This window comes from Elgaria multicarinata, chromosome 1 (assembly GCF_023053635.1).
Source record: "Elgaria multicarinata webbii isolate HBS135686 ecotype San Diego chromosome 1, rElgMul1.1.pri, whole genome shotgun sequence".
Taxonomy (NCBI): domain Eukaryota; kingdom Metazoa; phylum Chordata; class Lepidosauria; order Squamata; family Anguidae; genus Elgaria; species Elgaria multicarinata.
In genome coordinates, this window is record NC_086171.1 from 20,360,715 (window position 1) to 20,581,986 (window position 221,272).

Below are 221,272 nucleotides of genomic sequence, written 5' to 3' on the forward strand. Positions count from 1 at the left end.
ATTACTTGCTGTCTGGATTTATCTCGCATACTTTTCAAACCTGAAAGCTCTTTTAACAGTCGATATTTAATGAACATATGGCAAATGTCCTCGTAAATCCAAATCTAATCCCTCCCTCTTTAATGAAGTGGGGTAATTGCAATGTTTCATTATCCCCAATGGTTTGGTCTGATAGAACCTCTGGAGGTTTCCGTGATACAGTGGGGACTAGTCTTGTGGGCAAGTGTCTTGACATAGGCGTGGGATAGAGTGGAATATAAATTGAAAAAATGTAAAATGAAGGGGAACATCTATTGAAATAGAGATGGGGAAAGTGGTCTCAAGCAAACGCAAGGGGCATCACCATGAACAAATCAACTTAGGGTGCAGTTCTATCAATTGCATCCTTGATGACCAGAAGCTCCCCAACCCGTAGGCTTCCAATCATCCAAAACAGGGCAGGAGAAGCAGAGAAGGTGATCTTTGGCAAGATCTACACTACTGCTTTAAAGAGCTTTATAACAGTTTTGACAACTGTTGGGGCCCAGGACACACTGCATATACAGTTTCCAAAACGTTTTCAAAGTGCTTTAAAGCACTTTACAGAAGTAGTGTAGATCCCCCCTTTGTCTCCTCATCCTCCCATCCAGCTTTTATTTATTTTTTATTTTTTTGCTAGATGAGCTTTTTGCCCCTCATGCAGCAATGCTTCAGATGGGGAGGAAAGGAGGCTGGAGAGGACTCAGGATACCTCATTTCCTGGCCTTGCCAGTCCTCTCCCCTCCGTGCCTACGGAACAAGCCCCTTCCCCCTCTCTGAGGTTGCTTTTCCAAGCTTGGAGGGCAGCTGGTGTAATTCTTTCCGTACCAGCTTCTAGAGGGCAGAGGAGGAGGGTCAGATCTCCAACTACCCCTTTCAAGGTCAGAACACTACCTCCGACCTCGGAAAATGGAATCCCAAGTATCCTATGTCTCCCTCCCCCACTCTATCAGAGGGCGCTTTTCTGACCTCAGAGGCAAGCTGGTGTGATTCTTTCTGCACTAGCTGTGAGGGGTGAGGGCCGGGGGAATCCCCTGTATTGTATAGCCACTCAGACAATACCTAGGGACCATAGGATTTCTCCACAAGGGAGTTTCCCCCACATATCAGGTTACTTCTCCCATCTACTGAGTCTGTCAATATTCCACTCAAGCCCATATACAATCTCCCACTTTCTGCTTCTACTACTGCTGAATGGTGATGCAGCTGCAGGCTTGTTCAGCTGTGAATAGGTGGGATAAGTAGAAATTCTTATTCAACCGCTTGGAGACAAACTTGCAGGTCTAGCCCTCCTAGCTTAATAAAACTCCCTTAAACTTTTCACAGAAACACCAAGAGCACAATCAAATGCATGTCTACAGAGAAAATGGAGCAAAACCTAGTCCTCCTGAAATCCCTGACTCAAGATAAAATTGGATTTGACAGTATCCTTTTCGGCACCAAACTGAAACATTCACGTTTACCAAGGCATTTTGAGGATACATGTTGAAATTCAATTAAATTTGCCATCTAAATTGATTTTAGATTTGATTGTTTTTTAATTGCTGGTTTTATGGTCTTTATATCTTTATATAATGTTTACAGCAATAGTATATCTATTTCTATAATTATATCTCTGCCACCCTAGGCTTTTGCCTTTGGTGATGATGGAGTGGTATGAAAACTTTTAAAATAAATAAATGAAATAGAATACATTTTGCAAACCTAAGAGCCTACTTTGTTCTAACTGGATGTATGCTATGATGTATGCAAATTTTTGTTCTTATTTGTTCTTTTCTTTTCATGAATGGACTAGTCTGATAAAAGAATGGGCCTCAGAAGAGACCATCTTTATATTTAACGTTTCATTAGAGGAAGCCTGCTTTTAAGGGTACAGAGAAGAAAAAGCCTTAACTAAGGCCTTAGCTAGACCTACCTTTAAATCTGCGCCGGACGAGGGGAGACCCCACGATGCAAATATTGTGGGATGTCGCCCTTGTCTACACATCAGGCGCGACGAGCTCACGAGGAGAGCCATCGCGTCCGCCATTTTAATTTTTTTTTAAAGGGGCCGGATGCGCATGAATACTCGTGCACTCGGGTAAGTGGATTTTAAAAAAATGTTTTCCCTGCTCCCCCACCCTGCCCCCGATGGGCGCAGTGCTCCTGGGGAGCGCTGCGCCCCATGAACGTCTTCTCCCGGCTATGCGCGAGTAATTGCGCGGAGCTGGGAAAAGCGGCGGAACGGGTTACATGCTCACGGTCTTGGGCTGAGCCCGAGACCGTAGGAAATACTGGGCCAAAAGTGGTGCCCATTATCCTGGGGCCAGGGAGGGTTGATCCCTGCCTGAGCCCGGGATCCCCTGTGCATCATCTGGACGCACAGGGGCGATCCTGGGTATCAGCCCGGGATAACCCCTCATCTAGCTAAGGCCTAAATGTACCTTATCAGTGATAAAGGGAAATTGCTCAGCTCTTACACTGATCAAATCACAGGAGTCTCAGGAAATAAATTATTTATTTTTATGCAGCCTTAAGGTTGTAGTCCTCTTTGTACAGACCTGGGAGTAAGCCCCATATAATACAGCAGGATTTCCTTCTGAGGCCACTTACACTTGCCATGAAGGATGAAATGCATCATGAAAAAAAGAGAACAAAAGAGATAACAGATTTGCATAAAATTTGCAGATGTGAATGTATATTTATTTATTGCATTTTTATACCACCCAATAGCTGAAGCTCCCTGGGCAGTTCACAACAATTAAAACCATTCAAAGTATAAAACAAACAGTATAAAAACATGATGTAAAATACAATATAAAAGTACAAACAGGATAAAATCAGCAGCAGTGCAGAAATACAAATTTAAAATACAAATTTAAAACAGCAAACTTAAAATTGAATTTATAGACTGCTAAAGTGCTGAGAGAATAAAAAGGTCTTCACCTGGCGTCTGAAAGAATATAGTGCAGATGCCAGACGAACCTTCTTAGGGAGCTCATTCCACAGCAGTGATACCACAGCAGAGAAGGGCAGGTACAGGTGCACCTTTGGAAATAGTTACTATAATTTAAATAGAAACACCATATACATATCACAATAGTGGGGAGACTGTGATCAGGTGACTTTGGTGCCTTGCTCAGTCTGCTAACCAGGTGCTAACTGCTGGTGGAAACCTTCCAGGCCTCTGAGCTCCCTTCTTAGGAGTTCTTATACTTAAACTTGAAACGGGCAGCCCTTCATCAAGACAACACATTCAACCTCTCTTGAAATAGAGTATTGACCTTTGCACAGGAGGACACCTGGTCAACCTACTTCTGAGTAAACATATTTAGATGTGTGCTTCTTACTTTCTCTTTATTTCGGACAAATAAATTGATGAAACTGTCAAGTGCTTAAAGAAATCAAATTTGTGTATATCGTTCCATAGGGTAATTGTGGCAGGAAACCGAAGGGATTGCTTTATATACCCAAATGATTAAGCATACTTAGGGTGTACAATCCTATCCACATTTAGACACCAAAAACAGTCCTACAACTCCCAACATTCCTTAATCAGCCTTATTCATTCATGCAATGTCAAATCTGAGAAAATGAAGGAAACCGTGCTTATTCTCCTCAGTTATTAAGTGTTCTCACACTGCCACTAACCCTGCCACAGTAGGAAGTTTAAGGATCAAATTCTCCCTTTAGATTCTGTCTCCAACTCATAGCTAGGGAAGCAACAGTGCCTATGATTAAGATTTAGTGTGATGCCTTCATAATTACCACAGATTAATTACTGTTTATAATGAGGTTTAGAACAAATACAATGTGTAGCCACATGACAGCTGATAAACAGGAGCATGGTGTGATTGTAAACAAGCATTTGAAAGATATGTGCAACTGATTATCATTTCCAGGAGGCCTTATAAGAGTTTTGTACATTTTCTTCAAAGGAAACAACATGGCCCTAAACAGCGCTAGGTACAACTGTTATATTTATCCAACTTCTCGTGAATCAATATTTAATCACATTCCCAGAGGGAAATCAAAGGGGGAAAGGAGAAACCTTTGTGCATTCGGACTAAAATTACAAAGAATATTAGAAGTGCATTAAAGAATGGAGCAGACAAATACTAAGAACATTCCACTGTGACTCCGCCTTGAAATCTATCTCCACTTGGAGCTGGGCATTGATGCTATGGCTAACGGCTTCTGTAAAGCGACCAGGCATGGGACTTTAGTGAGCATGTGAAAACCAAGCTAACTGCTTTCCTAAAGACACCTTTGGCCTTGGCTCATTCCATTCAGTATAGTAAGGGTGTTTTCACACATTGGATCCAGATTTAGTCATGCTATAAGTAGACCTATTGAAACCCATGGGACTTAAATGACTAACTTAAGTCCCACTGATTTGAATGAGTTTGTTCAGATGCTAAGCCATGGTTAGGTTGCAAACCCTTTTGCAGCAAATGGTTAGTGAGTGTGTTTAAACCATGGTTATGTACCCACCATAGTTAGGAATGGTCCACATAGCACTCTAAGCTATAATGATTAGCTCAAAATACTTAACCACTGTGGTTTAGTGTGTCATCTGAACAAGGTCAATGAGTCTACTCTAAGTAAAAAATAAGCCTAGATCCAACCCCAAAAGTTTTAACAGCCTCTCACCAAGGAGTCTGATGGCTCTGATTTCAGTGGAGCTGTGAATTCATTCTGGATTTCAGTCAGAACCAGTCAGAATGCTAAAGTTGCTATTCAAGGTGAAGCTACACATAAAGAGCTCTGGACCTTGGATAGCTCTTTAGAGTTCTGGCTGGTTCTAGGGAAGTATAGCTTGTGTAAAATCCCATTCCATCTGCATTTCTCAGACTGCCAGGTGCCTTTCATTCTGTCATCCACTCATCAACAGAATCAGATTTTTTTCCTCAGAATTGCCACAAATTCACACTTGTGAAAATGCACAACCCCCCCCCCATGTGAACCCCCCTCCCCACGAGCATTCTCACACATTAGGCGAAACCTGCATTTTTGGTCATTTTTAATTTTGCATATTTGTATTACTAAATTTGCAGAAATTTCTGGAACGTTAGAAAAATAGGCTGCAAGTCTATGGAATCCACCCAACTCCAGTGTGCTATAGAATCCATTGGTCAGATTCATAAAAATCTGACCTCATTTGATTCCGTTGTAGATTTCTCTAGCCTCTCTTGATAGCTCTGAAGTGCTAATGTTGTCCTAAGATGTAGGGCTGTGCTCCGCTCCATTATGGATCCCCGGATCTGAAGTGGAGTGGGCCAATCCGGACCTCCAAAGCCCGGTTCTGGAGCGGATCGAGGGAGGTCCGGATTGGTGTGGAGTGGAACAGTCCAAAGTGATTAGGACCATTCTGAAGCTCTGGACCCAGGTAAGTGGGGGGGATGGGGGCTTACCTAGCATCACTGCCACCAACGCAGTCCTTGCAGCGATGGCGATGGAGCCAGGTAAGGGGGCAGGGGGGAGGGGGACTTACCTGGCTCCATCGCGGTCTGGGCAGCAGCTTCAACTGAAGCCTGGGTCTCAGTTGAAGCTGCCGCCCAGACCACAATGGAGCCAGGTAAGTGGGAGAAGGGGGGCTTACCTGGCAGCGGTGCAGTCCTTGCGGTGATGACGGCGGATCCAGGTAAGGGGGAGTAGGCAAGCCAGGTAAGGGGGAGGGGGAAGGGGCTTACCTGGCTCCGCCGTCCGCCGCTGCTATGGTCCGTGCAGTGGCGGGTGGCGGAGCCAGGTAAGGGGGGCTTATTCGGGCCCCATTTTGTCCCCCCTTCCCTATTTACCTGCCTCCACTGCCCACCACAGAGGCAAGTAAGTGGAGAAGGGGGCAAAATGGGGCTCGAATATCAATCCAGACCTCCAGATCTTGCTCTCGATCCTGTTCCAGAGCTGATCGGGGGAGGTCCAGATTGACCCGAACCAGTTCAGGCCTGATCCAGAAGGTCAAGATCGGGATCCAAATTGGTTTGGGGAGGGGGTGCACAGCCCTACTAAGATGTACTTTCGATTAGCTCCTTCCAATACACATTTTATTTCTGAGGGATATTGTGGTTGAGGTTTAACTTAAAAAAATCGCTAAAAATCAGGGCATGATCTGATTTGCTTCAAGGTCAGCATGCATAAGATCCTATGTGGAAGCTATCATGGTGCCCTGTTACATGTCTTACCTGGCACCACTGTAAAAATGACGGAGATGAATGCAGTTTTGTAAATGGGGGGAACGCTGAAATCTTTAATAATTCCCTAAAAATCAGGGGATGCTCCAATTTCTTTCAAAGTGCCCATGCCTAAGGTCCTATGTGGAAGCTATCATGATGCCCAGTTACATGTGTGTATCTTGAAAAAGATGGAGATAAATGCATTTCTGTAAATGGGGGGACTTTAAAACTTCCCCAAAAATCAAGGGATGATCCCATTTCCTTCAAAGTGGCCATGACTAGGATATATTTAGAAGCTATCATGGTGCCCATTTTCATGTTTTTATCTTAAAAACTAAAAAAGATATAGGTGTTTTTCTTTTCCAATGCAAGTCAATGGAGGGGGGGGGAATGCGGTTTGACCCAAAATGGCATCTGGAGCACCGGATCGGTTCGGATCGATTCAGATCAATCCAAACCGATCCAATCCGATCCAGACCTCCCCCAACCCAATTCATATCTGAATTTAGGGGGTCTGGATCAGCCTGATCCAGAACGGAGCAGGGCACAGCCCTAGCAAAAAGGAGTACCACTACAACTACCTTATAAAAAATAACCTTTTTTCACAGAAAAGGAAATATATTACATTAACATTTAATTATAATGGATCTGCATGCCAATTTTGGTTCAACCTCATAGCCTGATATAGAAAAATAATAGCAACCAGAAACCTATTCTTGTCACCACAGGGTTCCAGGTCACTGCAGAGAATGTTACTTCAGGAAGACGAAAGGAGGTGAAAGGAGAGCAAGCTCATTAAAGGAGCTAGCTTGGAGGTATCCTTGATATTGTAATCATCCATATTATTTTCCCCCTACATATTATAAAATAGCAAGGATGTCCAAAAATGAGTAAACATCTTTTTAACCATCTGGAATTCCAAACTCAACCGCTGAGGATGAATGTACTACATTAACATAAAAAATGCTATTCTTTTTAAAATGGTAAAAGGTGATACTCTTTGTTGTTTTATGCAAATAATTAACCTTCCAATTTAAATGCATTTTTTACTAACAAAGATAATCTGAAGTCTGACATTTCTGAGTTCAACTTTGAATGCTTAATGGTGAAGATATTTACATATGCTTTTTTACTAGGGCTAAAAACCAAATGTTGTATGTCATGTGATAGATAATAGGAAAATAGGAAGTGAGTGGAGAGAACCCAATCCCTACTATTTCAAATCGGTTTCTTTTCATACAATAACCACTGGATATATTTTACAGTAGATATCTGTAAATGTTTTGCTACCAATAATATTTCTACTGTATTTATTTGAATGGGAACTTATGAAGAGAGGGAGTTAAATCTGGATCCAGATTTAGTCATAGTTGAGACTTAGAGAAAACCCATAGAGCAGAGCCATTGAATTCAATGGACTTATGACTCATTTAAGTACCACTAATTTCAATGGGTTTACTGTTTGGGTCTACCCTAACTTTATTTATTTATTTATTTATTTATTTATTTCATTTTTATACCGCCCAATAACCGAAGCTCTCTGGGTGGTTCACGAAAATTAAAACCATTCAAAGTATAAAACAACAGTATAAAAACATGATATAAAATACAATATGAAAGCATGATATAAAAATACAATATAAAAAACTATACTCAACTACTGAAGTATATCTGGATCCAACAAAACCATGTTCTGTTTGAATCTGAAAAAGCCTTCTTTTAATTAATGAATATTACCCAGGTCAAAAATACCATATCTCCATCCTTTACAGGGCTGCAGTGTTGCCAATAAACCAGAATTGCCCAGAGAGCTTCAGCTATTGGGCAGTATAAAAATGAAATAAATAAATACATAAATAATAAATAAAATGGCCTGGCTGTTCCTCACCAGTACCTTAGCATTACTTAATAAATTTATGAATTACTTCCCACCACAAAAAGTAGTCTCAAACAGTGGAGCTGGTGACCGCTGTCTGCAGGGCCGGCTCTACTATTAGGCCAACTAGGCAGCCACCTAAGGTGCAGACCTCAGAGGGGCGCAGTACTGCCCTTTAAGGGTCACAGTTTTATACAAATTAGCAGTTTTAAGAAAAAACACAATAAAAGGAAAATATAATAGTTCAGAAACTCTTCTTGAACAGTTGAATCGAAGTTGGCAATCTTGGGGTGGAGGTGGTGCAAGTAGCTCGCCTTGCCTAGGGCACAAAATAGTCCGGCACCGGCCCTGGCTGGCTGTCAGTCGGGTGGTGAATCCGTTCTGGGTTTCAGTCAGAACCCTTTAGAATTCCGTCTAGTTCTGACTGAAGCCCGGAGCAGATTCACCACCCCAGTGACATCGGAACCACCAGCCTCCATTTGGTCTCAAAGCGAATCACAAACACAAATGTTAGTGGTGAAAGCCAAAATCAATATAAACCACAATCAGCACAATAATACAAATGAAAATGTACAGCATAAACAATTGTCTTCATGCCACTGTTGCCAGACATCCCACTCCTTTGACTCCACACTTGCTACTGCACACACCAGTTTTACTATTTACTGCCTCTGAGACATTTCTTGCAATTGATGCACTGTACATTGTTGCTGCCAAGAGGAGGCCTAGGCCCTTGGGTGGATGCCTTGCAGAAGTGTTAGAAGCCATGGGGGCGGAGGTGGGGTAAGGCTTCTAATGGTGATGTCAGTAGCCTATGCCCATGTCGGTTGGGTATGCTGGCCCAGCCATTCACGTCCTCTAATAATGCCACACAGTACCCATAGGTAAATGTGTTGCAAATTGGCCTTTGCCAGAATGTGACCAAAAAGGAGAAATGAAGACTTGAAGGGTTTGGTTAGCATATGGAAGAGAGCCAATCCTGACAGGTAACTTGAAGACTTCCATAGTTTTCAAAACCATGCCAGCATACAACAACATTACACTGGTGTGAGTTTATATCATCTGCAGGAGTGGGGAAATTCAGCCCTCCTGGGGTCCAAATGCCCCCTTTTGCCTTGGGTGTTGCCGAGCACTGGAATGTGCCCTTCCTAAGAGCTTCCCTGTAATTGAATCCAGTCCTTGAGCTGAAAGAAGATCCTGACCCTTTCAAGATGGGGAAGATATAGCGATGGCATAGGCCACTAACTTATTGTTGTTTTGGTCAAATGCTGAAAAATCCGACATTCCAACTTGGCTGCTAAAAGAGAAGGCACTACGGAGGAAGGAGGGTGCATTTTCTAGGAGGCCACTTCAAACAACAGCATGTAGCAGCCTTCCACTAATACGAATTAAAACTTCTCAACAGTGAGTCAGAATGGGATCCGCAGAGATAATCCCTCTGAACCAATGAAATTGTAGCCTTTATGATCATGAGAAGTCCCCCCCCTTCTCCTTTCTGGTGCCAGTAATTATGCTTGCTATCACATCGAATTGAGATCCACAGCACAATTGTTTCATGCTGGCGAAACGGTTGTTGTTTTTAAGACAAGTTGATTTTACAGTTAATATCTGAAGTCATTCAAAACAGTTATTCATACACCTGGTGAAACCAAGTGGTAACATCTAGGAATAATAAATGGCAGTCACTGCTGAGTAAGTGTAAAAATGGGCAACCGCAATTGTCAAGCTCAATTTCCCCCCCACTCTTAAATCTGTTCTATCTTATTTCTGCATTAGATTGCAATTGTTTATTTGTAATCATTCAGAGGCACCACTTCCAAATGAATGTTTGTATTGCTGATTGAACAGCTTCATTTCCTCTACTGTGTCTTCCCGTAATCGACAGCCAAACATGAATGAACAGTCTACCTCATTAAGGAATGTAATCAGCATTAACCTCAGGTTGCTTCTCAATCTACATAAGGATTAAACTCGAGTCTTCAAATCTGGCACTGACATTTTTACTTTGGAAGGTCTTTACTGAGAAATCAGAGAGTTGCTTTTGCAAAATTGTGGGGGGAAATAATCCATTTCTTGCCTGATGGGGCTCCTCCACTGAGTATTTGCATAGCCTCATTAGGTAAAGCTCCATATTATAAGTTAATCTTGCACTCTGATGTAGTGCTGTGTGACAGTATAAAGATAAAGCAGACAGTATTACAGGGATCCTAGCTTTAAGCGATCCAATGATAAGAATTACAATCCATTTATAGGTACTTAAGGCTTCTATTTTTTTTATATTTCATAAGAAATAATACAAGCATGGACGTCTGTGACATGACGACCCTCTGTAGATTGCTTCACCTGGTCAAAAGACAACAGAAAAGGATGGGAGCAATGGAACGGAGAAATTGAAGGCTTTCTTGTGTGACCAAAATCTTCTATGCCACTGGGATGGAAAAAACCCCAAATGGTAGTTTCCTCATCACCACCTTTCACTTCTGTAGACTCTTTTGTAGATGCAGAGAGATTTCACAGATGCAAGCTTTCTGAGCAACTGTTTTCCATTTCACAAATTTTTAACTTTGATTTTCATTACCATTCCTATTTTTGTTTTCCGTTTCCTTATGAAGCAGAACAATTCACCTCTACTGTTCCTTGTCTAATCAGTGGTCCTACTATGGGTGTTGGCCATAGGGAACCAAAGAACACACAAACATACAAGAAATAAAACTCAGGCTCCCGAAACAAAAATATGACCTGCCCTGACTTCCTGAAACCATGGCCACTCTAATTATTTTTCCAAAGGATGAAACATTCGAATTCCAAACCAAATGGTATCATTAGCCTTTTTCCAGAAGCCAATAAATCCTTCTGCGTACTTCCTAGATAAGAATGGCTGTTGAAAATCTTCCTAACAATTAGTTAATTGCCCGTTGTTATATTTTATTTTCCCCTTGTTATATTTTATTTGCCCATTGTTATATTTTAAAACACAAACAGGGAGACCATGGGTTGGATCCAGACATGATGCAATGCCATCCGATACATATTTACACAGAAGGAAGTCCCATGATATTCAGTGGGTTTACTCCCTTGTAAGCATATGGAGGATTGCAGCCTAAGTTAGTTGCAGTTAGGTGCCATTGAAATCAATGTGAAAAGAAAGCTCATGATAAGTGCAACTAACTTATCATTGATTTCAACGGGAAGTAAGTTAGGATGCATTTTTAGACCAAAGTCCTACAACTCCCACAATGCTGGCTAGAAAATGCTAGGAGCTGTAGGACTTTTTTCAGTCTAAACATGCATAGGATTGCATCCTGAGTCTGGATCCAGTCCCATATAAATATGTACAATAGCTGAACTACTTGCTGAACTTCCACTCTTCTTCTTCTGTACATACACTCAACATCTATAGTTCTTCATCGTGTATTTTTTTCCACCTAGAATTTCATTCTACTACAATTTGCTCACTGCCTAACTAATGGATTTCTGAATGGTTACTTTGTTACAGTTGGGCAGCTCATTATCAAGTTATGGATTTTCAAAGTTCAATTTTCGGCACATCTTGAAAGACATATCAAGCCCCAGTGGTAATGCTGATTTACGCTGTAATCCTATACACCAGCCTTCCCCAATCTGGTGCCCTTCAGATGTGTTGTACTACAACTCCCATTATCCCCCAGCTAGCAGGTTGGGGAAGGCTGCTATTCACACTTACCAATGGAGCTTACATCTAAGTAAGTTCCTAGGACTGCCCTGATAACCATTGTGAGAAACTTCTGTTTTCTAGATTTTACTCCACTGTCTGGGTTGGATCCAGATTTAGTCATAGAGTAAAGCCATGACTAATTTAAATTCCACTGATTTCAATAGATCTTCTCCAACTGTGACTAAGGGCTCATCTATACCAAGCAGGATAGTCCACTATGAAAGTGGTATGAAAGAGGTATATGGGGCCACACTACTGCTTTATAGTGGTATTGAAGTGCACTGCCAACTGTTGGGGTCCATTGACACATGCCATATACTGTTTTCATACCACTTTCACAGTGTTATATCCTACTTGGTGTAGATGTGTCATGGGCTCCAACAGTTGTCAGTGCACTAGTGTGGATCCTGGAGTGCACTTCAATACCACTGTAAAGCACTAGTGTGGCTCCTGCCTTTTATATCCTGCTTGATGTAGATGAGCCCTAAATCTGGATCCAATCCTATGTCCCAATGGGCAGAAAGAAGAACCATTTACTTCCATACCTTAGATTTCCATCCACCCGCCCCCAAAAAACCTTATAATCATTCACAGTGTCTACATCAGTTAAAAAGGCAAACAATTATTTTTTGCAGTGACCAGAAGATGGATCACAAAAAGTGAAAAGAATAAATTATACTTACCCCAGGTTATAGACAATTACCCTAACTAAGCAGTAACTAGGACAGGAAAAAAATGCCTCCCCGGAGTTTGCTACCTATTCACAAGGGGCCAATCAGAGAAGGCTTTTTATCCAGTTTTGGGGCGAGGTGTCCTGCATTTTCTGCTGTGGCACCCTGGCTGTGAAATGAGCTCCCTAGAGAGGTTTGCCTGGCACCTACATTGTACTTCTTCCGGTGTCAAGTGAAGACCATTTTGTTTTCCTAGACTTTTGGTGCTTTACCATCCTAGCCTTTTAGTTCTGCTGTTTTAAATCTGCATTTTAAATCTCTGCATTGCTGCTCAGTTTTATTGTGGTTGTACTTTTATATTGCAGTTTTATATTGTGCCTTTAAGCTTCCATATTTTATATTTTAGACTGTACCTTATGGTTTTAATTTTTGGCAACCACCCAGAGAGGTTCAGCTACTGGGCAATATAGAAATGAAATAATAAAATAAATGGACTGCAGCAGACTCAGTGAAGGGGCTAACCACTAAACAAAGTAATGAAACAAGCAAAAGTTGAAGCACGAGCAATCAATAAGATACATGCGGTCAGACTGAGACAGGAGTGATCAAGATAGCAGGGAGAGGTCAAAACATCGTTAGGCGGTCAGATTTGTTACATGGTCCAGAAGCAGAGTCAAGCAGGAGTCCAAGGTCAGTAGCACAGAGGTTCAATCCTAAGGCAAGGAAGAGACAAGGCAGAAGAAGCTGGTAAGACATTGGCTGAGTTCGGATGACACACTAATCAATGTTTGTTTCCCATTCTGTTCCTATTACCCTCCCCCTCCCACACCAGTTGATTAGCGTGTCATCCGAACTCAGCCGCCGTTTCCAGTACTAGTTAAGCAGACAATGAAGGCTTTTGTCACCAGAGCTTGCTGAGTCCCACCCAGGCTCAGCTGCAGTACATTGGGGGTATCTGGCCAGTGCGCTACTCATGAGGAGTCACTTTCAACTGAGAAGTCCTTCTTTGCAAACAGGCACTCCTTTACCTGGCCATGGTCTGAGCCTGTACCTTCAGGCACCGGCATTGTTGGAGATTCACCATCCCTCTCTGATTTAGATGTAAAACTTTCGATCTGAAATCCTTTCTCCTGGGGGCCCAAGACCTTCTTTCTTGATCAGCCCCTATCCCCTGAAGTATCTTTTACCCCAGGAATATGTGGTGCAGAAGAGTCCCGATCATCATCTGAGGAGGGTTCCTCCACAGGGGGCATGACAGGTTGAGGCAAAGAATAAATGAACTGTTTCGAATCTTGGCGGGGAGGCGGAGCTAAGAGTTGAATTATGCATTGTGGTGAGCAGTGACTTTCTATTTATCTCCTTCCTTGCCTCAGAAGGGACAAAAGCTCTGCTGGCATTTGTGGAGGTGGCTGCTGCTACCCAGCCGACAGCTACCGTTTCTCTATCCCTAGAAAAAGGAAAGAAATAGAAAGCTTTCATCATTGCAACTTCCTGCACTATGTAATTAAAGATAAATAAGCCCCCAGCTTTCCCTAACCCCAATTGAAATAGCTCATTTACTTTTTGCATCCCCCCCCCCCAAAAAAAATCACAATCAGTTTGGGAGTCCAATTTGCCTCCACCCCATACACCAAAGCAACCTGGTCTGGCAAAGTGGGTAATAGTAACTAAATAGTAACAAAGGGAGCTTCAAGGCGAGCGTTTTATAGTGCCCTCACCTTGCCTTGTTCACAGAATTTTATGAGGGATTCATGATGTTGCCATCCACTTGTAACCCTCCCGTGTTTTCCTGTACTTCATCCTTTTTCTTTCCACAGAAAATTAAGGAAGAAAGACAGAATAACTGCACAATGGCTCCTGATAGTTAGGGCTCAGACTCCTCTGTCTGGAAGCCTAATTCACTGGATGAACAAATAAAACACATTTTCAAACAAATGTTGTATTATTATTATTATTATTATTATTATTATTATTATTATTATTTAAAAAACCAATTCAATGAAATAAAATTCAAACAAAAACTAAAAGGGGAAAGTTAAATTTGGAAAAGGAGACAAGGAAAAGTTGGGTTAAGATGTGTGTCTTGGTCGTTTAATTGGAAAGGCAGTATCTACTGGACTGTTGACTAAGATGCATATATGTCTCAAAAAAAGCAGAGCAGATGTTCTTGTATTTGTCTTCTTTCTACTCGTGGTGATACATTGCCAGTTTGAATAAGGGCAGGGAGTACAAATCATCAATCCATGGCTGAATGGAAGACGACAACTCCTTCCAGTGTTGAAACATTTGGCTGACCCTAGGCCCCACATGACCAGGCAGTAAAGTCCAGCAGCTGGGATGAAATTCAGCAAGGCATGTGCATCTCTGAACTATAGTGAGGTTTCCAGGACTAAATGAACAATTTCTTAAATGTCGTCCCCACCACCACCAAAAGGTTTCCGAGTGGGAAGATCCACATAATGTGGAGAAGGGCCCCAATACCTAAAATTCACTTAGAAAGCAGTCCTACGCATGTTTTATTTATTGATTACATTTATATACCGCCCTATAGTCGAAGCGCTCTGGGCGGTTTACAAAAGTTAAAAACAATGAACATTAAAAACAGATATACAAAATTTAAAACCACTAAAAGTATAAAAAAAATTGAGACAACAATAATAATAATAATAATAATAATAATAATAATAATAATAATAATAATAATGCCGTACAACTCCCAACATTCCCTAGCCAGCCATGCTGGGAATTATAGGACTTTTTTTTTTTTTTTGCTGTCTAAACATGCTTTGGATTGGACCCTTAATCAGTAAGGACCTTAGAAATCTTCTGAATTTCCTTTGGCCATTTCATAGCAGCAGTTCGAAAAATGTAAAATGGCTCTTGCGGGTTTAAAACAACAACAAAACACATACGCTGTTTGAATATTTTAAACATCTAAATTGAGATTTAGTAGTGAGGTTTTGCCCAAACTAAGATTAAGTGTAGTCTTGGAGTGCCTGACATTGCAGCATTGCTGAGGCTGGTCACATCAATTTAGACTTGATCAGTCCTCTGGGTAAGAGCTCAATGTAAGAGCAGGATAAATGCAATAAATCCATGCTTTTAAAAGATTACGAACTTTGTTACCCGAGCAAAATAAGGTATGGTCATGACTAGCCACTCCTGGAAGTTTGCGGGTCCTTTTGACGACATCATTAACCTTCTGCACATCTTCTGCACCTTCCTCTGGTAATTCCATTCTTTAAAAAACCCTGATTACCTCAATTTTGTTGAAATATCTCTGTATTTCCTACCGCATGCAGGGATGTTGTGCTACAAAGAACCCAGTAGATAGTGCTGCCCTATTCAGAGCTATGACCACCAAGAGGAGGGGGCGTTTTCCTTTATAGACCACATGGTCTCCCCTCTGTGCCTGTGTACTGTAGCCCATTACAATTGCCCAAGAGAAGCAGGAAGCAAAGCCCCGGTAAGGCAACGTGATTTCCCCTTAATCTAAAGAGCCCCTACATGTGGGCAATGAAAAGGTAATTGTCTTCATTGCCTGATGTTGTTTTATAAATTGAGGGGCCAAGCCTAAATCAAGCTCCCTGCTGAGGTAGACCTGACTTGCACCCTCTCCGGTGGCCTTTCACCACTGTGTAAAGACATTTTCTGCCCAGCAGGCATTTTGACTGATGAGCTGTTAATTTTACTCTCTCCTGTATGTTAATTGAAATGTTTTATCTGCTTATGCAGCAGCTAAGAGATCATGTGAAGTATGACACTCTGTTTTAGTATAAACTGAAAACCTACATTTAAACAGAGAAAGCAAAACTCACATTTGACAGCAAGACACCTACAGACTGTCAGACTGATAAAAACTTGCTTTCTGAACATGCCAAGACACAAAGTCATTAATGTAGAAAGACACATTACAGTTTATAGCAAAGTACGTGGAGAAGCACGTATTGGTGAGATGTTTGACACATTCTTTTAGCAGTACATTAAAGCTAACCGGAATAAAGCTTAGGGAGAAAAATAATATGACTGTCCTCCCTCTGTTTAATGTAGCATGAAGCAACATTCTGGGAGCAGTTTAGAATATAGAAGTGGTCATGGTCTCTGCCCCAAAGGCTTACAGTTTACGGGGGTCCCCAACCTTTTTGGGTTCTTGGGCACATTGGGAATTTTGAGAGTGTTATGGTGCTCTCACAAAATGGCTGCCATGGTGCAGGGGGGATGCTTGCCTATTCATTAAATGGCTGCCATGTTGGTCATGACCAACCACAAAACACTCATTTCTCAGAAGGCAAACAGGTGAGACTAAAAGAAAAATAACTTGACCCAGAAGCTAAAGACAAGGCACAGGTGGGGTTTGAGTGCCAAAGCACTCTTCTGAATGCAAATAAAAATGGCGCTGGAGGGCAGCACTTTGCTTTGCAGCATACATTCAGTACAGCATCCAATACATTTTTTAAAACAATCTTAAGAAATAATTAAAAATCAGGAGTGATAGGGAGCCTGGTGGGTGCCAAGACAGCAACATATTAGAGACCCCAAGTTTATGTACTCTGATTCTGCTCCCTTCATTCCTGAGCTCCCCATATTGATAGGGAGGGTTTTTAAGGGTAAGGGCAGTATAAACATATCCGACTGAATTCATTTACACTGAATGCACTTACATGTAATTGGGAACCCTGGCTAGGAGAACTCTGACCAGAATGGGGCTGGAGGGCACATTCCTGGCTCCATGCTGGATCAGACCAAGGGTCCATCTAGTCAAGCTGCCAACTGGCTGTAGACCAGGTCCTGCCCGTATTCCCCAGCAACTTGTGTACCTAGGCTTACTGCCTCTGACACTGGATGTGTTGCCACTTGTAGTTAACTCCTCTTTGAAGAATGTCTGAAGATGGCTTGAGGCAAATATTTAGTTTAGGTGGTTGTCTAGGTAGTCATTTCATTAATAGTAAGGTCTTGCTTCAGTTTGTGCTTGAAAAAGAAAACCTCTTCCCCCCACAGAAATGCTCAGACAGCAATATGTTGTTGTTGCTCACACTTTTAAAAATAACTGCTGCAGTACAAAGAAACAGGAGATATCCTTAGTTACAAAAGAATGTTTTAGCTTAGGTGAGTGGGAGGTATGGCATCTGATGAGTGTTAAGACTGTTCCTGTTTCTATGCTCCGACTTGTTACTCTGTTAGTAACAAGTACGTTAATATTATGATGAAGAGAGAAAGGGAAATTGAACAAGTTTCACAGCAAGTGGGGAAATATGGCCATAGTGTAGCAGCCAAAACAAGTCAGATGAAAAGCCAAGGCAGGTTCTGATCCCGATTACACCATTGTTAAATCCATCTATCACATTTGACTTTAATTCTCCCTACGAATTATTGAATGGCAATACAGATGTCATATGCCTAGTATGTCCATGTACACACAAAAAGGGGGGATACAGATATCCCAAAATGTAAAGTAGGATAGAAATGAGGGCCACCTGAAAATGTTAAGATGTATTTAAATATGAAAAGTAGACAATATATACTGAAAACAGATAAACAGTGCTGTGAAGAGCTGTTTAGAACAGCAATATTTTTCCATAAAATTGTCAGTTGCAGTACCATTGACTCTAATTTTGAGTTTTGTGGAAAAGATATGCCTCATATTGTTGATTTCTATTAGACAAACTCCCTATTCAGTAGTTACTAAAGCATGTTCTTTAAACACACAAAGGGGGAGAGTGCACTAGCCCTGCCCCACTTCATCGTTGCTCTCATCACACAGAATGTGTGCAGGGTGATTTTGTGAAGAGGAGAGCCTCCTCTGTCTGTGGAGGTTCTCTGTGTGATCTATAATGCTGATTATCCGGTGTTCTGGATCACGTGTAGCTGAGCCACCGCCGCCGCTGCTGCTGCTGCTGCTGCTGCTGCTGCTGCTGCTGCTGCTGCTGCTTCTTCTTCTTCTTCTTCTTCTTCTTCTTCTTCTTCTTCTTCTTCTTCTTCTTCTTCTTCTTCTTCATCATCATCATCATTATTTATTGCTTTTGTATACCGCCCCATCACCGAAGCTTTCTGGGCGGTTCACATAAGAACATTTAAAAACAATATACAAAAATTAAAAACCACAAAAACATACAAAATGCGCATACAATTAAAACCACTGTAATAACTTTAGAAATGATGAGCCGAAAAAACAGACCCAGGCTCATTACATATTGCTAAATGCCTAGGAGAAAAATCTTGACCTGGCACCAAAAAGATGACAATGTCAGCGCCAGGTGGGCCTTGTCAAGGAGATTGTTCCACAGTTGGGGGGCCACCACAGAGAAGGCCCTCTCTCTTGTTGCCACCCTCCGAGCTTCCCTCGGAGTAGGCACCTAGCGGAAGACCTTAGATGTAAGTGAGTACAGCCCTGATTCAGATCAGGACCAGTATGTACCAGGAGGGGTGGATGAAAACTTTCCCCTCTTATTTGTTTGCTTCCTGTACTCCCCCTGGCTTGGCACAGGAATTAAAACAAAACAACAACAACAAGAAGAAAAAGCCTCTATTAACTCAAATGGATATGTTTTCCTTTTTTAACCTCTGTGTTGGCAGGGTGTGTGTGTGAAGAGAATTTAAACAAATAGTTGGGAGGAAGATTTAAAAAGATGTAAGTGTAGCCCAATGCCACCTAACATTTATGTCTTGATCACTGATGGGAAGTGATCTTGAATGGTGTTTTTCTCATCGATAGATAGAAGCATCTTTTATTCTGCCATTTCCCTTACTTTCAAGTAAGCCACATTAACAGAGCAGCCTGGCCAGAAAACTAATAAAGCATTTTCTCAATAAAGGGCATTCAAGTGCTATTGTTCATCATTTGCTTTGGTTACAAACAAAAGCCCCACTTTGGGTTTAACATTTTAAATCCCACGTAGGTTAATCTTGACAGATTTAAGAGTTCCTATGAAATTGAAGATATGGGGGGAAATTTCCTTCAGATTTAAAGGTCGTGTAGCTTTAGACTGTTCTGAGCTCTACTTTTTTATGAGTTTGTTAACCTTGTTAAAAAATGAAGTGGTTTTATCTTTATACAGAAGCAAACAAAGTAACTTGACTGTAGACTCCCCCCACCCTTTGAAGCTAGGCAAAGTCGTTTTACAAAAACAGAAGAAGAAGAAAAAGGAAAGAATTGAGTGATTTAAAAAACAAACCCTCACTTGTACCTGATTTATTTTTTGGTTGTGATGAAGAGGGAACTTTGGGTTCCATCAAATGAGCATTTTATTGCATGCTCGTTACTGCACACTCACGGATTTTCACAGGTCCCTCTCACAACATCATCTGCCTCCTGTGTGCCTCCTACTCCTTCTAGCCTTCTTTGTGCAACAAAATAACACCCTGGTAAGTCCAACTTATTTTTAAAGATGGAAGTTGCCGCTACCTCCTGCTGTGTGCAGGAGAAGCAGCGGGATCAAAACAGCCCACTGAATGGGCCATGTGCATGTTGTTTACTTCCTCTTTCAAAAGAGGAAGTAATGAGGGACAAACGCGCCAGTGGAGAAATGACGGTAAGCAATCGTGTTTTCCCCCTGTGTGATGATGATGTTTGTTTGTGGAGATTTCATTCCTGGTGTAGTTTGAACACATGTGCCTACTTTTGAAATCCATGTGTTTCTTTTATTTCAGGGCTGCATAGAGACCTACCTGGAAACAGGAGCAGGTGTGCTATTGTTGTGCTTGTTTGTAAATAAATTAATTAAATGGTTTGTTTGTTATGAAACAAGCTGTTTTCCACCACTACCACTCCTCTACCGATACATGTGCAACCTTTGGAACAAATTCTGATTGTCTCCTTCTGCTTACCACCCCCACCCAACCCCGGGTCAGTTGGATTGTCCACTTCAGTTTTGATTTGATTTTCAAAGCATCTGAGTTCAGTGTTGTTGTTATTGTTGTTGTTATTTTCTAAGGCTCTCTCTGTTTTCTTTTCTTTTACTCCTCTGAATAGGCTCCAAGTTGGAGTGGGGGAAGTGAAATGTTGAGTAGGTTAGGTTAACTTTTGGTTGTTTAATCCAGGATTGATTCATAGTGTTCTGGTTTGCATGTCATGGAGTAACCTCCAATTGAGCCATTGGGAGTTTGCCTATTCAGAATTGCAACGACATGCGATCTTGGCAAATCGTGCATTAATTAACCACCATTATGTGCAAACTGGGGGGCTGTATAAACTTTCTTTAAGACTTGAGGTGGCTCTGCAGTGGCGCTGTGTTGATTATATGATGCAGCAGCCACCTCAAAGCCATTTTGGGGCTTTACAGAGAAGCTCCAATTTTTAAAGTTGGGGACTTACCCTGATTTTTCAGGATGGAATGTGGTGAACACAGCTCTTCATCCATCTAACCTCACTCCATCCTGGATGTAGAGGCATGGTTGGGTGGATGGCGATCCCTGGTTGGTTGCTGTCTAACCGGGCCAGATCGACACCAAGCCAGATAAAACACTTTGAAAACGGTTTGAAAACTGTATATGGACTGTGTTCTGGGTCCCAAAAGTTGTCAATACCATTATAAACCTTTTTAAAGCAGTAGTGTAGATCCTGCCCAGGGCGTCAGGATTAGCCACTGCCACCACGAAGCAGCAAAAATGTGAGGTTTTGCTAATTGCTGCAGCAACCCGCCACTGTATAGGCAGCCCCTGGGTCAAAATGTTCCAGCACATTCCAGTCATTTGTTCATCATCTTTTCATGGGCTCTTCATTGTGCTTTCACTAGATGTGACGAATTAGTTGTGTGTATGCTCAGGGTCAAGTTGTGCCACATTCAGCGTGGCAGTTTGCAAGCACTATGTTAATAATTCCTAGACAGTATAATTTGTGAATTGTAGGTAGTAAAGATTTCTCAGCCCCTCTGTTAGTGGAATGGAAAGTATCTTCTTTGTGAACACGTTTTAGCTAAAATCTCTGCTTCAGTTCATACCCGCTTGTCCTCCCTCCACCCCACCCCCCGACCATCTTCCCATTTTCTCTGGTCACAGTTCATTGCTACAATACTCCTGAAGTAAAATGTCTTGTGGCAGGAGTCTGGAATGTAATCATAGACCTTTCCACTTTCTGTATAAGGTTCTCCCAGCAGAGTTAATGGAAGGGCCTGGTTCAAATGTTTCAGAGAAAAATCAGGTAGGCCTTTTCCTGTTATGACTCTCTCCATTCCCAGTGTGATTTTTCTCAAGATACAGGATGGGTTAACGTTGTTCACTGTTCAGTAATATCTAGAAACCCCATTTCCCGCCAAAGTGTTCAACAAATATTTATTAAACAATCATTTTGGGTGAATGAAACGATACTCATTTCCAAGCCTTTGTAATGGACAAGACTTACCTTATCTAGGTATAAAACAGCCAGTTGTTCCTGGAAGAAGCTGAGAATATATTTCAGTTGCTCCAGGGACAGCCACATCATTCAAATGCTGTCCATGTTTCATGCCATAGGCTCCATATTAAAGTCCCGCCCTGCGGGAGGTTCTCAGGGAGACTCTGATTGGGTTCAGGCAACACGATAACCAATGGTGATTTAAATAGAATCATAGAATCATAGAATAGCAGAGTTGGAAGGGGCCTACAAGGCCATCGAGTCCAACCCCCTGCTCAATGCAGGAATCCACCCTAAAGCATCCCTGACTGATGCTTGTCCAGCTGCCTCTTGAAGGCCTCTAGTGTGGGAGAGCCCACAACCTCCCTAGGTAACTGATTCCATTGTTGCACTGCTCTAACAGTCAGGAAGTTTTTCCTGATGTCCAGCTGGAATCTGGCTTCCTTTAACTTGAGTCCATTATTCCGTGTCCTGCACTCTGGGAGGATTGAGAAGAGATCCTGGCCCTCCTCTGTGTGACAACCTTTTAAGTATTTGAAGAGTGCTATCATGTCTCCCCTCAATCTTCTCTTCTCCAGGCTAAACATGCCCAGTTCTTTCAGTCTCTCTTCATAGGGCTTTGTTTCCAGACCCCTGATCATCCTGGTTGCCCTCTTCTGAACACGCTCCAGCTTGTTTGCATCCTTCTTGAATTGTGGAGCCCAGAACTGGACACAATACTCTAGATGAGGCCTAACCAGGGCCGAATAGAGAGGAACCAGTACCTCACGTGATTTGGAAGCTATACTTCTATTAATGCAGCCCAAAATAGCATTTGCCTTTCTTGCAGCCATATTGCACTGTTGGCTCATATTCAGCTTGCAAATAGTTGAGGATTGGTTATTTAACCCACAGTAGTTTATTGTGTTGTGTGGCGGGACTTTTTTTAACCAATGGTTGGTTATTTGGCTGACATAATCAACAGAAATAACCAACACTGTGCAGAGTTACCTATTTGAACCACCGTTGGTTATTGTGTTGTTTGGAGGGCACCGCTGCTTATTTCTTTGGCCACAGAGTTGCAAGGCAAGAGTGGTCAAAGCAGCAGTGGCTGCTCTAGTCCAGACGGCAGGATACATTTTCAGCAGCAGTGGCTGATGGGATAATAGCAGAAGGACTGAGGGGGAAAGAGGGCAGGGGGTGAGTGAGTCAAGAAGCAAAATAACCCTAAGTACTAGCTGTGGGGAAGCATGCAAGAAGCATCTAGTTGGCCAGTGTTGGAAACTAGATGCTGAATTGGGTGGACCTTCGGTCTGATCCAACATGGCTCTTCTTAGGTTTTTTAATACATACCTCAGCCACTCTTACAACAAGGTAGGGCAGTATTTTTAACCCCACATTGCAGATGGGGGACCAAGGATAAGGCAATTATATCTTTCATCTCCGGATCTTTCTCCTGATGTTCATGATCGTATCTCGGCATGTCTTTCAGATATCTCAGCTTGGTTGCTTCATCGTCGTTTGAAACTTAATATGGCAAAGACTGAATTGCTTGTTTTTCCTCCTAAACCTTCTCCTCATCTCCCATTCTCTCTTACTGTCAATAATGTTACGCTTACTCCAGTCTAGGAAGCTCGTAGTCTTGGCTTTATATTTGATTCCTCACTCTCCTTTATTCCTCATATTGAGGCAGTAGCTAAATCCTGTCGTTTTTTCCTGTATAATATTGCCAGGATTCTACCATTTTTGTCTGTCTCTTCTGCCAAGACTCTTGTTCATGCATTGGTTATTTCTCGGTTGGACTACTGCAACCTTCTTCTCACTGGCCTTCCTTCTTCTCACATCAGTCCGTTGGTTTCTGTTCACCACTCTGCTGCTAAGATCATCTTCTTGGCTCGCCGCTCTGACCATGTAACTCCACTTCTGAAATCTCTTCATTGGCTTCCAATTCACTTCAGAATCCAATATAAACTTCTCCTGTTGACCTACAAAGCTTTTCACTGTCTAGCTCTTTCCTATCTTTCCTCTCTCATCTCACACTATTCCCCCGCTCGTGCTCTTCGCTCCTCTGATGCCATGTTTCTTGCCTGCCCAAGGGTCTCTCCTTCCCTTGCTCGGCTTCGTCCATTTTCTTCTGCTGCCCCTTATGCCTGGAATGCTCTTCCAGAACATTTGAGAACTACAAGTTCAACCGCAGCTTTTAAAGCTCAGCTAAAAACTTTTCTTTTTCCTAAAGCTTTTAAAACTTGATTTTGTTCTGACTTTATACTGCTAGTTTTACCCTACCCTGTGCCTGTTTGGTGCATTCTCTTCCCCTCCTTATTGTTTTATTATGATTTTATTAGAATGTAAGCCTATGCGGCAGGGTCTTGCTATTTACTGTTTTACTCTGTACAGCACCATGTACACTGATGGTGCTATATAAATAAATAAATAAATAAATAAATAAATAAATAATAATCTACACCAAGCAGGATATTGCACTATGAAAGTGGTATGAAAGTGATATATAAAAGACAGGAGCCACACTATTGCTTTATAGCAGTATTGAAGGGCACTGACAATTGTTGGGGCCCATTGACACATACCATATACCGCTTTCATACCACTATATCCTGCTAGGTGCGGCTCCTCCCTTTTATATACCACTTTCATATTACAATATCCTGCTTGGTGTAGATTAGGCCTCTGATAGAGCCCTGAGAATGTATGGGTGAGTTTATTGGTGCAAATTGATAGTTCAGTAACAGGCTTGTGCAAATTTCTAAATCCTGATTTGCTGTTGCAATGAGGCGTAAAGACATGCTGTAAATACAGTTTTCATGAAAAGCTGACACAAACCCAGGCTGAAGTGGCTATCCTTTTCAGGATATTACACATCAATGTTGAAATTGATGTGTGTGTTTTCCTGCTTCAGTTGTGACTCAGGCCTTAGCTAGACCTAAGGTTTATCCCAGGATCGTCCCTGCCTGCTCCCGGGATATCCTGTGTGTCATTTACATGAACAGGGATGAGGAAAGGAAAGGAAAGGAACCTCTCGTGCAAGCACTTGAGTCATTGCTGACTCCTAGAGGGACGCCTGCTTTCGCTGACGTTTTCTTGGCAGACTTTGTAGCGGGGTGGTTTGCCATTGCCTTCCCCAGTCGCAGTTACCTTTCCCCCAGCTAGCTGGGTACTCATTTTACCAACCTCGGAAGGATGGAAGGCTGAGTCGACCTGAGCTGGCTGCCTGAGAACCAGCTTCCGCTGGGATCGAACTCAGGCTGTGGGGAGAGTTTCATCTACAGTAACTGCCACTTACCACTCTGCGCCACACGAGGCTCGAACAGGGATGACCCCGGGTCATCGAACAGGGACAATCCTGGGATAAACCTTAGGTCTAGCTCAGGCCTCACTGTTGGATGGACAATAAAACGTTCTTCAAAGAACAACAGCAAGACGAGGGTGCTGTAGTGTAGGGACACATCTAAGAATGAAATTGAGTGAGATTTCTGAGTCATGAGACAGAGTGAAGATTTCAAGTCTTGCTTGAAATTTGGCAGCTGTCAAAATGATCGCTTTGGTTCTCATCATCTGTCTGGTGCTAACAGAAACACTTCACATTAAAACATGTTTTTGTACTTGACATTGGTTACAATTAAAGTAAATAAGTGGAAGCTCATGAATATCAGCAGGTGGGTGGAATTCCCTTCTTTTCTGTCACCGCCGACTCAGAGCGATGGGAAGGTTCCACCCTCAGGATCTTTAGATAGGCCTCGAAAAGCATCTCATTTGAAACCCAGTTAGTATAAACAATACAAAGCTATTTGACCAATGGTCAAGGTTGTTTCCTGTGTTCCTCTGAGCATGGCCTACGGTGGGAGTGGCACCCTTTGTAATGTACCGACCCTTTGTGCCGACCTGTGATTGAATCTCACTAAAGTCAAAACCCATCTATGCACAATTGTGCATCCATTGTGCAGAGAGCTATTATTAGTCATGTTTTAAAAACTTGTAAATGAAAGATCACTTTTCATGGCATGTCTGTGCAGGGTTCTTTTGGATTCTGGATGTCCTTATTCACTGCATCTAGTTTCTACGTTTCCTAATTCTGTCCTGGCCAATGCTGTGATGGATGGTGGTGGTAGTTAACCTCCCTGACAGCCAAGCTTCCTGCATCCTTTATACTCCCAAATAACACATATCAGATTTTCTGCTCCTAATGCTTCAAGTTTGAAAAAGTAAAAAGAAAGAAAGAAAAAGAAAAACTTCGCTAAGCTACATGTTTTCCCCCTAGTTTTTTTCTATCAAGATTTGAATTCCTTTCATGGGTCTTATCTTAAGGTTAAATGCAGGAATTTAAGAGAACAATCCTATGGTCACTGGGTGAGCGTCCCATGGACCATAGAATTGTTTGGATTCCCCCTCCCGAGATTGGAGACAGCACCCCAAACTCTGAAGGGGGAGTCAGAAATCAGACCCTCCTCCCTTGTCCCCTGGCAGCCAGTGTGGAAAGAACCACATCAGCTGCTCTCCAAGGTCAGAAAAGCGTCTGAGGAGGAGGAAGAGGAAAGGGGGTGTTCTGGCAGGCAGGGACGGGAGGAGACCAGATAGACCAGGATACAATTTATCATGAGCCTCTGCCAACCTCCTTCCCTCCCTCTCCAAAGTGCCCTCACTTAAAAGCCCATCTAGCGAACTCTGCAGGGCAGGGAGATGAAGATCACCTCCATTGGTCCTCCTGCTTTAGATTGATGTATCAGACAACTCTGAGTTCAGGGGCTTCTGGTGTACTGGCATCTGCCTACTTGACAGAGGGTTGTGTGGCCCAAGCTATGTAGTTCACCTGGAGGAAGGTGTAGCAGTGACACATGAATGTATCATCTTTTTACAGATATGGCTTCCCCACCATTTGTGGGTTTTTTATTACAAACCAGGAACACGAGCGGCTCCTGGGCCCTAGATGCTAGAAGTACAAGATGCTAGCATTAATTTCTCAGGAGCATCAAATAAAGGGATCAAATCCATATGTTCAAACTGAATTTGCTGGTAAATCACAACCGCTGTCATCAGAAACCCCATAAAATTCCACCATGTTGGTGCCTCCTTTTCTCTTTCTTGCTGATGAAAATATCTGAGGCATTGTGGCAGTTCTGTTATATCTCGGCAAATGAGGCCGTGTGGTCGTCATAGAGCTACATTACAGTAGTACACTTCCACATTTCTGTTGCATGGTGTAAGGGTGAGCTGAAAAGGGGTGGCTTGCTTCATGAAAATCCTTTGGCAGTGTGGAAATCACTTCCCTTCAGCGATTTTTGAGGAGCACTGCAGAAAGGAGCAGAAATATTCTTCATTCAGAGCAAGGGCAATTCTTCTCCAGGATGAATTGCCCTCACCCTTTGTTGTTTATTTATTTAGAATATTTATATACCGTTCCACATCTAGATAAATTTCAGAGCGGTGAGCAATAAGAGATACAAAGATAAGAAAAATGAATAAAACTTAATGTTAAAAAATATTATTTTAAAAAAGTAGAATTCCAGTAAAAACCATGGCTGGTCAGTCAAGGAAGGTTTCCTGAAATAAAGATGTTTTCAGGAGGCATCAGAAACAACACAGAGTTGGCACCTCCCTGACCACCAGAGGCAGGGAAGAGTTCCATAGAAAGGGGGCCACCACATTGAAGGCTCTTGTCCAGGTGGACTCCAGTCGGGCCATAGGTCCATGCAGAACCACCAGGAGCACGCCCTTTGATGACTACATGTTATGCCCCATGACCAAGTCAGCTTGTCTAAGCAGCATTGTGACAGCAACATGATCCTTGACTGGTTGATGCTCTGGTCTATATTTTGGTTTCATGTCTTTCCAGAATTGTGATCCAGCCAATTGGGGAAATAAGCAGCTGGTTAGGTGATGAACAAGTCAAGCAGGAGAGGAGCCAAGGAATGTTTCCATTTCCCCCATCATCCCCACAAATGATGCAACCTTAATAAGAAACTCACCCTTACTTCATCTTTTCCTTCTCCTACACACAGCGGCACCACTTCCTATTTATTCCCTACATCTTGCTGCCCTCTAGTGGTACATGCTGTTGAATTTCAAGATCAGGATGTTCGTAGCCTGGTTGATCTTACAGAAGGAGATCTTTTGCATGATTACTCAGAAGTAAATACCCCAAGTTCATTAGAGCTTATCCCCACATCAGTGTATTTCAGATTGCTTCTGCTTCATGTTGGTGCCATTGCAAGATGAACTAATAGGAAATTCAGAATTATGCAGTGGGGGCTCCGATTTCAATGAGGCTGTGAATCTATTCTGGGTTGTAGTCAGAACCAGCCAGAATGCTAAAGGTGCTATCCAGGGTGCTGAATCCATTGGGGGCTAAGGGTCAGCATCTGGGATAGGTCCTTTAGAGTTCTCGTTGGTTCTGACTGAAATCCCAAATGGATTCACATTGGCACCAAAACCAGAGCCACCACCCTCTTCTAAAATTAAGGCCCAGGACACTGCATCACTATGGACCATGAAAGCGGTCCTCTGCATTTCTGCTAGTGCTGCTGCAGATTATTAATACATTAATTAATTAAAAGCCTTTCAGAAAAGACAGCACCCAGCTATGATGTCGCCCAGATTCAGAGCTTCCTTGCTCTTGCTGGCTGGAAGGGACCCTGGCTGGGTCACACCGTTTCCCAAGGAAGGTGGGGATAGTGGAGGGAGGGGGTTACAAGGCCTCTCACTGACAGGTGAGGAAAGGATGTGTGCTGACTGCAGAGCCTGACTGGCCAGGCCTTGGCCTACTGCCAGAATCCAGAGCATGTTCCTGGGAGCAGCCCAAGGGGGCTTTCTCTTTACTTCAACTGTGCCTGGAACTACTTCTCTTTTTCTAACAGATTCTACAAATGCTGGTTTGAGCTTCCTGCATCCTTTATACTTCCAAATGCCAAAATCCACACTCAACAATCAGTGTGCTCAAAAACAGAGACGTCCTAGAGAGGTAGCCATGCTTGTCTGTCGTAGCAAAACAACAGAGAGTCAAATGGCTCATTAAAACCAATTACATTTATTTGTAGCATAAGCTTTCATGGATTAGAGACAGATGTATGAAATATATCTTAAGGTACAGAAAAGGGGGGAAAACCCCAGAAACAGTGGGGACACAAGGCCATAAATTCCAGTAGTATAGCAGTAGTCATGTCATATGGTTGTGAATACCATGAATTTATATACACAGACACACATTTTGCAGAGAAGCATCAATACACAAGAGGAAATCACACTTCCTTTCACTTTCACAGTTAAATGCCGCATTTTCCCTGCTTTAAAAAAGCTTTCAGATAGTGCTGGTTAGACACACAGTGAAACTGGGAGGTCACCACCTCATCAGAAAAGCCTGTAAACAACTGTGGGTGGGGAATGACGCATGCATGGTTGATGGTTTGTTTAGAAAACCCTGTGTTACCTTCTTGGTTGTCATTTGATGCCATGCCACTGGAGCTCTGTCGGTTAAGGAAGTAATTGGAAAGAAACCCTGCTTGAAGCTGAAGGTCCTTTCTTCTTTACACACAATAAAGAGAGGAAAGCATAGCATGTTGTGTTTGTCTCCATCTCTTTTGGAATGCATCCACAATAGTGCAGATGCTATAACACTCACTATGTAGGATCACTTTGAGGCATTGACCCTGTTCAAATGACACACTAAGCCACGGGGGTTAAGCATTTTCAGCTAAACATTATAGCTTAGCATGTCGTGTGAACCATGATGTAGCATGTCATGTGAACCATTCCTAACCATGGTGGCTATATAACCAAGGTTTAAAAACATGCTCACTAACCATATGCTGCAAAAGGTTAGCAGCATAACCATGGCTTAGCGTGTTGTCTGAACAGGTCCGAAGTGGGAGGTGTAAACCATGGCTAGATCCAACCACCCAGTGCTGCTTGGAATGGTAGGTTAGGTATTTTATTTTTTTATTTAAAAGGGACAGTAGCCCAAGTCAGGTGTCAGCAGTGGGTCCTGCTGCCTACGGCCATACTACCTTGAACACACCTGATCTCGTCTGATCTCGGAAGCTAAGCAGGGTCAGGCCTGGTTAGTACCTGGATGGGAGACCACCTGGGAATACCGGGTGCTGTAGGCTAAAAAAAAGAAAGAAAGAAAGCAGTGGGTCCTGCTGGCATGCTTGGGCGCTGGCAGCCACTAAAATTGCCTAATGCAAATGCCAGCCCTGCACACTACAAACACACATGTTGTTCTATCCAAATTTGAGGGTCTATATACTGTGAGAGAATGTTTGTTTGTGTTCAGATTATATGCAAAAAACAAAAACAACACCCCCATAATCTTTTAATATTGCAGTATTGTACTGCATCTCTGAAGCATTTGTTAATAAATGAAGTGAAAAAATTATGGTGCACATTTAATGGGTTCTTTGTTTTCTAAAATTTCCAGATATACAATGGTGAAATAAAAGCTGTACTTACTTGCATAAGATTTTACTGAGCAATACATCATGTTGTAAAAAGCTAGTAATGCTAAATAAAGGAAAATGACAGAAATTTATATATTTCACTGAAATCAGTGGGCTTTACTTCCAAGTAAGTGCATTTAGGATTGCGCTGTAAGCACATAATCAAAGTTAGATAGACATAATTACATTTCCACTGCTTTTGCCTGATCTTAAGGATACTTTATTTATTTATTACATTTATATACTGCCCCATAACCGAAGCTCTCTGGGCAGTTTACAAAAAAAATGCCCAGAGAGCTTCGGCTATGGGGTGATATATAAATGTAATAAATAAATATACTTAACTCTACTCAGAATTCTCCTGAATTTAAATGGGGAAAAATAAAGTCTTGTGCATGTACGTGTCTTTTGTTTAAACCTTTTGATGTACCTGCAACTATAATTTATTTTCACAACACCTTGGTAAAAAAATGCATTCCTATTGCACAAACAGTACATGACAGCCCACTCTCTGAGAGGCTAATTTCACATGCGTATTATTTCTTTGCTAATTTCCATACCCGTTTATACTAAAATTCTACTGAAATACTAATGTGGCCAGCTGCTGAATTGGTATGTTTTGGAAAATGAACATCTGCTTAATTCTGGGCTCTGGTTGGTTTCGTAGCAACAAACAGCATCAAGATATGTGTGAAAGATAGTAGCAATTTTATTTGCCCAATCAAAGCTCTAAATCTACCTTAATTTTGCATGAATGAATGAATAATACATGTTTCACTGGACAAAAGTTGCATAGTACTTTAGAAAAGTGCACGTAGGGCTTCTACGCTTTGCAGATTCATCTTGATGCCATGTTTAGAAAACATCCATTTTTTATGTGCCACTTTATAATTATTTGTATTCCTTCAAAGCCTCTTGTACATCATCTATAATGTCAGGTTTCCCGGTCTCTCGGGCAAGCACACATTCTGTCAAACTGACACAGGTCACCCAAATCAGTGAGACTTCTTTATTGCAGGAAATCTCACAGCAAAAGCTTAATGGTTTCATACTTCAGAAATCGCATAGCTGATGGTCAGTAGCTATAGGCTTTTAAGAAATTCCAGAACAGTCAAAGGGCTTCTTTAAATGAGTGATTTATAGCACGCTCGTGACTGGCCATTCACGGATGCTCGCAGGTCATTTTGACAACACCGGGAGCCTCCTGCCCATCTCCTGCTCTAAAACTGATACCCAGTTTTAGTATCACAAAATAAACCTCAGAAAACCTGACTCTTCTGAGATATGTCAGGTTTGTCAGGATTTCCTGCCGTGTGCAGGTGAGGTAAAATGCCCACTAGAGGGTGCTGTCCCATTGAAATGTACAGGCCATGTTGTTAGATCAATGTTCTTTTCACCCAAGGACGAGATCCAAACAGCCCTTAAGCACGACTCCACCATTCCAACGACAGAGGGTTCAAAAGCGCTTTATTGATTAGTAATCAAGGCCTGGTCTCTTCAAAGGGAGCAATCAGACAAAAGACATAGGGAATATGGTACAGTATTAAAGTTTTCAAGGGGCAGGGTCCAGTAGCAGCATTAACCAATCAGAATGTAACACCAGAGCCCCCCCTTATCTTTTGCAAAACATTTCCTCTGTAACAGTACATTCCGCCTGGGAACATAAAGCTATTGTTCTGGATAGATAAGATAGTCACACAGGAAACTCCCTTGAAGACATTCTTGGTACGTGACATCTCGCTTGGTGTGCAATGGAGATTTTACAGTTTCCTGTTAAAAATGGAGGTGGTTCTGCTAACAATGTGGTCACTGCTCTCTTCTCTGTGTAATTCTGCTCATTTCAAACACGGAAGAGAATCAGGAAGCAGAGCGACAATAAGGAAACATGATTTCCCCCCATCTGAAAATCCTCAAAAGCTAATCACTATTCCCGTGGCTGAGATCCTCATCAACGTGGTTTCCCAGTTGCCATCTCCACGGTTTCGAACACAAGGGAAGGGTCAATCCATACAAGGATGGTCAATCCATACATGGGTTCCAAACCTACACAAGGAAGGGGAATGATTCCTGGCACGATCCCTCAGGAAATCAAAGGGGAAAATTCTTGAAAGTCCTAACAAACCACCCCAAAGTGAATTAGTCCAACTTTGAATCTCTCAAAGATTGGTACCTTTAGACCTAACAAGACCAAGGGAAGGGTAAACCCACAGTGTGCTTTGCCCAAGGGCCCTCAAATTCCTGGAGTCTGCACTGATGGCTGCTCGAAGGGCAAAATGTCTTATGATGCAAACCAAGTTTCCAACTCTGGGTTTGTTTTATAACATTAATAAAGGGGAAAGGAGGGCATTTGCACATGAGAATCAGTGGGTGGATTACAGGGTCGGTCCTACCATTAGGTAGAGTGTCATGGAAGGGCAGCAGGAAATTATTAGTTAGATAACATATTATTACTGTGCTTTTGGGCCTTTATACCTCATGCCCCAAATAACTTGGCTGGATTTGAGTACTATGCATCTTGAAAGAGGTGGTGGGTTCTGAGATAGGAAATAAGCACAACCAGGACCCTGCCTTCACAGCACTGCATTGTCGCCAGTTTGCTGCTAAACCCCATGGTTTCACTGTTGCAGGGTGGTGGCAGGTGATCTAAATTGCAGGAGGCTTTCCAGCGGCCATTGCACTTGCTGGGCCTGCCCCCTCCCTCTGCCCAGCTTCTGGTGACCAATCACTGGTTGCCATCCGCCTTGGAATGCTCCCAGCTCGACACTGAAGCGACATGACACGTTCAAAGGGCTGTGATGTCCTCGCTTTGAAGGGAAAAGTAAGGTAAGGTATAGACTTATCTATCACGCAGCTTCGGGGGAAAGCCCCATGGCTGCGAATCGGTGGCTGCATTGCATAACCGATGCAGCGCTGATTCACAGCCACTGCGGGGCAAGGAAGACATATAGACAGCCCCTAGATGAAAATAGGGAGAACATTTATAGGAGTTAATCATTCGCCACTGGAAAATTTATATCAGTTCTCTCTCCATTTGCCAGGATCATTTAATACTCTTTGTATGGTAAATCACCCTGTCTCTGCACTTTCTGAGGCTGGGGTTTCAACAGATGTGCAAAAATATGAACAGCTGGATGCCTTGCTAAATTACACAAAAGGGTGAGCTCATAACCAATTCTTGCCAATTGAAATTTGCAAGCTAAACTGCAAAAGGGTATTTGAAAGTCTCTTATTTTGGAAAAGTCAATCATAATGTGACTCATTTTCAATCCCTTTAAAGAACATATGCAATAGATCTAGATGTGGGAATATCTTCACTTAGGGTGGTCCAATGTATCATGCTTTTGGAACAATGCCAAAACATTATGTCAGAAATATCTCTGCTTGACGGTCTTTTATAATCTCTGCCTCACTAAAAGAAATTTCCTGGAAGTTCCACATTGATTTTCAATTCTGGCAAGTCCAACCTCCCCCGCCCCTCCCCCCAATTTATTCCTCAGGAACGCTTCAAAAATACTTCCTGCACAGGTAAAAAGTATGTCAAAGCAAGCCCCAGATAGTGCAGTTCAGCCGAACTAGATGCTACATGCAGTTTATTTATTTATTTATTCAAAGCATTTCTACCCCATCCTTCAGCCAAAAGACTCCCAGAATGGCTTACAGGAATCAACCATCAAGCAGTCCCAGCCTTCAAGCTCACCATTTAATAAGACACGAGACAAAAGGAAAGGGATGGATGTGTGTGTGTGTTGTGGAGAAGCATGAGGGTGATGTTTGAGTCAGGTGAGTGGGCTTATTTCCCACCTCAGAACCCAACTGAGAAGAAAATGATTTAAAAACAAATTTAGTGTCTTTGCAAATTACCAGTCAGGAGAAAGGTATAGAACCTCCTGTCCAAGCCAAGGACATGACACACAGGGGATCCTGGGATCAGGGAGGGATCATCCCTCCCTTGCTCCAGGATCTCGCCCTCCACTTTGGCCCGTTTTTCCGCGGTCTCAGGCTCAGCCTATATGCACAGGGTAACACATGGAGGTCAGAGCCACCTGACATGATCATGATTTTTTAAAAAAGTTGTCTGTATAGGCCTTTGCCCCTAAGCCAGCCAAACTTTCTACATGCAGTTGAACACAGTAAGCTCCATCCGATGAGCATTTTATTGCATGCTCGTTACTGGGCACGCACGGAGTTTGCCCTCACATGACATTGTCTGCCTTCCGCTCCTTCAATTTTTAAAAATCTCTCACCATTAGAACAGCGGACTCAATGGGCCTCATGCTCGTTCTGTACATCCTCTTTTGAAAAGAGGAAGTAACTGAGGAATGAAAACACGGTCTGAGAAGCGAAGGTAGGGAGCATGTTAACCCCCGGTGTGATGGAGCTTAGTGATACACACGTGTGTGATGATAGTGGTAAATCAAGAGGATGGTTGGTCTACACCTGCAGTAGAATGTATTGGGAATGAAGCTGTAAAGTTCTGAAGTGATGTAATGGCAGAGCTGAACAACCTCAGGCCGGGGGACCAAACCTGGCCATGCAGAGAACCCAACCCAGTCCTCCAGGGATTCCTAGATGAACACACCTCTTTCATTGGTCCCACTCCTTTCCCCAATTGTTTGGCAATTTCCCTGCTTTTGTGTAGTTCTTTCCTCCATTCTAAAATGTTGGAATGCTTCTCCAAGAGTTTTAAGCTGAAACATGCTGCCATTTAGGTTCTGCCCTCTTTCGTCCACCATTGGAATGCAGCCCCTGCCAGCTTCTTCAAAACTGAATTAGGCCTATCAGGCTGAAAGAGATTCCCATCCCTGTTTCATAGGTGGAAGTTGGAAGGACATGTTTTTGAATGCTTTCTTGCGTAAACACGAACCATCCCAAACTCCCCTGCAAATATTGAACCAGCAGAACAAGGCCTCGTTTGTCTGGGCTAGACCCTTCGCTCTTAACGTCCACGTTCTTTACACAGCCCTGGATTCAATGAAGTATTAGTCGTGAAGACCTTTCCCTGACTTCACATGGATTTAACTGATGCAAGGGAATATTGAAAAAACACCTACAGTTCAAAGCGCTACAATCCATTCCACCCCCTCGCGTGCATGGACAATCCGAACTGGTCTCGTCCATTCTACCCCCATCGCACAAGTGATCTGAAGTCTATACTACACCCCACACCCACCGTATGGATGGACAGTTCAAAGTACTACAGTCCATTTCCCCCTCCACCCCCCCCCCCCGCATACATTAACAGCCCAAAAGTGTTACAATCCATTCTCCCACAACCAACACCACGCTGGCAGGCAATTTGAAGTGGTATAGCCCATACTACGCCATCGTCTCCACGGACAGTCCGAAGTGGTACAGTCTACTCTACCGCTCAGGCTCCTTTTCTCAAGCGTTCAGAGCTTTCGCGGACAAGCGGGAAGCAGCTGCGCGAGCGAACGAGTCCCGAAGCCGCGCTCTGCTCGCTTCCCACAAGCGTGCGCTCTCTTCCTCCTCCTCGGCGGCGCCTCCGTCCGCGGCTGGAGCCAGGAGGGAGGGCCGAGAGCCGCTGCGTCACGGCCTCCTTCCTTCCTCCTGTTGCCCGCTGCCCTCCCCTCGTCGGCCCAAGGCAGCTCCGGCTGGGCTGTATGTCCGTCAAGGGAGACCGAGCAAGAGAGGAGGTGGGCGAAGGGCTGCTCCTTTCTCGCTGCTTGTGCTCCTCTTGTTGGCCCCGGGAAACTTGAGAGACTCTTCCCTTGGCGAGGCTCCCTTCCCCGCCTTTTCGAGATTTACCAGGCTGGAGAGCCATAGACCCAACAGCTCCCCCCTCCCCAGTTGTTGAGGGCGAATACCTCGCCCGCCCCCGGGCCTCTTCCTTTTTTTCTTTGACAAGGGAAGGAAAGGGGATGGAAATAGTTGCTTAGTTTTCCTTAGGAGAGTTTGCAGCCTTTTAGCGACGAGTGGCGAAAATCGCTTCCAGGGCCAGCCCTGTGCCTGTTTACTCCGGAGGAAGCCCCACTGATTTCAGTCAGCGTGCATGATAGGAGTACGTCCTTATTGCGGGCTAGCCCCAATGGAGCATCTTTGACCGCGCGATCCTATACGCGTCTACTCAGAAGAAAGCCAAATTGAGCTCGGTGGGGCTGGCTCCCAGGTAAGCGTGTCTAAGGGCTGCAACCCAAGACCCCACCCGTCTCAGTTCTGACGGCCAGTAGGATGCTCAAAATAAAACGAAGGGATGGTGTCCCTGCCCGTTTTCAACACGTCTGTATGAGTGGGTCTGGAGTTTGGCATCTGTGTTCATGAATGTGAGTTTAGAAGCAGGGTGTGGTAGTTCCGGCCAGACCAACCGAATCATTATTTTGTTGGTTTGCAAGGGAGTGCAACGCTGCCAACTTGCCTGTTCGGTGTAAGAAAAAGGAAAACCCAGGTACTGGTTGTGTGATGTTTGTTTGTTTTTATAAAAATACCTTTTCTTAAAGGGTGGGGGTTGCATGACTTTGGAATGCTGGCAAATTTAAAGATTTCTCAGTGGAATAATTTCAAGGTGCAAAGTTTAAAGTTTTTGCCAACAAAAATTAAAACCCTGACTGTGGGGCAAACCTTAAGAGTTGGCTAGTTGAAGCAGGGGAAGGAGAATCCCATCAGCGGCTAGTGGCTAATTGGGATGGGAGGAAGGAGGACGATCCAAGGCTATGTGGCTGAGGCTGTGTGTTAGCTGCAGATGCAGGTCTTGATGTAAATATCAAGGAGTGGTAAAGGCCTGGTATTCTGGTGTGGCCTCTTGAGTTAGGTAAAACCTTCCATCAAGAGGAGGAAGGGTTGACGAGGGAATCTCCTCAGCTATGGGGACCGCTTCGTCCTTGGTGAACCCAATGGGCACTGTTGGGGAAGTGATTGAAGACACCTATGAGGGAGGTGGTGGTGAAGCCTGCGAGATCCCCGTGGAGGTGAAACCCAAAGCTCGGCTCCTGCGTAGCTCCTTCCGCCGTGTAGGTACCTCGCGGCCTGGAGGCCTTATCGGGGCCAGCTTCAAATCCACTGCTTCGGTGCAAGAATTGGAGTGTATGGCAGAGTACGAGCGCCTGAAAAAAGAATACGAGATCTTTCGCATCAGCAAGAACAATGAGGTGGCCTCTATGATGAAGAAGGAGGCCAAGTTGGACAAGGAGAACAAGCGACTGCGGGCAGAGCTGCAGGTAACTGGGAAGGGGAGCAACGCTATAGATTAGAAATAAAATTACATGGAATAGAATTACATGGCTAGATGCAATAACACTACTTATAATCAGTGTGAGAGCTTTTTGTAAGCCCCTATTTTTTCTGTTCTGACACTTTAAAGGTTAGCAGCCAAGCAGTTGCTAGCTGTAATTTTTCATGCTAAGAAAAAATAAAATAATGTCGGTCTTTTTCAGGCCCTTCAGAAAACATACCAAAAAATTCTCAGAGAGAAAGAAAGTGCTTTAGAGGCCAAATACCAAGCCATGGAGAGAGCTGCTACATTTGAACATGACCGGGACAAAGTCAAGAGACAGTTCAAGGTAAATCACTCCCTCTAACAGCGAATTCAAGTGTTGAGTGCCAATGCCCATGAAGACAAAATAGGGCCGCTGAGGAACAAGAGGGAGGAATTGGCATGTTTAGGGGAAGTCCAAGGTTTGGAGAAGTACAAAAAATGTTCAGCAACAAAAACTCTTAAGGGGGAACACCCCCCCCCCCAAAAAAAAACAACCCAGTTAGGACTGAGCATACTCAGTGGGCATGGAATTGGCCAATCTAGGGCAGAGGGCAAAATGGAAAACTGCTATTGTAGTGGGGTGTATTCTGGAAGAAATCATGGCTGATGTGCTGGAACCCTGAAGAGGAGCCCTCCACTGTGCAGCATTTTGCTGCAGGACTGATTTGTGTCTGCTTATTTTCCTTCTGTCTTTCACAATGGCTCCGTTCAGAAGACACCTTAAACCATGGCTTTAACCATGGTGAATAAAGCAAAAAGCCTTATTTGAGTGGGGTCTTAGAGTCCTCTTGCTCAACACCTGAGTGGGAATGCTGAAATTGATATGTCCAATATTAATTACATGCCAGTGCGAAAGGTTCCGCACAAAATATTACAGGGTTTTATAATGAGGTGCATATGTTTGGAAGTGCAATTTCTGGCTGGTCAGAATGCTGATATATGTAATCCTTTTTCATTTATAGATTTTTAGAGAAACCAAGGAAAATGAAATCCAGGATTTACTGAGAGCTAAGCGAGAGCTGGAGGCAAAACTGCAGAGGCTGCAAGCTCAGGGCATCCAAGTATTTGATCCGGAAGAATCAGACTCGGATGATAGCTGCACAGAGGTTACTGGTACGAATTCTATCTGGTCCTTTCGTCAGTCAAGTAACATGGTTATAGAGATCTATGCAGTATGAAGAGGACAAAATGCTGTTAGCCGCTTTTCTTTGCAGAATATAATAGTTTCATATTAACTTATGAACAATAAAAATTGGTAACGTCTTTTGTTTCATAAACCAATTAAATAAACCACTTTAATTTCCCCAGTTTCTAAAAAGTGAGCCCTCTTCTTCTCCACCCCGTTTCATTTTATGTATTATGTCTGCTGGTCTTTCTTTCCAACTGTTGAGGTAATATCTCAATTTGGGCACGTCATCTTTTATTGCAAAAATTGGACAGGGATACAGCTGGGAGGCAGAGTAGAGTTTTCCAAATCTTAATTTGATTAAGACTTTGATTAGGTGGGAAAGCAGTGTGGGGGAGGGGGCAGGGGGAGATGAGGGGAAAATTGACATTATTATTATTAGTGGTGAATGGTTAGAGGAGGGAATGGGTAAGCAGTTCTAATCCTCTCACTATGTTCATTAAAACACACACAACTAAGTCAAAATTATGGGATGGGGTGGGGTGGGTCAAGGGAAGTACCAAAATCTGGGCCATGCTTACTTTGTATCTGATTCCTTAGTATTCTCAGGATCAAACTACATGTTATGATAATCACACTTTTAAAAAAGCATGCTTAAAGGTGCAGTCCTAGGCATGTTTAGAGAGGAAAAAACTGCTACAACTTCCAGGATTCACCAGCCAGTATGGCTGTCTGGGGAATGCTAGTAGTTGTAGGCCTTTTCCTCTGTCTAAAGATACTTAAGATCACACTCTAAACTGGTAATTTTCTTTTTGAAGAATAAACATGCTCTTGGTTTGGATTGTAGCCCTGCCGTACTTCCCTGCTGAAGATGTATTTATTTTTTATTTATTTATTTATTACACTTATATACCGCCCCCATAGCCAGAGCTCTCTGGGCGGTTTACAGAAATTCTAAAATTGAGATAAAAACAAGTATACAAAATTTTAAATTTTAAAACACAGAACTTACACACATAAAGCATTAAAAACCGTTAAAAAAAACTAAACATGTGGGTGATTAAGATGTGCTGCCATATGCCTGGGCAAAGAGGAAAGTCTTAACCTGGCGCCGGAAAGATAGCAGCGTTGGCTATCTTTCCGTCCCCGCCCCACCTTTCCCCTGCCCCCAGCTGCAATTTGGTGGTTATTTGCCCTTGAAGTATAGACACAATTTGGTTATATTTAAGTTGTTACAAGTTCGCATCTGCTTATTTTATTTTAAGCTACTGGAGCTCAGACTGAGTATTGGACTGGTGGAGCCTTGGGAAGTGAGACGTCTATGGGCAGCATGATGCAGCTTCAGCAGTCTTTTAGAGGCCCTGAGTTCGCACATAGTTCCATAGATGTGGAAGGGCCATTTGCAAACATCAACAGAGGTAAGGAATTGGTTTTCTCTGAAGCAAGAATGGTAACAATAAAGATGATGATGCAACATCTTGCTGAGTTTAACTTTTGACTTAGATTGTGGCACTTCAAGACAAATTTGTGCTGAACTATGGAGCCAACTTTTTAAAAAACCACCCAGTTCTTCATCAATATTTAATATTGATGAAGAGCTGGATATTTCTGTAAGTTAGCAGCACAAATCTCAGCTTCTTTACAGATGACTGGCAATTAAGGTTTAAATTGGTACTAGAAGCTCCCCTCTCCGTGCTTTCAAGCGTTCGGGTCTGTGTTGTTTTATAAAACGGTGTCCCATTTAAAAGCCTGTATGTGTGTGAAGCCTTTCAAAGAGACTTCTTTAAACACAGCACAACTTTGCACATGGACAGTAGCACAAAGTGTTTTCATTCCTCTGTTCCGTACTGACATTAAGTTTGAAGAATTATTGATAAAGGATTTAATCATGAATGAACTAAAATTGATGGTCCTTTTAAAAAAAATAGAAAGAGAAAAACTTTAGATGGAAGAAGCATTCCCAGCTCCGCACAACATACAATAGTTACATTGGTTTATAAATACGATCTGTAGCAAATGTACATCCAGAAATACTCGTATGCAATAGTTTTCTTCGAAGTTAACCCATTGTTTTCCATCTGGCAGTCCTAGATGTAACTGTAATTAAAATAGGTGGCTTTACTTCCAGGTAAACATGTTTATGACTGTGATGGCATTGAATTTTAATTGCTTAAACCTTTCGGTTAAAGGAAAAGATATTTGAAATAAAAACATGCAGTGTGCCGTTTCTAGGTATACATTCTTACAGTTAATTTTGGAAGTTTTGCTGTGTATTTTATAGTGGTCCACCTAGTTATAAGGAGACTTTATCTAAGAAAGTGATTTTAAAAGTATCCTAAACGTGTCAATTGTTGTTGCAGCATCTTAGGGTGGTTGTCTATCTGTTTTTAAAATGGTTAATGAAATGTAGTTGGATTCATCTTCTGATTGTTGTTTTACAGATGATTGGGATGCAGCTGTTGCGAGTTTGTTGCAGGTCACTCCATTGTTTTCCCACTCTTTGTGGAGTAACACAGTAAGGGTGTATCTTATCAATACAGAAGAGACTCAACTAGAAGTGGACATCTTCATACAGGTGAGAAAAATGCACGCACGGTATGTCCTTGTTTTTATACAGCTTTCCTCACAGTCCTGCATTCTGTCGATTCAAAGCTATGAAATTTCCTCCACATGGACAAGAAGCTGACTCAATTTCACAGAATTCAATGGAGGAACCATAGTTCAGTAGTATTTATTGTTTATTTATTGTTTTTATGTATTTATGTAGTACCTTATTTGCTAAAAAGCTATCAAGGTGTGCAAAGTAAAACAATAAAACCTAAAAGCAATAAAAATAAGAACATCAAAGTTAATAATAAAGTTGAAATTCCCCAGAACAAGAAGCCTGGGGTGATCCGGCACCAGCCCCAAAATTGCACCTGGCTAGCTCAGAAAGGGAGACTGTTCTGTATGTATAAAGTTCTAATTATTGGCATTTTCCAATTTAAAAAAAAGACCTCAAGTAATATTGCTGGGTAAGATGTCTGCCTGAAGCCTTAGAGAGCTGCTGACTGTTGGATTAGATGAGATAAGGCAAGATATATGACTTTACTAGGAAAATAATTAGCATTTTCTGTCCTATAGAATCGGATTTTCTGGATTTATGGCACTTTGGTGGCCTAGTGTATGACACAATGAATCACATCAGTGCAAAAACTGACTTTCCGCATATTCTGGTTACTCAGTATTGAATTATGTGATGTAACATTACTTGGGATTTTGGTTTAGTCAAAACATAAGAACTATTTATTGATATTTATATACCACCTTATCTGCTAAAAAGCCATCAAGTTGGTGTACAAGTATTGAAAACAAAACCTTAAAACAATAAAAACCTTAAAACAAGGTACTGCCCACCTTTTGTTCCATTGAAGCTTTAGGGCTTATATCAGGTGATTTTAAATTCTTATTTTAAACTTTGTTTTAATTCTAATGTTTGATTTTATTTTTGTTACCTGGATAATGTTTTGTTTGGATTGTTTGTTCTTTAAAAAAAACCCCTGCTGTGAACCAGTTTGAGTAACCTCATATAGAAAAATAGCTTATAAATTCTTGTAAATAAATAAATATGACAAATAGTGAATGATACTATGAACTTCTCCACATTTAGCAAAAATCCCGCATCCTTACCAGGGCTTCAGCTTCCGGAGTCTTCGCGGGTTTAAAGATCAACACAATACGGGCGCTCCCTGCCTTGTTTTTGCCGATTCCTTCCCATATGTTTCAATTTTTCCCTCAGCATATGGCGCTGCTTTTCCATTTATCACTGCATTTTTTGGGGTATTTTAAAATGGTGGGTTGCTGCTTGAAAGCGGAGGGAGAGGCATTGGATGTTGATGACATCATGAAAAGGACCTGCAAACTTCCATGAGTGACCAATCATGAGCGTGCAATATATTGGTCATGTCAAGGACATTTCTTGGCATGTCCTTGACACACTCAAGTCATTGGGTTAGATCTAGGACCTTTCTTCCTTAAGAGGAAGGGAACTTTTGTGTGAAGAAGTGCTCAGCTCATGGAAGGTCCCTTTGCCTGATTTTTGGAGATTCCCCCCACACACTTACAGAGCGTTCAGCAGAGGCTCCTGATTTTTTTTGAGGGGGCTGGAAGGTATGTTGTGGGAAGGAGGGGGCAAGGAAGTCCACGTTTGCTAGCACAGTTGATAGAGTATAAATCTGGATCCAACCCAATATCAAAAGTTGCTTGCAGGAGAGAATGGATACAGGGAGTGAGGTGGTCTCTAACATGTCAAAGAAATCTAAGGCTCTACATCCCACTAACAATAATCCTTTGAGAATGGCTGTGATCAAGTACAGACTTAATGCTTAACCATGGTTGGTGTTAACTGTCATTAACACTGGTTAAATTCCCAAATGTACAGGAAAACAATTGTTTAGCTTCTTGAGCTTTGTATTTAGATATTGGCATCATAACAAACTACACTTTCTTAACTTTCAGAAATACTCTCCAAAACTTCGGAAATATTGTGAGACAATGGAATACTTCTTCCAAGTTGTCCACTTTCCAGTAGAAAATGAAAGTCCCTTCCAGGCTGTGAGGAAATGGGAAATTGAGAAAAGTTCTTTAGCCATTTTGTTCTTACATCTAAGTTTGCCAAGGTGAGTTAATGGCTTAGGAAACCATTAAGCAGAAATAGACTAGCAGAACAGGATAATGCTATTAAATTGTATTTGGGTAAACATATGGAATATATCTCCTTCAACAGTCTGTTTTTTTATACAGAATGAAATCACTAATTGGCAAATTCAGGATTCTTTTTTTAAAGGTTCTTCTGATTATAAATCTGTATATTAAAGGCAGAACTAGACCAATTCCATAATAGGACTATTTAAGACTTTTAAAATAGTCATGTGCCATGTATTTTCTGATTGAAGTACATTTCCTTATTTTAAATCTATACCCAACCTTTCTGTCTAGAAAGGGCATTAAAGGCAGCTTTCAATAAAAGCTAAAAAAGAAAGAAGAAGAAACAAAAAAGCTCAATGTTACTGAATGAGAACAAAAATGTAAGGATAAGCTTTTTTATATATAAGATCTAGGTTTGTCTGCAGTATCAAGGTGATCCAAGAACGTGACTGTGCATAAGGGAGGAAGCTCACATATTGCACAAGCTGTGCTGTTTGCGTTGGTGAAGCCCTTAGAATTCTTACACCTCATCCTGTACGCCTGGCCTTGTTCTGTGTGCTCTACTAGCCTCTGGTGTGCAGTTGAGCACATGGATTTGCAAAGGGCATGTGCATATTGCATCTTTCTTTTCTTTCTCTTACATATATATTCCTGCATTAATGCTATTCCGTATATCTGCAAACTCATATCCATACATTTATGAGAGTATATTACTGAAGGGCAAAAAAGGAGAAGTAAATATGTCTTGCATCACCACTCCAGGTATGCATGTTCTCTCACATCTACAGAAGCAAACCTGTGTGGTGGGTAGTGAAAGGATGGAGCAGAGGAGAAATTTGTGCGGTTTCTCCCCCCAGTCAGGCAAACTTGTCCTAGTAGGAAATGAGGAAGAGCTTTTTTGCCAGCAGCCATGACTTCCTTCGCATGGGCTTGCGTGGGAAACCTTTTCCAGCTGCTGAAGTTAGCCCTGGGGCTTGATGGGCTGAGCCCTAGCATTGAGGTTCAGCCAGTGAGGTCTGGAGCCAGTACAGCGGCTTCTGCATCTACTGGTGCTGCAAAGCTTTCCTTACTACCACACTCCTTCTTAGCCAGCTCTTTGAACTGGGCTTTGTAGCCATGCCCTTTGCGGGCCCTTACAACCTAAAGGGAGGTAGCTGGGGGCTAGATTTAAAACAAGGAAGAGCTACATGAAGAGGATGATAGCGAAGCTGTAAGAAGCCAAATGGAAATGGAGACATGGCTTGATACTCGCCATTCTTACTAGAGTCTCTAGACATGGGATACATTCACCCCTCATGCAATTGCAATCAAGAGTGGGGTCCTAAAATGTATACCTTGGTTGAGTCCCCCATTGTTTGGGGATGTAGCCTGCGGTGGGGCAGGGCTGGCCTTAGGGATAGGCAAGCTGGGTGGTTGCCCGGGATGCTAAGTTGAGGGTGTGGGGTGCCAAACTAAGCTAAGGAGGCACCAACATCACACCTGCACCAGACTCCATAAACCTTCTGGGTAGCCCTGCAAAGGTGACCATGGGGGGGGGGGGCACCAAAGGCACTCCTTGCCCGGGGTGCTATTTATCCTAAGGCTGGCCCAATCCTGCCTCAGCACTCAAATCATTGTAATTGATATGAATTTTCCGCTTCCCCTTTTGGCTTTATTGGGGTATGTTGTTCTCATTACTATTGTGTTGCAAATAAAAATGGTTGGTTTTTTAAAGGGCAATTGCATGAGGGGTGGAGGCCGGAATTAGGCTAGAGTATGGCTAAGATCCAAAGAACGTTAGTAGCGTTCCAGACATGCATCCATATATTTCAGTGATCCCCTGAACATGGGAAGCCTTCAGCTGCATCTGGAAGGGAAGGGAAACCAAATGATGCACACCCACCCCTTGTATTTGTGCTCAGGGGTTTCTTTCAATCTCAGCTACTGTCTTTGCATAATTCATGTTCACAGTAGTTCTCTCTAGAACAGGGTAGGTTTTTAAACAGTTCTTTGACTCAAGATATTTTGCCCTCAATTTTTAAAGGACACACTGTTTATTTCATAATTTTGAAAAAAAGGCTTGACCTTTTTGATTGGAGCTTTTGTAGAAAAATACACCCTTGGGGCTGATGTTGATTGAACTGTTTACTGCAGAGGAATAGTATAGCACAAGAATGCTGATTTCCAATCTAGCTGTCTGCTGGACGAGTGTGAAGAAGCCTTTTTGAAAAACCCAGAAGGAAAGCCCCTGCTTGTTTACCACCGCTTGGAAGACGGCCAGGTCAGCTCGGACTCTGTGCAGCAGTTAATTGAGCAAGTGCGTTACGTGAACAAAGCAAAGGTAATGAGAGGTTGCCCAAGGCTGGTACGTCTGCCATGATTGGATGTCTTGTTTTGGAGCACAGCACTTTTAACAGCTGGGGTTAACAGGAATTGCTCATCACCTTCTTCGGTGCAGAATAGTGCATTAAGAAAGCTAATGGAATTGCGCGCATTAAACAATTGAATGCTGCATGATCATGGAATCCAAAATAAACTCTGTTTCCGAGAGACGATGTTATCTCTTGTTAGTAGGGATGTAGGTGTCTTCCATTCTAGAAAAGATATAGTGGAGAAAATGTTGATGTATCCAAGGGGCTGCCTATGTGGTGCCGAGTTGCCACTGCGTTTAAAGAAACCCCACGTTTTCTCTGCTGCAGGGTGGCAGCAGCTATTCCTGATGCAGAGGGAGGGCACAGGGTTTCTAGCGGCCATTTGCCTTGCTGGGCCCGCCCTCTGCCCAGGTGGATGGCAACCAATCAGAGGTTGCCATCCGCCCAGGGAATGCCCCCACCATAGACACCGGATGCGCCATATTCACCTCACTCTGGTGAAAATGTTGGGGTAATTCCCTGATTTAAAAATCCCAGCTTCGTGGGAAGGCCCCGCAATGGCTGCGAGGTGGCTGCTGCGTCTTATAACTGACGCAGTGCCACTGCACACCCACCACGGGATTTCAGAGCGTCTAGGCAAAACCCAAGAAGAGATGGTGCTTCTTGGATACTGTGCTGTGATAATCTTAGACCTTAGGTGCTTTTTTCACTCTTAGTCCTGATAAATATGGTTTTTATTTTCAAAATGCCTTTGATTAGTTATGTTTTTTAAAAGTTGTATTCTTACATTTTAATTTGATTCACTATGTGAAGATACTTTGACATGTTTTTCTGTGCACCACTAGAATTCTTTTTCTTTCACATCATTACTTCCCTTCATGCCATTGTGTTTGAAATTCAAAATGTGGGTGGATTTTCCATATGGCCAACTCTGTACAGTTACATGCCATGCGGAATTATGTTTCTTTTTCAAATGCTGCTAGCAGTTGCATGAGTGCAGCCTTTCCAAACCATGTGAGACAGATGATGTTGGACTGCAACACCCATCATACCACCATTGGTGGATGGGGATGATAGGTATTATAGTCCAACAAGATCTGGAGACCCATAGTTCGGAATAGCTGGCCTGGTGGTAGGTCACATGAGAGATCCTCCACTAGAAATAATACCACCATGAAACAGGTTCTTGTAGCTTATATTTTTCTTTTTATTTATTGACAAACATTAAAGAATCTACACACCCCAAAAGCATTCTGATAATATCAAAAACAACATCCTGGCCAACTTTATATGACTACCATTAATTTTCACCAGGCTTCCCAAACCTAGTGCGTTCCAGATGTTTTGGACTCCAACTCCTAGCATTCCTGACCATTGGCCATGCTGATGGAGGCTGTTTTGGAGTTACTGTTGAAAACATCTGGAGGGCAGCTGGTTGGGGAAGAATGCAATAGACAACAATGTAGATTAAATTTAAAGCGGTCATCGTGAAGTTGCTGCTTGTTTTCCAAATTACATGTCCTGTTGTTCATACTTTTCAAAAGTGTGCTGCTTTTATTTTGAAGTAGCTTTAAGGCCCCAATCCAGAACATCTTATGATCTAGGTTGTGGTGGGAGGAAATGCCAGTTTCCTGCACGCCTCCCCCCCCCCTGCTGTTTTCCTATGCTGCTGCTTGATGCAAATAGCAGCTAGAAGGGAATTTTTGTCAGGATGCCCCCCCCCCAGCTGTTCTTAAAAACAACATCCTGCCCAACTTTTACAGGTATTTTACAGGTATTTCATCAGAATACCTGTAAAATAGCTACTTAGAAAATGTGAATAAGGCAATGTGCAGTTTGACCTCCCCAATTAAGTTGCTTTTAGTGAATCAGGCATTTTGGGTTTTGTAGATACTTTCCATTTGCTCTTTTTTTTCTTTTTCTTTTTCTTTTTTGCAAATACTGCCTGTGGAAATATTTTTTAAGAGTGATGTTACTTTAAGTCGTCACAAAAGTTACGTCCTCGTCAACCATGGAGCTGCTTTAGGCAAAAGCTCCTTGCTTTTGTACCATTTGAAAGTACTTTTTCTTTGACAAATACAGCGGCTGGAGGCAGAATTCTGGGGGACCTCTGGACACATGCACAGACTCCCCTGTTCTTTTCTGTGTTAAGGTATGTTCCACACTTGCACCAACATGCATCAGGTCCTCCCTGATGGCATGAGAGAGAGCGGGGCAGCCTGTTTTCATGTAGAGCTCCATGCGTTGGTTGGTTCTATCAAGTGTGCACCAGAGGTCTTGGGTTGGACCTAGGTGAGGGTGGCTGCTTGGGAGGTGCTTTGGAAAAGGACAGAGCCACTTCTGGCTTGGATTTGAATAGAAGCCGTGTGCATATCAAGGCCAAACACATCATAAAATCCTTCCTAAAACTAGTTTAGAAAAACAATAGCTCATCCAGGCTTTTTGTGGATTTCAGAGATTGGTTTGTGGTTAGTGTGGGGAGTTGTGTGCTGAACTGGTTTTCATTTTCCGAAGTGTGAATATTTTCTGAATCGGATACAATTCTTACGCAAGGAGTGCTGGTTGTTATACCGTAATAAACTTATTCATTCAGATGCAAGGGCTGTAAAAAAATCAAAGCAAAACAAAAACCTGCTCCTCAAGTTCAGCAATTGTTTGGAGACCTATTTCCCCCCCAAATCATATCTTTTTCTCCCTCCCCTTAATTTCCACCCCCACTCCATCTCCCCAGATCATCAGCCATATGGGAGGACTAGAGGAAGGAGCATATGAAGTCTATAATTATGTGGAAAAGACCATAAAACAGGTATTTTCTCAAAGGGCCTGCTTTGAGGGCCATGTGCTTGGTGGAAAAGCGGCATATAAATGCTGTATTATTATTATTATTATTATTATTATTATTATTATTATTATTATTTAATGTGGCACATTCAGCATGGTCTTCTTGGTTTCTGTTTGATCAGTAGGATTACTCCACACAAGGGGCAGTATCCAGCAGGGAGCTCTGCTGGTTCTGTTGTGGTTGCTGGACCCACAGTTTGTGCAATGGGCGCTTCTAAAAAATAACCCCAGAAATAAGCAGAAATGCTCATTTCCGGATCAGGGCAGGTCTGCAGAGCTCTCTTCTGAGAGTCATTTGCTACTTCTTCATAGGGTTTGCTTGTATCTGCACACAGGATATATTGGGCTGTGAAATCACACAAGCGGAAAGGAAAGATGTGGCAGAAAACGGCGACTCCTCCCTCCCTGAAGAGGAAATTTTTGGAGATGTGCTCTGGGATGCACATGACGAACAAGAACAGATGGAGGCTTTCCAGCAGGCATCCAATTCAACTTGCGAGCTAGGATTTGAGAAGGTAAGTTCATATCCCTCCCTCCTTATGGCAGATAAGTGTTTGTGTCTGTTTCCCTTTCTCTTGCAACAAGGCTACCGTTCTGCAGAAAGAAGCGGGATTTGAGAACAGCCCTGGAGGTTTTCAGTCCTTAGGCTGAAAGAGGCCATATGTGTTAGGCACAGATGACACACTTGGTTCTGGGAGAAATGCCAAAAGTGTCTATGCTAATGTTTTTGTAGATGTGGTCCTCCCACTTTCGGGACAAAATGTTATGATAATATTGCAGAGTATTGTATGGAAAATTCTTCTTCTCTCTTAAGTTGAGGGTTTTCCAAGTATACTTTCCAGTGTAGAATCTTCTTCTGAAAGAAGATTTCCAAGATTTTCCAAGTATGCTTTTCACCAATATAAATTCTTCTCTCTTGAGGGCTTTGTCAAGTTTGCCTTCCGAATATACTTATAAAATCTTCTCCCCTAAGTTGAGGGGTTTTCCTGCACTCTTTCCAGCTTTTGTGCTGAGCTCTGCTAGTCCAAACAGCAGATTTGCACAAAAATCCAATCTACTAGCCTTCCCCAACCTGGCTCTCTCCAGATGTGTTAGACTACTGCTCCCAGCATCCCCAGACAGCCATGGAAACAGTAGGTCCCTTTGAGCAAGATAATATTTTTAAAAGCTTGAAAGTTTTGCAGATTTAAACGGAGCTGCAATGCATGTTTACATGCAATTAACGTCCATTCAAATTAACAAGACCTGCTTTCAAATCAAATAGCGGAAGTCCTGTTTGAATTTACAGGACTGTAAGCATGTTTGAGTTTCTTTGTGTTGTATCCCATTGCTACAATCTATTGATTTCTTCCAAGCACAGGGACTCTGACTTGTACACAGAAAACATCTGGTTAGAAGGGCTGCTCCAGTCATTTCAGTGGAGGCATCAGCTCCATGTGTGCATACCTTTAAAGTACATGTGCAGATACGTTCCCTCTGTTTAAATTAAAGGGCAGCCCATGTGCAAGAGAGCTGTTTGTGCATTGGAGTGAATTTGGAGGCTCTGTTTAGTGGCTTGGGTGTCAAGAAAGTATATTGAAGGGGAAAATTGGATAGTTAAAGAGGTACTTTCTAAACTTCTTTCCTTCCATATGGCTTTCCAGGTTGTGATGCCAGAAATGCATAATTAGGAAGACATAATCGTTAGGTTATGCTAATGTATGTGAGCTGAGTGTGATTTGGTTTTTTTTCCTCATATGAAGAGTATTGTGTAGTTCAAAGAAATGTTACCCATGTCAAAGTCCTTGAAGTAAGAAAAAAGAAATAATAAACTCTGAAAACGTACTGAGCCATTTTAGCAGCTTTCTTGGGCTCCCAAATGTTGAAAACGCAGACGCTATCCGGCAGACATCCAGTACAACATGGGAGACAGACGATATTTGAGAAATTTAAGTTTCAACTCTGCTGAGCTGCCACAGTATGATAGTGAACACCACCTTGTGAGGTAACCTGTGGCTATATAAGACACAGTGTCAGCATAGTTACCTCTTAAGCACACGAATATAAGCAGTTATAATTAATGGGATATAACTTAATGTGATTAGCACTGAGTTTTTTTATTTTATATAGAGCTTTAAAATCAAGTAGGTGCATAAGTGCTTGGATTTCTGAGTCACTCTTCTGTAGCGTAACCCTGGAATTCTTTATTACGTTGTTTTTGCAGTATTATGAACGTCTGAATGACCTGGTGGCAGCCCCAGCACCAATTCCACCCCTTCTTGTATCTGGAGGGCCAGGTTCTGGAAAATCTCTGCTTCTATCAAAATGGTACTTCTGCCTTTTTAATTACTGCAGCTAGCTACCACTGTGGCTGCCAGGAATGTGGAAGAGCAGAGGAAAGTAATACTCTGCCTAGCTAATAACTGCGGAGTCAATTTTTCAACCTTTCTTTAGTCCTCAGTGTGGACAAAGAGCATCTGCCCTATTTGGGAAAATCCATTTGGCCAATAGGCTCCATGAACATGCATCCTCTTTAGGCAGGGTTGATTGTCCCTGAACCTGTGCAGTCTACATCCAGTTTGCTGGCTACTCCTCCAGTGTCTTTGCTTATTTAAAAGTATTTATAGTTTGTCATTCCTTTGTTCAAGGCATTTTACATGAAACGTAATAAAAATGGATGATGAGGGTGACAGAATTTAAGTTTACCCTCCAAAAGACCAAATTCCACTGGAATACACTGGACATGCATAAGTGGTGTCAACAGGTCAGACTTCCGGGAAGAGACCGTAGCTCAGTTGTAGGGGGCAGGTTCCCAGCATCTCCAGGCAGCCCAGTACCCTCCAGATATTTTAGACTACAACTCCCATAATTCCTGACCATTGGCCAGGCTGGAGGGGCTGATGAGAGTTGTATTCCAAAATGTTTGGAGGATGCAGCATTGCCTTCTCCAGGTGTAGACAGTAGTAAGCTAGAGGTACCAATCACCTGGCTCGGTATAAGGGAACTTCCTCTGTTTCTGTACTGTTCCTACAGTACAGTACATAGGGCTCATCTACACCAAGCAGGATATTCCACTATGGAAGCGGCATATAAAAGGCAGGAGCCACACTACTGCTTTGTAGCGATATTGAAGTGCACTGCAGGATCTACACTACTGCTTTACAGTGTTACTGAAGTGCACTGACAGCTGTTGGGGCCCATGACACATCTACACCAAGCAGGATATAACACTATGAAAGTGCTATGTCAATGGGCCCCAACAGTTGTCAGTGCACTTCAATACCGCTATAAAGCAGTAGTGTGGCTCCTGCCTTTTATATACTGCTTTCATAGTGTAATATCCTGCTTGGTGTAGATGAGCCCATAGTGACCTTCTTCTCATCTTCCTTTCCTGCTCGCTTTTTTACAAGGCAATATAACCATCTCAAAACAGTAAAACAAGCTAAAAACGTACTAATCTATGAATAATCAGCATTACAGTTTATCTCTGACACCATTCATTTGTCAAATTTATTTATTTATTTATTTATTTATTACATTTCTATACCGCCCAATAGCCAGAGCTCTTTGGGCGGTTCACAAAAATTAAAAACATTCAAAGAATAAAACAACAGTATAAAACCATAATATAAAATACAATTTAAAAGCTCAACCAGATAAAAACAGCAGCAATGCAAAATTACAAATTTGAAACACCAAGTTAAAATGTATTTATAGACTGTTAAAATGCTGTGAGAATAAAAAGGTCTTCACCTGGCGTCTAAAAGCATATAATGTAGGTGCCAAGCGAACCTCCTTAGGGAGCTCATTCCACAGCCGGGGTGCCACAGCAGAGAAGGCCCTCCTCCTGGTAGCCACCTGCAGATTCAAGAAATGTGGGTTGACAGGAACACTTCTCCTCCCTCTTTTCTTTCACCCCTGCTCTTAGGATTCAGTTGCAACAGAAGCATTCGCCAAATACCCTCATTCTGTATCATTTTGTTGGGAAACCTACATCTAGCAGTTCGGAGCCTGCGCTGATCCTCAAGCGTCTCACCTTAAAGGTAACTCTGTTTTACCACGAATCAGCACAAATGTTTAAGAATGTGGATGCCTGTGTAAATGAATAAAACCCTCATATATATATATATATATATATATATATATATATATATATATATATATACACCCACACACACACCCACACACACCCACACACCCTTCGATTGAATTTAGTATATGTTCCACCTTAAATTCCAGAAATTTTCAAAAAAATAATAATTCTGAAATACTTAAAAATATTTATTAGAAATATCAGTAAGTTTATAATGAAAAAACTGAGAGAGTATACTGTGAGTAATATGTTTCTTGAGTTATTTCCAGCCATCTGGACAAGAAAAGAAAAGACAGGTGGTATTTCTTCTGTTTGTGGCTTTAGGCAACCCTCAATTTATGTTTTTTTGTTTGTTTCCAGTTGGCAACACACTGCGCTTCCACTGGGCTAGTTTAGATGCATATGATACATTTGTAAAAAAATAATATCCTAATTATAAATCCAGAGAATGGTGCATGATGCAGTTTCTACCGAAGCTATGCAGTTCTGGCCTTGTAAGCTGTTCTGGCCTTGGGTGGGAGACCACGTGGGAACAATATATAATCCTTTCTGGAAAGCAGCAGTGTTAACGGTTGCTTTTTTAAAAAATAAATAAATGAATCCTTAAAAGAAAAAGAAAACAGAAGAAGGCTATAGCTCTTAATGTTGGCATTGATTTCACTTTTGGACTCTCAATCATAGAATCATAGAGTTGAAAGGGGCCTATAAGGTCATCGAGTCCAACCCCCTGCTCAATGCAGGAATCCACATTAAAGCATGCCTGACAGATTGCTTTCCATCTCCCTCTTGAATGCCTCTAGTGTGGGAGAGCCCATGACGTCCCTTGGCAATTGGTTCCATTTTCATACTGCTCTAACAGTCAGGAAGTTTTTCCTGATGTCCAGCCAGGATCTGGCTTCCTGTAACTTGAGCCCATTATTCTGTGTCTTGCCTTTCCATCTTGTGCCTTTATGGGGCATCAAGAATATTGTGATAATGAGAGACACCACTTTCCCCAAATGTGGGGCAGTGGCCATCTACTCCACCCATCCACACTGATGTTGCATTCTGTTTCAACCCTGTTTGGAAGAAGTGGATCTACACAAAGCCATCATCTTTTTTCTCACCATAAGCAGTTTGCATAGGATGCCACTAACTAGGATGATGCAAGCAAAATCTGCAGCAGATCTGTTGGACTGAGATGTGCAAATATCAGTGTCCGGTTCTCAAAATGTGAACACTCCTTATAAGAGAATAAAACTAGCCCTCTGCTCCTTGATGTAGCATAAAAGTTTTTGTTTTTTTTATCATTCAAACATATTCCACACATCCTTGGCAAGAACTATTTATTTTCTTGGAGAATAATTATTTTAGGGCATAATCCTACACATGTTTAGGCAGAAATCTTAGCTGGGGCTTACTGGGAGTTCTGTGATTTTTCTTTCTTTCTAAACATGCATAGGATTGCTCCCTTAGTTTCCTAATTTTAACATAAGCATGCTATCATTCACTGTTGTGTTCTTTCATTACAATGAAAATGCAATTAACAGGAAATGTCATGGGATCATAGATTAGAAGATTTACTTTTTATCTAATGGGGTGTGAATGTCTGTTTGTCTTCCTGTTTCATCTGAATTCAGATAAAACATTTTGCTCATATTTATAAAAAAATTGTAGCTTATGCAGCATTCCTGGTCAATCTCACCCTTGTCGTTGGATCCAGCTAAACTATTAGAAGAATTTCCTCGTTGGCTGGAGAAACTTTCAGCTCATCACCAAGGCGGTATTATAATAATAATTGACTCTATTGATAGAATTCAGGTAATGTTTGCAATATTCTTGTCTCTTTTGTTATTGAAAAATGGATTTAGAATGGCATAGATGATTTGCTATTTATTTTATTGTCCAGCCTTTTCATTTCTATAGAATAATGCTTATTAAACACCAGTTATGTACAAAGGGCTGTACATTTTATAAAACAGGCAGTGAGGTGCCTCTAAGCTCAGTTGAGGCTTTTCTTCTAACTTTACAGGTGGAGAGAATGGATTGCAACCAGAAAAATGTATATGGGGAACTATGAATGGGACTGGGAGACTACATCGCTTCCTGTGGCTCATTATGTAGATTGGTCAGGAAAAGCTTCCTGTAGATGTTGCGTTGGGTCCAGTATCTACCTTCAGTGAGAGCAAAGGCTCTGCTCACAGAAGATGCCTCTGCCTGATTTGGGGGTTCTTCCCCTCCCCACATAGCAGGGTCTGTTGCGTCTTTGTGTGGCATTTTCTGAGTGCTGGAAGGACTGCTATGGGAAGGAGGGGGTGCTGAAGTCCACTTCCATCAACTCAGTTGATCCAGTGTAAATCTGTATCCAATATATTAGCTGCACTCCCAGGGGCCCCAAGTACCTAGGCATTTTGTTGAGGAAAGGAAAGATGTATGCTTCATGTCTGTGTCTTTTGTTGTGGGAGGCTACAGGATAGCCATGCAGCTGAAAGAGAAACATCTGAGATGTGAAGACTGTCTTTCAGTGGGGTGAAATGTGGGTTAATACAGTAATGCTTGCATCTTTGGCATGTTGATAGATTCTGAATTTTGAATTAAACTGTTGTTCCTCAGCAAGCTGAAAGACATATGAAGTGGCTGATTGATCCCCTGCCAGTGAATGTAAGGGTGGTAGTATCTGTGAATGTTGAAACTTGTCCACAAGCATGGAGGTACGTTTAATTTGGAGATGCTGTAAAGTAATCTGAGTTTATATTGTTCAGGTGGCGTCCTAAAACTGACAGTAACATAATGTATGATTCTCTAAGAATCAGGATGGGAGAAGAAAGATGTGTGGGGTGAACTAAGGGAAGTATCCCATTGCGCCTGTGTGCTCACAAGACCCGCTGCTTATTCAATGGGTCTTTTACGGTTCTAAAAATAATCTGAAATGAGCGTTTCTGCAATGGATCAGGTCAGTGGAGCATGCAGAAGGCATCTCTGCCAACCTGTCCCAATCTAGAAATGAGCGTTCCTGTTTGTTTCTGGGATTATTTTTTAGAAGTGTGAATCCCATTTGCACAAGCGGTGGGTCCCACGAGTGCAGTGGAACTAGCAGACACAGAGCAATCCCATTGGCTGCTCTCTCATGTTGCCTTTTCCAGCAATCTGTGTGGGGTGGGCAGGGGATAGACTGACCTGAAAAGGCCTAGGAGGTAATTCAGAAAAGGCTGGTCCTGGGGCTATACCGTTTCCAAATGCAGGTGAGGGATCATGTGTTCACTTGCTTTTCTCATGTCAAAAAACACCTTGCATTTGTAAAGCTCTCTCCAAGGCCGGAAGGCTGGGTCAGAATTCTTCCTTACTCTGCTAAAAGATTGCAACATGGAATTGCATTCAAACAAGCAACCTTCTACTAAAGTGTTAGTAGAAGAGTCCCAGGAATTGAAAGCTTTCCTTTAGTCAACCTCCGACATTATCCCTTCCACATTTGCACAAAAGTCAGTCTCTCTGTCTTCAGTGGGGCTTATTCTCAGGAAAGTGTGCATAGAATTCTTTTGATTTGGGAACTTCCCTTTCTCAAATTCGGGGGTGGGGGTGGCTGGCTGGCTCCGATATCGGTGGGGTGTTGAATCCGCTCCAGGTTTCAGTCAGAACCAACCTACTGGAGCTTTCCAAGGTACAAATCAATACCAGGAAGAGGGAACAGCTACACTGCTGGTCTTTTTTTCTCTTTTAACCTTTCAAGGTAGCTGCAAGGACTGCAGTGGCAGTGGGCAAATGCACACTCAACCATTTGTTGGATCCAGATTTATGCTGGATCAACTGAGCTGACAGAAACGACCTTCTCCACCTCCTGCATGGTATATTGTGCCTTAAGCATGGACACATGTATGTAGAGAATTGCCGTTCTTTGATAAAGTGAAATTCTATTGATTAAAATGATCTTGTTGTTCAGAGTACAGGAGTATAGGCTTCAAAGGTCTGCATTAGATTTTTCTTTTTTAAAATCAAAATCAAAATCTGATCTTGTATTTCAATCTGTTCTTTACACATCCTTTATTACCAGCTAGGAAAGTAATTCTCTGCTCTCTCACTGAAAGGTTGTGGCCGACCCTTCATCTTGATCCATTAAATGCCAAGGATGTGAAATCTCTTATTAATGAAGAATGCAACTGTGTAGACCTGAAACTGACTAAAGAACAGGTATTCCTGATATATAACTGTGTGAATAATTTAGACTGGTAGTTTTCAAACTCTGTCATAGTGAAAGTCTGAAAAATAAAACTCTAGAATCTCTTCACATGTAACTGTTTGTTTTTTAAATTAAGCAAAATGCTGTTTTGTTGAATATTAATAAATCAGTGAGGCTAAAATACATTCAAGGGACACAATCCATCATGGGTAAAATCCCATTTGAATTAACAGGTCATTTGCGTGTCTCATTGATTTTAATGTGAGTTGGTAAGTCTATCTCTTCTCTGGATTGTACTCATAGTCTTCCATTTTTAAAGTTCTGGTTACATAATTGGGAAGAGAGAATTTCGGTAATCTAATTATCCATTAGCTACATCCTGTTATTAACAGTGGCACAATTCAGACATCATACCAAACTAAAGAAAGCTTAACTGTGGTTTTGCACAACTGAATTGGCAGACCATGGTTTGTGATCAGACAGCAAACCAAAATCAGAAACTATAGTTCCAATTGGGTTTTCAAACTGTGGTTTGTACTATGGTTGGTGCAGTGTCTTGAATTGGCAAACCATAGTTATGGCTGTTGCTCTACCTTGGGAAGCCTCTGCAATACAGAACTATGGTTATTTAGCTGATGGAAAACAAAAGTAGACAAGTCACTCTGAATCATGGTTTGCCTGTATGTTTAAAAGCTGAAACCATGGTTTATATTCTAAACTATAATTTATGCAAACCATGGTTTGATTGGATGTCTGAACTGAACTACTACATTCTTGAAAGATGGAGTTTATCTAGAAGGAGCTTGCTACCACAGCAAAGAAAGTAGCACGTGAATTGCATAGCATCTGAGAACCACTTCTGTTAAAGCAGGTTTACAACTTTTGTACATACAGTATCAATAAGTAATGCATCATGTAGCCATGAGTACCTCGTAAGAGAAACAAGTAAATCTTTGATATAACTCTTACTGTATTGTAAAAAGAGCTGAATGTATATGAGGATCGTTAACTTCCGCTCTTCTAGAGTAATGGCACTTGTTCTAGAAATATGCTTATATTGCTTCCTTTTAAAAATGCATATTTTGAAAGAAGTCATCCTTCCTATACATTGCACTATCTGGAACATAGTCTGTAAGTTAGTTATGCTGTGTTGTTGTGGGTTTTTGTGGTCTACTTAAGTCTGTATATCTCTGCACAATATTTCAATTCTTCATAGAAAGTTTAAATTTTACATGTGTGTGTATTTGTTTCTAAACCTCCTCTAGGAGAAAAAGCTTGAGAAGCACAGTAATTCTACTACAACTTGCAGTGCCCTTTATGTCACTCTTTGGGGCAGAATGCTAGCTGGGTAAGTTGAAAGAATACGGAAATGATAGTGCGTTGCATGTGTTTTGTTGACAAATAATTATTATGGATTAAAAATATAAAAATGTGATGGGATCCAGATCCACTAAATTCAGTGGTAGTTTTGTCATTGCCTATAATAGGAACTGGATTTCACAATGGCCCAATTTGGACATGATGTTGCACCAGTGTGTGAACAAATCTTCCCTTCTCCCCCAATGCAGCTGTGAGGAAGAGATTGGAAGCATCTGCTTCCTGTTTTAAACTAGCCAGAGTTTATTATTATATCTGAACTGGATGGAATTCTAGTTAGTCTAAACTATGGTTTGTTGAAACAAGCCAGGATCAAACTCTCATGATTCTGGCTTGTTAACAAATTGTAGTTTAAATAAACCAAGGTTTTCCCAGTTCAGAAGTAACAATATAACATGAGACTGAAGTTCACTTCTGCTTGTTCAACAATTGTTTAGTGTTATGTGTAAAATGGGCCACTGTGTCTATAAACATTGGCATCAGAAACAGTGAGCATCATCAGAGGGGTGGATTTTCGTGTTTCCCTACTGCCGCTACAGCCTCCTGCTGCTGTCCCACAATAGTGACAGTCTTTTTACATGGGAAAAGAAAGAGGAAGCAGCAACGATCACATGGCCCATCCAGGGGCCATTTATATTGCTCTGCATTTCCTGCACACAGCAGGAAATGCCAGCACATTCCGTTAAAAAAAAAAGACAGATTAAAAGGGGTCTATTTTGCTACGGAAAAACAAGCAGAAAGAGCAGGAGGCGCATGGGAGGTGGACGTCCTCTAAAGGAGGCACACACATCCGTAAGTGGGCAGTAGCGAGCGTGCAATAAAACACTCGTCTGATAACACTCAGCATTTCTTAGTCCCTACTTCAGCCTCTGCTCTTTCCCTTATGGACTCGGCAGCAAGTTTGCTTGACACCACTGTGTGGTCTCGAGTGATAGAGGCTGCTCACAGCCTAACAATCTAGATCAAGAACGTGGCAGTGATGCCAGTACATCCCCAGATGCTATGACTTGATGCTGGTACAGCAATTGTAACACTTAACAAGTGTCCAGAACAAGGCTCATAGGATCATGGTGCAAAACATTCGCCCCACAGAAATTTATGAACTGTTTTTTTTAATTATGCTTACATTGGGACTTGCTCAGATTGAGCTCAATGAATACTTACCTTGCTTTGGGCATTTTTCTATTAGTAGCTTTAATTCTGTTTTATTTCAACCGTCTCTTTATTTTGTACATTGTTTTTGTGCTCGATGCTTTGCTGCCTAAACGTTAAGACCAATGTTTTTTTTGGGGGGGGGATAAACATATCTGACAGTTTACCCAAAAGCAGGCCATGTTTTTGACTCCCTTTCCCCATTTTTTCTCCTTTTCTCCCCTAATAACACAATCTAGTACACATCAGCAGATGTTTTTGAGTGTTAAAATTTGGGCTGTAATTATACAAGTGTGTAGCAATTGCGGAAGTTCATGACAATAGTTGTTATCCATAGTAATTGTAAGCACTGAGCTCCAGGTGAAATTTCAAATTCACTATGTGTTTTACATCCTTCTCTGTGTCCCCCCACCTGACTCCAGTGCCAGAAGTGCAGAAAATATTGATGTAATCCTTCAGAATTGTTTCCAGTGCCAAGATACGGTGTCACTGTACAAGCTAGTTCTGAGATCAGTTGAAGAATCCTTGAAGAGTGATAAAGACAAAGGCATCATGAAAGAGGCAAGTACACAAGTCTAGTATAACTTCTTCCTTTTTTTTTCTTTTTTTAAGAAGTGTGTATAATTTCATAGATATGGTTCCCCACCCCCATTAGTACAGTCTTGTACTAGTTTTTATGCTCTTCATGGTTTTAATTTTTGTGAACCACCCAGAGAGCTTCGGCTATTGGGCAGTATAAAAATGTAAAAAATAAAATAAAAATAAAAATAATAAAATAAAAGTACAGGGTGTTGCAATGCTAATAAGCTCATGGCCCCAAATCCAGAAACAGTTTCTTCACGTGTAGGGCTGTTATAGCAGGTATACCGCATGCTGTTACACAGAGGGTAAAGGTTACCATATTTATTTATTTATTTGCAATATTTATATACCACTCCCCATTCCAAGTTTTGGAGCGGTGAACAGATAAAATAGAATAAAACAGAATAAAAACACTTTAAAAATAGATTTTTTTAAAAAACAAACTGCAAAATAAACCGTGGCTGGTCATTAAGGGGAGGCTTCCTGGAACAACAATGTTGTTGTTGGAGGTGCCAGAAGGAATACAAAGTGATGCGCTATGTGTAACTTCATAGACCTTCCCACATGGAAGCACATATACAAGGCATGAAAACATGCAGAGCGACATAATTTTATAATTTAGTATCTTATTTGTACAGTGCTTCAACAAAACAGAATTAACCGCTTTACATGATGGTAACAACAGGCCAGGGTCTGCAGTTTCCCCCTCTAAAAGTAACAAACATGTTTCAGAATTTCAAAGTCAATGATCAAATGCACTTTTAGTGTAATTCAATTTACATTAAAGTTTAGTTGGCTTGGCGATTACCAACCTCTTAACCGTTTCAATGCTTGCAGGAACATACTTTAAAATGGCCGGGATGGGATCCCCTGGAGCTGTACTCCCACCGCTACCACCACGTGCTGCCAAATTTTGGTGGCAGCAGATAGCAATTGTGGCCTAAAAAGGTCGAATTTAGCTTTAAAACTTCCGCTTAAAGCTAAATTTGGACTTTTTAGGCTACTGTGGTGATTTCAGTGGGATAAGTAAGTGTCAACTAACTTAAGTCCCATTGATTTCAATGGATCTTCTTTAAGTATAACTAAATCTGGAGTGAACCCATTATAAGACCTTTTGTGGGGGACTTTTTATGGAGAGAGAGGGAACCTGTCAGGAAAAAGAAGAATTGTGGGAGTACATGTAAGATTTGATGCTCCAGCCTCTTTCAGATATGTCTTCCTCGAGCAGTGAACCCATTGGGGGAAAGACTCTCATAACTACATATCACCTGTAGTTTGACCCTGTAGCATGTGTTGTTGTTGATGCTGCTGCTGTTATTTTGTAGTATTTCTCTTGATGGCCACATGCACTGGATGATGGTAAATTTGTTTAAATGTTTCATATGTTTGCTCTATAGATTCTCTGCCTCATCAGTGTTAGCCACAACGGAGTCAGTGAATCAGAACTGATGGAACTCTGTCCTGAATTGTCTTGGGAAGTGCTGGCCTCCTTAGTTTACACTCTGCACAAGATGTGCTTTTTGACATATGGCTGTGGCTTGTTAAAGTTTCGACACCTCCAGGTAGAATTTCGTGTTTTGATCCCCATCCATCTCTCCAGGATTCCCCAGGTGGCCACACACCCTTTCTCCAGTCCAGGCCAACCACCAATCTTTAGTGATTTCCCTGACCATTGGCTATGTTGGATGGGGCTGATGGTAGTTGTAGTCCAAATATCAGGTGGCCTATCCCTAGGGGTATATGAGAATTTTGTTTCCATTGGCAAATCTGGATTGATTACATTTATATCCCCCCATTTTTACTCCAAGGAACCCAAGGTGGCAAACATAATCCTCCTCCTCTCCATTTTATCCTTACAACAGCCCTGAGAGGTAGGTTGGGCTGAAAATCTGTGACTGTCCCAGAGTCACCTAGTGAGCTTCCATGGCTGAGTGGGGACTAGAACCTGGATCTCTCAACTCCCAGTCCAACACTTTAGCCACTACACCACACTGGCTCTTGCGAACATGTCACATTTGCAACCTGAAATGCGAACACAAGCAGGAACACAGTCCTTGAGAAATGTTTGTAATTTCCAGAACAAGTGTTCTCGTTTGCCCTTGCACAAATGCACCCTTCCGAAAATGTGCATTTGTGCAAATCCCCTCCCCCCCGATTTATATTTTTACAGTTTAGCCTTTAAGGGGAAAATGCGCATTTTTGGTTTGGAAAAATTGCATTTGTAAAAATGCAAATTTTCCCCAGTTGAAAATGCACATTTTTCTCAGTCATGGGCTGGGAGAGACACTCGCATTCAGTGTCACAAGTGAAACAAAATGAGCATTGCAGAAGAATATGAAGAACCTCAACAAACTTGAACATTGTATGATTGCCCATCGCTACCTATCCCTGATTTACAAAATGCAACAATGTCCTTTTTCAGGCTTGGGAAACAGTGAAGCTGGAATACATGGAAAGAGATCAGAATGCTTTTGCTACTTACAGAGAAAAACTGATAGAATACTTCACCAGGCAACTAAGGTAAACTTTTCAGGGGATGAGATGAAGGCCACGTTCAGAAGACACCTTAAACCACGGCTTTAACCATGGTGATTAAGCCAGAAAGCCAGGCCATGTTCAGAAGACATCTTAATCCATGGCCTTAAACCCAGAGAATAAGGATTTTTACATTATTCACTGTGGTTAAAGCCATGGTTTAAGATGTCTTCTGAATACTGCCCAGCTTTCTGGCTTAACCACTGTGGTTAAAGCTGTGGTTTAAGGTGCCCTTTGAATGGGGCCATACTTCCTATAAATTATAGCGTAGTGGTTAAGTCACTGAGGTGTAAATCAGGAAGTCCACTTTTCAAATCTCACTTTTGCGATTAATTCACTAAGCCAGGGATGAGGAACCTCTGGCCCAGCAGCCAAAGCTTGCCTTTCCAGGGTCCCGCTCCATCCCTCCAGGGTTCCCCATATTTTCACCCACTTTTTTCTTGGCCACGTCCACTCCCCCCCCCAATCTTTGGTGTTTTCCTAGTGTTTGTGTATTTTTCCCCATCCTAAAAAGTTGAAATGCCTTCGCAAAGGCTTTAGTTACCGGCAGTAAGAACTTTTAAGCTGCAGTATGCTCTCTCTCTCTCGCTCTCTTTCTCTCTCTCTGTGTGTGTGTGTTATTTTTTTGTCCCTGCCCCCTTTGCCTTTGCTTCTGCTTGGTACTGTAATGTCGCCTATGAGAGCTTCTCTGAAATTGAATTAAGCCCCCGGACTGAAGAAGTTCCCCATCCCTGCACTGGGGGTATCTTAGGCAAGCCATTATTTCAGGGGTAATTCCAGACTTCTGTGGTCCCCAGGCAAGAGAGCTGCAGTGGGACCTCCTTTCCTGCTTAATCTGTATAGTCTTCGATGGTGCTTTAACTGCATTGTCTGTTTTGGATTCTTGATTTGGTTTTATCTATTCTTTTTTTTTATCATACAGTTCTAGATCATATCTGTTTTGATGTATGTATGTCATTGTTGTTAGCCACTTTGGTTGCTACACATAGAAAGGCAGGATATAACAACAGTTTTTAAATAATAATAATAATAATGATGATGAAATCAGTGATTTTGAAAATCAAGTCCCATGAGTTTAGCTGTAAAGAAGTTGATTTTGATTTTCATACACCCCCTGCATTTTTCTCACTCCTCTCCCCGCACATCAGTGAAGAGAGAGTGACTTGGCGGAGTGCAGATGAACTCCCCTGGTTGTTCCAGCAACAAGGTGACAAGCAGAAGTTGCACAAGTGCCTGCTGAATCTCTTTGTGTCCCAGAATCTTTATAAAAGGTAAGAAAAACACTTGAAAGATGTCTTTGTTTTCAGATTCCTAAATCAGCATGCAAATGATAACCCCTTCTTCTGTGTCTCGGAGTGAGGGTGCTTTTATCATGCAACCACCCTGCCTCATTCATGGAATTTTACAGGGGGTCCACATGCCGTCACTGTCCATTTGTAACCGTCCCGTGTTTTCCCAACCACTTCTTCCATCTTTTTTTTTTCATACTGCAGAAAAATTTTAAATTGTGAACTGCTGAGGGTTTTTTATTCAACAGTATACAAATGCCATAAATAAATAAATAAAATCTGTTAAGGAGGGAAAGATACAATGGCAGCACAATGCTTATGGATTGGTAGCATTGAGAGTCTAGAAGCACTCTGAGTAGCTAAAGTGCATAGAAGTGGAAGGGTTTTGCTAAAGCTTGTGCTATTCACAATTGGGAGGACAGAGCTAAGGAGTTTTTTGCCTTTGTCTTGGCTCTGCCTGCTTCATCAACCCCAATGTCTCAGGCCCTTCATCCCTTGGTCAATTAGGGTAAGGGCCACAGTTCACACAAGGTGCCACATTCAGTCTCTGGCCCCTGCAGTTTTTTAAAAAGTAAAGGTCTGCCTAAGACCTTAGAGAGCTGTTGCCAACAGGAGTGAATGATCCTGAGCTAGATAGATCCCTATATGTTTATAATTCTAATTATTAAAAAACACAACTCTTTTTATGTGAGTTCAGAAGCATCCAGAGAGTCTGGGAAGACTTGTGAAAGTTTGTGTAGACATACACAGTAGGGGGACGAGGGTCTTCTGATTTTCCTTTTAAAGATCCTAGTGCTTCACTAGACACCAGGAGGATGTTTTGATTTGATACCGTTGTTGGGAGCTTGATTGTTCAATGGGGTAGTAGTGCAGCCTTGCCATCTAGCCATAAGTAATTGGGAATTCCATGTAGCCAGTCTGCTTGGTTTCTGTGCTAGCTGCATAGCAAGGAAAGCCTCTCCCTCTGCAGCCAGCACTGAAACCAAGCAGGCTGGTGGGGGAAAGACTGATTGCTCCATCCCTCCTCTGCCAGATAGCTTGGTAGAAGACTCCTCCTCCTCCTCTTCCTCCTCCTCCTCCTCCTCCTCCTCCTCCTTGCCAGCTAAAAAGCTAGCAGTCTGCATTTCCATGCTGGATTTGGAGGAGGGTGTTTCTCTTCCTCTGCAGCCAGCATGGAAATGGCAGCCTACTAAACTTTATTGCAAGCTAGTAATGTTTGTGAGCTTATTTACAAGACTAGTAATGCACTGCTCGTTCTAGAGCCCCATAAATGCATATGAACTATCGCGGTTGTTCCTGTAACGATGTGACAAGCATATATGTGTGTTTTTATAGAGGTGCCTGATAAACCTCTGTGTTCCAGAACCTTTATAAAATGAGTATTTCAAAAATTGCACTGCAACTTGGAACTTTTCATCCCTTTATTGCTTACAGGGGCCATTTTGCAGAACTACTGAGCTACTGGCAGCTTCTTGGCAAAGACAAGGGCTCCATGGCAGCAGAATATTTTAGCTCTTTGAAACTATATGAGAAAAGCTGTGAGAGAGAAGAAAGCATGATTTCTCTGGCTGATCTTTATGAGACTCTGGGACGCTTTCTTAAAGACCTGGGTCTCCTCAGTCAGGTGAGTGCATCCGCAGGGCAAAGGGCATGCGCAGATCGCCATGTCCTGCACTGGGAGGCTTCTTGTGAAGAATCCGCTTCCTGGGGAACTTGAGTTTTCATTTTTTTATTTTTTAAGTCGCTAACATTTCTTACGTTCATATGGAGCATGGTTTGAAAGTATGTATGTGGTGTGTGCAAAGGTTTGTATTTTTGTCCTTGTGGTTTGTTTTATTTATTATTATTATTTTATTTATGCTGCCTAATAACAAAGTTTTCTGGACAGCCTGGACATCTTTAAAACATTCTCTCTTAGGTTTGAGAAGGCATCCAAGGAATAGGTTACCTCCGTTTGACCGCCTAGGAAAGGCAGGGATCACGTGATAAGTGATGTTTGTAGCATACGGGGTCCTCTAGCTCTACCTTCAGTTCCTTCTCCATCTTCCCAACTCCCCAGGAGAAACCTGCTCTCTGCTCTCTGAGCTCTCTTTCCCTTCTGATCATAGCCTTCTAAGAAATCTCACAGCAATCCTAGAGTTCAAACACAAGTTTTAAAAAACAAGAGGCCCAGACAACATATTTAAAAGTTCTGGATGAAAGTGTGGTTGTCTTCACTGTATGGAGCTATATTAGGTGGAGCCAAACCCACAGTCAATCCACCTGGCCAAGTACCTTCTTTTCAGAGTTGCAGGCATAGGTTTCCGGCAATATCTTTCAATGGAGACTCTCTCGCACCTTCCTTCCTAGGCCATTGCTCCTCTGCAGCGTTCCCTGGAGATTCGAGAGACGGCGCTCGATCCAGATCATCCCAGAGTAGCCCAGTCCCTTCACCAGTTAGCAGGCGTTTATGTGCAATGGAAGAAGTTTGGCAATGCCGAACAGTTGTATAAGCAGGCTCTTGAAATCTCTGAAAATGCTTACGGGACTGAACACGTCAGGGTTGCTCGTGAACTGGATGCACTCGCAACGTTGTACCAGAAACAGAACAAGTAAGGAGAAACAGCTTCTCATTTTAGCAAGGGTGTTGCTTCAGAGTGGTAGTGGAATTCATCAACGGTTGGGTGGGGAAATCTGCGAGGCAAAGACAGTGGGTTTGTGTGCATTAGGCAGATGGATTGGGAAAGAAGTTGTTGGAGTTCTTGGGCTGAGAAGAGGGTGACGTCATCCACAGGTTTGTTTAACCACTTGTTTAGCATTATGTCCAAACGAGGGTTCCTGGCTTATCGCTTCCAAGAACAGACTATGGCTTCAGACTAGCTTGTTAAAGGACTGACAAGCCAGGAATCCCCATTTCGACATAAAGCTAAACAAACCTTTCCTGGTGAGTTCCTGGTTGATTTAACTTCTCCCACTGGTGGGAAGAGGCACAGCATGCTGCTTGTGAATGATAAGCTGAGATTCTCAGAAAGCCTGGCTGTGCAAACGTGGCCGGGTCTCTCCCCACTTTAAATGGACTGGCGTGGGAAATTGTGTACGTTTGTAATAGCTGGCATTTGAAATTATTTTAAATGTATCCTGTGGCTTTGGGAAGAGTGGGATAGGAGATTGTTGTGAAGCAAAGAGTACTGTTAAATTGCCAGCAGCAGCCCCAGCTTGTGTGTCGTCTACACCATTCAGTTTGTGGGTCAGAGCTGGGGATATTTTGAAGTAACATTTTTATTTTCATTTGGTTTCACTGGTGCTTGCCTCCACCAATGGGCCAGTTCAAACATTTATGTTCTCAGTGTCAGCCTACATGAAGTAGAATTGCACCCATGTGCTAGAGGGCATAAGAAGTCAAATACAATCTCAGCATTAAACCCAGTTTCTGTGATCCTAAACAAGAGTGGAACAGAAGCAGAAATCTGGAAAAATTGTACATTTGATTGTACAGAAACCCAGTTTACTGGTGACTTTCTACATGCAATGGTGTACAGGCATGATCTACTGTATGTCCCCACCACCACCACCACCACAATATGTAACCCATTACTGGAACCACTCCTGTCAATAATTTCCCATAAAATTGCTGCATGAGAAACCAAGATTTCCCACTAGCATGGTGGGACAGAAGGGTTATATACTCCTGTTGATCACCTAGCCGTGTTTTTAATCGAATCTGTACCATTCATTTTAGATATGAACAAGCTGAACATCTAAGGAAAAAATCCTTCAAAATTCAACAAAAAGCTGCAAGGCGGAAAGGCAGCCTGGTAAATACATACTACTTCATTTTGTGGTTCTCGCTGTTTTAAGCATGTTTTCACAAGCATTAGATGTGTCACTTTCATTATAGAAAACTTACGAAGCTTGTTGCCAAATTGAAGAGCATTCTAGTTAATATGGATTCATTCATCTTCTAGATTTGAAAATTGCAATAAATTTTAAATTAGGGTGACCATATGAAAAGGAGGACAGGGCTCCTGTATCTTTAACAGTTGTAGAGAAAAGGGAATTTCAGCAGGTGTCATTTGTATGCATGCAGCACCTGGTGAAATTCCCTCTTCATGACAACAGTTAAAGCTGCCTTGCCTCTCAGGGCTCCTGCAGCTTTAGCTGTTGTGACAAAGAGGGAATTTCACCAGGTGCTGCATGCACACAAGCTTAGGCCTTACCCACATAATGTTTTCTCGTGTGAGTACAAATATAAATCTTAAACTTTAGAATACCAAGGCTGTAAGTTTCTCATTGTTCTCCTTTAGTATGGATTTGCTCTTCTTCGGCAACGAGCCCTACAGCTGGAGGAGCTCACTTTGGGTAAAGACACATCCGATAATGCTCGAACGCTTAATGAACTCGGAGTCCTCTACTACCTTCAAAACAATCTTGAGTGCGTATTTATTTATTATTTATTTATTACATTTCTCTATCGCCCAATAGCTGCCTCTGAGCAGTTCACGCCAATTAAAACTGTAAAATGCCGTACAATAAAATAGGATTTAAAAGATTAAAGCTGCAGTATGAAATCAAAGCCAAAATAAAACCTAGCAGTTACTGGTGACTCGGAATAGTGTTCAGAAGGCTGTAGTTTCTACTCTATTAGAGAAGGTTTTTTGAGAAGTTTTTTTCAGGTGTTCCCAAGACTTTCTGAACACTTCTCTCAGTGGCCAGTGAATTTTAGTAGGAGATAGTTATTATAAGAATTTCTACAGACTTTTTTTATAAGTGAGCAAGCACAGGCCTATCTGCAATGTTCTACATGTTTTTCAATGCTAAAAAAAACCTAGTAATGTGGTGTCCTGTACTTACAGCCTCCTGAAGAGGGCTTTAAAATACAAAATCTTTGTTCCGGCATCCTGAGAGGCTTCTCTTGTATTCATGGGACTAATTTGGATGCTTCCCCCCTCCCCTTTTGTACCTGAGTCTTGCCATAGCAGATGAATGCTTCCATTAAAATAGTTTTGCCAACACTTTTAAGTGTCGGCAGCACCCTTGAACGGCTATGGCAAAACACCCTGATAATATATTGCTGTATGAACTTGCTTATAGGACAGCAGAGCTATTTCTGAAACGTTCCCTGGAAATGAGAGAACGGGTTCTTGGGCCCGACCACCCGGATTGCGCCCAGTCTTTGAACAACCTAGCAGCCCTCAACAATGAGAAGAAGAACTACAACAAGGCCGAGGAGCTGTACGGAAGGGCACTGAACATCAGAAGGAGAGCATTAGCACCGGATCACCCTTCTTTGGCTTACACTGTGAAACACCTTGCTGTGCTCTACAAGAAATTGGTAACAGCATGCAATGCATGTGTGAATTTAGCATTGTTGGTTTTAAGTGTTAGAAGCTCCTCTTGCACAGTTGGGATTTGAAAAAAACCAAAAACACACCTGACGTTTGCAGTGCACTTTTAAGATGGTCCTTGAGACCATGGTGGAAATAATAGCGGAAATGCCATTTGCTCTTTCCGGACCAAATAGTGACAAATGCCAAATTAAAGCTCAACTCTACCTGCAAGTGCCGATGGGGAAGTACTGCTAGGTTTGCTTGTGAGCCATGGCCCTACACTTCAACGCTGACATATTGCTGCCAGGTGAGAAGCCACTTGAAATATCCCACATGAGCTCTGTTCAGCCTGAACTCTATTCAACTTGAACAAGTGAGGGTGCAAAGTGCGTAGGCAGCTGGGGTGTTGCCCCCAACATCCCCCCACGGCTGTGCACTGGACCCACCCTTCCACTCTCAACGCAACCATTCCCCGGTCTGTTATTCATCCTTTCGTTTTTTGGTGTGGGATAGGGAACGATGAATTAGGAGATCAACCCATTAGGAGGCAAGACTTTATTCTAGATAAAGCATTTATAATCTGGTTTTCAATTTAAAAAACTCAAGGTGGAGAACAGTAAAAGACAACAATAATACATTAACGTAATATCTACAACAAACCAGCAAACATCTAGTAGGAAAAATAAAAATATGACACCAGCGATTCAAAGCGTAAAAGCTTGCTGAAAAAGAAAGTCTTCATTGAATGCCTGAATGGATTATAAACTCTAAGACAGGATTTGGCAGATCTTCAGCAGAAGGAATTCCATGCTTGGGTGCAGTTGGGAGAACTCTGTTAACCATTTCAAAAGCGACAGACAGTTCCTTGTCTTTTCCGATGACTAGTAGAAGCAGAATAAATTATCCCAAATATATGGAAAGTTGAATAGATTGGTCATGCTGCAGGATTCAGCTTTTCTTTATCCAGAATTTTGATGATGTTGTTGATGATGATGATTTCAGCCCTGAGTTATACACAGCCTTGTAAATAGTGACAATAGTAGCACTGTACGAACATTTCAGGGAAGTTCATATTTGCTTTGTTTCCTAGGGAAAGCTTGACAAAGCTGTACCTCTGTATGAGTTGGCTGTGGAAATCAGGCAGAAATCCTTTGGTCCAAAGCATCCAAGTGTGGCTACTGCTTTGGTAAACCTGGCCGTTCTTTATTGTCAAATGGTACGTTTCCCCTTCCTTTTACACTTTTTTTTAACGTAAGGTAGCAAGGTCGTTAGATGTGTGATGTGCACAATCTACCCTATAGCTGAATGTGGAGTAGCCTATCAGAAAATAGATTAAAGTGCAAAATTGTTACAGTTGTTAAATATGAAACGTTGTTTGAATCCAGACTTAGGGGTACTTAAAGTAAACCCATTGAAATCAGCCATAATTAACAGGGCTTAAAATGCTTCTTGTCTTAAGGTGAATTGAAAACCGGTATAGAGGTACGACATAGTATGGATAAACTGCTAACACAAGAAGAGTCCTGCTGGATCAGACCAAGGTTCCATCCAGTCCAGCATTCTGTCCACTCAGTGGCCATCCAGCCACCAGGAACCCACAAACAGAACATGGTGCAACAGCACCTTCCCGCCCATGTTCCCCAGCCTCTGATACTGGAGGTGTACATAGCTATCAGGACTAGTAGCCATTGATAGCCTTCTCCAGGAATTTTTCCAACCCCCTCTTAAAGCCATTTACATCTTGTGGTAGTGAATTCCGTAGTTTAACAATGTGCAGTGTGAAGAAGCTGCATTTGGAGTGCAGCTGCTGCTGGTTTTTCTCAACCCACCAGCACTAGTCCTTCCTTGCTAGCAAGTTCCAATCATCTTTAAGGAAGCTCATGAGCCGGGGCCAACAAATATTGGCTTGGCTCTTTGGCCAGCCTCTCTGTGTGCTTGCCACAAACCCCATCCACTTGCCCACCTCCTCTAGCATATGGAGGAGACTTGGTGGAGAAGAAGGATTTCTCTCACTTGCACTGTGATTTGGATAAGATATGAAACAGCAGGAATCTCTTCTCAACTCAGGCCATAATAGTACCTGAGGCAGAAAATCCAAATGATTGATGTCTTCTATTCCATTAGTGAACACAATGTACAATTCATTAGGATGTCCCCCTGCACAAGCCTAATCTACCATGCTCTTGTGCACTTCCTGTTTATTTTAGTGGGCTTGTATAGAACGTCCTGGTAGATAGAGGCCCATGGTTCATATCTGGCTATTTCCCAGTTACTTGTGACTCCCATCAGTTTTGGAGGGGTGGAGTGGGGGGAGAGACAGAACTCTTGAATGCTGCCCAGTAAATACCAAATTGGCTGGTATTTATATTTCTTGCTTATCAGTAAATTCCTTTGGACTAGGTCCAAATTCAGACCTGTTCAAACAATGCTTCCCTTCTTCAGAACTTCACATATGTTACTTTTAATCTGTACCTGTAGTTACGTCTGTGCTTTTTTATTACCCAAAAGTAAGCGCAGGGCCCCCTCATCCAGAATGGGATTGCAATGCATGGGGAGACATACCATTGGGAGGTGGGTTTTTTACTGACTCTAACTGCAGCACTGAGTAGAGGGGAGAGTCCTGGAATGGGTGTTCATGACTTGGGGGAGAAGAAGGACTAAACCTCCCTATGTGCTGCTAAACTGATGGTGGGTTCCTGCATTTTCTTCTGAGCTGCATGCTACGTATTAAAAGTAATGTAGTCAAACCCTTACAGCGCAGTCCAATACATGTCTAGTTAGAAGTAGTCTCTTGGGTAAGTGGGTTAGGATTGCACCCTGAGCCTCTTTTGCAATGTATATTGTATTGGCCTCGCTTGATAAGATTCTTTGCTTTGACAGTATGGCTTGATTTACATAAGTTGCAGCACCCATTCCCCCACTGTGATTTTCATCATACCTTGGCCAAAACATGGGAATAGTTACAACTTCTTGCACTACGCTCAGACTTTTAAGGTTTTCAACAGAATTTGAACAGAATTTTTAAATTGGAAGTAGGACATAGGACAGTCACATCTTTAAGATCGATTTGAACAAAAATGCTTGTCACATCTGTTCAGCAAGTAATTTTTCTATTACCTTCGATGTCCCACCTCTAGAAAAAACATTCCGAAGCATTGCCTCTTTACGAGCGGGCACTGAAGATTTATGAAGACAGCTTTGGGCGTATGCATCCTCGCGTAGGAGAAACATTAAAGAATTTAGCTGTGCTGAGGTGATTTTAAATTAATGTACCTACCTAAATGTGGGGGCTGTCACTTACCTAGTTCAAAGACTGTGTAAGCTTTAATGTGCATTTCGGCTGCCTTATTCACTTTAGCAGAGAGAAACAGATCTGCAATCTCCATGAAAGTGAATGTAAGATGCAGTGATCCTATGTTCATATACCAGACCTCCCACACCCATTAAAAAAGATGTCACTGGATCAAAGCAAAGGGGGCCTGTCTACTTTGTATTGAAGATCATGGAAAACGCTGGAACTCCCTGCTGAGGGAGGCTAGGTTGGCCCTCTCTCAGTTGTCCTTATGCCACAGGCAAATACATTTTTATTCAGGCAGGCCTTTTGGCCTATATGTTTGCCTGTTCATGAAGAGGGCTTTAAATTGGCTGGTACTGTTTATTTCTTTTATTGTTAATTTATTTGTTTAATGTCATGTTTTAATTAGGGTTTTGTTTTTAATCTGTATTTTGTTAGCTGTCTTGAGCTCCATTTTTTGGTAGAAAGACAGGCTATAAGCAAGTTAATAAATGAATAAAACTTCATTGAAGTTGAACCTCCTGCCCTTTGTCCATTTGCGAGGAACTTGATAAAAAGTTTCAATTGGGGAGAATAATGTTCTATAACTGTATTGTAAAAATGAAGAGTATAATTTTTGTGAACTAGGGATTAGTAATTACGTAGATCACAGGGTGGGGTGTCATAGAGGCCTAGACTAATTTCAAAGGAAATGGTCCGAACAATTAAATTAATTGCTATGAATCATGGTGAAATCTCACAAGGGACAACTTAGCCACAGTAGCTCATGTGCTGGTAACTTCCTGATTAGACTACTACAATGCACTCTACATGGGGCTGCCCTTGAAGACAACTCAGAAGTTGCAGCTAGTGCACAATGCAGCAGCTAGACTGCTTATCCTATAAAAACCATATAACACCTGTCATGAAAGAATTGGACGGTACTATAGGTGGAGAAACACATGATTGAATACCCCTGCGTTTTTTTTTTAAAAAAGTTCCTGCATATAGATAACTACCACATCGGAGAGACTAGCCTAGATCTGGACAGGGTAGTTTTCCATTCCAGAAACAGATTTACTAGTACTGTAAGAACTAACCTGCTTAGAGGAAGATCCTTGTCAGCAGCTAGTGACCTGGCCAACAGCTAGTTTTGCAAGATGACCATGTTGAAGAAATGATGGAGTGTGGTGGGCCTTGAACTGAACTTCCAGAAGTCACCAGGCCCTCTGTAGACCTCTCTTGGCAGGCCCCTCAGGAGGCTAGATTTGACTCTGGGTCTCCTAATTGCCAATTCTCATTCGTGCATTTAGCAATGAACAATCTGGATTGTATTTTGAGGACTGTTGCTGGTGTTAGTTCTTGAGTCTTGTTTTTGTTAAACTGCCATTTCTTTTTCACAAAGCTACGAAGGAGGAGATTTTGAGAAAGCGGCTGAGCTCTATAAGAGAGCCATGGAAATCAAAGAAGCAGAGACCGTGTTGATTGGTGAAAAGGCAGCATCCCGTCACTCATCGAGTGGAGATACCCTCAGTTTGAAGAGTGCTTTCTCTCCCAATGTGTTTTTGCAACATGGTCAAAGGTGATGCATAGTAGCCCATGTTCACCCAAGGAATATGTTTATGCTACAAAGAAATAAGGCCCCATCTTAGAAATGGGGAAAAAGTGAACACCATATTGAAGAAGAGATGGGAAATGGTGGGCCAGTACACTGAACTATTTTTTTCAGTTAAACCATTTTCAGTATTGTTGAATATTGCGTGGACTTTTCCACAGTTAAAGTAGTAATAGTTATACTGACACCTCAGTCCTGAACGTATTGTGTGGATTTAAATCACATTGATTTTGATGATTGGGTCATTAATTGCTTGTTTACAGACTTCTAAAATGTCTCAGAAGTTGTGATTTTTAACTGTAAGAATATCTAGGTATAGTTATTTTCATGTTAATATGCATTTGCACTGTAAGACAGCTATGGTATTAAGAAGTTATCTTCTACCTCTTTCAGAAGAAATTTGAATAATTAGAAATGTTGTAAATAAATAATTAAGCATCTACCACACCCCTTTCTCTGTTGAAAGAAGTAATTATAAATGAAATGGGTGGTTGGCAAAATAAATTGCAGCAAGACGACTCCTTAAACTTAAACGAGAAATATTGTTTCGCAAATTATTTTATCGTTGTGTGAACTGATTTATATTTAGTCAGAAATTGCAGAGGCGTTGATCTCAGTGAGATTAATACCTCATTACTCATTTACATTCAAATGTAACACTTTGAACACTTGTATGGAATAGATAAAGTGTCATATGGCCAGATTAGAGGCTGCGTCAAAGCAGTATTTTAAAAACAGTAAAATAAAATCTGTTCTTCACACATTTTTTTAAAAAAATCCAAGGCTGAGTCAAAGAGCACTGGGACAATGTATCTGAAATATTTCTGTGCATGTATAAGGGGCTTATGGAGGGAGCACAGCTGTGGCAGGATAGAAGGTGGGGAGGTCGCATGAATAGAGACCTCCCCTCTTGCCTGATAAAATATCCTTCCTTTTTCACATTCCTCCTCCTCCTCCTTCATAAATATCATATTCATGGATGGTCCCAAGGCCGGCATGAACAAGTGGAACTCTGCACATGGCCCTTGGTGTGCTGATGTGTACAGCAGCCCTAAGCATGCATACTTGGAACTCACCCCTTGACTGCAATAGTACTTCTCTGTAAACATGCCTAGAATTAGGTTTATGTAACAAGTAAGGTGCACAGTGAGCCTCGTGTGGCACAGAGCGGTAAAGCAGCAGTTTCTGCAGCTGAAACTCCCCACGGCCTGAGTTTGATCCCAGCGGAAGCTGGTTTCAGACAGCCGGCTCGGGTTGACTCAGCCTTCCATCCTCCCGAGGTCGGTAAAATGAGTACCCAGTTAGCTGGGGGAAAGGGAATAACGGCTGGGGAAGGCAACGGCAAACCACCCCGCTAAAAGGCCTGCCAAGAAAACGTCAGCGAAAGCTGGCGTCCCTCCAAGAGTCAGTAATGACTCAGTGCTTGCACGAGAGGTTCCTTTCCTTTCCAAGGTGTACAGTGTAAAAAGAAAGGGTGTTGTCCTTAACAAAATGTACAACTATCCAGATTCAAAGGGTTAAGGAAAAAGACAATTTTAACAAGGTTTTATCACATAAATACAATTCAACGACTGTATTAAACTATTAAAGTGCTCTGGCATCTATTGTATACATCTGATTGTATCAATGTTGTACAAGAATACCAAAAGAGAAATTAAAAAAGCAGGTCAAACACTGAAGAAGATACCTCTGTGTCGAAACGCGTTTGACCTGCTTTTTTAGTTTCTCTTTTGGTATTCCTGTACAACATTGATGCAATCAGATGTATACAGATCCAGTGCACTTTAATTGTTTAATACAGTCGTTGAATTGTAATTGTGATAAAACCTTGTTAAAATTGTCTTTTTCCTTAACCCTTTGAATCTGGATTATGTAACAAGTAAGCCTGCAGTATTAAACAAGTAATATTTCTTTGTACTGGGTATCAGCATGAAGCAACTCAGGACCTAGTACCAGGCCTCAAACTGGTAAGAATTGGTTCAATGTAGTCCTAGCTTATTTATTTCTACTTTGTGGGGGTGAGGGGAGGAGTGGAACAAAATTACTATTAAAAGACTCAACAAGATTCAACAGAGCTTTGTGATGAGAAACCTATCAAGAAGAGCATTCTACTTCAGAAAGTATAGTACAACATAGAGTAAGCTGTTCTGCTAGAAACTGAGTTCTCTATATATTCTGATTAGCCTGAATTTCAAAACCATTGCAACAAATGTAATAGTTACGACTTCAGTACTAACTCCAGAGGTAGAACGCAATTGAGGATCTCTGCTTTAAGACTATGAAAACACACACATGAGGGTAAGAGGATTCACTCCAGTATAGATGGTGATTTTCTAAATGTTAAGCTTCTTCACAAGTCAAGAATGTTTTGCACGAGGTATTTGCGTTTTAGAAAGGCATTGACAAAGGGACAACTGATTAGCTGCCACAGGCACTCTTTTTGGTAGTAAAGTTTATTTACAAGCAAGAATGTTAGCCTATCTTGAACTCACAAAAGGAATAGACAAGACCGTTGTAAAAATGCACTGGAATAACAGCAGTGTCTGATATTCACTGCAGGAATGGAGTATCTAAGACAATTAATTGTATCTCGTTCAAGTATCAAATTTCCAAAACTTCTTTCTTTGCAAAGCTGTTTGACTCGTTCTACTCATGGACTGTTCTAGCTTTTGACCAACTCTTACATTTAAAATACAGTTTTGTATATTAAGCACCAGTTCATTATAAGTGCATTTCTACTAACAGCCTCAGAAATGCTATTCAGATGTATAAATTTTGATCCAGCAAGTAAAGCTGTGGCTTAAAGTGGCTCTAAAATGGTGGCCACGACAGAATTAAATACACTTAATGAGCCCATTGATTCTAGGCATGCTTCTGTTGGATTGCACCCTGCTTGTTTAAAATAGATACCTGAAACTTAACTTATAAATGTTACTGGAGTGGGAATTATTTTGCTGCACATGTGTGATAATCTACAGTTGAACATGATGGGTGAGTAACTGCAGTTAAGCTAGACCATCTCTTCTAACAGAGGCCGCAGTGCACTTGTTCCAGTGAGGTCCTGGATTTTCTCCATCAGTTTGAAGCAACTTTAATTCAGCTACTCTAAAGGACACTAGGCTCTGAGTTTTTCTTTCCTTCTTACTTGGAAACCGCTTTTTTAAAGGCAGGATTTCTAAAAGCATTTCTGAATTAATATTTTTCCATGAAGTTAGACTGCAGGGATGGTGAGTTTACCATTCAAGACATTCTCTGCCTAATACAAGCTACACAGTACTGGATTTTGTCGAAGACCCAAACATCTAGGGGGCATGGGCGGGGGTGGGGGGGTGGGGGGAAATGGTAGATGCTCACCTATGCTACCATAATTGTCTAGTTTTTAGTGCATTCAGTTTTCCAGACCAAAGCAAGCATGTCAGGGTGTACAGATATAATTTTGATTTTGGAATCAAAGAACACATCAAACTCCATCAAATATGCATAAATGAGTTGCTTGGAACGAACAAGCATATACACACAATTGCATGGACAAGTAACAGGCACATTATGTCATGTTATAGAGAAACAGAGGCCTTGTTTGCACATAACCCTAATCCATGATTTAGCATAATATGCCCAAGCAATGCTACACCTGTGCTGATGCGAGGAGGAATAAGCCATGATTGTTTCACTTTCCCAGATTCCTGCCCTGTAGTTATGATTAAAACAAATTCTCAACAACTGCCAAAAAAAATTAACCCCAAACCATGGACTTTTAAAAACAAAATTATTAACCATGATTCCTGGTTCCTATGTAATGACAAACTAGGAATCAAGGAAAACTAAGCTGAATCATGATTTATTTCTCCTGCTGGCTGTATGGTAACAGAAGAGGGGAGCATTCAAGCATGAGGCTTTGCTCAAGCTTGCAGAACACACAGTGCTAAAACAGCCTTCACCACACTGGGTCCCTCTTAAAGGTTTTGGCCTATAACTCCCATCATCCCTGATCTTGGGCTGTGGGAGCTGCATGCTAAAACATATGGAGGGACAAGATTGGGGAAGGCTGCACTGAATCATGGTTTACCATTATAAGTGAATTGACACAATGCTATAAGGCTAGACCAACCACTGAAGTATTCCATTCTAAAGAATATAGCTGAAGATCATGAGGTTTGCAAAATTACTTTATCTACTTTTCTTGCACTGTCATGCTAACAAGTAAACTGTTTACTATCAGTAAATTTATCCTCATCTGAATTAGTCTAAAAGGCAGCTAAGGATTCTGTGTTATATACTAAAGTGTTTTTTCCCTGTCAGTTTGCCTTACGTTTCACTGGAAATTTGGACCATCATACCTTCTGAAAATTTCTTAGCTGACAGTATTTAGTCACATAATTACAAGGACAAACACATGATGAAACATAATCCACAAAAAACAAAATTTGTAACAAAACATATCCTCGAAAGTTGAGATTACAGTATTCTTGAAGTGCTCTTTGTGCTATATGTTCTTCATCTTAGCCATAAGTTCTTCTAGGCTGTCCTCCGACTCCGCAACACTTTCCCCAGATACAGCATTCTCTTCCTGTTCATGACAGGAAAAAAAAAGTTTAATACCTTTACAGTCTGCATCTTTCTCCAAAACAAAGAACGGCAATGTGTTCTGCTTGCTAAATGGCACAGAAATTGTAGTCCAAGTAGCCTCATGCAGAAATCATGAAATGGTAATTTGCTTTTATGTGAAGCATATACTATCCAATGGCTTCCAGTGCTAGCCTTAACGAAAACAAGGGGGTGGGGGGTTCTCTGAGAGAGAGACAGAAATGGCCAGGTTTGGTGGCTTTTGCTGCTGCAGCTGTCATAACAGTGGGCAATCCAATCGACTTGAAGGAAATTGGAAAAAGAAAATAGAAGCTTTGACAGCTTCATCATGACCAGATAAAGACAGTCCAAATAAGAAATGCTAGATTATTTTATTATTTTAGTTTCCACTTTTATTTTAAAGAATGTCTTACCTTGTCTGGTATTGTGTATGCCAGTGTGATTCCTTCTGGTAGATCAGGAACTGGACCAGAAGCAGCTTTCAATTCTGCTTCTGAAACCTCTGAAACCAACTCTATACCTAAACATCCCACAAAACGTACAAAGGAAAAGAAAACTATTATTGCAAATGAATGGCAGATGCAAGCATAGAAAAAGCAAATTTAAATGTTTCTTTTTGCTACTCCAAACCTCTTCCTTGTTCAGGCAATCCAAATGGCAGGGAGTAATATTTAGAACCCTCTGCTGTGGGTGCTACTCTACTCCCAGGGCTACCTAATGCTGGTATGCCGACAATATGTGACACACACACACACACACAGTATGGAAGTGAGAAATAGGCACTTCCTCCTCAATAATATGATCCTTCAGTCCTATGAAAAAAGTAAACTAGTGGAACTTTAAGGATAACGTGGAAGTAGGGAGGGGGATTTTATGCACCCCCATCACTGACAGCTGGGAGTGGGGGAGTGTTATTCTGCCTTGCGCTCTCACAAGGCTCCCTGGAATATACAGTTACTTCCTCTGTCCATCCCTGAATGATGAACGTTTCACATGTCACAGGAGAAGGCAACAAGTCTGCACTGTCTGCCCATCCGTCCCTCCTTGCACAGCCCTCAGTCCACCGTCTCTTCTCACAAAAGTAAAGCTCTCCCGCTGGTTTTTATGGGAGACAGTCTCGTGGCTTGCAACTGGAAAGTCCTGAGACGGAGTCAACGTTTGCAGGGCCCCCTCACCAGACACGAGAGCTCTAGTGTGAGGTAAGGGCCACTTGTGTCTTCCCCTCAACTGTGTCCTCACGTACAGTTTTACTTTTTCTTGGTGAACTCTGTAGAAATCATTCACAAGGGTGAAAGTAAGCTTACAAAGTAAGAATCCAGTAGGCTGATGGGCATTTTGCTAGTATTCAGGTACTATAGTTTCAAAAGTTAAGAGAGCCATTTGCACGGTCTTCATTTGCACTCTTAACTACTGCTTCTGTTTTAAACTCAAATGCTCACCCCAATCATTATCTTCGTGTACTATTTCTTCTTCCTGTTCAAATACTTCTGGTTTAGGATTTTTTGCTGCTTTTTTCTGGAAATACAAACACACTATGATTGACATTAAAACAAGATCAAATGTAAAAAAAAATAAAAAATCGATTGGCCCAGTCTGACTCACTATGCTGGAGAAAATATTTGCAAAAGCGTACATGTGATATTCTCTAGCTGTTGCTGAATAAGTTACCCACCCCTGAAAGGAGAGCTGCAGTTGGCGTGTGTGTGTGTCTTTATTTTACCTTGTACTCTTCTTGCTGCTTTCTGCAGTTTCTGTCACCACACTGTGTATTTGGCTTCATTATCATGGCGGGAAAGAAATCCTGCATTGCGTTGTAGCCAAGGTAAAAACTCACAGTACCAAAGTTTAATAAATATCTGGGGGAAATGTAAGAAGGATAAAAGCATGTGTCAAATGAAGACCCAGCACTTTAGTTTACAATATGGTCAAGGGGTCCTTTATCATGAACTAATTGGCCCCGTTCAGACAACACGCTAAACCATGCTGCTTAACCACAAAATGGTTAACGGAATCCGTTAACCATTTTGTGGTTAAGCAGCATGGTTTAGCGTGTTGTCTGAATGGGGCCATTAGCAACTAAGGCAGAGGTAAAGAATATGCAGCCCTCTCGATATTGTTGGACTGCAACTCCCAACAGCCCTTACCACAGGCTTTGCTGGCAGGGGCTGATGAGAGTTGCACATGTTCCCCAACCCTGACCTAAGGATTTAAAATCATGGCGGCATCTTCGGTTTACTCACTTACTTCAAGACATTTTGCACAAGAAGGCCAGCGACCACTCCCATAGTGGTGGGAAGGCTAGCTGCGCAAACTCCCTCTCGTTTTAACGTTTTCTCGTCTATGTTTGCTGCTACGACAAGCGGAGGTGCACACTGGCCCCCCAAAAAAGAAGAGAAAAAAGTGTTATAATCTTTTAAGGAATATGGAAAGACCTATATACAGAAACAATTGAGAGGGTGATCCAACTATAATAACTATGGATTCCAACAGTTTTAATCCCAGTTTTAATTCCTCTCTTCTAAAAGGGCAGCACAATAGATCAAGAAGATGAGTAGAGTATCACATACCGCAAAACAAGCTGATTCACCAGGAATGATCAGCTGGATATGACCAGAGACGGCATTTTCACTTACTCCGGATTCCATCCATATTTGGCCAAGCTCATTACAGGCCTTTTAAAAAAATAAAATGAAATGATAAAACATCCCATTTAAACACACAAAAGCTGCATTGCTACAAAATCTAAATGGATAACGTATGAAAGAACAACCCGGCTGGATCCACCCAAAGGTCTACCTGGCACAGTGTTGTTTCCCACAGTGGCCATAAGCAGGACATGAGGGCAAGATCCCTCTCCTGCTATAGTGCCCCAGCAACTGGTATTCTGCCTCTGATCATGGATAGTCTTTTCCAGATCTAATATTAAATTGACAACAAATTCAAAGTATCAATATAGTCCCCTTTATCTGAGTTTGTGCCAGACATCAGAAATGCCTAAATCTTACTAATCAAAACAAATATGGGAAGTCAGATTCCACACACATCAAAGATAGAGATGCCTTTTTGTATTCATCGAAGTCTAAAACCAAAGTCACCAGTGAAACAGATTTTTTTCCTGCATGTTCTTGTATATTCTACCTTTTAACATACATACAAGAATAAAAGGCATTGTTCACAATGTACCAAGTGCAGCTACTGTGGAATCTGCAATAATTTTGAAAAGAGGATTGTGTGAGTGCTCCCCACAATCCCCACTGAAACTGCACACAGCAGCAGTGCTTTCTGCATTGGACATTACAAGAAATTCACAACTTTGGTAAATGTGCAATTTGTATCTGGGTGAGTAAAACCCAGATCAAACCCAGTAAAACCCAGATAAAACCCTGGGTCACCACCGAGTAAAAATCATTAACATGTGTTTTCAATGGGCGTGAGAGCTAAATAATCTGGCTTTCTGGATGTCCCTATACGATCTTCCAGGATCCCTCATATGGTCCCAATCCCTGCTCAATGATCATTTGGTGTTTTCCTGGTCTTCCCCATTCTAAAAGGTTGAAATTAAAGGCAGCAGGAACTTTAACCTAAAAGAGCTGATATTTTGGACCCCACCTCTTTTGCCTTCGAGTCCGCACACCACGGGAATGAGGGCCCCCAAAAGCTTCTCCAAAATAGAATTCAGCCCTTGGGCTGATAAGAGTTTCATCACTCCTGCTATACTTACGGTGTTAATTGCCATGCGAGCTTCAAAGTTATCTACACAGCTCAATACAAGATCAACAGGTTTCCCTTCTTCTAATCCACCATTACTATAAGTAAAAACAAAACCAGACATTTAGCTGTATAATAAAAATTGGGGGACGACGACAAGCAAATAAATCATTTTATGCACCCTGTAACACTTCCTTTGTTTACAGAAAATAAATTATGACCCCTATCAACCCCAAAAAGGTATTTTACCTGATCCTATCCATAAAGTGTTGAAAGTTGTCCATGGTTGTGATGTTGTAATTATGTACTTCAAACTGGACATCAGGATTTATGTTCCTAAAGGGCAAAATAAACATACTGCTATTTTCAGCCCTAACATGAAAATCTCTAGAAGAACTTAACATACATTTGAATAAGTCCTGTTGGATTCAGCAGAACTTTACTTTCAACTAACCATAAATAAGCCTGGCTGTTCAACTTCTGTAAAATTAGCTTCTCATGAACAACATTTTTTAAACAACTTGAAATATCTGCAAGTCTTTTGCATTCTATACTCCAAGCACTTGGGTGTCCCTCCATAAGAGACTTGGTATATCATACCTTAAAGTATGCTCTGCTGCTTGAACTTTACTCAGTCCAGCTTGATGGGGTTGGAAAAAGAGTCTATTCATATTTGCCAGCTCCACTTTATCATAATCAAACAGGAGCAGCTAAAAGAAAGATTACAAGAATACATGAACAACTTCTGTGCAGGTTCTTACTTCAGAAGAAATATGGCCAAAGCCCTTGGTCTTGTTAATATTTATTCAAACTATACGTAATTTGGATGGCTTCCATTCAATCACACTTGAGCTCTTCACTTTAGACAAGCCTAATCCATCCTGTGTGGTGCTAAAGCGGCAGTATCATCTAGGAAGATCATAAGGACCTTGACGTTTCAAACTGTATCAGCAGGGGACATGGATTCATCAGTACGAGACATGCTGGGGCTGATAAAAGAAATTAAGGCAGGCGTGGAGGAGCTTTCCTACATCCCCAAAACAGGACCACAGATGTGCCTGAATTTCACAACTGCTCTGAAACATGTGTTTCAGATCTGGCACACAGCATTTCCAGATGCTCAGATGCTCCTGCTATAGATACAAGTCCATATTTAGACAATAAAAAGAATTGTGAATAGCCAAGGTACTGGGTAGACTCCTTTAAAAACAGATAACAGATTCCAAAATGATAAATATATCATATTTCTGCAACACTTGTGGTATTGTAACTAAAGCCAGAGTTGTCATTCATCTCAAATGTCCATTTTTTAAAAAGAAAACTTTAAAGGTCCTTTGATATGGCATGAGAAAGATAAACTCCCATCTCTGTGGCAGACATAAATGAGTCCATGTGGGATAGTGCTAAAGTGGATATAGGAAATCCAGCTTCAATTTTCAGTTTAAACATACAGCTCGCTCTATGATCCTTGGCAAGTCACTGCCTCTCATCCTAACCTTACAGGATTGTTGCGAGTATTAAATACTACTTTGGAAGAAGAATAGAATACCATTATAATAACCAAAAAGTATATATGAGAAGAAATATATGTCCTTAAACACATGGTAAGCATACACCCAGGAGCTTCAGCCAGTTACAGCTCTCAGACCATCGTGGGACCCTGCCCTTTGGACATTACAGTGGCCATTCAGCTGGCAAATAGAAATGTATCTTTCCCCAAAGCACCAACAACTTTACACAGAAATGTGTTATTCTAAGGAAAAATTTATATTACCTTACCAATGCCACATCTTGTCAGCATCTCAGCAGTCACGCTGCCAACTCCACCAACACCCACCACCGCTACTGCAAAGGAGCGGATTTTCTGTGACAAGAAACCAATGCCTATAAGTAGCTTGTTCCATGAGGTTCTATCATTAAGCCAAATGTCTACAAGAAGCATGAGCCCACCTCATAATCTTGCACAATTCCCATCCGTTTCAGTGCCATCAAGCGACTAGAGAAAAGGGGTGGGGGGAGGGGAGAGGGAAAAACATTATGAGTTAAAATCCCTGTTCAGTTTAGCAATTTGTTGTCAGTGGCTCCAGAATAACTTGGAGTCTCCCTCCAATCCACCCCCAATGATGATGACTTGAAGCACATGTGGGTTCATTTATGACATTCATCAACTAATAATCTTCAAAATCGGGGCATCTGTCCCTCCAGATGTTGTAGGATAAAACACCTCTCATCCCTGACCATGATGACCTGAAGTCCAACAACAGCTGGAGGGTGCCATAAACCTAAAGGTCCTCAAAGACTGCAGAAAATGCCAACAATTTCCATTCAATAGCCAAGAACAGCCATTTCATTATAATGTACGTCATTTCACACATTTCAAATGCTGAATGGGCCAGAACACTTCTTGATTGCTAAGGTGCTTCTATCCAGCCACTAAATGCTCATAATGGGTGTTGCCAACCCAGTTCCAGTCGTCATGTTACTGCACGTGAGCAGTATCATGAGGAAACACAGCAGCTAAGACTGAGGTGCCAGCATCTACCACAAGCGGCAATGAAAGGTGTAGATTAGGCCAATGACTGAGCTACAAATCATGCTCGAATCTCAAGTCTCCCATGAACCTGGTTGGTGGCTTTGGGCAAACCAGTCACTCAGACTCAGCTCTCTCCCCCCCCCCCCCCTGCAAAAATACCTGCCTTCGTCCAACTGGGATTGTAACACGCCAATATACCTAAAGTGCTCTGAACGTGCCGGAGCACTATATAAATGCTAATTTTATTATACATTCATTTTCATCCATTAACACAAAATGTAGTCTTTTATGTTGGCTTGCCATTTCTATTAAATCTATCCTATTATTTCTTACAAGACATATTGCACAAAATATTGCAAGGGGTGGGGGACAAGTGGGAGAGAAGATTTCTAATTTTAGAGAAGAAAACCACGTAAAGGGCATCAGATCTCTTCTCTTCCCAGATCGGCATATAGGGCGCTGCCTCATACCAGGTCAAGCGTGGGGGGGGGGGGGAGTCTTTCTTATCACAGACTAGGACACATATATACGGGGTGGCGGTGGTGAGGAACCTGGAAACATCTTTATGCAAAATATGTGTTCTACCACTGAGCTCTGGTCTCTCCTCTGAACAGGCATACGCATATCCGTGTTTGTAAATAAATTGTGTTTGTAAATAAACTGTAAATAAACTGAGGGAAGGCAAAAGGGCCGACCCAAGCCCTCCGCGCGCATCCCTCCCCTTAAGGCCCTGCAGGCTCACCTGTACGGATTGGAGTCCGTCACCTCGGGGCTCATCTGCTCGATCCTCGCTCGTTGCCGGCCCGGGCCGCCTCCCCTCTCCCGGGCCAGCTCTTCCTCCAGCTCTCGGACGCGGCGCTGCAGCTGCTCCACCAGCTTCGCCGAAGCGGCCATGGCCGGTTCCCAGAAGGGCAGCTTAGAAAATGGCCCAGGAAATGGCCAGCGCCAGGCACCAGCCGCCCCTCCGCTCAACTCAGCGCGGCCCCCACGCCAGAGACACGTCTCCACTACCAGCACTTCCTGGAGTCACGGCCAAAGCCACCCCCCGGTGCAATGCGACGCGGGCAAGCAGAGTTCCGGTCACAGACGGTTCCTAACGTACCCTACCGCGGGGACTGCGCCCTTCCAAATAGACGGATTCGTCCCCCACTCCCCGTTGTAATTATGTGCTGCTTTTAATAATGTATTATTTAAAATGTTTTAATTAGTTATATGTATTTTATGGTGTTTGTATTTGTGTTGTACCCCGCCTCGATCCAGAGGGAGAGGCGGGTAACAAATAAAGAAATATATTGTTGTTGTTGTTGTTGTTGTTGTTGTTGTTATTATTATTACGCACTCGCCCGCTATTAATGCACGTTCCAGAAGCTCAGTCGAGTCAGTCCGTACGTTGCCGGAGGGAAAGAGAGAGAGAGAGAGAGAGAGAGACGCAATCCTGCGCATGTCTACTGGAGAGTAAATCTCCCCCACCCCGCCAAACCTTCAATGGCCCCGTTCAGACAACACCCTAAACCATTTTGTGATTTAGCAGCAACGTTGTGCTAGACGGGTGTGTTAGACTGTAAGAGCCATCGTTCCCAGCTAAGGAACCATGGGAATTGCAGTCCTACACCTGTGGAGGGCATCAGGTTGCGAGGAAGGCTGCCCTAGGGGATTTGGCATTTCAGCCCTTTGGCACAAAACGTGCAGTCTTGGAAATGAAACTTAAAAGTCACGCCCCCCCCCCCCCTAGAGTTGGAGGCGTTACGTTCTTCTCGACGCAGATCGCTGCTCCTCCGCCTCCTGCTGCCGCTACCTTTGCCCTGCAGGGCTGTTTGTGGACGGATCCGTCAAGTCAGCCAAGCGGGCGGCGACAGCATCTCCGGGGCAGAAACGACCTAGCCATGGCAAGCGAGCCTGATACGACTGAAGTGAGGGAACGGCACCGATTCGACCAAGGGGCCTTGGAGAGATACCTGGCCCGGCACCTGCCCGGGTTTCCCCCGCAGCCCGCCGACCCTCTGACGGCCAGGCAATACAGGTAAGGGTCCCTGCCCCTCGCGAGCCCAGCCGCAGCAGCGCACGCAGTCCGGAGTCAAGCCCCATTGAAGTCAACAGGATCCGCTGCTCCCAGGGCAAGGCATGCGTAAGAGCGCAGTTTAAACCCTCCCGAAAGCAGGTGGAGAGAGGATGGCAAGCGGCCTCAGCAGCAGCAGCAGCAGCAGGGGCTGTCCAGGGCAAAGATCACGCCGCCAGCCTTTCACTGAAATCGGATACTGACCCTGACAAAGACCACAGCTGCTCAACTCCTGTCATTGTCTGAATTTGGGTTCTGTTATACACTCCTCCTTAACCTCTGAAGCCTGCCTTTTTAAACTTTGAAGGACTTGGTTGGTCCTGAAAACAATTTAGGGCTTGGTTGGTCGATTAGTTCATTGTTTATTGAAATATTTTCAATACTTTAAAAACACACACAAAACCCCAGAAGAATCCCCCACCCCTGCCGTCGCCACAAAAAAAGAAAAACGTTTTAAAAAGAAAAACTTTTAAAAATATATATATTAAAGCCAGTTTTACTGTTGACACTGGCACCAGAGCCTCGCCTCTTCTTCCTTGCCCAGTTTCTTTGGAAGGAGCCACTGGAAGCTCATGGGAACTTTGTAATATTTGCATTTATGTAAAGGTATACAAGTTGGGCATAGGTGGAGGCCCAACCTAATGCTCCAACCCACAGCCAACGTTTGCAGCCCCTACTGTATATCAGATGCCCAGGGAGGCAGACAGCATCCTAGTAAGGATGCAATCTTAAGTATGTTTATACAGAAAAAAGTCCTACAGCCCCCAGCATTCCCCAGCCAGCCAGCCTGACGCGCATAGGATTGCTCCTTGAGATGCTTACAGAGCCCAAACTCATCTGTAAACCACCCAGAGAGCTTCACCTATGGGGTGGTATGTAATATAATATAATAAAATAAATAAATAAATCTGTGTCTTTCTCAGCCTCAGTCCAACTCAGTGGTGTAGTAGTAAACTTTGAAGTGCAGGTACTCATTGTGATGGTCCCCATAGCCACGCCCCCAAGAAGAGTCCAAAAATGCAGACAGCTGGGTTGAACCGTATCAACGAGCCAGTTCTAGCAGTTTTCATCTCCCATCAGGAGCAGGCCCCCGTCTTAACGGCGCCACGAGGCACCTTGCTCCCACACTTGCATTCCTTCCTAGCATCTGCACAGGAAGGAATGCAAGTGCGGACTTTCCTACTCTTTAAAAGCAAAAAAATAAAAAAAAAACGGCAGGGGGGGAGAGAAATGGGGCCGTTCCTCTCCCCCTTTTCTTTTTTAATATTATTATCTGTATCTTCGCAGCTGCGCAGATACAGATAATAAAAATAAAAAAGCTGGGGGAAGGAATAAGGCAGCCAGAGGAGGACTCGAGGAGAGGGAGCAGGGACTTGGGGCGAACCACCTCTACTCCCTCTGGCTGCCTGTTCCTCCCCAACTCCATTTCTTTTTATTTTTATTATCTGTATCTGTGCAGCTCAATAAACAATGAACTAATCGACCAACCAAGCCCTAAGTTGTTTTCAGGACCAACCACGTCCCCGTAGTTTTTTGTTGTTTTTTACTTTTACAGGCACGGGACCACCCATGGTGACCAGTCAGGTGGCGTCATGGGCTCCGCTGCCAAAAATGTCAGGGTAAGTACCCAACTTTTTTGGAGCGGAGATTCCAGGGTTTGCCCCCGGATGGCTTCGCAATGACGGCTGCGTCATGTAGATGACATGCCGCTACTGCAAAGCCACCCCAGGGCAAACCCTTTGTGTAGACATGCCCCAGATCCTTGGTAAAGTGAATGGATCTTAACTGCCCACTGACGCCCATGCCAGTTCGGAGGGAGCAGAAAATGTTTATTGAGGTGGGTGGCAGATCATGGCAGTGTCCCCACAATCAAAAAGCGCTAGCACTATCACTGCCCCCCGACTGCAGTCGTACCATCCTTTGTTTCCTTCACCAGGAGGGAATCTACACGTCGTTGTGAGGGCACTTGCATGCGCCCCCAGTGCGCCCCCAAAACGACTGTGTAGATCGTGCCCCTTGAATTGCCTTGCAAAGTTGGCATTCCTCTTTCTCTCTGCCGCTGCCCATCTAAGGATGTCGTAAACTAGATGCTAGAGGGAATCTACACGTCGTTGTGAGGGCGCTTGCATGCGCCCCCAGTGCGCCCCCAAAACGACTGTGTAGATCGTGCCCCTGAAGAGACGGAGGAAGAGGCGGAGGAGGAGGAGGCTGGGCAATCTGGCGTCCTGCCGCCGCTGCCGCCCACTTCCCCGCCGGCCTCCTGTTGCCGGCGGAAGAGCCAGCCGGGTCGGAGAGCTTCTTCCGCTCTCCGCCCGCCTTCTTCCACCGAGCTCTCCGACCTGGCTGGCGGGGAGGTGGGTGGTGGCGGTGGCGGCGGCAGCAAGGACGCGGCCGGATTCCTCAGCTGCCTCCTCCTCCGCCTCTTCCTCTGTCTCTTCAGGGCCGGCCGGGTCAGAGAGCTCGGCGGAAAAAGGTGGGGGGAGAGCGGAAGAAGCTCTCCGACCTGGCTGGCTCTTCCGCCGGCAGCAGGAGGCCGGCGGGGAGGTGGGCGGCGGCGGCGGCAGGACGCGGCCGGATTCCCCAGCCACCGCCTCCTCCGCCTCTTCAGGGGCACGATCTACACAGTCGTTTTGCGGGCGCACTGGGGGCGCATGCAAGCGCCCTCACAACGATGTGTAGATTCCCTCTAGCATCTAGTTTACGACATCCTTAGATGGGCAGCGGCAGAGAGAAAGAGGAATGCCAACTTTGCAAGGCAATTCAAGCGGTGCCCAACGGTACTCTTGGATCCATTAGCCGCCTCCTGTCCAAACTTACAATTTTACAGCAGTACTAAATTGCGTTCACTTAGAGTGTATCTCTCTGCCTATTCTGTTTGTGTTTGGTCAAATTCCCAAGGGTGGAAGAGTTTGCTATCTACTGACATTGCATCTAACTTAATAGTTTTGTAACAAAGTAATTGTTTGTTCACTTGGAAACAACTATCCCATTGGCAATAAATGAGTTGTTTTCAAGGACTGTTCAACTTTTGCTGCAGGGGGTGGGGGTTATAGAATTTAATCATTGCTTCCTAAAGCCATAGAGTGCATTTTGCTTTCAGGCAGTGTTCCTTCACCTTTCAGTAAGAGAGGGGGGAGGGGGAGAGAGAGAGAGAGAGAGAGAGAGAGAGAGAGAGAGAGAGAGAGAGAGAGAAAGTTCCATCCAACGAGCATTTTATTGCATGCTCCTACTGGGCACTCACGGAGTTTGCTCAAGTCCCTCACATGACGTTGCCTGCCTCCCGTGTGCCTTCCCCTCCCTTCTGGCCTTCCTTTCACGCCAAAACGCCCCTGGTTAAGTCCGATGAATTTTCAAACTCGGAATTGCTGCTCTCTTCTGCTGTGTGCAGGAGAAGCGGCGCCATTAGAACAGTGGACACAATGGGCCTCATGCTCGTTGTGTACTTCCTCTTCTTGGAAAGAGGAAGTAACTGAGGAACGAAAACAGTGGCGGAGAAGCGACGGTAGGGAGTGTGTTTCACTCTGTGTGATGGAGAGAGAGATCTGGGATTGATAAACAAATGGTCAAAGAACACCTAATTTCCTTGAATGAGTTCAAATCTCCAGGGCCCGATGAACTGCATCCAAGAGTAATGAAGGAGCTAGCAGAAGAACTCTCAGAACCTTTGTCTATTATCTTTGCAAAATCATGGAAGACGGGTGAGGTGCCGGACGACTGGAGGAGGGCTAATGTTCTCCCTATCTTCAAAAAGGGCAAAAAGGAGGAACCTGGGAACTACAGACCAGTCAGTCTGACATCCATCCCTGGGAAAATTCTGGAGCAGATTATAAAGAAGTCAATCTGTAAACACCTTGAAATCAATGCAGTGATTACTAGAAGCCAACATGGATTTGTCAGGAACAAGTCCTGTCAGACTAATTTGATCTCATTTTTTGATAGGATAACCTCCCTTGTGGACTGTGGGAATGCTGTGGATGTCATATATCTTCACTTCAGCAAAGCTTTTGACAAAGTACCACATGACATTCTGATTAACAAACTAGCTAAAAGTGGGCTAGATGGAACAACTATTAGGTGGATCCACAGTTGGCTACAGAATCGGACTCAAAGAGTACTTATCAATGGAACCTTCTCAAACTGGGGAGAGGCAACGAGTGGGGTGCCGCAGGGCTCAGTCCTGGGCCCAGTGCTCTTCAACATTTTTATTAATGATTTGGATGAGGAGGTGCAGGGAACGCTGATCAAATTTGCAGATGACACAAAATTGGGTGGGATAGCTAATACCCTGGAAGACAGAAACAAACTTCAAAGTGATCTTGATAGGCTGGAGTGCTGGGCTGAAAACAACAGAATGAAATGTAATAGGGATAAATGCCAAGTTCTACATTTAGGGAATAGAAACCAAATGCACAGTTACAAGATGGGGGACACTTGGCTCAGCAATACTACAACGAGAAAGATCTTGGAATTGTTGTAGATCACAAGCTGAATATGAGCCAACAGTGCGATATGGCTGCAAGAAAGGCAAATGCTATTTTGGGCTGCATTAATAGAAGTATAGCTTCCAAATCACGTGAGGTACTGGTTCCTCTCTATTCGGCCCTGGTTAGGCCTCATCTAGAGTATTGCGTCCAGTTCTGGGCTCCACAATTCAAGAAGGACGCAGACAAGCTGGAGCGTGTTCAGAAGAGGGCAACCAGGATGATCAGGGGTCTGGAAACAAAGCCCTATCCCACACTAGAGGCATTCAAGAGGCAGCTGGACAACCATCTGTCAGGGATGCTTTAGGGTGGATTCCTGCATTGAGCAGGGGGTTGGACTCGATGGCCTTGTAGGCCCCTTCCAACTCTGCTATTCTATGATTCTATGATTTTTATTATTTCAGTGCGAGAGCTCCTTAAATCGTGATGGTACATGCTCTGAAATCAACTGCTTAGTATGTAGGCCAAATATGTGTTGCTTTTATGAACAAAGAAATCTTCTTGTGTAAGAGTTTTAATAGGATAACTTCATAGGTGCGACTCTTTTGCTAATTAAGATTCAGATTTCAGAAGCAATTACAACCCAAATGCTTAAAATTCCAAAGCAGTCTGAAGATCACTACATAGATAAGGCTAAAAGCAAAGCTGAGCAAACGTCTTATACTTCCCCATTCAGTTGTTCGGAACTCCAAAAGACAACAGGGAGACTCCATGTGCTGGCCAGTCAAGTCCACGGCACCCTCTAATGCAAGTTAGTTTGGTGGCGAAGTTCCGTCTTACAGATGCCAGGGGAGCTGTATTTATAGTCCTAACTAGCGTCTACTGGCCATCACTCTAATGTTCTCTCCTCTTATCAACGTTTTATCAAAGGCCAGCAGGAGACCTGTGTCTCATGCCTTGATCTATCTCATAGATCAAAGCCAGCAGTCTTGCAAAGCATGCCAAGAGATGCCACCTGCAAGTAGATAAAACTTCTTCTCAGGTTTCAAAGGACTGAACTTCTCAGCCTATTGAGAAAGGGTGTTCCCATAGGATTCCAAGCATTGGGGGCGGCACAGCAAACCTAATCTCCTCGAGATATCAAAGGTCTTCCAGATTTTTCCATATACTGTTCTGCTGTGCACTCACTCTTTTAACCCTTTACAAGCAAGACAGAGCATTTCAAAACAAGGCTTTTATTGCACGCTCCTGACTGGTCACTCATGGAGGTTTGCAGGTCCTTTTCAAGTCATTGTCAACCTCCAAAATGTCTCCAGTGCTTTTTGAGCTTTATTCTGCTTTTTAAAAGACCGTAGATAAAGTGATAAGAAAGGTTAATCATCATAGAATTATAGAATAGTAGAGTTGGAAGGGGTGTATAAGGCCATCGAGTCCAACTGCCTACTCAATCCAAGCTATTGGCAGTGTGAAATGACAGTGCGGCCTCCAGTGTAAGAGTCAGTAAGCCTATATAGACCAGTTGCTGGAGAACATAAGTGGGAAGGTGTTGTTGTACCCGTTTCCTGATTGTGGGTTCCTGGCTGACAGCTGGTTGGCCACTTTGTGAACAGACTAGATGGACTCTTGGTTTGATCCAGCATGGCTCTTGTTCTTATGTTCTTATGGTGTTGTGCTATAATTCAGCCACAAGATGGTGTTGTGCAATGAAACAGATAGAACCTTGTTAACGTTGTTCCCCAACCTTGATCCAGAGGGAGAGGCAGGTATAAGAAATAAATATATTGTTGTTGTTGTTGTTGTTGTTGAGAGAGGAAGTTTTCAGTTCAATTCAATTCAAATCACAAGTCCGCCATGTAAAGATGCCCGTCAGAATCCTGCTAAGAAACCAGCAGCAAAAGCCCTGGTAAGATGGCAGGATTTCAGCTTCATGTAATAAACCTCATAAAGTTGGAAGGGGGCATGTAGGGTGTCTTGTCCAATGCTGTGCTCTGTTGAGTGAATTCAGAGTTAGAGCATCCTCAACAGCAGGGCGGGCCCAAGACATTTTGCTGCCTCAGGCGAAGGACAAAATAGCACCCCCTCCTATTCCATGTACAAAAGACAACTGGATTGGCAGTTGAATTTTTCTTCGGCAATAGGACAGCATCTTCTTCCACACTGGAAAGAGGATACTTCACTTAGGGGTGCAGGGCAAGCCACATGGCAGACACGGCTGTCTCCTTCACCCCCTTGCTGCACCTCCCAGCATCTGCTGCCTGAGGAGATCGCTTCCCTCTGCTTAATGGTAGGGCCAGCCCACCACCCCTCCATTGTCCACCATCGAACAGCTCCTAGGGTGCTTCCAGATGGAGGACTCCTTGTACTACCTATTACAAGGTGTTGTGCAGCTTAATGGATTTTCTGCAGTAAGGAAAAGACAGAAGAAGTGGTGAGAAAACACGGGAGGGTTAGGAGCAGAAACAGCAATGTCTGGACCCTCCATAAAATTCTGTCATGAGGCAGGGCCTGATTTGAAAGCACCCTTGCTCTCAAGAAATTTCTCCCAATGTTTAACCAAAATTACCTTCCAGTAACTTAAGCCCTTTAGACCTATTCCTGTCCTTTGGGAGAGTGGGACAGAATGCTCCCCATCCCTGATAGAAGTTCACATTACACCGACTCCCATGCTGATCTTTCTTTGTTCTGACGCCTCCATCATCAGTGGTGGTTTTTATGCCCCCTGCATAAAGCGATTTGTGAGTGGAGAACAGGGGAAAGGATAAAAGAAATGAGGACTTTTCGAAAAGCCCCTGGGGGACACACTTCATACATTACACCGGCTATGCAGGAGCTGCTCCCAAAGGCTCAGCAGGGCACTAGCAGTTCCACCTAGAGCAGAACACATGGTGTTGGGTTTATCATGTGGAACCCCTGGATCACATAGAGAATCTCACTGCCAACCACGTTGAGAAATGTTCAGATCTGGCATGGAGCATCTGTGCTCTCATAGGGAGAAATGTGTTCAGGCATTGTGTCAAGGGTGGGGACTCTTCTCAGACCTGGGCAAGGATGTCGGAGGCTTCATGAGAGCAGTGGGCAGGGGCACTGCTGACCTATTTCCCACACCCATAGGCTCAATAGTGGTTTTAGAACTCCACGGTGGAGTTTTAAACCACTGTTGAGAAATGTGTTTGTTGTCTGGTGGGAAAACTCCACCTCACAGTGGAGGTTTTTTTTGGAACATACTCCATGCTGAATATCCATGCTGTGCAGAGGAGAGTTCCTGCACAACAGTTGTGTTGCATGTTGTGTGGAGGGCTCTGTGGAGTTTTCTATTGCATTGAGTTGACTTTTCCCACTGGCTACAGAGTTCCCCGGCAAGAGTGGTGAAAGGAACGAGTGCCACTCTAGGAGAGCCACCGAGACTTTTAAAATTTTGCAGCAATGGCTGATGGGATACCATCTGTAGGACCGGGGGAAGAGAGAGGGCACAGGAACTATCAATCGGACATTGCAATGGATTTTACCCAACTCCACAGTAGCCCACAGTCACACAGTAGCCCACAGCCCAAGGCAAGGGGTAAGTGAGGAGGCTCTGGAAAAGGGGTCAGGAGTGCCTTGAAGCAGTGGTTCCCCAGTGAGTCAGCTTCACTTGGACCTCTCCTGCCCCTTTTCTTTCTCTGAGGAGGCGGGGCTTCAGGGTGGGAGTGGCCTTACAGGCAGCCTTTGTGGGCTAGACAGAGAGGACTGGTGAGCCAAATTTGGTTCAGAGGTCGGAACTTCTCTAAGTCTGCTGTATGTGATGCTCCTTCTCTGGAGCCATGCGTAGTGTTTCCGATGGCTTGAAGAGACCACCATTTCCAATCTTAATAATTAATAATAAATTTATTTCTTGCCCGCCTCTCCATTTTGATCGAGGCGGGGAACAACAATAAACAATAAAATACATAATATTTAAAACATAATATACATTGTTAAAAACCTCCTAAAAAAACATCCTAAAAACATTTTAAAAACATCTTAAAATTCCACTGGATAGACCTGCCAGAAGAGATCAGTCTTTATAGCTTTCTTGAATGCTAGTAGACTATTAAGTTGACAAGTCTCCTCCGACAGGCCGTTCCGCAGTCTGGGAGCAGCAGGAGAGAAGGTCCTCTGGCATTGCTTTCCATCACATATACCTAATGTGGTTCAAAAGTCTGCATTTTTTGTTTTGAAACTGGAGTTACCCCTATAAAGAACAGCATTGTTACCGATTCTCTGCCACCTAAATATTAATACATTAAGAAAGTGCATGTGGAAATGGTTCCAAATGAAATAAAATGGGACTTAAAATGTATGAAGTTCTCTCTGGCCAATGGCCATTAGCAATAATAATATGTATCTTTGCTTGTGTAGCTCGGGACAGTCAAACCCAACCTTTTACCTGAAGAAAGGCCTTCAGACCTACGTGCTTCGCAAGAAACCTCATGGCCCTCTCCTTCCTCTTGCTCACAAGGTAGGGCAAAGTTAGTTGTAACCAACCCCTTCATGAAATACGACGGCACTTGGGCTGTCATGTGGAAATACACAACACATTTACCATTAGCAAATGAGAGGTGCATGTGTCTTCATTGCACCTCTTATAGGATTTGTGAATGCTGTAACCTGGTAGATAATCTGGAGTTAATTCTCCTGCAGGGTTGTGGAGTTACAGTGCAATGCTGTATCTGTCTACCTGTTCAATGGGACTTACTCCCAGGAAATGGGGCCATGGGATTGCAGCCTTAAAACTGCAGTCTTGTGTACACTTCTCTGGGGATAAGCTCTGTTGAATCCAATGGGTCTTACTATCCAGTAGGCATATATAGGATTGTGCTGCCATTCTTGCTGAAATCCATAAGAATCGTGCACTTAAGAGAATTCTTACATTCCACTGATTTGAATGGGATGAGTGTCCTTCTTGGTGGTTGCTCTGAGCCTCTGGAATTTCCTGCTGTGGGAGGCTCCATTGGGCCTCTCTCTGTTGTCCTTGTGTGGATAAAGTGGTTTTTATCCAGGTAGGCCTTTGGCATGTAAGCTGGTCTACTGAAAAAGGTTTTTTTTTTGTTGGCTGGGTGCTGTTTATGTTTTTTATTGTTATGTTTTTAATTTAATTAATTTGTTTTTATGTTACATTTATGTTAAGATTGTGTTTTCCATTTTTATTTTGTTACTTAGCTGCCTTGAACACCATTTTTGGTGGAAAGATGGGATATCAACAAAATAAGTAAATAATGCATTTCTGTCGATCTCACTTTATGTCATTGATCTTCTTGACGTTCACATCCTTGTACATCCTGCATAACTCCTTCAGGTTGACAGAGAATATCGAGTTCAGAAAGCCTTGTTTGCAGCTGGATTCCCAGTTCCTGAGCCCCTGTTATACTGCAGCGATGTTTCTGTGATTGGAACGGAGTTTTACGTGATGCAACATGTACAGGTTGGTACCTGTGTGAACCGCCCAGAGAGCTCCGGCTATTGGGCAGTGTAGGAATGTAATAAATAAATAAATAAATAAATAAATAAATACCTTGGCTGCAGTTACATTGACTGCACAGTTTTTATGTCCCCCGGGCAAATGTAAGCCAGAATGCCCCGAAACATGCAGTGTTTAAAGCAGGGCTTTGGAGCTTGTGAGCTTCCAGTGGTTGTTGGACTCTAATGCCCATCAGCCTCAGCCATCATAGGCAACAGGGATGGTGGGAGTTGTAGTCCAATAGCATCTGGATGGCCACAGGTTTCCTAGCCCTGTTTTAAAATTTTAACTTTGGTGAAGGTCTGCGAGGATTGGTAGTTGTGGTGATGATGATGGGTGGGAGGGTGCTGTTGCACCATGTCCTGCTTGTTCATCCCTGGCCGATGGCTGGTTGGCCACTGTGTGAACAGAGTGCTGGACTAGATGGACCCTTGGTCTGATCCAGCATCAGGGCACTTCTTATGTTCTTATGATGATTATTGACTGGAGTTTTTATCCTGGTGCAGTGCTCTTTTTTATTTCTATTTTTAAATTCTTCTGCCCATTGACCTGGGAATGCCCAGTTGGCCATTGAAAGATGGGGTATTCATTGTAGAAAGAAAGAAATAAGCCACCAAACTATGAGAAAGGTGCTGGAGGTTTACAGCATCATGTAATCAACCCACACATTTCTCTGAGTGGCCTGTCATGAGCGTGCTATAAATCTCTCGTGTAGAGAAACCCTGCACCCTTTTTTCTCTTATTAAGATGAGATCCAAGATTCCATTCATGTTTAGCCTACATAGAATTTTCCTAGGGAGAGAATCAAGACTCCCTCTCTAGAAATGCTATCTTTTGCCATGCACAATGGATTTCAGAAAGTTCCTAATAAAGTGCTGGATTTGTCTACCCGGAGGCAATTCTTCATTATGCAACTTGTGAGAAACAGTACGTCCAGGTCTCCAACGTTCCTGAACACCAATGGTTGGTTGGATCCTGACTTCCTGGGAGAAGAACTGCAGTCATGGGATGTTCCTGCTGGGGGATAAAGGGGGTGATTGTTCCTGATTACTCCTTCTCCCTACAGCCCCATGTGGAAGGGTTGAAGGACTCTCTAGAACAGTGAGGGAAGTGGCCCTGGTGGCTGCAGAGGGGTAGGAGAACTGGTGATTATTCACATCGCCCCACTTTCCTCCAGTGGGGAGCCTCAGCCTCTTCTAGATCACAGTCCCTTCCATCCTTCTGGATCTAACCCCAACAATATAGAACAGGGGTGCATTACCTCTTTCAGTCCGAGGGCTGAATTCCATTTTGGAAAATGCAGCTCTCACGGGCTGCATTCTGGTGGTAGGTGGAGCCAAATGCAAAAAGGGGCAGGGCTAAAATTTCCAGCATATTAATAGGTGAGAAGTGGTGGGGCCAGGGGAACTTCAGAGGGCCAGAATTGCCCCCTGGGCTTGAGCTTCTGCATATCTGATATAGAGTAATAAATCACTGAATTCGCCTTTGAAGCTGGCATATTTGATTTGTCTCATGCAGTAAAACTGTAATTCCCACCCACCCCCGACCCCATTTGCTTCCCTTTCATCTAATTTTTCTATTTGTCATATGCTTAGGGTCGCATCTTCCGAAACATCGCATTACCTGGAGTGGCCCCAGCGGAAAGGTCCGCTTTGTATGTAGCTCTGATAGAAACCCTGGCAAAGCTGCATTCGTTCAGTGTGAGTTCGCTGGGGCTCCAAAGCTATGGGCGAGAACCAGGTTACTGCAAGAGGCAGGTAAATATCGACACACACCTAATCCTGTGATTTCCTTGAAATTTGAAGAGAGAATGACTTTTCTTCACAAATCTTGGGAGGGTCTTAGACAAGATTATTTTTGAGAACATGTCATTTTGGAAGATGTTTAAGCCCCTTCGTTGCTCAGCTTCTGACAGGCAGTGAAGGTATTTCTGTCTCAGTGTTTTGATGGCTTTTCGATTAGAGGCTCACACCTGGTTTCACTCTCTTGGATGCTTGAAACCTACCTGTGATAGGGAATGAGGATCAGATGTTCAAAGAAAAGTAGTCATAGATTCCACAATGACCTAGCAAGCTGGCCCATTGACGGCGGCTATCAGCTTTTTGGCTCCCAACTATGAGTGTCATCACAAGGGGAAAAGTCACGTTTCCTTACTGTCGCTTCTCCGCCACGGCGTTTGTCCTTCATTACTTAAACTTTGGAAAGAAGCCGTAAACAACATGCACGTGGCCCATTCAGTGGTCTGTTTTGATCCCACTGCTTCTCCTGCACACAGCAGGTGACAGCGGCAACTTCCATCCTTAAAATAAATCGGACTTACTGTGTTTTTTGAGGCCTGAAGATGGCTAGCAGGGGCGGGAGACATGCAGGAGGCAGACAACTTTGTGAGAGGGACCCATGAAAATCCGTGAGCACCCTGTAATGAGTGTGCAATAAAACGCTCATCCGATGGAGCTCTATATCTCAGCCTGGCATTGATATTCATTTTGGGGGCCCTTATTTTGGAATATTTAAATCCTGCCTTTCTGTCCAGGAGCACAAGGCAGCTAACAACAAAATCATAAATGTAACAATTAAAACCATACTTACAATTTAAAACAAAACCCGCTAAACTTTAAAACAAATAAAGGAGTAGAGTGTAGTGTAGTGGCTAAAGTGTTGGACTGGGAGTCAGGAGATCCAGGTTCTAGTCCCCACTCAGCCATTGGAAACCCACTGGGTGACTTTGAGCCAGTCACACACTCTCAGCCCAGCCTACCTCACAGGGTTGTTGTGAGGATAAAATGGAGAGGAGGAGGATTATGTACGCCGCCTTCAGTTCCTTGGAGGGAAAAGGTGGGATATAAATGCAATAATGAATAAAATAAAAAGATAAAATACTGCAACAGCAGTGGAAAAATTTAAAATAGTCAAAAGACAAGACAGATTAAGACAGCATATTAAAAGTAGCATATTAAGTGTCTCCCTAACAAGGAAGGTCTTCATCAGCTTCCCACTTCTTGCTTGACTTGACTTGGGGTTTGTTTTTAGGTATCCACTTGGAGAAGACAGTATGAAGCAGCTGCTCATACTGAGATTCCAGCTATGAATGAGTTAGCCGAATGGTTAATGAACAACCTGCCAGCTGGTGATGATGAAGAAAAACTGATCCATGGAGACTTTAGAATAGATAACATCATCTTTCATCCAAGAGAGGTAGCTCGCATGTTCAGGGCTATGTGTCTGGAGGTTTGGTATCAAGGTGGCTCCTTTCGGTTTTGTGTGTGCCTCGGTTCTTCCCAATCCTAGGACAAAGTGCAAAGACTTTTGTATGGCATTTTGGGTTGTGTTATAAGAAGCAAGGCACAGGGAGTTGGATCCAGACTCCACTATACTTAGAGTAGACCCATTGAAATAAATGGGTGACTAAGTCTGGATCCAACCCAAGAGAGCACAGTATTACTCTGTTGACCTGATGTGATTTGTTTAATTTGGTTCATCTTTCCTAAAAGGGACATAAACGATTTGGAGATGATCAGAAGCAGAGAGACAAGGATGAGGTTATAGAATGCCTTACGAGTGATGCAAGAGTGAGGAATCTGGTACTGTTAGAGGAAGAACACACACACACGAGGTTCCTCACCCCCAACTTAATCAGCTTTGGCAAGGCATATAAATATGCAGTTAAAGACATTGCCAAATTGAATGGGGTCAGTGATTCCCTAGAATAAACTGCTATGCTTGAAGCATCTTCCTGCCCTGCTCCGAATGACATGTTGCAAAATTTTGGGTGGAAAAAGTGTGCTGCGAGATAATGGGCTTGCAAAAAGAGGAAGGCACGAAAGACACTTTGTAGACATTTTTGTTGTCGTGACTTCTAGGAGTTTCTTCCTTGTCATTTGAATAGTTCCTACCTGTAAATAAATACATGTAGTGATCTAATCGCAATGTGGAAGGTTCTTTTAAACCTCCGTTCTGTACACCTCTGTGCCACCTCTTCTGTGAGTGAAAGGTAAGCCTTCCTTGCATAAAGGACAAATGATGCAACACCTGCGGAGTAAAGTCCAGGACTGCATAGTCATCGCACAAACAAGAAAATCCGATCCAGGCCCTGCTTTAAAATCTTCACTGTGGATTACAAAGCGAAAGTATATTTCATTACCCCCTGCAAATGATTAACTCCTCCAATGGAGTACCAGCATATGATATAGGTCACAAGCCATCATCTACTTAGAGGTATATCTGTGCGTTTTTGTGCGAGTCCTGTTCCTTCCGGTGGGTTTGGTACACGGCAAATCGCAGAGGGCTTCGGTGGTTTTCCTCAACCTGTCATTGTGAAATAATGATGCCATTCTACAGTGCAACGCAATATGTTCCGAAGTAATTCAGTGACAGACCGGGTCGGATCAGACATAATGCCAGACCATTTTTTGGCGCCGTGGGAATGAACCCTATATTTTCATGTCGTGATTTTCCTCCTCATTTCCGATTTAGTGGCAAACCATTGTTTGTCGTTACATCCAAACTGGGCACACTATGATGCATGTAAACCATAGCCTGCCTGCAAACCAGGATTGGTAACCACAGTTTGAATGGGGTTTGCAATCCTAGTTTGTTGGCAAACTATAGTTTGCCACTAAATGGGGAGGAAATTGGCATTCTATGGGAGGAGAGATGAGGAAGGGGGAGCATGCAAGCACAAAACCTGTTCACATGTTACACAAACCATGGCTTGGCATTACCTTTGAACTGACCCACTGTTATGGTGTAGAAAGATGATTCAATGATTTGAAAATAGCAGTAGGGAGTAACATTGGCTCTTCCTAGTAGTGTGACTGTCCAACCCCCTCCCCCAAAAATAGTTTGCTTAGCATGTCATCTGAACCCAAGATCCTGGCTTGTTGCTCCCTTTACAAGCCAAGATAGTAAATGAAGTTTTGTTCTTGGCTAGGGAATCCTGGTTTGTTTAGCCTAGGGGTGCGGAACCTCAGGCACAGGGGCCCAATTCAGCCCTCCTGGGGGCCAACCTGCCACTTCAATGGTTTCCATTGATGGCCATTCCCCTAGGTTCAGAGTGGTTTAGCCAGTGGTGCTTATTCCAAATAAATTCAGCATCCCCCATGTGATCATATCCAACATATATGCTGGAATAACTGGTTGGGGATTGTGAATCTACACCTTTCCCCACCCCCTCTGCCATTTCCACTTTTCTAAGGTTTTATTTCTATATTTCTCTGTTTCAAGGCCCGTGTTGTGGCAGTGCTGGACTGGGAACTTTCGACTGTAGGGCATCCTCTGGCAGACCTTTCTTACCCTCTTGCTTTCTTCTTTTGGCCCAAAGCCCTGATACATTTAAAGTTCGGGAGTTTCCAGAATGTAAACGACATTGCAGGTGAGCACCCACCTTTCTGTTCAGGTTACTTTCTCATTAAAAAAAGAAAAAAGAGTCATGCCGATACATTAAACAATTATTTGCACAAATAGTTGACTGACAGGTCTTACTATATGAAATAGTTTTTTGTTTTTAAGTTAGGCTTTCACCGGGTTCCCAAGAAATCGTCTATGTAGCAGCCACACTTTGTGGATTTCACAGAATAATTTGGTTTAGTTTGTTCTAGGAATCTGTTTCTTTAAAATTGCTATTAAAGCTTTTGTTAGAGAAGCGTATTTGCATTTCCCAATATTAAGAGAAGCATATAAAGCAGAATGGGAAGGTGTTTCAAGCTGTAATAGTAAATGAACTTACTAGGGAATAAACCCCATTGAACACAGTGGGACTTACTTCTGAGAGTAAACATAGATAGATATAGATAGAGGATTGTTCTGTTAACAGTACGTTAAAACAGGGTGCATTTCCATGTGTGTTGCCTCCGTTGCTCATAATTAAAGAATCCCAATTGTATTGGATCCCACCCAATAAAATGTGAATGCAATGATGCTTGCATAAGGGCGCTGGGGTGTGTGGGGAAATTCCTGCCTACTGCTCCCTATTGCAATTTCACACCCTCCACAAAGGCCCCTTGTATGAGCATCCATGTGCAAGTACTGCATTGGATACAACCTGTTGTCTGATAGCTATAGTTTGACATGAGAAAAGAGGTACCAGTATATCTGTTTTTCACTACGTCTGCATTGCATTTTTTTTAAAAAAGCAAAACTCTCTGTGTAACTGGTATGCCATCACCAAGTGCTCAAATCATTCCATATGCTTTTCCTAGGAATTCCTTCACTGGAAGAACTGGTTGCAATTTACTTTCGCTGCAGGGGCACAAGCGCTGCCTTGCCCAACCTGAATTTCTTTCTTGCCCTTTCATTTTTTAAAGTAGCTTCAATATGCCAGGTAATATCTTTAGCTTCAAATATATTAACATCCTTTTAGGTTTTCCAGGTGGAAGTACTACATACTAGGACTGTGCAGGGACACCCCCGCCCCCCCCCCAATCTGCCTCAGAGGCCAATCCGGAGCCCCCGAAGCAGCCCCGATCTGCCTCGGGGCTGCCTTGGGGGTTCCCGATCTGCCTCGGCGCTGAAGCCGAGGTGAAATTCAGACCCTCTGAGGCGACTTGGAGTTTTCTGGGTGCCGGCTGTGCAGCCTGGCTGCATAGCCGGCACTCAGAAAACTCTCCTCACTAACCAGGTGCCTCCGCCGTCTCCCACCGCAGATGGCGGAGGCAGCAGGTAAACCCCCCTCCCCCTGTTCCCCACTTACCTGTGCCCGCCACCACCATCTTTCTTCTGGCTGCTTCCGGTGCTGCCGGAAATGAAAGGGAGTAGGCCATGTGATAACTTAAAATCGTGCGGCCTACTCCCTTCATTTCTGGCGGCGGCACCAGAAGCTGCCAGAAGAAAGATGGCGATGGCGGTGATGGAGGGGTGGGGCCAGCTCTGAAGCGCTGAGGCGGCCTGAAGCTTTGGAGCCAATTGGCTTTGGCTTTGGACCGCCTCGGCCTTCACCCAAACCGCTTCGGATTCAGGGTTTGTATCCGAGGTGGTGCACAGCCCTACTGCATACCTTTCTCCTAAATAATGTTACAGAAGCTTTTTGTAAGTACAATCAAGATAGTTATACATTACTTTAGCTAGTCTCCTGGTTTTATATTTTACCAATTATTTCTGTGGAAGGGTCATATGTTTGAGTTGTACTAAGGCCTGCGCTTTTACAGAATCCCAGCGTATAATATCATTAGAGCATTTCTGACAGATTCACCTAAATAGGTGTTTCGGATTGAGGTGGAGGAAGTTGGTGAAGTGGAGTATTTGTTTTTCATCCACGGTTTGTAGCCGCCCTTCATATTTTTAATAATGTTTTCATAAGCAAATCAATCCAGCATGTGGAATTTCAGTTTTGAGCTGCCATATGAATCACTTAAATCTAATGTTGTTGTTCTTCAGGGTGTATATGCCAGATACCTCCTGGGAAATTCCTCTGCAGAAAACAGCGTTGAGTTTGCCAACATAGTGAAACCATTGGCAGAAGCTGGATTACAGTTAGGGAAAAAGTAAGAATGCTTTATTCAGAAGGTTTGAAAGACATCACTTGTTCGTTCTAAGCAAGGGTGATTCCAGACGAGGCTTTTAGCATGCAATTGCACTGCCTCATTCACAGAATTTTACAGGGGGTCCAGATGACATCATGTTACATTTGTAACCCGCCATTTCTTCTGTCCCCCCCTCTTTTTTTATTGCCACAGAAAATCTATAAAGGAGGAAAAAATATCCACTTATTTGTTACGTTTTTATACTGCCCAATAGCTGAAGCTCTCTGGGCAATTCATGATTAAAACCATAAAACACAACTGAGCAAAATGTAATATAAAGCTTTAAAAGTTTAAAAATATGTGGCTAAACCAAAATAAACCCATCAGCAGTTACAGCCTAGCCAAAGCATGTGTGAAAAGATGTTTTCTCAGGAGGTGTTTAAAAGCATGTTATATTTTCCACCTCCCAAACGGCTGGAGGGAGGCTTTTCCCAACAGAAGAGCAGCACAATGTCTTTTGATTGGTACTGCTAGGAGGCCTCCATCTGGAAGCACCTCAACTGAAGTTGCTCTGAACCACCTCGGATCTGTTTCAGAAGGGTCCAAATCACCCTGATCTGCTTTGGATTCGGGGTTCAGATCCGAGGTGGTGCACAGCCCTATAAGAAACCAGATATATTATTCAGCTCCCCAGCAAAACAAGCTGACTCTCTCTCCTTCTAGCTCTCCCTGGTGGAGGACTCTATCCCCCTACAGAGCCTTCCGTTCCCCTGACAGCTAAATCAACCCATTCATGGGGAATGGCGTACGTGCGTGTGTGTATTTGAGTTCACACTTTATTTAAGGCTGCATATCTGTAGAGAAGTGTTATGACTGGATTTTTCTCCTAGATCATCTTCTGTTGCTGGCATTCAGCCTTCTAGCACCGGTGAATTGTTCCAGCAGTCTAAAGAGGGTAGGGAAGTCCTCCAGAAGGTGAAAGACTTCATGAAAAAGCATGTTTTCCCTGCTGAAAAGGTGAGACGTGCTAAGAACATTGATGCAAGCAGGCGTGAATCAAGATCCTATCTTCATGTTATGAACAGAAATGTGGCTTGGCTTGGCTCTGTTTTATTAAGATGAAACCTATGAAAATCTTGGCAAGGAAGTCAAACCAAGCCGCAAGTTCCCATAGTACGTGAGCCAACATAGTACTGAGTTGTGGCTCTGAATATAAGACACAGATTTTAGCCCTTAGCTGCCCTTGGCCTTGTTTTCCCCTCAGCGGTTGCACCCTTGCTGGCAGGAGTTTTCAGAGATTTAGTGGGCTGCCTCTGAAGTTTTTGCTCCGTCCTCCCATGAATGGCCAATAACAATACAATGATCTTTGCTGGCCAGCTGAGAGCTGTCTGCCATTTTATTTCCCTACAATCCAATGTCCTTGTAGCATTGACCCATGGCATTGTGGGAAGCTATCACTCCAGTTTACTGTTGCAGGGGGCCCAGGGAAGACATTGGTGATGGGCCCTACTGGACCATGGCAGCTGCCCAAGGGTGCCAGGTGCTGACATCATCTCAGGACTTCTTTGCATGTGGTGACACTCTTCCCCTGAAGCTTTCTGCATGCATGGTGAAAACACTGAGGGAAAAACTAGGCCCCATTTAACTGCTGTGTAGAGTATACAAAGTCTTTGAATAAACAAAGGGTACCAAAACAATATGTAACAGAGATAGTTCCTAATGATGGTATTAATTCAAAATATACAACATATCAAAGTGAGTAGTTTTAATAATTATGCCATGAGTCAAAATAATTGTCCTATTTTTGCAAGTCATCTAGGCTGTAGGACTTAAGATGCTTCAGTTCACAATCCCTGATGTTTATGGCTCTTTCTTTCAGTTCCTCCTAATCTCTTAGCATGTGAGAAAAATAACTAAAATAAGGATATAGTAGTAGTCTGGTGAGGATTTTTTGGAGAGAAATATAATATGTTGGTAAAGGCATGTTAACCTATTTGTTTGCTCTATTTTTTTTTTTTTTTTTTTTTTAGGAAATGGTAGAGTATTATACCAGGAATAAAAATTCGCCAGACATATGGAAAAAACCTGCTGTGATTGAAAGACTGAAGGTACTCATTGTTCCCTCTTAAGTAGCATCATGAGGGAGAAATTCCTCTGAAAGAATTTAGCACCTCTGGAAATATCACTTGCAGAATAGTTTGCGGGTCTTACTCAAGTTAGAGTTGTGTAAACAAAAATACATTTTGCAAATTGTTACCGAAATGGGACAGAACAAACCGGGTGGGTGGGTGGTGGGTTGAAGAAAATGCAAACGTTGGAGGTTGTGGGCTCTTCCACACTAGAGGCCTTCAAGAGGCAGCTGGACAACCCTCTGTCAGGGATGCTTTAGGGTGGATTCCTGCATTGAGCAGGGGGTTGGACTCGATGGCCTTGTAGGCCCCTTCCAACTCTGCTAAGTCACCGGCTAGGATAAGAGGAGGGGGGGAAATGTCTCAAGACAAAAGTATAACCCAAGATGGCTAGGATTTACATGGAAGGGGGACCCAGTGACTGCAGTGGGCAGAATCCAGTGGGACGCTTATGCCCGCACCGATTCTCTTATGCCCTGCCGATTCCGTTGTGCGAGCTGCCGCTAGTGCGATTTAGTGCTTCCGGGGACGCTCATGTGCGAGAGCTCTGCTGACCTGCCTTCTTCCAGAAATAAGCGTTTCCATTCGTTTGGGGGCTTCCCCTCAGAAGCGCTAGATTTTCCTTGCTTAAGCAGGTGGGTCCTGCTTGCACCACCGCTTGTAGAAGGGAACCGTTATTATTATTATTATTATTATTATTATTATTATTTATTTATTTATTTATATAGCACCATCAATGTACATGGTGCTGTACAGAGTAAAACAGTAAATAGCAAGACTCTGCCGCATAGGCTTACAATCTAATAAAATCATAGTAAAAGAATAAGGAGGGGAAGAGAATGCAAACAGGCACAGGGTAGGGTAAGCAGGCACAGGGTAGGGTAAAACTAACAGTATAAAGTCTGCACAACATCAAGTTTTAAAAGCTTTAGGAAAAAGAAAAGTTTTTAGTTGAGCTTTAAAAGCTGCGATTGAACTTGCGATTGAACCGTCAGGGCATAAAGGCATTGGTATCCTCAAGATTGGATTACTGCAATGCGCTCTATGTGGGGCTGCCTTTAAAGTGGCTCTGGAAGCTGGAGCTAGTGCAGAAAGCTGCAGCTCGGCTGTTGTCTGGGGCTGCCCCTTTCCAGCATGTAACTCCCCTGCTGAGGGAACTGCACTGGCTGCCTATTCGCAACCAGGCCAAGTTTAGGGTTCTTGTGCCTGTGTACAAAGCCCTAAACAACTTGGGACCAGGATACCTGAGAGAGCGCCTTCTCACCTACCAAACTGCCCAGCCACTGAGGTCATGCTCCTGGTGGTTCCACATAGACGCATCCTCCGATTGGAGTCCACCAGGGGAAGAGCCTTCAGCGTAGTAGCCCCCCTCCTATGGAATTCCCTGCCTCTGTTGGTCAGGCAGGCACCAAATTTGTATTCCTTTCAGTGCCTCCAGAAAACATAAGTATTCCAAGGGGGGGGGATCTACACTATTGCTTTTAAAGCACTTTAAAGCACTTTGAAAACGTTTTGAAACCTGTATATGCAGTGTGTCCTGGGCCCCAACAGTTGTCAAAACTGTTATAAAGCGCTTTAAAGCAGTAGTTTAGATCCCCCCCAGGAAGCCTTTCTTTAATGACCAGCCACAGTTCACAGTTCACTTTTCATTTTGCTTCTTTTAAAAATCTATTTTAATGTGTTTTTATTCTGTTTTTATTTTATTTTATCTTGTACACTGCTCTGAAATTTTCAATGGGGAGCAGTATGTAAATATTGTAAATAAATAAATAAATAAAGGACTAGATTCTGCCCAGTACAGCTTCACTCCCACTTAAGTATGGTTAGCATTCCAGTTGTAACATGAGAACAGCCTTCGCCAACCTGTTGCCTTCCAGATATTTGGACTACAACTCCCAGGATTCCTAACCATTGGCAGTGCTGTTTGGGGCTTATGGGAGTTGAAGTCCATGATGTCTGGAGGGCACCAAGTTGGAGAAGGCTGTGTTTGAATGGCCATTGAGAAGCGCAGTTGCTTGGCTCATACAGTTCCCTCCTTTCCTAGGAAAGGGCCAAAGCGGAGGGTCTCTGGAACCTTTTCCTGCCAGCTGTTAGTGGACTGGGCCAGTTGGACTACGCGTTAATCGCGGAAGAGACCGGGAAGTGCTACTTTGCTCCCGATGTCTTCAACTGTCAGGCACCAGGTTGGTGAAATTTCAATTGAATTGTTTTGCCAGAATTATTTAGAACGGTTATTTGGGGTTGGATTTTGGCGTGCTTAGAGTAGACCTGCTGAAATCAATGGGATAAGTAAGTCATTCCTTAGGTCCCCCATCAATTTCAGTGGGTCTGCTCTAAGCATGATTAAGGGCATGTGTACACTAGCCATTTATCCTGGGATCATTCCTGTACATGCAAATGACACACAGGGGATCCCGGGAGCAGGCAGGGACGACCCCTCCATTTGCCTGGGATAATCCTTAGGTGTAGAAAGGGCCTAAGTCTGGATCCAACCCACTGTATGCTGTATGGAATAGGAATGGCAATAGCAGCTGTTCTTGTGCCTCCCAGACACAGGAAACATGGAGGTCCTGCACTTGTACGGGACAAAAGAACAAAAGAAGCAATGGCTGGAGCTTCTCCTGGAAGGGAAAATTAATTCTTGCTTCTGCATGACAGGTAATAACTTCTTATTTAAGAACTGGAGCTATTCACATGTAGCAAGGGCGGTGTGTGTGTGGGGGGACAATACTCCGTTTTTAAAGGTACAACTGCAGTTATGTCAATAAAACAAATATAGATTGGTCCACCTGGGGCCAACATTGTCATCTTTTTAGTGCCAGGTGAAGACTTTCCTCTCCTCCCTGGTGTTTGAAGGAGTTTTATGTATCCATTGTTTTGGTTATGGTCAGTACTGATGTTTTCATTGTTTCATTACACTTTTGGAGCAATCCAATGTGCCCTAGACAGTGTCTGGGGGGAAAGAGGATTTGTTTGGTTTTCTGGCTCTGAGCTCAGAGGCAGCACCCTGAGCTTGGAGCTAGGAAAACATGCTCCCTGCCCCTTCCCCCTCCCTCTCCAGCCAGCAGGGAGTGAACCACTGCCCCTCTGTGCTTGTAAAACCGAGGGCGAAAAGTGGGTGTTCCTGGGAATGGGGAGGAGACCTTGGAAGCCGCTTTCGGATTGTGCCCATGATGATGGTTATAGTACAACCTTTCTATATCTCATAAAATTACTAAACTAAACCCAGCATATCAAAGATAATAATGAGGCATAACAAATGAAAGTGCATCTTTCTAACTATATTTTTTAGAGATGGCAAGATCTTCTCAGCTCACCTGTGATTAATTTGGAAATTATCTGAGGTCTTCAGGAGGAAAAAAAAAAAGAAAACAAACCTTGTTCATCCCTGGCCGATGGCTGGTTGGCCACTGTGCGAACAGAGTGCTGGTCTGATCCAACAGGGAACTTCTTCTGTTCTTATGTACTTGCAAACCCCCTGATCATGTTTTCCAACCCAATCGGAGGGCTCAGAAAAAGATGCCCAAACACACCTCATGGATCCCAAAAGTCTTCTCTGCCCACTTTCAGCCCCCCCTCCCCAAAGACACACTCCCCATCCCTTCTAAGTGGTAGGGAGAGAAGCACCAGGAGTGTCTGGGAAAGGAGAAAGCCTTTTCCCCTTCTTGCCCTCCTTCTCCATCGACCTGACATTCTGAGTAAGAGGGTTTTGGGGCACACAGCCTGGGAGGATCACGAGAGATGTCGTTCTCCCAAGGGCTGCTGCGATGGCAGAGTCTTTGCATCCTCGTGTGCTGTTATTGAGAATGTCAGGTTGATGAAGGAGGAGGGGAAAAACCTCCCTTCCTCTCCCTGCCTGCCCCGATGCGGCTTCTACCACCGTTGCCTATGCAAGAGGAAAATAAAATAAGTTTCTCTTGACTATGGCTTCAGTTGCAGCAAACTCCAATGTTTGTGGGTTTTTCTATTTGATACAGAACCTGATGTTGCTTCAAGTGATGCTGCCAATATGGAGTGCAGCATTCAGAGAGACGGAGGCAGCTATGTAATCAATGGCAAGAAGTGGTGGAGCAGTGGTGCGTAAACATATTTTCTGTAGTAGAATGATTCAGGGCATTTCTACATGAGGTTTTTATTCTGCACCAGTACCAGGGATTTTGCTTCTGGAATCTTGACGGGATTAAGATCAGTTCCTTTACACGTGCTTTTTCCAGGGGATTTTCTTTCTCTGCTGTTTGATATGTTTCATTATACAGCCACTAGATGGCACTGTGTTATAGCAGAATTACAAAAATGCACGCTCCTTTTATAGCAGCATTCAGAAAATGCTGGACATTCCCTGATCTTAAAAAACAATAATGGCGTAATGGTTACAATGCATGGGAGAGGCTCTGGAGGATAATAACATCATGTAAAGGAACCGCAAACTACTGTTAGTGACCAATCACAAGCACACAATAAAGGTCTCGTGTAGAGAAGCCCTAAGGCACGGGTTGGTTGTACCTCTAAATTGATCCCTTCCATGTTTCTTTAATCACTACATTAGTACAAGAAATGTTGGTTTGTTTTAGTGTTGTGTTTGAACAGGCCTGTACATATACATGTTAGAAGTTGAGTTATAAGCACTTATTTCACCTATGGAGCAGGTGTTGCTAGGCACTTAAAAAGATTTAGGGCCCAGTAAGTCTGCATACAATTTGACTAAATTGATTTATATCTATATATGCAAATGTAGCAGTAATTACAAGGATTTAATTTTTATGGGAGGCAAAGCTGACCAATTAATTCCTCATCCACATAATCCCAAGCAAAATAAATTTTTCAATTTATTTGCACCCTGCTCCAGATCACCCCCAAACCAATGAAAAAAGTGTTTGCTAAGCTTAAATGCCATGCAGGGAGAGAATTTCTATTATTTGGTGTGTGTGTTCATAGAATCATAGAATAGCAGAGTTGGAAGGGTCCTACAAGGCCATCAAGTCCAACCCCCTGCTCAATGCAGGAATCCACCCTAAAGCATCCCTGACAGATGGTTGTCCAGCTGCCTCTTGAATGCCTCTAGTGTGGGAGTGCCCGCAACTTCCCTAGGTAACTGGTTCCACGGATAGTTAACCCTTCCCTCCCCAGCTGCATTCACCCTTGAAAATCATCCCCTCCATGGTGATTAAACTAAGCAAAAAAACCTTCCATTTGGGCGATAGATCCACCAAGGTCTGGACTTCACAATCCTTCCATTTGAAATAGGATGGCCAATTCAGCATCACCAAAGAGAGGAAATGCGTCCCCAAAACAGGAGGATACCAAAGAGGATACAGAATTGCAGAAAACTTGCACATGCTAAATTTATACGTATAGGTGCAAATTTAGAAACAGTTTCTCTGATTTAAATGGAAATACAATACAGCTCAATGTGGAAGGGTGTGAGCTGGATGCCTGCTCAAGCTGATCTCCAAGGGGCTAAGGCTTGATGGGCCATTTCAAGGCTCCAGCTGCTCTCCCTTCTGGGGGTTCTTTATCTTTAAAGGCCCCGTTCAGAAGACACCTTAAACCATGGCTTTAACCACGGTGGTTAAACCAGAAAGCCGGGCTGTTTTCAGAAGTCACCTTAAACCATGGCTTTAACCACGGTGGTTAAACCAGAAAGACACCTTAAACCACAGCTTTAACCATGGTGAATAAAGCATAAAACCTTATTCACCGTGGTTAAAGCCATAGTTTAAGGTGTCTTCTGAACACAGCCTGGCTTTCTGGCTTAACCACCATGGTTAAAGCCATGGTTTAAAGTGTCTTCTGAACAGGCCCAAAGTGGACTTCGACTGGGCAGCCCTTCAAAGCAAGGACTGCCCTCTGTGAAGGAGGACACAGGATCATGCTAAAATGAAGGGATTGTGTTTGTTATTTGCTAGCGAATTGTAGTGGCTGGGGTATTTTTCTCCATATTTAACTAGTTCAAATCCATAAAACTTTCATAATGTTAACAGACCCTAATTAGCAAACTGCAGCTGCGCTAATACTGAGAGCATAGCTAGTGATCCATCTGAATTTTTATTTATTTATTTATTTATTTATTACATTTCTATACCTCCCAATAGCCAGAGCTCTCTGGGCGGTTCACAAAAATTAAAAACATTCAAAGTATAAAACAGCAGTATAAAACCATAATATAAAATACAATGTAAAAGCTCAGCCAGATAAAAACAGCAGCAATGCAAAATTATAAATTTAAAACACCAAGTTAAAATTTATTTAAAGACTGTTAAAATGCTGGGAGAATAAAAAGGTCTTCACCTGGCGTCTAAAAGCATATAATGTAGGTGCCAAGCGAACCTCCTTAGGGAGCTCATTCCACAGCCGGGGTGCCACAGCAGAGAAGGCCCTTCTCCTCCTGGTAGCCACCTGATGAATCATAGCAGCACTGCATGGAGCTGGCTCAAGGACCGTCTGAAAAGGACATGTGCTCTCTGGGACATGAAGTGGAGTACGCCCCATATTCCAGTGCCATCACTCTGCATTTTCTGGATTTTTGTTCCACACAATGAGCCGGAGATGACATAGCGCTATGGTGCTGGGTGGATTTTTCAGTAACAGAACAGATTTGCCATCTCAAAAACTTAAGTTCATAACCAAACCTGTTATATTCTGCATTTGTCTCAACGAGCAGACATGACAGCAAGCATAAGATCAGAGTTAGATCAAAAGTGGAATAAGCCTGAGGGAAAAATATTGAAAATCACATCAAGCAATGAATTTGTCTACACATTCGTGTCTGTACGTGTGTATTTGTATGTTTGTTCAGGAAAATAATGAACATAAAACAATATGAAAAGGAAATATAAAAAGGATTTATATAAATGAAGAAGACTGTAAAATAATTGCAGCATGGAGTTACATTCAGTGATTAAAGTCTGAAATTATAAAAAATTATAATGCCCAGAATACAGAAATTAATATAATAAACAGCAATTTCAAAATAATTATAGCAGCAGTTGAAATATTCTTCACACTTTACTCTTTCTTGCCCAGTTGATTACAGCATTCTAAATTCCAGGTGATGTAAATACATTTTTAACAATTGATGCACAAAATAAAATTAAGGGAAAGGCCCGTCTACCCATAGCTAAGATGTCTTCAGATTATTGTTATTTTAAAATCAGTAAAAACAGAAATGATTGAATCCACATCTCAAAAGACCAAGGGCTGCAAAGGGAAGAAACCCAGAACAGGATGTTCAGAAGTAAAGAAGCGCACATCAAAAGGCAAACGATAGCAGTTATAATAAGGTAGGGATTATATCAAAAAGCAAATGAAGAAAAATGAATATGAAAGAGGCGAGAGTGGCGGAAGCTTAGAAATTGAAAAGAGGTTTCTCGAAAGCAAAGCTGAGCCAGGGCGAAAGCTTCAGATGGCCAGACAAGAAAAGCTCTAGTGAAGTGTGGGTTCCTGCATTGAGCAGGGGGTTGGACTCGATGGCCTTATGGGCCCCTTCCAACTCTACTATTCTGTGATTCTATGGCCTGGTTCAGACAACACGCTAAATCATGCTGCTAAGCAGCATGGTTTAGCGTGTTGTCTGAACAGGGCCATTGATTCTAAGTAAAGTGAAGTGAAGAAAAAAAATGAGCAGCAATCAACGTGAAGATGGACAACCAGCAGTCTTCCCCCCCCCCCACTTTCTGGTACCATTTTATTTATTTATTTATTTATTTATTTATTTATTTATTTAAACCATTTGTATCCTGCCCTATATCGTTAAGATCTCAGGGTGGCGGATCAAGCTTAGTTCTCATTGCTTTTCTCATTACAACTTTCCTGCTTTGTAATAGCTTGCACACGCTATGTTAAACACGTAGCATGTAGATGATCTTAACTTTTTATTTCACTTTAGTGGAACTGTGCAGGTCCCTGATCCGGATTAGCACCACCATGCACAGAGGGTGTGGAACCTTCCCATCCAGCCCCCCCCCCCCCACAAATTCACATCCAACACACTCACACAAGGGCTGAAAGAGGGGTGGGCAGGGAACTCTATTGGTGCAATGGAGTTTCTCTCTCTTTCTTTTCAGCCCCTCTATGGGGTGAAATTTAGTAGGGAAAAGTGGTTGGTTGGGAAGGTTGAAATCCTCTCCGCCTTCGTGCATTGGTCCTAATCCAGATGAAGCGCTCACATGGCTCAGGGTGGCCGTGCGTCCTTTTTCACAGTCTTCTATTGGAAGGGCTGTCAGGGAGAAGTCTTCTGCTTGAAGGCATCCTCTATTTGAAGGCCTGTTCAGTCCAAGTCCAGTATCAAGATAAAGAACCCTCCGAAGGAAGAGCCCAGGGGCCTTGGAGTTGCCCATGAACAGCACCTGGCCAGATCTACACTACTGCTTTAAAGCGCTTTAATACAGTTTTGGCAACTGTATCTGGAGTGTGTCCTGGGCCCCAACAGTTGTCAAAGCTGTGCTTTAAAGCAGTAGTGTAGATCCTGCCCTGGGCATCAGGCTGAGCAGAAGCCACAGAATTCACCTAGTCCCAGCCTTCCACACTATGGCGAGATGTATAGTATTTCTATTTAAATTACAATAACCATTTCTAAATTTGCACGTATACAAATATATTAGCATATGCAGATTTGGGGGAAATAGCTTTGGTAATGCATGTCCTCTTTTTTCACAAGCGCTCGCCCTAATTACCCTAAAGTAAAACGAAACGTTAGGATCACCTGCATGCTGTCCATTTAATGTAGTATGTAATCTAGTCCTCATTCGTTTCTCCTACCCACCCACCCACACTTTTACTCCAGGCAACTTCCTGAATAAAACAAGGAAGATTTTGCCACAGGAAGCATCTGTTTTCGGAGGATCTCTAAACGAGAAATTTATAGCACGTGTGTGACTGGCCACTTCCGGAAGTTTGTGGGTCAATTTCACGACGTTGTAAGCAAACAGGACGTCTCCCGTCGCTCCCCACCCCCGGCCATCCTGTTTTATTTTAACACACATTAAATCCACTACTTATTTATGATGGATTTTTATTCCGCCACAAATGACACTCTGTTACTAGAGCCTATTCTTTTCAATCACATTCCCTTTCCAATGAAAAATCACATGGTCGCTGTTTGCCACTGTTTGAAGTAGCCCGTTTTGAATGCAAAAACATCCAGGATGGGGACTTGTGGTAAGCAGGCTTTCCACACACACACTGCTAATGTAGGGACCCTCTCAGAGACACATTCTTTGGGTTTGTTTTTGGTAGGGGAACTAACATGACCTGGTGCCCTTATTGAAGGGAAAATACGCAGGCCTAAGTCTTTACAAGCGGTAGGGAGTCATCCGGCCTTGTTAGTTTTTCGCACTGTTTCCTTTGTTTTATAGTCCAGACAAGGCCAAGCCTGCCAGCTAATTTATCTCCTTTTACATTCCATTGCCTAAGGACAAACACTCTCATATATTCCAAGCGGAGACAGAGAAAGAAGCGGGGGTGAGGCTGGGGATGCGGACACATACACGCAGTCACAGCAGTATCAACCAAGTTTTTGGTTCAGGAAACAATCCAGGCTTCAGTAGGCCTCCTTCCTTTTCCCAGTGCACCAGCTCCTTCCCCACGGTCCCCTCATATAGATCCAAACCATCACCACCCTCTCTCCTCATCCAGGCTTCCCAATAAAAATGCAGGCCCTGAGGAGAACACCTCTTGAGCGCTTCTCATCAACCACCTCCCCGCTTTCATTATGTCACTCATTTTGCCTCCTCATTTGCACCTTTCATTAGCAGCACAGGCCTATATCCATGTCCACTCGAGAACAAGTCCCAATGGGTATTATCCCACTGTGCCTCAGTGCTAGCGACAACGTGGGGATTTACCACAGAATCTTGCCGATGACGCTGACGTTCGGCAGCAAATAGCCACTTTCCCCCGTTGCCCTAGAAAGTGCCAGTTGCGTCGTGCAAGCCTTGGTTTACACCAGTGCGACGTCATTGGCACTAGTGCTAAAGTGCCATTAGACACTACCCACTGAGTTCAATGAGGCTTATTCCCAAGTAAGTGGGTATAGCATTGCAGCCTAAAAGTCTTATGTGAAGTGGTAATTGCGAGAAATAAGACGAAGTATTTCCTATAGTCATAGATGATTAAACCAGATAAAACAGACTATATTGCATTATAAAACAATACTGAAAAAGGTGCCCCACGCTTGAAGCGGCTGTGGATCAGATTGTCCCGGCTATCGCCTTCACCTTCCTAGACCTGATAGTTAAAGCAACTATAGTCAACATACAGTTCTCTGTCAATTTGCAAGTCCTTTCGGATAGCCAGTATCAGTCCAGAGCAACTATACACTGAGCAGCTAGCGTTAACTGAGGATAACAGTGGAGGCTGGTGACTCCAATGTCAGTGGGCAAAGAATTCGCTCCGGGTTTCAGTCAGAAGTCTAAAAGAGCTGTCCATGGTTCTGACTGAAACCTTGAGCGAATTCACTGTCCTGCCCACATTGCAGCCAGCCTCTACTGGAGGCTAATAGCTCTCTTCCTCCGACTTTCTAAATACTAAAACTACTTGTTTGTCCTGCTGTGTCTTCATGGTCCATACAAATCTCTTCAGGTGCTGTGCTCTGTTGTCTTCTCCAGTAGCCATAACGTTTTGCTATTTTGACCATATGCATTCTGAAAGAGGCCCCCATAAAGAAATACAGGATGGGGTTGAGGCAGCTGTGAAACAAGGCGAAGCTGTTGGTTACCTGCAATGCAACATCAACGGCTTTGCTGACGTGGCAGTCCTTCACCAGGGGCTGGATGATCTCTATGGCTCTCCAAACCTTGATGACGTTGTAAGGCAGTTGGGTGATGATAAAGGCCAAAATGATTGCAGCGAGGACTTTCAGAGGCTTGTATTTTTTAACACTGGGGCTCCCGATGAGAGCTCTGGCCACTCCAGTGTAGCAAACCAGCATGACGAAGAAGGGCAGCACAAAACTCAGGAACGTTTCCATGATTTCGAGGGTGACTTTAATGATTTTCCCTAAGCTCTCGGGAAATGTGTAAAGGCAGGCAAATCTGTTATGATGCTCCTTGACCGTGTTAAAAATTAGATCGGGAATGCAAAGCAAAATGGCAGCCATCCAGACAAAGGAACACGTTTTGCTGCATTGCTTCATAACGCCTTGCTGGCCTTGGGATTTGACGACGGCCTTGTATCGGTCGACGCTGATGCAGGCCAGGAACTGCATGCTAGCGCTGAAGGTCATGGTGTACATAGCGGAGGTGATTTTGCACAAGGGGATACCCATCACCCATCCGTGTACAGCATTTGCCGCCCAGAACGGAAGAGTGAAAAGCAGTAACAAATCGGCAATTGCCAAATTCATGATGTATACATCTGTTCTGGTCCTCAGTTTTTTGAAGTAGGCGTAAATTGCCACCACGAGGGAATTCCCAGCAAGCCCAACAAGGAAGACAATCGAGTAAAATGCTGGTAGGAACGACTTGTTGAAAGTTCTTACCTCTTCTTTGATGCACAACATTTCAAATAAAGTGTAGTCAACAGTAGCATTAAAGTCATCACGGTAGTAGTAGTAGTAGTCTTCTGAAGAGTTTATGTAGGACTCCATGGAAGAAGCTGACGGAAGATAACAAGAAGTTATTTGCATCTTGGACATTTGTCACCATGTTTTCTAATACAGGATAAGTTCTTCCTTTCAATATTTGAATCAAAAGTCTTTAAACCAGGGATGGGCGAATCTGACCATTTTGCTTTCTCCCACATTCAGTGGTTTTAAATCAAAAGATCTTTCTCTCCCGAATATGAAGTTTGCATTTATTTATTTTTTGTAAGTTCTGATAAAAAATGGACGAATCAAAATTCCCTCCCATCTGCACTAACCAAATCCAGTAGATGCAGCTGTCCTCATAGGGAAGACCACGAAGTACCCAGCCAGACTATTTTGCGCCCTAGGCAGGTGAGCTGCTTTCACCCCCCACCCCCACCCCAGCGTACCTAGGCACAGGGCGCCATCTCGCCCGCCCAGCCGAAGCGAAGCCAAGACGCTGCGGTGGTGGTGGTGGTCAGCTTTGGAATGGCGTGCCCTGCCGGAAGCTGCTCTGGGAGAGCGACTTCCAGGAGCACTGTTCCGAAGCCGCCCGCCTGCCCCTCCCCCAGCATTCTGGCTTCACTTCGGCTGGGCACCCACCCAGCCGAAGTGAAGCCAGGATGCTGGAGTGGGTGGGCGTGGCTTCGCTTCGGCTGGGTGGGTGCCCAGCTGAAGTGAAGCCAGGACGCTGGGGCGGGTGGCTTTGGAAGCCACCCTCTCAGAGCCGCTGTGGGAGAGCGGCTTCCGGGTGTGGTGTTCGGCGCCCCCTTACCTTGGCGCTCTAGGCGGCCGCCTGAGTGGTCTCTATGGTAGCACCGGCCCTGGAAGTACCTGCCTGCCATGGAGGTGTCAAAGATTAGGAGCTTGTCAGAAAAAAAAAGGTGGCAAGCCCAATTTGACATCACAAACATGGCAGACCAACCAGGGATCCAAACCCAGATTTTTTAAGAGCAAAGCACTCAAAGCCCTGGGTCTGGATGGACAAATTTGTCGGTTTCAGTTTCTCCTGCATTTAGTTTTAAAAAAATAAAAAATCTCAAGTGCTTTTTTATCCCAAATATGGGGAATGTCATGATTTTTGGTCAATTCTTATCAAAACCGAAATGGAACAAAATTCCCACCAGTCTCTATTTTAAAATTAAAAATGTTGAGTATGTACCGTATTTATTTATTTATTTATTACATTTTTATACCGCCCAATAGCCGAAGCTCTCTGGGCGGTTCACAAAAATTAAAACCATAATAAAACAACCAACAGGTTAAAAGCACAAATACAAGATACAGTATAAAAAGCACAACCAGGATAAGAACCACGCAGCAAAATTGATATAAGATTAAAATACAGAGTTAGAACAGTAAAATTTAAATTTAAGTTAAAATTAAGTGTTAAAATACTGAGAGAATAAAAAGGTCTTTAGGTTGGCGATGAAAAGAGAACAGTGTAGGCGCCAGGCGGACCTCTCTGGGGAGGCTTCAATGGAACTAATCTGCATGTAAGGCTAAACTAGACATTACAATAAATATATGGCAAACCACAAAAAAGGGCAGCTGGGTACAGAGCTGCCTAGGGGAGGGGCAACTTGGGCAATTGGCCCTGGTGCCCCACGAAGGATGGGGCCCCACATGTCAGCTCCTGTGCATACTGTTGGCCTCTGCCCTGCTCCTACCACATTGCTCACCAGAGTCCCATGCACATCTGGGTCCTTGTAGGGAATAGCAGCAGGACCCCTAACATCGCACCTGCCCCCTGGACAGCTCTTGTCGCATATCTGGTTCCTCCCACCACCCCTGTCCTTAACATAACAGTCCAGGGGGTTGTCTTCACGGTGCCAAGTTGGCGCCACCTTCCCCCCAAACCTACGTTTTCCCTTACCTGGGGTGGCGCCTGGAAATCCCGATGTCAAGGAGGGAAAGTGGGATTTCTGGTGGCCATCTGGGTATTGGAGACTCCCTCTGATCTCTTCCTGGTTTCTGGTGACCAATCGCTGGTCGCCTTCCACCAGGACATGTCACATAACTGATGCAGCTTCACAGCCACTTTGAAAAAGTGGGGAAGACCCTGACAGTTTCAGTGGGAGTGAGGCCAGTACGGCTCTTCTGCCATCTGACCTCGCTCCGGAGCCAATCCAGCGGGCGATCCTGGTGGAAGACAGGTTCACAACCACTGCGGGGCTCTGGCCACGTACAGACAGCCCCCAGGTTTTCCTGCACCCCACCGCCTATAGCATCCAATTATGTTAAATGGAAGGGGGTGGGGAGTAGACTCATGACTGCTGTTTTTGGTGGCAGCCATGTGTCTGACTCTAATGCTAAGCAGCTATGTGGAGAGAAGAAGCCTCACCACTCCCACTGGAATCTACTTCCAAATAAGTGTGTTTGTTATCTGGGTGCAAGTGTGGTTAAGATGAGGCTATTAATAGCCACTAAGCAATCCTAACCTTAGTTCATTGTACTGAGCCAGATATGGCAGGAATGCCTAAATGATAGCTCACTATCAATGTTTTCTCCCTGAAACTCTTAAATGAGTCTCCTGGTCCAAGGAACTAATTTAAGCCAGGTTGGCTGAGCACCAGTGCCGTTTCCTGGCTGTTCCGTTTCTTGCGGCTGCATATGGGCAGACTGGTGTGAGAAACTCCTTTCTTGGGAATCAGTGACTACTGCATTGCTGCAGCTTTGGAATTCCATTGTGCATCTAATCTTCAGCATCTGTCTAATTATTGTCAGTTGGACTTTTCATTGACCAAAATTTCCATTTCTCCTAAAGCCAAAGGCCAGGATCTGATTTAGGATGTGTACATGCACAGAGATTTTCCAGCCTCCACCCCCCTCTCCCCACATCAATTCTCCCTCAAAAAGCCACCCCAGAAGTTTTTTTAATATATATTTTTAACCACGATGTTGTGCGATCTGTTTCTTCCTGCTGTCTAAGTTTTGAATATGATGTTTTTAATGACTTGTGGTTAACATGCCCTTGTGCTATTTATGGCAGAAAAGCAGCATGCCACTAAAAACAACATCACAAAAATAAGTCTGGAAAAGCCTTCCAGGAAGCAAGAGGAGGATTCTACCAAAAGGGGAAATTGGCAATACCCCCTCTCTGTGGGCTGAAGCAATTAATGCTATGACTTCATCATCATCATCATCATCATCATCATCATCATCATCATCATCATCATTTTATGAGTCACCCTATAGCCAAAGCTCTCAGGGCTACATACATAATAACTTATCTCTTAGGATCCCAGACCTGCAATTTCAGAATGAAGGTGTACGTCTGTACCCCACCAAATGTAGCCCACCAGTCAATGTATTGTGGCTGGGGTCTCCAACGTGGTGCCACTGTGCCGCGAACACCTCTCTGGGCATCCACTTGGCTCCTCCGCTTGATTTTGATTTTTTGATTTTTAACTGTTCATTTTATTTTATTTTTTGAGATTTCTTAGAATTTTTTTTTAAAAAACTGGGAGGCTTGCATACTGCAGAGTGAAGTGTCAGCCTCTAGCACCATCTTCGTTTCCAATGTCTGAAAGAAACCTAGAAAGCTGCCACCAGTCAGGGTAGACTAGCCCTCCCCAACATAGTGCCCTCCACAAGTGGTTGGAGGATTCTGGGAGTTGTAGTCTAATAGCTCTGGGAGGCACCAGGATTAGGGAAGGCTGGGATAGACAATACGGAGCTAGTTGGACCGACGGTCAGAGTCAGCTCATACAAGGCAAATTCCTATGTCCCACAGGCGTGGTGGGCATTGTACTACAAAGGCCTTAGCTAGACCTAAGGTTTATCCCGGGCTCATCCCTGATCATGTAATGACACACAGGGGATCCCAGGAGCAGGCAGGGATGACCCTGGGACGATCCCAGGATAAACCTTAGGTCTAGCTAAGGCCTCAGTTACAAAATAAATAAAATGCACACCAATAAATGCCCATCCTCTTTCCAATTTTGGGTAAGCTTGATAAGTATCTAAATAAAAATTAAAAACTGACCTGTTCCTCCTTTCTAGTAGCAGGAGCTGCAGTTTTGATGTCTGCTGGTGGAATGTTGCTTTTTTTGGTCTGACTCAGGATTTTTGTTTCCCTTCCAGCACCACGCCTTTATTTCCAGCGTATTTTTCTTTAAGCTGTCGCATGTCAGCAGTGGTTGTGCTTTCCTGGAAATCAGCTGTTACATCTGAGGCACAGGAAGGCTCTATTTCTTGCTCCAGCCTTGCCTTTAACCTGATGAGCAAAAACGTCCTTGGAAAATCAGTTAGTGGTGTAGAACGCCCACCTCTTAAGCTTAAGCAGTGCACATAGGAACGAGGTAGAAGTTCCGTCAGTGCTGTGAGCATATTTTAGTCCACATCCGGCTTCTCCTAGAACAGCCTTTCTCAACCTGGGGTGCTCCAGATGTGTTGGACTACAACTCCCAGAATGCCCCAGCTGGCTGGGGCATTCTGGGAGATGCAGTCCAACACATCTGGAGTGCCCCAGGTTGAGAAAGGCTGTCCTAGAAAGAACTTCTCTTACAGCATTCAGAGTAGGATTAAAAATAAGGGGCACAATCTCACCCGAATGAAGCACCTGTAACTCTCATTGATTTAGCAGAGAAATCAAATGTATCAGCTTCACCGATTGAGCCTAAAGTTTTTTTAAAAAAAAAATGGTGCACATAATACACTTAGGGCACAATCCTATGCATGTTTAGATAGAAAAAACTCCTACATCTGCAGCATTCTGGCTGTGGGTAAGATCCATACAACAGTGGAACAGTCTACCTACGGAGATTGTGGGTTTTCCATCTCTGGAGGTTTTTAAGAAGAGGCTGGACAGCCACCTCTCATGGATGGTTTAATTGGTTTTCCTACACATTGTGGGGGGTTGGACTAGGTGATCCTTGTGGTCCCTCCCAACTGAACAATTCTATGATTCTATGACTTTTTTCTGTTTAAATATGCACAGGATTGAGCACTTAGATTGTTGCCCAGGGTTTTGATTCGACTTGATTTAAACGTAGCCATCTCTCCTGTTAAACCATTGACCAAGGTCATCTTTTCAGCCTCTCCTTTGGGTTGCTCTGCAGACCTGGAAAAGGGCTTTCTTGCTGGTAGCAGCACCCCATTAGTGGAGTTCTCCCCCCCCCCCCCGAGGAAGCTCGCTCAGCATCTACCTGGTTCTCTTTTTGAACCTTTTTCTAAATTCTTTTCCAGGCTTTCGAAAAGTATTTCAATCCTGAACCGCTTGCTTTTAATTTTGTACCTACCTTGTGTGTATTTTGTCTTTTACGTCCTTGATGTACCTGGTGTAAGCAGTCTTGGAACATTTGATTTGGAGCAGGTTTGTTTTTTTTTACACATTTTTAAATAAATAAAAATAAACTCAGACCTAAAGAGGCTGAAAAGTGACAGTCTTGTTTAATAACATGCTAGGACTTGTTGTTAATTTTAGGGATTACTTGGGCTTGTTCAGTAGGGATGTGCTCCCCTTCTCCTCGAACCGGAGAAGCAGGATCGGAGCGGGGGGCTTCGCCTACCCTTAAGGCGGAGGCGAAGAGGATTGGGGGGCCGGCGGATCGAGGCGAAGAGGATCGCCTCAATCCGGAGCTTCGCCTGAAGGTAAGTGGGAGGGAGGGGGACTAATCTGGCGCTGCCGGCGCCGCCATCCATGCGGCGGCGGTGGCGGCAGCACCAGGTAAGGGAGCAGGGAGGAGGGATGCTTACCTTCCTCCGTTGCGGGCTTTAATTGAGGTCCCGGTTGAAGCTGGAAGTGAAGGCCGAGGCCTCTTCCGGCTTCAACCGGGGCCTCAATTGAATCCCGCAACGGAGGAAGGTAAGGGGGCGGAGTGGGTGGGTGGTTTCTCTGGCGGTGGCGCCATCAATATAGTGACGGCGGTGAAGCCGGATCTTGCTCCGCGGAGCGGAGCGGGAGACGGGCAGAGCGGCGCGAAGCGGATTGGGCCCGATCTGGATTTTCCGGATCAGGCCACGAAGCGGATTGGGGGGTCCGTGCACACCCCTATTGTTCAGTGCTTTCAGGCTCCACGGCCCACAAGTTGGGGGAGATTTAGCCTATACTATTCTTCACATGGCCACAGTGGCTGATGCAAGTCACTGGGTGATCCAAAACAGAGGGCTCCTTCACATAGGGATGGACAAAAAGTAAATCTCCACATATTTGGACCTTCAACTCCCAGCATTCGTGACTATTATTTATTTATTATTTATTGATTTATTACATTTATATCCCACCATTTTTTCCTCCAAGGAACCCAAAGTGCCATACATAATAATCCTCTCCATTTCTATCCTCATAACAACAACACTGTGAGGTAGGTTGGGCTGAGAGTCTGTGACTGGCCCAAAGTCACCCAGAGAGCTTCCTTGGCTGAGTGGGGACTAGAACCTGGATCTCCCGAGTCCCGATCCGACACTCTAGCCACTACACCACACTGGCTCTATTGGCCATATTGGCAAGGGTTTCCAGAAATTGAAGTCCAAAGCTTCTGGAAATCTTTCTTCTGCCCACCCTTGCAATTGAAAGACATTGTGCAACTATTCCATCTTTTCATCCTTGGCAGATTTTTCCTGAAAGGAAAAAAGTGTGAAGAAGCAGTGGGAAAACATGACATGCTTACATTGTCAGCTGAACCTTCTGTAAAATTATGTGAAAGAAGGCCAAACAGATATTACTTTAAATCTGTGTCTAGGAGCTATAACTTTTATTTTTACTCTAGAGTAGGCACAGGGGAACTGATCCAGTTCTAGAAATCTCTCCCAACTTGTGGGCCGTGGGGCCTGAAAGCAGTGAACAAGCCCAAGTAATCCCCAAAATTAACAATGAGTCCTAGCATGTTATTAAACAAGACTGTCACTTTTCAGCCTCTTTAGGCTGTAAATGCGAAGGGACACATTTACAGCTAAATGGGGGGAACAAGGGGGGAGGAATGGGGGTACTCCCTCCGTTGCAAACTATCTAACCCCCCCTTTAATATATTTTTTACTTTATTGAACAAGGGTCCACAGAGGCATGGAGCTTTGCTCCAAGCTAATAAAGTCGGGGTAAGCGCCAACTTTTTTAGAGTGGAGCTTTGGGGCTTTTCCCCTGGATCCCTTCAGAGTGGCGGCTGTGTCATGTAGATCACCTGCTGCCACTCTGAAGCTACTGCGGGGTAAAGCACCCATGTAGACAAGCATCAAACGTCCCCATATAGACTGTCAATAATTGCATGCATGACTCAAATTTGTACTTTAAAGGTGTATCAGGTTTCCAGTGTGCCAGTGGCCAGTTCTGACGGCAAGTCAATCAAACCCATTTAAATTTGAATTCTCCAGCTTTGGCTGCTCTGTGATTCAGTGCTGGGTGACGATCTGCTGGCTATCAGACTTAGCAAGAAGCAGCTGAACACCAGATTAGGCTATTTGTCCATCTCCCCTAGTATCATCTACTGATTGGTAGCTGGTCTCTTGGTTTTCAGGAAGAGAGACTGGGGGCTTGTCTATACGGCTTGTTTGCCCTGACCTAAATGCGCATATTCGCGTTTCAGGACACATGATGCAGCCATCCATTCGCCATTGCGCCGGGTTTTTTATGCGATAACATGCATATTCTCATTTGCGATTTACCGTGACTTTTAGATCACATCCGAGTTTGCACTGCGTTATGGTTATGTATCTTTGGGGGAGTTAAATTGCATTTTGACATGTGGGCGGAGCTTTGAGGGTAGGACCTTCTCGCCATTTTGATGTTGAATTAAGATGGTGCTTTTAAAATGAAAACAAAGAGGGGTGAACGAGCAGCGAGAGATAGGAGACATGTTCAGTCCCCTGCTCGCATCCTCCCCTGCTGCCTCATTCTGTTCCCCACTTGCTTTTTGTCCTATATGAGGAATGGGCAGATACAACTTTTTAAATTATTATTATTATTTATTTATATAGCACCATCATTGTACATGGTGCTGTACAGAGTAAAACAATAAAATAGCAAAACCCTGCCGCATAGGCTTACTTTCTAATAAAATGAAAATGAAAACAAAGAGGGGTGAACAGGCAGTTCAGCCCTGCTTGCATCCTCCTCTGCTGCCTCGTTCCTTTGCCCACTCACATTTCCTCTTCTATGAATCTGCTGAGCTCTGCAGATACGATTTATAGCTTTGTTCGGCTGTACTCTAGATAATCGTATATGCGATAATGCGCACGTACGCATTAATAACTGCACTATAAAAAAAATAAGGAAATAAATCGCTGTTGCTGCTGCAGTGTGACGCTCTTTACCTAGATTTGAATCAACGAAAATTCGGGTTTATATTTAATGAGCAATCCCGTTGTCGTATAGGCGGGGGCTGGATCCTGACTTAGTCATACTTGGTACCCATTGAAATTGATGGGACTTAAGAGTTCAGGGAGTCTTTGCCAAATCTGAATAAGTCTGAATCCAACCCATTGTTTTTCACATCACCTGCTCTTTTTAACGAGAGAAGCAAGTTCTATTGATTAACGTCATTGTTTGCCAAATAAGAGTGATTAGTATTTCAGCCTTCTAGCCCAATCCTAGAACTGTTTACTGAGACATCTCATTTGTGCTCACCTTTTAGGAGCCGGCAATCCAAATTGCAAATTTGCTATTGTGATGGCCAAAGATAAAAATACCTCTGCATCCAGGTAAGAAGCAAAGTATGTTAAACGTGTATTTGAACCCCCAATGCAAAGTGTACAGAGCAAGAAAGAACCCTTACTCAATGTAGTTTGCCATAAAATGACTTTCTACCCCAGTCATATCTGACCAGTGATATCAGTGCAAGCTGTAGGCCTTGTAAGGTGTCCAATTGCCACGCTACATCACCCAACTTAGGAGCACAGGCATCCTGTTATTTTCTTATAGTGGTTTTAGAGCAATGGTTTTAAAACTGTGGGGCACCCACCGTGGGGCTAGAGCAGCCTTCCTCAACCTGGGGCGCTCCAGATGTGTTGGACTACAACTCCCAGAATGCCCCAGCCAGCTGGCTGGGGCATTCTGGGAGATGCAGTCCAACACATCTGGAGCGCCCCAGGTTGAGGAAGGCTGGGCTAGAGGAACAGAAGACCTGCAAGGGGGTTGGATCCAGATTTATGCTGGATCAACTGCACAGATGGAAGTGGACTTCCTCACCCCTTCCTTCCCACAGCAGCCCCTCCCAGCTACATGGACAGTCAGGAGACCCTGCTGATTGGGGTGAGGGGTGGTATGGGGGGGATCCCCCAAATTGGGCTTAAGCCAGCAGAGCCTTTCCTTTTGTGGAACGTCTCTTTTGACGGCAGCAGTACTTCAGAGACTTAAGATTCAGCATCACTTACCAGTTTTATTTTGATTAGATACAAACAGCACAGTATGATCATTGTGCCGATGGATACGCCAGGAATCCAGCTAATAAGGCCTCTTTCAGTCTTTGGATACTTTGGTAAGTCGGGTTGCTGAACGTGCATTATTTGACTGGCCTGATCCGTTAGAAGTGCAGCCAGACAGCTTCTCTCCTGTCTGAGCTTTAAAAGGCTCATACGTTTCAGAGCTGGCCCAAGCAACACTTCCGTTACTGGCCCTGTGCCTTGACTTGCCAGGTTCCAGCCCAACCCTGAACTTTGACTGTGCCTGTTTGCCCTGTATTTTTTTTAAAAAAAACCCAAAATGGCCACCTCTAGTGGTAGCTATTATATATCGCTACCCATCATGCACTTGTCAACCCCAACATCAAAGCTTCCATTAAATAGAACCGGTCAGATTCTTAGGTGTCTGTATAATATCTGTGTACATCTAGACAGTGAGTACCTTTAAACCCTGGATGCGCAGGCCTGTGTTCTACAGTGTTAACTAGGCAAGCCAGTAACATCAGTTCTAGCAATCTGAGAGGAAGCCAGTTTATTGTAGGGGTGACTTCCTGTGGTTGCCCTAATCCAGGGATGGTCCTCAGCCCCATTTAAAAAGTCCTCTGCAAGTGATCAGACCTCTGGCAGTCAAATTTGTCCCTCCTCTGGCAACCTGCTAAGTGGGGAGAAAGGGGGAGGTTGTGTGTACGGGGAAGGATAGAAAGTGAAAAAAGAGAAAACAATGCAGATTGCAATCCTAAAGTCAAAAACTAATTTAAAAAATCAGAGCTCTGTTATTTTTACTATGCCTTCTTTGTTTTCCCATAAGATGGCAATCAACATAGTTTTTTATCCCAATCTGGGGGTTGTATCTAACTTCAGCCCCATTCATTTCAATAGGTCTCCTCTAAGTAGGAGCAACATTAGATACAACTCTATCTTTTGCTATACTGTGCATCCTGGGTTGGATTCAGACTTAGTCATGCTTAGAGTAGACCCATTGAAATAAATGGAGCTAAAGTTAGGCATGATGGACTCACACTGATTTCAGTGGGTCTACTCTAAGCATCACTAAGCCTTAATCTTACCCCCTGTACATAGAGAGAATGAATCACTGATGGCCCAGATTCTCTACTTTTTATAACGATTGATGCTAGCAGTTTGTTTCAGGTAACAATTGCCTTTGTTCTTTTTCATGGCTCTAGATTATTTTCATGGTGGACATTTTGAAGTGCATTTTAATGATGTCCGAGTGCCTGCCTCAAATTTAATACTTGGTGAGTCTCAGCATTCCTCCAACAGTACCAAGGGAGCCCTACAAACACCTAGGATTACATAGTGCTGGCCCTACCATTAGGCAGTGTGAGGCAATCTTCTCAGGTGTTAGATACTGAGGGGCAGCAGCTGCTTCCTCCCCCAGCCATTACAGCTGAGTCCTCCAGCCCCTCCCCTCTGTTGGAGGGCAGAGCTGTGTGTACCACGTGGCCTGTCCTACACCCTCTAAACTAGCCTGCTGCATTCACATGTGGTGGAGGTCACTGTTTTCTCCCTGATGTTGAAGTAAAATTCAACTGCCAATCCAGTTCTACTTCTGTAGGTGACATGCGGGGAGGGCGCCATCTTGTCCTTTGCCTCAGGCAGCAAAGGGCCTTAGGACAGCTCTGCCACAGCTTCTATAGTTGTGTGGGAGGAAGAGCTTTACCGGTGCCACCCTTTCAGTTCTATGGGGACTCAGTATTTGATATCTTTGGTGGCATGGAAAGGCAACGGAGCCCTCTTCTGGTTGTGGCTTTACATGACTAAATAGAAATCTTGGTTCATGATGCTGATACATGCCTACCGTTAAAAATGGATGAAGTGAACAGTTATTTCAAACATGCTTCTACTGTTTCTTCTTTTCTGGGTGGGGAAGAGAGAAATCCACATGTAACATCAACAGCAGGAGTTGTAATCCTAGTATATGGCTGGTCTATATTTTGCGGTTTTTTGACTCCCTTGGCATTCTACACTCTCTTCTCCTTACACTGTGCCAATTCCTGAAGTGCAGGAATTGCAACGCTTGGAAGCTAGAGCTGCAGCTGAGCAGCACAGCTGTTTGGCACGACCTCTTGATGTATCAAGAAGTGCAGTTCTTTGGCCGGAGGGGCAAGCGCTTCTCCCACAGGGACCAGTGCCTACAGAATAGGCTTATAGCACACTCTTGTATGTGTCTACTCAGAAGTAAGCCCAATGAATTCAGCGAGGCTTGCAACAAAATTACCGGGGTAGGAGAAGTAAGACCTACTTGATCGCAATGAGGGTTACTTCTGAGTAGACCCCTACAAGATACCCCTGTAAAGTGTTGCATGCAGAAGATCCCAGCTTCAGCCCCTGGAATGTCCAAGTTGGAGTGGGGAACTTGTGGCCTTCCAGATGTTTTGGCCTGCACTTCCCATCAGCCCAAGCCAGCTTAGCCAATGGTGAGAGGTGACGGGATTTGTAGGCCAAAACATCTGGAGGGTGGAATGTGGCCCACTCAATCTGATGGTGCGATCCTATATGCACGTTTAGACAGAAAAAGATCCTACAAGACCTGGCATTCCCCAGCCAGCCATGCTTTTGACTAGGGTGAGCATATGAAAAGGAGGACAGGGCTCCTGTATCTTTAACAGTTGCACGGAAAAGGGAATTTCAGCAGGGGTCATTTGTATATGTGGAGAACCTGGTGAAATTCCCTCTTCATCACAACAGTTAAAGCTGCAGTAGCTATACTAGAGTGACCAGATTTAAAAGAGTGCAGGGCACCTGCAGCTTTCACTGTTGTGATGAAGAGGGAATTTCACCAGGTTCTCCATATATATAAATGACACCTGCTGAAATTCCCTTTTCAATACAACTGTTAAAGATACAGGAGCCCGGTCCTCCTTTTCATATGGTCACCCTACTTTTGACGTTCCAGTGCCTCTCCAGTGAAATCCCCATGCTCTGTCCATGGTATTATGCTGGCTATCCAATGCTACCCTATTAGTGCACAGGCAAAACCTTTCTCGTTTCGTAATGCAGGAGAAGGAAGAGGATTTGAAATTGCTCAAGGAAGACTTGGCCCGGGCCGTATCCACCACTGCATGAGGTCAATAGGAGCAGCAGAAACGGCGCTACGAATCCTGTGTGAGCGTTCAGCCCAGCGGGTGACATTTGGGAAGAAGCTGTACCATCACGTGAGTTTACCGTCTCTCTCATGCTGAAGGCCCTCTTGTGCGCATGACTCCCTTTTTCTAGCTCAAAGTTGTATCGGATCCTGATAGCTGGGCTTCAATAGCACACTAGAAAGTCTGATGTTTATGTATTAGGCAATGCCCCCTAAGAAGCTGGGAACAATATAAACTTGTACTCTATGTGTCACACTTGAATAGGGCAGGCTATAAAGCTGGAGACTTGGGTAGACCCATAGTTCAGAGCTCCACTCACAGAAGATGCCGCCACCCAATTTTGGGGCATGCCTCCTTCCCCCTCAACCCTCTGCACCAGAGCCTTCCCAATTTTGGGGTGCATGTGTGACTATATGAACCTAGGGATTTGGATAGGCCCATTGGTTGTGTCTTTAAAAATGTAATTTTAATGTGATTTTAGTCTGTTCTTATTCTTTTATTCAATTTGTCTACCACTCTGAAATTCTTGAATGGGGATTGGTATATAAATATTGTAAATAAATAAATCATTCAGATAACTGGGGTTGGATTCAGATTTCAACGTATACAACTGGGATGGTGGAAGCATGCTTTCCTGTCCTCCTCTCCCCATGACAGCCCCCACCCCATCTCTCTGAAAATCCTACCTGGAAGGTCGGGGGCCCTGCTGAATGGAGTACGCTGTGGTATGTGGGCTGGGGGCTGGGGAAGGGGTTTATCTCTTAAAATTGGGCACTGCCATGTTCTGTGAGTAGTGTTCTGCTCACAGAAGGTGCCTCTGTCCAATGGGTCGAGATTCCCCCTGTCTCCGCACCACACCACAGCCTACCCCATTCAGTACCCCGCTACCTTTTGTATAGTGTTTTTAGGGACCTGGAGGGGATGTCATGTTGAGCAGGGGGAAGTCCACTTGTGCCTAAATCTGGATGCAACCCATTAACCTGTAGCTGATCCAAGAATAGTCCCCCTATTCCTTGAGAGGAGTCGGCATTATACACTACATCTGTCAAAGGCCAAATGGTTGTTGCAGTGGCAAAAAGCAAGGATACGGGATGGTTTCAGAGGAACTACTCCAGTGTCTGCTGTGCCAGGGAAGTGCTAATGATCAATCATGTGATGAACAATAAGGCTAACTCACCACCTTTGACACCCTTTCCACTACCAAAATTTCACCAGGGATGTTCCATACCAGTGGAAGAAGTAAGACCCCATTGAGTATTACATGCAGTAAAATCAATGTTGATGTAATGAAGCCCTGGGGACCATTTTCTTTAAAGATGGAAGTAGCTTCACTAGGGAAAGGGTGGGGATTTTGAGCAGAGGCCACCACAGTGACCCTAGCTCAGTAGAGCACCACACAGTATGAGTGGAGATCCTAGGTGCAATCCCTGGCACCTTCTGATTAAAAGAAAAGATGAGGTAGGAGGTGAAGGGAAGGCCCTGGAGAACCACAATCAGAAGAGATGATTTGGGGCTGCATGGACCATTAGGCTTTGAAATGCCTCGGGATGCTAGAACAATGAATTTATTTGTTCTAACATCCTGAGATGTTTCACACCATTTTGGGGTCCATCTTGGATACTCCCTCGCTTTTGCATCATTCAACTAAGGCATCTTCCTGTGTTCCCATATGTAATATGATTACCTTTCCAAATATCTACAAGCCCTTATGAACACAACTGTCTGATAGAAGAGGAAACTGTAAAAAAATAAAATAAAAGCTAGCTGTCCAGAGGAGCAATTTAGTTTCTACTGCCCATAGCGAAAGTAAAAAGTGCTAGTTTTATTGTAGATTGGTTAAATTCGTTCACGGACTTGATTTTTTAAATTATCATCATCATCATCATCATTGCACCTTACAAATGTAGAGATGTGTTCTGTCCTGATTTAGATCTGTGATTTTGGGAAGTATTGATCTTCATTGAGACCACTGAGAGAGTTGCAGTAGAACTGGTTATTTTTCTAACCTTTTGTTGTTGTTGTTGTCCTTATGATTCTACAGGAAGTTGTCACTCACTGGATTGCTGAATGCCGCATTGCTATTGAGCAAGCAAGGCTACTTACATTGAAAGCAGCCAGCAGAATAGATGCACTGGGCAACAAAGAGGCCAGAAAAGAGGTAACAGGACAAACTTTTACAAGGGAGAAGAGTTTGTTGGGATCTGTACATAACTATTGGAATTCCACCATTCCTACTGATAAGAAAAAGGCACCATTATATTTCATAATAACCAGGGTATATTTTGGTAAATGTAGTCATGACGAACTTAACTCCCATTGATTTTAGGGGTATGGCCAAGTCTGGATCAACTACACTAAGTAGGACAGTCTGCATCCAACCCCGTAACTAGTTTTGATTGTCATAACTTTTTTTAACAACAACAACAACAACACAGAAACGTGGCTACACATGGTAGATCATTACAGTTCAGCACCTCCAAAGAAATGGTCAAGGAAGTGAGTAGAATTTAAGAAATAAGGATATTTATCAACATTTCCTTAACGATGCTCAAGGCAACATAGATGGTTCTCCCCACCATCAATGTATCTTATCCTTACACCAACCCTGGGAAGTAGGTTAGACTGGAAAACTTCATGGCTTACCCGTGAACTTCATGGCTGAGTTGGGATGCTTGAACACTGTAGCCAGCTGCTCTACCACACTGTATACAGGGCTTGCTCTGGTTGTCCTTCACTATGGAATTCCTGGAGAATTATAATATAAAACTTGAATGCTTTGGAAGCCTTATTAAACATTCATGTTTGGGCTGGCTCTTAAGGACTAGATTTGATTTGTTCCACGATTTGGATTATTCTTGACTCTTTTTTTAGAAAGCACCTTTAGATCAGCAAAGTAGAAGCTTAACCGTTCAACTGCATCAGCACCCCCAAGACAGAAGGCCTCGTGGAGGGCTATTGTATGTGTTGCTTCCCACCAGGGTCACTCTGGCCTAGGCAGGTCACAAGCAACAGAACCACTCGCAAACCTGGGATGCTTCATATTTACACTGCATTAAAATTCTGCTTGTTGTGAAAGGGTTCTTTTGTTCCTACAAAAAGCGTTAAAAATCCGCACTCCTCTTGACAGGTTGCTATGATCAAAGTGGCGGCCCCCCGAGCAGTCCTTAAAGTGATCGATTGTGCCATTCAAGTTTGCGGAGCTGCTGGATTCTCTGACGACTTCCCATTGGCTCAAATGTGAGTAAAAGATATTGGTACAGGCTGATACACGAAGCACTAGGACAATTCACGGCCCTCCAGATGTTTTTGCCTACAGCTTCCCATCATCCTTCGCTATTGGTTATGCTGGCTAGGATTGGTGGGAGTTGCAGGCTAAAATATCTAAAGGGTCACAAGTTGTTCACTTCTGTGCTACGGACTCAAAACTTCCTGTTTTTGCTGGTTGCCTGGAACTGCAAAAGGACTCTTGGCAGACCACAATATTCAAACCACCTTTTGTTTGGAGGATCACAAACTTGCACACCCAACTTCGTTCCTTGAATTCTAACAATAGGGCCCCTCTGGGCTATCTGTAACATTAGTTCACCCCAGCAGGATTACCAACAGCTAGCCGCTGCCGCCGTCTTAATTATGCGTGTTTCTAGTGTGGCACTGCTCCAGGGCTTTGTGAGAAACCAAATTGGCAACTCCCAGAACTGCCATTTTTATTTCCCACAGTGCTCCAGTTTTACACACTTTTGTAGCCCTTTTAAGTCCAAAAACTTTGTCCCAGCCAGAAATCCATATAACCGTGCCCAGCAACTTGTGGTTGGACAGAAATATATAGTGTGATCCTGCCAGTTACACATTTTAAGTCCTATCAACAGTAGTGAAAGAGTTTAACAAATGCTATTGAAAGCAATGAGGCTTAAAAGTGCGGAACTTTGGCCATTCTCCCCTGCATCATACGAAGCAGCTGTTGATATATTAAGAGAAATGGAGACTGCTATAATTAGGAGCAGAGTTAAAGCAGGATACCCTAGTATCTCTTTTATGGTACTGAACTGACATAACCATCTTGAACTGATCTCTCTCGACCCTTGTGCAGGTTTGCCTATATTCGGACCTTGCGTGTAGCAGACGGGCCTGATGAAGTTCACCTCTCAGCGATTGCAAAACTGGAACTGCTCGACCAAGCCAAGCAGCTTAATGCACATTTGTAATATTTTCTGCTTAGTCATGATAGTAACACAATTTTCTGAAAATAGGAACTGTTGTTTTTCTTAAACTTAGGCAGGAAAAGAAGCGTAAAGAATGGAGGATGACCAAGTTAGCTGAATTAGAGAACTTTACATTTTGACTGTTCTCCATTTATGGATGTCTTGAGTAAACTTAACTCTTACTGATTTCTACTACTACTGATTCTTTTGCTGAGCTTTCATTTAATACTTAGTAACAGCTGGTGCTGTTAGTATGTATATTTATAACAAATGGCTTCATGAAGAACACAGGAAAATCCAACCATGTATCTTAATGGATTACTTAATCCCAAAATTGACGCAAGAGGACATTTTGGGTGGACCCACCCTGTTGGAATGACATCTTCCCCTGCAACTGGGGGATTTGGAACAAAGATTTCTACTTGCTTGCATAGTGGGTCTTGCATGAAACCTCCTCCGTTTAAAGCTTGAGTAAATTTAAGCAAATTCCTATAATGTAAGGGAACCAGCTTCCATTGATATAAAGGCCCAGATACACATTCTATGCATCACTATGCTGATCTCATTTGAAGTTTATTAAACAAATGATTCAGTTAATAGGAACACTCCACAACTAAAATTCTACAGTGCCAAAGGAATTTGGATGGCCTAATTTTAAGTTAACGTAAGAAGAGCTGTCTTGGATCAGACTAAGGGCTCATCTACACCAAGCAGGATATTGCACCATGAAAGCAGTATATAAAAGGCAGGAGCCACGCTACTGCTCTATAGCAGTATTGAAATGCACTGCAGGAGCCACACTACTGCTTTATAGTGTTACTGAAGCGCACTGACAACTGTTGGGGCCCAGGGCACATCTACACCAAGCAGGATATAGCACTATGAAAGCAGTATATGATATGTGTCATGGGCCCCAACAGTTGTCAGTGCACTTCAGTACCGCTATAAAGCAGCAGTGTGCCTCCTGCCTTTGATATACTGCTTTCATAGTGCAGTATCCTGCTTGGTGTAGATGAGCCCTCAAGGGTCCATCTAATCCAGTGTTCTATTCATACAGTGGCTATCCAGCACCTGTGAGAAACCCACAAGTAGTGCAATAGCACCCTCCTGCTCATGTTCCCCAGCGACAGGCATATTGCCTCTGATACTAGACATAATATATAGCTATCATGAGTAATAGTCATTGATTTGATAACCTTATTCGCTAGGAATTTTTTAAAGCCCATTTTAAAGCCATCGAAATTGGCAACCATCACTATGGTGACTCACAAAAACATGAAGTATATCTAGGCAGAGGTGGCATACGCCATCATTAGTCCCCACTACCAAAAATCTGTTATTTTGTTAGCAATATATGTGTTCCTTTAGACAGCATTTCCTCTTAACCCAGTAGCAGTGGGGGATTATCAAGTTAACAAGGAAGGCAAACCACGTTATTCATGTGTAAATGTCAAAGCTGCTCATTTTAATCTACTTCCAATGGATTTGTTTATTACATTCAATTTTTCTCCTAGTTGACTTGTTTTTATCTGATCTGTGCCGATCAGGGGCTACCCTGTTGCTAGTAAATGAAAAATGTTTACAAAATCCTCTTCTGCACAAGTCACTCATTAAAAAAAAAGTTATAGTGGCAGCATACCTTTTCTTCTCCTGTGTTTTCCGAAGAATTTCATTTGGGCATATATATAGTCCTGTACTAATTACTTAAGAGGTAGAAAGCAAGTCTATTTTCTAGCTCTTACTTCATGTCCTTATAGTAGCGGAAGCTAAATGTATCCTTTCCTTATTATGGGGATTAAATTCTCGAACTCAGTTTTCCATTCAGCTGTCGGCATAAGAACCTCACTGCAATGGAACCGAGTTACAACAGTTTTATGTCCCCAACCCGCAAAAAGAATCAAGGGCCATAGCCCAAATCCTCATTTGTTATCATTGGTATTCCAGAAGAGCTGGAGCAGCTGCAAGACAAATCTTAAGAACATAAGAAGAGCCCTGATGCTGGATCAGACCAAGGGTCCATCTAGGCCAGCACTCTGTTCACAGTGGCCAACCAGCTGTTGATCAGGAACCCACAAGCCGGACACGAGAGTAACAGTTACCCTCACACCCATGTTCCCCAGCGGCCTGGTTCAAACAACACGCTAAACCATGCTGCTTAACCACAAAATGGTTAACAGAATGCATTGACCTTAATGCATTCCATTAACCATGTTGTGGTTAAGCAGCATGGTTTAGCATGTTGTTTGAACCAGGCCAGCAACTGGTGTATATAGGCTTACTGCCTCTGATACTGGACCAGTAGCTATTGATAGCATTCTCCTCTGTAAGACTTAACTGGGCATTACCAGGAAACGTGTGGGTGTTGCTGACGTGCATCTCCCCCACATAATTCCCAAGTAATCTCAAGTAAAACACATCTGTCATGTTGTCCCACTAGCTGTGACTTGGGGAAATGCAGGCTAGCCACACATCCCCCTGCAATGTCTACTTAAGCCTTCAAGAATGCAGAATGCTGTTGTGTTATACAGAACAGTTTGCTGACGAAAATTTCAACAGCCTCACTCCAAACAGGAAAAGAAAAGAAAAGGAAAAAAAAACACATGTCCATTTTCAGAAGAAGCAGAAAAGGAATAAATGGGCAAGTATAAAATCCTCCTGGTTTTCTTTCTAGGTTTAGAAAGGTTAAAAAAAAAAAACCACCAGCAGAAGTTTAAGTCTTTCTCATCAACAAGGCTTTCAGTTCCCTTTATTTTTTAAAATTTTATGTACATACGAATGATCTGTATAATGTACATTCAATATAGAAAGTTTTATATACTGGATAATGTATAGAACATATTATCACAATTACACTATGCTTTTATATAACATGTTAACATCATTTTTTTAAATAGGTTTTTTTTTTTGCTGCATTTTAATTTTTCAATTTGGTAAAGCCAGTTATACATACAAATATCTCATTAGGTCTCGTGAAAGTAACATTAATGATTGAGGACATAGGCAAACACCAAGTCTGTCAAGTTCAGGGAAGATGATCGTGTCCAACTTCAGGGAATAGTAGGGGGAATCTTCTAGTGAGAGTTGAGAGGATCAAGTGATTTAGCCCAATTCTTCGAGACTGCAGTTCAACTTCAGTCATGCTAGTTCATAAAATATAAAAACTAGGAAAAGAGTTTTGATTCACAGTCTTGTAAACAAAAATATAAAGGAACAAAATGTGCTTTCGTACAGCAAGAAAAAAAAAATCTTGTGTACCCTTTTAGGCTGATCCACAAAGTACTTTCTCCTTATGTTACAATGTGATAGAATTGTGAACTTTTTTTTTCTAAAAAAAATATATTCATAGAAAACGGAATAACACTGTCATGAAACCGGAAAGGCAGGCAGAATTTGTTCCAACGGTTTAGGCCAAGGAATGGGGGGTCCTTCTTCATCACTGGCTAGTCTGCCTTGGAGTCTCTTGCACAAGCTTTTCATATCCATTAGCCAGTATCGCCAGCTTCGTGGTCTACTGGAGGTGGGACACTGGGCAGAACAGACGAAGAGCGCCCTGCAGTAAGGTAGCCAGCAACTCCAGGGCCTGTTTCAGGGGGGAAATGGGGAGGGTTAAAACACACACACCTTAATATACAATGGAGGATGATTAAAGTTGTTAATTCAGCTCAGGTCAAGATGATTTCCCTTGTCTGCAGCATGTCAGTTGTAAAAATCTCTCTAGGTAGGTTGGTTAACATGTTGACATATCGTAAGTCAACTGCAAAGAGACACCGACAAATATATCTTTAATCAGTCAGCCATCATTTAGAAGCCTGAAGTCCCTGTTGAAAAGGTGACGAATGCCAAAAGGAGCATGTTGCATTGTTCTACAACAGCCACATGTTGGCTACAAGCGCATGCCATGCACCGGGGGTAAGCATTTAGTTCTAGGAACAGTGCAGATGCAACATGCACTTAGCAAAATGGTATCTACCTGCTTTAGAGAGTGCTACAGAGAAGTTTAGCAAGCTGCCTGCCAAAGTAGATCTAAAGCCCACTTCTGAGGTGAAGGGGACTGCTACCAGACAGGAGGGAAGGAGAAGAGATACCTGAGGGAGAAAGAAACCAGAAGCAACGGAAGTACAGACAGCAAAGCAAGAGTGAAGCACAACCCCACCGATTCTTGAGAAGGTGACAAGTGAGTCATCTACCGCCATGAACATACACCACAGTTCGAAAAGAACTGGAGGGACGTACACATTCAGGATTAAAGCTAGGGGTGTTTTTGTTTTGTTTTTAAAAAGGGAATTCTTTTCATTCGCTTCCTGTATTCACCAGGTGCTGTTGTTTACGGACATTTCTTCAGAAGTGAAACAGAATAGACTCTCCCCGTTTTATCAGGAGTTGTTCCAGCCTGTTTCATACCATTTAACAGCTTTGAACATGTACACAAACCACACACAGGAGTGAATTAAGATGTTCTCCCAAGATGAACAAACCACATGATGCAAAACGAGGAAAGGATGGCCGAAAATGCTCAACTTCGGATATTCACTGACCTGTGAGGTATCCTGCTGTTTGAGTCTCAGAAATGAACAAGTCATGCTTCTGATCTTTAAAGGCACTCCATACAGAGGAACGAGACAAGATTTCATTCACCTGAAAAAGCAAGGAAGCTCAGGAAGGTTGTGTTCCATTTTACTTATTTTATCTATCCAGTCAGTTGGGAAGGAAACATTGCCATTAGAAAGGTCAGCTCAGAGTTTGTTTCCTTTTTACATGTGTTCCCTTTTAGTTGCAGTTTTTAAACACGGCACAATTCTGAAGCATACATCTTTTGTTAAACTTAAAGTTATGACAAGCAGACACCTTATTTCACGGAAGTTAAAAAGGAATTCGGGTCAGGTATGGGGTGCTCACCTGCTCTCCATACTGTAGACTGCGAGTCATTGATTTCAAGGCTTTAACAATCTGAGCTTTTGTGGCTGAAGGGCTTTCCAGAGTCTCAAGGCCGACACCTTCAAGCAATTTTAGGAGATAGGGGACCAAATCTGCTTTCAAAGCCTATAAAACAAGATTATAGGTTACTTAAAATAACAGCCCAAGAGCACTTTGAATCAAGACGGGAATGAGCCTTTGCGTTGTATGCTTTAAGGTGGATTCCTGCATTGAGCAAGGGGTTGGACTCAACGGTCCTATAGGCTTCTTTCAACTCTACTATTCTATGTTTCTATGATCTTAACCCATTGTTATCACAGACCAGCAAGAGCACTGGAAAAAATAGGTTCATGTTCAGCTCAAGTTTAAAAAGAAAATATTTCAGTAACGTATGCAGATAGAGCATGCCCATAAGGTTAATGCTTATAATTGCTAACCTTAAAATACAACACAAATGCTGAATGATGAATTCACCACCTTCCCAACAACCAAGACAATAGCTGCACACATTATTCTGATATATATGTATGTATATCCTGTCTTTCCACAAATAAACAACAACAAAAAAGGCAGCCAAGGTGGCTAGCCGTACAATACAAGTTAAAAACAAAATCTTCATTAAAATATAATGGATCCGTAAAATATAAATGTGTCGTACTATGATAAACATAGGGCTATAGCTCTATCATGTAGCTAAGATTTGTCCATCCCCAGCTCTACAAAATGGCTGGGTTTTTGGTTTTGCTCTGTTGTTCTATAGTGCCAGAGGGAAACTGACTTCCCTCTCTAACAGTACGAAGCAAGTACAACTATACTGGGATGTAACTAGATTATTGTAAAATGAAATGCCACATGCTGTCAGAAAGTTCCAGAAACTTGCTTACTTGGACTACTAGTTCATTCTGCTCTTTTTGAAACATCCGATTAAGTGCTTCACAGGCTACCCCAATACTATCTGGCCGTTTCTTCATTCCATTCATCATGGGGCCAATAGTTTCTAGTGCTGCCATTGAACGAACACAAAGCTGTAGGAAGGAAAAAGCAGTTTTGTTCACTCTGTTAAAGATTCACATCTAACAGACAAAGTCACAGGGATTTATACTTAAGATACCAAGAAATATCTAGCATAACAATCTTATTCCTATCCATGTTACAGAATGTGCCGAACTAAGTGACATCCCTGAAAGCTAACTGCTACTAATTGCCCATACTCAGGATTAATTCAAACGAGAAAGAGAGAGAGAGAGAGAGAATTCAAATGGACTTGACAAGACAATCACTGTGCAATGTGTTTTAGACCACATTGGGGTTTCTTGATGACTTCATGCTTGTGGTGTTTGGCTTGCACTACATTGGAGGAAGTTTCCCGTGGAGAAAGTTCCTTGCACCCTAACAGCCAGAGGAGATGATGGCTTGTTTGCGTGAATGGAAGGAACAGTGCGTCTGCAATGAACATGGGTAGAAGCATGCGTGGGTCTGCCATAACTGATCTCAAGTGGGCAGTTTTATATACTGTCTTCCCAACTGGAAGCAAGTTAATTTGGGGGTGCATGTATTTTAACTGAACATGGTTTTACGTTGTATCCAACCAGGCTTGGTACTCATCTCAGTCCAAAGATTTTAAATCCTGTCATTGACTATTCAGCCTATAAATTAGTCGCAAAGAGGCACAGGAGATGATCGTTCTACAGCAAAACAGTAAGCATGCTAGAAGACCCCATTTCTTGGCAAAGATAGAACTGCTGAGTGGGACAAGTCGGCTTACCTCGTTATCCGAAAGTATGTGTACGACACGCATGGCACTTTTAGGGATGGCATTATTCTTGTGATTCATGGCCTGGAGAATCTTGGGAAGGTGGCCAAGTGGGGGGACTTGGTCTGCTAGCTGAGGCTGAGCACTAAAGAGGCACACCGTTGCTGTCGTTACTGTTTCTAACATTTCCCCCTGTTTCAAAACACAACACAGAGTAGTCAGGGAAATTTCCAGACCTAAAAGAGGCCGACACTTGAAGCTAGTCCATGGGGAACCAGTTTACAAGACAAGACTTACTGACATGCGGAAGTCACTTATATGGAACATCTTAAAATCATTTGGTGACCACGCAGGGTTAGCCTACTCATAAGCAAGGAACAAGGGCCACAAACCCAATAACCTCTTCTGCATACTGAGCAGCTGGTTTTCTTGGCTAAGAATTTTGCATGGCGGAAATTTACTGCTATTCCACACCAAACATTTCACTCTAGACAAAAGAATTCCAGGCTGAAGAGCCTAACAACACAATCCTATGCAGGATTACTCAGAAGTAAGTTCCAGTATCAATGGAACTTTCTCCCATGCAAGTCTGCATCAAACTGCAGCCTTAGTGAATGTTGGCAGCAGTGAGTGATCGCCACATTTATATCAGCAAATTTATATTGGGGAAAAATAAATCAGAACTCACCATTCCTAAGGCCTTTATATAAGCTTTCAGTGACCCTGTGCCCACTTTCAAAAACTCAAACTGGTAGCTATACAAAGCTAACGTAAAAATTATGAGCTCCACTTACACGGGGGTTGTTTTTCTCCAGGAGTTCAGTGAATTTTTCTAACAGTGCAATGAGAAATTCTCTAGGTTTTCGTAGGACCCAGGCCGGCTGGGCAATAAAGATTCTTAGGAAAACACCCCCTACAGAAAGTTCACCCTCTGCTTCACCATACACCACAGCAAAGTCTTCAGGCAACTGGATCAATAAGAAAAGGGAAAAACTGTTATTCTGTTTATTTATAAGAAAAGTTACATACTGTCCTGTGAAATTTACATGCATTTTGTGCATGTCAATTTACAACATTCTACAATGTAGTTCTGGGCTATTACAGTCATGGTAAACAATGAAAGAAGAATGTACATCAGTATAAAAAAATACCCACGAGAGAGAAAACAAAAAAAAGACACACGAACAACAAAATAGTGCTTAGATTTTCTCTAAACTATTCTAATTTAAAAGTATTATTAAATTTTGTTTACCTTCCAGTTAATGTCAGGATTGTCCCTCTGAAGTTTAAAGTGCCTAGTAAGAAAAGGGGGGGGAGTATTAACAAATTCTTCTGCTATTAAGAGGTTAAAAGATGAACTTTCCTTCCACTCAGCTGGGATTCAGATCCAAATAGTTTCTTATGATTAATTGTGTAGTAATTGTTCTACACCAGGATATTTGGCTACGCCTTTGTATTATATCATTTCATTCCAGACTGAATCCCATCCTGGTTTTTATGTTCTGCTTAGTTTTACCATGAAACCAGCTATACAAGTACAGCAAATAGTCATTATAATTGTGACATACTCTAGCATCATTTCACGGACAGTTGTCGACACTTTCTCCCTGGAGTTGTCATTCCATATTAACTCTGGATTTTCATGGGTTCCTTCAAAAATGTGAACAGCGGCTTCAGGGTTATCTCTCATGGCATCCATAAAGACACCAGGTAGAAATTTCATTAGGATAATTCTAACCTAGAAAAGAACACACAGGTTGCAAAATTTTGTCACAGCTAACAGATAATTTTCCATTTAATCAAGCTAACATTTTGAATCACAAGTCAAGAAAAGCACTAAAAAACCCTTTTCGAAAGCAATGTTACTTCTCCCCAGAAAAGTTTTTAAAACCACTGCGTGGAGACTGCGTTCATGCAGCTGACCATTATTCTTGAAAGGTCCTACCTTGTGAAGTGTCTTAAGAGTTACTGTAACCCCTCAGAATGACCTAAATTAGAATTTGCAGCGGGGTGTAGGGGCTTGTGAAAGTGGGTTTCTCCAAGTGGCTAGTTTCTCCAGACAAGTGGGGGTTTCTACTCAGTACAATTTAAAGCTGACACCAGTCTGGTTCAGACAACATGCTAAACCATGATGCTTAACCACAAAATGGTTAAGCACAATACAATCTGCCCTGCACACTCAGGTCCTCTGGGAAGAATTTACTCCAGCCAACAAAAACAAGGCTGACAACTATTACCCAGAGGACCTTTTCTTCTACCGTTCCCAGTTTGTGGAATGGCTTGCCGGGAGAGATTCGTCAACTTAACAGTCTTCCAGAATTTAAGAAAGCCATAAAGACTGATCTCTTCTGGCAGGCCTACCCAGTTGAATTTTAAGATGCCTTTTTAATGGTGTGCTGCTTTTAATGATGCTCTGGTTTTAAACATTTGAATTAGTTTTATGTATTTTATGGTGTTTTTATTTGAGTTGTACCCCGCTTCGATCCAGAGGGAGAGGCAGGTAACAAATAAATTATTATTATTATTATTATTATTATTATTATTATTATTATTATTATTATTGGAATGCATTAAGGTTAATGCATTCCCTTAAGCATTTTGTGGTTAAGCAGCATGGTTTAGTGTGTTGTCTGAACCAGGCCACTATGTGAGAGCTGTTCATTTGTAGCCACAGAGTGTCATTATACCAACTCCTAGCACAGTGGAGGACAGCATTTTGGACAAGCATGCCTCAAATCAAGCAGGGCATGAGACAGTGCGCACTATAGGAAACACGCAGCCTCCTGGGCCTTGGCGTGCTTTTATAAATGTCTGCTAAATGCCTATACAATACATGAAACTATTTTTGCTTACCTTTGGACCAACCAGCTTGTCTGCTGTCATTTTAGCAAAAAGGTCCGCTGTCTGAGATCGAACTTGAGGATGCGTGGAGTTGCAGAACATGTCAAGTAAGTAGATTAAAGCACCTAGGAAAGGACAGAACTGTTGGTGCTTCCAATCACAGCAAATCTCAAGCCATGAATTTTGGATAAAACAAGGATCTTATAATACAAAGACAACCAAAAACAATGCAAGTCACTGTACCTTTTGCCATGGCCTCCTTAACTATTTTGGTACTGGATGTCAAAGCATACAGAGTTTCAAGAACAAGCTGCCGACCTGCCAAGATTAATAACTGTTAGTGAAACGCGGCTTTCATAACTAGCTACTTGACAAATACCAAATAAAACACAACAGGGCTATTTGAAGAAGGGTAATACAGGACTCGCAGGATTTTCTAGGTCAGGAGCGGGTAACTTCAGAGGATCCACTCCCTAACAGCAATTTGGTGGCAGCAAAGAAATCGCATTTTCACTTTAAAACATGGCACACATGGAGCACATGCCTTGTTTAATGTAAAATCACACTCCTGGAATCCCCAAAGAGCATGAATTTGCATTAAAACCAAGTGCACGCTCCTGTGCACCTTGTTTTAAAGTGAAAGTGCAACTTTTTTGCCATTGCGCCACCAAAAGTCAGCTGCAAGTTTGTCGGTAGCAACTTGGGGGGTGGGTGGGTGCACAAAGTTAATGTATGTTCTACGTACTTGAAGGTAGCGAATGCAGGAGAGCTAGTAAGTTTGAAAGAACCATTGCCTCTGCAATATTATTTACACATTCTTGGTTACTAGTCACTATGTTCACCACCTGTTAAAGAAAAAAAAAAGCAACATTACTACCTGAACTTACCAAAGTAGCTAGTTGTCAATTCAGTTCCTTCAATACAAGATGAAGGGGTGGGGAGGAGGAAGAGGAAGAATGTGTGTGTGTGTGTGTGTGTGTGTGTGTGTGTGAGAGAGAGAGAGAGAGAGAGAGAGAGAGAGGCCATCTATAAGTGTGAACCTTACAACTCTTATTTACATAGCCTATGAACCAATAACTGGAGGTTAAAATAATCTGTAGTCACTATTTGGTGACTAGCACTCCATCCAGCTACAAAACAAAAACAAAAAAATCAGAATTGTCATTGGCTTAGAGCATTGGCTGACTGGGACATACTGGGAGTTGCAGGCCTATTTTCTGCCTAAATTTGCATAGGATTGCAATTTAAGTGTAAAATAATGCACGTATATCTATCATAAGGAAGTAAAAGGAGAGCATCACAATACAGTCCAATAACTTTTTTGCTAAGTTAAACATTTAACAGATTTAGATATTTATTCAATGCATTTTTATTTTCCTCCAGAGTCAGCTGCTATGTCAAGCAACATTTAACAAAAGTATTTAATTCATTTTATATATTTGTTTACCTCCAAAGCCAGCTGCTGCACTTGACCAGCTCCATGGACACGGAGCAGGGAGAATATTAACTTAAAGTGACCTATGCATTCACATTCTGAACCTAGATGAAGAAACAAAACCACCATAGTTTAAAGCATTGAAGTGCACAAAAGCAGATCACCTACTTTAAGCTGAAAAAATAACACCTTAACATGTTTTCTTAAACCTCTTCAAGAACTGCCGTGTTCTTAAAATTATATACTTCTTGAAGTTGCTTGATAGGCTGCACAACCGTGCTGTCATCTAGACATTCACATTTTAATCTAACGTTAAACTTTTTTTTTTAAGCAGGCATGTTTAAGATGTGCGATATGCCTTGCTTACCTGGGTTGTGTTTTATTACGTTCCTCAGAGCCTCCAAAGCCATTTCAACCCTTCTGAGCCTCTCTCCATGCTGGTTAGACTCAACCTTTCCTGTCTGAGTCATGGCCATTAATGTGTGAAGGTACTGCGCTTGTGAGCCTATGTAATCCAAAAGACTTGCAGCAAATGCTTTTGGAAGCTGTACAGAACAACAATATACTAGGTAAGAAGGGAGCTTCAAGAGATAAATATGAGGAAAGCCATTTTTAATTGAATATAACCCATAAATGTATTACAGACTATTTGCAATTAAGGAATCAACAATCAAAACCTATAGCAGGATAGACCACCAGTAGTTTTTCAACTTCACCAAAGATTACAGTAAGGAACAATCATATTGCTATTAACAGCAATCTAAGAAGTTTTATCGTATGTGGCTATTCCATTCTGAATATTCCTTTGCCGACTTTTGAATCGTTAACAAAGAAAGAGGCAAACAAACAGGTAGTCAAGGCCAGACGAAATTGATACAACCCTCCTGAAAATGATTTATTTTACTTATTTATTATTGCATTTATATCCCGCCTTTTTCCCTCCAAGGAACCCAAGGTTGCTTAAATAATCCTCCTCCTCTCAACTTCATCCTCACAACAGCAACAACCCTGTAAGGTAGGTTGGGCTGAGAGTCTGTAACTGGCCCAAAGTCACCCAGTGGATTTCCATGGCTGAGTGGGAACTAGAACCCAGGATCTCCTGACTTCCAGTCAGGTCACCACACTGGGTCTTTATACTAATGATTTACTGAGAAGATTTTTCTTCTCATTTTCCAACTGAAAAACCAGGCAGAAAAGCCTCAGTCCTTAACACATTTTATGTCGGCATGCCCCAAATAGGCTAACCAATAGAAAACTGAAGGTTTTCACTTATAGCAAAAGTAGAATCTCACCTCTAGTTGGAATGTGGGGACTTCGTTATAAACTCGAACAAAAACTTCTCCTACAATAAGTTCTTTTGCATGATCACTGAAGACAAATTCTGATCCATAGCTTTTATCACAGTCGCCCTTTAGAAAGTAAAATTTAAGTTGAAAACCAGCATACGATGAATTAAATACTGAAACAAATGTCTGCAGCTTGCTACAGTAAGAAACATCACTAACTGACTGGACACAAGCAGTACAATCTGTTTCATATATATGTTAAACTTTTTAAAATTTGGAGTCATGAAGTTGAGGTAGAACCCAGTTTTTTTTTAAAGAATCTCAGTTCTCATTTACTTTAAATACAATAAGAGGCTGAAAGTGTAGGCAGATAACACCAGAAGAAGATTTAGCCAGTACTTGGTGGATGTTACATCTCTCATTTCCTGTCTGTTAGTTGCTATTTTTTTGTCCAGGCCACACTTTCATTCTCTATGTTTTTATAATGCACATGGATGCTTCAAAAGGAATCCTGCAACTAAAAACAGGCTGATTTGCTTTTTTTTTAAAAAAAAATCTAACTGAAAAATTTGAATTTGTATTATACCATATGCAAAGGCCAGGAGCGGGTTGGGGGACAAAGGCCAAGAGTGACTGGGTTTGGAGAAAACTGCTCCAAAAGTTAACCACATCGGCTTAAGGCTTTTTGCTTTATTCACCATGGTTAAAGCTGTGGTTTAAGGTGTCTTCTGAACACGGCCTGGCTTTCTGGCTTAACCACTGTGGTTAAAGCCGTGGGTTAAGGGGTCTTCTGAACGGGGCCTGGCTTTCTGGCTTAACCACCATGGTTAAAGCCGTGGGTTAAGGGGTCTTCTGAACGGGGCCAGAGTCTTTATACACATTTGCTTACTGGTTCTAACAAATGAAGCAACCACACTCGTGTGTTGCTTCTAACAGTATCTGCTTCATACATGCCTAACTAACAATCTGAACAAGTGCCTCACTCTTTTAATCATGCTTTCCTGCTCAGATTCCAAGAACTCAAGAAGTTCAGCTCTTGTCCGATTGTTCCAAATCAGGTAGGGGCTCTCAGTGTTGCTGTTGAGCATTTTCAGGATCTAGGTAAGAAATAGTTATGACAAAACAGATTTACAGTAGAACTCTACTTCTCCCAACTTCTGGTCAGCTTAAGATCGCTTTAATAGCATTTGCAGGGCCACTGCTAGCTTTCTAGTCCTCACACCCCAAATTACTTCCTCATGCTTAATCTTTAACAGAAGTCTATATTTGGAATCTATCTGCTCTTAGAAGCCCAACTCCAGTTAATTGGGACCACCAATTATGTTCACGGTATGGGTGTGACAGAAGACATCTGAAATGGCCTCTATCCTGCAGCATGCAGCACACACAGACACCTACGTATGTTTGTACTATCTTGCCATATAGATCAACTCCCCAGATCCACTGCTTTAAGCCACAACTAGGAATATCTGGGTGTGCATGTATGCGATATATACACATATATGTGACAAGCAGGCATGGCATTTATAGGCAGGGACCAAGCACATCATGTGGGCTAATATGTGGCATCCCCAATGGTTTACCACATGCCACAGTCAGCATGCAAAGATATTTCAAAAAGCTTTCACATGGAAGTTACACTGTGCAAAGAGTCTCTTAGAGATCTATCATATATCTGTGCCAGACGAAATAGGTGCTAAGTTAGAAATGGCAAGATAGATATAGATCAGATCCATAAATCTATACAATATTGAGAAGTGAAACTGCTTACAAATGCCTTAGTCAAGATTTTCCTGTCTGAATAATATTTTCCCTTGCCATTATTATATTCTAAACTGAACTTACAGGCGCCATAGTAATTTGTTAAGCTATCTTTGTTAAGTAAAGGGAAAAGCGTTCATAAGAACGTTACAGTGTTCTTGTACCTCAGTAGGATTAACCACAGCAAGTTTCCTTGCAATGTAAGGAGTCAGCATGCCTGCAAGACTTTTTCGTATCGTTGGGTTTTCAGGTGTAGCTTGTTCTCCCGGAAGATATCCACCAAGACGGCTCAAAGCAAGGAGGCTGAGTTTGGCAAGGGTATTGGCTACTTCCTATTAACAGAAAATCATGAATCAATCTTATACTTATGTCGTTTGCGTAGAGGAAGAAAACAGACACTCCCTCCTCCTCAAGGAATACTGCAGACAAAAATGAGACAGCCTGTGCAAGTTCCCTTTGCCCAATTTTGGGCAATTGACCCTTTTCCTTGTGCCCAATTCCACACTGTTCAGAAGGATCTCCCAGAGAGACAGGGGAAGAGGAAAGTCCCTTTCTGTGAACCAACATACAGTCACAAATCTCTGGATTTGCCGGGCTTAGCTCCTCCTACTAGCTCATGAGGCAGGGAGTAAGACCATTGCATTTTAAGACTTTTACTTCCTTAAAAGAAGACCCTCTCAGGTCTGAAATGTTGCCAAGCTTATGGTAGAACGGGGTAAGTTCAGAAAACCAACATCCAAGGACAGCAGATTAATTAGTAAAAGCTTCTTGGGCAATGCCTGGCACCTGCTTATTATATTGAAGGATTGCCTGTGTCGAGACAAAGTGATGAAGATCACCCATTGAATGCAATCAAGTTTGGGGCTGGGACACCCTCTACGCATCAGCAAGAAGAAACCTTCGCAGTAAGTGCTGGTGTTCCTTTTTCCGTTCATGTTAAGAGCATTTCTGGTTTGGGATGTGAAAAAGCAGTGTGATAGTCTTTGGTGGGATGTGTGGCTGTTATGTTATGGAGGAAATGGGTATTGCAGCACACTCCTTCTGAAGGCCTCTAAGTAAGCATAGGTACTTCTCCTGTAGTGTTTTTTGAATGTGTTTTGCTGCAGGACCAAATGGTGATTTCGCAGAGTTCAGACATTGGTGCATTGGGTGACAGTGCTGCTGAAACGTCTGCCTGTCCTGGTGCAACGAGATGTGATGCTGATTGAAACTTGGGACCTGAATGTATTGCGCTTCATAGACTAACTCAGTGCAAGCTCTTGCCCTCCTCCTTGCTATGATAAAAGTGGACATTCCCCCTTTGCCCCCATAAAGAATACAAAAAGCTTTTCTATTTGTTCAAAGGTGGATGAAAAAGTCAAAGAGATTAACTGGCCAAGGTATTATTTTTTTCTTCAGGGAGAGAAAATCTGGCCTAATTCCTGAACTAGGCAGAGAAGAAACCTCCTTCTAAAGAGGGAAAAGGCTTAAAATGTCATTAGCATACTCCCAGCCTCTTGAGCTAACCAGAGGAGTAAAGCCCAGCCTGGAGACTTTTCTTTACTAACAGAAAATGCCCCTTGAACTGTGTAAGACAAAGCCATAAAATATGCACAAGGCTTTACCTAAGAAGTACAACACATGTGTTTGAATTTAAAATAATGCACATAAGTTCCTAACTCCATCTCAGAAAACTTATTTGGGATATATTTGAAGCTTAGCAGCTGATTAACAGTTCCTAATGATTACCTGCTGATTGGAATCTTCACTCTTTTGAATACCACTCTCTTCCAGTGTGTAATCATAGTTGAAGAGGTAGCCTAGTAAATACCACAGAACTCCAGCTTGAAACAGATGCGTCTGTAGCCAGAAATCCACAGCAAATGAGCTGACACATTCTACTCCCAGGGAAGCCACACGTGGAATGTTCTAAAATGGAATGAACACATTTATTTGCCTCGGGTGACATATGAAGAATATTGAATTCCAGCAGGAATAAGACATGGGGTGAACGCCACAAAATAGAAGAGTGAGATGTTCCTCACAATAAACACATTTTGCTTTTTGCTGGACCAAAACAGAAACACAACAACCACACAGGGACTTACCTTGCCATGATACAGCACTCTACAGAGGTCCTTGATGATATTTGGCATTTCGGTTATTTTCTCTCTGCAGTCTTCAAACTGAGCTGCCACACTGTAACATCTACTTATATGTCCGCACACCTATAAACAGAAAAAACTTTCCTAAGCCACAAGCGCTTGGGACAGTGTATAACGCATGCTATCTGGAGAGAGCCAACAGGCATTCTGTAGAAGTTAAAAAGAATGGCCAAGAGCATCATGGGAGGCAGATAAGCAGTGTAACGTTGTGTGTTTAACCCCCTCTTCCTCCATTGTGAAATACAACTGCTCTTTATTTATAAAGTTTAATGTTGCATTAGGTAAGAAGGTTATAAATTCCCACTTCATGTACAACTGAGCCTCAGAACAGTGATATGTCCTATGTTATCTAGCAGGTTTATGGCCAAGCATGTAGGACTATAGCTCAGTGGTAGAGCACTTGCTTTGCATGAAGAAGGTTGTGGCTTTGCATGAAGAAGGTTGTGGATTCAATCATTAAGATCTCAAGGTAGAGCTGGAAAAGACTCCTGTCTGAAACCTTGGGGAGCTACTGCCAATCAGTGTAACAATGCTGAGCTAGATGGACTGGAGATCTGATTCGGTTTAAGGCATTTTTCTTTGTTTCAGATGAAATGTTACATTTAAGATCATGTACACACACACACACACACACACACACACACACAGAGGTCAAGTCCTTTATTATAAGATTGTCTTAATACTTACCTGGACTGACATGTCATCTGGTTTACTAAAGCGTGTCAGGACTGCAACACAGCGATTAAAGGCCTCTTGCAAAACCTGTTGAGAGGATGAAACATTTTTCTGTAGACTGCCAGCAAGAAAGCTATCAAAACCTGTACCAAATAGCAAAGGGTTCTCTCTGCAATCTTTGGAGATTATTTAAAAGCCGTAATGTAAAACTGAGTATTCCAAATGCCTACTTGTGTAAACAGCAGTTCAAGTATTCTTAACTAGGCAACTGCTAATCAGAAATTTAGAGTAATACAAATCAACATTTCTTAGAAGCACATACTGTTTCTTCTGCTTGGCACAAGTTCAATGATAATTTTATGTTTAAAAACTCATCCATGTTTGTTTTTCAGCAAGCTACCGGCTTATTTTTCTGCAAATTAATAGCATACATGATAAATGTAACATTGGTGGTGTAATTTTACAAAATAGCCAGCAATAATAGTTAAATGTCAGCCCTAAAGTTTCAGCCCTAAAGTTAACAGGCCTGAGGCAAAGCATACTTCCCAGAGAATTTCTAGCCAAACTTATAAAGTGGTTATTAAAAATGCATCTTGCAAATAACAGTTTAATAGAAAACATTCCGAATCTACCTCTATTCCATTCTCTCTTCTTAGTTCTTCTGCATTCAGTGCTGAACAGTTGACAGTGTAAAAAGCTAACTCAGAAGCAGCAGGCAACAGAGGAGACTCCTTGGAGAACAAGAGGTCATCTGAAGTTTCTATTGTGATTGTCTTAATCAACATAGGATAACCTGCATATTTATAGGGCCTCAAATCTTGAAAAGAAGAGAATGCCAGAAATCAGTGTTTGAATCAGTTTGATAATGAAAAACTTAAAGACAAAAGCTATGTTATGTCACAGATTCAAAACCCAGTAGCATCAGAAGGAAAAAAGACACCTTGGTCTGAGAAGAGAAAGCTAGAAGTTTCTCCCCTTAAAAGGAGCTTATAAATATTTTTAGATGCAGCATGCACTAAATGAGTTAGCTATTTCACAACGAGAATGAGAAAGATTTAATGCGGTAACAATCACCACACTTGGGTTGGTCCATCTCCTCCATCAGAACAGGAAGAAACAAAGTTGTCAGCAGAAGTAACCACAAAGCAATGGTTGCTCATCAAGGCACCATCTAGAAACTCCTTGGGTCATATGAAAGGAGCTGCATCCCACCACACTCATTCCACTCCTTCTTCACGTGGAGTTAGAGGAAGTACTGAAGGTCCTGGACATTCTGGGCAGCTTCTCGGACAGTGTATGGTTGAATTGGTCAGTTTGGGGCAAACTGGACATCAGATAGAGAACTGGCTGCTCAACTCTATTGATGGTGACTTGTTTTCTGCTTTATACCAAATCCTGTGTTTCCTACCAGCAAGTTTCCCTTTTATTTAAGTGAAGACATCTTACTAAAGATTATGTTTTTATACTAAAGAAGCTTAGGAATGCTGATGTATGGGTATCTAGCTTATTCACAAAATATGTTCACTTGATATATCCCTTTCCAACGACCAAGCAATTGGCTTTATACACCAAAGTGACTATGGAACACAAGATGTAAGCAAAATGGTAGACAATGGATGGAGTTACATGTTGCTTCTGATAATTCACACTTAGAGGGCTGGAATTTTAGTTTTTTCAATTACCAGAGGTGGGGGAGGGGATAGATTCATCACCCACCCTCTGGAAAACCCTCCCTCATGCGGATCGGAAAGCAGAAAACGTAACATCTTTTAAACGCCTTCTGAAAACATACCTTTTCCTTTCCGTGGATTTTAACTTAGCTGGTTTTATATTGCCTTTTCAACTTTTAATGTTTTAAATTTATCTATACTTGTTATATTTTATGGTTTTTGATTGTGCACTGCCCAGAGCTTCAGCTGATGGGCAGTATAAAAATGTAATAAATAAATAAATAAATAATTCGCACATTTTACAGAACATTTCTGATTTAACTGTGTCACTTTTCAATATGACAGAGCTTCTTCTCTTAAAATGCTAAAAGCAAAATATATATATGTTCAGATGCTAAGTATAATTACCTTCTTTGTGTCTGTTGAAAAGGATGCTTTGAGCTTTCAAAATCAAAATTATATTCTCAGGATCTGGACCATCCACCATTTTGGCTGACTTTGTACACAAAAACTCATACGCTTTATTCACTTTTTCAAACATATCCTGCAGGTAGAATAAGGGAGCATATATGAATCTCATCTCAAATTGAATTTGCTAATGTTGCAAACAAACAAAAAAGTAAAACAGGCTACAATTTAACAATGCTTTCCTCAACCTGGTGCCCTCCAGGTGCGTTGGACTACAACATCCACAGGTTGGCCAGCATTGCCAATGGTCAGGAATGTTAGGAGATGTAGTCCAAAACTTCTGGAAGGCACCAGGTTGGGTAAGGATGATTGAAAGGCTCTATTCTACTACATAATTTTCAGAGACCTTGTTCCATTTTTGAGGTTACTGTCTTATTTTTTTTCTAAGTTCCACAATGTATCTTTCTCTGGAAAATCCTGCAACAAACCCACACACAGGACTATACAGTTAACATCAAAGCTAAATACAATCTATTCAGAACCATTATACGGACGAACAGCATTGTACCTAGTATTTCAGTACTTCAAATACCTGACCAATAACTGTTTAGTACAAATTATTATTATTATTATTATTATTATTATTATTATTATTATTATTATTATTTATTTATTTAATTTATATAGCACCATCGGTGTGCATGGTGCTGTACAGTGTAAAACAATTAAATAGCAAAACCGGCTTATATTCTAATAGAATCATAATAAAACAATAAGAAGGGGAAGAGAATGCACCAAACAGGCACAAGGTAGAGTAAAACTAACAGTATAAAAGTAAGATCAAAATCAAGTTTTTACAAAACATACAATTGCTTTTCTATTATGCAGGAGTTCCTGTGCACATAGGCTACCTTGATCACATCAATGGAGTAGCTCAGCACATGCAAAGGGATCTTCTCACTCCACTGAACTACTAACTGGGGCAACTCCATGTATGTACTGGAGATCCTATTCATAATCCATCACCTGGATCTGTCAAGACACATCCTGCAGGCATAAAACCTATTTAATATATAGCACTTACTCGACCTTCTGGATTCTTGTCAGGGTGATACTTCTGAGCCAGTCTGAAATAAGCTTTCCTGATTTTGCTTTCATCATGCCTGTCAGGTAGAGAAAGAATGAGCTTAGTTAGGGTTCAACATTTTGTCATTCAGGGAAAAATGGAATCTCACTGATTATATGATAATAAATATTTTGAACTCTGGCAACAGAAATTTTGAATTGTAGATTTTAGAGGCAGCCCTGGGGTTTTTGATGAGTCAACTGAATTGCTAAAGCTACTACGCAAAGCATCTAAGTCTGTTTCTTACTTAAACGTTGAGCACAGGCAGCAGCAGTAACAGCACAGTTCTAACAAGGCTTGAGGGGGGTACTTCCAACACATACACTAGAGACTTTGTTCACAACAGAACACCAGCAGGGCCAGTGTGAGCTATTTAATTCTGATTAGGCCAATCCATAGTCTGGCCATACCATGGTAACTCTTCTTTTAGCTTTGGAAGCTAATCTGAAGTGAGCCAAGTATGAGGCAGGGTAAGTGAATAAGATGCCTTCATTTTAAAATATCAGCTTTGGTTGCAATGAAGAACATATAACTTACTGTCCTTGTCCTTTTGGAAGATGGAGGACATCATAAGCATCGTCTATAGACATGGTAGGTGCTTTCTTCTCCACCTCCTTCTTCCAAGCTTCTAGGGTATCTTTTAAGAGTTTGACCTGGGTACAGAAAATTCCCAATGAGTTCTTCTAGAGTCATTTTTGGGTCGGCAGGGGCAAGAACTGCTACTGCTCAGGCTTCTAGCTCTTCGTCTTTACTAGAAAATCTGCTTTTTTTATCTCAAGCATATGTGAAAAAATGACATCAAGTAGCTTAAACTTAAGTTCAGTTTCTAAACAGCATAAGTCGAAATGAGGCCTGTTGAGACTACGGTATACTCATATGCAAGCCAAGTGATCACAGCTCTTACAATTCTTCTATTTCTCAATTGTGTTATGTTAGAAACTGGGAAGAATAGAAGAAGTTGAACTTACAGGATCTTTAATTGGCCAGTCAGGAAACCGAAGGTTATCACAAAGGTGTCTGAGGTAATAAATGTTACAAAACAGCTCATTCTCCAGTTGAGGGTAGTTGATAACTGGTATGGGGCAGTACTGGTAAAGTGCCCTTGTATTACTTTGAAGACGAGGTGTGAAGTCAGCAAGATGAGCAGCTATCTTCTCTATCATAAGGCGCCTGCGAATTATAAAGGGCCTCTTCAGCAAACAAATATTAACGTTCTTCTAGATACTAATTCTTTCACCAAATTATTAAATCCAGTTATCTGTGGCAAGCCACAAAGACATCTGATAATTTCATTATAACCAGAAAGTTACATCAGGAAATACATGGCAACAAAGTAAAATAAATCACTCATTTCACAGGAAGCGTACAAATTAGTCACCTCATTTCATTGCTCCAAATAGCTTCTGGAGTATCAAATTCACCCAAAAATATTTCAGAAAACTTTTCTGGTTCATAATTTTCTAAGTAGCACACCATAGCTTCTGGTAGGATATGTCCAAGAATACTTCTCTGAACTATATCTTGTCCTTTTGTCTAAAAAGAGAAAAAAAGAACCCATCAAAGTCATAAATATATGCAAATTAAATAAGCATGTTTGTGTAAATACGGTGTTGCTTTTCTGATAGCTGGGTTATTAACTTTTGCCACTGTTACAGCACAATCTTGTACATGTTTGATAGAAGTGTAATTGGACTTACTATAAAGTAAGTTATAGTTTTCAATGGGATTTACTCCTAAGTAAGTGTTTATAGGATTACAGCCTATAATTGGGATTTAAAATATTTAAGATCACAAAATTACTCTCCAGATTTCCTCCACTACCAACAATACTGTACAACACGCAACAAGGCATTTTATGTTTAAAAGCATTTCTAAACTCTTACTCATCAGAACTGGAATTAGCTACTTATTTCCAATTATTAGACTGAAGAACAAAATTCTCTTTAAATGTTGTTTTATCAAACTTCTGTCAACATGTCATTTAAGGAGCCAACAACTTTTGGAGAGGCTACTTAAAGAGGTTGCTTTATAGGCCAGCTCTTGCAAACAATAGTTGATACCTTAAAATGCAAAGAAGTAATTATTGGAATTGGCCCACTTGCAAAAGTATTATAAGTTTGTTTTGTACTAGAGGTAAGTGCCACTTACCTCTTCAGCCTTGAAAGCCTGTTTTGAATGTGTATACTTCAAAAACCTAAAAGACAAGTTAATATATTTAGTTAAGTAACTGTTTTTAGTTTAATGGCATGAGCTCAGGATACAGGTTAACATACTTGAATAATTCAAGTGCTCCTTGTTACATCGCTAAGCAGTGGGTTCATATTAGCAGTCTAGTGTCAAATCCTTTATGGAATTTCCCCTTCTCCTTATACTGCCATGGTTACACAATAGCCTGACTCCATAGGAAAGAGGTCTAAGGCAAAATACCCCAGAAATAAATGCCACATCAATGCATATGGGGTTAACGAGCATTAACAAACTATATAATTCAGGGGTGGACAACCATTTTGGTCTCAAGGGCCCAAGCCGCATATGCACACACACAATCTTCCCACACACACATCTCTGTATATATACACACACACACACAGACCAGCTTTCATCTCAAGCCAGGCTCTTTCTATGTCCAAGAGAAGACTGGAAGTGTCTGAGAGCTCTATCTTTCTACACATTACAACAATATCTTCCCTGAGACCAATGGCACAAGAATGGGAAAGAGGAAGAGGTTACAGACCAAATAGGCAGCATGTGACTGCTAAAATGCCACCCCAAGTGCGATCGCTTTCCTTGGCTGATGGCTTTAGGCTACTTATTGTATTGTTTTCTCAGCAAACAGTGATCCTGGCACCAGGAGAAGCCTGGAGCACAATCACTTCCTGGTTTGTTTCCTCAGGAAACAGTGATCTTAACACCAGGATCGCTTTTGCCTCCCCGCATTGACCCTGCTGCCAAATTTATATTATAGTTAAATACAAAACAGACGCTGAACATTCCTTTTGTTTTCACCTTGCAACAGGGAGTACATTGGAGCCAGTGTACATCATAATGAAGAAGAATACTCCACTGAGGTAAAGACGAGGTAGCTGTGGGTTGTCTTGCATGATGTAGAAAAGCAATATGGCTACTTTCTCAACAAGAATGGGGTCAAAAGTCAACAACAGCTGCAATACAAATAAAAACTAGTATTGTTTAAACTGTTCATTTCATAGTTAAATCGCTGCTATGCTACCAAGTTGAACCAAAAATTTCCAGCATAAAACAAGAATGTTAAACATATTGAAGAAGAAGTAGTAAGTCTAGTTCTTGAAGATCAAGTGGCAGATTCACTTACCTGAATGATATGGGGAAGGCAGGTGCTATCTGAAAGGAGCCTCTTCACTCTGGGTAAAGGTCTTATAATGGCATTATCCTGATCTCTAAAATAAAAGAAATGTTTCCCTAATCAGCAAGTCTAGTTCATGCAGTTCTCCTTTTACCTTAAACACCTTTTAAATTTGTTTTGTTCTATAGTCATCAGAATTCTCAATGTGGTTTAACATACCATTTGCAATTTCATTCTAGAGTGCATTTGACTAAGTTGTTACATTAGATCAATATTAAGAAAAATACCGGCCCCCTTTGCTTCAGATTTTGGGACTCCCTTCCCTACTTTCATCATTGGTTAAAAATAGCCCATCCCTCAAAGTGGTTTTGTGAACAGATCTGTCTGTCCTTATACAAAGGACGACCAATTTACTATCTAGACAAAAGATTTTTTGCACAAAGTCATTTCGCTGGAAGAAATAATTGATTAAGGTGAATCCAGATTCCGTACCTACTGGGGAAATAGCTACACATTGTGACCAGCATGTTGAGAATAAGTGTAGCAAGATCAGTCTCATTCAGCACAGCTTGTCCAGTGGCAAGTAGACACCACTTCAGTTGAGGAATAACCTGCAGGGGGCGCCACCCATCCATGCCCTGAGCCCAGCAACGCGTTTTTGAAGTCAGGTTACCTTTGGTCCACAATTCTTGCATCTAGTTAAAAGTTGATTACCATAGCAGGGAGAAAAAAATCATTATCATGAGCAACAGGGATTTTTTGACAAGTTATGCTAAAGAAATCATGTATACTTTTAAGCATTTTCATTCTATGTAAATATTTACAAAACCACATACTTAAAAAGAACCTATCCTAGTAATGGTCAAACAACAACAGAATCTGAGCAAACCTAAGAGTCCTGAGCAAAAAGGACCCATCAAACAGCCCACACTGATTCACTATCAGTGTGTCACAAGGGGAAGATCCCTGTAGTGCAAACAGTACCAAATGACTCAAGCAATTGATCCAAGTTGCACAGCACCAGGACACACCAAAATAAGCAGTAATTCCAGAGTCACTAGAGAATCTGACCCAGGGAAAGTTAAATTTTCCAAGTATAACTATAGTAACCAATCAGGATGAAACTGAAACACCCACTTACTCCAAGAAAAAAATGACTAGGCATAACTCCAGGCCAGCCAACCTGTGTCTAGTTCTAGCAGTTTCTCATCTCCAAATAAAGGGAATAAGAAGTGGAAAAGACAACTTTCACACCCAGGGACAGGGCCATAGCTCAGTGGGTAGAGCACTTGCTTTGCATGCAGAAGGTCCCAGGTTCAATCCCCGGCACCTCCAGGTAGAGCTGGAAAAACTGCTGCCTGAAACCCTGGAGAACTTCTACCAATGTCAACAACGCTGGGCTAGATGGACCAATGCTCTGACTCCGTATAGGGCAGCTTCTTGTGTTTCCATGATCATAACCACAGGGAAACCAAATCAGTAGAATGCCAGCCATGCAAAACTCACAACATCTGCTGGTCTTGAGATCCATGCCTATCAACTGCATAGGTGAAAGCACACAGATGGAGGAAGCAGACACACATGCCCACCCTTTCCTTGAGAAAAGGGTTGCATGGGCCTGCTGTAACACACTGTGCTTTCATCTGAACTCCTTTAAATAAAATTCCTTGAATGTTACCTCATTAAAGCTGTAAGGGCCACTCCTCTCTTTGTCTGCATTGCCAAAATACCACTCTTTTTCACTTTCTCTCTTCATATCAGGTGCTGCTTCAATTACATTGCTCTGTCAAGACCGAAACAAACTTGATCATTACATTAACCAGCAGAGAAATACTTCCCCCCACCAAATCAAATGTTAAGTGGGTATCTCTTAAATGTAAAGTGTAATCCCTTTGCAAGGAAATTTCCACATGTCTAGGACTTGGCAACCTTTGTGGAGTTTGGCCCAAAGAGAGTCATTCTGTCACATAGGGAAGGGCGGATAAATGCTACAAGTGCTTTGAATAGGCTAACCAGTAGCTATTAGTGCACAGTTAGAAAACCTAACAATGTACACTATTAGCCCATTCACATGTCATGGTGGCAAATAGTGGGTTAATTAATATTCATGGATAAATTAATATTAATTAACCCATGATTTGCTATAATGCTTGCCAGGTGCATTCCACAGCCTTTTTGAATATTCAACCTTCGATCTGGGGGTGCTATGTGATGCAAGAACCAGGTTAATTGTGGGTTAAACAACCCATAATTTAACCTAAGTAGTACTTGTAGGTTAACTATAAGTTGCGTAACCCAAAATGAATGTGCACAGATTTAGATGTCATATAGCAACCCTGTAAATATTCAGAATGGCTGTGGAATGTGCCAGTAGCACACTAGGCACATTAATTGGGTTAATTAACCCATGATTTGCCACCATTATGAGCAAACTGGGTCAATACCTCCAACTTTGAAATGGCTCCAGTTGAACTTTATCTCATATAATTCCAATGTGACTAAGGCCTAATCTACACCCAGCAGGATATTTAACTATGAAAGTGGTATGAAAGCAGTATATCAAAGGCAGGAGCCACACTACTGCTTTATAGTGGTATTGAAGTGCACTGACAGCTGTTGGGGCCCATTGACACATACCATATACCGTTTTCATAGAACTATATCCTGGTTGGTGTGGCTCCTGCCTTTTACATACCACTTTCATAGTGCAATATCCTGCTTGGTGTAGATTAGGCCTAAGCAGCTTTTAAATATGAGGGACAAATATTTTAGTAGATCACATCTGAACAGTATACACTGAAAGGTAAGAAACTAAAGGTCTCATACTTGCAGTGGTACGGTTGCCCTGCTTGTGTGAAGATGAGCTAGAGTGAGAAGATCCACAAGGATTCTGATGCCATTTGAATCCATGAGCTCCTTGACATTTTTCTGCAAGAAAAGTAAAACGGCAAGTCATTTTTGCAAGCACTGTGAGTTTGTGGAGTAAGGCCTTTCTTCTGTTCAATACCAGGGATCCAAAGGGTGAACAATCATCATAAAAACGTCATAAAACATATGATGTGCCCTCTGTATTACTTCTAATAATATCACTGTTAATCCAAACTGAAATATCTCCAATTTTATCCCTATAATTAAAATGAATTGCATGGAAGTGACTAATAGAGAAATGTTTGGAGAAAACCTGCCATAACAGCTGCTGTACATGGACTGAAATTGCCTCAAAACTGCAGAATTTCAGAACTTGACAATTCTAACGGCTTGCAATGTAAGGTTGCTCACCTTGTTAAGAATCAGCTTGTTAAGGAATAGAATCAGTCTGTCCCGTTCAACTCTATCAGTGCACTACAGAAAAGTACAAAGAACCCTTTTAGTAGGAAAAAAAGTCTAAGAAATGTGCTATCCATTATATCAAGCCCTTTAACTGTTTATATATTAACCTAGCAGCCTACAGGCACAAATAATATAATCTCGACTATTTTATAATCCTCCAAGTCTGTGTGTAAATTTATTTATTTATTTATTTCATTTTATATAGTAAAAATGTGAAACATTCACTTATCATCCCCCTACCAGTGCTGGAAAGTAACTTGAGCAATGATATAGTAAAATGCGGCTTCGCTAAAACAAAGACAAATCAAGAGCTCAAACCAGATCTCATTACTGAAACAGTCATGAGAGTTGGCTCTCTAAATGTACTCTTCCGTTTTAGCTTTCCTTTCTTTCCTGCTTGCAAGCCTCATATGCTAGGCAGAAGGGCAGCAAATACCTCCCCAAAACTGAACAACATGGGTGTTTCAATTCAAAAATGTTAGCAAATGTTATATTTCATTGATAGCAATGTTACTATGACCAGGGCAAATTTACTATCGTTCTATGTCATTTCAGTTGTTTTAATGGGCATCGATATCTTCTACAGCTGGCTTCCTCAACCTCCATATGTCTTGGACTTCACCTCCCATTAGTCCTAGCCAACATAGCTAATGGTGAGGAATCCTGAGAGCTGTAGTACGAAACATCAGGCAGGCATCAGGTTGGAGAAAACCATTCTACAATTTGTGATTACCAGACATGCTTGTTTAGATGCCTTCGGGCCAGTCCCACGCATGTTTAGACAGAAAAAGTCCCACAACTCCCTAGCTGGAAGCTGTAGGACTTTTTTCTGTCTTAACATGGATAGGGCTGTGCCTTCAGTGATGTAGGACAAATACTACAGCAGATTTATCTAGTAACATCTACTCTAAAGGAACCTAGGAGATAATCTTGTACTTAATTTGACTACATTACGACCAGTCATTTAAGAAAAGCACTTACCCGTTCCAACATCCCTACAATATATCTAGTGTCACCAAATGGGCCTATCTCCTCATAGCATCTTCCATACACAATGGCCAGCGCTTGCAAGCAGAGGCATTTCATGTTTATTTTAGGGGTGAGCAAGAAACGATGGTACAATTCATTGAAAAATTCATACCTGCAGGAAGAAAAAGTAGAACAGATGTAGATATAAAAAATAGACACAGATTAGTCATAAAATCAAAGGAAATGCTATACAGCCTTCCTCAACCTGGGGCGCTCCAGATGAGTTGGACTACAACTCCCAGAATGCCCCAGCCTGGCTGGGGCATTCTGGGAGATGCAGTCCAACACATCTGGAGCGCCCCAGGTTGAGGAAGGCTGTGCTAGGATAATAGCAACTCACGATTTTTTTATTGCTCCACTTTCTTCACTTCCATCTTCTTCCAACAGCAATCTCAAGTAATAATCCCCTATTTTTATTTCCTCCGACAGGCACTCATACTTCACCTTTTGAAAAAGAAAATAAGGTAAAAGAAGTTTCTTTTATAACGAAGTGGAAACATAACATTTGAATGACAAAGTTTTAGAATAAAGAAATATCTTAAAATGGGCCGGTTTGCATGATCAAATAGACTGCCGTGACTCCCTTGGGGGGCTACAAGGCATGCAGAGACAGTAATTTTGAATATTCAAACTAACACTGCAGTTTGTCATGTCATCTGAACCCAGCGGGGTAGATTGTGACAGGGTGAAACAACCCTTGCATAACCCTAAAACAGATCATGGATTATGCAGGGTTGTTTAACCTTGCACAAGCCATCCCCGTCGGGGACATGACAAGCCATTGTCTTGGCTTGAATATTCAAAAGCCACCCAGCACGCACTGCAACCTCCTGTGGCTTATTTAAGCCACACTAATCGTGCGAATCAGGTCACTAAGTGCCAATTACAAGCTCCATCTTGAAAAGCATTCCCTCTTATGTGAAAGGAGAGAGGGGAGAGTTACAAAGGAATTACAAAACACATGCCATGTAAAGGGCACTGATCTGTAACAGCACAATGTAATTTCAAAAGAAGCTTGCTTTTTATACTATGGCATATCTCTAACAAGATACCAATACAGGTATGTTCAAACACAATGGAATTGTTTCCATTTAGGACGAACCACAAACATTGGTGAAGGCATACCTCAAATTCATGGTGATTCCAGGAGATGACATTAGCACTGCCAAGTTCTCTATCAATCTGAAATGCTCGCATTTCAGACTCCAGGGTATCTCTTAACTCTTCCCGTGTTTTGAAATTCCAAATCAAATTGCATCTAGCGTGATCTTGAAGAAATCTATACCAAAATATGAAAAGCAGATTTTATGTAGCACTCTACTACTGACAGTTGAGAAACTGCACCGCTCAAATTTTGATCAGACAGGCAGTTCTAAAAAACCACGGCAACATAATAATTGGGTTCAAACAACACGATGACTAATGGTGGTTTAAATAGTTGACGGTTGGTTATTTAACCCATGGGGGTTATCGTGTTGTATGGTGGGAGGTTTTTTTAACCAACAGTTATTTGGCTGAAATAACCAACACTGTGCAGAGTTGGCTATTTGAACCACTGTTTATCGTGTTACGTGGAGGGCACCATTGGCTATTTCCTTGGCCACCATTGGTTATTTTGTCAGCCATAGAGTCTCAAGGCAAGAGTGGTCAAAGCAGCAGCCGCCACTCTAGTCCAGCCAGCAGGATACATTTTTTGGCAGCAATGGATGATGGGATACTAGTAGGAGGGCTGACAGCAGGAGAAGGCAGGGGATGAGTGAGTCAACTCAGCGTGGACTAATCGTCAACTCATTGCTGATCCTAATCTACACCACGGTAGATCATTATCATGTCTTGTACCCCCTAGATAAGCAATGTGGCGCTGATTATTACCCCACCATTGACTATCGTGTTGTCTGGCACACACACCGCCCCACAAATATTTACCTATAATAGAAGAGATCCCAGTTCGCTTGTATTTTTATCCTTTGCCTTCGTTTTCTCAGTATTACTGGCTTTTGATTAATATTCTGCAAAGACAGATTAGTTAAATTTGAGTCCAACATGTGAAATGAGATTACACAGATAATGGTTGGAAAACTATGTTTAGAACAAACTGAACAAAAAGTTACATTTGATTATATATTTTTCTTTCAAAGACAAAGCTGTCTGAACTGAAGGAACGGATGCATTTTTCACCTAGCTAAAACAACAGGACTGAAGGGGTGGGGGCATTAAAGAGCAAGAATAAACTTCTGTATCAACATGAACCAATTTTATAAAAGTTAAGTAAGTTAAGCAAATAAAGCCAGAGTCTCCTTTGTCCAAGCCCTAGCTATCTGCTTTACTAAATTGGTGCCATTTCACTGCCAATGAGTGTATCCAGGCACAGAAGGAGCAGCATAATAAAATCATATTGTGTTACATATAAACCAATGTGCAGGAAAGTGGCATTGTTAAAGTGTTATCACAGTTGACTGGGAAGTGCAATACAATCACACATGTTAATCTGGAATGACACACACACTTTTACTAGGGATGGGGGTATGTAAGTTAATAATTGGAGATCATTACTTTCTTGCAGAGTTGAGACATTCAGTAGCAAGCAAACCTTGGCCAAGCAATAGTTCTAATCCACTGTATACAGACAGACAAGTCACTACACACCAGGCACAATTCAAGGCAACCTACATAAAGGAATAAGGACTCAGACTCACCATATTGTTCCTGTCCTGGTAGTGTTTGGGAAGTAGAAAGAAAAACAAAATTGAACATTTAATGGAAGTGCCTCTCAAATCCTTGAATAGCTAAAATAATCTCACACAGTAAGCCTTTCAAGGTGCCATGATCACTGCTTGCAAAGGCAGAAATCTAAACCACATCTCCAGATTGTGTAGCCAAACACAGACTATTTCAAAAGCGCATTACTGGTTCAATTTAATGTAAATATGTAGCTCTGGAAAATTTAGTTATAATCCCTGTGACATGTGCCATCTACCAAGCAAGTCAACAAGCAGTACACCCATAAAATAAATCTGAAGATGTTCCTCATTTCACCTACCCCATAAAAAACCCTCTAAAGCACTGATATAGTCACTCACATATGGTAGGTATAATTTAATATGAAGCTAAAGGCAGTTTAGGTCTTCCGCCTACAGCTTATTTGTTGAAACACACTGAGTACTTTGGACTGCAGAGATTAAGAGAGGACTGTACACAATACATCTTCTTTTCTCCCCCTTGCCAGGTCAACAACAAATAAAGCAATGAGCCCACACGCACTAAAGGACAGCATATTTCGCAACCGGGTCATTTTGATTTAGTCTTGGCTTATTTAAAACATGAAATTGCAGAATGCCAGAAGAAAGCCACAAGCAAGCCATATGCACAAAAGATTAGTAAGAACAAGAATGGGCAAGCAGAAGAGGGAAAGAGGAACCAAATCACAAGGAAAGAAGCATTCACGCACGTACACAAATTCATTGTCAAAAATACAGTTGTTGCTCCTTCCACACATCTCTAACTGTTCAACAATCACAACTACCCCCGTCAATAAAAACCAATTTCCCAGCATCAAGGAAGTGTAGCAAATCTGACCACCACACAAAGGGCATAGAACTCCTACAAAAATTAAAGATGGGAAAGAGCAAAAATGAAGGGATAGCTGCAATACTCTTGGTCCAACATTACTGGGCCCATTCAGAAGACACCTTAAACCATGGCTTTAACAAAGAAAGCCAGACCATGTTCAGAAGACACCTTAAACCACAGCTTTAACCACAGTGAATAAGGCTTTTTGCTTTCTCCACCATGGTTAAAGCCATGGTTTAAGGTGTCTTCTGAACAAAGCCCGGCTTTCTGGCTTAACCACTGTGGTTGAAGACATGTCTTAAGGTGTCTTCTGCAGGGCCAGCGCTACCATTAAGCCAACTAGGCAGCCGCCAAGGGCGCAGACCTCAAAGGGGCGCAGTACTGCCCTTTAAGGATCACAGTTTTATACAAATTAGCTGTTTTAAGAAAAAACATAATAAAAGCAAAATATAATAGTTCAGAAACTCTTCTTGAACAGCTGAATCGAAGTTGGCAATTTTTGTGTGTGGTGGTGGTTGTGATGCAAGTAGCTCACCTTGCCTAGGGCACAAAATAGTATGGCACCGGCCCTGGTTTTCTGAATGGGGCCACTGAAAACATTAGAAAAGAAAGCCCCAGTTCAGACATTCAAAATCTCTCCACATGGAACATCTCAGTTGCCTGAGCTGCAAGGGGAAGTAGTGGACAGGACAGGCGCTCCACATCACTGACATAATTTTGAGCCCCTTCTGATGCTATCGAGAATACTAAAGTGGATTAGGCAAATCCACAGTCATCACTTCCAAATTGCCTCCAATTTCTCTTTGTATAAGGACATATATAAAACCCAGTTAAACACACAATGACATTAATAAAATTTAACAAGCAACTGAAGAAGTCTTGAGTTATAGGGAAGTACTTAAATAGAAAAGGGTATATTGGTACATAAAGCACAAAGACAGAATATTAAGCACCTTACCTCTTTCTGTGCTATTCCCATTTTGTCTCTCCAGTGCATCAAAACTAAATCCACCTTCTCTTTGGCAAATTTTTCAACTTCTTTAGCAGCTTTCCCAGCAAGTCTTTGCCACTCTGGCACTTTATTAAACTTGCCATATTGATCCTGTAGAACAAAATTCATTTCATGCAAGTGTGAAAAGTCTCCGTGAAAGATGTTTAAGTTAATAGATTCAAGAGTTTCTTGTTCCAAAATCAAGCACCATACAGTAAGTAGCAACAATTCACTGCAAGAGAATTTAAGCCCACTTAAAGATGGAAAGTTTCCATACTTACATTTGCAATTTTTAAGTTGTCCCTAATATGCATCCGATCAGAATCCTTTTCAGGTACGGGATCATCACTGTCCAGGTATAAGAGTAAGCCTGCTGGCTAAAACCACAAAAAGTCATAAGCTCCTTGAATTCAAAAAGAAAGTAGAGTATAACTGAAGGATCAACCAAAAACCCATGCAAGTTGGAGATTGAACCCAGCTGAGTTAAATATATGGGCTGTGGCTTTCTTTTAACATAAAGTTTGTGGGACTTATGATCAGCCTGTATTCTGGCTAGTGTATATAGCTAAAAGATTCAAGTTTTACTACAGTTCTCTATCTCATTCTGCCTTCAAACGCGACTCTGAATATAGGATTGCCATGTATGCGAAATGGCCCTTACATTCTCTGCATACTTGATATCATTCTTCCTATACAACTGTTTATTCTTTAAGGTCAAGATCCAAAGAGGCATGTCCAAGGTTTGGTAATGCTGCCACGCCTCATCCACCGCGCTTTGAGCAGCAGGACCTATACCTATTAGAAACAGGATTCCAAAATTCCTGAAGTTTCAAAAGAGGGCGGCCATGAGGCACAGGGGACTGCTGCTTGAGAAAGACTTTGAAAACTTCCTTGAGTTCATGAGAACTTTATATTTGGGCTGAAGGAAACAAAGGCTCTGTGGAGAATTCCATATATGCAGTAAGGATTCAAAAGCCTCTCCCATACTGGAGGCTAAGGCTATCAATGGCTACTAGTCCTGATTCGTTGTGTGCTATCTCCAGTATTCGAGGCAGTAAGCCTGTGTGCACCAGTTGCTGGGGAACATGGGCGGGAGGGGTGCTGTTCTACCATGTCCTGCTCGTTCATCCCTGGCTGATGGCTATTTGGCCACTGTGTGAACAGAGTGCTGGACTAGATGGACCCTTGGTCTGATCCAGCATCAGGGCACTTCTTAGGTTCTTATACTGAAAGCAACCCCCAGCTCCACTCAACAAGACTCTGCTGAAACAAGGAACTTGTGGACCAGGTTTGCATAATTGCGGGGGCGAAAGAACCCATAGTCGGTTCTTTCCCTGCCTCCACGTATGCTGGTCATGCAACTGCATTTTGTATAATTACCCATGATGCAGTGCAGGTTACCGTGTCATCCAAACAATGCGCGTGGCAAGGCAGAGGTCATTTCTTACCCACCTTACAACCCATGACTTGCAGTATGGGCTGTAGGGTGGGTATAAAGCCACTCCCACCGTGCCCCGTGCTGGGTTCAGATGACATAGCAACCCACAGTGTATTGGAGATAATTGTGTAAAACAACGCATGGGGTCAGGGAAAGAACCAACAATGGGTTCTTTTGCCCCCATGATTTCTTGAATCCATCCACGGTGTGGTCTCTGATAATGCAAGGAACTGCAACCTGAAGTTCTACTACTTCTGCCAAAGTGCATATACATGCCCGAAAGGACCCTCTAGATCCCAGCACCTGACTACTGATTAGCAAGTTTATTACAAAGTGTAAGATTTACTCAACAATGACTTCTCCTTATCGTATTGAATCAACTGCAAAGTATCATTAATTGAATATAGATCAATATTTGAAGCAGACTTTCACTTACCAAAATACGCTTCAACAAATTCAAGGCAGTTGCATTTTCCGCTGTCCAGAGCCCCACTAGATGTCTACTCAGCTGTCTGAGAAATAAAGAGACTGAGAAATGTGTTACCTCTTTCCTAGGAAAATATCAGCTCATGTAAAAAAAGTATTATTGTTTCACAGTACTACTTTTGCTCAATTTGTGTTGGGTATCTGCAATCGAATCCCCGATGTAACCCCATCCCAACATCACCGGGTAGGGTAACAATATTGAACTTGAAACCCAGCAGATATTGAAATGCAATATTACCACCGATAATATGCACTGATTATCTTTCAAATTGCCAATAACACAGTACAGTTGGTTTCAGCATGTTTTCTCTGATACTTTTGCCTATCAGCTGCTATCTCTGTCCTGGACAGTTTCAATTCAGGTGGTCTACTCAGAGGTGGGAGCAAAAGGTAGGGAGGAATGCCCACACACACTAGATGTGCTGTGTTCAGTTTTAAGAGAGAAGGGGGAGGTTATAAAGTTGAGGCTATTATAAAAGCAGGATGGTAAGTGGTATAATTCTAAACTTACCTATTTGTAAGCATTCTTTGATCGCTGCTTATCGTAAACATAGCAGTGTGCAAGTGACGAGGTAAGGCACCTTCACTGAGGGCAAGTTCTTGCATTTTGGTTGCTATCTCTTTATCCCCCTCCTTTGGAAACAGGGCAAGAAGGTAACTATGAAAGAAGTTAAGCGACTTTTCCCTAGCTTACAATACCAACTACTGAAACATTTGGACCTGGAGATAAGCAGCTGCACTCGTGGCACAGTTTGTACTTAAAAGTAAAACTGAGGTACATTGCTGAACAGCGTTTTTCTTTACTTCTGCTCACTGCCTTGGCAAGAGACCAGAGAGTGCTGAACGGTGCTACAAACGGATTTGAGTAACTGCTGGCTTTTCTATTTTCAAGGAACGAGTGGCCATTGCTCCTTTCTCCCAGGATACTTTTGTACAAAGAATTACATCATACACAATCTAATTCAGCAAAGGGCTTCCTGGAACACCATTTTAAGATTCTCATACTGCAAAAGGATCACTTCTGCCATGCCTTCTTAATGGCAACTCTAATCTCCTCACCCAACCCCTTTTCTCATTTGGAATCAAGAATGTGAGGAGGTTTTGTGAAACTGGAAAGTAGCACATTGCTTTGGGATTGGCTATTTGCCCTGGTCATGGCGATGTTACTCCTCACTTTGGATTTTTACAGAAATTGCCAATGGCAGGCCCTTATAAAGGGGATACCTAATGCTAAAACACATTTGTACATTTCAAATGGAACACCCACCAAGGAAGTGTATTTTTAAATCACATCTTTAAATATGACTGCATTGTAGCTACCCAGGAGTCAAACCTAACTCATATGCCTATTTCATCTGAAACAGCTGAATACAACCATCAGAAAATCAGAAAAATGTTCTCCCCCAGAATACTCGCTTCTCTGGACGCTCCTTTTATGCAAGGTGTTTACTGCTCAAGTCAGCTGTTCCCATTCCCACTGAAAAAGGAAATGAAATATTACAAAATTGTTACTTAAGCCTTACCTCTATTATTGCCTTCATAACCAAGCCAGCTCCCTTCACAATGGCCATGGAAGGGTGCTGCAAAAACAAATTATAAGAAAGCAGCATGTCAATATTTTCCAGTACAACATTAACTGACCTCTTCGAAGTGAAAGAATTTATGATACTGGGACAGGGTGAGCAGGCCGATCTACAACTGCAGTCATCATTCTGGTTCTCATTAATGTTAAAACAGTTTCATAGGTGTTGAGGGCCTCTCAGTTCTGTAGCTGAACCTCTGCCTATACAACATAGATTCATAGCTCATGAGGATAGGAGAGCTTTCTGTTAGAACAGGACAGCGCAGAAGCACATGGGAAAGCTTGCACACTGTCACATGTTATGGTGAATTATCACCCACAGGGTTGTTTATTTGAAAGTTAGATCTTGTTAATACAACTTATTTTTCGCAAGATCAATCCTTATAAAAAACGTTGGTTCAATTTAACTAGCAACAGGATGCAGCGAAATCGTCTTTGCAAACTTAGTATTTCTTAACACCAAACTCACCTGAAAGAGCTTAAACAGTGTTCTCCCATTAGACGCAACCATTTCTAATAACATATCAAACTGTTGCCCTTCTGTCGTCTCACTATATGGAGCACAGAGAGCAAAAGTAAGGAAGTCCAGAAGTGAACTAATAACTAGGGCACCCGTTCCATATTCCTAGAAGTAAAAAGATTTGACAGTTTCAGAGATAGCATCTATTTTTCTTCAAAGACTTTGAAGGAACTTCTTCTATGGTTCATGAGCGATAAAGTGGCACACCTATGCCAATTTGTTTTCAAACAAAACCTACTGCCTTCACTTAAGTTTTCAAATGCAATTACAAACATAATGTAATATTCAACAGAGCCCTATGATCAGGTCCACAATAACATCTTGAGTCCACTAAACACCCTGCGGAGATCAAACTGAATATCCTCCCAAATTTCTAAACTATGTAGGCAGCAGAATTTCCCCTTCTCTCCCTCCCAAACATAGACACTTAATATTTGAGTGTTGTAGAAGTCTTACCACATGGGAATTAAATTTCTCTAGTAAGTTTTCCAAGAACTTCTTTGAAGAAAGAAGGGATGCTTTGTTTAGCTGCTCTTGCCTCAAATCATAGTCATCATGCATTGGCTAGGGATAAAGAAAGCATTTCATCAGAATTATGTTTCAAGTCTCCAAAAAAACTTAAAGGAGCCCTCTTTGTGAACAGATTATACTTAAGGCTAGATCTCTATCAATAATAGTAGGAAACCCATGATGAAAATTAAAGGATACCAGATCATAGTTTTTTATACTGGTTCCAAAATAATGAAGACTAGTGGTCTACTTGGATGTCACATATAGAGACAACACCCATTCTACAAAGCAAACACACTGTGTTTTCTTTCAATGAAACAGAGTTTAAGATGTAAGCGAGCCTCCTCAGGCTAAAAATGCTGTCCATGCCATCAACTGCAACTGAGGCTTCCACTCCTTTACGCTTCTCTCCCTGTCCCCATCACCATCAAGGGAAAGGGAGAATGCAGAATCCCACTGCTTTAATGACAACAGGAGAGCAAAAAGCTTTTTAGAACACTGCCCTCACCATTCAAGACAGGGATTGATGAACAGCCTTCCCCTTTGGGGAGACAGCATCTGATGGATCACTCAAAACAAGTACCGAAGGGTTCAGGTAAAACTATTTGACTCCTCTGGCAACACAATTCGTCATCTCCCTACAGAAGCACTTCACGATCGGAATCAATGGATATAACCCATGAAACCCAGAAGATAAATAACCTGTTCTAGCATAGTTAGGTTACTTAAGTACTTACACACATGAGGGCACAAAGCATATCAATGGAAGCATGAGTTACTCCATCATTGTTTCTTTTAAGAGCCTTTACTACCTTCACACCCAGGCGCTCTCGGAATCTTTAAAAACAACATAGCAATGCATTACATCAAGTACCAAAACAGAAGCAATATCATGAAACAGTATTAAAGCACCAAATTAAAAACTGCCCTACCAATTTAAGAAGCTCAGTTCAGCCAGTGAACTGTACAGATCTGATAACTGCATATTTTCAGAACAGTAAACCTGAATGTTATTAAAATCAGTCAAGTCATTATTTTCTACTTGCCAATTTCAAAATTATTCACAGAAGCCCAATAATTTTATTGGCAGTAAGGAGTGTTTCTCTTAACAGACACTATATTGTCTGTTAAGAGAAAGAATTGCCACCAAGTATAATAGAAAAAAGCATGTGTGCAGTGAGACCTTGTCTCTCATGGGAAATGAATTACATGGCTAAGTGCAACTGAGTTGCCAAATTGTATCTGAAGAGCCAAAGATGATGGGTCACTAAAGGTGAGGGTCAGTGGATGACCTGGAAACTCAGAAGCTATACTGAACTTAAGCAGGAGTGGATTTGGTCAACGATCTGGATAGGAGCCATTGTGGACGCCCACGTAAGAGCAGGGGAGAGCTACAAAATCTGTTACGCAAGCAATGCATTCCACAAGTGCAATGGAAGCAATGGCAGTGGAGTGGTCCTATTGGATACTGCCAAGAAGCCTAAAAAACAGCATCAGCATTGGGTTGTGTTTCGTAATGTGTGAACCTGGAGTCCTGGTTGTTGAAAGAGAGAAATATCCAAAGTTTTAACACAACAACAAATCAGGCTCAAATTCTGGGTTGTTCCCCCTCAAAAACCTAGAATTCTGGGTTCATATGTCATGAAGCACAACCCAGGGTTGTTCTGTAAACCGGATACAAAGCAGAACAGTGAGCAGGTGGGAAGCCAAATGCTCACTCATTCCCCCACCCCCACCCCCACAATCCGTAGGTTATTACATCCGAACCGGGCCAGAAAGTAAACAATCCGTAGATTATTACAAGGCTGTTGTTGAAAGTCAAGGACCTACTTTGGAAGCTGTGTGAAAGCAAGGAATCCAGCTTTGGAAGCAACTAATCTTCTGACTGCTTGGAACTGGCTTTCGAGCTCTGCAGTAGATGCTGTAATGTCACCCTCTTGTGAGAGTAATGCCGTTATGGCATTATTTATTAGCTTCTCCTTGTTTTCTGAAAACAGGCCCTAAGAAAAGGATAAAAGACGTTAGCCTTTTTGTCAGTAATAGAACATTAAAGAATGAGTAGTAGACTTGTTTTTTAACTTACATCTTGCGTCACCGCATGCAGAACTCCACTGTATGAAATGTTAGAATTGAACCTAAAGACAGCATCTGCAAAGTTGCCATCTGCAATGGGAGCATGGATAAAACCATCAGATGGGGATATTAGAGAATATCAGCACAACTTGGACTGCTCTGGAGAGGTCTTACAAAACACTCACTTCAAAGGCTGTAAACCTGGAACAGAAGACTTACTTGGAGGTGCTGCCAAGAACCTTAGATGAAGGCTTTCAACTTCCTCATCCACTGGCATACTCATAAGGCCCCACCGCTGGCCTTTGTCTGTTGGCGTCATTTTCACACAGACATCTCTATTGCCAGAGGCTCTTACTCCATCCAGCAAACTGGCTAACAATGAATCCCTAGGAAAATTGTCCAGTCAGTTTTTCCAGCTGATAAAACCTAAATATTCTCATCACAAGCAGTCATGAGCATGTACATTTCCTACTAGTTAACTGTATATACAGCAAGCATTTTTTGGTGCAATGAAGGCAACTGCTATAAACAGAGAGTGCTTCTCATAGAAAATTTCAGCTTGACTGTGCTTCAGATCGCACCAAAAACCTGGATCATAGCAGGAGATGTGGTGAGGGACAGGAAACCAAGCATTCTTGATTAATGTTAACATGCTGACATATGAAGGCTTGATAAATGCCTTGTGAGATAATGGGAGAGAAACCAATGATTCAATGAGCAGCTTGTTGCATGGCAGTGGGAAAGGTAACAAAACCTGAACACCTTGCATTTCTTCATTATCTGCACTAATCTGCAGAGTAAATTAAACTAATTTGGCTTATTAAGATCACTGGTAATAGACTTGGTTCAATGGTGTCTGCAAAAGTCCTTTCATTGATTTCTTCTCTGTGTATGAATGACTACTTTTTTTCTGGGATAGTACTACTGGATTCTATAAAATAAACTTTAATAGCTACTCTTCTATCTAGCTGTTTATCAAGCTGTAGAGCTACGTATTTTCAGAATTCTGTTCAAAGCCACTTCAATTTCTGCAGTACTTGATAGCAAGTTCAAGAACTTACTGTATTCCCTCCCCAGCTGTGGCAAAAGCTTAAGATCCTTGCCAAATGAATCAAATATAAATGCAGGCATTGTTGATCTGGTTATAGCAATGAAGCCAACTATAAAAGTGCTACACAGTTTGCTTAAGATTACTGTCAAAATTGACATCCCAGTAGAGCAACAGACAGTTCAAGAACATTTAAAAGTACCTCTCGGTTGAAGAATATTTTCGGATCTGTCCCTTGATAAACTCTATGGTAAAAAGTTGCGGGTTTTCAGAATCACACACTAGCGCAAATACCTTTAAAGAAAAAGTGTGTCAAATAGGAAGTCACACTAATCTTGTTATTATACTGTTATATTATATATTTTAGTGAAAGATTACGTCTCAGCATTACAACCATGGTTTTCTGTTTTTCTAGAACATTTACTTGCATATGAACTCAAATCTCAACTGTGCTCCCACTTTTAAAATCATGATCTAAAGACTGAATAGGAATTGATTTAGGCAGTTTATGCTTTATGTTCTAGCATGATTCGTAAACATTTTTCGGACCCAACGCTTGAACAACATTGCCCCTTACCTCTCCTAATGGCTTCAGTGTTGCAATGTTGTATGTAGCTGGGTCACGTTCCACTAAGCAAGTTTCTGTAAGAGCCAATATCCTTTTCACTGGTTCCTTAAAAAACAGAAAGGGTTATTACATTCTTATTGCGTGAGTTATGAAAACCAATACAGATTTCATACTCATTTAGGAGAAATTTTCCCCTACAAAGTCTTCAATAGCAAGCCAAATCATTTCTTTTCTATAGATGGGGTATCTAATGGCAGTAATTCTATTGCTTCTAGGTGGTTTTGAAAAGTAGCTAAAAGCTCCAGAAATACAAACATTTTAATCTATACAGTGCCATTAATGTTGATTACAAAAGTAGAAAGATTTAATTCCCTAGGGAATGCACTGAAATTACTATTGTGAACCTAGTGTATAATATTGAGGGAATAATTATTTCTGATTTGGAGCACAATGGTAAATCTATTTGGGGAAAATTGTGATGATAAAGTAAAGGAACTTTATCATGACCAAAATCTATAATGTGTTGTTCATCTTTTAATTAACAGTTTGGACTGGTTTTCCATGTTTAAATCTCTCTACATAAAAATCTGATAGTGATTATAATGAATGCCAACAGCTCAACAAAGACAATGCACAGAATTTAAGCAGGCTCCATACAATGTATTTCTGATGTCCTTATACTGAACAATTTGATATTAAATCTAGGCTGTGATCCAAGGTTGACTGAAGTTTATGGAAGTGACATGTTCTAGCCCAATGCAAGTTTGACTCCCCCTTCCTTGTACAGCACAAGGCTGCATATTAACAGCAGTGTCCGTTCCTCTTTAAAGAAACCATAAGTTGAATATAGTCACATAATGAACACATTTACAATTCAATGACCAAAAATTAGGGCAGAGTGGGGGGAGGTGGCAGTGGAGATGACAAAGCTCCCTTGTGTGGATGTGCAAGTTCAAGACACAAGCAATGCATCTAAATGTTTAGGCCTTACCGAATGCCTAGGAGATATCTTCTGGACCACAAATTCTGCTAACGATGTAATAGATTCATCATTGCTGTATTTCCCAAAGCGAAGTGTCAAATATTGTTCAAATTCTAATGGTTCTTTCCTTATCCTCAAGGAAATACCAACGTAATTGCCAGCATGTTCTATTGCACTTTTGATAATGTCTTCCCTTTGTTCAGAAGCAAATAAATGCTGCAAAGTTCAAGAGATTTCAATAAATACCTTGGTATGAATGTACTAAGAACATTGGCAATAATTTAAGAATTAATAATCTTGAATACAATGGTATTCATTAAAGTCGGACTATGTTTATTATTAATATTAATTGAAAAAGACAAGTTTCTTCTCTTAAATTTGTTGGTTGTTTTTATGCTCTCATGGTTTAAATTTTTGTGAACCGCCCAGAGAGCTTCGGCTATTGGGCGGTATAAAAATGTAATAAATAAATAAATATAAATAAACTGCTTGATGAATAGCAGAGTCAAATTATCTAAGAGCAACCACTAGGGAAGTAATATTTAAGTAATAAAAGCAGTCATATTTTCTATTTAAAACTTAAAGGAACAGCTGTAAAAGTATAAGATAAAAGAAGGTTATCATATTGTACCAAGGACCAATTATATTTTCTAGTTCAAATAAACTTTATGTAGTTAGAGCACAACAAAGATTCAGAGTGCTAGACGGCTTTCTGACCTGGCCAAACCAATAGAGTCTAGGAAGGCCACTGGGTTCTAGATATTATACTTACTAGCCTACTAAATCCTCCATAAAGTATACAGAAACCTCCTGGAAAATCAGACAAATCAACAAATCCTTCAATATTTCTGTAGTCATAAGAACACAGGACTTTATTTGTTGCAGGGTTAATTTGGTCAATGCCTCCAGGAGTCACTTCTAGGATTACAGGTTTTCTTGTATCACTCCAGTGGTGCTTATAACAGTTGTATCTCTGTAAAAACGAAAGACGAGTTAAGGAATAATTTAAGCAGTATTACATCTTAGTATAGTAGTTAATATGAAAACAGAAGTGTAAAAATATTTTTAAACACGGCTGGTCATACACTGCTTCGAATCAAACAGGCATATCAGCCCCCCTTCATTTATTTATTTATTACATTTGTATACCACCCAGTAGCTGAAGCTCTGCATTTCCCTCCCCACAGAGATCTCATCTGTGTAGGAAGCAATGCTCAAATTGTGTGTACATTGTTGCACGATGAACTTGCGGGACTCATCTTACTCCATCTACATCAAGTGTGTACGACATGCTGTAAAATCAACTCCAAGTAGGGTTTCCCAGAGCATGTACAAGATGTGAAATAGATGTAATTGTCACAGGCAACAATCTAAATGAGAGTTTCACAAGCAAAAAACAAAATGAGAGTTTCACATAATTTCTTACACAAGTGCTTTCCGTTTAGGAACGATGTAACATATGAAACTGGTCTTACTTAAGATGAATTAATGATGTTCTATACCAAGAAAAATGAGCAATTTAAGTATGAATTGAATGCTGTGAAATTTAAGAGTGCGCAGCAGGAAGGAAATGCAACCTCAGTTACAACACAAAATTAAATAGAAGAGAATAGAAGGTTCTAATTTCCCCTTTCTCTCACATGAGTGTAGCCTATGGCTAAATAAAGCTGTAAGCAAGCCAATGTAGACACTTTTCATAAATGGAAAGAAACTGATTATTTCCATTATTGTAATTCAACTGACAACATTCGTAGATGTGGGTACACACAGGCCTTTTTCCTCGAAGGGGCAACGTATGCACATATGTAACTAGTGTCAGAACACAGGTCTGTCATTTCTGGAAGATCTGGTGACTTGAGTGGTAGCAAGTCCTTGGCATCAGGTCTGAATTTAATAGGCCTAGCCTCTGATAAACTTTTATACAGAACTACCCCTCCATTGTTTCTCAGGAGATGGATATGAAGGGTCCAAACGCCTTTCCATCTGCACCTAAAACCCTCAGTTCTTTCCCTGGCTCAGTGCAACCCCACAAGCTCTTAATTAATTGCACTTCTGCAATAGGTAAGATGAACTGATTGACTGAGATTAATATAGCACCATCAATGTACATGGTGCTATACATAGTAAAAGAATAAAACAGCAACACTTACCCTTCCTGTGATTTTTCCTTCAGCAAAATCAGTTCTGAATCTCTGGGATGGAAGAAGAGGGGGGAAAGGAATCAATAGTAACTGCACCAACAATTCTGTTTGAATTATCTACAATACATGTATCTGTGCATGCTTCCTTGAGTTCAGGCACACTGCGTTGGATCCAATGGTGCCATTCAACGCATAGAATAAAGCTCCCATTAACAGAAGAGCTATTTCTACAATTCTCATCATTACAAGCCAGCATGGCCAATGGCTGGGGCTTATGGGACATCGTCAAACAGATCTGGAGGGCACCACGTTGGGAAACGTTGCACTAAAGCAATGCATGAGAAAAGCCAAACTAAATTGAAAGATAGTGTTCTGCATGTGCAAGAGGATGCATTGCACAAGCACTGCGCTGTGCAAACTCTTCAATGCCTGCAGAGCAGTGCTAAGTAGTTATTTTCCTTTTGCTGATGGTTCTTTGGGCCCAACGCTGGAGTCTGGATCCAAACCATAGTTGGTAGAGATGTAACTTGCAGTCCTGAAAGTTGCTGGTAATTAAAAATGCAATATATACCATTCAGCGGAAAATATACGTTTCTCATTTTAGTTCAGTTAGCAAAAGAATGTGCAAAGTAACAGAGAACGCTGGTATTTAATCAGAAGGCTCCTACCAGTGCTTCTGTAAGGAGTTCTGTTCTGTGTTCTGTAGAAAACTTAAGTGTTTCAGACTTTTTCCCACTGCCCTTTCGAAATGTTAGGTTGAATTCTGTTCCTTGTCCTTTTCCAACAGGACTGATGCTACAGATGTCTCCATAAGGCCACTAAATCAAAAGATCCGCAAGAGAATATTCCATTTTATCACCATGAATTCCTATACCAATATGAACTATTAGAAAGTATTTTATTGCCTTATAGCACATTTCTAATTGTTTGTTTCCCATAAATTATTCCTTAAATTCTATCTCAATACCCTTATATGTGGGATATGGCCAACAAGAAAGGTTAATCTGCTATCTTTTGAAGTCGATCTGTTAAAATATTGAAAATAGGGGACTACAGCTGGCTCTGAAAATGCTGGTGAAAGACTTCCGCAGCAGGACCTCCAGCCAAATAGATAAATCATTAGTTGGCAGGGTGAGAGAAGTACAGCAAAGGAAACCCCACTCTGTCCCATACCCCCAACACTAGGTGCAAATACCTATTCTGAGGTATATAGGTCTCAGCCTTTTAATGACTCTAAAATCACACAGCAGCAGCAATTTAGTTTCATAGCTGCATCAATCTTTCTATATCGATTGAAAATATGGTAGTTATGCCCTAAGTGCCTATGTACCCAATACAACCTGCCAAATTCTAAACAAGGTTCCCAATCTTTTCATTTGTATGCACGTTAGGCCTTCTGACATCAAATGCCCTAGGGAGTTCATTTGTTCTGTACAGTCACAGCATCACAGAAAACTGATCAGTAATAAGAAGGCATTAAATTCCAGGTGAAATATGGAGATGAGAGAGCTAGGAGCTGCACATTGTGATTAAGTCTGCAGTCTTTCAGATTTTGGTCTCCTTAATAGTAATAGTTGCCAAACAAGGATGTTAAGCAAAACAGTATAAAGACAATGAACCTGAAGACTTGCTTAGCTAACTTTTTAATTTTATTCCCCCCTATATCAAGTCGCAAATATAACCTGCAAAACTTTTGGAAACTATACAAATGTAAAGCAAGTAGCAGTTTAACTGCTGCCGATGGCTATTTTTCATTATTTAATCCCCAAAATACATTTTTTTAAAAACGCTCCTCTATTTCACAAAACATATTACTCCCCAATTCTATATTCACAAATACAAACTAAAATCCTCATTTTTGCTCAGAAGCGTGCAGCATTATTATTATTATTATTTACTTATTTATATCCCGCCTTTCGCCCAATGCTGTGCCTGAAGGCGGCATCACAACATTTAAAGCATATACATTAAAAACCTATAGAGATATACAAAAGTTAAAAGTATATTAAACATATTCCAATATTAAACGGGTGAGAAAATATACTGTTATGACCTCCACCTGAGAGTTTGATTCTGCAGTTGAAGAATATTCACTGGTTAAGTAATGAGGATTTTCCATAGAATATAAACTGGCTAAGTCTTTAGTTGCTCATTAATTCAAGCAACTAACACTAGTACTCTGTTCTCTTTCTTTCTCTCTTAACTGCATTTTCAATATAAGACACCTCATTTTTACTTTGGAGATAATACATTTGCAAACAGCTGCTGTGCATTTCTTGTTACCTGATTTGTAACTTCTAATGTGTTAGGGTTATATGTTGTGACGGCATGAGTTCCAACTGAAAATACTCGTTTATACCTATAAACATAACAGAAAACAAGGATTTAAGTCTAAATGCTCATCCCAAGCCCCAATTAAAAACATGTGTACATTATAGATCATTATTGGAGATACTATGTGGTGGTAGTTCTTTTTCCAAGGAAATGTAAGAAGTCATTTAGCTTTCTTAACATTTATCGTTTCAGCAAATTGTTTGAAATGGGAGTTTCTGGCAATATGGAAAAATACAGAATGGAAAATTAATCCTGATGTATTCATTCAAACAGAGTTACATAAGAATGTACTGCATGTGATGGAGCTCACTGGTTTCATTTGAATGCAATATTTGGTGAAGAAAGTTTCATAGTAGCTTTTCAAAGAATCTGTGATCTTTTGGTACAGAATACCAAAAGAGGTGGGGTGCTGGTGGAGAAGAGAAAAATCTGTTCTGATTATCAAACAAGACCTGCGTCTTATTTGCACTTATATAAAAAAATCCAAGCTGAGACTGTAAACTGTATATAAGTAACATGTAACTTTTGATCCTAACTCAGCTTATGTAAACATATTCATAAATACAGTTAAGTAAATGTTATACATTTCACCTAAGCTTCATGTGAAAGTAAGAATTGATTTTAAATATACTTTGTTCACCTTCATTCCTTGGGAATTATGTGTACATCTCCAAAGTGAAACAAATTTACTTACTTTGGCAGTTACACATGAATACTATTCATCAGATTTATCACTGAAGAATGGTAAATGTTATGTAACCATAATAAGAAGTAGAAAATCTGAATTTTGGGGGAGGCTGAAAAAACTAGACAGAATGCAAGAGACAGAAATGCAACTGAATTTCTGAATTTAACCTTATTACACAGAGATATTAGGCAGGTGTGTTCCATTTCTGCATCCTTGCCATCTCTTGGAAACCCTTAATACAAGAAAGAGATAATCCAAACATCTGAAGATCTTGAGTGAAAAATCAGGATTCTTTTGAGCTTCTGAACTGGCACTGTAGCAATTAAATTCTGTCCTATCAACAGAATAAAGTACTAAAATCAGTTAATAACTTTGCTACAGAATTCAGTATGACCAAAATGGAAATAACTGGTTTAAACATATCACAGGCAATCAAAGAAGCAGTTAAGAAAAGTATGCAATCTCACCTGTGTTCAGAAAAATCTAATTAAGTACCTAGCTATCAAAGAAATAAACGAGCTAAATTTTAAGGGAAACTGTTTCTGTCTTTAACTCAGTGGCAAAATAAACAAACAAGCCATGTTCCTAAAGTTATTCTTTCAGAATGGCCCAAATTACTTTTTTTAATTAATTACATATTTATACTGCCCAACAGCCTAAGCTATCTGGGCAGTATACAACTAAAACCATAAAATCCAGTTTAAAACTTCTTATATGAAGTTATAATTCAATAGTTACATGTAACATACATGGAACAATTAAAGGCCAATTTAATTAAACAGTTAGAATTAATGTAATGCAAAACATGGAGATATATGAGGAGAAGCATTAAGACAACTGAGGTGTTCATATGTACGCTAAACAATGGTTTAGCGCTAGATGCACAAACAGACGTTATAGCCCCAAACACCTATTTTCTATAGAACGTTTGCTCTAAATTCTATAGAATTTGCTCTAATAACTAATAAGTAGTGGCTTGGACAAGCTGTAACTCAAACTATTCAAATTACATATGCATAACATTGGAAAAATATATAAGAACTGGCTAATAAAATGTTGCAGCATGGAATGCTCTTGTTCAAGCTGCCAGCCAGCCAGCCATGCCCTCTTTCAGGATACTCAATTACATATTTACTTCCCCAACGCCCAGTAAGCGTTCTATGCTCACTGTGGCATTTTGGGAATTCTCTTCCTTAGGAGGGGGTTTGGGGTTTATCACACTTATGCAAACCTTGCATTCTCACCAAGCCTGCTGATCCTTCTTATGCACAGATAGTGCCATTTTGGTTGCACAAGGATCCCCACCCAGAGGATCTTATACTAAGCATGTTCTCAGTACACAGGATAGTCACTTCTCTAGCTCATAAATATATAACTGACCATACAACAACGTAGTTTAAGGTGATGGTCATGCCATCTAAGAAACCTGTTGAAACATATTTCTACATGAAAACAGTCTATCCAGCTAATTAAAGAGTGATCCTTATGAATAATTTTATTTATTTATTTATTACAGCGCTTTTATCCTGCCCTTTAGCCAAAAAAGGCTCTCAAGGCGGCTTATAGAATATCATCACTTCAGCCTCCCCAGACACTTTGTCAAAGACTTTTCAAGCCTTTCTTGAAAAAAGGAACTTCAAAGACAGATACCAACATAAAATTTCTGCAGTATAATTTAACGATTCAACTCTATTTCCTGTGGCTTGACTAAGGACAAAAGGTGTGTGTGCGTGTTTTTTTATCACACTACATATGTTAATCTGCTCACCATTGCAATGAAGTCTGTGTTATCATCAACAACGTGCTGTTAATGGCATCTGTTACGGAAATTATCACTATCTGTACATTTTGCTTTTCAATTCCCTCTGACCACATAGTTTACATCTCCCACCCCACCAGCATGTTATATAGATCTGTCAATGTGAGGTTAACACTTCATGCATCTGATGAAGTAGGCAGTGTCCATGAAACTTTATGCCGTAATAAATGTGTTAATCTTTAAAGTTTGCACAAGACACTTTGCTTTTGTTGCAACACACTAACGTGGCTACCATTCTGAAAACTATGAATTATAAATAATAATAGACTGTAGATGATTAGAGTATTCAAGTCCAAAGAAATTTTAATCAAGCAATTTGAGAGCTCACAGTTGGATAACAGAGACAGGCTGCAATATAGCACAATTACCCCCAAACCAGAGAATAAAATAAGCCAGGCTACTTACTTTCCCCTCCATGAATGCTTTGTTGTGTAGAAACAAGCCAAATCTTTATTTTCCCTAATTATATTCATTTTGTGCCAACACCTGTAACAAAATAAGCTTTGCATTAATAAAAGTTATTAGCTTTAACATATTCTTCTACTGAACACCAAATACAATTTGTACACAGGATTGAATACGTAATGCAGATTGCTAAAGGGGTTATATATAATTCAAAATATTCCTGTTCTCACTTCCATTTGCTAAACAGCTCTAGCTTGGTCCATATATCCAGCAGAATGAGGCACTGGAAGGGACTATACCATTGCCAATTCAGGCCTACCCAGAGGCCTTTTTGAGCTCTGGGCACATTTGGCAATTTGAGAAGTTGTCCTGGGCACCACCACAAAATGGCTGCCATGGGAGGTGTGGTAAAGGGCAGGTAACCTGCTCGAAAGACTGAGTATAAGGCAGCAGTGGGTCTGAGCCCCAACACACTAAACAATCCATTCGAACCCACAATTTTCAGCAACAGAAACTTATTTCACAACAATCCTAGCTACTGTTAGGAAAATGGTTTTTTTTTTAAGACGTGGGACATGACAGGCTCCAAGAAAGGTGTCCAAGGGCACATTGATGCCTGTAGATGCCAGATCACCTACCCAGCTCTATTCTATCACCTCATTAGACAAGACCTATCATGACTTTGTGAATGCACAACACTTCAAGCACTACTACGCCTTTTTATTCTCCACACACACAAAAGTTATACTCTCAAAGGTTTTCAAAAGACAAGTCAGCTCTTTTCAAGCTTTACATATTCAAATCCCATCTATTTACAAACCTGGCTCGCACAGGCCCATAAATTGGGGAAAGTGTTAGTTTGTTCTGATTCTTTAGCAGTTACAGTTAGTAGAAGTCCCAGCATATGTACATGATGTACTATTTATGCAAGAACCTGGAGGGGAGGGCAGGAAAGGGAAAGAGTTAAAACAAGCACACTGCTTAGGAAAACAGAGGCTGTAAGGAATATATTTGATACACAAATAAGTCATTAGGTTACTTAAGGAAACAATGTTAAATATGCACCCTGTAGTCAAACTAGTTTCAACTTTTCCATACTATTTTTTCTCAGCACTAGACCAGGCAAAACTCTCACAAGCAGCCAACTTCTAAGATGCTGTATTCTCCATTGTTTAAATTTACTGTTCAGAGAATGTCATTTGCAAACAGCCAACCAGGCTTTGCAGAATAACCATTGTTAGACATGGAGAATATAATGACTTTCCATAATTTTTAAATGACTCTGCCTAATTTTCATCCTAATGTTATTGAGCCATAGGGTCAATCTAATAACAATTAATGCTAACAGAACATTCAAGTAATTTTTTAAAGTTAAGTTTCTTTAACTACAATACAGGCACATATCCACCCAATAATGAAATTAGTTCTGGTATCTTTTCTATTACGTCTTGCAATTCTTTGCATAGAATCATAGAATAGTAGAGTTAGAAGGGGTCTATAAGGCCATCGAGCTCAATGTATGAATCCACATTAAAGCATACTTGACAGATGGCTGTCCAGCTGCCACTTGAATGCTTCTAGTGTGGGAGAGCCCACGACCTCCCTGAGGAATTGATTCCATTGTCATACTACTCTAACAGTCAAGAAGTTTTCCCTGATGTTCAGCTGGAATCTGGCTTCCTTTAACTTGAGCCCATATTCTGTGTCCTGCTCTCTGGGATGATCATTGCCCTCCTCTGAATCCCCTCCAGCTTGTCTGCATCCTTCTTGAAGTGTGGTGCCCAGAATTGGACACAATAATGAAGATGAGGTCTAAACAGTGGCAAATAGAGGGGAACCAGTACCTCACGTGATTTGGAAGCTATACTTCTATTAATGCAGCCCAAAAAGCATTTGCTTTTCTTGCAGCCACATCACACTGTTGGCTCATACACAGCTTGTGATCTACAACAACTCCAAGATCCTTCTCGCTAGTAGTATTGTTGAGCCAAGTATCCCCCATCTTGTAACTGTGCATTTGGTTTCTTTTTCCTAAGTGTAGAACTTGGCATTTATCCTATTAAATTTCATTTTGAAGATAGTTGCTAAACATTTTACTTTGGTGTCCTGTATTTACAGTGATCAATTGCTACTTATTTTCTTTTTATAGCTACTGAAATATTAATTTTAGCAAACATTGAAATATCAGCTTCGGTATCTCAGTATGTAAACATATGAAGTCAAGAAATTGAGGCTGCTTTTATTCTGCTTTAGCTTGTACTCACATTTAAGCTAAATTCATTATTTACTTATTGGCACACATCAACACAGGACTGTTTTGTATACATATATGAGTGTACGATGCAATAACAGTCATAGAAAGGGCACCAGTACAACTGAGGAGCCTAAAAAAAGTACACGTAACAGTCCATTAAGACCCAAAGAAATGCATGTTTTATTTTATGAGTTCATACACTGCCCTTCATTAAGGGCAGTTCACAAAATTGTGTAATGTCAATAAGAAGCACCTAGCAATCACAGCTGAACATTCTGGGGCATGACAAACACTGTACAATTATATGTACAGATTTCTACTCATTTCCTGATTTATAACTTTCCCCACAATGCAAAGTTATATTATTTAATTTGCCTATTTCATTCTACTGACAAGACCGTAGCTTAACACCGTCGGAGGAATAGCTTTCAAACTACATTCCAGGAGACCGATGTTCCTTTGAAGCTTCTCTTTCTCACTGGAAGATCAATAAAGACAGACAAATTTTCTACAAAGAAAGCTCGACCTCCATTTCCAATCTCCCTCTGCAGTCTCCAGATACAGAAGGAGAGTTAGGTTTGTTCTTGGTCACACTCAATTCATGCAGGCAAGGGGTTAAGGTCCCAGACATCTGGGCAAGTACTCAGAATGAATTGAGCAATTTCCCTAGAACAGGTCCCAGCACTTTTTGCATCAAAGTTCTATGACAGACATAGAAGGAATCTGTTGCAGAAAAGCTTAGAATTCAGCACCTTTCTCATTACAATGGCACAGTACAAACTATTTCCTGCTTTAAATTTCCAGTTTTTCCTTTCCACTTTAACACTGCCCATGTAAGCAACTTTCTTCTCTTCAGCCTATAAGCATAGAAATCTTGGTAGCCAACACAAGAACAATCTGTTATCTTCATAACAGTAAAAAATGGCACAGTTACAATGGATCAAAGAAGCATAACTGCACAGAAAAGCAGAAGACGATTGTCAGCATCTGCCTCCTTGTCTAAGCCACTGCCACCATCACCTATCTGCTTGTTATGTTGTACGGAAAACCCATTATACCAAGGGTCCCCAAGCTTTTTGGGCCCATAGGCACATTTGGGAATTTGAGAAACTGCTGTGGGCATCATCTCAAAATGGCTTCCATGGAGATGCGGCTAGTTACATAACAACTGCCATGGAGCCTGGCTAGTCAAAAGACAATTCACTTAAGAAACTCAGTACAAGTAGATGAATGGTCGGGACTCCACAGTCAATCCACATACTTGTCCACACAGAAGCCCAACAAAATGACCATTTAAGGTTGTAGTCCTATGCATGCTTACATGGAACCAAGAGGTAATTACTGCTGCGTAGGCCTACATAGGATCGCTCTGCTCATCCTATACTTTGGTCCCATTCAAAAGACACCTTAAGTCATGGCTTTAACCACAGTGGTTAAGCCAGAAAGACGAGCTGTATTTAGAAGACACAAACCACAGTTTTAACCATGGTGAATAAGGCAAAAAGATTTATTCATTGTGGTTAAAGTCATGGTTTAAGGTGTCTTCTGAACACAGCCTGGCTTTTTGGCTTAACCACTGTGATTAAAGCCATGGTTTAAAGTGTCTTCTGAATATGGCCATACAGACATAAATACACACACACACCCTTTCCCCACTTCCAAAGGAAAGAAAAATGCCCCCAGCCTCAAAAAGAAAGATTTTTCCTTACCTCAACCCCTAGCTCAGCCATTTTGTTGCCCATCATTTTGTTCCCCTACCTCCTTCTCTGCCTTCAGAGCCCCCCCCTGGAAAGGTGTTCTGTGTGCGCATGTGTGTTAAGAACAAGAGAAGGGACTGGGAAGTGAGAGAAAAAGAGCAACACTAGGAAGGAGGAAGAAACAGCGAAAGAAACAGCGAAAGAGGGCATGGAGAGGGGGAATAGCAAGGCAAAGGAGTAGAGGGGAAACAAGGAACAGCTCATCAGTAGAAGGTTCAGGAACAGGAAGGAGAACCTGGCACCCTAAGTTTTTTTTAAAAAAAAATGTTTGAAGGGACGGAGTGGAAAACTCTGTTGCTGCTATTGGAGGACCCATGCATTATTCTAAACCAATTAATGCATGTATATCCATGCAGGAATGGTTTCTTGAGTCACCAACCTTTTTTTTTTTAAGTGCTGTATGCATTATGCACCAACTTAGTAAGATTTCGAGAAAACCAACTTATCAGACAGCAGAGTAAGCAGAAAAGGCATATTTACCAAGCACACATGGGAAGCATAGCCTCAAATGAACCTCTGGAGTTTCATTTACAGCTTGTATTGATAAAGGGGAGGGAGGGTGTGCATGATTATGTACATTTAACCAAAAAATTAAGTTCTAAATACTACTGTAGTATATGAACACATCAGGTAGGATCAAGGATTTGCCTCTGTGCATGGAAAATGCCTCTGACAGATTTTCAGGGATCCCCCTCACCCCCCCCCCCATTCAGCAGGGTCCCCATAACCTCAGTGTAGCCTTTTCAGGGGAAGCGACTGAAGTGGCTGCTGTGTGAAGGAAGGAGCAGGGATGTCTGCTTCTGCCAGCCCAGTTTCAAGCACTTCAATCTAAATCCACCCCTTTGTTTATTAAGTCTGTCTTGTGCTTTAAGTGTCCTCACTCGAATATTGCTGAAAAAAGATGGTTCTTGGGAAAACAGATAAAATGAAGTTTATTGCACTGCTCCTTTTTTGTAAAAATCCTTACTGAAATGTATACCTTGCTGTTCAGTCACATCATCATGGTAGCTTACAATAAAACATTAAAAACCACAACAAAAGTAGTACATAGAAATAAAAACAGCAAATCTATAAAGACAGCATGCAAGTAATGTATATGATACAGAACAAAACAGATCAACAACAGTTTAAATGTCTAGGAAAACAAGAAGTTATTTGCCTGAAAATGCATCAGAGTAAATTCCTGGGGAACATCTCTGGGGAAAGTGTTCTAAAGCCAGGGCACCATCAGTGAAAATGCTCTTTCCCCATTAACCGCTCACTATACCTCAGACGGCAGGGAAACCTGTAGAAATTATTATTACCTGAAACTATTGGCAGGCACATGTGGAGGGAGACAATTCTTACAGAACCCTGGCCTCAAGTCATGAGGGGCTTTAAAGCGCAAAACTAGTACTTTATGTATTTATACACTGTTTTTCTGGGCAGAAAGTCATTTGATACAAAACTAACACCAATTTCAATTCAAAGTTCTTTCCAGGTGAAACTTTAATACAAAACCTAAGCACTATGCCATCGAACCTTGCATGTGTGTAACTTACAACTTTATAATAAGGGCCCGATTCTAAACTGTTTGTAAGGAACTCACCATGACTGCTTGTCATAATGAAATATATACCTTTCCTACAAATCACAGCTAATGCAATGACTTACTGATCTAAGTAAGTACTTGCATGTGTTCAATTTCCAATTTTTTTAAAAAACAAGAGATTGATAAGTGAGACTTATCATCCCAAATACCCCTTCCAAAATCCAATAATCACAAAGCGATAAGAAACCGGCTACTATATAGAAGACTAACCTATTTCACCAGGAAAGAAGAGAATGAAGTAGAAGTGGGCCATTGATGACTGAAGGTTCAGAAAGATAAAAAGCCATAACTGCACACAGCTTATATTTGGGGGGGGGGGAGGAGGAAGAAAGCATTCACATACAATGACCATGTCTATCCTAAAAGTCTATTATACAGTGCAGCTTCTCTCACTAGGCCGTTTGGGTGCAATGCTGTACTAATGGAGCTGGTCTATTCAATTATGCCCCAGTTTATACAATTTCATTGTTAATAGCAACCATAGCCAACATGCAATTATTGCATTCTCACCTCGGGGAAGCTTAATACCACTCTCTCCAACATGACTTTTTCCCTTTATATCATGAACAAAGCAACTTCAAAGACAAAGTGCAATGCAAATCAATTGAATTACAATTCATCAAGAGGTTCAGTTCTACCTCCAGTGTCTTGATCAGGGACAAGGATTTTTAAAAATCAAATTACATGTCTTAATTAGCTCACCAATGGAAGGATGTCTGTTATCATCCAACAACTGTTTTATGAATGGCCACTGTTAATACGGAAATTAATGCTGTCTGGACTTTCTGCTTTCATTTTCCTCTGGCGTCACTGTTCACAATCCCCACTAAATGTATAGATGCTTGTAACTCAGGAAACACTTCATGCATCTGATTAAGTAGACTGTGGCCCATGAAAGCATATATCAGGGGTCTCCAACACAGTGCCTGTAGAGCTCTTCACTACCTGAGCCTTAAAAACAATGTTTTTAAATGAAAAATGAAAATTGTTAGGGTGCCAAGTTCTCCTTTCTGTTTCTGAACCTGCCACTGATCAGTTGTTCAGCAGGCAGGAAAAGAAAGCAAGGAGAAGCGGTGAAAGAGAGAAGCTAGAAGCTGAGAGTTGGGGAAGGGAAACTGAGGTAAAGAGGGAGGGGGAAATAGTGAGGCTAGTGGAGAAAAGCAGCAACATAAAGGGGTGAGGGGGAGAGAAAGAGCAAGGGCAGGGGCTAAGAAGGGAGAAAGAAGGCAATAAGGGAGAGAAAAGGGTGAAAAATAGTGAGGAAAGGGGTTTGAGGACAGAAATAGCGAGGGTCGAGTCTGGGAGTGGTGAAGAGAGAGAGAGACCTGATATACCAACTGCGCCCTTATCTGGACAGAAATAGCCTAGCTACAGTTATCCATGCTCTGATAACCTCTCGTCTGGATTACTGCAATGCATTATATGTGGGGCTGCCTTTGAAAGCGGTCCGGAAACTTCAGCTAGTACAAAACAGGGCAGCACGTTTGTTAACAGGGACTGACTAATGAGACCACATCACCCCAGTCCTTTATCAGCTTCACTGGCTGCCAATCCAGGCCCGATTCAAAGTTCTGGCATTAACATCCAAAGCCCTAAATAGCTTGGGACCAGGTTATTTGAAGGAATGCCTCCTCCCATATGTACCTAAGATCATCTTCAGGGGTCCTTCTCCATGAGCCCCTGCAAAAGGAAGTGAGGCAGGTGACTACCAGGGGGAGGGCCTTCTCTGCTGTGGCACCCCAGCTGTGGAATGAGCTCACTAGAGAGGTTCACCTGGCACCTACATTATACTCTTTTCGACCTTTTTATTTTTCTGGTATTTTAACAGTTTATCATCTTAGTTTTTTTTTTACAAAAAACTCTCTGCTGTTTTAAATCTGTATTAATCTCTGCATTCCTGCTCAATTTCATCCTGCTTTTATATTGTACTTTTATAATTTTTTAATACTCTTGTTTGTTTATACTTTGAATTGTCTTCACCGTTTAATTTTGTGAACCACGCAGAGCTTCGGTTACGCAGCAGCCATTATGTGACTAGCCACATCTTCCATGGGAAGCATTTTGTAGCAGTACTCACAGCAGTTTCTCAAATTCCTAAATGTGCTCATGGGTCCAAAAAGAGTGGGGGACTCCTGGCATATGTCATAAAACATTTGCTGTGGTTGATAGCTAAGCACTGGAAAGATGTCAAAGGACTCCATACTGATAATTGGTACTAAAGGGTGTGGCAGATTGCCCTCCTAGAAAAGTTGACGCAAAAACTGAGGAGAGCATGAGGACAACGGAGGATAAATTTGAGGGGGTATGGAGGAAATGTATTGATTATGTGAACAAAGAAGAGGATGGGAGAACACCACCTTCGGCATATATAGAGTTAAGGAAAGTATAAGCGGATGGGTAAAGAGACTAATTTGTTTTTTTTTAAAATTAAATTAATTAATGTTAAGCAAACTCAAACCCAGACAGCAACATGTATTTATATTTGTATGGACTCTGAAACTATAAAAACAACAACTATTAAAAAATAAAACATTTGCTAATCTTTAAGGTGGCACACAACTATTTGTTGCTCTTTAATTCAAGGTATCACAAGAGCAGCAGGATATTTATCTCTCTCAAGAAAACATGTGGTGTGTGTACATTTTATTATGTGAAATTCAATCCTTCAGAATTCCAGTTAGCAATAGAAGTTATGACTTAAAAGTAAAACTGAATTCTACCCAAGTTTTTACTAGAGTCAAGTTCTCTTTGAGCCAAAAAGAGGTATATTTAGTTTGTTACAAACCTCAAACAGTACAGGTAGACTCTTAATGACTGGCTTCATATTTTTGACAGTCATTTTTTACTGATCAGCAGGTGTGCAGTGTTTCTGCAGGCTTCATTTATCAGCCAAGAAATACAGGAAGAGGGGAAAAAACTTAGTGGGCACTATCAAGGAGTTTAGCTTTAAAAGCATTTAAGCAGTTTACCACATGTGCCATTCATTTCAAGCTAACAAGATTTAGGCTGCAATCTTGAACTTAATGGGCCTTACTTCTGAGTAGAGCTGCGTAGAACTGCTCTATCATGTATACCTAACTTATTTTATTTCAATAAGTTATTTTCTTTCTCTAAACCACCTTGGAAAAGCTGGAGGGCAAAATATAAATCTTTTTAAGAAAATAAGGAATCCTAAGGGTGCAGTTCCTATGCATGCTTAGAAAGAAAGACCTACAAATCCCAGTATTTCCCAGCCAGCTATGTGTGGGGTGGGGGTAGAATACTGGAAGTCATCCGACTTTTTTGTCTAAACATGCATAGGATTGCACCCTAAATTGACTTCACTGACTTGTGTTCTGTGCGTATTATATAGGTGATGAATTCAGCTTTAAACAATTTTTTTTTTCAAATATCCCAAAATGGACAATTTATTCATTACCAAGTTGAAAATGTCATGCATGTTCTAAGTTTCTAATAGAACATAAGAACACAAGAAGAGCCCTGATGCTGAATCAGACCAAGGGTCCATCTAGTCCAGCACTCTGTTCACACAGTGGACAACCGACCATTGGCCAGGGACCAAAAAAACAGGACACGGTGCAACATGTTTCTACTGATTTAATTAGTTTGAAAGTCAATAATGAATTCTCGCGATTTACAAACTGTAGCATTTGTATTTCTAAACTGCGAAACCAAATCTGAGAATTCATGGAGAAAAGCCTGTAAGATCCCCACACATTTTATTTGTTCCATAGGAATGGATGTTAAAGGCTGCAATCCAACACACACTTACCTGGGAGTAAGTCCTATTGAACTCCATAGGTCTTACTTCGTAATAGGCGTGTATAGCATTGGACTGCACATTACAAAAAGCATGGACCTCAAAAGCTTACAAGATGCTAAAACTTGGGCCTGCCCCTAATAATATCAAGAAAAATCACTACTAGTAGCAAAACTAACATTTTCAGCAAGTTGCATCGGCTCTCCTGTCCTTGAACTAAATATCAACATTACAAAGCTGTTAAACTAACTTATAACGACAAGAAAGAGCATATATAAGGAAGATCTAGATTATCAATATCCAGTTTTCATAACTTACTGTGCTTTGTGTTATATATCTTACTTGTTAACTGGCAGGAAAACAAACATGCATAAAACTGTTGTATAGAATTACAAGGCACTGCCACAACTATTCCAAATAGCCTAATTTCTACAGATAATATAGTTATTTCCCACCCTCACCACAAAAATTAGCAATGGGTGTGTTGTTGTTTTTAGAAAAATGCACAAGTTACAGATAAGAGTTACAAGGACTGAAAACAAAATGCAGCGTACTTCTGGGTGTTAATGATTAAAGGCAAATGGAAAAACATTTACTCAGGTCCTCATTCACATAAAAATTCATTTTCAAATTATCCACAAGGCCAAGACAAAACATTCCAGAATTGCTTTAAAGTTCTTGTACAATCTTCTCCATGCCAAACAAAGCCACAGACATTAACACCTTAAAGTCTATTATTGATGAAGTTTCTTTTGCTATTCCTGCTCTCACTGTGAGAACAACAGCTCTTAAAAAGATTCTCTTCTTAAAGCAGTTTGCAATACTGTTTCCTAGTAGGCAAAAATCCCTCTTTTGTGGTGCCCTTCATGTCTCCTTACAGTAGCAGCCCAGTACCCAAAACACATACTGGACAAAAAGGAACATCCATCTACAATTAAAGAGAACATGTGTTTCTCAATAACAGTATCTTGAAATTCAGGAGCTATTGTGCAAAGCTTCCATTCATCATCAAAGCAAAACTGGAAAAGTACAGTAGAATTTACATTGCTCTGCACATTCCCTAGCACATATTCTAAGGTAAAGGCCAAGATGCTTTGACATTAAAGATTTAAACCCCCTGAACCAGTTGTCATTTTTGTATCTCTTCCGTGAGATATGGTGTGTGTGCATATGGGGTGTGTGGTGTACAAGAAGAAGAAAAAACAGAATATGGAAGAGAGGCTCTAAACGTCACAGCCTGCATAACAGATATGAAAGTTTCCAGAAAGGGTTGCAGCCAACATAACAGGGCTTGGGCAGCTGGGGGGTTGGGGTGGGGGGGAAGCGTCCCACAATCAATCACATCCAATTTACATTTATGGGTGGACACACAGAATATGCATGCTTTTATGTTTGAAACATAATTATTAACATGTTGAAAGCGTTATATACACCCACTTCTTCCCTGTCGCTTTGAGCATGGAAAACAAAACAAACAAAAAAGCAGAGGTTTTGAAAGCTAAGCTACAGCTTCTCAGACAAGGGTGGTGGTGGTGGGTAAGGACGGAGGAGGGCAGATACCTGCCTTTTCCACTTCCCACCTCCAAGTCGGGGGCGGGTAACGGGCGTGTGTGTCTCTGTGTGTGTGTGATGAATCAATGGGGTGGGGGGATCAACTGACAACAGGGGAAGGCTACCCTTTCCCCTTCCCACCCTGCGGCGCTTTCCTTTCAGCCTCTCCCCCGGGGGGGACTCCACCCATTTACCTGGCCGGGCAGCGGCGTTGACCAGCCTCCCCAAGCCTTGCACTGCAAAGAAACGCGACCAGCCAGCAGCAGCACCCGGAGCTGCTTCAGTCGCCGCCGAGAGGGTTTTGCCCAGCTGGGCTGCAGCCGCTACACCCGAAACTCCCCTGCCTCCCCCTCAGAGGCTGGCTCTGGAGGCCGCCATCTTCGCTCGGGCAGGGAAGCCACCCTCGGCGCGCACGCGCAGCCGCCACTGCCCAGCGTGTCACGGGACGAGCTCAGCTGATTTGATCTGTGGCTGCTGCTGCTGCTTCCAACGCCGCTCTCCTTCCTCGCCTGCTTTTCCTCACCTCGCTTCCCCTGTCAAGGGACGAGAGCATGCGCAGAGCGAGCAGCTGGAGAGAGGCAAAGTCCGAGGGCTTCCCGATAGGGAGGGAACGCCCACGTTCTAAAACAGGGGAGGCGGGAGGAGAGGTAGAAGGGCGCTAGGAAGCGGGAAAGAGGCGAGGTCGCTGTTGGAAGAAGGACAAGGAATAGTGGAGCTTGTGGCACTGGCAGAGCAGCATCGCCTCCAATAAATAACTCCCTGCGGTCTGGAGCTATTGGGCAGAGCGAAGGGTTAGACTGGGAGAAAGGTGGCAGGATTCTGGGCTGTACCATTTCAGATGGCGGGAGGGGGAGGTTGTCTTCGATGATTCCTCACTTACTGCCTGAGGAAAATGAGGAGTCATCAAAACAGAGTCATTGTAAGGACTAGAACCATTATTTATACCAGTATTCAGGTAGTGGACTTAAGAAAAAGAAAAACACGTGGTTCCCAACCACCCGGATATTATCAGGTTTTGGCGGAGCTCATTCATGCACATTATAAGCAGGGGTCAAATCAGCCTTGGCAAGGAATATATGAGTATTACCAGACAGGGGAAATTTGGGATGTATGTCAGGCACTCTGAGTCAGCACAATGTTGAACATGCCTGGGACACGTTGCATGACTGGAACAACCTTGAAGTGGATCCCTGCTGCTCCAAATGGAGGATTAGAAAGGAAAAATATTAGGGCAATCTGTCTACTACTCAGAATTAAGCCCCACTGAGTTCAGTGGGACTTACTCCAGGTTAACCAAGTATAGGATTGCAGTTTAAGGGCACATATTTAGGTATAATCTGTCTACACATACATAGTATTGTGCCCTAAGAGACTAGCACAGTCCCAAAGCTGGGACTCCACAACTTTCTCTTTCAGAGTCTGTTGCAGCAAAAACAACAGTCTTTTGGTACCTGAAAAACTAACATATTTAAGGCATATTCCTATGCATGTTTAGACCAAAAAAGTCCTACATTTCCCAATGCTGGGAGTTGTAGTGAGACTTTTTTCAGTCTAAGCATGCATAGGATTTTTCTGTCTAAATACTCTGTCCATGAAAGCTCACTCCAGAATGAACTGGCTAGTCTTGAATGTGCCACAAGAACTCTTTGTTGTCCTCTTTTCTTTGTGTTACTTCAAGGCACTTCCTTAAATCTATACAGACAGCAAGGCAGGAAACTGCTGTCCGGACAAAGTTTGAGAAAGATTTCTGAAAATGTGAATGCTCATCAGGCAGTGAATAATGAATTATCACGTCAAGTCTTTCCTAGAAATGGTTACTCATAAGCACTCTTTAAGATACTATGCTAAGAGCATATGATGGGAATTCTCCATAAGCCATCCCATAACTGGAAGTGTCAGGTCAATGTTAATTTACTATTACTTTTGGTTGCAAATATTCAGATAGGATTCTATAGATTATGGGTAAATAAGCTTTGTTATAGTCAGGGGCCATAATACTCAATTTGATTACAAATAGGTGGAATGCCATTTGGGTATTTCTGTTGGAGAGATCAAGTGTTATAAACCTTTTTTTATGTGATAGTAAGGCCTAATATATTGAACAGGACTGGGAATCTAACAGCGCAGTTCTTTACATATCTATTTAGAAATAGTCCCAATGAATTAATGAGATTAACTCCCAGGTAAATGAGTATAAGTTTGCAGTTTAAATGTCATTGTTTGGGAGCTCCTTTAAAATGCAGAATAATACAAGGCAAATAGTCTCTTGATAGACACCATTGCCCTTTGCAAGGTTGTAAAATCTAGATGGCATAATAAAAAGAGGTTTTCATCACACAGACACACCTTTGCATGTGATATTTAGTTAGGCTTTGTGTTTATAGAAGTTGAGAAATAGAAATGTTGTCCTTTCGCCGGCATGCAAAAATAATTTTTATTAAGTCAGGTCTTTGGGATATAAGCTGGACTGTTGCTGACGGTGGTTTCAATTATTTCTTTTATTGCTGTGTTTTCTATTGTTTTTTATTTGTTAGTTTTTATGTTCTGTATTTATTAGGATTTTGTTTTTATTTTCACTTGTATTGAGCACCATTTTTACAGAAAGGTGGAATATTTTTTAAAACACACACACACACACCAAATAAACAATTAGTAGACAATGGAGAGGAAATATCCAGGTGTTTTGTGCTTTAGCGATGTGTGAGCAATGTCAATTGAAAGGGGACTTTCCTGCCTGATTCGCTGCACCAGCCTCCAGTCCTTCCATTTAAGTCACAATCCTGCTGGCTGTGGAATGCTGGGAGTTGTAGAACTTTTTCTATCTAAATATGCACAGGATTACACCGAGAAAGAGCAAGCCTATGGCCCCTAGACAGCGTCACAGGACTGTTTGTTTTCTTGAGGTCGGAACCTTGTGGTAAAAAGATCCAATTTAGCTTGCTTTTAACTGCTCCATAGCACTTTGCTGTCAAAATTCATTGATTCTATTTAGATATTAACTACAAGGCTAACATACTTACATTTAGATTTTTAATATCAATCTATTATTTAAGAGAAGCATCTTAATTACAAGTTTTATAAAATATAAAATTTTCTCCAATTTTTCTTGGCCTGTCTGATCCCTCTATTGCTTCCCTTTCCAAATCAGTTGATTTCCTTTTCTCTTTTACTTGGAGTTTTAGAAACACAGAACTGCAGCCTAATGGTCAGGCATAAATTGACGTAGGTAACAGTTTTAGGAAGGTGGTGGGAACACATGAGGAACTGTTTGATCACAATGGAAGGCATGTATATATTATTAGAATAGAACCAAATATTTATATATTGTTTTTATTTATTTATTACATTTAATACATTTCTCAAAGACTGTATTCTCCCTTATGAGCCTGCCCATGCTTTGAGATTTTCTGGAGAAGCCCTTCTTTCAGTCCCACCATCTTCACAGGCGCGCTTGGTGGGAACATGGGAGAAGGCCTTTTCGGTGGCTGCTCCAGTGCTTTGGAACTCTCTTCCTGGGGAAGCTAGGCTGGCTTCCTCCTTGATGTGCTTTCGGAAGCAGGCAAAAACTTGTTTGTTCCGACAGGCCTTTGGAATCTGGTCCTCCATCTATGTTAAGGTCTTGTAAAATTGTCATGTGTTTTAAATGTTTAATGTTTTAATATTGTATTTTTTATTATTTTTTATTTTAATTTTTGTACATTTCTTTCCCTAGGTTTAAAATGTATATGTTTTAAATTTTGTAAGGCCGCCTTGAGGCCCAGTATTAGGCAAAAGGCTGGATACAAATAAATAAATAAATAAATAATAATAATAATATACTGTTCAATAGTCAGAGTTCTCTGGGGAGAGTTAACAACAATTTGAAGCATAAAATACAACATGATAGAATACAATATAAAAGTTTAAAAAAATTTAAAAAACCCAAAATAAAACTTAGCAACAGTGTAAAGTTTTAAAATACAGTAACAGAATTAAAATAACAGAAACTGAAAGATTTAGGTACCTGGCAAAATAATAAGGTCTTTACCTCATGCCAAATAGAGCACAATGTAGTAGCTGCCAGCCAATACTCTCTGGAAAGCTAATTCCATTGCCAGAGTGCCACAACAGAAAAGCCCCTCTTCTTAGTAGCCATCCACCTCACTTCATTTGGTGGTGAGGATGGTGCTCCCAGAGAAGGACCACTGAAGATGATCTTACAGTCCAAGCAGGTATACATGAGATGAGATAATCTTTCAGATAACCTGGCTGCCAACCATTTAAGGCTTTGAACGTTAATCAGCACTTTGAATCTGGCCCAGAAATGGTCTGGCAGCCAGTTCAGATGAAAAAGAGCTGGCATAATGTGATTACATTGGCCAGTCCTGTTAACAATCTCATTGCCCTATTTTGGACCAGCTGAAATTTTCAAAGGCAGGCTCACGAATCGCAGTAATCCTGACGAGAGATTACCAGAGCATGGATAACAATAACTAGGCTATCTCTGTCAAGATAAAGATGTAGTTGTTGTATCAGCCTAAGTGGATAAAAGGTACTCCGAGTCCACTTATGCCTCTAGTGACAATGCTGGATCCAAGAGCACCCCTAAACTACAAAGCTGAACTTTTAGGGGGAGCACAACCTTCTCCAGAACAGGTTGAGCATCACTTAGCTGGGTGGACAAACCACCCACTAACAGTACTTCCACCTTGTCTGGACTGAGTCTCAGTTTATTGACCTTCATCCAGTCCATTACCATGCCCGGGTACTGATTCAGAACAGCCATTGTCTCACCTGTATTTGATGAAAAAGAGAGGTGGAGCTGGTGATAACACCTAGCCCATGCCTCTAGATAACCTCCCCCAGCAGTTTCACGTAGATGTTGAACAGTATGGGGGATAGAATGCTATGTAAGCCCATAGCATAGCTGCCAAGGCACAGCACTACCTTCTGGAATTGGACATCCAAGTAGGAGCAGACCCACTAAAATGCAGTATCTCCATCTCCCAACCCAGACAACTGCCAATGATATCGGGCAAATATAACCATTAATTTACATTTCTAGCACAACCTTCCTTAAAGTAGCTCAGGTTGGTATGCATCATTCTTCTCCCCCATTTCATCATGACAAGCCTGTGACCTAGATTAGACTGAGAGACGATGATGAGCCTATGTAAGCTTGATATCTGGAGGGTGGGATTTGAACATGTGTCTTTGCTTCTGGTCTAACAGGTAATCTGTTATTTTGGTACAAATATCTTCTATTTTTCCCTGTGTACAAAGCAATGGTATTCCCCGTAGTAATCTATGGCTGCGAGAGCTGGACCATAAGGAAAGCTGAGCGAAGGAAGATAGATGCTTTTGAACTGTGGTGTTGGAGGAAAATTCTGAGAGTGCCTTGGACTGCAAGAAGATCAAACCAGTCCATACTCCAGGAAATAAAGCCAGACTGCTCACTTGAGGGAATGGTATTAAAGGCAAAACTGAAGTACTTTGGCCACATAATGAGAAGACAGGATACCCTGGAGAAGAGGCTGATGCTAGGGAAAGTGGAAGGCAAAAGGAAGAGGGGCCGACCAAGGGCAAGATGGATGGATGATATTCTGCAGGTGACAGACTTGACCTTGGGGGAGCTAGGGGTGGTGACAGCCGACAGAAAGCTCTGGCGTGGGCTGGTCCATGAAGTCACAAAGAGTCGGAAACGACTGAACGAATAAACAACAAAAAACGTGGATAATATTGTACAGATTAGAGATTATAATCTTTACTGTTTGGAGGAATACTTTGTTCTGTTGCCTTTTATAAGGCATTTTGTATTTTAAAAGTATCTATTCTGTATACATTTACGTTATTTGTCTCTTAATGTTTGTGTAATTTTATTCCAATTAAAAAAAACAAGACAATGGTTTTGTAATACCTGAATGACGGTATGGGTGCGTTTGCCAAAGTTATTTCTAAAAGTGAACATCTCCTTGTATCCTGCCACACCTTGAATGTGTGTACTTGCTAGAATTTTAATTTGCTTGAATTCCTGCTGTATCGCTTCAGTTCAAAATGTAGTCATCATTAGGATTTGCAATCTGTTTAAAAGTGAAAGTAGTTTCCATTGCCAGCCTAATTGCACTCATTCCTGTTCCAAAAATGCTTGCTTCATCAATTAGCTGCAGATGAGCACGGGCCCACAGGATAACTATAAAGCATCCAATCCAGTCATGTCTCTTCTGCCCTCTTGTGATCCTAGTTGAAGAGATGATTCTTCACAGTTCCCCATTTGCTTCCAATAGCTTTGGGAAGGCAATTCATGTATTCTAAAGTGGACTCTAGATGCAGCATTAATAATATCCTAGCTTTGTTTGGGCATTGTTGTAACAGTCTGCAAGTTAGATTTCCTGGTTGTTGGATAGTAGAAATATACCAAATATGTTGACTAGATTGCGCTTTATTATTTTCAGACAACAATCAGCAATAAACTTGCCCTTTATTGTAAACTTTCTGGAAATTTTGAAGCCATGGGGAAAAAAAGTTTTTTCCCAGGGGGAAACGGAAATTTTTGGAAAAATTGAAATAATGCAATATTAGCACTTTTTACAGATGGAAAGTCACTTTGTCACTTTAGGAACATAGCATTTAATTATGTCCAAGTTGGTTTGGCATAAAATTATTACATTTGGTATATTAAAATTATAGTGTATTCAAACAATTATTACAAACTGATTTTTTTTTAAAAAAAAAATTAGTAACAAATGGAGCTACAAGCTCCTGAACTGTAACAAACTTCTTTGGTTTTGCCAGTTTATGAGGAGCAGGCAAAAAATAATTTTAGAAACAGAGGAAACCATCAACGTTAGTAACAAAGAAAATTATGTCTCCGCTAGTCCTCCACAGTGTCAAGTGGACATAAAGCACCCATTCCCATAAAAGAACTGACAAAAAAAAAAAAAAAAAAAAAGGGGGGGGGACCAAGATTCAATGAATATGCATGAAATTTTATCAGACTCATTTCCTGAGCTATAGCTATCAGTTTCAGTCTCTGCTTCAGTGGCAGTGCCCCCTAGAGGCGGAAATGCATCTTGCTCTTGCATTTGAGAGTTGTAGTCTCAATTTGCAACCTAGGACTTGCTTGTCCTTGGTGCACGGAAATTGTAATGATCTAATACTGTACATAGTTTTTAGAAATAATTTGGAGAAGTAAATATCTGAACACCTGGTCTACCTTTCTGTGTACAATGTCTTAAAATACATTTTTGAAATCAGATCTGTAGCTTTTCTTAAGAGAATTACAACTCAGGAACAGAGAGGCACATTCTTTCCTCTGCTGAGAGGGATACAGAGGGATTTCTGCTATATGTCTGGAACATTTCTGCTTCATCAGAAGAGGTTCTGCTCTTATACTTGTCGGGCACTCATGCAGAAGGTTCCAGGTTTAAACCTCAACATGGCATCTCCACTTAGAAGGATGCAGTAGCAGGTGGTAGGAAAGTATGCCAAAGTACATCATGTGTACTTTGGCATACAGGCCAAAGTACATATGGTTTTAAACATGGCACTTGAAAGGTACCTGAAAACTTCATTAAGAATGCAAGAAGAGCCATGCTGGTTCATCTAGTCCAGCATTCTGTTCACACAGTGACCAGCCAGCTGCCCATGGGAAACCTACAGGCAGGACATGAGTGCAAGAGCACCCTCCCATCAATGTTCCTCTATAAGGAATAATAGCTGTTGATAGCCTTCTCCTCCATGTCTCCAATCCCCTTTTAAAACCATCCAAATTGGTCACTAGATTTGTGGAAATAAATTCCATAGTTTAAGTATGCATTGTGTGAAGAAGTACTTCCTTTCATCTGTCCTGAATCTTCATGGGGTGACCCTGGATTCTAATACTAAGAAAGGGAGAAAAATGTCTCACTACCCACATTCTCCACACATGCATAATTTTGTACACTCCTACTATGTCTCTCTTTACCCTCCTTTTTCCCAAGCTAAACAATCCCAGATATTGTAATGTCATGGGGGAGTTGCTCTTGCTCCTTTATCATTCCACTTGCCCCTTTCTTCACTTTTTCCAGTTCTAAAATATCACTATTTAGGGACGGTGACCAGAACTGTACACAATAGGTCACACCATGGATTTATACAAGGAGAGTTTGTTCCTGGCAGTCTTATTTTCAGTTCCTTTGATAATTATGCCCAACATGGAATTTGCCTTTTACACAGCAGCTGCACACTAGGTCAACATTTTCTTTGAGCTGTCTGAAATTGTAAATGTGAACTGCTGCACAGTGGAAGAGGGTAGGTTCCTCCTGCATCATGGTCCCCACGAATCTCCCCCTCCCCAAAAGCTGTTATTTTCCAAATCACTTCAAGGAGAGCCATTTCCATTGGGATTGTGACAAGGAAGGAATGAGTTAACCCACCCACCCCAGTGCACGGTGGTCCTCTTCCTGGGTGGGATCCCCAGCACCTGCTATATACAATTTTTGTAAAAAAATAATAATTCATAAACTTCCAAGTATTTACATCACACATGGTTTGGTCCTGAAACACTACAGCACTCTTCCAATCAGAGTAGCAATAGCTAGAATGGACAAATAGTCTTACCTAGTATTTTATTTATCCATTTAGTACATTTCTATGCCCCCCCCCTCAATAACTAACATTCTCTGAAGGCAACTTCCTCTGTTGTGTGTGCAGTTTGAGCCACTTTCCCCACTTTTAAAAATACATTTCTATTGAATTATTTGTGGACATTGTCTACAATAACATATTAACCATTAAAGTACAAATACATACGGCGTTCCCTTTAGCGTATAGCTCATTTCTATCATGTTATTTGGTTGATATTATTCAGCTGATAGGTAGCTTGTACATCTTCGTCCAGTTTTGTCTCCGGTCTTTCAAAAATAATAATAATAATTGAGCTTCCAGGGGTTTACGATCTGACACCCCCCTATCTATAAAGGTGAGAAATGGAAACTATATTTCCACAAACTGATCATACACTGCTTTCCACAAATTGATCAAACACTAACCTTTCCAAAAATGCAATTTTCCTTATTTTTTTGAAAACCCGCCCTGGAGCATTGGAAAGGGAGATTCACCCCCAAGAAGGTCAAAACCTCTCTGCTTTTCAACAGGAGCTTAAATGATGTGATGCCCATGAACACCTCATTTGGCACCCACCCCTCCTGATTTTTATTTTCTTAATGTTTTAAATTGAAACATTTGTTTAGAACTGGTAAACTAGATGCCAAGTGATGTCCTGCAATCCCATCTTGATTTGGGTTCAAGAGTAGATTTGTTTTGGAGCTCAAACCCCACCTCTGCCTTGTACGTAGGTTCTTGGACAAGGTTACTTTTCTTTTATTCTTACCAGTTTGGCTTCTAGGAAACAAGTGTTCTGGGACCAGTCATGTCCACATCCATGGCAGCCATTTTGTGAGTGGGCCCACAACTCTTTAAAAATTCCAAACGTGCCCACCACCTCACAAAGGTTGGGGATTTCTGTCCCAAATGTCTTTTTCTAGAAATGAACACCTATGTAGACTCAAATGCTTCTCAGCTCTCGTTTTTTAAAAAGCAAGATCAACTTTTGGTTTTGTTGTCCAAACCCAGCCTTCCCTCCTCTCCCATGAAAAAACATCTCTGAACAAAGGAAATGCCCAGGCATGCCAGACTTCTGTAGCCACCACACTTTGCACTATTTCACATCTGAGACTTGACTGCCCCTCCATGACTCAATCATATATCAAATAGGTACATGCAGGAATCTCAGAAGGATGCACAATCGAGGTCAACTCAGGCTATTGAGTGGTCAGTTTTAATTTCCAGCCTCTCTATGGAAGATCCTGGCCTCTGTAGAAATACCTTCGACTGTGAAATCTTGCTTTGTCTTTGAGCAGCTGGCAAAGAGTCGAAACTAGAGCCTGCTGCAGAGTCCCAGGTGCCTCCCACCACCTGCAAGCTGCCTGGTTTCTTAGGATTTCAGTTCCTGATAAATTATCTAATGAAGATTTAACTTATGTTTCAATTTCTTTTAAAAGTGACTGGCTATTTCTGAGCTTTTCTCTGCCCTTTGCTAAATATACTCAATGCGAAACAAGCTGCTTTAGTTTCTTTGCTGCCCCAGCCTGCAGTTGGCCTTGCCCGGACCACTTGTTGCATGCTGCCACATTTTCAAGGACACAAACAGTGCAGTCCTGTAGCTGCAGCTATTGGGCAGTATAAAAATGCAATAAATAAATATCTACTCAGGAGTAAGTCACATCGTTTCCAATGGTGCTTACTCCCAGGTAAGTGTGTATAGAATCACAACCTACAGAAATTTTGGGAAAAGGGCCCATCCCTCTCCATAGACGGAAGCCATACACCTGGATTCTCATGCGTTCAGGCTAAAAATTATTGTTAATCACAAGACAGCTCTACCTCTACAACAAAAGGGTGTCTTGCAGCCTCTCCTACCTCACAGGATTGTTAGTGCAGCACAGGCGCCCATTTGTCACACCACCAAAACAGATTCCTCCTATGATGAATTCACCTCCCCTTCTCTTATGCCCTAGGGCAGCTTTCCCTGACCTGGTATCCTCTAGATGTGTTGGACTACATCACCCAGCAAACCCAGCCAGCCTTAAGGGTTCAGCCTTAAGGTGAGAGCCTACCCAATGTCTGTATGCTTTTCCTTTGGAGGATTGTCATGGGGACAATAGCATTATATTAAGAGCTCCATCACACCAGCATTTTATCACACTGTTGTCCTGTCTTGTTTACCATTTTGCCGTGCGACATTGTCCCCTGTCGTCATCTCGCCTCTTCCCCTCCATTTTCCATGTTTTTCTAAGATGGGGAAAGTGCGGTATTTCCCCCCCCCCTTCCATCCTTGTGAATTGGTGTCCTTGTGCTATGTCGCAGAACGTCCCTGCTTGGGCGGGGGGTGCATTGAAGGGCGGTCTTGCTGATGAAAGAGGAGGGGGGGGGAGTGCGGTTCTCCTCCAGCATGCCGAGTCGGTCGAATGGACTTTCTCTGCTCTAACCCCACTCTCATTGCTCTGTCATCCACCTGTTTCAACTTCTCTTTTTTTCCTTTTCTTTTTTGCTCACTGTACGAGGTGCCCAGCCAATGAAACACTAAATCGCTAAGCTTTAGACAACAAGGCCGGAGTGTGTGGGGGAAGGCATCCACGTCCATCAGCCACAAGAACCAATGAACTGGAAGGGGAAGGAGAAGGGGCAGGGTGGGGTGGCGATAGCAGGAAACGTGAGCCAGCTCTGGTGAAAAGGAAAACAAATAGTGCAACAATGCACGCATGTGAAAGTGAACAACGCTTGACACTCTAATGAAATGGAGGTGGAAATCGTGGATGCATACCAGGGGAAAAAAGTAGGTGCGATGGAGCTGTGTCATATGAGAGCACAGCTGTCATTCAACTGCCAGCAGACCACAGAAAAACAGGCTCAGCAGAAGTGAAACACCTAGTGTGAAACACCCACCCACCCCGAAGATTTAACCAGACACAGGGCTTGTCTCTCTCCTCAATTAACTCAAAAACAGCACTTACATAAGTAATGATAATCAAGGAGAAGGGGAACGTCATTCCGTGGAAAGAAGAGGAGGAGGAGGGGAGAGAGATGAACAGGCACTAGGAAGTTGCCCATGGGGAGGCCTTGCCATATCGCCTACATGTAGCCTGTGCCTCTATCCCCTAACAGCAAACATTGCTACACTATGATCTCCACAGAGAGGACATGCAGTTTTGCTTCTGTTTCCCGAGTGGCACGTGCTTCGCTTCTTATCAACTCTGACCAAAAGATGAAGCACCAGTGCAGAAGGGGTCATTCCTGCTACAGGAAAAGAGGAAGGAAGTGGGGAGGCGTTCCTGGCAGCTGTGTACTATTTCTTCCTTAGAGCAACAAGTGGCTATAAGAGTACATGCTCTACAGTTAGTATTTGCAAGTCATGCCTTGTTTGTCTACCTCCCAAGGAGTTCCTTCCTCTCTTTCTCTCTTGGAAGCAATACGCCTTCTCTACACAGCACAACCCCAACCATTCTTCTTAAAGCAGACTTCCCCAGACTGGTGTGCATTTGATGTTTTAAATTCTAACTCCCATCAGCCCCAGACAGCATGGCCAATGGCCAGGAATATTGGGAGTTGTCCTCCCTAGATGTTTTGGACTATGAAGTTGGGGAAGGCTGTATTAGAGGAATAATACACAGAGTTGGATCCAGACATAGGCCACAGCTAGACCTAAGGTTTATCCTGGGATCATCCAGGGTTCGCCCCTGCCTGAGCACTGGATCCCCTGTGTGTCACCTAGATGAACAGGTTTGACCCCTGGACGATCCAGGGATAAACCTTAGGTCTAGCTATGGCCTTAGTCAAGAGTAGACCCATTGAAATCAATGTGACTTACATTTGTCAGGACTAATTTAATTCCCACTAACTTTAGTGGGTTTACTCTAATGATAATTGTGAGCTCCATCAGACAAGCATTTTATTGCACACTTGTTACTGGGCACTCATGGATTTTCACAGGTCCCTCTTATGACATTGTCTGCCTCCTGCCCCTTCTAAGCCTTCTTCACACAACAAAAACACACCCCAGTAAGTCCAACTTATTTTTTTGAGATGGAAGTTGCCACTATCTCTTGCTGTGTGCAGGAGAAGCAGCGGGATCAAAGCGGCCCACTGAATGGGCAACAGGCACGTTGTTTACTTCCTCTTTCAAAAGATGAAGTAATGAGGGACAAATGCATGGGCAGAGAAGCAAAGGTAAGCAAACACAATTTTCCCCCGTGTAATGATGCCCTAAATCTAGTTGCGGACCCTATAGCTTAAGAGCAGATATAGCAAGCTTGTTACCTCCAGATGCTTTGGACTACAACTCCCAGAAACGCCAGCCAACATGGCCAGGGAATATGGGAGTTGCCATTCAAAACATCAGGAAGGCCCTGACTTGCCCAACCTGGTATAAATGTTGGGCTTTCTGTAAGGGGAGGTAAGCTAAGCAACAGTGTTGCAAAATCAGCCATTAAAGTCTTATCTGTAATGGTAATAAGTCACCTATAAAAAGATGAGGAAGAAAACTGAATGGAGCTTTAAAAAAAATGAAATAAAGACAGGTCTAAGATTGAGATAAGCATTAGTTCAGATTATCTTTTATACAGTAGTAGTAGAAAGATCATTTGAAATGTTGTCAGGGACCACATTTAGGCTTGCTTCCCCCCCCCCTTTTTTTTTTTGATAAGGCTAAAGAGGCAAAGTTAAAGTCATGCTTGCTATAGGTTCCAGCTCCTTTTACTATAGGTTCTAATTCCTATTCAAAACAGCTGCATAAGGCTATGAATGTGGTATGTCACCGAGGCTCAGGATGGTGAGTCAGCAGGCAAATTCCAGATTCTTCAGTTTAGCTCTCACACAATGACAAAAGACAGACTCTGCTGATCAGACACAAAACTGAAATGAGAGCTTGCCAAAGTCCCAAGTTCAGATAATCACATGTAGCACTATTTCCTTTGATATTTGGCCTTTGCCCAATGCATCAGAAGCCTTGGCTAGCATCCTTTCTTATTTCCCTTTCCTAAAATCTGTTAACTGTCAAGGAAATAGCCATTAGCTTGCACCAGACCCACAACTATTAGAATTCATGAACTTTCCCTCATCCCAGTGTGGAAAATTGGCATGACTTTCACCGTTGGCAAGTTAACACTTAGTCCAGAAATCTTAAAATTTTAAAGTAGACTTGTTAATTAAGACAAGGTGGGACTTAGAAATTGCATTGCATTGCATTTCTATTCTGTCCCATAGCCAAAGCTCTCTGGGCAGTTCACAAAAATTAAAAAGAACAAAGAACAAAAAAAAGAAACTCACTCCACAATAACGAGAGGCTTCTTCATACAGGGTTCTTATCCTGTGATCGAGATTGATTACTCACGGAAGTTTGCGGATCCTTTACATGACATCCTAACCTTCCAGGGCCTCTCCCATGCTTAGTGATCATTTCTGTGGCTTTATTTGTAATGGGAATATTGGGCTATTTAAAAATTGTGATTTGAATCTCAATGTATAATGATGGAGTTGTGCTATAACCAAACCACCATCTAGTGGCTCTATAATGTAACATATAGAATTTGCAAATATGGGAACTCCCATCAAAAATCTAGGGGAATTGTGTTTAAAGGACTGATCTTACTCCTGCAGAAACCCTGGTAAAGTCATGGGATGAAAAGGCTGGTGTGGAGAATCCCTAGGAAGTGAGAAATTCCAACCTAAAACCAGTCAGTAGCTCAAAGCTGTTCTTCCTGTGAGCAAGCACCATATCACACAAACCTAGTTTGGCCACTATGCAATCCTTATACTGTTTAGTGTACAAAGTACACAACATCCATGTATGCTTGGCTTCCAATATGACCTAAAATCAGATCATCTTAAAGTAAGGGCATCTGCTGCATGGTAAATTGCATTGGAGTCGATACCAATAATTCATTCATACCAATACCAATAGAGAAATAAATAAACATCCTGAAACTCTAATAAGTAAAATTCTGCACACTGTTTTATGCTACACTTCTTTACCCCCCCATCATCCCTGAAAATTGGCTATGCCAGCTGTTGCTGATGGGAATTATAGTCCAAAACATCCAGAAGGCACCAGGGTAGGGAAGGTTGCTATACACACTTACTTGAGAGTAAGAATTGCGCTGTTAGTGACTTAGTGTCTTACATGTGTCACAGTAAGAAAGGGAGGGGGAGAGGGGACTTATGCCCAGTAATTAAGAAAAAAGAATTAAATACTTCCTAGATCCCCCTGGGAGAATGTATGAAATTATGCCTTTAAACATCTATGTTTTCATTTACTGAATTTGTATCCCACCAATAAGCCCCTGGGGTAACTCATCAAAAGCCAAAAATTACAATAGCTTTAATTGTAAGTTACAAGAACATTGTACAAGATATAGTTAATATTGTCAGATTATATTAATCATTTTCCTGTTTAGGCTCAAGGCTAAGTATCTCAGCTGTTCATGCAACTAAAAGCCATTAAAAAGGAAAGAAAAAAGAAAGCTCAACACTTCTAGTTTTTCCTAAAGAGTTTTTAACTGCTTCAAAATAATGTGAGTAGGGGCTTGTCTATATGGCTTCTTTACCCCAACCTAAATGCGCATATTCGTGTTTTAGGTTACATGACGCAGCCATCCATTCGCCTCAGCGTCGGGTTTTAACTGCAATAATGCGCAGATTTTCATTCATGATTTACCGTGACTTTTAGATCGGGTCCGAGTTTGCATCGCATTATGGCTATGTGTCTTTGGGGGAGTTATGTTGGATTTTGACATGTAGGCGGAGCTTTGAGGGTAGGATAACGTGATCGGCCCATTTCCCGATTTTGCACCAACCTGCTGCCTCCTTTGTTCGCGCCAATTTTAGTTTGAAGTCTCTTTGCGGAGCTCCGTACAGAAAGCTTCTTAAAGCAAATTTATCCCTATATTTATATACATATTTATTGCATTTCTGTACCACCCAATATGCGAAGCACTCTGGGCAGTCCACAAAAAGAAAGAGGGGAAAATGGGCAACCAGATGAGGAGACGTCGTCTGCTGCCTCCTTCCTTTCCCTCTGTAGCCTCATCCCCTCCCCCCCCACTCCCGGTTTGTGGAGGCTGTTTCTTTGAATTTCCTTATGGTGAGCAATGATATGACAGGAACAGCTATGGGAACAAAGTGGGAAACAGGCAGCCAGCCTCGTTCCTTTCCCTCTGTAGCCTCTTTCTCACACCCCCCCCCCCCCCCGCGGGCTTGGTTTGTGTGTTATATTAGTCTGCGGAGCTCCGCAGATAAGATCTCTAGCTTCTACTCTTTATCATCGTATATGGGATAATGCGATAGTGTGCATGTGTGCATTAATAGTTCACTATAAAAATAATAATTCAGGAAATAAATAGCTGTTGCTGCTTCAGTGTGATGCTCTTTACCTACATTCGAATCAATGAAAAATCGGGTTTTTATTTAATGGGGAGCAATCCCGCTGTCGTACAGACGAAGGCTAGGACAGAACAATCCCACACTGAAGTCAGAATTGCCCTGCCTGCCCATGGAATGTTATGACGTCAAATTACATAATATGTTAAACAGGGGATGTGCAGCTCCCCATATATTTCACTAAAGCACAGGGGCCCCCATCCAGATTGGGATCACAGTGCATGGGATGGGGGGTTAATCCTTCCCCCTCCAGTTGCAACCCCTCCACATGCACGCACGCACACACAAGACAGTGATAAGAAAAAACTCACTTTGGCTAGCCTAAACACAGGGACGTAGGGCAACGGTTTCATTTAAGGCTACTACCGTGTTTCCCCGAAAATAAGACAGTGTCTTATATTAATTTTTGCTCCCAAAGATGTGCTAGGTCTTATTTTCAGGGGATGTCTTATTTTTCCATGAAGAAGAATACAGTACACATTTATTGTTGAACAAAAAAAAGGTCTTATTTTCGGGGGGATGCCTTATATTACAGCGAGAGGCAAAACTGGAAGTAGGTCTTATTTTCGGGGGATGTCTTACTTTCGGGGAAACAGGGTAGTTCCTATTTTCAGGCAGAAGCTCTGAGCAAAGGGAGATTACACATCACCCAACACACATTCAGTTTGATTTCTTATTCAAAACACATGATTTCCCAACATTGCTTATATGAAGAAGAACCCCCCACACACACATCATTCCAAGGTGAATTTAGCACCCTTTCTCTAGCTATCCCCTCCTTCTCCACCACTCCAGGAGAAACTGCCAAATATATACTGACTTTGGCAGGATCTACACTACTGCTTTGAAACGATATATAACAGTAATGACAAGTGTTGGGGCCCAGGTCACACTCCATTTACAGCCTTCTCCTCCAGGAATTTGACTCCCCCCCCCCCCACCTTTAAAGCCATCCAAATTGGTGGCCATCACTATTCCTTATGTTAGGGAATTCCATAGTTTATTTTTTTATCCTGAGGGCTGCATTGCCTCAGTGGGAACCTGTCCAGGGCTGCATCCCCGCAGTAGGCAAAGCCAAAACCAAAGTGAGCAAGGCCAGTGCTGGCAATACATTCATATATATGCATGCAACCTACCCATTCTTACATATAACACATGTATTCATGCATATGGGAAGATCTCCCCACCCATATGGTTGGTAGGGCTCTCATACAGGCCCAAATTTAGTGCCTGTCTTTTTAGGGGTCAAGCTCTCTATGCACTTCCCTTGACTGCATATAGAGAGCATTCCCCAGAAAGGTGTAGGCTCCAAGTGTGTAATCCAGCCCAGACTAAACACTTTCAAATCACATTAATTTCAGTTAAAGAAGAGCAGATGCTTCAATACCCACTTCTGAAAGACTGAACCCAAAGTGCTTAGTTTCAGCTGGATCATGCTCTTGGACTATAAGCTATAAATGTCTATCTCTAATACCACCTGTAATTGTACTTGTACATTCACTTGCTGCCACCTGGTTTTTGAGGCCTATTATGCCCCACGGTTTTATTTATGCTACTTGACAGATCAAACTGAATCAACGTTATTTTGATAGCTGGCATAGTACTGTTACTCTTCATTCCAACAACCACTCTGCTTCAGATGCACTGGACTTAGCCTTTGCTTATGCAACAAGCATTACAATTTCTATAGTTCTACATTTATCTAATACATAAGTCAGGCTACAAGAAAAGCCTCACATTTGCTTTGCTTTTATTTTTATTTTTATATATATATGCAAGCTAGTAGATGGTACACACCACTAAGAGATGAAGCTAAGTAGCATAAGCATTGCAATTTCAGCCACTGTGGTTAGGATCTGTCCCAGAGCAGTCCCCTTCTCCGAAGTGATACCTAAGAGGAAATAATAATAATAGTAATATATTTATTTGTTACCTGCCTCTCCCTCCGGATCGAGGCGGGGTACAACACAAATGCAAACACCATAAAATACATATAATTGATTAAAACATATAAAACAAATACATTATTAAAAGCAGCACATTATTAAAAGGCATCTTAAAATTCAACTGGGTAGGCCTGCCGGAAGATATCAGTCTTTATGGCTTTCATAAATTCCGGAAAACTGTTAAGTTGACGAATCTCTCCCGGCAGGTCATTCCATAATCTGGGAGTGGCAGAAGAAAAGGTCCTCTGGGCAATAGTTGTCAGCCTAACTTTGACTGACTGAAATAGATTCTTCCCAGAGGACCTGAGTGTGCAGGGCAGATTGTACGGGAGAAGGCGATCCTGCAGGTAGCCTGGGCCTAAACCATGTAGGGCTTTAAAGGTGATAACCAACACTTTATACTTCGCCCGGAAACTAATTGGCGGCCAGTGAAGTGATTTTAATGTTGGTATAATATGTCACCCCTAGGTGTACCGATAACCAACCCGGCTGCCAGATTTTGAACTAGTTGAAGTTTTCGGACTAGGCACAAAGGTAGCTCTATGTAGAGCGCATTGCAGAAGTCGAGCCTCGAAGTTGCCATGAAGAATATTCATGGCAAGTCAGGAACCTCCATCTCCCCTGGTTTTCTGCCACACTCCTTTTGCTGATTTCCCAGGCAGGTTAGGTTCATGCCTTGCAACAACATCTTGGGCACCTCCGCAGGTAGTAATGAATCACCTGAACTTTCATCTCCATCAGAGCGCAGCTTGGCACTTACAAGATCTTCAGATACTGTGTGTGGTATCTCATCTACAGCCAAGAGGATTATGCTGTTACAACCCAATAAAGCTCAAAACTGCATTTTCAATCACTTCTGAGAGCTTTCAAGACAAAGTTAGGGTTGCGAACCAAAGAATGGTTGCGAACTGAAAAAATGTCTCATTGTAATGGAAACTTACCTAATTTCACACTTTCAAACCTCTATGTGAACCAAAACCCAGTCACCCTTTGAAATTTACACTTCTCTGAAGTCTGCAATGGGATTCTCCAATAAAAAAAATGCATTAAGGTGTATATTAGGGGGAAATAACATTCAAAATGCACTGTATTATGGAAATTGTTTGCAAAAATGTGTATATTAAGCAAAAATGCATGTATTGGGAGAAAAGTGCACAGATCTGAATTTTTCATGAAAACTTAAAAAGAAAAAAACCTCAAAATTTGTGATGAACCAGATTCAAGACTGGAGAAATTTATAACATCAAAGATGAACCAAATTTAAGATTGGAAAAATGAGAAACAGAGAGAAACTGAAATGGACAGGTTTGTCTATCCCTGGCTTTCGATGGACACAGAGACAGTGTTGACTATAGCCAGCCTGCACATTACTAGCATAGATTTTCACTCCAGCACCTGCTTGTGTATTGATGCTTGTCAACATCACAACTCCCAGCATGGCATAACTAAGAGTAGCATCTCAGGTTACCACTGTGGCCAGTTGTGGTAGGTTCTGCAACCAATTTGTTATGACAACATTAGGTGAAACTGTGGTTACTCAGAGGTAGCAAATTACAAATTGGCCAGCTTTGGGGGACCTCTTGTAGAAAGTGGCCAAAACACTCCTACCATTGAAGATCACTGTCTCGTTGAAACCCAGAAGCCATCTTAGTCCTTTGTCTGCCTTGAGGATAAACTGATGCCCAACTGCAGAATCAGCCACAGGAGATTCACCTTGAAGAAAAGCATCCCAAGAGATGTATGAACACTTGAACTTTCTGGCCTGATAGAGTGGTTAATATTTATCCTGCTGTTAGCTGCTCAAATACATCACTTCATTTATTTATTTATTTATTTTATTGCATTTTTATCCTGCCTTTTTTCCTCCAAGGCACCCAAGGCGGTGTACATAATCCTCCTCCTCTCCATTTTGATCCTCACAACAACAACCCTGTCAGGTAGGTTGGGCTGAGAGTCTGTGACTGGCCCAAAGTCACTCAATGGGCTTCCATGGCCGAGCGGGGACTAGAACCTGGATCTCCCGACTCCCAGTCCACTCTAGCCACTGCACCACACTGACTTCAGAGTTTACCGGGAATGTATGGCTGGCAGGGTTGTATTTTAGGTAACCTCTAGATTAATACACTTCATATTAAAAGAAAAAAGATTATTATACATGTGCACACCCTTTTCTGAGTAGTGGCATTTAACTACACACAGACAGAAAGACAGATATGCTGAGCATCAGATGGCACACTCAACAGGTTCCTGTTCCCTATTAGATTTCTTGGGAACCCATGGTGCAATAAAGATTCCGAGTCAGCTCTCTGCCTCCTTTCAGTTTCAGTTCTAGTGCAAACAGATGACTTTGTGCCCCACACAGAGATGTCAGTTGCCCCCTCCCATTGCCTATTGGAGTGTGGGGGAGGAGGAAAGAAGGATGAGTCATCTCCACCCATTCTTGGGTCATTCAAGCTCCCATTGAAGCACATCACCAGGATGTTACCAGCTGACATCTGCTCTTTGCTAGGTCTTAACAATTGTTGCCTCCAGGCTTCTATGCAGATAGTTCTACTTACAGAAATCTTAGTCCGGAATTACAGCATGGGAAGGGATCCTGAATCTCTTTGCAATTAGAGGCACTGGGCTGTAAAGTTCCCCTGAAAGCTCATTTAGACTAACTCCAAATCCATCACAATACTTTTGACACAGACCGCTTTCAACTAGGTGCCACCATTAGCTCTTCCTTCAAGAAATCACTGTTTGAGCAGCAGACCCTGGCCAGATCTACACCAAGCAGGATATGACACTTTGAAACCAGTTTGAAAACCATATACGGTGTGTGTCCTGTGTCCCCACAGTTGTCACTACTGTTATAAACCGTTTTAAAGCAGTAGTGTAGATCCTACCATGGTTCTACTTCAACCTTCATGGTGAATATCATTATCTGCATGCCTGATGCACGTTCAGTTCCACAGAAATTGGGATCCATGGCATGTTTACCATTACAGCCACACATTTGTTTCAGAGATCAGCATTTGCTGCTCAAAATGCTGGTTCTATGCCTAGCGTGCCTTTACTGTATGGACTGCCTCTTAAACTCTGCTTGCATAGGTCTATACTTTCTGAGTGAAGTATAAAGTGTTGGTTATTACCTCTAAAGCCCTACATGGTTTGGGTCCAGGCTACCTGCGGGATCGCCTTCTCCCGTACAATCCGCCCCACACACACAGGTCCTCTGGGAAGAATCTACTTCAGCTAGCAAAAACTAGATTAACAACTGTTACCCAGACGACCTTCTCTTCTGCTGCTCCCAGACTGTGGAACGGCCTGCCAGAGGAGACTCGACAACTTAACAGTCTATTAGCATTCAAGAAAGCTATAAAGACTGGTCTCTTCTGACAGGCCTATCCAGTGGAATTTTAAGATGTTTTTAGAATGTTTTAGGATGTTTTTAACAATGTATATTATGTTTTAATTCAGTTTTATGTATTTTATTGCTTATTGTTGTTCCCCACCTTGATTATTATTATTATTATTATTATTATTATTATTATTATTATTATTTATTTATTTATATAGCACCATCAATGTACATGGTGCTGTACAGATTACACAGTAAATAGCAAGACCCTGCCGCATAGGCTTACAATCTAATAAAGTTGTAGTAAACAATAAGGAGGGAAAGAGAATGCAAACAGGCACAGGGAAGTGGAGATCAAAGTGGAGAGGCAGGTAAGAAATTATTATTATTATTATTATTATTATTATTATTATTATTATTATTATTATTATTATTATTATTTGGAGTGCCACCGCACTGTTTTTGTTAAGAAGCCGCTCATCAGAAATTGATGTTGCATTTCTTCCTATTGTGTGGTATAGATTCAAAGTTTCCTTTGGTAGAAAAACTCCTTTAAGCCCTTCAGGAGTTGCCATGAAGACATGCCACTTCAAAGTCACCAAGTATTAGAGCAGCCTTCCCAAACCTGGCACCTCCCAAATATGTAGGTCTAAAGCTCCCATCATCCCCAATCTGCACAGCCAATGACTCTAAGCCATTGGTTTAGCCATTTCTTACCTACTGCCACCATCTTCTCTTCAATTCCTACGCGGTCTCTTTGGTGACCCCAAGCAGCATCAAGGTTGTGGAAAAGGAGGTGGGTCCAAGGGAAAGAGAGGTGGCCTCCAGGGGAACTGGAGGGCTGAATTGGGACGCCAGGCCTAAGGTTCCACACCTCTGCATTATAGTCTTTGCTGCGCACAGAGTTTGGGGCACTGTTCCAGCATTAGAAGAATAGCTGGACACTTGGCACCACCCTGTGGGGTTTTTCTCCAGAAGGGACCGTCATTGGAGAAAAGCAACTGCTTTCCTTTTGTGCCTCTTTGCCCCCCACCCCCCCTGATACAAATGTCAGAGAAATCCACACCAGGACCAAATCAGTCCAGATTTTTATGAATCTGACCCGTGGATTCCATAGAGGATTGGAGGATTCTGCAGACTTTCAGAACTTTCTTTTATGTACCATATGTATCTACCCAGACCTTAAGATCATCTACAGGGGCCCTTCTCCGTGAGCCCCTGCCAAAGGAAGTGAGGCAGGTGGCTACTAGGAGGAGGGCTTTCTCCACTGTGGCACCCCGGTTGTGGAACGAGCTCCCCAGAGAGGTCCGCCTGGCGCCTACACTGTACTGCTTTCGTCGCCAGCTGAAGACTTTTTTATTCACTCAGTATTTTAACACTTAATTTTAACTCAAATTTAAATTTTACTGTTTAACTCTGTATTTTAACCTTATATCAATTGTGCTGCATGGTTTTATCCTGGTTGTGCTTTTTATACTGTATTTTGTATTTGTATTTTTAACTTGTTGGTTGTTTTATGATGGTTTTAATTTTTGTGAACCGCCCAGAGAGCTTCGGCTATTGGGCGGTATAAAAATGTAATAAATAAATAAATAAACCTTCAGGGATTTTGTGCATATTTCCTTGTAGAAAAATACACCCTCCCCCCAAAAAACCCTGACCCAAATTGTGCATTTCCTCCATAGACTAAAGTGTGAAAATTTGGGGGGAATGTGCACATGGGGGGGGGGGAGGAAGAATCCGATTCCGTGGAACACAGACAGAAAAGGCTTTTATGTGCAATCAGTTGAAATGACAGGGCAGGGGGAGAAGTTTTAGAAACCCTATGCAGACCGGTGATGTCAACCCACCCTCTTTTGTGGGCGGCACAGAGGTTTTTATCTTCCATCAAGAAAGTCACATCCCTTTCTGGGACTACACCATCCCATTGATTATTCTGCTGGACCGAAGCTAGAGTTCTTTAACCTTACCCATGGAAGTCAAGGATCACGTATCGTGGGATGGAATCTCTGCCTGGCGTTAGTGTGGCCATGCAGCGATTGACATATAGCCGTAGTGGTAGGTGGCTTTCCCCATTGATATCTGCCCCAATATGAAGATTGTCACCCAGCCAATATTGAGTAGATGCTTGTTCAGCACTCCAGTCATCTACAGTCATCCGGTGAACAAAAAGATTTAGATCACGAACCTTGTCCAAACAAGCTGTCCTCTTACGCTGCAGGGGTGGGCAACTTGTGGCCTCTTCATCACAACAGTTAAAGCTGCTAACCAGCACCAGCCTTTTAATAGCCCTTTCTTTCCGGTTTTACTTGATACATTCTTTGCGAGCCTCACTTACAGGAGACCAGTGAGAGTCACCTCCCACTCGCCTGGTACAAAAGCGGTACCAGGGTGCACTTAATAGAGTGCACCCCAAGGAAACCGGCTTCACCTGGACCACGAAATCTGGAGGAGGAAGGCTGCAACCCTTTCCACACTTACTTCAGAGTAGGCCCTTAAGCAGGGACCTATTTCCAAGATAACAAACACTGGGCTGCACGTTGTCGAGCTAACAAATCCCCTGGAATTACAAACCTAACTGCAGTTGTGATCAGATAACTTTCCCCTCCTCCCTTTCCCCGAGGCTGAATATTCAAGGTATTACATTCAAGATGTTTAAGTACAAGAATTTCCCTTGCAGGAAATTCAACAACTGAAAGATCTCTACATTTTCATGATGGGGAAAACACATTATATATTGAATCTTTGTCTGTCATATAGTAGTAGGGTGACCATATGAAAAGGAGGACAGGGCTCCTGTATCTTTAAAAGTTGTATTGAAAAGGGAATTTCAGCAGGTGTCATTTGTATATATGAAGAACCTGGTGAAATTTCCTCTTTATCACAACAGTTAAAGCTGCAGGTGTCCTGCCCTCTTTTAAAATGGTCACTCTAGTATAGCTCCTGCAGCTTTACCTGTTTTGATGGAGGGGATTTCACCAGGTTTTCCATATATACAAATGACATCTGCTGAAATCTCCTTTTCTATGCAACTGTTAAAGATACAGGAGCCCTGTCCTCCTTTTCATATGGTCACCGTATATAGTAGGGCAAGCTTAGGGGAAGGAAATCCTGGCAGAATATACTTGTTTTACCTTAATATTTTTTAATCATAATTTTCAGGGTGGTTTCCAGGCAGGTACAATAATAACTCACCTTGATGAGGCCTGTTGTATAACCATGAAATCCTGAGTGCATACAATAGGATTGCCAACAGTTATATTGGCCCTGCTCCTGTGCCTTTAACAGCAATCCAACACAGATAAATTTAGTGTTTCCCCATCACTCCTTTCCATGCAAGGAGATGCTGCAAATACTAAATACCATTAAAAGCAAAAACAAACACACCTCCAAACCAGGCCAGTACAAAATTTGGCTACCCTAATATGAGGGCACACAAGATTGGGGTTTCTTGGGGGTTGTTCCCTGTTTCTGGAACTCCCTGCCAAGGAACACCAGGGTTACTCCATCTTTGTTGACCTTCTACCATCGGGAAAAGGCATTTTTATTCTGACAAGCGTTTGGCTATTGAGACAAAGCAGGTTTTAATTGGTAGGTACTGTTTATTTTCAAATCTTATCAATGTGTTTTTAATTGATTTGCTTTTGTGCTTTCACTCGGCTGCTTTAAGCTCTATTGGTAGCAAGAAAGTGGGATACAAATGTAATAAATAAATATACACGTGTCATGATGAATCCATGGTGATGACGGAAGCTCAAGAAACACAAACAGTATGGACACTTTCCCATGTGCCCATGCTGCCCCCCAGTGGCCAGTGTTATGTATAGACCTTTTGCTGGCCTGTTCCCAGCCTTGGGACCCCAGACCTTGTTGGACTACAATTCCCATCATCCCAAGCCAGCATGACCAATGGGCAGTAGTGGTGGGAGTTATAGTCCAACAACACCTGGGGCCGCAAGGATGGGAAAACGCTAAGTGCTACTATACACCTTAACAGTTCCTGCTGCAGGTTTTTGCTGAGTTTATTTTTAACTGACCCCAGAATAGTCGTTTTAAAAGGATATTGTTGTTTTTATGCTTTTGATGGGTTTAAATTTTGTATATTTATTTTTAATGTTCACTGTTTTTAACTTTTGTGAACCGCCCAGAGAGCTTCGGCTATGGGGCGGTATATAAATATTAGGCATGTGCTCCGCTCCGATTAGGAGCGGAGAAGCAGTAGCGGAGCGGGGGGCTTCGCCTGCCCTTAAGGCGGAGGCGAAGAGGATTGGGGGGCCGGCAGAGCATGGCGAAGAGGATCGATGTGAAGGCGGATCCTTCGCCTCGATCCGGAGCTCCACTGGAAAGGTAAGTGGGGTTTACTGGGCCCTGCCGCTGTCGCCCATGCGGCAACAGCGGCAGGGCCCGGTAAACCCCCCCTCCTCTCCCTTACCTGCCTCCGTCCGCGGGTCCGTCGCCGTCTTCAATTGAGCCTGTGGTTCCAGCAGGAAGTCTGGGCCGCACGGCCCAGACTTCCTGCTGGAACCACGGGCTCAATTGAAGATGGCGACGGACCCGCGGACGGAGGCAGGTAAGGCCTCCCCTCCCCGTTGGTCCCTTACCGGGCTCTGCCGCCGTCGCCGCATGGGCGGTGACGGCGGCAGGGCCCGGTAACCCCCCCCACCCTCCTCTCCCTTACCTGCCTCTGTCCGCGGTCCGTCAGCGTCTCCAATTGAGCCCGTGGTTCCAGCAGGAAGTCTGGGCCGCACTTGCGGCCCAGACTTCCTGGTGGAACCACGGGCTCAATTGAAGACGGCGACAGACCACGGACGGAGGCAGGTAAGGCCCCCCTCCTCCTTACCGGGCTCTGCCGCCGTCGCCGCATGGGCGGCGATGGCGGCAGGGCCCGGTAACCCCCCCTATGGGGGGGATCAGAGCTCCGATCCGGATCCGGAGCTCCGAGCGGAGCGGAGTGGGCACAGGCAGAGTGGGGGCGGGGCGGAGCGGGCCGATCCGAAAATGGCGGATCTTAAAGTGAAGCGGAGTGGGGGGTCCGTGCACACCCCTAATAAATATAATATATACATACATACATACATACATACATACATAAATTCTAATTGCCTTTATCACCAGCTAGCCTTGCTCCTCATGTCTCCCGCTTTCTTGCTTGACAGGCAGAAAGCCACGGAACAAGTAGGCAGGGAGGGGGGGGGCATCTACTGCATCTTCTTCACACCACCACCATTGTCTGGACCAGAGCAAGAGGTAGGTGAACAAGCAGGTTTCCATGGCGAAATGGAAGAGCAACTCCAGAATACTCTTGTCTAACAGGCCCTCGGTAGGCTGTGGGCCCTCAGCAGGTGCCCTACCATGCCTACCCTTGATGCCAGCCCTTTTTAGCAGGTAAAAATGTTTTCTTGCATGAAGATGAATAGTGGGGGAAGGAGTGGGAAAACTTTACCTGATGAAGGTCTATGTGTCAGGTTGCTGTTAAAGGGAAAGGATCAGGATGGTCCATTCAGATCAGGGATTAGAACCTGGCTGAAGTGACAGTTTTTGCAGAGGTCAAAGCTGGACAGGGATATTCGAAGACTTGTGCAAGGGGAACTTCAGATTCACAAAGATTGCTGCACCCAGTCGTCTGTTTCAGCTATCTTGGGGAGACAGCACTAGTTTTGGAGGAGACACTGAGAGGTAATTTAGCACTCATCTCTTGGGTGGAATCCCCTATATCCCAAGCCACATGATGGAAGGCAATGGTGCCGTCAGGGAGAGGCTTTGGGAATAATATTCATGCTAGCTTCTCTGCTGGACTGTTTGCAACATCCTGGATGGAACAAAAGCTTCAGTATCTAACCAGGGCTGTAGTGATACCCTGAGACCTTACTCAAATTGTCCTAATAGGGCATTCAGTGTGATGATTACAGAACTGATACATCCCTTTCTCTGCGTTCTTATCATTTTTGGCATTTTTGGCAATTTCTCCCC

General features: G+C 42.2%; 5 protein-coding genes and 1 non-coding gene across 10 annotated transcripts; 3 read left to right on the plus strand and 3 right to left on the minus strand.

The window, feature by feature from the left end:
• The first annotated feature begins 29,716 nt into the window (after positions 1-29,716).
• Positions 29,717-29,835, plus strand: LOC134413484 (5S ribosomal RNA). The gene has a single exon (XR_010026492.1). It is a non-coding gene; the product is annotated as a 5S ribosomal RNA (ribosomal RNA).
• A 7,124-nt stretch (positions 29,836-36,959) lies between these two features.
• On the plus strand, positions 36,960-74,324 carry NPHP3 (nephrocystin 3). Of its 2 annotated transcripts, none has more exons than XM_063124581.1 (27): positions 36,960-37,337; positions 37,554-37,679; positions 38,338-38,488; positions 39,767-39,919; positions 40,943-41,076; positions 42,999-43,159; positions 45,360-45,507; positions 48,270-48,344; positions 48,715-48,894; positions 50,583-50,686; positions 52,287-52,401; positions 54,108-54,251; positions 55,044-55,141; positions 56,513-56,615; positions 57,870-57,952; positions 59,556-59,694; positions 61,113-61,277; positions 62,138-62,235; positions 63,399-63,521; positions 64,974-65,163; positions 65,889-66,130; positions 67,258-67,333; positions 67,823-67,950; positions 68,610-68,850; positions 69,936-70,061; positions 71,983-72,098; positions 73,525-74,324. In XM_063124581.1, the coding sequence occupies exons 1-27, from the start codon at positions 36,984-36,986 to the stop codon at positions 73,703-73,705; spliced, it is 3,954 nt and encodes a 1,317-aa protein (XP_062980651.1). In that variant the 5' UTR covers positions 36,960-36,983; the 3' UTR covers positions 73,706-74,324. The 2 variants fall into 2 exon arrangements, with proteins under 2 accessions (XP_062980651.1, XP_062980659.1); XM_063124589.1 differs by having other exon boundaries at positions 45,360-45,447.
• A 1,847-nt stretch (positions 74,325-76,171) lies between these two features.
• On the minus strand, positions 76,172-85,531 carry UBA5 (ubiquitin like modifier activating enzyme 5). 2 transcript variants are annotated; one of them, XM_063124294.1, is made up of 12 exons: positions 85,302-85,531; positions 83,977-84,022; positions 83,801-83,890; positions 82,627-82,736; positions 82,276-82,362; positions 82,040-82,124; positions 80,886-80,990; positions 80,563-80,690; positions 80,039-80,174; positions 79,758-79,833; positions 78,732-78,838; positions 76,172-78,301 (listed from the first exon to the last, which is right to left on the minus strand). In XM_063124294.1, the coding sequence occupies exons 1-12, from the start codon at positions 85,451-85,453 to the stop codon at positions 78,218-78,220; spliced, it is 1,206 nt and encodes a 401-aa protein (XP_062980364.1). In that variant the 5' UTR covers positions 85,454-85,531; the 3' UTR covers positions 76,172-78,217. The 2 variants fall into 2 exon arrangements, with proteins under 2 accessions (XP_062980364.1, XP_062980374.1); XM_063124304.1 differs by lacking the exons at positions 83,977-84,022; positions 85,302-85,531 and having other exon boundaries at positions 83,806-83,866.
• An 824-nt stretch (positions 85,532-86,355) lies between these two features.
• ACAD11 (acyl-CoA dehydrogenase family member 11) lies at positions 86,356-134,486 on the plus strand. Its single transcript, XM_063124601.1, has 20 exons — positions 86,356-86,579; positions 95,414-95,513; positions 96,351-96,476; positions 98,108-98,269; positions 99,543-99,707; positions 101,736-101,883; positions 102,710-102,831; positions 103,884-103,990; positions 104,860-104,986; positions 106,000-106,077; positions 108,143-108,281; positions 108,649-108,756; positions 110,076-110,174; positions 126,229-126,295; positions 126,986-127,071; positions 128,179-128,250; positions 130,016-130,170; positions 132,143-132,259; positions 133,229-133,338; positions 134,189-134,486. Exons 1-20 carry the CDS (start codon positions 86,443-86,445, stop codon positions 134,301-134,303), a joined length of 2,340 nt encoding a protein of 779 aa, XP_062980671.1. The 5' UTR covers positions 86,356-86,442; the 3' UTR covers positions 134,304-134,486.
• ACKR4 (atypical chemokine receptor 4) lies at positions 116,500-121,692 on the minus strand. Its single transcript, XM_063124754.1, has 2 exons — positions 121,647-121,692; positions 116,500-117,690 (listed from the first exon to the last, which is right to left on the minus strand). Exon 2 carries the CDS (start codon positions 117,680-117,682, stop codon positions 116,615-116,617), a length of 1,068 nt encoding a protein of 355 aa, XP_062980824.1. The 5' UTR covers positions 117,683-117,690; positions 121,647-121,692; the 3' UTR covers positions 116,500-116,614.
• A 2,523-nt stretch (positions 134,487-137,009) lies between the features above and the next one.
• Positions 137,010-194,453, minus strand: DNAJC13 (DnaJ heat shock protein family (Hsp40) member C13). 3 transcript variants are annotated; one of them, XR_010025372.1, is made up of 58 exons: positions 194,257-194,453; positions 183,150-183,230; positions 180,187-180,262; positions 178,572-178,721; positions 177,913-177,954; positions 176,535-176,735; positions 175,772-175,978; positions 174,790-174,885; positions 174,415-174,506; positions 173,384-173,550; positions 173,175-173,254; positions 172,922-173,091; positions 171,829-171,928; positions 171,038-171,145; positions 170,531-170,686; positions 170,003-170,059; positions 168,991-169,112; positions 168,430-168,505; positions 166,837-166,932; positions 166,523-166,666; positions 164,691-164,705; positions 163,921-164,003; positions 163,120-163,273; positions 162,335-162,438; positions 161,947-162,106; positions 160,915-160,977; positions 160,462-160,563; positions 159,314-159,418; positions 158,128-158,330; positions 157,645-157,729; positions 157,320-157,474; positions 156,462-156,507; positions 155,692-155,846; positions 155,282-155,483; positions 154,851-154,966; positions 154,272-154,350; positions 153,188-153,323; positions 151,742-151,926; positions 151,122-151,196; positions 150,378-150,497; positions 150,019-150,198; positions 148,455-148,622; positions 147,513-147,626; positions 146,536-146,652; positions 145,611-145,788; positions 145,256-145,347; positions 144,554-144,653; positions 144,052-144,126; positions 143,821-143,933; positions 142,536-142,705; positions 142,220-142,262; positions 141,762-141,935; positions 140,980-141,159; positions 140,099-140,239; positions 139,197-139,340; positions 138,836-138,935; positions 138,271-138,385; positions 137,788-137,880 (listed from the first exon to the last, which is right to left on the minus strand). XR_010025372.1 is itself a non-coding variant. In XM_063124316.1 (57 exons), the coding sequence occupies exons 2-57, from the start codon at positions 183,215-183,217 to the stop codon at positions 137,783-137,785; spliced, it is 6,738 nt and encodes a 2,245-aa protein (XP_062980386.1). In that variant the 5' UTR covers positions 183,218-183,230; positions 194,257-194,453; the 3' UTR covers positions 137,010-137,782. The 3 variants fall into 3 exon arrangements, 2 of the variants coding, with proteins under 2 accessions (XP_062980386.1, XP_062980395.1); XM_063124316.1 differs by lacking the exon at positions 138,271-138,385 and having other exon boundaries at positions 137,010-137,880; XM_063124325.1 differs by lacking the exons at positions 138,271-138,385; positions 164,691-164,705 and having other exon boundaries at positions 137,010-137,880.
• Positions 194,454-221,272: the final 26,819 nt, after the last annotated feature.

Excerpts from the sequence above, each read along its gene's own strand:
- NPHP3 (XM_063124581.1), top strand. The coding sequence starts at position 36,984 with ATGGGGACCGCTTCGTCCTTGGTGAACCCAATGGGCACTGTTGGGGAA. Across the intron at positions 48,895-50,582 it reads GCGAGCTAGGATTTGAGAAG|TATTATGAACGTCTGAATGA; the intron begins GTAAGTTCATAT and ends TTGTTTTTGCAG. Across the intron at positions 62,236-63,398 it reads TACTTCACCAGGCAACTAAG|TGAAGAGAGAGTGACTTGGC; the intron begins GTAAACTTTTCA and ends CCCGCACATCAG.
- UBA5 (XM_063124294.1), bottom strand. The coding sequence starts at position 85,453 with ATGGCCGCTTCGGCGAAGCTGGTGGAGCAGCTGCAGCGCCGCGTCCGA. Across the intron at positions 80,991-82,039 it reads CTCGCATGGCAATTAACACC|GCCTGTAATGAGCTTGGCCA; the intron begins GTAAGTATAGCA and ends TTTTTTTAAAAG. Across the intron at positions 80,175-80,562 it reads CTTGTGCAAAATGTCTTGAA|ATATTTATTAAACTTTGGTA; the intron begins GTAAGTGAGTAA and ends CATTTCCCCCAG.
- ACAD11 (XM_063124601.1), top strand. The coding sequence starts at position 86,443 with ATGGCAAGCGAGCCTGATACGACTGAAGTGAGGGAACGGCACCGATTC. Across the intron at positions 99,708-101,735 it reads TCATCTTTCATCCAAGAGAG|GCCCGTGTTGTGGCAGTGCT; the intron begins GTAGCTCGCATG and ends CTCTGTTTCAAG. Across the intron at positions 128,251-130,015 it reads TGCCTCAAATTTAATACTTG|GAGAAGGAAGAGGATTTGAA; the intron begins GTGAGTCTCAGC and ends TTCGTAATGCAG.
- ACKR4 (XM_063124754.1), bottom strand. The coding sequence starts at position 117,682 with ATGGAGTCCTACATAAACTCTTCAGAAGACTACTACTACTACTACCGT.
- DNAJC13 (XM_063124316.1), bottom strand. The coding sequence starts at position 183,217 with ATGAATATAATTAGGGAAAATAAAGATTTGGCTTGTTTCTACACAACA. Across the intron at positions 177,955-178,571 it reads AACTCCTTACAGAAGCACTG|AGATTCAGAACTGATTTTGC; the intron begins GTAGGAGCCTTC and ends CTTCCATCCCAG. Across the intron at positions 155,847-156,461 it reads AGGCTTTCAAGGCTGAAGAG|ACAAAAGGACAAGATATAGT; the intron begins GTAAGTGGCACT and ends TTCTCTTTTTAG.